Source organism: Anas platyrhynchos, chromosome 8, assembly GCF_047663525.1.
Source record: "Anas platyrhynchos isolate ZD024472 breed Pekin duck chromosome 8, IASCAAS_PekinDuck_T2T, whole genome shotgun sequence".
Classification (NCBI taxonomy): domain Eukaryota; kingdom Metazoa; phylum Chordata; class Aves; order Anseriformes; family Anatidae; genus Anas; species Anas platyrhynchos.
Genome location: NC_092594.1, coordinates 37,887,788 through 38,173,108, shown reverse-complemented (window position 1 = coordinate 38,173,108; position 285,321 = coordinate 37,887,788). Strand labels below are relative to the sequence as shown.

At 48.4% G+C, this 285,321-nt stretch overlaps 7 protein-coding genes and 2 long non-coding RNA genes across 21 annotated transcripts; 3 read left to right on the top strand and 6 right to left on the bottom strand.

The window, feature by feature from the left end:
- The first annotated feature begins 2,090 nt into the window (after positions 1-2,090).
- Positions 2,091-9,841, top strand: SLC35D1 (solute carrier family 35 member D1). The gene is made up of 12 exons (XM_027463490.3): positions 2,091-2,372; positions 2,499-2,532; positions 3,502-3,588; positions 3,769-3,836; positions 4,005-4,076; positions 4,360-4,428; positions 4,645-4,747; positions 4,893-4,985; positions 6,541-6,608; positions 6,927-7,005; positions 7,532-7,614; positions 8,365-9,841. The coding sequence occupies exons 1-12, from the start codon at positions 2,125-2,127 to the stop codon at positions 8,471-8,473; spliced, it is 1,113 nt and encodes a 370-aa protein (XP_027319291.2). The 5' UTR covers positions 2,091-2,124; the 3' UTR covers positions 8,474-9,841.
- Positions 9,842-10,183: 342 nt separating this feature from the next.
- Positions 10,184-41,957, bottom strand: MIER1 (MIER1 transcriptional regulator). Of its 2 annotated transcripts, none has more exons than XM_027463489.3 (13): positions 41,818-41,957; positions 33,252-33,276; positions 31,621-31,766; positions 26,513-26,680; positions 23,887-24,019; positions 21,982-22,046; positions 21,582-21,654; positions 18,777-18,928; positions 18,101-18,182; positions 16,696-16,790; positions 16,067-16,194; positions 14,291-14,430; positions 10,184-13,578 (listed from the first exon to the last, which is right to left on the bottom strand). In XM_027463489.3, the coding sequence occupies exons 3-13, from the start codon at positions 31,717-31,719 to the stop codon at positions 13,253-13,255; spliced, it is 1,461 nt and encodes a 486-aa protein (XP_027319290.1). In that variant the 5' UTR covers positions 31,720-31,766; positions 33,252-33,276; positions 41,818-41,957; the 3' UTR covers positions 10,184-13,252. The 2 variants fall into 2 exon arrangements, with proteins under 2 accessions (XP_027319290.1, XP_027319289.1); XM_027463488.3 differs by lacking the exon at positions 41,818-41,957 and adding an exon at positions 41,499-41,625.
- Positions 34,037-41,332, bottom strand: LOC113844364 (uncharacterized). Its single transcript, XR_005267359.2, has 2 exons — positions 38,299-41,332; positions 34,037-37,897 (listed from the first exon to the last, which is right to left on the bottom strand). It is a non-coding gene; the product is annotated as an uncharacterized lncRNA (long non-coding RNA).
- DNAI4 (dynein axonemal intermediate chain 4) lies at positions 41,827-60,314 on the top strand. 3 transcript variants are annotated; one of them, XM_072042183.1, is made up of 17 exons: positions 41,827-41,945; positions 42,889-43,045; positions 44,028-44,101; positions 45,894-46,006; positions 46,233-46,389; positions 47,889-48,028; positions 49,215-49,364; positions 49,857-50,048; positions 51,278-51,528; positions 52,873-52,959; positions 54,687-54,838; positions 55,849-56,006; positions 56,207-56,328; positions 57,019-57,117; positions 57,787-58,013; positions 58,901-59,054; positions 60,157-60,314. In XM_072042183.1, the coding sequence occupies exons 4-17, from the start codon at positions 45,940-45,942 to the stop codon at positions 60,199-60,201; spliced, it is 2,001 nt and encodes a 666-aa protein (XP_071898284.1). In that variant the 5' UTR covers positions 41,827-41,945; positions 42,889-43,045; positions 44,028-44,101; positions 45,894-45,939; the 3' UTR covers positions 60,202-60,314. The 3 variants fall into 3 exon arrangements, with proteins under 3 accessions (XP_071898284.1, XP_038038630.1, XP_071898285.1); XM_038182702.2 differs by lacking the exon at positions 41,827-41,945 and adding an exon at positions 42,353-42,407; XM_072042184.1 differs by lacking the exons at positions 41,827-41,945; positions 42,889-43,045 and having other exon boundaries at positions 44,100-44,214.
- A 1,307-nt stretch (positions 60,315-61,621) lies between these two features.
- On the top strand, positions 61,622-63,905 carry INSL5 (insulin like 5). Its single transcript, XM_013107341.5, has 2 exons — positions 61,622-62,352; positions 63,601-63,905. Exons 1-2 carry the CDS (start codon positions 62,178-62,180, stop codon positions 63,837-63,839), a joined length of 414 nt encoding a protein of 137 aa, XP_012962795.3. The 5' UTR covers positions 61,622-62,177; the 3' UTR covers positions 63,840-63,905.
- A 5-nt stretch (positions 63,906-63,910) lies between these two features.
- Positions 63,911-66,754, bottom strand: DYNLT5 (dynein light chain Tctex-type family member 5). Its single transcript, XM_027463500.3, has 3 exons — positions 66,585-66,754; positions 66,311-66,435; positions 63,911-65,300 (listed from the first exon to the last, which is right to left on the bottom strand). The coding sequence occupies exons 1-3, from the start codon at positions 66,718-66,720 to the stop codon at positions 65,097-65,099; spliced, it is 465 nt and encodes a 154-aa protein (XP_027319301.2). The 5' UTR covers positions 66,721-66,754; the 3' UTR covers positions 63,911-65,096.
- A 641-nt stretch (positions 66,755-67,395) lies between these two features.
- Positions 67,396-106,594, bottom strand: SGIP1 (SH3GL interacting endocytic adaptor 1). The gene is made up of 24 exons (XM_072042097.1): positions 106,398-106,594; positions 102,042-102,086; positions 94,494-94,557; positions 93,215-93,239; positions 91,696-91,773; positions 91,049-91,105; positions 90,528-90,582; positions 89,605-89,780; positions 87,496-87,520; positions 87,079-87,130; positions 86,372-86,457; positions 85,599-85,688; positions 85,225-85,299; positions 83,825-84,277; positions 81,911-82,032; positions 81,112-81,238; positions 78,272-78,331; positions 74,605-74,716; positions 74,313-74,468; positions 73,777-73,909; positions 73,310-73,512; positions 72,993-73,057; positions 72,327-72,491; positions 67,396-72,155 (listed from the first exon to the last, which is right to left on the bottom strand). The coding sequence occupies exons 1-24, from the start codon at positions 106,555-106,557 to the stop codon at positions 72,133-72,135; spliced, it is 2,607 nt and encodes an 868-aa protein (XP_071898198.1). The 5' UTR covers positions 106,558-106,594; the 3' UTR covers positions 67,396-72,132.
- A 4,820-nt stretch (positions 106,595-111,414) lies between these two features.
- Positions 111,415-285,116, bottom strand: PDE4B (phosphodiesterase 4B). 10 transcript variants are annotated; one of them, XM_027463811.3, is made up of 17 exons: positions 284,898-285,116; positions 263,862-263,970; positions 261,186-261,421; positions 168,356-168,550; positions 166,947-166,983; positions 166,793-166,863; positions 163,540-163,589; positions 137,912-138,024; positions 123,546-123,639; positions 120,072-120,250; positions 119,392-119,490; positions 119,098-119,262; positions 118,568-118,667; positions 117,713-117,867; positions 117,503-117,625; positions 116,251-116,433; positions 111,415-113,460 (listed from the first exon to the last, which is right to left on the bottom strand). In XM_027463811.3, the coding sequence occupies exons 2-17, from the start codon at positions 263,901-263,903 to the stop codon at positions 113,095-113,097; spliced, it is 2,208 nt and encodes a 735-aa protein (XP_027319612.2). In that variant the 5' UTR covers positions 263,904-263,970; positions 284,898-285,116; the 3' UTR covers positions 111,415-113,094. The 10 variants fall into 10 exon arrangements, with proteins under 10 accessions (XP_027319612.2, XP_027319613.2, XP_027319614.2 ...); XM_027463812.3 differs by lacking the exons at positions 261,186-261,421; positions 263,862-263,970; positions 284,898-285,116 and adding an exon at positions 244,223-244,700; XM_027463813.3 differs by lacking the exons at positions 261,186-261,421; positions 263,862-263,970; positions 284,898-285,116 and adding an exon at positions 185,768-186,887.
- LOC110353806 (uncharacterized) lies at positions 226,222-228,988 on the bottom strand. Its single transcript, XR_005267396.2, has 3 exons — positions 228,746-228,988; positions 228,285-228,396; positions 226,222-227,306 (listed from the first exon to the last, which is right to left on the bottom strand). It is a non-coding gene; the product is annotated as an uncharacterized lncRNA (long non-coding RNA).
- Positions 285,117-285,321: the final 205 nt, after the last annotated feature.

The window sequence follows — 285,321 nt, the reverse complement described above, 5'->3', positions numbered from 1 at the left end:
TGCAATGCCCCCATGCAGTGATATCCCTGTGCAATGTCCCCATGCAAAAGTGCAACATCCCCATGCAATGATGTCCCTGCACAATATCACTGTGCAATGTCCCCATGCAACGCCCCTGTGCAATGAGATCTCTGTGCAATGTCCCCATGCAATAGTGCAACGTCCCTGTACAATATCCCTGTGCAATGATGTCCCTGCACAATGTCCCTGTGCAGTGTCCCTATGCAATGTCCCCGTGCAATGATATCCCCTGCACAATGCCCCCATGCAATGTCCCCATGCAATGATATCCCTGTGCAATATCCTCATGCAATAGTGCAATGCCCTGTGCAATATCCCCATGCAATGATGTCCCCGCACAATATCACTGTGCAATGCCCCTGTGCAATGATATCCCTGCACAATGTCCCCATGCAATAGTGCAATGTCCCCGTGCAATGTCCCCATGCAACATCCCCGTGCAATGTCCCCATGCAATGTCCCCGTGAAGTGATGTCCCTGCACAATGTCCCTGTGCAATGACCCCCGTGCAATGTCCCTGTGCAACGCCCGTGTGCAATGATATCGCTGTGCAATGTCCCTGTGCAATAGTGGAATGTCCCTGTGCAATGATGTCCCTGCACAATGTCCCCATGTAATGTCCCCATGCAATGATATCCCTGTGCAATATCCCCATGCAATAGTGCAATGCCCCTTGCAATATCCCTGTGCAATGATGTCCCTGCACAATATCCCTGTGCAATGACCCCATGCAATGTCCTCATGCAATTATGTCCCTGCACAATGTCCCTGTGCAATGACCCCCATGCAACGTCCCCGTGCAACGACCCCATGCAACATCCCCGTGCAACATCCCCATGCAATGTCCCTGTGAAGTGATGTCCCTGCACAATATCCCCGTGCAGTGTCCCCATGCAATATTCCCGTGCAATGATGTCCCTGCACAATGCCCCTGTGCAATGACCCCCATGCAATGTCCCTATGCAACGCCCCCATGCAATGATATCCCTGCACAACGCCCCCATGCAATGATATCCCTGTGCAATGTCCCCATGCAATAGAGCAACGTCCCCATGCAACGTCCCCATGAAGTGATGTCTCTGCACAATATCCCCATGCAATGTTCCCGTGCAATGTCCCCGTGCAGCACCCCCGTCCGATGATACCCCTGTGCAATGTCCCCATGCAATAGTGCAATGTCCCCGTGCAATATCCCTGTGCAATGATGTCCCTGCACAATATCACTGTGCAATGTCCCCATGCAACACCCCCGTGCAATGAGATCCCCGTGCAATGTCCCCATGCAATGGTGTCCCTGCACAATGTCCCTGTGCAATGCCCGTGTCCAATGATATCCCTGCACAATGTCCCCATGCAACAGTGCAACGTCCCCATGCAATGATGTCCCTGCACAACGTCCCTGTGCAATCACCCCCATGCAATGTCCCCGTGCAATGCCTCCGTGCAATGATATCCCTGCACAATGTCCCCATCCAATAGTGCAACGTCCCCGTGCAACATCCCCTTGCAACATCCCTGTGCAATGTCCCTGTGCAATGTCCCCGTGCAGTGATGTCCCTGCACAATATCCCCGTGCAATGTCTCCATGCCTCCATGCAATGTCCCCATGCAATGATGTCCCTGCACAACGTTCCCATGCAACGCCCGTGTGCAATGATATCCCTGCGCAATGTCCCCATGCAATAGCGCAACATCCCTGTGCAACATCCCTGTGCAACGATGTCCCTGCACAATATCACTGTGCAATGCCCCTGTGCAATATCCCTGCACAATGTCCCCATGCAATAGTGCAATGTCCCCGTGCAACATCCCTGTGCAACATTGCCGTGCAACATCCCTGTGCAATGTCCCCACGCAATGTCCCTGTGCAATGATGTCCCTGAATAATATCCCCGTGCAATGTCCCCATGCAATAGTGCAACATCCCCGTGCAACATCCCCGTGCAACAATATCCCCGTGCAACACCCCCGTGCAAACACACCCCCATGCAACCCCCCCTTTCCCCCTCCCCCCTTTCCCGCCTTTCCCCTCCCCCTCCCCTATCCCTCCCCCTCCCCTATCCCTCCCCTTTGTGCCCCTCCCCTGTCCCCTCCCCCCCCGCCATGTCTCCGCGTTCCGCGCGCAGCCGCCGGGGGCCGGGTGTTGGTGCCGGGGGGGGGGCGGGAGCAGCCCCCGGGGGAGCCCCCGCGCGCGGCGATGCGGAGCGGGGCCGGGGCCGTGGCGGGGCCGTGGCCATGGCGCTGCCGCCGCCGGGCCCCCCCCTGTGCCTGCGCCTCCTGGCCGCGGCCTTCTACGGCCTCAGCTCCTTCCTCATCGTCGTGGTCAACAAGAGCGTGCTCACCGCGTACGGGTAGGGCTGCACCCCCCCCCTGCCTCCCCCCCCCCCCCCCCCAAAATACACCGATATCCCGGTGCCCCCCCCCCCCAGCCCCGTTTTGGGGTCGGGGTCCCGCTGACGGCCGCGCTCTGCCCGCAGGTTCCCGTCCTCGCTCTGTGTGGGGTTGGGGCAGGTGAGTGGGGGTAGTCCCGTTAAACAGCCCCCCCCGGTAACCCCCCGACCCCCCCCGAAACCCCCAATCCCCCATTGACCCCCCCAGTCCACCCCCGAGACCCCCCAAACCCCCCAACCCTGCCAGTCCCCCCATAACCCCCCCAATCCATCCTTAGTCCCCCCATAACCCCCCCCAGAAACCCCCATAACCCCCCAGTACCTCCATAGTCCCCCCTTAACCCCCCCCAGTAGCCCCATAACCCCCCCAGTCCCTCCTTAACCTCCCCCCTTTACCCCCTTTAGCCCCCCCAATACCCCCTTGACCCCCCCAGTGCCCTCCACAATACCCCCCAGTTCCCCCTTGACTCCCCCCAATCCCCCCATAACTCCCCCAATCCCTTCTCAACCCCCCCAGTACCCCCCATAATACCCCCAATACCCCCTTGACCCCCCCGTACCCTCCATAATACCCCCCAGTACCCCTTCACCCCACAAATAGCCCCACAACCCCCCTTTTAACCCCCCCAGTACCCCCCATAATACCTCCCAATACCCCTTAACCCCCCCGATAGCCCCATAACCCCCATAATCTCCTTTTAACCCCCCCAATACCCCCATAATACCCCCAATACCTCCTTGACCCCCCCCAGTACCCCCATAATACCCCCCAATACCCCCCAATACCCCTTTGACCCCCCAATACCCTCAAAATCCCCCATAATCTCCCTTAAACCCCCCCAGTACCCCCCCATAATACCCCCCAACACCCCCTTGCCCCCCCCCATACCCCTATAACCCCCATAACCCCCCCCCTTAACCCCCTTTAACCTCCCTAATACCTCCCATACCACCCCCCAATCCCTCCTTGACCGCCCCAATACCCCCATAACCCCCCCCAAAATCCCTCCTTACCCCCCTAAATCCTCCCCAAACCCCTGTTAACCCCCACATGGGGTCCCGGCGCCCCCCCCCATCCCCTATCCCGCAGATGGTGGCGACGGTGGCGGTGCTGTGGGCCGGCAAGGCGCTGCGGGTGCTCAGCTTCCCCGACCTGGACAGGCACATACCCCGCCGGGTAAGCTGGGGGCACCCCAAAACCCCTTTTTGGGGTCTCCTCGTCCCCCAGTCCACGCAGGTTTGGGGGATCACACATATGGGGAACATCCCCAGGTGCATCCACGTGCTGGGTGCAGCCCCCCAGCCCCTTACTCACCCTGTTTTCCCCCCCCCCCATGTTTTATTTTTAATTTTCCAGACATTTCCTCTACCTCTCCTGTACTTCGGGAACCAGATCACGGGGCTGTTCAGCACCAAGAAGCTGAAGTACGGACGCTCCCCTCCTCCCGGGCCATATCCTCGCTCGTGTGGGGCTGCTGGGGGGCATCTCCCACGTCCCCCCCCTGGGGCTGGGGGCTTTGGGGGGGGTGGGCAGCTCGGGTGGGAGCAGCACGGGTGCTTTGTGCCCCTCTCACTGCTGACCTTCCCCTGCAGCCTGCCCATGTTCACGGTGCTGCGGCGCTTCTCCATCCTCTTCACCATGTTCGCCGAGGGCTTCCTGCTCAAGTGAGTCTTTTCGGCCGATTTTGGGTGGGTTTTTGGGGTGGGTGGAGGTGCTGGAAGGCCCCAAGTGCATGTGCACCTTGCCCATGCCAGCTTTTTTCACACAATAATAGTAAAACCCTTCAAAATTGTAAGGTTTTTGGTGTCTTGCTGCTCGTGCACCTCCTGGTTAGCTTGGAGCTCCTTGGGTTGGGTTCCCCCGCCCGGTGCCGCTCCTCCTGGGTGCTTTAACGAGGATTTTCCCTGCCTGTGACCGATCAGGGTGTCCTCACCCCTTTCTTTCCAGGAAGAAGTTCTCCTGGGGCATCCAGATGACGGTGTTTGCCATGATCATCGGCGCGTTTGTGGCTGCGAGGTGAGCCCCCCGCTTGCTGCTCTTACAACTTCCCTTTGTGGGGCTCTGCTCGGTGTCCGGCAGCCCCATAACCGTGCTGTCCATCCCGAGCACCCAGCAAAACTGATATAACTCTTCCTGACGGCTGCCAGCAGAGCAGAAGCTGTCAGAAATCCCACAAGCGGCGCGCTCTGCGCGGCTCCAAACCCCGAACTTTTTCTCTGCTCCTTTTCGCAGCGCTGACCTGGCGTTTGACCTGGAAGGGTATATTTTTATCCTCGTTAACGATGCCTTAACAGCTGCGAACGGTGCCTACGTCAAGCAGAAGCTGGATTCCAAGGTAGGCTGGCCCCTGGCCGTGCTGCGTGGGGCTGACCTGAGGGGGTGGCACCAGGGAGGCTGGCACCAGGCGTGTGTCACCCGTGGGGGACAAGGTTTTGTGGTCCTGTGTGGAGTTTAAGGACTTGGATTTCTCCAATTTCTAGGAGCTGGGGAAATACGGCCTGCTCTACTACAACGCGCTGTTCATGATCCTCCCCACCCTCACCATTGCCTACTTCACCGGAGACGCGCAGAAGGTAGGGTTCCTGGCCCCAAAAAAGCAAAATCTGTGGTGGCACCGTGCCTCGTGGGCAAAATTTGCTCAGAAGAACATCTCGGTGTTCATTGTAGTGCACTTCTCTTTGCATAACAGCAAATACCCCAGACGTGGAGCTGGGAGGTAGCTCGCTACCCGGGCTTGTAGCTAAGATGCTACGTGGCCTCTGGTGGGTGAGTTTAGGGCAAAGAGTGGTTTGAGGCCAGCTTTTGGGGTAGAGAGGGGAAACTGCCTAAGAAGAAACTGCAAGTCTTACATTTGACTTAAAATCCACAGAGTTGCCTCATCTGAGCCTTCTTGTAACGTTGCAGGAATGGGGAAGTAGAGGAGCAATAAGTGAAACCAAATATTATCTAAAATGAAGGAGTTGAGTATTTTTAGTATAAATGGGATTTTTCAGGCTTTGCTGTCCTCCCCCCTTCCTGTAGCAGCTATATCGGGCTGCTCCGAGGTGATCCTGCCTCCTGTGCTGCCTCATCCCTGGGGGTTTTGGGTTTCCTGCGGGTCTGTGTCCCCGAGCTGACAGCCAGTCGCCCCTGGGGAAGGCCGGTGGCTCTTCTCTTGCTGGGAGCCCAGTGATGAGCCTGGTGAGAGCTGCAGGGACGAGGAGCAGCAGTGAGCGAGGGGCTTCGTGCAGGCAGGCAGGGCTGGGGAGCTTTGGGGATAAAGTGCTCCTTGATAACCAGGAGCTGGCAGCGAGGAGAAAACGCTGCCGTGTGCGCACTGTGCAGCCTCTGTTCGGCCCCGGTTGAAATCTCCTCTCACTGTTTTTTTTGTTTTTTTTTTTTAATTTTCCCTTCCCCCTGAATAAACTCCCGGCGGTCGGGGCGCACAAAGCCGCGCTCTGTCGGGGCTCCTGCGATGAACAGCGCCGCTGTGAGCGCCGGCAGCTGCCCGTGGGGGGCTCAGGAGCTGCTCCCCTGCCTCCTGCACGGCCGCTGGGCCTGGCAGGGCTGGGTGTAATTAAGAAATCCATCAGCAAACAAGGAGATTAAAATCAGGACCGTGCAGGGCTGCAGGCGGGGCAGAGCCCGTGTCCTGCTGGCAGCCAGGGTCACCATCAGCCTCCTCTGCCCCGGGGACGTGTTTTTGGGTCAGCTTCATGTTCCCCAGCTCCTGCTTTGGGCGAGGAGCGAGGTGTTTCACAGCCTTCCTGAGCTGCTGCCTCTCCCAGCACCTACCCAAGGTCTCTGCGTGATCTCGTGGCCAAAGGTCCGGGGGTGCAGCTGTAAACGGCAGCGACGCGGCTCGGTCGGGATTTCTGGGGCAAGGGCTGGGTGCTGAGCGCTGCTCTCGTGGCAAAGTGATCCCAGCACCCGCCTGGGAGGTGCCTCCTGCTCCTCTCAGCTCCCGTGACACCACGGACCCCTTTTTTCCAGGAGGGCTGTGCTTGGGCGTGCGCTGACCCCATGCATCGGGGCGATGCTGGTGCAGGATATTCCCCTGGGGCTGCTCTCTGCTGCTGGGATGTGAAAGCTGGGGTTGGGGATGTCTTGCAGTGAATTACCATCCCTGCTCCTCTCGTTTCTTTGCAGGCGATGGAGTACAAGGGCTGGACAGATGTGTTCTTCCTCGTGCAGTTCATGCTGTCGTGCGTGATGGGGTAAGGATGCTCCCGGGGTGTGTGTGGGGCTGGGGGGGGCACCGGGACCGCACCGGGGCTCCCGGGCTGGGGGGCACAGCAATGGTGAATTTTGGTCAGCTGAGTAATTCTGGGTTAAAAAATATCTTTAGTCCTGATAGAGATGGTACTATGGAAAGCTAAGGTGGATAGTTTTTTTTTTAGTTTTTAGGTTTTTTTTCCACCAAAAATCCAGCAGCACAAATACATTCTAGAGCAGGGGATGCAGGACACGAAGCTGAATTGCCGTGCTCTGAGCGCATCCCGGAGCCTGACCGCGGTCTGTTGTTCCTCCCGCAGGTTTATTCTGATGTACTCCACGGTTCTTTGCACTCAGTATAATTCTGCTCTTACAACTACAATAGTTGGCTGCATTAAGGTGAGTGCTGCAGTTAATTCCCGCTGGCTGCGCGGTGACGTGCACGGCCAGCTCTGGCATAGCTTGTCCTGGGCTAACGAAGTGCAAAATGCCCAGAAAGAGCCAAATCTTCTGGGTCACCTCGTCCTGGGGCGGAACAAGCTGACTATAAAAACAGATGGGTGCTCCTGGGGGTTTTTCTGGTTTTTCTGCCACGTATGAGCTGCCCGTCCGGCAGGGCTGGGGTGGGAGCGGGGGCAGATCTGCGGGCACCGGGGGCCAGGACTGGCATTGCCCTGCAGCCGTGTGCTGTGCCACGTTGCTGCACCCGTGTGCCGTGCTGCTCTGCACTGCTGCCGGAGGAATCAAAGCCTCCATTCATCCAGCAGCCCTAAACCTGACTGCTTTTAATCCCGGATTATACATATTTCCCACTGCCCACAGCCAGGCTTTCCTGTTTCCACATCGCTTTAAAAAACAGAGTGAACACTTGGCTCAGGTTATGCAGACACTCACTCTTGTTCTTGACGTCTTGTTCCCTTTGCAGAATATTTTAATAACCTATATTGGGATGTTTTTTGGAGGAGACTATATTTTTACATGGACAAACTTCATTGGTCTAAATATCAGGTAAGAGCGTGGGGGCTGCGAATTTTTACGCCTCGCAAATGAAAGTCGCTGCGAAGCTGAGACGGTTTGAGCAGTGAGGCACTTCTCTCAGAAAGGCTGTGAGATTGGACTCTTTGCATAGTTGTGGTTTTCAGCTGATGTAGGCAGGAAGGAGAGGAGCCACGTCTGTCTGTGAGCCGGGACAAGTCTCGGCCCCGCGGTTACCCAGGCTGGGAACGGGGGACGCGTTCACCAGCGTAGCTTTGACGTGGGGTTAACTGCTGCTTTTTTAGGAAAGTAATAAAAATAATAATAAAAAAAAAGTGAGGAAGACCAGGTACACTTAATGTTGACACCATGCGGAGGAAAATAGCTCCCTGCCTGGAGCTGGCAGGGGGTGGAAAGGCTCCTCTGTGCCTGGCTTTGCTGGAACAGCGCTGTTGGCCCGCATGGGTCGTGCTTTGCTTTCGGACCTACCCCACTGGCAGAGCTCTTGGGTGTCCTTCCCCTGCCTCTCACTGCCCGGCAGCACAGGAGCTCGGTGCCATTCGTGGCATGGCGCAGAGCAGCTGCTGTGTGTAATTAAGGTAGCAAGAGAAATATTTGCTTTATTTCACCTGCTATTTCAGTGCAGCTTTTGGAAAAGCATTTTCAGCACCGGGGTGTGTTCATCTGCTGCAAAACTTCTGCTTTGGTGGCAGGGTTACGGGGTCTGGTGGACCTCAACCATGTGCCTCGCTTCACGCCTTTATCCCAACCTTTTTATTGCAGTATTGCTGGAAGCCTGGTGTATTCCTACATCACCTTCACAGAGGAGCAACTGAGCAAGCAGTCCGAAGCTGGCAGCAAGATGGATATTAAAGGAAAAAGCTCTGTGTGACCAGGGGAATGCTTCACCTGAAAGCAAAGTGTTCCTGCGGAGCTGATCACCGGCAGAGGACGGCAAGGAATCAGCGGTGTCTGCTGCAGAGGAATGTTGATGCTCTTTAATTTGCACAATCCAGATTGCTGCCTTCAAAAATCATGGGGAAGAGAAATGACTGCACGTGTAAGAATTCATCTGATTAAGGCTGATTGATTGTGAGGAAATCCCGGGGTTTGAATCACGCGGAGACTTGGCAGGAGAGGCTTGCGCAGGCGGTGCAAGGGTTTGGACTGCAGAGGACTCGTCAGCACCTGGGGAAGGTACACGAGCTGCAAACGTGGTGTCGGATGGTCCTCGCCAGCCAGTGCCACCCTCAACAGTTGGCCTCGAGGGCTGGTGGCCCTTGGCTCCGTGCCGAGAGGAAGGGGTTTTTAATACGCCCAGCAGCATTGACAGGTTTTTAAAGGTTGTCTTATACAGCACTTCTTTCTAGGTCTGTCCTCAGATTGTCTTTTGGTTTTAAAAAACGATTCTTTATAATTTTGAGAAAACATTTTTTTTAGTAAAACTGTGTATTAGTGAGTTTTTGTACGCTTTCCGTTGGTCACTAGGAGACCAAGCGCCGTAGGCAATGCGTTTTGTTTCTGGAAGGTAACTGCTAAAAATGTAACTGGTGCTCAGAGAAGCTGCCTCGAGTGGGCTCGTCCATGCGAGTGAGACCGGTGGGGACAGAGGGGGGCTGCTGCCCTGTGCCCCCCTCCCAGTGCTGGGGGCTGGGGGCTTGGTGCCACCCAGCAGCTGCTGCAAGACATTTCCTGACCCTTTTTTATAGCTTCCTGGGTTTTGTTAAACCCTCGGCTTTGCAACTTGCTGCTGAGCTGCTCTTTTGGTGGGCTGGCAGGTACTCGTGGCACTTCCTTGAGCACACGCTCGTAAGTCACATTTTTATTTCCCTCCCCAGGTTTGCTTTGTATCTTTGCTGTGCTGAGGCATTTGCAGTCAGGATGTTGGTTCTGTTGAGAGCTTTTTTTGGTTTATTTCTGAATCTACTGGTTAGATTTATTGTCCAAACGGTTAAAGTATTTTTAAAGCTTATTTTGTTTGTGAACGTGCACACTTCAGTGCCAGGTCTGGATGGTATTGTATGCACTGGGAAAGCCAAGAGTTCCTACAACAGTATTTTCTATGCTATTAATCTACTAAATTTGTTTTCTATACAGAATCTATTTACAAAATTCACCATTTTAGTGATTAAAAAGGTGACCTTTTTATTTGAATGTATGGCAGGCTTTATATGTAAGTCAGTAATGATAGTAAAAAAGGATTTTATGTGCCTCTGTATTTTTGTACCAGCTTCCAATAAAACCAATGACCTTCCTTGGACCTTGTCCCTGCTGTATGTGGCTCTGGGGGCTGGCCCCTCACTCCCTCCAGCGGCAAGCACGGGAGGCTGGAGCTGAGCCAGGTGGGTGCCTGGGGCTGCACACAGCAACACCCAGCACCAGGCTGTGGCCCCAAGATGAAATTCATCAGGGGAAGGGGCCCAGAGCGTGTATGGGAGGCAAAGGCTGCTGTTTTCACCTACAAGGATGGGTTTCGGCAAGTTGTGCTGACGTAGTCAGTTACTGGCACGCTCCGACAGCAGGCACGGGGCTGCAGGGCAGCCAGGAGCAGAAACTCTGCCCCCCTCTGATCAAACCACTCAGGAATTCTGTATGCAGACAGTGTGTTTAAAAAAATAGTTTAATAAGCTTTCTCAGAATTGCAGACAGGGAACAGGGGTAGGACAAGGGAGTTACTAACAGTGCAAAATTACTATGTGTGACAAACTGTATAAAAACTAATTTGTAAATTCCGTGTGTCTGTGGTTGGTGGCTTTAACATCGCTTTAAATAGCCTCTGGAAAGCCCAACAAGGATTTACTCAGTTGAACGGGAGCTTTCAGCTCAGGCTGCAGTCACAAAGCACTCAGTGAAAGCCAGACCACCCCCATCCAGCTGAACACAGCGTGGTAGTGCTTAAAAAACATACCCAGGTGTCACTGCAAGCTCCACCTCGTCAACGCTGGCTGGAAACAAGTCCAAACGTTTCTGGGCTCCAAGGTGTACTGAATGCTTTCTACACAAAATCAAAGTTACTAAACTCCTAGATTTTTAAATAGCTTTAGTAGTGCAATGACTTATCAAGTTATAGTGGCTGCGTTTTGAAGAACATGAACAAAGTATTGTATAAAACACCAGCATGAACAAACTGTAAATTATAATTAAATAGTCTTAAAGTCTAGCTGAGCGTTACATAGGTGTTGATTACGGAATGTCAGGTCTCTTCTAGGTATCACCAGAAAAAGGTAAGATAAAAAAAAAACAAAGCAACATTCCTGAAAATATACACAGTGCTGTATTTCACACACAAGCCTGAGACAATTCACTTATAAACTTTCCTGTAAATTTTTGGAAGTATCTCCAACTTGCAAACAAAAACGCATAACAATAAAATTGAAAAAAGGACTCTAGCTGCAAAGACTTGGAAGCGCCGCACTGCCCTCTGGTCGGAAACCGTCTCAAGCCCACCTCTGAGACAAGGCTGTTATGGTTTGGGGCTCCGTTAGTGAAACGGATCACACAGCAACAGCAACAGCTTGCTTAATCAAGTGATTAAGGCAAAGCCATGCATTACCAATCCTTACCCATGTGCCTCTCAACATTAATTACTGCCTAAAGTAGGTAGGTGTCAACTTCGCACGTCAGCTGAACCAGTCGGAACATCAGTCCAAGCACTTCTGGGAACAGCAGGTGAATGCAGTCCAGGATCTAACCACGCTGATGAAGCTAATCTGGATCCAGGGAATTTGGCTCGTTAATGACCATGAAGTCCAAGTACATGTAGTTGAAGAACAAAACGAAACAAAACCCTTAGCAGATTTTTTTTCAGGTTGATACATTAGTTTCAAGCCATAGGACCCTACATTTAAAACTGGAATCGTGAAGACATACATTTTAAGATCATTTAGGTAAAAACCAATTAAAAATTAACAGCACACTTGTAAGCCACAGGAGGAGGAGGAGGAGGAGACATGATTATAAATTATACAAATGAACAATTTTTCCTATTTTTACTTCAGTAGAACGTGTAGCTGTGGCTCAAAAAAAAAAAAAAGAGGTTTTAAAAACCCACTGGTATTAAGCACCTTTCTATTTCATGGATGTAAGCCCTACTTCAACGACTTTCAAATTGTGCTAGTGGGAAGGGGAGCATCGCCCCGCTCCACACACACATACAAACAATTTTAGTTTCTAGCACGTTAATCTTTAAAGAGTTACCCATACCTACTCTCACTTCTTACATACGTGACTCTCTATATAGCAAACGTCTTTATGTGTATATACTGTACCAAGGATTTCTGGGTGATGTCTCTGCTCCCACTGACCTATCCATCCACGTAAGGTCCATCAGTATTCAGAAATTCGAGATCAGGCAGCAGGTTACCAGCTGCACAGCCATTTCTAACCGGTACAGCCAGAATCACTTGACCCATTTCGTGTCCTTCCTGTGCTCGGTGAAATGTAGATGATGAGAGATATACTGAAAATAGATCAATGAATAATCTAAAACCCGACCCTGGTGAACAAGGTTTAGTAAACTTAAGCATTTGGCTGACATGAAATTTATCTGAGCTCAAAATAAAATGAGAAAATGTAAATGAAAGCAAGAAAATTTGTGCAACGCAAGCATCATGCTTAACAAATTCTTAGCATCACTATTTGTCATAAAACAAGAAAAATAATCTTTTCAAAAATCAAATGACTTCTAACCATTCTTGATGTTAATGATTTACTGTTTGTTGTTTTTTGAGAAGAAAATAACATGTTGGTAACTGATAAGCATTCGTTTTTTTTTTCTAGGTCAATTGGTTTGGTTTGTCTTTTTTTTCTTTTTTTCTTTTTTTTTTTTTTCTAAGAAAAGAGTTCAGCAAAATAAAATGAAGCTGACATTAGACTCAGGATATCAATTCTCTCATAAAAGTTTACCAACTGTACAAGTTAAGAAAATTATACAAGCTTTTGTTTTAAGAAAGGACAGTTCAATCAAGACATAAGTACTGTAAAAATCTTTCAAAGGCTACAAAGAAATCTGGAAAAATACAGAATGTATTTCTTTAGCCCAGATAAGAATATGGAAAGACATCATTGATGTCAACAATTTTACATATACAAACCTGACCTGGTTTAGTTATTACCTTTTAAAACTTCTATATATAAAAATAGTTGTGCTCATAACTTTCAGGATTCATAAGGGTTCCTTAGCAATGGGGTGACACGTTTTTCCTCTCTAGAACGAGTCTCTGTGCCTACTCTGATGCGTGCCTCGGAATTCGCTATTTCATTGTAACTCCCCACAACAATCAGAAATTTAAACCAGCCCCCTGCTTCAACAAATAGGATGCTTTGTTCACTTGTACAATGCTTAAATAGTGTATATACACAGAATTAATTTTCTTTAACGTACTAGGCTGGAAGCATTTTTTCAGAGAATCACTGATTTGTCTCTCAAACATTTTGAAGCGCCTTAAGTGTTCCCAGAACTACAGCTGGCAGCTCTGAGAAACAGAATATTCTCCTACTGCTTTTCAGCACTGACAGAAACAAATAATCAGATCTTAAGAGCCAACTAGAAGGTATAAGGAAAATCTCAGCAGATTGTTTTACAGAACTGGATTTTGTAAGGTAACCCATCAACCCTGAAAATTTTAGACACCCAAAATTTACTCCAAGGAATAAAATCAGCTCTTAATATTCAGTCATCCAAAGATTCTAGTTCTTCAAGCTTCCCATGTGAGTTTGCTTCTTGGAAGAACTCTGATGAACCAGGACTCTCTTTTCCATTGCTGTTAATTCTTCTTCTTTTTAGAGGTCTTTCACTTTTTTCTTCAAAATCATTTTCATTTCTTGAAGTTGAATGAGCAAGTTTTGGGTCAATGGAAAGGTTTTCAGTTTCATACCCATTTGTATCCAGATCTGTGTGAGGTGTTTTCTTGCCACTGGTAGGTCCATTTACATGCAATCCTTCAATTTTTGCTTCATCTTTATTTGGTATCTCGCCTGGCCCGTTAGCAGACACCCCTGCGGTAGAGACATATCACAAAGAGAGTAGAAGCGTTAAGTAGAACAGGAAAAATTGTGACAGGTCGATAAAACAGCAGCCTAACCACTCCCACTGAACTAAAAAGCCAATACTGCTCTTTGTGTCCTCACTGTGTGATGAACAAGTGGTTTATTAGCATACAAATGACAGATATATCATGACAGTTTATGGAAGCCCTCAGAAGCATCAGCAGCTAAGAAAATGTCCCTGAAACCCACAACAGCACAAGCTGCAGGTGGATTGCCCTCACCTGGACAGTTTCTGTAGTTTCTACTCTTTTCACAATCTGATTCAGCTCTCAGGCCCTTCCTCCACTTGCTACAACTTTTACTTCAGCTCCTTCAGGATGGCTGCCCCTTGCTTTTGAGGTTTTAAAAACCCTGCATGGAACTGCTCACAAAGTTAGAGTTACACTACTACAGCAGCATGGGGAAGACAAGACCAGGTAAAGTGCGTTTAAAAGGAAGGTTTTTCTGAGATTTATCTTCAATACATGGTTACTGGCTACATGCAAAGATGTAGCTTTTTTTTAAAAAAGCATTTTTAAGTTCAAGCTGCTAACACCTTGGAAAATATTGAAAACTAAACTAGAGCTGTTTTTAGTGAGGAAAGCTGAACTTCTCTTTTGGCTTGTCGTCTGCAATGCTGCTGTGACTTGGCAACCCGATTTCAGAGGGACGGGGCACTCACCGTTCTGATTACTGCTGCTGGTTGCACCGTCTTCTCTTTCCGACTGGCTGGTGCTGCTGTTGGAAGCGGTAGGAGGCGGGGACGGAGCTCTGCTGGAAGCAGCACTTTCACTTTCATCCAGGAGGCGATCCATGTAATCTCTGCACAACACAAACAGCACACTCAGCACTGCCCTCGCTACTGAAAGCACTGATTTTGTTTGTACAAAAGGATTCACTGCACACACTGCATGCGTGACCTGTTCACATCTTTGCATCTCTTTGAAATGCACCAACTTCTGCAAACTTCAGGGCTTTAAGATCAGCTGTGTTAACTGGCCCGCGTGCGGACTGACCACAACGTTTGCTGACCCACCACTGCAGCCAGCTTACAGAAACTCAGCCCACGCTTGTGCTACATCCCGTAAGATCACGCACAAGCAGGAACATCAACAATGCTGCGATGCTGTGGGCTGTGTTTTCAAGGTGCTGCTCCAAGGCAGGTGCACACTACGAAATAAGTTTTGTGTGTATACAGTCTCGAAAGGGGTAAGAGTTAAAAGCAAATGAAAAGCTTCAGTTAGACAGAAGACACGTTCCCGTATCCGAAATCTATTATGGTCCCACAATTTCGGTCACTAATAGTAAATCTCTTCTGACAGATACAAACAAACACAGCCAGTTGGTAAAGCCCTTCTATTTAGGGCTTTAGTCTGGATTAGCTCCAGAAGCAGCATCCCCTCACACACAGCTATTCTGGAACTGATACTGCACTCTGAATTCCAACAGCTATCTGCAAAAGCTTTCAAGAACAGACAAGCACAATCCATAATGACTCTTCTTCTGATAACACTATTGAACACCATATGCAATCAACAGCAAAAGAATGAGGATATTTTAAGTGATTAACAAGAAAAGATGTCTATCAATTTGGGTAAAAATGGGGAAAAAAAGTGTGGTGGAGGGAGAAGGGCAGACAGACTGTCCCTGACAACTGAGAAGAAAATCCAGCAGCTCTCTAACAGTCTACGTAGCAAAGGAGCCACAGATGGCAACCCTCAATGTCATACTGCTATTTCACTTTGGTGGTCCAACACACAGTTCTAAAATGTTTAGAGAAACAGTAATATTTAAAAGAAGGAAGGATAGACAAGCCAGAAACAAATTGGGAGAAAAAAATAATTGTAAAAAAAAACAACTTGGAGAAAGGCAGCGGAAAGAACAAGACACAAAAATCATAGCATTGGAATGAAGGGCAGAAGATAAGGTTGGCTCACTTGCTCAGATTTGGGGGATGAGAATAAAGAGCCATGCACAGACATTTCCCTCCTTGCCTAGCAGAGTGAACATGGGAAGAAGCTATGCACCACGAAAAAAGCCCTGGTGCAGGGCAGTGTGTTGGCCAGAACGCTTTACAGCCGATGTACTTCAAGCATCCACCACAGCATGGACCACAACGTGTGACTCATGCCCCTGTACAAAACATGCATTTAAAGCAAAACAAGTACTTAAAAAAAAATCACATATTTGCAGAAACGTTGCATTTGTGAAGCATTTAGACAGAAAACGCACCAAATTAAATAGTTGTTCAACACAAATTGTTGGCCTACTTCCAAACAAACGTACTTTAGCAATTACATTATACACACCAATTTGCTTTTCTTATACCCCTTTTTTTTCCTGCCGAAACCTGGGGCTATGGAATCTCTAGATTGTCATTCCATTTCAGACTAGAGAGGTACAAAAGAAAGATTTAGATCCAGCATGTAAAAGCACATAAGAATAATGCACATCTTACGTTACACCAGGATGCAGATTGTATTTCTTCTTTCCAAATCGGGTCTGCTGCGCAAAGAAATCATAACGCTCTGATTTCTTCCACATGTAATAAAATGCTACACACTCACCAACTGATCTTGTTCGTACCTAGGAAATATGTGCCATGAAAATTTTGATGACTTCAAATAGGTTTTTTGTCAAAAAGCTACCATTTAAATCAAAATGCGTGAAATTCAAAGTCAACGCTTCTTTATAAGACATATGAAAGAGTGGAAACTATTGACTCAAAATTTCAGAGGCCCAGAAATTAAAACGCTTTGTAGTAACACTGATGCCATCTCAAGGCGCTGCAAGCAAACCTTCAGGAGAAATATCCATGCCTGTTTCACCACTCTATTCAAGACCAGAATAAGACTGCAGGGCTGTAGACCCTTCCTGCATGTACGCACAGCAAGACTTCTGCACTATCCTGAACCTAGGGTTCACAGTCACAGAGGATTCTGGACTTTGACAAAGCAGCTTGACTACCAGTGTAGTCAGAACTGGAAGGAGTAAATATATTGATTTGTGAAGGAAATTGAGCACAAGAACTTATCCACATTTCTTAAAAAATAAGAAGTAAGAACTACATTTAAAAGCAGTGTTTACCTTATTTGCCTGAATCACATGAAAATCCTTGCCATACGCTTTCAGCCCTTGTTCAAAGTTCCTGCATTCTTCTTCTGTCCAAACAGATAATTCTTCTAAAGGAATGACATAAAGAAAACACTTAACATAAAAGCATATGGCCAGTAAAAGAGAATTTAGTGACAGAAAACATATGGCATTCAAGTTTCTTACAGCACTTTCTGACTAATGAGAACCACCTCCAGAAATTTCACGTACTGGTACAAAAATGAAAATTCTTCCTTCTAGTCAGTAGATGGGAAACTTTGGTTGGCTTGAGTAGCTCGTTGGTTTATAACAGTCCCCTTTTCCTGCCCGGCCACATGGGGGAAATAATCAGGCAACAGAAAGAAGAAGAAGGGCTTAGGAACCTGGTCTCAACATTCTGCCCCCAGAACAGCAGGAAGCAGGCAGGTATCCTGCAACTCAGCACACAGCACAAAGAGTTCATCCTATGGACTCAAACTAGTTCTGGGTAGTTTTTTGGAAGGAGCAGGGGAAAAGGAGTGGGGAATGAGATCTTCCCCTACCCCTGGCAGGAGCCAGCAATGATAGGATGTTAATTCCAGTTAGGTAAAGTAAAAAACTGTGCAGCTCACACAAAAAATGGGAAACGTGGGAAATCTTAGCTCCAATGAAGCCAGAATAAACCCCTAAAAACGTGCAGTCACAGTTCTAAGAACTTAATATAATTTGGCCTTATTGATTGCTCAGGTCACAAGTAAGGACTAAAACAGAGTGAGAACAAACTGATCTTGATTTGATCACCCTTGTCTTGTGATTTGCACAGTAAACTCTGGAGAAGCCAACTGTTTAAAAGAAGAACCTTTTGTTAGTTGCTTGTTACTGTGAGCACAAAGATCAATACCAAAACAGCAAATGCTTCAGGCTCCAAAAGGATCCTCAAGACCAGTATCTTTTTAGTGCTACACCTTTTCAAATAAAAGGTTTTGATGCTCGCTCTCCCTTACTTAGAACTGAGTTATCTCATTTTTTAAGTTTGTTCAATTAACTTTAATGACTGAAGAGGTGTAGAACAAAGAATGAAATGCCAAGGAAATGCACAGTTCAGCTGCTGAGAAGTCATTTTACATGTTAACTTGTTATTAAAGTCACAAATATAAATATCAAGCTTTGTTAACAGAAGGCTGATTTACTTGCTGTCTTTGGGGCTGTAATTGTTTACACTACATCTGCTAATTTCATTCTCTCAGAGAACAAAAAGACATTCACTGAAGGCTGCATTTAAGCAAGCGCTGATACGTAATGCTGACGTGCAGTCAAGCTCTAATAAAATGTCTCAGTCTGCTGACAGCAAAACCTGCTATCTGTGTAACAAATTAAAGGGAAGTTCGACAATAGGAAGCTAGCTTTGGTGTATGCTCACCTCTGGCTGCTTTCACATTAAATCTCAACCTTCGTAATGATTCTTCCGTATCAAAATTGCACTTAACCAGTTCATACAATGCCTGTGAGGATGGAAAGACGTGCATTTAAGATCCTTAATAGCACTGAATTTACGTTGTGCCATAGGAGCCTACTTAGTAAATCATTAAGACCTAATTAAAAGAGGATTAAAAATAAACTTTCTGAATGAATGTGTTGCAATTTACAAAAGCACGCAGACATATTTCCTCCGTTCAATTTCCATTTCTCTTAATTACACCACCAGATATACACCCAGGTGAAGTATTTTAACATTTTCATCATTGCATACATTTATAAAATTCATGTTTTATTTTTTAAAGACTCTTATATTTTAAAGACTCTTATACATTTAGCTTCACGCATTCATGAAGCTTAGAAAAAATCTGTAACTGAAAGAACTCATTAATGCATGATTATTTATAAATAAAATAATGCATTGATACAAAAAGCAAGGTTAAGCCAAAGTTAACAGTTCAATATTTGTTGACAGGAAAAAAAAACACCACACTGCATGTCTATTTCCAAAAGGAATATAAAGCTTTTTCAAGCCCAACTTTAATTATTGGGATTAAAATAAAATAAAGGGAAAATTCATTCAGTAATATTAAACTACAAATCCCATTATTGTTATATACCTGCTCATTGTCTTTAATATGTGATCCTTCAGGAATTGCATCTAGGCCTTTCTCATCACCCGTACGCCTTGATGCTTCGTTTAGGAACTCAATCACTTTATCTTCTGGTAAGAAGTCAGGATTCCACAACAGCTGGTCATCATTTTCATACACTGAAATAACCAGAAGAAGAAGAAAAGCGAGCTAAAACAACCATGCAGATGTTTATTCTCTCTTATGAAGCCAGAACCAAGGTCCACCGCAATCAAAGTGACACTTTGCAAGGAAATTTCACTTGGACTTTCCTATTAATTCCTAGAAATACTTTTCTAAAACAAAAACATTCAGGTTTCTAAAACAAAAACATTTTTAATACTACCAGATCTCTACTGTCTTTTCAGAGCTTTTGCATGGGCTTTCAGACCAGGAGAGCTTTCACAAACTTACATTAATGAAAGCAGCATGAACAAAGGCCATATCCTCTAAATTATCTCCTCTTTTTATATTGAATAGCCTACAAGCTTTGCAAGATTAAAATATCAGTATAGCAAAATGAAGTAAAATTCAAGTTATTAGATAAAACAGAATCAGGAAAGCATCCTGACCTGCCTGTGGCCCGGTCTTCCCTGAAAGATAACTGTACAAAAACCAGCAAGAAAGTAATTTAAACACTGATTCCATTAGCTTGGTGAGCACCTTTAACACTTGCTCAACAAGAGAGAGAAGGAGCAAGCCCCTGTGAAGGTACGGTGAGCACAGAAAGGGCCGATACAGTAGCTTGTGTGCAGGTGGAAAGGTCAGAGTGGAGGCTGGGTGCATCACAACTTAAAAAAAATCAATTTTTACATTAAAATAAATAGAATACAAATAGAAAATAAATGCAGAATAGAAATACAAATAGGCAAAACGGTAAGAAAAATAACTAAGTGTCTTGTGAAGGAAGACACTTTCATTTGACAAATAACATACACTTTGGGAATAGCCCTCAACAGTTTCCTGGGAGTTTTGCAACAACTCTTTTCAGGAGACACCTGAGAACTGGTTCCAAGGCACCCTTACTGATGCACGCTCAGCACACTGCAGTGCTCACTGAGGTCTGTGTCAGGAGGTCTGAAAGCAGCTTCAGCACCTTTCGGTTTTCAGAGCTACCCTGTGATTTTCATTTCTGAGCCTTCTGAAAACACATTGTTTAATTCTGTAGATTGCTCATAACCTTAAATTCTCTAATAGCAACTACTTGTACTCCAGGCATAGTCCTCAAGAGAGCCAGTCCACAGTAATTAGCTTAGCACAGCATCCACGGTTGTTTTTCCTCACACCAGCATGTCAGAACATACTCTGAAAAGCAAGGTGGTTATTCTTAACAGTTCCAGCATTTTTGTGCTTTTGTTTATGGGAGTGGATCCAAGAGGACTGGTCTTCTTAGAGAACAATAAAGATGGGATATGGACATAAAAGGACTGAAGACATAATTTCAGACACTTGCTTTTCAGCTCTAGATTTCATTCATATTCCATCTCGAGTCCTGTCAAAGATTTAATCTAAAACACAGCAGAAAGGAAAAGGAGGGGCAGAAGATACCAAACCCCACTGGTATATAAGACTGGAACAACCCTAGAACATTAGTGAAAATTTAACTTTCCCCCTCAACAGGTTTTGCCCGTGACGTAGGCTCTGCATTCTGCAAAGAGCTGTGTGCAGGACTATGAAAAACTGTTTTATATAGGTTACAGCAGCGCATAAACCAGCAGTATCTTTTTTTATTATTGGAGGCCAGAAGCCATTTAGAGCTGAGTAAATACCAGTAAGAGCAGGTGAGTGCTCCATAAAGCGTAATTTACCACACCTCAGGTAAATACATAATTCAAGCTCTATTTTTAGACAGTAGCAGGAAAGTGTGCAAGGAGCAACCTCACAGGAAAAAGCAGGTATTTTCTCATTTACTGCCTTTTTTTTTTTTTTTTTTTTTTTTTTTTACTGCTCCTGACTTCTCACATGGTTTTACGTTACATGCTCTTCAGCTTCTGTGGGTACCAAGCCCAGAGCTCACAAAATGTGTCAGCCTCACTGCCAGCCTGCTCTGTCATCAGCACGACCACTGCCCTTCTCAGTTTCCAGCCAGATCAGGCTACAGCACGGCTACAGCAACCTGCAGCCTGAAGCCAGACAATTGCCAGCACCTGAGTGTATTCACAGATTCTAAGAAGGCATGGAGTTTTTAAACTAACCAGCAGAAAACTAACTTATATGAAAGCTGCAGTCTCCAACTGACCTGCAGCGTAAATGTAAGCCCTTAGTAATGGGCTGAATGAGCAAGAAAATCTCTCACAGCTGGGTTTAAACTGTGTCTGCTTTTCCTTAGTCAATTACACCGACAAAGCACTGACAAACGCTCTGGTTGGGAGTGGAAAAAAAAAAAGTAGAATAAGAGGTACTCAAATAACGACTGAAGAGTTGTAAAATGTGAAAATGAAAGCTGCTGGTGCCATTTTGTCTCTTTTAACACGTTAATCCAATTCCAACAACACCATTTTCACATAAACATAGTCTATTAGGTGAAGAGATTAACATATTCGATATGAAAACTTCTGTAAATTACCAAATTACAAAACAAGGGCTCAATAGGCCAGCAATGTAATCTTTCGTTTCCAAGTCTCAAGCTCTGATGGTGAAGCACACGAACTACAGTTTGAGGCTGTGGTTCTGTTTTTCATTTGAAGGAGCTGTTATGTTTTGCCACACACATGACCTAAGTCTAATATATCTTTTATTTTTCCCCACTAGAAACTTAACTCAAACAATGACAATAGTGCTGCTATGTCTCACCTTTTTCATTCTCTTTGTATTTGCAAATGCCAGCTGGAATTTCAGCTTGAAACATAGAGCCCACCATGATTTCCTGTTTAGAAATAACAGAAACAAAAAGTTAAGCAACCAGCAACCACAGCCTTGCAGGTTCTTTTACTGAAAGGAAATATGACCGTATCATTCTTTCTCTCTTAAAACTTTAATTCTTCAAAATCAAAAACGAATTGGCAAACAGCACTATAGAGAAACATATTTCTCACTACCTAGGGAGGTCTTTAACAGTCATTACCATAAAAACATCAATATCTGTCAGGACAAAATGGAGAAAAAATGTGTGATCTACAGAGCTCAAAGTTACTAGGTAACAGATCAGCTCATTATTCACGGAACACATACTTTTTTAACAGCCCATATTTACCTTTTTCCAGTCTTCTGAGGGAATATAATCTTCATCTTCTTCGGATTCCTCTTCTATTTCGCTATCTGCAAGAAATTTTCCAACATTTACTTAGAGAGAAGGAGCCACACTGGAGCCATGCTGAGCGAGGCAGCCCAGGACATCTCAGCGAGCTCCTGTGCAAGGGTGAGGGGAGGACACGAGCCCGGCCACCCACCGCAGCCCTGCTCTGCCTCCCGGCCGCCTTATCTTACACCACAGAAGTGCAAATGGCAGCACGAGTGACGAACCAGATGCTCTGGCACTGACTGCTTTCAAAACAACCCACCCAACATGCACATTTAGAACGGCTCCAGATACAGGGCTGACTGCAGAAAGTTAAGGCAGAAATTAATACATCCACCAATTTTAAGGCTTCCTAATAAAACCTGGCTCTCCCTCAGCCAGCTGGGAAGCGGCTGAGATGATCCACCTCCAAACTGACTACAAACAGCTGCTTTCTGAAAGTGTTGCATTATCCTAAGAAGAGTTCTTTTAAGATACTTGCAATCTTCTGCATAGCTACATGCTGAGGTTTCTCGACATTTCTGGATTAAAATAAGCTACAGATTAAAAATTGCATTAATTACGGATTAAAGAACTGCATTTCTACTATGCTATGACTATTAAGATATCAGAAGGAGCCTTTTGCTTTAATTTGTGTTAGTTAAAACATAGCACAGTAGGAATTTAAACAGTGGCAGTGATGACTGGTACGTATATAAAAGTCAAAGGTAAAATACCTGTTGTCCAAATGGCCCTCCTGGTAGCTCAATACTGAAAAGTTCAAATCCCACTAAGTAAAATTGCCACAGAAATGGGAACTGCCTAAGGGGACAGCTACATGACAGTAGCTCAACAGTCTCAAACAGATGCAAACCCATTATGTTTTTTTTTTTTTCTTTTAACAAAACAAGAGAAAATACTAAGTCCACAATTCTGGCCATGGTACCAAACGTGGAATTCTTGAAATAAATTTTCTTCATTGTTATCTCCTCCTTCATTACTTCAGGTTTAAAAATCCATCAGCCTTTTTCTGATTTCATTCCTTTTGTTTTATCTATCAGTGATCTTAAAGGTTTCATTTCTAGTAAATTTCAGCTTTTATTTTTATTCATTCAGACTCTCACCTTTGAAGGAGTACGTAAACTAATGCCACCTGGCCTTCTCAAGGTAATCACACGCTGCGCAGCAGGTATCTAGTTGAAACAGTGCATTTTCTACTTGCGGGATTTTTAACCTATGTCCTTAGTGTGAAGTGGCAGCTGCAGCTCTGGCAGTAAGGTAATACCATACTGAACAGCCAGGTGTTGCTGAACCCCTACTGAACGCTCCACAGCAATGCTGTGACTGCACAGTGTAGCAATGCCCAGGCTGCAGACCCCACAGAAGGGTATTTGTTAGGAAGGGCACATCCCTCATTGTGCAAGTTGGTCTCCGAAGCCATTTACTGCACCTGGACTCCACGTGCAAGGAAATTTTCCTGAAGGGCACATCCACACAAGGCTGTTTGTGGGATCATAAACTGCACTGCCACTAGGCCAGGAGTAACGTAGCGAAAGGAGTTACACCGGCTGAGAGCATGCTTTTCCAAATTGCAGAAATTCAGGTTTATTTCCACAAATACAACCCTTTATGAAGACAGGATATTTAGCCTTAAACAGAGAGCCTTATCTGGGGAGAAGAGATAGCATTCAGCTAAAAATAAGTTTTTTTTGTTGCCCATTGAGTGTAATGAGCATCGAGAACAGTGAAATCAAGAGAGAACACATGTTTGTAGGTATCTAGATGCATATTTCAGAAGCAGAATACTGTGTTAACGAAGCTGTTCAAAAGCAAAGGTCAATCACGGTGAGATAACTGTTCGTAGTACTAAACTGTACATACTTGTATCAAAATATTTACACCGACGGGGGCGAATTATCTCCTGTGGATCTTGAGAAGCAACAGATGGAGCTGGGTCGTCATTAGATGACTGTGTCTCATCTTCCTGACCTGATGAATCCTTTATGGTTTCCTCCTTAAAAATAAGAAAGCGAAGAGGAGACAGGTATACCTTCTGTGTGGCAAAGAAGGTATACAGAATACACTTTGGCTGTATTTTTTCCAAAATTGACAACACATGAAAACCAAACAAATACCCTTATATATCTGCCTTAAGTGACTGTACAGATTATGGGCTGTTCAGACCGAGCCATAACAAATGTGTAAGCACATCCGTGTTATTTGCTGACCGTGATTTTAAGCAAATCAGACTGAACACTCAGGTGCTAACACACAAATCAGAAACATGAAACACAGTTAAACATCATGTCTAGTTTTAAAATAAGTCAAGAAAATCCTTGCGGTACTCATTTAATTTCATTTAACTTTAAATTTTACTTCAGCCTTCAAAGCCCCTCCTTATGATTTTTCAGTAGGAAGCGCAGATCTTTAATGGCTCTACTTTTCTCAATCAAACGAGAACTTTATATTCCATAACAATAAATGTCAATAGAGCGGTCCAACCCTACGGGAATAGTACCTTGGTAAACTTGCATGCTACGTGTAAGTACATTGTTGAGTCACCAAAAGAACAAAGATAAGAATAAGCTACTTTATTAGAAGAGAACTCACAACAACAATGGGAATTGTTACAATTAGTTAAGATGAAAAGGCTAAAAAAGCCATTATTTTCTCTGAGGTCTGTTGTCTCCACCATTCATGGGCTTTCTGACTACGGGTTTGCGCTCACGCTTGCTGGCTGTGACACCCAGGCACACGGCTGTGTGCACCTTTAACAGCCAGCCCGGCGCTGTCACACGTGCAGCTTAAAGCAGCTTAAAAATAGAAAGCAGCTAAGTGCAGCAGAGCTAAAAAAGCTGTCGAAAGATGTGCACTTGCAGAGAAAGCCTGAATGATTTATAAAATTATTCCACCCCCATGGCTGCATTTTACTGCTGAAAGCACCGAGTGTTGCTGGAGCTCTCCCTGGAGCCCAAGGCACCCACCAGAATGTAAGGTGTCAGCTCGTGCTCTCCAGCCCCAGTGCTCCCCGCCACCCTTGGTCCTGCCCCCTGAAGGTTGGGGTAGGACACATGAGCACACACTTTTGATCCAGCCACAGCTCCACGTGTGCAGTTAGGTCAAACACTGACTGTGGTCACTGCACCAGACTGCGGCGGGGCAGGAACACCCCTGGCTCTGCGGCACGCTGCAAGGGGTTGGTGCCCTACAGGGGGACAGGGGCTGCTCCTCTTGCTGCTGACATCTCAGCCAGGGCAGACACTGGGATTGGATCCATTTAAGAGAAAAGAGGGGCACTACCTTACATCAGCTAGTACCTCAACTGGAGAACCAGCAGAGGCCCTGAGAGCACAGGATGGAAGTTGTGTCGGGAAGTAGTTGAGATACAAGGATGTAAGAACGAAGTGGGGTTCAGGAATGCTTCTGGGCACAACAAAATTAAACACTTTTGTGCCTTTAATTTTGTATATTTCACGGTATGTAAATTTCTCTGCCTCTCCAGCTTCTTGAAGCTTTCCTAATGCAGTGTAACTCTGCATCGTTCTTCTTTCGGAACCATTCAACCCACAAAAAAAAATGATCTTTTACAGCATATAACAAGGGAGCGTGCAAATCCTAAGAACTTCATTTTTGGAATCAAGTATGTCATTTCTCATCTTTCTGTCTCATTCCAGACGCTCTAAATGGGTAAGATATCAAAGAAGAAAATGTATCTTGTTTAAATCCAGATTAGGTAATTCAACTTCCATTAATGCCTGTGATTTTTTGTCACTGACAGCACAAAGAGTTTCATATTTTAATGGAATTCAGGAAGCAACTCTGAATGCCACCAGTAATGGAGAAGGTACAGCTGTGCCTGTGACAGGACAGGATTATTACAAATACACAGGACATACACAAGTAGAAAAGACGCTTCTAAAATCAGATAACTTATTTTAAGAACATGCAGGACAGAACTTTGAAGATGCTAAATTCAAAACATACATTCTGCAAAGATATTTGAAGCATTAGATTTAATTAACAACTTAAAACAAGCAGGGCGATTGCTGCCAGGCTGACAAAATACAATTTAGATGCTGAAGTTAGAAAACTTGCAGTATCCTCCAATGCTCACAGACGCATCTTTTAATTCAACGCCATACTTCACTGCTCAGTTTCAGATCAGCTTTTCATCTTGGAACAAGTACTCAGCCATACCTAGAAGGGTACCTCCAGGCACTGAACACTTCAGTTAAGCCAGGCAGTATTTCTGAAGGACAATTACAGTTCCTTCTTACATGATGCTAAGTGTATAAACATACTCTAATTTGCCTCAGCAATGGTTTGGAATGATACAGATGAAATTACGAGAAATACTGATGGGTAATTAAGAAGAAACATTAGAGTTCAGTACACAAAGCATCTGAAATTAACTGTCTTCTGAACGATTTCTGCTGGGATCTGGCACTTTGAATGGCTCTCTAGTACAGAATGGATGTATGAAAATCAGATCAGTGTGAACACTTACCTTGTTTTCACCACTACAGCCACTGTTGTCATCATTATCAACATCATCGTCATCTTCTCCCTCCTCCTCCTCCTCTTCATCATCTTCATCATCATCATCTTCTTGGAGTGGAATGGTACCTTCATAGCCATAAAGGCTAAGTAGCTCCTGGATTGGCATATCACTTTCCTGATAAATATTCAAACAAAGTTGGAGGTTTATCAGCGGTATTTCACACCCCACATCTGCTCTACAGCCTACAGGTGTGCATTTTAAACCTAAGAGCAAAACCAGACAGCTGATGGGCAGGTATACTAGGAATGCCCACTCTAAACTGAACGGACAGTGAGAAGTTTTGGCTCCTACAAAAAGGGTGTGGGTTTTTATGCAGCAGGACTTTTAATTTCCTAATCCTTTCTAAATTTATAGTAGACTTCACATACCACACACTCTCAAAGGGGCCACAAAGTTCTTTAAAAGGGCACCAGAGGGCTGCATGCCCCATCCCCTCCCTGGTATTTGCCTCCTACTTCTTAACCAAACCAAAGCACTGCAGCGTGGCAGGTAACGCCTGGTTCTGTATGGCAGAGAGATGCTTCTGAAACGATCCCAAGCTGTGTTCACACCTATGGAACAAGGCACGCATTGCACTGGACCCTAAAAGGTGGCTGGACATCCAACCAGTCATGCAGTGGGGATGTTTGGGGTTAGTTATGTGCCTGGAGGTGCTGTCAGTGTAGCTGACTGAAGGCTACCGAGCTAAACCATCGGCTGCAACCTGTGTCGTGCCCAGCTCCAAGACGACCTCAGAAAGGAGAGGAGCAGAGATTATTTGAAGACATTAATCCAGCAGCCAAGTATGAGGTGTGATCCACACATCTCACCCTTTTAGTACATATGCAGAAAACACACTCCTTATTGGAATATAAAATCGATGATATTCCCTTTATCACCCCAAAACTACCCAAAAAATGTGTAGTATTTTGTGCATATCTACAGAAACAAACAAAATGTGAGTCAGCAGCAACTGCTTCCCGCAGACAGCTAAGATGCTGACAGTTTTGCAGGAAATATGAAGCTAGCTGCATGGCAGGGGCTTTTTCTACTCAAAAGCAGTGATTTTTGCAGTGTTTCCAAGAATTCAGCAGAATAAGGACCTGAACTCGCAGTGCCTGGCTTGAACACGGAGTTAAATCTTTGTTTGGAGAGCTGCACTACAGGGACAGCTCCACGTGGCTCTACAACCTGAGCTTCCAATACAAAATAACACAAAAAATGCACCTCACCTATGCTCATCTCCCCTTCCTGTGCATAACAAGCCATGAGGAGTTGGATGCAGGTGAGGGATCGCCTTAATTCAGCATCACTGATGTCCAGGCAAAGACAGCAGTGTTTACACACACATCTCCTCATTCACAAACACAGCTTTAATCTAGCTGCCTACAAAAGCAGATGTAGGAAGCAAATCTACTAAAATGTGTGCAGATTTGGAAATCTTTCTATAAAGAATTCTGGTCTAATCTGCAGAGATACTTCACGTGATCCAGTCAGCTCTGAAGTTTGGTGACTCCTGAGCTGTTGCCAATTAATTGCATTCAATTTATTAACACAAATGATTAATTGCCAGGCCTGCAAATTAGTCACTTTAGTGCTTGTAATACCTCAGTATCTTGCATTCAGGGGCAGTATACGGAACACTTAAAAGGATTTCTCAGAGATGAAACTCTCAGAGAGCATTTTCCAATTACCTCTCTCTGAACGCTTTGTTTATTATTCAGCAGTGTATGCAGCTCTAAATACTGCTGCTTGGTACGCAGTGTGAATCCTGGCTGATAATCAGGGTTAGTTACCTGCTGGCCCTGTACTTCTGCCACCGAACTCCTTCCCTAAGGGCCTTCATTGCTCAGCACACTTCTGTTTTCTGGAAGCACACTAACATTACCTTTCACAAAGTGTAAATGCATTTAGCTCTGCTGTGTAAAACAAAAAGTAACACAGGAGTTACCCATCCTCATTGTCTGTGTATTTTATTTTATTTTGCTTCCAAGGACTAAGCCTTTCACCCACTTACTGGGCTAGGCTTTGGTTAAGCTACATCCACAGCAGATGCAGGCCACGTGGACTCAAATCTCCCCTTCCCTCTTTGACTTCTTGGTTCCTACTTTACCAGTTCACAGAATGAACTCTCAGAAGCAGGGAAATCATGTTTTATTGGCATGGACAACATGACAGTGCTGTGATCTTAATTAAAACCTTACCGTACAGCTATCAAAAAAATCATATAATTATCCAAACAAATGCTCTCCAGTACGTTTTCAAAAATAATGTACTTTTACAGAGCACTCCTCACTGCTATCCTATTTGTAGATACAGACGGAGAATCAGAAGGAACTTCTGCCATCATTTGTAGGTATGTGTGAATTATGCAACAGGTGGATTACTCGATGTTGCTTGGGAAAGTGCTGTTGTATTTAGGATGTTTTTCCTAGACAGAGCCTTGCAATAGCAACTAAAAAAACTCCGAGTGCCTGCAACTCTCAAAGATAAAATGCTCTCGGTACCAGGATCATCATCCCTGTATTGGTTCAGGATATTGTAGAAACAGAGGTTAAAAAAAAATAACATGGGTAACCCATGGCACAGAAATTTCTCTGGTGGAAGATATTTAATAAAAAGAACTGGATTATAAACCATGCATCTGGAGTAGGGGTAAGCGAGGGGGAGTGATGTAGCAGAGAACTGTTTCATAAGGAGCACAGAGAAGGTCGATATAAATGACTGCACTCTAATTGAAGAGCTCGGGGCAGCCTCTGCAATGAACACAAAACACATCTGAAAAACACAAACACTCCTCACACTAAATGAACTGCGCAACGCTGCCACATGCCTTGTGGACAGAGTTTACAGAGGTTAAAAATCAAATGGACAAATCCACAGGAGGGGAAAAATAACACCAGGAGGCATTACAAGAGACAACATCTGGTTCGTATGTGCCTGAACTGCACCCTGCCAGAGGCTGGAGGAGTATTTGGGAGAGCCACTGCGTGCTCCCATGCATGGATCTCTCGTTTACAGAGAAAAGGAAGCTGTTGTACAACCCTAAGAAAACCCAAGAGCCCTCTCTGAAAAGGGGGACTTCAGGGGGACAACCCAAGTGATTATGTATGATAAATGGAAAAAGGAGAGGGGGAGGAAATTAACTCTTAACTAAGAGTGGGAGGAAATTGAGTTTCTGCAGCTTGCTGGGCCTGGTCACTTACTGCTTCCAAGGCATAGTGTAAAGACAGCTTCCTCCTACAAAAATGATGCAGCCAAGTTTCCTGCACCTTGAAGAGCTGCAGCACCAGCGTGCCCAGAACACCAGAGCTGTGCAACCTCAAGCACCACAGATTCCCCAGTTTCAAACAATGAGCAGAAAAGAACCTCCTCCTGGGAGGAGGAATGCATAATTTTTATGACACTCAGGAGTTAAATCACTAAGGTTCAAAAATTCTTCTGCAAAACCTGACTGCCATCTCGTCTCTGAAGGAGCTGTACTAGTAAATCAGGCACACTCACAGCCTGGGGGAAGCTGAAGTAATAGGCGTAAATGTCTGGGGAAAGAAAAAGACAGGCTAGTACTTGTCTTGACAATAGTTTTGAGATTTAGATTGTCTGTCATCCATGCCTAAGAAAAAGCGTGATTAAAAGAAAAAGGGAGAGAGAACAGCAGCACAAAAAGGAGAGGGAAGCAAGCCTGGATGTGTGGCTGCTATCCCCCAACCAGAAATAACCATGGGTCCCCAGCAAGACCCTGCTTTGGGGAAGCATCTGCAAGGCAGTGCAAGCTCTGCCTCCAGCACCGACAGAAACCCACCAAGTTTCTGGGCCGGCCTCTAAGAGCATCCTCCTGGGTCCCGAGGGGAGCAACATGAGCCCCAGTGAGGACATCCCTCGCTGTCCTGACCAGGGAGAGCTGACACAGGCAGAAATCTGAACACACAGCCCCTCTAACCATGAGGGAACACACCGATTGCTGAACTACACTCATAAACAAAGCACTGCAATGTGGTGATAGATTATACAGCCAGATGTTGACTCCTCACCAATTATGAAGAAAAAAATGCATTTTCAACTTAAAAAAATGACGTATGTGGAGCTTCATTTCTCACTCAACTAAATGAGGCATATTTAGATTCACATACAATTTATTTAGCTTTATGTTTACCATTTAATATCAAACTTGAAATTACCAGGAAGAAATTAACACATCCAAACTGCAGATTAAATGTACTCAATCAATTTAATGCCGTACTGGCACAACCCCTGGTGCTAAACAGGATTTGTACATTAAATATGGATTTAAAAATCATTAATGATCTGCTCCGGCAGCCTTTTCAGCCAATGAGGTCCCAGACAGTATCTACATTACTTTGCATTTACAATGAGCCTCGTTTGTAGTTTAAGGATATTATTCCTGGCTGGGTAGTAAATTAAAGCAGTACGTGAGTGACAGCATAACCTCAACATGCAAAATAAATCTAATACGCAATTACTTCAGGAGATCCACATTTTAAGATGTATTTATCACTATTATCAATACATGGGAGTTCTCATCCAGGCTCTGCTGACAACTTTTTGCTTTGAGCAAATCCGTTAATCTACATCTCTGCTTCCTCTGCCTTAAAAAATGAAGAGACTCCTATCTTCCCCACTAAAGCATTATATGGATGGTTCTATACAAATGCGAATGGAATGCAACATTATTGGATTTTTTTAAATCAAAATCTATATGCACTGAACAAGTGCAATAGTTTTGGAAAACAGTAACTGTGGAGCATACGAGTTTAGCCAGAGCACGCTTTAACTTACAGTAGCTCTAAAATGTAAATCACATACCCGTATATATGCAACAAGAAACTAAACAAGCACAGCATCATGCGTTATTAAATATTTATGTACCAATTTCCTTTTCCCAAACTTCGAGAACTGCAAATTTAGCTCAGCCCCTTTCCCCTATCTACATTATTTGCCTATGTTTTATGAGTGGTTTGATTTTTTAACCCCAAATATAAGGGCAAAAACCTGCAAGTGTTTTGTGTGAGACTGTGGGCTGTGGTTATGTTTTATAGCTACTTAATACTACCTACCCTGTTAAGATCCTCTATTTCAGAACTGATGTTTGTTTCTCCTTCCATCATTTCCTCCTCTTCTAATGTCCGTTCATCATCAAAGTCATGCACCAGCATATCAGCTGATGGATCAAATTCATGGTCATCTGATGTTGCTGAACCTCCTGATAGAAAACATTTTAAAGAATTTTTTTAGTTAGAGTTTAGTGTTTTTTTTTAATTACTATTATTATTATGGTGACATTTTAATACTCAAATTATATTGAGAAATTAAATTATCTTCAAAATCGCTCAATCATTTATCTCAGGAAAAGCCAATCACATTATTCAGAGGACAGTGAAAGCTGTCCTCCAGGTAGTAAGAGATCAAGGGAAAAAGAACCAGGAGATGATGTTTAACCAGCCAGTTTTTGAAGTACTACGTATCTGGACATCAGGTCCCTAGTTAAATGTTTGTAAGATGTTCAGTTTTTGAAGACTTAATTCCTAAATGATCATAAATCTCTTGAAATCAAGAGTTCTACTGGAGTAGACATATTCAAAATACAAATTCAGGGCAGTTGTTTCCTTGGTACTTTGCAAGCTTTATTGTTTACAACTACAAAGATAATCTAATGACTTTTCCAAAATTTAAACCTAGAGTAAGCTTCACAATTATGCAGATTTTATTTCGGATGATCGATCATATTTTGTGACAATGAAAAATAAATGAATGGATGAAGGGTTGGGCAGATGCAGCATTCTGATGTAATTCAGCAATACCTGACTTCTAATTCTAGCTCTGCTAGCGTTTTTCCACTTGTCTCCATGAACAATTTAAGTTTCATTTCCCAAAGCCTGAAGACTGTATCAACACTATGGGTGGAAGAGGGAAGGGTTAACTGTAAGGGCTGGGGTTAACTATACTCTGTAATTTGAAGCATTAAGGTAACTGATTGTTTTTCTGAAAGAAGAGCTCAAGAGACAATGGCAGTCCAGCCAAAGTACCGAGTGGAAAGCTTTTCCACACGTAGGATGCCAAAAACCCTGCACATACGTAAAACTAACTGAAGTGGTACCGAACTATAAAAAAATCAGACATTTGTAATTTATACTTAGCCTGAGTTTATGCAGTAACTCTGGGATCCTGGGATATGAGAAAATAAACATTTTTAAAAGCCAAAGTCTTGAAAATCCTCATTTTTAGCAATTCAACGAGGAAAAAGATACTGCTTTTCTTGCTGCTTTTGATCTTGATATATCTACGTGTAAAACCACACAGCAATGGCGTGTCTGATAACTGGGAGCACACGGTGCCCTTAACTTTTGGCTCTCTTTACTTCTAACACCAACGGGGAGCTCATCCCAGTGACTGAACCAGTGGTCTGGTCTCTTCCACGCTGCCAGCACCAGCTCGCACTGTGCTCCTGCGAACACACCAGTGCTCCCAACACGTGTTGGTGCAGCTTTGCAAACAACAGAACCCGTTCCCCGGGGTATTTTAGCATATAGAAACTTGTGCTGGTACAGCCTGGAAGAAAGCAGTCACTACGTAAATGAACGCTGCCACCAAGCTATCCACCAAGCTCTATCGGTAGGTTACCAGCTGGAAGAGACCTGCAAAAAGAAAATTTTCCCTCACAAATTTAAGAAATGCTAAAAATACTTACCTGGACTTGAAGACTCAACTGAAGGCTAAAAAAAAAAAAAGGAAAAAAAAAAAAAAAAAAAGAAAAGACAAGAGATTATTTTTTCTCTATTGAATGTGCACAGACTTAATTCAATAATTCATCTGACATAAGAGGTTACAAACGAGCAAGTCATTGCAAAGATATTGATGAGTAGGGCACCACAAACACGCCGAAGCAATTCCAGGGAAGCAGCACTCATTTCCTGCTTTATATACCTATGCTGCTCTATTTTAGTGAGAATAATTGAAGATCCACCCGTTTTGTGACACAATAACCACGTTCCTGAAAGTATCAAATAAAGCAGCACAATTCAGTTTGAAAATACCATTACAGCTCCACAACCAACTTAGCAGGGCTTCAGCTGGTGCTCCTGCCAGGAGGAGGGATGGAGAGGAAGCAGCACGGCCCCAGCTGCTCCTTTCCACCCCCTTCTGTGTGCCAACACAAAACAGGGAGCTGACAGTAGTGACAGGCGAGTTCTTAACAGATCCATCCCCGTTCCGGCCCTGCACACCAATCCCCCTGCCCACAGCCCAGGTTATGCCAGGTTACACCGACGCTGGAAGCACAATTTAATTTAAAACCAAGTATTCTTCAGATTTGAAGAGGTATAAAATAAATTATTCTCCATATTTGAAGCTGCACGTTACACAACACAGAAATCCCGTTCGGATTTGAAGGCAGGCCCACTTTTAGCAGACAATCAGGCGCAGGGCGCAGTAGCGACTCTTCCCAGAACAAAGGGAAAAGCAATTTAATCTCTGACACAGCTGTGAGAAAACAGAACAGAAATTGTTCTGCGAGCCACTTTCTTCCCAAGTATAACACAAACTGACAAGAATCACGGACTGCCAAACAAGAATATTTTCTGCAACACGGAAAAAACATCAGGCTTTGACAACAAGCTTCATGTAGCAGACACCCCCGTTGGGTAACCCCATGTTTCTCCAGCACAAAACCACCCAATTCTGCTCTCCTTTGCTTAGAGCATGGCCAATCCACACCGGCCCGGGCCCAAATTTGCATGGCAGAGGTGCAAACCTCATTTGTTTGGAAAATTCAAGCAAATGGTTCCCTTGCTTTTGGGAACAGAGTGGTTTTGTCAAAGTCAGAAGGTGCCTTCTCCATCAGAGAGCTGCTCCTGGGATGCAGGAGGCCACTGGCACCCTGTGCTGTGTTCAAAGAGGTCCTGGCAAGCTGGGAGGGCTGATCCTGCCCCTCTCCTTGGCCCTATAAGCCCCCACCTGGAGCAGGATGCTCACAAAGCAGCTGGGGTTGCTGCAGGGCCGAGCAGAGGGGCAGGATCGCCCCCTCAGCCCGCTGGCACTGCTCTGGGCACATCCCTCTGGATCTGAGCTCCCCCACACACACAGCAATGGAGCCTGCCCCCACTTTCTGATCAGAGGGGACACAGCACAGCAGGACGCGGTTCTGGTGAGCAATGCCCTGCCGATCGCCTCCTGCCTTCTATTTGCAGCTAGGTGGGGTTTCACTTTACAGCTCGGCTGTTTAGCAGCCAGCTGCTGCCCAAAGTAGCAGCCTGACCCCCTCCACTGCCCCGCGTGCCTCTGCCACTTGTGGCAGGCCCAGCAACGGGGAAGCCGTGGCACGGGCTGCTTCAGAAACAAGCTCAAAGAGCACTGACCTTGGTTCTCTGTCCTACCAGCGAGCCAAACTCTCGTTTGGGGCCCAGACTCCTGGAGGAGAGGCAGGAGATGAGGAGCAAACAGAAGGTGAAAGAGCATCCTGTGACTGAGGAGCTGCTGCAGTCACTGCAATTCTTGCCTACTCAGTCCTTATTTCCTCGTCTCCGAGCAATCGTGACCGTGGCCAGGGCAGAACAGATGGCTTTGAGGGCATTTGCTTATGAAAATTTCCTGGCAGTAGTTAAAGATCATATGGCTACGCCAGGATCGTAGTATCCCAAGTCCTAAGCCATGGTATGTCAATGGAACTGCAATTCCTGTGAAAAAGGAGACCTCGGGACTTCCGAGGCTCTTCCTTCTCTGCTGCAGCGATTGATGGAGAAGTGCAAAGCACTTCTTGCCTCAAGGGCATTCACGGGGACAAAGAGTTGGTACCTCTAAAAGATAACAGCATCCAAATGTTTGTTGTGGGTTCGAAGGAATGAAGAAGGAGAATCAGGAAAAATGACCAAGGGTCGCTGCTGAACGGACACAGCACGGCACAGCACGTTTGGTCACGCTGCAGCCGAGCAACGTGAAGGAAATCCTAATTCTGAGATATGAACAGTACCGCAAGGGAAAAAGAGATTGAACAACGCATCAGGCCTGGGTGGCACCTGAAGTATTGGCCATCGTTTTTATTCCGTGTGTATTTTCAGGAATCCGAGCAGAGACGTGTGGGCTGGGTGTTTGGGAGGTGAGCGGCACTCGCAGCACCAACTGAGCCAAAACAATGTTAGGTCAAGAACATTCTGCAGTGTATGGCTATAACAAGTGGAAGTTGGCCAGGCTTGCAGACGTCTTTGGACTGGCAAGTGAGGAGCCTACCAGACATATAACAGGTACAGAAAAATCCCTGCTAAATACACAGTGTTACTCTGGTGACGGGAACACCCTTGGCTTTGGGAGGTCTGGATCACTACAATTTGTGATGAAGTGATAGAAGTGAAACCGAACGGATGTCACGGGAGGTTTATTGCTGGTCTCCAGCAGGCTGCTGGCATTACTCGTTTTGCAGGGCTCGTTTCTTAGCCCACTGCTCCAGAATCACAGAATCACAGAATCACAGAATCTCTAGGTTGGAAGAGACCTCAAGATCATCGAGTCCAACCTCTGACCTAACACTAACAGTCCCCACTAAACCATATCCCTAAGTTCTACATCTAAACGTCTTTTGAAGACTTCCAGGGATGGTGACTCAACCACCTCCCTGGGCAGCCTGTTCCAATGTCTAACAACCCTTTCAGTAAAGAAATTCTTCCTAACATCTAACCTAAAACTCCCCTGTGCTGCAGCACAGCTCGGCGCCCAGCGAGGCTCACTCCGCATGCTGGCAGGGGATCTTTGTGTCTTATTGCATCGCTGCTCCGTCTGGATGGGGCACTCCCGAAGCGGTAGCACCTCGCTGAGCTTTCTGCATCCCTCCCACAACCTACAAACAAGCACCTGAACAGCACTGACGCTGCAGTTTCACTTCTACCTCCAAAACCACTGCTGTGATTACCACCTTTCGTGCCGCTTCGCCATCGGTTTGTAGAGAACATCTTACAACACACCAGCTACAGTCTCTACCAGACAATGGCAAATATATATTCTGCTCAAATTTACTCAGTTACGTTTAGCAGCTCTTTAAAACAAACATTAACACACTAAAATTAAATTTATATTGATGGGAACAAGCCTGATAAACCACCAAGTAGATGCTCGAGTCCTCTCAACTCTTCTGCAGGAAAAAACAGCGTGCCTTGGTTTCATCTCAGAAAGAAACAATATATTGAAGAGAAATGGAAAACCCAAGACCTGTCGTCCCTCATTTAATGTGTTCACATGTATGCGAACACATCTACAGCCGAAACTATGACATTCAAGCCCTTCTGCACATGAAACAGAAGCCTTTATCAACACGATGAATTTATTTTTTAATTTGGTTGCTTCATGCCAGAATTCCTGTTTGCAGAACAGGCGATGAATGTTTCAGATGTGTCCATCTGGGCCTCCACACCAGCACCGCTTGGCCTTTCCCTTCCCCGTCCTGATTCCGTTTCAGTTTCTAGCGGCGACTTCTCACACCAGACCAGCTGGACAATGGATATAGTTTTTCTGTTCATTAGTATTTGATTTAAAAAAAAAAACAAAAAAACAACAAGCTGAGTCTAAATTTTGCCCTGCAGGCACTGCCTGATCAGTTTCACGGCACCCAACTGGCAAGAGCCATGGGTTGCCTTTAATGCACCTTACTTTCACCCTGTATAACCTAAATCTCTCCACCAGAAGGCTGGGAAGGGGCAGCAGGTGGTGCCCAGGGTTTCACTGGGATCATCAACCCGGGCCTTTCAGGCACCTGGTTTGTCTCCCCAGATCTGCAGCGGCATGCTTGAGGGGAAGCCAACTGCAGCCTTGCTGAAGTAGCCTTTGCCTGGAGACACCTTCAATCCCGTAGATAGTAGCAAAAACTCTTCAACAAAAATATTTCAACGGCACCTCTAACAGAAGCAGGGGCTGCACCAGGAGGATTTCCTTCTCGAGGCGTAGCACGGAGCACGGTCCCAACAGCTGCTCAGAACCCAGCTGCCTTACCCAAAGCACACAACTCCAGCGAGGTGTCTTCATTTGTTCTTCACACCCATTACAAGGTGCAGCCTCAACTTGTTGCACGACCCCAAAATTTCTTACTCGGACCAACGGGGAGCCTACAGAGCGATGGCACCCCGCTGCAGCTGAAAGCAGACCCGGCCACGCGCCGAGCACCACAAGCAACCATTCCCGTGCACCGTTTGGGACCTGACTGGATTAGCAGAGAAACATTAATACAGAGTTGATATCGTTTTCTCTTCAATGGCTTGTAGGAGAAGCGGAGGGAAGGCAGCAGCGAGCACACCAAGTGCTGGGGAGCTGAAACACTTCCTGAGGACGGCTCCGTGGCCACTCCCGAGAGGCGTGCTGCAAAAACGGCCCCAAAGTGAAACAAAAAGTCAGGCAGAGGTAACGAGAGGGGGAAAAAAAAAAAGTGCTGCTCAGCAGCAGGGAGGGCTGTGAATCACCAGTTTTAATCAGGCAGCGGGAAACCTCAGTTTAACCTGCGCGGGCCTCGCTCCCAAGCTGCCGAAGCGTTTTGGGCTGGAAGCACAGCAGGGAGCAGGCTGACTTCTGCCTGCTTCCTACCCGGGGGGCCACCACCCGTTTGTGTGGGTTATTTTAAAGCAAGAGTATAGCGGAATAAAAATAGAAAGATCAAGAATGCGAAAAATGTTCTTAGATGGCATTTCTGAAACGTGACGTCCCGAACTGGTCTCGGGATGCAAACAAAAAGCTCTCAGGGAGGTCCACGAAGCCCAACACACCTCAACGCCACGGCGAGGAGCGTTTGGGTAGCAGAAATGTTTCCAGACATTACGCTCCCCCCCAGCACAGCACGCTGCTGCTTCTCCCCGGCTTGGGCTGACCCCTCAGGAAGCCGACTCCAGTTGTTAGCCCCACGAATTCAGGCTGCAGAGGGAAGCTGAAGTTGTTTGTTGTGGGTCTGCAGGCTGAACCACCTCCCTGAGGGGCAAGAAATGCTCGGAGTTTGTTGGAGGAACCAACAAACGCTGGTGTGAGGAACAGCAGCTGCCTGCCCAGGAGCAGTAACAACCAGGGCTGTGCTTTTGAGCACCCGCGAGCGGTCAGAAGTGCCCGAGATGAGGGTGCTGACCAAGGAGAAGCTGTGTCAACCCCACGGCTTGGTGTTTTTCCTCCCCTCCAGCAGCAAGAAGCCCACCTCGAACCCTCTGATGCCTGGGAATCCCAGCAAGCCGTGCCGACCCATTGTGGGGGTGCCACAGCCCTTGCTCACCCACCCCAACCAAAGCTTGGCACCCTCTCTGCCATTACTCTGCAGGGAGTTACTGAAAAACAACAAAACCAAACAAAAATCCCCAACACCCACCCCCAGTTTTGCCAGTTTGGCATCCTGGCAAGTGCCTGACTGGTGCATGCAGCCACGGAGCAAAGCAACAGGGCAGCAGCTCTGCTGGGAGGGGCAGCAGGCCCCAGCCTGCCCCCGCCCCTCCAAGCGTCCTGAATCAGAAATCTCACTCTCACATTCATCCAAACATCAAAAGGCTGAAAAAATAAAAAACCAAGTTCTTTCAACTACTAATTGAGCTTTTCAGTCAAATTTTTCTCTTCCAAACAGACATTAAAATACTGGTATTTGGAAAAAATGCACGCATCAGCCAGCGCTCCCTGCACAAGGGCTCAATAAGCTGCTCAACGCGCGGTTCTGTAATATTCACAGTGCCTGAGCTGATCTTACACGAGAGATGGGTTCTTTCTGACCATGACTTGAACAATCTTCAGTATTTCAGAGTATCAGCGCTCAGACCCATCCCATCAGCATGCTTTGGACTGGAATTAAGCCCTACCGCAGGTTATTCATCCCAAATCCAAGCCCAGTTTAACGTCTGCTCATTCAGAACCTTTTTTTTTTTTTTTTCCTCCTTTTCAGTGAGTTTCTACAAAAGTGAAAGAGCATTTTTGGGTAGTTCAGTTTCACTTTCTGGACTCAGCGACTTGCTAACCAGGCTCCGAGCTCCTGTCTGGAGAACTTCCCTGTCACATCACCAAGTTCCACGCTTCCATCATTCATCTTGTAAGATCTACAGCTCGAGCATCCAACCTGGTTGGATCTCTAGAACACATCTGAGGGCTTTGCCTGACTTCACCATGAATCCTGGCACATTTCTTTGTAAGAGCCAACACGGGGTTTTCTACTGGGGCAGAAGGCAGGAGAGCAGCCTCCTTCCCACCTACACTTTCAGTCCCAGCCATGTCCCAGGCCCCTGGTGTGGCCGAGGCTGCCAGCCAGCCACCTCCCCTCGCTCCCAGTTCAGCCTGTGCTGCTCCCAGTACACCCAGCAGCAGCACCTCCAGGCTGAGGACTGCTGCTGGAGGAGCCTTCCCTTCCCACCCCAGCCCCTACAGGCTTCAGACACCAAACCAGAGCCATACTCAGCACATTATTACTAGTTTAAATCACTATTTTTAAAAATTCGGATTGGTTTCCAGCTCCAGAATGCAGTGCAGCCATACAACTGCTATCTGCAGCTCAGTGGATGTGAATGAACATCAGCTGAGCCACTAAACTTACCCACAGGTGGCTCAGAGCTTCCACAGCCGCTTTATGTTTCTCCTGCCCCTGAACCCAAGTGAAAAAAAGCCAAAACAGGCTAAAAAATTAGCTTATCTTAGCTTATTTTAAAAAAAAAAAGTGATGGTGAAAAAAACAACACCCTCTTCCTTTCTTAGTAAAATATCAAGAGCAACAAGTGATAAAAACCTCACGCACTGGAACATCCATGAGGTAAAAAGCCAGCCTGAGTTCCACACCCCACTGCCCTGCCTGCTCTGTGCGGCTCGGAACCCCTACAGGGCTCGGTGCTGCACGACATGACAGCACAGAATAGGAAGCGATTCGGCGCCCTGCCTGTGGCTCTCCAGCAACACGGCGAGCCTCGGCTCGGCCCAGAGCAGAGCCAGTGCGAGTGTTTCACAACAACGCTGTGTTTAATTAACAAAACTTCCAAGCAGTTGGAGAAACTCGAGGCAAACCCCCCAACGCGGCGATGCCTCGGTCGGCACAAGCCCCAGCCCTCGCCAACTTCCCAGCTGACAGCAGTTTAAAAGCCACAGTTTTTCAGCCAACAAATTATTCAGGGCCAGGACCTGCGATCCTCTGCCCCTCGAGAGGGGGGGAAGAACCACAGATGGATCCTCAACTTTTAAGAGCAGATCAGTACATTTAGTACCAATTACGGGAAGAACACCACATCACGCTTTTCACTCGGGAGATAAAAATAAAATAAATCCAGGGAGAAATTCGCATAGAGTCGGGAATTTCGAGGGAAGAGAGGCAAGAAACCTCCTCTGGAAGATGCTGCCACACCAAACCTTCCTTCCTCCCCCAAGCCTGGCTGAAAGGAAGGTCCACCTAGAAGTGAGGTTTTTTTATGGGATACCCCTCACGCGAGCATTTCCAGTCCTTGTGATGCCGCCCAAGCCCCAAACCACCTTATGATTTTAATTTTTGGATGATTTGAAGGAAACTTGACGGGATACCCGTGCAGCCCCCCCACCCTGCCAATGAGGAACCTGAGGGGCTGCCCTCACAGCTCCCAGCAGGGCGGACAAACCCCAACCCCCACCCCCACCCCAACACCTCCCCCTGCCCCCCCTGAAGCACTGAGCCCATAGAGCCCCCCCCACACCCCATAACCCCCCCACACCCCCATAACCCCCCTCCACTCCCCCCAGACCCCCCATAACCCCCTCAGGAGCCCCCCTCCCCCCCACCCTTTCCCCTTTCCCCCCCACAACCCCAAACGCGCCCCCCCTCCCTCAGACCCCCCCTCAACCCCCCCCCCTCCCCGTTGAGGCCGGAGCCCGCGGGGCTGTGGCGCCGGGGCGCGGCCCGGCCGGGAACTTGTTGCTTCCCTCAGCCCCCGGGAACTTCCTGCCTCCCTCCCTTCCCTTCCCTTCCTTCCCTCGGGAGCTCCGCTCTCACCTCCGCCATGGCGGGCCCGGAGCCGGTGCCGTGAGGGGAGGCGCTGAGGAAGGGAGGGGGGGGGGGGGCGGGGCGGGCCCTGCCTCACATCGCGGGAGCGGCGCCGCGGGGCGCGGGCAGCGCGGCGGGGCCGGGGGAGGGGGCGGGGCCGGCGGCACGCACGGCGCCGACGTCATCACGTAAGGGCGGGGCGTGCGCCTCAGGCCCCGCACGTCAATCACAGCGCGAGGCCACGCCCCCTCAGCGCTAAGCCCCGCCCCCTCCCTGTCAGCCGCGCCCGCCCCGCCCCGCCCGGCCCGGTGCCGGTGCCGGTACCCACCTGGCGCCGCCGCCGCCGTCCTGAGGAGCCCCTCGGCTCCTCCGCGGCTCCTCCGCGGCCTCAGCGCTCGGCCGGGCCCGCGGCACAACGCAGCCACCCCGCCGTGCTCCGTGCCCTGAGCCCTCCCGGTACCCCCGGTGCCCCGCTCCGGTACCGCGGGGCCGCCCGCACCTCACGGAGCGGCGGCGGCCGCCTCCCCGCTGCTCCCGGGGCTGTGGTGGGAGGCGGGAGGAGGCGGCGCGCTGCCGCCCGGCCTGACGGGGAGCTCCGCGCTCCGCTGACAGAGAAAGGCGGGCGGGCAGCGCAGCCCGGCGGGGCGCAGAGGCCCGGCAGGGACCGGGGCCGGGGCCGGGGCAGGGCCAGGCCGCAGCCGCCGCTCCCGCTCCCGCCGCAGCCGCCGCCGGGCGCCAGCAGAGCGCGGCCCGCGCGCGCCGCGCCCGAGCCAATCGGCGGCGCCCTTCTTGGCAGCCAATCGGCGCGCCGCGTCTTGCCGCCGCGTTGCCGTGGTAACCGCGGGACGCGCTGCCCCCCCCCCCCCCCCCCCAGGCCGCCGCCATGCAGGGCCCCGCCGCGGCCCCGCGGCTCTCCGGGTGCGTGGGCACCGGGAACGGGGCCGCACCGCTCCCCCTGCACCCCCCCGCGGATCCGGGGAAAGCCGCGGAGCCCCTGTGTCCTCCCGGGCCCTCCTAGTGCGGCCCAGCACTCTCAGACCCCGTTAAAACGCTTCAGGCTGCGGCCTTCCCCCCCCCCCCCCCATCTCCTCCTTACCTGTGAGGAAAGCCCCTCCAGACCCAAATCAGGGATTTCAGGGATTTTTCCCCAAAAAGCCACCTTATTCGTTCATTATCCATCATCCCAAGCGGTTTTAAAAAGCCACCGTATTCGTTTTATTTGTCATTCATCACCCCAACTGGTTTAAAAGAAGAAGAGCCACGCTACTCCTTTTATTTCTTATTCCTCCTCCCAAACGGTTTAAATGCAAGTTAAGGAATGGGTGGGCTCGTAGATCACATCGGGTGGGTTGTGTTCTGTTTTGTTGTGTGTTGTCACTGCTTCTAATCCCGTTCGCAGTGTCCGACAAGGATTGGGAACAAGCCTGGGCATCCAAAGAGGCAGCATCGCAAGCGGCGTGTACCCGGGCAGGGCAGCGAGACGCGGGAGCCAATTCTCCATTTCCTATGGCAAAGCTGCGGGCAAAGGGTCTCCCGTGGAGGAGTACGCTGTGCGGGTGAGAAACCACTGAAGCACTGGAAAGGTTTAGGTGTCAGTCACTGGGGATTTTAAAAGTTGTCAGAAATGAAGTGGGAGTGGGAAGAGGAAAGAAAAGGCTTGGCTGAAGTTGCAAAGCTGTGGAAAAAATGATCCGAGAGCTTTTCATACATTCGGAAACGGTGACCATCAGTGCCCAAAAGCAATCTGCAAGAATAAAAGCAAAGCAGTTAAGTATCCTTGTTTCTCCACGGTATAAAACCCCAAAGAGTAACATGGTTTGCTTTGTTTTTGCTATTTTTTTTAAACTTTCTATTAGTTGTGTTGTGTTTTTTTCTGGTGCTTTGGGGCAAGGGGCTGCATCTGACTTGAGAGACTCCCAGCAGTCCGCTGTGTAAGCCAATCATACATTCTACATAAATTAACAAAAACAGCATTTTAAAGTAAGTACAGTTACTTTAAAAAAAAGCATTTAAACACAGTATGATGTTATTTTTCACATATTTGTCTGCACTGATTTGAAGGTAAGAAACTTAAAGTAACACTTCTGCTTTAAGAACTGCTGCTTTCAAACCTCCAACAGATACATTAACTGTGGCATCCGTATGCATTTGCCTAAAAAATGGGAGATACTCATAGCATAATTTGAGAGTCCTGTTCAAAGACCTTGCTGAATACCTTACAGCAGAGTGATCTTTTGAGCAGTATAATAATAAAATAATAATAATAATAATAATAATAATAACAACAATAATAATAATAACAATAACAATAATAGTAATAAAAGATGCGTTGTTTCTCTAGTTGCTTTTGCTGTACCATTAATTTGATATTAGCATGTTAGGCATCATTTGCATGCCAGGGTTACCTGTCTGCTCTGTCAGAGGGTGAACGCCTCCCTGTCCTGCATTGTTTCAGATAAGACAAAATGTTGTGTGTGTCATCACTGTCACTTTTGGGATGGCAATGAAACTACTCTCATTATTTAAACATCTCTTCAGGTTTTTGATGATGAAGGAAAGGACGTGACACCCCACCCGCTCTTCCATTCAGATCCCGATGCTGCTGTACCCAGGCAAGCCAAGCTCCTAGCATCAAGTGATTGCTCTGGGGCCACAGGGTCAGGTTTTTCTCTTTTCCCACGCATCAGACAGGAGGGGATGGTAGTTTTGTAGACCCCTTCTCAAGGTAAGCTGTTGCCTCCTAGCTCCTGTCTCACAGAGTACCGATCCTGCAATGGTCACACATCTGCTCTTCAGAGGGGAGGAGAGCTGGAATAATTGTGCAGGGCTATCAGTTACACTGTATTACCAAAATACATACATTTACTTGTCATAGTCATGATTTAAAATTTGAGGAAAAGTAAGGAATAGAATAAGTGCAACTGATCAGTACCAGTGACTAAGGCTGGTTCTGTGTAAGAACTTGCTGAACACTGATAACTATAGTTGAAAAGCAGACTGCAGCATACACTGCTGTGTTACTTCAAATTTTATTCAAATTCTCCTTCCTAAAGCATGTTCTTCTATGTCACATTCTAATATGGACCATTTTTAGAGATGGAACGTGCATCACAGTTCAAAAATGCAGACCTCCATCCAACAGGTTTTGTACCGGTTAGGTCTGCATGCAAAGCTATGTCAGAACCTCTGCACAAACACGTGATGGAGCATTATCCCAACGGTAAGGGAAGCTGTGTTCCAGCTGTCGGAGCAAGACTGCACAGCTAAAAAGGGGCCCTTGCAGCTTTTCCATATGCTGCCCCAGCTCTACCTTCCTCACACTTCTGTCTTCGCAAACTGGAATACGTCAAGACTTAATTAAAAACCTCTTTTGTGTTTAAAATGAGAAATAATGAGCCACAGCACTTTGTCAGATGGTGTGTACACAGTCAGAATGCATGGAGAGGAGATTCTATTTATTTAGTCCTGGGGACTAAAAGACAAAGTCAGCAATGGAAGAAAAAACAACACTACAAGTTAAATAAAAAAGAAGTGTTATTTACTGTTTTCTTTGGCAAAGTTAATGCAATTGTGATTTCTGAGAAAGAGAGATTGCTCTTTGAGAACAATCTTTTTTGTCATTTCCTACGGTGGCTGATCATAAGGGGTAATCCTAGAGGTAGGGATATTGAGCAGGAGCAAATATACACAAAAAACGGCTTAAAAATACACAGTATCTCCTGAAAAATAAATACGTCCCTTTTGGAGACTAGAGCTCCTAATTTAAAAGATGAAATGATTTTACTTTAGTTTTAAATACAAATCTTAAAAATGTCTTTTCAAATGCCTCTTGTATGCTTACAGTTGCTCACACTTAGCTTTTGAGGAAGAGAAATCTGCTAAAAAAACTCTCAACTGTACATCAGTTTTGAGTTTTACTTCTAGTTATTATCACAGCTATCCCCTCTATGAACATTATCTACTTTTTTAACAAGCTAAATCCCTTCAAATGAGTTTCTTGTGTATTTCAAAGACCTTTTGGCACATGCAAAGCCCCAGAGGATCTTAATTCCAGTTGAGAACTGTGCTATCTGTAGATAGGTGTTATCACACAGCAGGTAACCAACACTTGGCGTTACTGCATGCTAAGAATGAATCTGAAGCTCACCAGCTTCTTTTCCATCAGCTATTTAATGCCTTGGGATATGCTGTCAGAGGAATTCTTCCTTTTTAAGTCTTTTTCAATCCATTTCATTGTTTTCTTTGTAAAGCCTTCTATGACTCCTTTCACAAGGCAGGCATTCCTGTGTGTGCTATTACAGTCTTCTGTGGTTTATCCTGATAACAACGCTGCTATTTTTGTAGCGCTTTGCTAACTGACATCTGGACTCTCACGTACCATTTCTGCTTATTTCTTTGTTACAGAAGGACGTGTGGAAACAGCAGTATTTCTAAACCAAACGCATCACCAATGGAGTCCATGCTAGATGAAACTGTAGAACCTGGCTCTCAAGGAGACCCAGCTGTTAGCTTATCTGGTAAAGAACATACACTGCATAATTACAGATTTAAACTGTTCTTTGCAGCACCGAGATTTGTGAGAGACTGCAGTCACAGTGCATGCAAAATGCCCAGCACTACAAAGGAACCCAGTGCCTCACAAGTTTTGGCTCCTGATTGCTGCCACGCTTTTAGAATTAATTTGCCTTCTTTTAAAGGTAGAGCAGAAAAAGTCTCGCTTGCTAACCTCACATAATTTGTCAGATGCGCAGGTGAGGCCAGAGGAGATAAAAGAACAGCTGACAGAAGAAGACTTAGATAGGAGAGTGGATATTTATCTCACGGAGACGGAAACTATCTGGATGTTGGATATGCCATCTGTTGTGGCGTCTGTAGAATCAGAAGATGCGGGAAGAATTCTGTACGTATATTTGTAGTTGTTGTAGTTGTAGTGTACATGCGTGTAGCATGCTCAGCACACCCCATTTCTCCTGATCACAAAGTCCTGAACAGGCTGCTCACACGTAGGTTCGGTGTTTTGACTACTACAGCTTGCCATTTCATCTATGTCTGAAGCCATATTGGGCTGAATTCTCTCTTTTGACAAGACTGTCTACATTTTCTAACACCTCCATTTTGCTGATCAAGTTCACGTCCTCTTTCACTGGTAAATGAATGCAGATTAGCAAAAGCAGGGGATGCTGACAAGACAACACACAGGGAATGGGGGAAAGAGAAGATGGAGAAGTGGGGTATACATGAATTTAATAATTTAACAATAAGAAAATTGCAAACCTCTGGACTGATTATTATGTTTAGCTTTACAGCCAATAATTTCTTAATAACAAAGATATAAACAAACTAGGCAGCTCTTGGCTTCTTCTGAAGCTCTTTTCAGTGCTTCTAGCTAGAAGAAACCTCACCCACCACAGCTGATCCTGCCTTTTAAAATGTTATGCCTCCCCTCAATAATACCTAGTTTGTTTCCACTTTGGAGTCTCCTCCCTGAACTGGCATGAACTTTGGTAGGGAGTTAACCCAGAAGGCACAGGTTTTTTGGCTTTTACCCAGGAGCTGACTGTGACAGAGTGCAGCAAGTTGTCTGTGATGGATGTCAGACTGCTAGACTTGTCACACAGCTTTTGTAGACGTAAACCCCAAAAGCTGGGATGCAGCTTACCGCAGCTGGCAAGTTAAACAGCTTAAATAAATGAGTTTTTTTCTGCTAAAATACTGTTTGTGGTAGGACTCCAACCCCCACTGTCTGTGAATCACACTGGAGTAATTTTTTGGGGAAGAAGGAAGAGGAAGAACATTCATTCTATGAATCAGACATAGCTGGCGTACACAGCACACAGTGCCAACTCTATAGGAACAGGCAGTGACTGTTCCTGAATGCAGCAACCTGTTGGTGGATTAAGGCCAGGTATAATCCACGTCTGCTGTTAGAGTACTGAAACCAAGACAGTAGAAAATGCTTCACTGTTCCCACTGACCATTTCTGCAGACCTGAGGGCTGTAAGAAATAGAAATGTACTAATTCATTTTTGTCTCTTGGAAGCACTGCCTTTCACTCCCAGGTGACAAGAGCTGTGTATTTCTGAACTCATCTGGATTCTCCCCAAGCTCAAAAGTAGTTGGAGTGGAGATTTTTGCTAAGGCCCATCTCTACAGGCTATTTCTGTTTCAGAACAGCATCTCAAAGTCAGAAATAGCTGCTGAAAGGTGGTATGTGGAGTGAAACAAGATCCATAACACCCCCTACCACCCCACCCCACCCCCCCCAAAAAAAAAGAGCAATAAACTTAATGACATGGACTATACTCTTCTGTTCAACTTGTGCTAAATGACATTGAGAAGCTGAATGCAAATGTTTTTCAGAAAGCAAATATACACTTTTTTTTTTTTTTTTTTTCCAAGGGAGCGTAATAAGATTTATGTTGACATTTGCAAAAATAGACCTGGCAATGATCGCTTTGCAGAAAAAATGATGCAAACCATTAACGGAGCTGCAAAGAACAAGGAAGTACAATGTGACAAAATCGTCATGAAAGATAAAGGTAAACACTCTGAGTACCGTATAGGAAAGGCTATTTAATAAGACCAGGCTCCCATTTACTACAAGTTCCCTTGCCATTTGTATCCTTGGCAGTTGGGTCTATTATTACATTTTGTTTCCTCATTAAATATTAATGTGGGAAAACACTAGCATATAGCTAGGTTGTGGGACCTCAGAAGACTCCCCCTACACAGGTAGGACAGTGAGGAAACCTTTCTTTTCTTTCTGTCATCTCTAAGCAGGAAAAGATGTTTCACCAACTTTCACTTCCAGAGCTTTAAGTTCAGACAGCCTAGTGTGATGGTGGTGCCCTTCTCTGCCTCTCCTAATACGTGAAAATCTGTATTGGTACACTGTATCTGTTGCAATAAAATAGTCATTATGCTACCTAAGAGCTGCTGTGTCCCGCCTGCCTCTGCACTTTACAAACAGAGTGCTTCTTAGGAGGCAGAATTTCACCTAATATTCATCTACGCCCTTGAAATATGAAAATAAACAGTTCCCATTTCTCCTCTTAACTTTGTAGTAACACTAGTTTGCATTTCTATTTGTCACAATGCGAAGAAGAAAACCTCTAAGATTTAAAATTGTGGGGAAAACAGAAAAGCTTGGCAGTCTCACAAGAAAATGCAATTTTACAAAATGTTCAACTTCAGTGCTGTAAAAAATTTAGAAGAAATATCAAGTTTTTGTGTGTGTGCGCGCTGAGATTTGCTCACTATGGATCTTTTGTTTGTGTGGGAGGCCAAAGAAAACTATGGGGAATGCTATTCCAAACATTTTTGTTTTGTGTTCTTTACTGTATGTAAAACGAGTGAAAAAATATCAAAAGGAGAAGAAAAATAGATATTAATCTGGTTTGAAAACAAATCTTTCCCTTTTTGTGTGCCTTCAGCATCAGCAGGGCTCATTCCAACCCATGTTTGAAGAGCTGAGCACACAGAGGCAAGGTTACAGAGCAGTTTTGTGGGGAGATGGCCCCACTGAAGGGAACCCACACACCCAGAAGACAGTGATGCAGCCAGTGCAATCACACAGCAGCTCTTGCTGTCTGACCCTCAGTTTTGAAGCCCCCCTGCCAAACAGTTGGGTGTACTGTATAAAAAGTAAATCTTGCTCAGCTGTAATTCTTTATAACGATGTACAGAAATGAAGAGCTTTTATAATACCGTATAATTAATTTCTAGGGGTGGTGGTCACTTCCTGGGACTTGTATGATTCCTTTAATGTGTCAGAAATAGAACCTGCATCAAAAGGAGAAGCCACAAATGGGAAGAGTAGCATGTCTCATACGACTAAAAAGCATGACCAGACTGCATCGGTGACTTCTGCCAGAGGTAACATTTTTCTAGGAGGTTTACATTTCTGCAGTGTTTTCATCCTTCTAGACTGTGCATCGCTCTGTTGCATGGTACAAACTACATGAAGAAAATACTTGGTCTGCCTGTCTGGCACTTGAAGGAGAGTTGGTAAAGATCCTCAGACAGATCTACTCCAAGACCTTTTCTATACAATCCCTTTATAAACCATCTTAAATAAAGATAAACAATCGGTGACAAAGTTTGATGGTACAAAGTTACTTGTAAAGTAGAAGGTAGAAGCAAAACACAAATGGTGAAAATTTCTAGAAGTATCTCATCATATTGAATATTTGAGCAGTAAGAGAAAACAAAACTAAAGCAAGAAAAAAATAATAGTGGAAGGATGTTTTGATGACAGGTTCTTCTACGCTTTTCGTAGAGGAGGAAGAGGAGCCTGCTTATCTCTGACTTTTATGTGCAAAATGTTATCACATTAAAACTGCATTTTCCAATATTATCTGTTTTCAGGCAACATAACTTCTGTGACTACTTTGGAAAGTGCTGCTCTTGCCAGAACCCATAAAAAGGAGGAAAACCGTTTAGAAGCTATATTGACATCAGAAAAATTTCAGCAGGATTTATTTTTCATGGAGAGGGTTCTAATGGAAAATATTTTTCAACCCAAACTCGCAGCTTATCGACAATTTCCTGTCCTTATAGGTTAGTTTCTTACTGGCTACCCCATTTTCAGCACAAGGCTTTGCATACTATTGAATGTCAAGGTGTCCCTCACTGATGGTCTTCACAGATGACAGGTCATTTAAGAAACAGACAAAAGAGTTTATGAAATGTCAACACCAATTTTGCAGCTTTACACTCACTTCAACAGACATTCCTACAGTACTTGGTGGAAGAACGGAATAAATGTGTTTAGAGCTTGAATTACTCGAGATATTGGTCAGACTTGTTTCCTGACAGCTAAGATACAATAATTCTGCTATTTCTCCAAGTTTTTTTTTTTATTATTTTTTTATTTTTTTATAAATTGGTCTAGACTGATGGTAAACAGAAGTGTTAGCTTAATAGACGTTCAGTTTCTAACAAAGTGCATTCATTGCAGAGGTGTTACCTGGACCCAAGCACTAAGTAATATTGTACCTTATACAGGAGTTCCAAGTTAACACGGGAATAATTTTTTATTCCTGTGTTATTAAAAAAAATATTCTGAAAAAGCAGATTCAAACTGATTTACAGTATTGTACCTTTTCATATTATAGAGAGTTTCAGATTCACAGGCAACAAACCTGTTATATTCTGTCACTAACTGGCTACTGGCTAGTTGGAGCATGATAATGACTAGGACTTTTGTTCTGTCACTAGGACAGTTATTGTGTTGTAATTTTGTTAACAGTGATCTGGGGTCATTTTATGATTTGCATATTACATAAAGTAAACAAAAAAAGCACTTAACAGTCTAAAAATATTCTCTACACTTAGTTTTGCCAAATAACGAGCAACTTTCATTACAGTACATGTAACTTAGCTAAGGTGTTACAACATCAATGTTTAAGTATGTCCCTTAAAAAATTGGAATCTGACTTGATAAAGACCCTGTTTAAACTAGTTTTTTTTAATACAAGATATTAGAAACATTCCTGGTGGGGTGGACATAAATTCATAACTGCTAGTTGCTAGGTAGCTAAATCCACTCTTTAAGCTCCTTGAACATAACTGGCACACCACAGCCTGATCCAGACATCTTTTATGGTCCTGTCACCATCTTAACCATGGTTTTAGTAGTTAGGGTGTCTTAATGCCTCATATCTTCCCTTTTTCATTTTTGCTGTAAAATATTTGCTGAAATGACAATTTTTTCCTGGGAGGTGAATGACTGGAATTAAATAGGTGAAGTGTAATTATTCAGATTCTCCTGTATTTGTGCATTTTAGATCCTTCTGTTACATCAGACAATGCCGGTACAGTAGTTGCTGTGAAAGAAGCTAAACAGGAAGAGCATGACAAGGGAAAGAAGGATAAGGAAGAGCAGAAGGAAGCACTTATTGACCCATCAATTCCGTCAGATCTAAATAAACCCGTGGAAGAAACTGTACCTCCCAGTTTGGAACAACTATGGTCATACACGTGTGATTTAACTCAGGGTCTCAATGTGAGCAGCATGGCTTGGAACAAAGTAAACCCAGTGAGTTAACAAATTGCTTCTTCTAAGCTGTTTACGTAGAGGTGTACGTGATTGTCAGGGTGTATCAACTCCTGATTTTTATATACTTCACTGGGAGGGATCTCAAATTGCTGGATGCATCCCTCCAGTCACGTGGGTTGTGTTTGCATCCCAACATCTGTATTCTGTCCTTTCTTATAGCAGTATCACTACATTATTCTACAGGTTGGACAGCTGCCTTAGGCTTTCCTTACACCTGTATCACAACAGCTTTAATTGGTCAAGAATACATCAGTTTACCATGGGTAGTCACCCAACCAACAACGTTAAGATAATAAACTGGGTCTATTACAGAATTGGAAGTCAAAGTATAAACCCCTACCACTGAACTATTGCCCTTGATGGAGTTTATCCATGACAGTTTAGAGACCGCATCTTTGTTTCTAATAGCAATCTCCCAAGAAAGCTGCATTCATCAAGATTTAAGTAGAAAATGTGTAATAACAGGTGCAGATTTTTGAGCAGCTGGCCTGAGTTTATTTAATTTGATTTCGGTGGAGGTGAGAATGACTTGGACATCTCCACTTTCAGAGTAACGTAAGGCTTAGGTTTTCAACAGAGCTCTCTTAGAGCTGCAACAAAAATAATGCGTAGAAGGAAGGTAAAAAGCAGGTGAAGATGAGAAACATAAAACCATTCAGATTTCCCCATGGGGAAAAAAAGAGAAAATGGAGAACATTGCATAATGTAAACACACCAGATGTAATGAAGTATGACACACTTAACAGACTTCAGTCTTAGCATTCTAAGGCAAATACCCACCTACTTTCAGAATATTAGCTTCACAAACGGGTTGGTTTGTGTAGCAAAAATACAACTAATGGAGTTGAAGACTAAAGTCTTGATGCTGTTTCTTATTTTTCCTTACGGAAAAGAGTGAATGGAATTCATCAGACCCCACCATCAACAGCTGAGAGCTAAGTTTGAGATGATCGTTGAAACTCCTTCTATAGCTAACACTGATACAGAAGAGTAAAATTAGTATTAGATATTCTATTAAACACTGCATATTAAAATGCACTTGTAGAATACTGTATATCCATTTGGATATCCACTTATTTTTTTAATGGCCTTGGGGAGAAAGGGTTGCAAACACAACCGAAAGAGACTATAATTGCACTTTTAGTTGAACCAGTTTCTACTATTCTAGAAATTCTGTTTGTGTGTGTTATGCTGCTGGCATACAATGTAAACATGTTTCCGAGCTTTGCACTCAGAGTCACTGTTAGTAGAAAGTTGCCTTTTAAAAATGTACAACTGAACGTCAAGTTAAACTGAGGTACATCTGTTAATCTGTGCTTTTAGGATCTTTTGGCTGTTGGTTATGGAGCGTTTGATTTTAAAGAACAGAAGAAAGGCTTGGCGTGCTGTTGGTCATTGAAGAACCCCATGGTAACAGCAGTATCAAGTTTGTTTTCTTTCTTCAGTGCATTTTCCTGCTGTACTATTTCTGCTACATTTAATTCCTTCTTCCAAAAACAAACAAACAACCAAACCAACCGACCAACCATCCAACCAAAACATAGGATCTAGCCAGTAAGGTTTGATTTGCTAGCCCAAACCACACATTTCTGGAAAACTGATTTTGACTGCACTACCTAGCGATGTGCTTAAGTCTTGAAACAAAAAAAAAGTGCCTATAGGATGCAGTTTAGTTTCTGCACCTGTCCATCCTCTCAATTCACAGTGCCAACAGAGGTGCCAACTGTTCTGGTGGTTTTGTAATGTGGATATCTGTTTGCAGGAACTGCACTCATTGTATGTAGGCCACCAAACAACTAACAGATGGTTACAGCTCTCAGGTAATACCAGTCTATTTTAAGCAACTTGACAACGCAGACCTCTATATCCCATTTCCAATTCCTAGAGCAGCCTACCCAAGACTATAAATCAGTTTTGTTGTTATTATGGGTAAACCCAGGTGTGCAAATCTTTCTGGAAAAAAAAAAATTTTTTTAGACTGTAAGAGTCTTGAGCACAGAAAATGTGAAAATCAATCCATTTACCTTTTGTTTTTCAAACCCTTGTTCAATACTTGCAAACTCTGATTATAATACATCCATATTTTAAATTTAAAGATTATCCTTTCCAATCCATTTTCTGTTATACAATGAAATTCTACGTTAGCCTGAAGGAAAAATATACAAAATTAAATATGTAACTTTTCAAAACAGTGGCAAAAAGACAGTAGATTTCATTGATGTAATATTAACATTTTTATATATACATTTAAGAAGTGATCCTTGCAGATTTTCTTTTAAATCTAGACTTTTTTAAAAAAAGAATCTTGGAAATTTCCAGTACAAAATGACACAGTAAAAATTATCTGATCGCCAGTTGGATTTATTCTACAAACTTCCCTTGGCTAAAAATGTGCATTAGACTAGTTTAAATCATGCAGACTCAAACCTCCTCTAACTTTTGATGCATCATTATCACATTGACAACAATTAAACATGTTTCCCTAGCATCATGATAGTCCTCAAGTGCCTAACGTTAAGAAATTAGACCTTGCATGCATGCTGAAATATAGTCCTTTGCAAACTGATACTTTGCTGTTTCACATTTCAAGAGATCAGTGCAGTGACTTTAAGGGTTTAACCTTATAACAGAGCTGAATTAGTTCTTTGGTTATGAGGAAAAATAATACAAAAATACTGGTTTTACAGATTACCCGAGGTACGTTAGATTATATTGCATCTTCAGCTAAGGTTCTGCAATTAGAAAGTCACTTGCTTTCTAACTGCAAAATAGAAAACAACGGGAAGAACTTTCCAAAATGTTATTTGTTTTAAATAGAAAACAAACAACAACAAAAACCCCACACTACACTAGGCTGAATCTTCGGGAACTTGATTTTTAGGTAATTGGTTGGAATCTATTTCACAGTGTCGTATTTCTGCACAGTCTTTATTTTTCCCTATTTTTATCAGCACACCAAGAAGTAATAAATGGAACCATTCAGAATATAATCCCTAATTTTTGTCTGTTAGTAATCATTATGGTCATCGGTACTTTAATTTCCCAGCATGGCCTGGCAATTTATTATCCAGTGTTGAGAAGACCAAGGTAAATTAAGAAACTAACTCAAAACATCCTTGTATTTTTCTACTGGTCAGTGGCCAGAGCGTATTTTCCAGTGTGAGCATGGTGTTACTGCATTGGATTTTTCTATGGCAAGCCCGAACCTTTTAGCAGTTGGGACGTACAGTGGTACCATCACCATCCATAATGTGCAGAGTAGTACCACCACTGCAATTCTGAATAGCAGGTAAGGCTACGATTTGCTGTCTTATCCCACCGTGGTCAGGTCTTAGCTTCTCAGCTATGGATATTCCTGTATTTGTTATTTGCTGCATGAATAGCAACGCTTGCTACGTAAAGCTTGCTTGTGAATACTCAGGGATTTTGTGTATTTTTTCATTTCCAACTTCTCATCACTACCTTCCAGTTCTGACTGGAAATGCCTTTTTTAACACGTGGTATTCTCAAATAGTAGAGGTTTTGGGAGCAAAACTGAGGGCACAAAAGATCTGTAATAGTACATCATTGCCCAGAAAGGGACAGAGTGGGGAAACCAGACTTTTTTCCATCCACCTATTTACACTGATACAGCCAAATCCTCAGACACTGCCCTTCTCCATCTGCACTGCCATCACTCTCTCATGTTTTTTTCTGCCACTAAATGGTTACATTAACACCAATGCAAAACGAGTTCTCTGCATTGGAAGGGAAAAACCAGTACTGTGTTCTAGCTTTTTATGAAAGTGCAGCAAGTTACCACATCTTATGATTTGATGTAGTGGCCATGTACTAAGTAGGACAGTCCTGCTCCAATAAATACTTACTGGAGACTAGCAGTGGCTTTTGTGTTTTCTCATTGATTCCACTTGCCAAAAAAAGGAGCGAGACAGACATCAAAAATAAGAGACATTTGCCCTGAGGGCATCTCACCAGGTCTAGGGAATTCTCCTACAGGACACGGGTTGACTTAATGATTCAGGCATCAATGAAAGGTGTGTCTACACATTAAAAAGGGTGCTGAAACTGAATATAAAACATGTCTGATAAACAACAAACAAACAAACAAAAAAAAACCAACTGGTGTAAACAGCTGGTACTGGGAGATACATATTTGTAAGAAAATCTAAATTGCATTTCTGTCATAATACTTGACATTCATTAGAAAGTGGGAAGTTATTTCCACTTAATTTCCCAATTATTTTTCAGAAATGTTGTCTTTGTTGATACATGGTTTATCTTCTCTGTTTTTTGTCCCAGAGATTCTTCAGAAAGTCATACAGGTCCTGTATGGCAACTGAAGTGGTTGGAACAGGACGGCAACACAGCAGAGGATGACAAGAGAGAGAGATTAATCTCTGTCTCAGCAGATGGCCGACTAACCAAGTGGCTTGTACAGAAGGAACTAGATTGCACTGGTAAGCATTTTCCCCTGCAGCTTTTCTGCACAGGGCTAATACCTGGAATAGCATTTGCCCGATTTTATTTCAGGTGACACTCTTTATACACGGTTATTATAAGCAGAACATTTAAGAGCTGTTGAGAATTCCAGAGAAGCATATGACAGTGCTATGAATAACTCCTATCTGCTTGACAAAAACTCTTGCTATTTGCACAGACCTGATGAAAATAAAGCGAGCAGGAAGTGAGAAGAAAAATTTACCACGTGAGAAGGAAAGGAAAAGTGTAGTTCTAATATCTCGGCAGGCAGCTGGAATGTGCTTCGACTTCCATCCAAAGGTAGGCTCAGCAAGTCCATTGGGGCTAAAGTACTGTACACGAAAACTGTGCAGCAGAGGTCCAATTCTCAGCTCAAGCTACTGTAATATGCACTAGCCTGGGATTCAGCACTGGCATTTAAAGCATATTTCATTTTGAAACAAATACTTCTTAGCTCGTAACAGTTTTACCCCAACTGGATGATAGGGTAAACCACGTGAGTGACCTCTGAATGTGAGCAGCTGAGTTGTTTCAGCAATGTCACTCACATTTGCTTTGGGCTAGATCCTGTGGTAGCTTTCCTCCATGTGTTGGTCAGACCTGTGAGAATTTGGCTGTTCAGCATATCCCGAGTCTTGGACTCTGATGTTTCTGCTTCTCCAAAAATGCTTACCAGCACAATCCAACTTATTTTATTTTATTTTAATTTTTGTGTGTGTGTGTGTGTGCATGTGTATGTGCACAGAGCATTTGAAGAATCCATGCATTCATCCACATGAATCACAGAAAATCCAAGATTTTCAGGAGTCAAAGATCAGGCATATATGCTGCATAGCACACATGCAGGCAGCCCAAACCACAACATCCTAGCAGCTCCACCTTAGTTCTTCAGAGGACTGTCACTGCCCAGACTCACCCAGTTCTGTACATATTTTTGGATAAGTGATAAGTAGGTTAATCCAACTTAGGTTATTTTTACTTTCATTTCAGGACACTAATTTTTATCTTGCTGGAACAGAAGAGGGTCTTATTCACAAGTGTTCCTGTTCATACGATCAGCAGTTCCTGGAGACATACAAAGGACATAAGGTGAGTGATGGATAGAAAAAAGTAATGAGAGCAGAAATGGCACTCAGTAAGGTTTACCAATTTAATGGTTTCGTTGCTTTTAGTTCCTAAACAAAACACCTGCAATGAAAGAAAACTAAACTTCTTTTCTTACACAAGGAATGAGTTCCTGTAGCATGAAGTATCACAGTCTTACAGGATTACTTTCTACACTAGAAGCGTTTTTTAAAGTAATTTATTAAAGCTTGTACTATAAACTGTTTTAAAGCTTTAGTTCTGGCATTGTTTAAATAGAACAGTCAGTGATTCGATTGTCCTGGAAACCACAGTTAAATAGCTTACATCTGAAAGAAAAATGCCAGAACTTTAACAGCACCTCCTATTTTTTACAAGTCTCTGCTTCATCCAAGAAGCTGCCCTTTCAGCATCAGCTTCTCCTAACAACAAGTGAAGGGACAGAATCAGCTGAATGCTTTTGTTCCCAAGACCTCTCTTCTCTTATCACATTGGCTGAATCCTAATTTCCTATGGGTACACATTAAATGATGCTGGTTTTGCTACTAAGGTCAGAGGACAGTTTGGGAGTTCTGTGAAAGGTCTGTTGGAAGAGAGCACTATTAAAAGCCATCCTATGAGGCTGTAGCTCTGGAGTAACACAAAGTTGTTTTTTGTTTCTTCCCAAACACCAAGGGTCCTGTGTACAAAGTCGCCTGGAATCCGTTCAGCACTGACATGTTCCTGAGCTGCTCTGCGGACTGGAGCATTAAGTTATGGCACCAGAACTCACAGACACCCATTTTAACTTTCAGTTCCACCACCACTGTTGTGCATGACATTATGTGGTCGCCAAAATCAGTCTTTATATTTGCAGCAGTGAATGAAAGCAGAGTGGAAATTTGGGATCTCAGTGTCAGCATGTGAGTAACTACTTCTCTCAGAGAAGATTCTGAAACAATCTTCTTTTCTCAAAGAAGATTCTGAAACAATTTAAAGCACAGAGGCTGAACATTATTGCTTAATCAGTATTGTTATCAGATCAGTACAAGTCCATGACATTTGTTTTGCTTGCTTAGCTACTGATAGAAGTATTGCATTTTGTAAAAACAAATGCTAGTTATCGGAGAATTGTAATTATAAGAGAAGAAGCTGGATGCCTCCAAAATGATAGAGGGTAAAGTTGCTTTTCTGCTGCAGAAATTATAGATTCTAGCACATCTACAGCCAAAAGAAAAATAACAAAACCAAACTACTTCAGACCTTTTGTAATGATGAGAGATTGTCAGAGCTTCGGATACGTCTTGTGTTTTACCACTATTGCAAAGTAGTTGAGAATCACTCATATTTTATGTAAGTTTAGTTAATCTTAGTCAATCTGTGGCATTGTACTACTGCTAGTGTGAATTATTTAGTAATAATGACAGCATTAAGAAAGCAGTGGAGGGGGAGCCCACTGAATCTTGTGTTAGCAGAAAGCAAATTATTCATATTGTAAGAATATTAACACACACATAGTCCGCCCAAGTATTAGGCAACAGGACAGATTTTAGGCAACCAGGATATCTTAGTTAATAACAGCTGGAATTTTTGTTCTTGGTAGAGAACAAACAAAACATTGCCTCACTTCTTTACCAGAACAAAAATCCCAGCTTCACTTCTTACTTTTGGAGTTAAGCTAGAAAATAAAAAGCAAAACATGTGGCATTTATCAGGCCTGCACTACCACTAGACTTTGTGTGATAGTACACTCCAGGCAAATGTGATTTTACCTGTATCATCATCAATATCTGCCTTTCCTGTGTTGCAGCCTGGACCCTATGATCACTCACTCTGGCAACCCAGAAGTGAAATTCACATCTGTCCTCTTTGCTAAGAACACTGACTGCCTGCTAGTAGGAGACAGTCGTGGAGAAGTCAGCGTGTTTGAGCTGCAGAACCTGGCTGCTTCCAGCAGTACTAAGGTAGGACTTCCTAGGAAGAGGCGGTGGTCCTCAGTGGTCTGTGTGTCTGGTACTTTGTTCTTCAGAAAGGGATTTCTGCTAAAGAATCTGGTTGATGATCTAGCTAGTAGATACTGAAATAGGTGGAATCGGATACGATCAGATGACCAGATTAAAAATTGAGGTGGTTCCTGCTCTTCTGCATGCCACACAGACAGAAACTTCTCAAACCAGAAGGAACAGGTAAGTCAACTTCAGACTTCAGGTTGCACTTGGTTGCAAATTCAGAGGTTCCCCACATTTGGGTTCGGGAGGACACGCGGGGCAGAGCCGGAGGCCCGAGCTCCCCCCGAAGGCAGGTAAGTGGCAGGGTGCCACCCCTGCCTCTGAGGCAGGAGCGACGTGCCCTCTCCTGGCTGCCTGTAAGACAATCTCACCTCATCTCCCTGCACAGGGCCTGGAGCCCAGAACTGTACTGCTTGATGAACTCAGCTCTCCCTTCATCCTTTCAGCTTTGAGCAAGGAGCGCTGCCTTGCTGGGCTTTCATTCCCACTTTGTAAAATAGCACTGGCACTTTTTAAAAGCACTTCAGAGTTATACAATGTAAAACACTAAACCATTTTTTGGGAGGATGAAAATGCTGGTGTTAATCTAACTTTCATTCTTAGGGAATTATTTCATTCTTAGGGAATTAAGAATTAGTAATTTGTGATTACTAGCAGTGCATTTAGAAGTTCTGGTAATTACTAGCAGCCTCATTTGCTAAGTACTGTAAACCACAGAGCAAGAAAGTACTTCCCTTGAAAACTGGAAGTGAGGCCATTGTTAACGTAAGATAAATGTTTGTTTGTTTTCTCCCCTACAAGTTACCATGAAGCAGTCCAAGTCTTCTGAACAGAAGTTTTTCTGCCAATAAGAGTATAGGAATCATTTTCTGGGTATATCTGTGCTTAATTTCAGGCCTGGGAGATGTGGCACAACTGGCGACTGAGTCACAGAGCCTCATTAGACAGGGTTCTAATGAGCATGGACCCTCTCATTAGTACAACTAGTACTAAAGAAAGATTATTATGGCAGGGGCAATCACTTCTTTTGTTTCCCCTCTCACTTTTTATTTTACAGGTTGATGCCTTATATGATGTAATCAGTCCCGCTCTAACTACTTAACAGTAGCTAAATGACACCACTTCCCAGTCAGCAAACAGTAGAAGAGACTTCTGGTAGTATTATCATAAAGTGTTTATTGCTTTTAAATTCATTAAAATCTATATTTGGAACCATATGGGTTGGAAATCTTGAATGGTGTAAATTTTCCCCAGGAATCCCCCCCTCATGTGATCAGGCTGTTGCATTAATACACAGAGGGCTTCCCCTGTAATACAGATAAGGCTTCCATTAAAGTGTTTTCTCCTTGGGTTACTCAAAAAGCACAAATGCCCCAAATCCCCTCCCTGTGCTGGCCACTCATCAGGAAACAGAATACCCCCTAAATCCAGACTGAAGTCCTAGAACACAGCCATTTGCAGTCCTCATCTTCCGTCGTGGTCTCAGATCCGCCTTGTCTGCCACCCCATAACCCACAGCTGAGGCTGAAAGCCACGCTTTGAAAGGCATCAAGTGCTCCTGCCACCCGCAGATCGCCCCACACCAGGCGTGGAGCAGTCCAGGCTGTCTTCTTGGGGCAGAACAGAAGAATCTGAAACACAGCACACATTGGTGCACACACACACAAAGTGCCCAGTGGGCCACCAGCTGCACCCTGGTGCCTTAGAGGATTTTTGCACAAAATCTGGCACATTTTTAAAGACGAGTCACTAGGAATATGAGTGAGGTTACAGCCACAGAAGAGATCAGCACAGCAGAGATCCCCTGTCACAAGAGCTCGGTGCAGTAAAGCGCTCTGCCTGTCAACTGGCAAAGGCAATAGCTGCCTGTTTCTGAGAGCATTATGTGGGGAGACGTATATTTTATAGATACAGGACAGTCGGGCTCTCATTAGGCTCACAGTAAATGCCCAACATTTAAACACATCACTGAAGTTAAAGATCATTTGTGATGCATTAACATCCACTTCCTTCTGCAGCCTGCACATTACACAACCCGCATGCAGGCTGATCCTTGACGTGAGATGAATTTTCGTGCATTGCAAAGACATCCAGCCATTAAGGTGAATCATGTGTTAATCAGTAGTTAATCATTATTACAAATTAGATCAAAATGCACCATATATTTTTCATCAGGGCTCGTGACTGTTTGCTTACCGATGCTTTCTGTCGAGGCTGTAACATTTCGTAATTCACCCTGCGCACTGTTTGTCACAGAACTGTAACGTTACGGTGCTGGAAAACACTCGTGGTGCTAGGAAGTGCTACAAATCCCCAAAGTTCCTCATGTATTTTGTTCTCAAACATGGAATTTCTGACCTGTTTTTTTCTTTAAGACATTTTATTGAAAGAATTTTTAATCGAAGCTCACAGCAACCGCAGCCAACAACATGCAGAACAACACCAAGCTCTGGATACCAGCTGATGTGCCAGCCCCTGGTCCCAGAGCTGCTCCCTGCTGCTTTAGTGCACCCATTTCTGCCTTTCAGAGAACTTGCCAGAGAACTTGGCCAGAGAACCAGGCAGGGGAGATGGATCGGTGCACAACTGAGGATGTCCCTGGGAGAAGTCACCTCCCTTGTCATTTGGGATCACAGAAAAAGGCCCGGAGTCACTCAAGCTGTGCTAACACCTGGGCAACAGGCTGTGGTGGCAGAGCTGTGCGGGAGACGGGCAGAGAGGAAACCCATTACCTACAAACCAGGCAATAAACGTTTTGGCAGAACACACACATTAACGGTATTGACCTAAGCCCGTTCCCTATAAAGGTGCCACACTCCGTGTTCCTATTTTAAAGCACTTAGGTCGTCTGAAGATGTCTTTAACACCAAACCCCAGCGGCGTAGCCCAAAGCCCATAAAGCGCCACCAGAAACAAGCGATTAGCTCCTTTTGGGCAAACATCACCACCCTGGGAACGAGCCATTACCCAGCGGGGCGCGCGGAGCAGCCGTATAAATGCAGGGATTTCAGCAGCTCTCCCCAAATCAGCCTCACACATCTCCTCCTCCTGGCCCTCACCACCTCACCGCCTTGCAAAATGAGGAGCACGCTGCTGGCCCTCGCCGCGCTCGCCCTGCTGGCTGCGGCACGCCAAGCTCAGGGCGAGGGCAGCGCCGTGAAGCTCTGCGGCAGAGACTTCGTCAGAGCCATCGTCTTCACCTGCGGCGGCTCGCGGTGGAGAAGGGACTTGGCCGATTATCAGTACCTGTTTGGTGAGTACTAATTAGTGCATCATCACAGCATCAACAGCGTGGACCTGGCTTTGAGATCCCCCAGTGACGTGGTGCAGCTTCACATTTCTTGTGTCCTCGCAGCTCGTTTTGCTTAGCTGTTTTATTTGCTATTCTGCTAAATTAAAAAGATTTGGATCAAGATTTTGAACCTGAGGAACCGTGAGTTAAGTGCAAGGTTACCACTGAACGTTTCTATGCTATAACATTTTATACTAAATTTTATTTTAAATGTTATGCTGTAACACTTTACATGTCAGGGAGAAGCCTTGCTGCAGTCAATACAAGTTTCACCATTATCTTGGGTACCACATTACCTCTTTCCCCATCAAAACCCAGAAACTTTATAAACAGCTTGAAGATATTAAAAGTAGGAATACAGAATGCCAAATACATGCTCTGTGATTGAAGTATCTTCATGTGCTGCTGTGTATTTATTATATATTTATTAGTGCATTCTTAAGTAGAGTCAGAAAATTCAGCCACTACATGCACTGCTAGAATTTGTACTCAGGTTAAAATAACTAGAAAAAAAAGAAAATAAATGAGGCAGATGACAGGAACAGAGGCTTCCTATGTCTTCCATGCAATAATAACTGCCTTTTCTGAAAATTTTACGGTAGCAGCAGCTTTAAAAAGTGATCCCATCTGCAGCACCCTATCAGAAAGCATGGTAAAGGAGAAAACACCGCTGCTGAATTAAGCAAGGTATCCTCTATAGCTTTATAAACTCCACGTGCAGTGCCTGGTTGTACGGTGGTGTTTGAAATGCACATGAATTACAAGCATGATTTAAGTGGGAACATCCAGGAACTCTGCGTGTCTGATGTGTTAACACAGAAGCTGCATCTCAGGAAACCCACAAGAAGTCCTCGGTTAACATGCTCAGCAAGTGCCACTCACATCAAATCACTTTTATCCTCTGAAGCAAACGTATCAGTGTAAGGCTGATTAGGCAACCGCAATGCAAAGAACACTCTTTAGTACAAATCCATGAATTCCTGTTATTTTAACATGTTAATCACAGAACGTGCACCTCACATAGCTCTTTTAACACCGTGCTGGTGAGGAGACAGTGATCCCATACATCCCAGCTGTTATATCAGAAACGTGGCTAATACTCTCAGCTCTCCAGCTGTAGCTCGGTCTGACTTTCCTTCTGATAAACACCTATAATTGACTCACGATTCCATGACTTGTAATGCTTAGCTTCTAATTTTTATGCGACAGAGAGTGAAAACCCCCTGCCCTCCTCCGAGGGGAACGGTTACGCAGATCCCTTGACATACACGGACCGGAGGCTGGGGACTGACAGCGAGGAAATCCTTAACGCCAAGCCCGAGACGAAGCGAGACGTGCAGCGCCCCAGGAAGATGTCGATGCTGAGAAAGCGCGAAGTGGCCAAGTTGCTCACCACATCCTGCTGCAGCGTCGGCTGCAGCGAGAGAGACATAAGCTCGCTGTGCTAAAAGGCAGCAGATGCTGATGAGGCTCGCTGCCATAGCTTCCATGGATTAAAATCATCATGACATAAACACGGTTATTTCAGTTGTATTCTTTAATTGTAGCTTCATTCTTTGGAGCACACTAAGGAGTAAAGGCTGAATGGTGAATGTTCTAGTGCAAACCAGCTAACAGCTGCAAGGGCAGCTCAGGTTGGTTTGTCTACATCCTACAAAGTTCAGTGTTTTAATTTTTACATGTTAAAATCATTACATTTTTAGACATGAGGACAATTTCTTTCCATCCAGCGACTAGTCTAGTTTCAGCTTTGCACATAAAATGTAGTAACATTAGCCATTTACCGTAGGTGCTTCCTCTTACTTATGAAAATCCAACAGCCGATTTTGGACCTGGTATCAACTGTGAAATACGGGTAGCAAAAAGCCCATCTTCAGTAGCAACAGACTTAAACCAAGGCTGTGCAAATAACTCTGTGCAGAGCATCACACCATGAGGCCTCCAAGTCAGAGCCCTGCCACAGCATGGGAATTGCTATAGCAGAAGAGACTTTGATCAATTCAGCACTGATTCCCCTTAAAAGGGGCAGGTGCCATGATTTGTCTCCTATTGCAGCTGTTTCCAAGAAAGTCTGCCCAAGGTCCTGCCTAGCAGGCAGTTAATTTGCACCCAGACAGCCTGGAAATCTGTTTCTGAGCTCAGAGAGGTGTTTGCCCCCTGCTATCCATAGGCAGGAATCAGCTGAGAAACCCAAATCAATTTTTTTTGCTAGATTCAAGCACCTTAAATAAAAGGGGCCAGACATGTTGGATGTATGTACTCTAAACATGATATAATTTAAAGGCATTTATCATTTGATTTCAAACGCTGTGGGACAGTTAGTCTTAAGCACGTGCTTAACCGCCTGAAAATGCCATTTAATGCAGACTATTTCAAAATGCTTTTGTTTTACTTTCAAAAAATCCCCCTGTGATTTCTACTTGGGGATCATGTAGTCAGTATATTCAAGGAGAAAGAGTATTACAGGGATACACTGTTCTGAAAGCGGTTAGGATCAGGTGCAAAACGGCATTTTACAGAGAATCACTTCCCAGAGAAAGCCTTGGGAAATACAATTATTACATCCACCACCAAAAACCTTACGGTAACCACATTACAAAACATTTCAGAGTTGCCTTGGTCCTTCACAACTGTTCTCAGAAACAGAAACAGGAAGAGTTAGAGAGAATGATAATTTTTCCCACTGCTAAAACTCAGCTACCTCATTATTCAAAATAGATTGCGTAGACATTTGCAAGAGCAAACAGCGAAGTGTTTTTGAACACATATGAGGAAAACGTATCAGTTGCTGGATCCCACAGGCACCTGCTTCCGATCTGCATGCTCTGCTCATTCAGCTGCCCAATGTGCGTCACCACAACGATCTTGTACCTCGGCACCAGGAGGGCTTTTACCCGAGCTTTGATAACCTGCAAGAGAGAAGCGTGGTTAGGCTCCAACGGCGAGCTCTCCTCACAGGGGATGCTCGGTGACTGGGTTTTCTGGGACGCAGCAGTGCGAGCACTGCACTACTGAGCCCTTGCGATATTCCTGATGGTAATCTTTGAAATGCTGCAATTTGAAACATCTACAGCACGCCACCCCAGCCCCACGAGCAGGTGGATGCGTGCCGCTGATGTCATTTGACAAAAAAAAACAACTTCCATCTGCTAAAGCACTCACATCTTTCTGCCTGACTACAGGAATGTGAGCACTGATGTGAAGTGAGGAGTTCGGGTACGTGAGTGCCATCCTCCCACTGCACAGATCACCCTCCCACACACACTCACACTCACCTGCTGAGCACAGGGGGAAAAGGTACCCGAGGCAGCACTGCTTTTTCTATGCCGACAAGCCCTCCTGGGCCAAATCAGCTGAAAAACTAAAAGCTCAGGACAGTCTTTTCTTGGATTTAGCCAACAAGGAGTTTGCACATGTCACTGAGCAGAATTAAGCCACTGTAATAACACAGGCACCACCAAGGGCTTAGTTTGGAAAGGTCTGAAATACACTTCAATTAGTAGCGTTTCTGGACAGGGCAAGAATTTTTGTCCAAACCGTGTGTTTGGCCAGAGCCACTGCTGCTCAAACAACCCCCACCATCAAGCTATAGCTCTGCTCCTGCTCCAGACCAACCCCTGGTGCATTCTGAGGCCCCCTCCAGCGTTTGCTTTATGCCTATATTGACCCTGGATGGTGCCCACCACCCTTGCTCTGCCTGTGGTTACAAGTGAGAGGTGTGCTGCTGGAAAAAAAACCCTAAAACCTCAAGTTTTGCGTTAACTGCTACCAGAAATGGCACGGGGAAGGGGATGGATGCCTCATGACCTACCAAGGAAGAAGAATACGATTGAGACCGCACTGTGGGACCCCCTCCCAAGCCTCCCTGAAGCAGCAGGAGGACACCACGGCCCCCAGAGCGAATGAACCATGGGGGTACCTCAGCGATGGTCTTCGCCATCTCCCTGCATGTGCCGGGCTCGTAGGGCTGCTCCCGCAGGTACCCCCGCAGCACGTCCCTCAGGATGGCCTCCACCGCGCCCACCGGGAAGCGCTCGGCAGGACCTGTGGCAGAGCGGGGACACACGCACTGAATCCCCCCAAAAACCCCCAAATTCCCCAAAGAAATTGGGGGTTTCCCCAGGAAATCCCACCGCCTTGAAGCCAGGGCGGGCTCCCCGCTGACACCCCGTACCCACAGCCCCGGCCCCTACCCGTGAGGGGGCAGCCGCCACCCCGCTCCCCGCCGCCCCGTTCCCCCTCGCCCGGCCCTGAGGCGGTGCTGGGCCGCCGGGGAGAGCCCGGGGGGCACCGGGGCTCCGTGCCCGAACCGCCGGGGCCTCGCCGCATCCCCCCCCCCACTGAGGCCGCTGAGGGGCCGGGAGGGCCTCGGCCAGCGCCGCCCCGCGGCCGGCGGCCCCTCAGCGTCCCCCTGTGCCCGCGGTCTCCTCATGATGTCGCCACAGCCGCCTTGTTGCTCTTCGTGTCACCCCAGCCCCTCATGGGACACCCCCCCGGGTCTCTGCTGTGCTGGCACAGCGTCCCTACAGCCGCCACACGTCCCTCTGAGCCCCTCAGGTCCTTCCAAGCACCCCTTCCCCGTGTCCCCATGCGCCCCGCCATGTGTCCCCAAAGCCCTCCAGTAGGGTTCAGCAGCCTCCATGGGTCTTGTGGTCCTATATAACGGGTTCCTACAGCCTCCCCCATGCCCCTATGGGTCCCCAGGGGTCCCTGTGGTCTTTACAGAGCCACACGTGTGCCTGTAGCCCCCTTGTGTCCCCATGACATCCACAGGTGGTCCCCACAGGTCCCTAAGGCTCTGATGTGTCCCCGTGGCCTCCATGGCTCTTCACATCCCTCAAGTGCCCCCAAAAGCATGGTCCCTACATGTCCCCACAGCCCCCATGTGTCCCCACAAGCCCTAAATGTCCCCACAGGCCCTAAATGTCCCCATGGGTCCCCACATGCCAACCCCAACCACAGCCCCATGCCCCAGCTGCACATGGAAGCAAAACACACTCAAAGTAGTGTTTTCTGGTTTTTATTTTCAAGGAAAAAAAAAAAAATCACATTTAAATCGCAACTTAAGTGGGCGTTTGATGTGGTTCTCATGTATAGAATTAATAAACTTTGTTCTGATGTGGGGGATTCTTTGTTGCAGTATTATGCATGGTAAATAATTGCATATTCAAGATTTTGTGAAATGGGTGAGAGGGAGAATGGAGGAAAGACATTTATAAAAAACATTATTTACAAAAATGATATCCACATATTCGTATCCTAATCTATAAGGCAAGTAACATTTAAAATATGTTGTCTCATGATTATCTTCAACAAGTCAATACAACACATTCATATTACCAGTGGTCAAATACAAAGCTTTGCTGCAGGAGTCCATGTGCAACAAACCTGTACGTCTTTACAGTTTTTCTCTGAGAACATTAGGTAAGCAGCAAAGTTTTTCATCACAGACTAAGCAGTACCTAGGCCATCGTAGACTAAAGGTATAATATATCTCATTGCACGTTTAGGCAAGAAAGGCCAGCCATTCATTAACTTATTTAACTTAAATCTTAAAAATAGACCTGTGTATCTTAATCCACAAATATTTATAAACATTTTATACACGAGGGGTTTCATAAAATGATATAGCTTATATAGGGTGATACCCCGGGGAACCCAATTTGCTGCTGGGGCTCCCTTTGAGCCCCGAGGGGCTGCAGCAGCGGGGGCGCAGCCCAGCCTCCCTTGTCCTGGGCAGAACCGGAGCTGTGAACCGAGACCTGACGCGATTCCTCTCTCAAACTGTGACTCAATTTTGGGTAAGATTTGTGCCACCAAAGCACCTGGCCGATTTCATCAGCCTTAGAGCATCCTGGATGGAGCTGGGAGAAAGGAGTGGGTTTCAAAGACACCATGCATGGATTACAGGGCCGAACCGCAGCGTGGCATTTCCCCCCAAAATTGCTGCTTGTCAAGAAGGAGAGAGAGATATAACAGAGAAATAAATATCCTAAGCACCTGTTAAACCCTGCCGTATCTTCTCGCATACTGCTCGGCCTGTAGTGAAGTCCTGCTTCTGTGCAAACCCTGGAGGAACATTGCCTCACCAACACCTGCGATTTTCAAGAAAATTGCCAGCAGCACTACCGGCAGTCCCTCCCGAAATGCAAGGGGAGATCGTACAGGAGGTGTGGGCTATTTCTGCAGGCCTTTTTCCTGCTCTGCAATGAAGTGAGAATTAAAATACATCATAAAAAAAAAATCATAAAACTTCCTAGCTCTACGAGAATTGCTTTCCTTGTAAATTTGTGAGAAAAAGAGTAAGAATTCTGGCTATGAAATGAAGTCTTTGAGACAGTAATTCCTTACAGGGAAAGTACAACGTGATGAAATTACGTATTTCAGTCACGGTAAGCTTCAAAATTAAGATTTTTAACAAAGACATTTTCACATAAAGATGACGCCTTTGACAACAAAAGAATAGGGGAAAATCACTGCATATTCAGGGGATAGAACTGGCTTCCTCAAGCACGAGCTGAAATAGGTTGTGTGTTCAGGGGGGGCACCATTAGCTCTACAAGAAAAAAAGCCAAACGGAGACGGGTTTGTCTGAGACACAGAATTACAACATGCATCTGAGGGCATTTTCGGTAAAAGATGTTTGACCCTCTTAGGTCATTTAAAAATACAACACCTTCTCGTGGTAGTCTGGCTATTTGGAAATGTTTCTGCTGCAAAAAGGTGAAGCTGTGGCTCCTGATGTGACATTCGTGCTGCAGGAGCCTCGGGAAACACCTCTGGGATGCTCACCTTGAACTGCCCGGACCCCGGGAAAGGAGCACAAGGACAGCGTGTGGGGTCTCGCTGAGAAAATAACTGCCCCTGCAAGAGCAGGGCAATTTGTCACCTGGGCACTGAACGACTTCCCTAGGTCTCTCTGGTCACGTCAAAAGGAAAGGCGGCTGGCTCTCACCTGCAGGTGTGCATGGCTTCAAAACGAAGGGTGGAAGCAGCATTTTCCTCCCGTGCAGCCCAAAAACCAGGCAAAAGGGACCCCGAGAGCACCCCATTGCAACGTGTCCCGGTGCCTACAGCCTGGGAAAATGCTGCCCTGGGAGCCAGAGCTCACCTTAATGTCACTAGGGCCATTGGCTTTTTTTTCTCACCTATGTTAAAAAACCCGCTATAATGGATAAATCCTGAAAGGGCACGCTGAAGACAAAAAAATAAATGTATTTTAAATATCACATAACTGCGCCGACATCCTAAGAGCAGCCTGCCCCGCGAGGAGCGTGCAGTTGTGCAACTTCCTCGCTGCACGATTGCGCTCGGGACAAGGTTTTGCAAGGGAAGCCACACGCACGTGGCAAGAGCCCAGCACAGAGCCTGGTGTTTGATGGCCAGCGGCCTTACAGCAAAAATAACCAGCAGCTTTACAGCAGGGGAGCAATATTTAAGAACAAAAGTAAACACGAAATGAAATGCTTTTGATTTGGGGATGTTTTCTAGTATCGAATATCTCCTAGTTATTAGATATTGTTCATGTGGAAAGTTGCTCAGGAACTCCTCCTGCAAGGAGCACCCTCGGCTGGCTGTGAAACCTCAATACTTGCAGCAAACAAGAGAAGAAAAGTTGCAAAAAAAAAAAAGGACTTTCTGTTCCTTACATCTAAAGAGCCACGTCTGCAGGTGTCTGTGGAGAAAAACAGCCCGGCCCCATCTGCAACAGGGCGAACCCGCGGGTGCCAGGACCCAGCACGAGGGAGCAGAGCCTGAAGGGACCGTGCTGAGACCTTTCTGTGAATGCACCCAGCCTAGTGACTGTCTGAATGCTTCCTTTTTTAATCAAAAAAGGAATCCCTGCTGCTGAGGGAGCAGGGCCAGGCACTGCTTTTGTTGCCCAAAGAGCTTTTTTGTGCGTGCTCCCAGCCCGAGAGGTGTGGGGCTGCAGGCACCCAGGTGATTTACACACCTCGGACCCTCACCACCTTCCATCTCCTGCCTGCCCTCTGCCTGCAGACACCCGAATTTTCCTGCCTAAACGCAGAGGTGAAGCCTGAGGAGCTCAAGTGCCCTGGATGCGATGGAGCTGGGGGCTCCTGCCACCGCTACGGAGACTGGAATGGGTGATAAATGTCCCTACGTACGCCCTCGCTTGCTGCTCTGAATTTACTGGGACACTGTTCAACGCTCCCAAAAAACACCAAGCGAACTGAAAAGCTATGCGAAACGTTGGCAAAAACAGCATGAAGGGAAACTGCCCCAAACTGCTGGGTTCGGTCCCAGCATCGCCCACGAGGGGCCCAGGCGTGCACAGGGAATGGGGCACGCGGCCAGGAGGGTGCTGACCCCAGCACCCACGCCTGGAAAAAGGGACCTGGTCTGGGGGACACGAGTGGGACAAGCTCGGGGTTTTGGGTTTTTTGGTTTGGTTTTCTTTTTTTTTTTGTTTTGTTTTGTTTAAAAAGCATCTGAAAACCCAATGCTAATGTAAACACCTTGTCTTGAAAACAAAATATAAAGGAAAATATCTATGTTCTGGCAATATTTACATTATAAAATCCTTCTTTTCAGGACTATGACATAGATCTCTTCTGGAAGCATGAGCTTACAACATTTGTACACAGCATGAACCAATTACGCGGAAACTGATTCTTAGATTTCGCCCCGTGTCTGAAGGGGGTGGGCTGCACAGTTTATACATATTTCCATTTCGGGGGGGGGGGAAATAACTAAACGGCCTGAGTGCTCCATCTGGGAATACCGGCGAGTTTGCTCTCAAAAACTTGTGCTTTACCTTCTGGGTTTGCACTTCTCCTGGGCACCCGTCCCACCACACACCCCCCGACCTAGAGCCGCCCCAGGACGCAAACATCTCCAGGCCATGCGAATGCTGATCCCAGCGCCAGGTGCTTTTGGCTCGAGCTGCGTTAGTTTTTTTTCAATATTTGTACACTAATATGTATTTTTTGCCTGCCTCATCGGTGAAATGGAAGGGCACAGGGGCTGCACATCCCCAGATCCCTGACATGGGGCCTGCAGGGCCCGGGGCACGCGGGCTCGCTCCCGGAGCTGTCTGGCAAGGGAGGTTTGAAGGAAACGCTCTGTACAGAAGTGGCATTTTCCCTTCTTTTTTCTGGGAGGCTGCACGAGGAGCCTCCACCTTCACGGAAATGTGGTTCTGGAGTTGGACCAGCTAAACCCAAAGGTTGAGCTTTTAATTCATCTCCGTCGGCCATACAAGGGACTGAAGAAAAAGTAAACCAGCACGTGGGCTCTGCTTAGCTCTCTCTCTGTGAGGCACCCCCTTGATAACAGCTATCAGTATGGAATTTAAATCGTATATATTGACAAAATGTAATCTACCTCTGTAAGCATTGTGCCATTCGACAGTACTACTATTAAATTTATATACCACAGTTTAAATTACATCCATTTCATGAATGGTAAAATGCTAAAACTCAAGTGTCTAACTGCCAAAATACAGCCTTACTGGAATGAGTACAATTTACAAATACAATAATTACATTTTAAAACCATTAACAATGTTACATCTAGAAGTAAATACTGTAGGACTGGTCAAGACGGTGTTTTCCGAGGGGAAAAAAAAAACGCTGAAAGTTGTTGACACTTCCAACAGAAACGTCCCGAGTGCAGGATTTAGTTCATTTTCCTTAAACTGCAATTAAAACCCGTTCCACGCAGAGCAGTCCTTGGTTATTTTCTGTGTTATTTTCCACAGACTTGCATAAGCTTCCTTCAGTTATCGGCCAAGTATTTACCTGGAAATGGGACCAGAAGTCAGCCGCCCACCCCGGGGTGAACAGTGGGTGCTGCCCACGTGCAGCCAGAGACACCGCACCTCCACGGGGGATTTTTGGGGGGATTTTACCGGGGATTTCACCCCGGGGACCTCCTGCCACCGCGTGGGAGAGCCGCCGGCTGGCACCTACCTGCCGCGAACCTCTTCTTGATGAGGGAGAAGCGGTAGCCGGCGCCGACGAGCTCGATGTCGCAGCTGGAGAGCGTGCTGCCCTCGCTGGTGAACTGCACGGCCAGCGGGGCCGGGACGCTCGGCCCCTCCGACAGCTGGAAGCGGGCCAGCAGAGAGCCCACGCCTGCGGGTGGAAAGCCCCCCACGGGTCCCTTACGAGCCCGCAGGGGCACGCCGCCAGCCCCGCCGGCGGGTTGGCACGCACTGCCCGCTGCCGTGGGTGCACGGGGACCCCCAGGAGGGGGCAGGAGGCGAAGCTCCTCATTCTGCCGTCAGATTTGTGCTTTTTGGACACCCTGGCATGAAGCACATGTGAAAAGTGACCCATGGGTTGCTGCGGCCCCCAGTGGGGTGCAACACCAATGCAGGGAGGGCTGATGGAGCGAGGGGCTTGGAGAGCAGCCGAACCCGTGCCTCGAGTGCTAACACCCTCCGTGAGGCCAAGCTCTGGCTGGCAGAGCCATGCCAGGGCCATGACCTGGATTTTTAAGGCTTTTTGTGGGGTTCTCAACAGCATCATCCCCAGCCAGCCCTGGCAGGGGTCACTCTGGATGCAGACAAGAGAAAGAGGCCAAGGTCTGGGCGCAGCATTCATCGCTAACAACACGCACGTTCGGGGCATTACCTCCATTTTCTGACTTCTGAGAGATATCGGGGATCTTCCACAATATCCTCTGCTGCTCAGCGTTCCTGCAAGCAGAGGAAGAAGAGCGTTTCTGTAGGAACCGAGTCGCTGCCCAGGCTGCATCCAAAAGCTGCCAAAAGCTGCATGCACCGGGCCCCAGAGCTGCTCGGCAGAGCTGGAGCTTCGAGCCTGACCCGAGCAGAAAACACCGTGCCCCTTTGCAGAGCAGAGCTACAGCCTCCATCCTGCAGGACGGGGATGGGATTTGGTCCTGGCACCCCCCAGCACCCACGGCACCCGTCGCAGAGGGCTCCTACCAGACAGCGGGTGGAAGCACGGCTTGCAGCTTGGTTACTCCTCCGTCGACGGGGACGAGGAACTGGACGTTGTTTAGAGCTACCGGTGTGGTCATTGCCTCTGTATTGTATTTGTAGTCGATGCGGAGGTCAGTGCTTGCAGGGTCACACCGCCAGCTCACTGCAAGGTTTAATGGAGTAGACTGAATACCCTGGGCAGATACCTTCCAAAATGACAGAAAAAACATTTAGTTTCCGTAGGGGTGAAGGGAGAAATCCCATTTTACAGACGCAGCGAATGTAAAGGTGTTTCAGAGGAGGCAGCGCCGTGCGTTCACACCGCAGGCGTGCTCGGGGCTCGAAACCTAGCGGCACACGGGGGGGGGGGGACCCCAGGCCAGCACTTCCCCACCTCCTGCTACCTCCACGCGGCACCCACAGGGCACGCACAGGTTTTGGGCAGAGCTGGGCGTGAGCAGAAGCCGTACCTGGTACTTGAGCATGTCCACGTTGTAGTAGGTGGCTTGTGGTTTCTGCTCCGAGACCTTCTTCAGGTGCGTCATCAGGTTTGGCATGTTGACCCAGAACTCCTTCGTGCTGGCGTCGCTCTGCGTACTGTCACTGCGAGCAATTAATGGGGTTAATTAGGGAGGGTTAACCCTTTCCGTGAGCACAGACACCCATCAGCTGTGACCAGGATTAATCCCGTCCTTACAGAAACACCGCGCCCCCCCCGAGTGTCTCTGTTCATGCTCAGGTGCCTTGCGAGAGGCACTGCAGGAGCATTTTGTGAGCAAAAAATGAGCAAACCCCAGGAAAGGGCTTGTCCCTCTGCTGCCTGGCAAGCAGCTTGCTCAGAGGGAATACCCCCGCCAATATTTAGGGGCTGAGAGTTTCCTCCCCAAAACCTGCCCAGGCCCTGGGGAGGACAGAGACTTCCAGCACGTGTTTTTGCGAGCGCCCTGCTCCTGCGGAAAGCCTCCTCTCCCTGGCTGGATGTGAAGGCTGGCGGCGTGGGGCTTACCAGCAGAGGAGCTGGGGGTTTGGCAGGACGTGCTCCAGCCGGTTGTAGTTCAGCACGCGGAAGGTGAGCACCGCCGGAGCGGGGTTGTTGGCAAAGTGTCGGGTGATGCCCGCTGGAAACGACAGCACCATCTCCCCCGTGATCTTCACGATGCACCTGCAGCGCCGGGCACAGAGACCCAGGGGAGGAAACGGGGGGGCTCGAAATGCAGCACGGGGAGGTGACAGCCCCCTTTTCTGAGCTGGGACCCCCCCTCCCAGACGCGCACCCGGACCCCCTGGTCGGCACCTACTTGCTGGGGTCGGCCCCTTTGAAGTACGCGTTGACGGTTTCGGTGAAGGCGGCGGCGACGGGCAGGGTGTCCTGAGCCCCCATGGTGAGCGGGCTGGGGCCCCGCGAGGAGCCTGCAACAGAGCAAAGCCTCCGCTCGCTGGGGCAGGGGGGGCACCCCGCTCAGAACCGAGCCCCACACGGGGCTTTGGGGGCAGATATTTAAAAAAAAAAAAGTCCCCCAGGCTTTGGATGAAGCGCTAACACCATTACGGGATTATCTCCACCCCCCATGAAATGAGCAAAGAAAACAGATGAGCAGGAGCACAGGGCACCAGCACGGTGGGCAGTGCAGGGTGGTTTGGGCATTTTGAGGGTCCTGGAGGGGTTGGGAAGTTTGGTTCCCATGCCCGAGGGAGCAGGATGCTCGCTGGCTTCTCCCTCCCTGCAGCAGGTGCTGCTTTCCAAAGGGCACTGCCCAAATCCTGCACATCACCCCCATGCGTACATCCACGTGGGATGCTGCTGCTCGCCCTGCACACCTGGAAACCCCACGCACGGCTCCGCAGGCTGCAAAACCATCGAGGCTGCACCGTGCCGTGGTGGGCTGCAGGAATGGCATCGGTGCGAGGGGCTCCCCAAAACCCTGGGGCGTGCTGGCCACCCACCGTCACCGAGGGCAGCGCAAATACGGGCTGCCAGCGCGCAGGGTGCTGGTTTCTGCCCCAAAGCATCAGCCCCAGGGGAGCTTCTGGTCCCCTCCTCGTGGTCCGACATGCACCACCACACCCCGGGCTGAGCTTTTGGGACCGGAGCACGTCCCCAGGAGGTGGCAGGGAGCCAAGCGCAGCCCTGCCGGCTCCAACGTGCCCCCAGCACATTTCTGCAAGGCACCCTCCTGCAACCTTTTAAAAAAATACATCACTGCCTGTTCATTAGCTAGACACGGGGGGTTGTTTTGCCCCCAGAACACATCATAAGTCATGGCAGGGGGCGAAATGGGCTGTTTCGGGGTGGTTTCTCTCGCAGCATGCTCCCATGCAAGCTCCCAGCGCAGGCTGCGGGCAGGGACCCTCGCCAAGACGCCAAGCGAGCGAGCGGCTGCCGCGAGCTCATGCTTTCCTGGGGGGGCTGTCCTCAGCACGAATCCCCTCTTCTCCACCTGCTGCTCCCCTGCTGTCGGTGTGGGTGTGTTTGCTGGCTCCTGGCCGCAGCGAGGCCCTGCCTTGTGTTTTGGCCCTGTGGCATCAGGCGAATCGGGCACGGGGTTTGGGCAGGGAAGCCAGGGTTCATGCAGTCCCCTGGGAGAAGCACCCCTGCCAGCTAAATTCCACGCTGGGCTTTGATAGATGAGTTTTGAAGGAATGCAGCACCGCAGCTGACGATCCCACACGCCCTACAACCACCCCAAAAGCACGATGCCAGCGCTGCTCCCTCCCCACAGCACGGGTCAGCCCTCCCCAGTGCTGGCACTGTCCTTCCAGAGGGCTAACGCAGCCTTCAAGGGTGTTAAAAATTAATGTAGCCGCACATCTCCCTGGTTATACATCTTAAAAGACCCAGGAGAATGCATAATTTCAGCCCTGACCTGGAAGAAATGATGCTCAGCGAGTGCCAGCGCTCAGAAACCGCGTCCACCACGCACAGAAACCCCCTGACAAGCGCCGCTGGACGCATTCACGTCTCGAGCACACCGTTTGCCTTCAGTTCAGCTTTTTTTTCCTCTTGGAAAAAAGGTGATGAGCTGAGCGAGGACAATTTACACCAGGGGAAGCCTCACCGACCCGCAAGGAAGCAAATCACCACATCCAGAGACCAACCGCACGCGTCCTAGCCCCGGCACAGAGCAAGGGGCTCTCCAAACCCATACAGAAACACTTGGGGGTCAAAACCACCCCAACCGCTGCAGGAACCAGGGTGAAGGCTTTGGGAGGTGCTGGAGGTGCTGCCCAGCAGCACATTTCGGCAGGGGAGGCAGGAGGAAGGTTTCGGGCAGGCAGCTTTGCCGTGTCATTGTGATTTTGGGGGAGAGAAAAAAAGAAATCCTCCCAAATACACACATGGCACCTGCGAAGCGATGGAGGCAGCAAAAAGAGGATTTGAGGAGTGAAAGGTCCGGCTGCTGTGGGTCAGGCACACATGTGCAGGGGCTCGGTGGGGTGAGCAGGGCGAAAGGAGGGGGCGACCCCAAGTCCATCCAGGCAGGAGGAACGGGAAAACCTCCCGAGAAATCCTGTGGCTGCTGGCATGCAGGGCTCTCAGTCCCCTCCGCCCTTCCCCAGGAAAACCCCTGTATTATTCTAACGAGCTCAGAGCCTAACCAGCTTTTTTTTTATTATTATTTTTTAAACACAAAGTTATCTATTGGGAAGGTGGCACCTGAACCCATGATTTTGGGTCTGCAAACAGCCAGACCCCTGAGCCCTGGGTGGCTTTTGCAGCAACGTGACATTTGCCTCATTTATCCCTGCACAAAGATGGGGAACAGAGGTGGTTACCCCACGGTCCGCGAGTACTCTGATCATAGCAAAATAAAATAAAATAAAAATCCTACAGAAACACTGCCACGAGGAACTGCAGAAATCCAGAAATACCAGCCAAAAAAATATGTTTGGAAGCATTCATACCTAAACCCACACGCAAACCTGCCACGTGCTCGCGGGGCTGCGTGCCCGAGCGAGCGAGGAGGAGGAGGAGGGAGCGCCGTGGGGATGTGCAGGCTCGAAGGTGGCCACTGCGTGCCCTGTCCTGCCCCGTTCCATCCTCCCCGAGCCCCAGCACGGCTCCCAGCACGCGGACGGACAGACGGACCCTGGGGATGGGAGCCCAGGGAGGGCTTGGGCTGGAAAAGGCAAAACTCAACCGAGCACCAGATGGAAAGGGCCCAGCGGCGGAAGGGAAAGGCGAGGCAGAGGGGAAGGAGCTGAGCCCTCGCCAACGCTGCCTGCACGTGCCTGTGCTCAGCCCTTTTTGGCACGCTGCTCCCGTGCCACCACGTCCCCTCCGGGTGGCTACAGCAGCTCCTGCGCCCTGCTCCCGTGCGCTCGTTTCTCCGCGCTGTGTGCTGGGGAATGGGCAACGAACCACAGGGCTCTAAGGCAGCCGAATCGATGTGATGAGCCAAAAAAATAAAAATAAAAAAGAATTGCTGTCGGTTTTCTGAGCATTTCTAACCACCTGGCTTTGTCCTGGACTCGTCCGAATTTACTGTCTGGTGAAGCCCTGCTGGCAAGGCAGGCAGCAAGCGATTCGGGATGGCTTCGCCCCGCCGGGTCTCCGCGGGCACAAGGCCATCCCGAGGGGCAGGCAGGGATCCCGCTGCAGGGCCTGGGGGCTGCGGGGCCGGGCGGTGGTGGGATTCCCCTCGTCACAGCCCGACGGGGAGCCCAGCCCCGCAGCCCCCACACCCTGCAGCCGGCAGCAACGCCGAGCTCCCCGGGGGGCTCCGTGCCAGGGTCCCGGGCGGCTGGCGAGGGCGCTGGGGGCTTCATGGTGAGCACCTGGTGTTCAGCCCAGAATTTTATTTTATTTTTTCCCCAAATAAATAAGATGAACGGCACAAATCAAGCCCAAACGGTGGCAGCTGGCCGCAGCACCTCGCAGCCACCCGGGCTGGAGCCTTCGGAGGAGCCCGGGGGAGCGAGCGGGAGCGGGGGCGAGCGGCAGGCGGCGTGCTGTGCGCTACTTACCTTCGAAAGTCAAATAAAACTTTCCTCTGTCAAACCAAACGAGGGAAGGCTGTTCATTCTCTGTGTGGCCGGGAGTTGAAGCGGGATGGGGAAGGTTCAGGAGAGGGAGAGAGAAGGACACAGAGTGAGTCACGGAGCAGGACATTCGTCTCGCTACGGGGCGGGGAGCGGCGCCGCAAGCCGAGCGTGCAGGGCAGGGAGCGGGCGCTGGCACTCGGGGGTTTGCTCGGAGAACAGAAAGCAGGAAGCAAAGCAATGGAAGCCCAGATGGAAGGGAATTTTTGCCCGCTTAAAAACGATTTTTTAATATATTTTTTTTTGTTTTCTCTTTTCTGTCTATGGGTGGAGCGGACGAGGCGCCCTGGCCCACGGTCCCGGGGACGTCCCGGGGGGCTCGCTTCCAGCCTCAGCGCTGCAAGCAGCACGTGCAGCAAAACGCAGGTGTGTGCGCGTGAATTTTGGGACAGACAGCTCACAGAGAACCACGTGTACGCAGGGCAGGAGATGCCTAACTGGGGTTTTCCCGTTCTCACCAGTTACCTGCGCTCACACCACCCAAAAAGGGGAAGGATCAGCACTTGGCACCGGGTGCTGCAGCAATAACCCTTCACCCCTGAGTTTGGGAGGCGGTGGCGTGGCACCTCTTGGTGCTGTCACCGAGAAGCCACTGGCGTGCCCACTTTTAGGCCAGATTTCCCCAAAAGTGCACCCACAGGTGCCTTGCCGGGGTGGGCAGCGTGCCAGAGAGCACCCTCTTCTGATGACACGGGCAGAAGACACGCAACGAAGAGCAAAAAAAAAAAGAATGCGAAAACGAGTCCCCGGTGAAATCAAGCAGCGCGTCTATCCACAGGGACACACAGAGAAGAATTTTAACGAGAGAAATAATTGCAGGCTCGCTGGCACAGACATAACAGCGCCTTTCTCTGCAGTCAGTGACCGCACATGCAGCCCCCACGGAAGCACACCAGCACAGCACGAGGGACACGGAAACGAGGCGACAGCTCCGAGCGCTCTGGGACGAACTCTGAGGGATTTTCCCCTACAAAAAACGAGGCCAGGAGCGTGGTGCTGGCCGTGGGCATCCCAGGGGAGCCGCAGGGCCACCAGGTCCCCGACCTGCTGCCACACGCCACCTGCCCTCGTGGCCTCCTGGTTTCCCCTTTTTATCTTTTTGCATGAAAAAATCATAAATGGAAAACGCTGCCTGGAGCGTTGTATTGGTGCTCGCCTGGCACCGGTCACCCTGGGGACATGGGGGGGTGCTGGGGCACCCCAGGGTGGCTCGTGGGGCTTGTGGCTGGGGCACCCGCTCTGCACCGCCACCACTTTTCCCTGGCCGTGCTGCGGGTGCAGAATAAGCCGTTACGAAACACGGAGAGGCAGCTCTGCTCACAAAAACATACGTTAAAGGGAAAACACGTACATTTCAAAGCGAGCGCCCCAAGGGCTTATTTCATGCGCATCCTATGGGAAAACCCACCCAGGCCTCGGCAGGGCGGGGGCTGCCGGCCTCACGCACAGCCTGAATTTCACAGCCCTGGCTCCGGGACTCCTTAAGCCCCTTACCCTGTCCCCAAACAGGCTGTGCCCTCCACCACAGCCTCCATCCCCCCACCACAGCCCCCATCTCCGCATGCCCGCTGGCACCGCCAGCCCCATGCCCGCTGCCGGGTCCCCAGGGACCCCCAGCTGGCACCCCAGGCACACGGGCTCCTGGCAGCGTGCTATTTGGGCAGCGTGCTGGCACCAGGACCGACGGACAGAGGACGGAGAAACACCCACAGCACCTCCAGGGTGAAGCAGCAGCGGGATGGAGACGCAGGCGGGAGGCTCCAGCCTCCCTCAGGGCTGCGGCGCCGCCGTCCCCAACAGCCTCGTACGGGGATGTCCCATGGGAACGCCTCACGCCGTGGCTCAGCACGTACAGACCCGAGCAAATCTGCTTTTTTTTTTTGTTGCTTTTTGTTTTTCAAGAGTTTTGGGGCTCCAGCTTCCCTCCCGAGCAGCCAGGCTGCTTCTTCCGCCAGCGCCCCCGGCTGCTGCCAGCCTGCAGCAGGCGGCACGTGGGGATGGCCCCGCCGAGCGCACCAACATTTCAGGGCAATAAACAGGGAAATAAAATAAAATAATAGAAAATGGAGCTGCAGGAAGCGGGGTGCAGGCGGGAGGGCAGCGGGGATGGAGGCTGAGGCATGGGGGGAGCCGGCAGCACCCAGAGAGTGGGACCTCGGGGCTGCATCGACTGCCTCGCGCCGCACCAGGCACCCGAGGGATTTGGCAAAAAATCTGTTTGTATTTTTTTTTTTTTGAGGGTGTTTCCTCCAGAAGCAGCACCTCGTTATGATCTAAGATGTGCGAAGCTCAGGGTTTTGAAGGGCCTTTGCCAAGACCCCGTTTCCCACCCCTCCTTTAACGGGAAATGTGAATTTCAGGCACCCGGAGGGGTTGAGCAGCGATCGCTCCCCGGGTCCCACATCTGCCTTCCAGCCCCCTCCCCACCAGGGTGTGAGCAGCCCCCCAAAAAAGCGTGTTTTGACCAAATTTACAGACCACAAGCACGTTTTCTACTGCATTCCGCTCGGTGATAACCCCTACCCTCACCACACGTATTTTGCACAACTTTTGGGGCTGGCAGGAGGAGAAAGCTTCCCTGACAGCATCGCCCTGGTGGGCCGCTGCGCCCACCCCCAGCCCCTTTTTGCCTTTCAAAACCTGATTAAAGTGAGCCGACGTGAAACCAAAGACCAATCGAGCAAGTCGAAAGGGCTCGGGACTCTTTCAGGGCTGTTGAGAGGTAGGAAAGGTGAAAGAAAAGCAGTGCTGGAGGTTGTTTTTACCAACGGTGGGAGTGGTGGCTGCACTCAGGGAATTGGTGGAGGATATGGAAGAAGTACTTTCAGCACGGGCTAAAGGTGCTATCGGAGGAGGACTGGATGAGTGAATAGGAGGGCTAAAAGGCCTGGACTGTAGAAAAACATAAAATAACACAAGGTTAAAGGAAATAAAGCACAGAACATCCACATCAAACAACCAGAAGCTTTTGCTGAAGACGGGACCCCTGCGCACCCCAAGGCAGGCTGCTCCCGGCTGGCCCCAGCCTCCCTGCGAGGTCGGTGTGAACCTGAGCGACTTCAATTATTTAATGTGAAGATATTTTCTTCTGGATCCAGGAAAACAGCAGATTAAATCCAATCACAGGAGAGCAGTGGGGCACCACAGCTCTGGCAGCCACTGGGTGCATTTAATGCAACCGCATTTGGGAAGAGAGCAGTGCCAGCTGTGCCCATGCACCTTCATTAGGTCTTTGTGGCTCCTTTTGGGATAGTTTTGTGCCATAACACCCATCCAAAATTCTCTGCTTGCCCTGGCCCCGAGCTGCAGGGAGGAGCCCAGCACCTTGATTGCAGCACGGCCACGGGGAGCCCACCCTGCTGGCCCCATCCCCGCTCTCCGTGCTGCTTCGTGTCCAAACCCACCCCTTTTTGCACAGGAGCAGCAACCCCGTGCCCATCCCAAACCCCCCAACCCCGTGTGGCCCGGACGCCTTCATCCCATGGGGATGCTGCTCCCTTTTCCCATTCCAGTCTCATTTCCTTAACCCCATAAAGCCCCAGACAGCCCCAACCCCAAGCCTACCAGGTCGGCGACTGCGGGCTTGCCGGGGGGCAGCTTGGGCCGGGAGGGGGGCCGCGGCGGTGGGGGCGGCGGGGTGCCGCAGGCGGCCAGCGGCGTGCCGGGGCGAGCCGGGGACGAGGAACCTGCAACAGAAACAGGGGAATCAGCATCACGTCGGTGCCCAAATTCTGCTCCCCAGGAGCTGATGGGGTGGCGGGGAGGGGACGGGGACCCCGGCGTCCCCACACTGCTGCTGCAGGGCTGCAGCTTGGTGCAGGAGAGCCCCTCACCCCGTATCCAGCCCCAATCCTTTCAGGAACCCTACATCTCTGCCCAAACAGGAGGAGACGATGTGCCAAGGACCAGTTTGACCCCAGTAGCAGCTGATGCTGCTGTTCCAAGGACTGGGGCGGAGGGCCCTGCTCCTCCTCCATCCTAGCAGCTTGCAGCAGAAATTTGGGCTCTTCCTGTGTGCCCTGAGGCTTTGTGAGCTGCGAAACCACCACGTGCCTCCATCCACCCCAGCACGGCTCCAGCAGCTTATGGGACCATCAAAGTCCCACCACACGAAGAAAGGAGGCCCGAGAGGGATGGGGCTTTACCCCAGGGATGAAGAGGAAGGGCAGGAGGTGCCGGAGAGCAACGTTATCGGCTCTGCTGGGAGCAGAAAGCGCTCCCCAGCTCGCTGGAAGAGTTTCCACGAACACGATGGTGATGCCTTCATGGTTTGCGTGGTCGCCACGGGCTGTGACCGTGCCACGAAGGCTGATGTGCCATCAACAAATTTTGGTTTTGTGGTTAGCTTTATTGCTGCTGCTTCCAAGAGAAACAGCTCAGAGCTTTGTGGATGTAGCTCTGATGAAACCATCGGAGCGAGACCTGCAGCAATTAGACCTCACAGCGGGCTGCTGAGATAAGAGGGACAAGTCCTGGCCATTGATGTGAGCACCTCCGAAAATTAAGTTTTTATTTAGAAGCCTAATTTGGGTGCCAAAGATTGACGTTTTTCCCTCCTTGTCCACTTGAAAGCCTAGGAAAATAGGAATTATTCAGGGCGAGTAACCTCACAGCACTGAATGGGTGCCACAAGGTGGCTTTTGAACCCTCATCACCCCCAGAATCAGCGACGTGCAAAGAGTCCAAAGCCCTGCAAGACGCCAGGTTCAGCAGGAGCCTCCAGAAGATGGAGCAGGAGTAGGAAATAGGAGTAGGAACCTGCCCGGCCCCACACACCCTGCCCCGCTGCCACACGCAGCCACCTCCACGTCCCCGTCCTGCCCCTCTCAGCTCATTCAGAGCCACTGGTGTCACCTGCAGAAGTCCCAGCACCCATGGGTGCCAGGCTGGGGCTGTGCAACCCCGGGTAGTTTCTGCTCTGTGGGGTGGCAGCAGCTGTAAGCTGACCCCCGCCACCCAGACATTTATAATTAATAATTAAGCAGGTGAAATGAAGCAGGACGCACATGTCAGACAGAGCTGGGGGGGCTGTTTTTTCTGAACCACATCCTCCAAAAGCCATTTCTCCAAATGGGGCTGGGGCTTTGCACCCCACAACCCACGGCCAGGTGGATGGGGACTGCATTCACCCCTGTGCCTACTGCTGTGCCGGGGGGGTCACTGGTGCCAGCCCGGGGGTGTTGAGGGGTGAGGAGGTGCCTGCACCACATTTTGTTCAAGCACCACGTTTCCAAGGCTCTCTTAGAAGTCGATCACCAGCTGGGAACACTTCTTCCTCCGTTCACTCTGAAGCCTACTGAGGACGCAGCCACGAGCACGCTCACGCCAAATGTTTCCGGGGGGTTTTACGCACATAGCAGGGGTGGGGATGGACACCGACAGCCCCCCAGCTTTGGGGAAGGCACAGGGGGGGGAGCACGAGACGGGGAGGGAGGGCTCGAGGGCAGCCAGGCACACAGCGGGTGGTGGGGGACGTACCGCTGGGGCTTCCCGCGCCGCTGCTGGCGCCCGGTCCGGGGGACGAGACCACCGTGCGGTAGGTGGGCGGTGGGGGGGGCGGCGGGGTCGCTCTCTGTCCCGGCCCAAAATCCTTGGGGGAGGCAGCGGCCGGCTCCGCGTTCTCCTCTTTTGGCTGCTCCAAAGCCTTCTTCTGGAGCTCCTCCAGGCGCAGCGGGGACGGGAGGGCGCGGGGGGGCTCGGCCACCGGGCTGCCCGCTGCCCCCACCGGGGGGGACGATGCCACCGCCGCCTTCTCGCGGGGCCTCGGCGCCACCGTCACGTTTTCCGGGGAGGGATCGGAAAAATTGACCCACTTGTCCCCCGTGTGCACGGCCACGGACTTGGGGGACAGCACGGGGCCAAAAATGCTGTCCAAGTCATTGAGCGACGGCACTTTGTCACTTTTGGCCTCGGCGGCTGGCTGCTCGCTCCCTGCGGTCAAAGCAGTGGGGGTTTATTTAGGGTTAGGGGCTTCGCCCGCTGCTTGCTAGGAGAGGGTTTTCCTACCGGCCGCCAGGACCGCGATGCAGGCACGAGGATCCACAGCAGCACACGTGCAACGTGTAACAAGCCACACGGGACTGGTTCAAACTCAAACCACAGCTCTCTTGCACGCTCTGCCCATATATTTATATCCAGCTCCATATAAATATATTTACACTAAGACATGCTGGTGTGACAGCCACACTGCCGGGGCCATGCAGCGCAGGGAAGCAGACCACGGGATGGATTTTTTTTGGCTGCGACCAGCAGCAGGGAAAGGCGCGAGGCTCTGCTCGCTCGCGGAGCCACCGGGCGGTTGGTAACGAGGACACGTTAACGAGCACGTTACCAGCAGGACACAGCAGCTCGGGCACACGCCTGCGGCACAGCACAATGCTCCCCGGTCCCATCACTGCTCGGTTTGGTTGTTTTGGTCCCTGCTTGCAGCACGGGGACACGGAGGGGCTGCACAGCACAGCTCATGGCCTCGGGGACGTGCCCGGCACGTGCGTGCACCACAAGGGGCTGGCCAGCCTCGTGCAGCAAGGCTTGGAGGAGCAGGGGCTGCGATTCCCCCCCTGCAGGCACCCGGCAGGGTTTCGGGTGAGCTTTGGGGTCACTGCGAGGAGCCAAACACCACCAGCAGCAGCGCGGGGAGCAGAGAGCAGGAACCCAGCCGGGGGGGTGCCACCTGGGCTCAGCTCTTTGCAGCATCACCCCCAAACACAACAACACCAACGCCACGAGGAGGATGCGCAGGGGCAAATCCACGTCCGAAATGCAGCCGTCACACACGGGACACCCTGGGGATATAGGGGGGGGACCGACCCCGGCAGAGCAGCCCCCGGATGGGGGTCCGGATGGCGGGTGCTAGGAGCGGGGTGCCTGCCCTTTACCTGGGGCCACCGTCAGGGGCGAGCCGGTGCGGGGCGGCGTGGCCGGGACGTTCTTGGGCGGCAGCGGCGGCGGTGCTGCAAGGCAGAGGAGGGGGAGGTCAGGGGCTGAGCTGCCGGGGGGGGCACCCACTGCGGTCACCGTGTCCCCATCCCACCGGGGCACGGCTGGAATAAAGCCAAATGGCTGCGGGGGGACCTGCTCCGTGCCAAGCCGAAGGCAGAGCAGCCCTGGGATGTGGCAGAAAATCACAAAGAAAGGGTTTGCACGGCTTTTCTGTCACCCCCCCCTTGCACAGCTCTGAGCCAGCATGAAGTGCCCGAAGTGGCGGGCTGGGGCTGTGTGTTTGCACCCCTTCGTTTTTTGGAAGACTTACTTCCAGTTGGAAAAGGTCTCGGCAGCTTCGGGGAGTCGGCGCTGTTGGGGGGCTGGATGGAGCCCCAGATCTCGGGCTGGTCCAGAGGAGCTGGGAAAAGAAAGGGAATAAATGCACGTGCAGAGGTGGCGATCCAAATAAATGCACGTGCAAAGGTGGTGATCCAAATAAATGCACGTGCAGAGGTGGCGAGCAACGTGACTGTTTTCTTCCCGATACCAGAATCACGCAGATAAGGTGCGTGCAACGACAGGAAGCTAAATATTGACAGCACCCCCCCCCCCCTCTAATTAAAGACAGGGTTATTTCTGTAATGGTAGGTAATTACAAGCCTGCCTGATTTTGAAGCAGGCCACGCAATTAGTTTGACAATCACGATGCTTGACAAACGAAACAATGCCGTTTGTGTGTTTGGAGGCTCGTCGCGTTGAGCGAAGCAGTGAATTAATTGCAGAAATCCTCCGGAATTTTGGGATGCGCAGAAAAAAACAACACGCAGGTATTAAAATGAAGAGATCCAACTGTTTACATAGATGGTGTGGAAAGCACCACGACTCTCGTTTGCTCATCACGTGCTGTTTTTCTTGGGCTACGTGCAAGGAACTGCACCAAGAGGTTGCTTTGAATTTAAGGTTTACCTGGAGCTGTTCCGAGGCCTGGCCCCAAGCCCCTGCTCTGCACACCCATCCCCGTGCCCTACACACCATCCCCGTGCCCTACACACTGTCCCCAACCCCTCCGTGCCCCACACACCACCCCCATGCCCCACACACCATCCAGCTTCTGCTCCTCGAACGCCGACTCCAGCGGGGGCCCGAAGAGCGGTGCCAGGGCAGCAGGGTCCTCAGGGGGCTTCCTGCTGCAGGGGGACAGAGGAGGGGACAACCTTCAGGCTGGGGGCACAGCACTGTGGCGGCCCCCCCAGCACAGCAGCTCTGTGTTTTTCTGGCTTGTAGGGGATTTAAATTAAGCAAAAAGCTTAGTAAGAAGTGATGGTGAGTACAGGTGTGTATATTTGTGGGGAGTTTGTGTCCTGGACCCGTGGGCAGCTTGCAGAGCATATGGGTTGGGGCATGGAGAATGGAAAGAAAAGGGGTAGCATCTAAAATCAGGGTGTCGAAACCATTTTGTACCTGAATTCTGTGCGTTTTTGTTAAAATGCACATGGGAACTACCAGCCCTGCTGCTCCGGGCAGGAGCCTGCTCACCCCACACCTCTGGCACACACGCAGGAAGGATGAGGACCAGGAGGAGAAGGCTGATATTGCCCCTTGGAGCAGTGCTGCAAACACATTTGTGCACCAAAATGTTTTAATTTATGTCTGGGTGATGCATCTGATGGCAGCTGTAGGGGAGAACAGCACTGGTGGACACTGAGATATGGGGACTTTGGTGTTCTGGGGGGTGCCAAGGCAAGGTTTTGCACATACCCAGGGGGTGTACAAATACAGACACACACACACAGCCCCCCCGGACTGACCTGCTGGGGTCCGGCGTGGGCGTGGAGCGCCGGGGCCGTGCGATCTCCTCACCTGCACGGGGTGGGACAGAGCAGGGTTAGAAACGGTGCCCCCATCCTGCACCACCCCCATGCCCCACACACACCCCAAGCGTGCTGCTGGCACCCCGCACCAAGCCTGCTACACTCTGGCTTTAATTAGGTCTTATTTCTACAGAGGACAGGGCTAGAAGGCGTTGCTTCTTCTATGGGGCCCCCCAAGGGTGTCCATGTCCCCCTCTTTAAGGGGATATTTGGGTGCCACCACTTCTGCCGCGACCACGTTAAAGCAAAGCCACCTCTCCTCCCACTCCCCTTTATAAAATTAATTTATTTTAACCCCCAGCACCAGGCTGCCGGCACTAATTCCTGCTCTGGAAGGCTGAAGGCCGTACTTACTGGATAAATTCCTCTTAATCGTCCCCTGGAATTAGAAACACAGGAGGTCAGTGGGGTGCGCGGGGACACGGGCACGTTGCCGCCGGCACCGAGCGAGACCCGTGGCAGCACCATAAAACACAAAATTTGTTTCATGTGGCTGAGGTGCCCACCTGTAGGGATGCCCTGGGAAGCCAGACTCGCTCCCAGCACACCGGGGCAGACGACGCAGGAGGATTTGGAGCCCCTAAACCCATCACCTGGCCGCGCTGCGCCCGCAGCCGCCCTGGCTGCAAACGGCTTTACGCTCGTCGTCTAAACCCAAACCCTCACCTCCGATGGGCCACGGACGGATCCGAGGCAAATCATGCACGTTCAGCAACCCAAATCCTCTCTCTCAGCGCACAGCACGGCTGCCTGCATGCAGGAGGAGCCCCCCAAACCCCTCTTGGAGAGCAGGAGGGCACAACGCCCGCACCGAGGCGCTGCCAGGAGCAGAGGGAGGCAGGGGGGGAGCTTACCGGGCTGCGCCGCTGCGGTCAGCGAGAAGAGAGAGAGAACAGACACCTGGTGAGACACCGGGTCAGGGAGGGACGCCTGGGGCCACACCGAGCACCCCGGGGCCCTGAGCACCCCTGGGTGGCAGCGGAAGGAGGGGATGCGTTTCGTTTTCCCCTGGGTTTTCAAGCAGCCCCGCGCCACGGCACAGGCATCTCGCTCTGCCTACAAGAACCGCGGTGTCCACGCAGGCAGAGCTGACCCCAAAACATTTTGGGGCTCCCCCCATGCAGCACTGCTGGCGTACATGCACCCCAGGAAGCATCAAACCCATCAGACCCCATACCTGCCCTTCAACGCTCTCAGACATGGAATTTTTGGCAACAAAACCCTTTGGAGCCCAGGGCTGGGTGCGCCAGGAGCAGCTCCTGCAGCAGGGAGGGACCCCTGACCCCAAACAGTTGGGATTGCCCCATTTCAGGGCAGTTTTGAGCCAAACCCTCGCAGACCCCACTGGGACAGCACTGCGCCCTGCACATCTCTTCCCAAACCAGCCCCATGCCTTCACAGCAAACACAGCCGAGCTCTTGTTTAAGCACGCCGAGCTCAACCCAAAAATGAAGGCCATGCGTCCCCAAACAACAGGATTTATTCCTCGCACCTCCCACCCCACTCCCCGAGACATGCAGAGCAGGCGGCATGCAGGCAGAGCACGAGTCAAGGCTGTGCTCAAAATGCAAGAAAAATAAATGCACATCTTACCGGGCTTTTCCTCTAAAAGAACAGAGAAAAAAAAAATAAAATGAGAAAAAGAATTTCTATAAGGGGCTGACAAACAGGCTTTGTCAATGACAGCTTTGAAAGCTCCCAAAAATATCACACGGGGGGAGCCCCAAGCGGTGCCCCAGTGGCAGCCAGCAGATCCTGCCCAGCCCCGCTGCCTTCCTGGGGAATAACCAACTCTCCCAGGAGCTTTCCGTGGGCTTGGCAACGCTGCCCTGGTTCGGGAGGTGAGACTGATTTTGTCTCACCTTTGCAATTCGTTCACGTTTCACATACAGGCAGGTTATAAACCCTCAACGGGTCCAGCTGGGAAGATGGAGACACCATAGCCCACGGAAAACAAACCCCACAAATCTTTCCCCAGCTGAACATATTGGGATGAGATGAGAAATCCCAGAGAACCTTAGGAAAATCAGCGGGTATCGGTGCTTGCAGCAGGGAGGGGACAGGGGACAGGTAGCGGGCAGGGAGCGTCCTTTAGCATCTTACAGCAGCACTTGGAAAACCCCACAGACGTGCTCCCTGAGCTAGGGATCAGGGCGAGCATCAAATGATTTATGTCCTGAATGACAACCAAACTGGGGAAAAGAGGAAAAGCAGAGCACATGGTGCAGGACCTGGGGTGCCTGGAGGGCTGTGCCAGCCAGCGGCGCTCCTGGCACCACCCCAATAAACCCACGGCGCCGCTCTGCACCAAGCAGACCCCACTGAGCGGGGCACGAAGCCAACGTCCCCCACTCACACACGAGGAAGAGGCTCCCCGGGCTGAAGCACACCAAGCAGCCCTGCTTCCACAGCCCAGGAAAAAAAAACAAAAAAAAAACAAAAAAACAGGCACGGGGCACTCACCACAGGGGATGGAGAAAGTGCGATGTTGCCTACGGACGCCTTCAGCTCGTCCACCGTCGCCGCGCTCTTCAGGATGTCTTTAGCCTGCAGCGGCTTGATCTTGATGTTGAATTTCTTGTGGGCCTCCTCCTCCTCCTCGGACTCGCTGGAGGAGTAGAAGTGCTTTCCTCTGGTGGGTGCAGGGCAGCTAAGGAAGCTCCGGGCTGCAGAGGCCGCGGCCGCACGCGGCAGCACCTTGGGGTGCCGCAGAAATCCCAAAGGCAAACCTTGGCTCGGGGGCAAGGCACGGGTTCAGGAGCACCCCTGCATCTCGGCAGCGATTCAAAAGCTCACATCTCACTGGAAAAATGGGGATTAGGCGTTCCTGAAGTGCTCACCCCTGCCTCCGATGGCAGGAGCAGCGGCAGGGACAATTCCTCCTGCCGTGCTGATTTCCTGCTGCACCACGTGTGGGCAGAAAGCACAAAAATTGGGGCTGGAAAGGCTGAAGTGGTGATGGAGCCTGGGCATCCCCCCCGAGCTGACGTCCTTCAGCAGCAGGAGAGGGAGAGTTCTGGTTTCCCACCCACCTCCTGCAGCTATGAGCAGGACATCGATTTCCTACATCTCCAAGCCCAGCACAGGGACTGTGAGCATGGGCTGCACCTGGAACCCCTTGTCCCTTAATGGGGACCTGTTATGGACCCGCAGCACCCAAAAAAAGCAGAGCACATGGGATCAGCCAGTGCCCACAGTGCTCCTTGTGCCACAGCAGGGGACAAAAGGCAGCCAGAAACTTTCTGCTCTTGGGCAGTGCTCTGAGGGAGCCGGATCTGGCTGCAGAAAAACAGCCCCAAGGAGAATAAAAGGGGAGAAATAAAAAAGTCAGTGGCCTGCCTGCGAACCCCAGCTCCTCTTAGGGTTTACGAGCCCACAAAGGATATAGCCTGGCTCCTCGGGCCGGATGCTGTACCCCTCCTCGTCCAGCTCCGGGGAGTTCTGCATGGGCACAACGCGCACAGGGTCAGGGACACGGCTGCAGGGAGCCCAGCTCTTTGCTCCTGCAGCACAGCACCCACTGGGGCGCTGAGCAACTGCTCTGCAGCCAAGCCCAGAGCTTTTTTTTCCCCTCCCAATGCTCATTTTTTTTGTAAGCCAGGTTTTCCTCTGGCAAGCCTTAACGTCCTCCAGGCAGCAGTGCTCTCCTCTGCGCGACTGGCACCGGAGCCACCTGGTTCCTGGACAGGCTCACACAGCCTAATTAACGTGCAAACGCAAACGATGCCTCGGTGCATGGGCAGGTTTCCCTGCACGACTCTAAAAACATCTCCAGAATCACTGTTTTCAGTGGGACTGAGACCCCAGGGCAGTAGGACACGGCCCCGCACACCCACAGCCCCCCAGGAGCCAAACCCATGGCGCACACACACAAACCCCATGGGACAAGGAGCCCTTGGGCACTTACATATCTGTCCCAGTCGATCTCCGCATAAAATCCATTGGGGGCTCCATTACTTTTCTTCTGCAACAGATGGGAAATCGAGATTTGCACATTTTAAAATTAAGGCCAACAAGATGACCGCGGCGTACCCGTGTTTGTGCATCCGATGCTGCGACCACGACCTGCCCAGCACCAGCTTGCTTGGGGTCACCCCTGGCTGAGCACGTGGCGTTTCTGGAGGGGCAAGAAGCTCAGGGAGGGCAGCTCTGAGCCCCTGCCCAAGCTGGGTTTGGGGCTCACCACGAAACCACAGCGAGCAGCTGCAGCCGACAGTGCCCAGCGAGCTGTTGCTGCTCCCAGCGCAGGGTGCAAGAGCTGTGGATGCTCTCTGCTGGCCCCAAGCTCCTGCAGAAGCCACGTGTGCTGGAGGCCAGCACCAAGATGGTGACCAAAATTCATGTTTTTCTATACAAGGGGCTGGCCTGTGGCTGGCGAGGCTCAGGGCGATGCCACCCTGCGCTCAGCACCCAAGGGGATGTGCCCAAGGACAGCGCTGCCCGCTCCAGAGGCCAAAAAGGCCAAAAATACAGACAAGTAAGACACCATCCCCAAATTACTCACTGCTCTCAACAACCCCTGCCTAGCTGTAGACCCAGCAGTGTTCTCCTTACCGAGTTTTTTCTTCCTCCTTCCCGCACGCTGTCGGGTTTGCTATGGCAAGGTGGCTCAGTGGGATGAGGGCTGAGAGGCTGGAAGGGATTTGGGTTGGGCAGAAAGAGGGTGGTTAACGCGTCGGGTGGCTGCTTTCCAACCGCAAAGCAAACGGCAAGGAGGTAGCAAAGGCTGTAGGGTCTGTAGGAGGGGAGGGTCCGGCTTGGCTCCCCCAAAAGCACAGGGTGCTCGGGGTGGGCGAGGGCCATATTCAGCAGTCAGGGTTTGCAGGAGTCAGGGCTGCCAGCCCTGTCATCGTGGCAAGAATGTGCTAGAGGAGGAAAATTCAAACATTTCCACCATCAATGCCCCTGTCTCCAACACATTCAGTGGCTTCATCATATTTAAAAAAAAATAAATTGCGCTTCTGCTTCCTCCGGCTTGCTGGAGCACTGGAGACCCACCTGCCCTACAGAGATAAAAAGCAACCCACCTGGAAAACCCCAAATACGAGCATTACGGAGAAGGCATCAGCTGCTGACAAGGGCTGGAAATGTCATTCCAGAGCTCCGGTCCTGTTCTCCTGGGGGCTCCATTTCCAGCTTGGAGATCGGGGCCACCCGAGGTCCCCCAGCCCCGTCTATACGCAACCCCGCTTCCAGCCATGCCCTAGCAAGCTGTCAGCTTCACTCTCCAAAATTAAACTTGGGTTTGCTAAACAGAGCGTTTTTATTCAGTGCACAGTTTGGTGACACTTGGAAAGGTGTTTGTTTTTTTTTTTTTTTTTTAATTTTTTATTTTTCACTGCTGAATAGAGCCTTGGTCAAAGCACTACCTGAGCTGCAGACTTCTTTCATCACCAGTCCTTATCAGCCAGTAACAGAGGGCTTAGAGTGAGCCCAAAGCCAAGGATCTTGGGTCAGAGGTGGAAAGAGCAGCTCTCCCTCTAAAGGAGCAATTTGGGACCCCAATTTCCATGCGATGTCAGACCAGACACCCCAGGTACCCGCAGCGCCCTGCATGGTCTCTGGTGCCAGGCCAGCCAGGCACACAGCACCGCTCTCCCTGCTGAGCATCTCCCAGGGGTTATTTTAAGCCTGTGCTGTCCGAATTTGCACAGTCCCAGCCTGAGCCCAACAGACTTAACTGCAAGATTGAAGTCAAATGGCTGAACACGGCCCTTCCCCTGCCCAGCTCGAGCAGGGGCATTTCATCCAAAACCAGTAAAAGCAGAAGTAACAACTGAACACCTCTCCTCTTCTTTCCATTTTAATATAGAAAACAGATATCAGAAATAGGTGAGGAGGCTGTTTATCCTTTAACTCCTCGTACAGCAGATCTGCCCTGAGCCAACTGCGCTCAGGGGGAGCAGGAGCTAGGGTTTCCTGCACGAAATCCTGACTTTTTTAAAAAAACAGCTTGTTGCTGCAACGGACTTTGAAATTTTCTATATGAAAGAGGAGGAGAAGGTTCCCAAAACGCCCTTGGGGCTGGCGGAGGAGGAAGCCATCCCACAGAGCAGCGCCGTGCGGTACTTACGATGCCGTCCCTGTCCGGCGACCCCCTGCAACAGAGAGAGGCAGCGGGGTTAGCTCAACATGGCCCCAAATGCAATGCCAGAAGCATCACAGTCTGGTTTTGCTTAAAACCAGACGTGAAAGCTGATGGAGCTGTGAGGGTGACGATCCCCAAACGCTCACGGGCTTTGGACCTCGGGGTGAGCACCGCGGGTCCGGCAGCCACCCGCCTGGCCGAGGGTGCCGAGTTATTTAGCAAAGAGCCAGATGTATTTATCAGAGCCAGACTGGCTCCTCACCTCCCACACAGCCCCGTGTTTACGCCTTGCCAGAGATTTTCCGCAAATTAACGTCTGACTCACGGCAGCACGGAAAAATCTGAAGGGAGCTGCTGCCGGGCTGGGCCTGGTTTAAGGGAGATTAACGCCTCCCAGCACACTTCTCCAGCTCTCTCACCCTGCCTTTAATCTCTGGCTTCCCACCTGCATCTTATCAAACACAGCACTTTCCCTCTCTCTGCCACCCTTTTTGGGGACGAGCCCCTCGCCTCCCCGTGTTTCTGGGTCCCCCTTTGCAGCAGGCAGTGCGCACGGTGCTGGCACAGCCGGGCTCGCCGTACTGCAGCTTTCACACAGGAAAACCTCAGAAAACCTCAGCAGCTGCCTGAGGATGTGCAGAATTGCTCAGGAAAATCGATCCAGAATGAGAACACCATCGGGCTCCTGCAGCGCCAGGGAGGAAGCGCTCTGGGGAAGGCGCTGCCCAAAAAAATTTCTTGTCTCCCAAAAAATGCACCAGGGACAGCCAAATGCCTGGACGGGGCTCAGCACCCCAGCAGCAGTGCTGCAGCACCTCCTGCCCTGATGGGGCACAGTGACCCCATCCCTGACATCTCCCCGGGGAGCAAAAACCCCTCCGGCAGCACAGGGAGGGAGCGGCCACGTGCCCCCAGCGAGCACCGTGCCACCGCTGGCCATCAGGGCTCCTGTTCCGATGGGATCTGCATTTAAAAAAAAATGCAGCAGACAGGGAAATCAGGAGTTTTACAGAGATCAACCTGCTGCACCTCTCAGAGGAGCAATTTGCCTGTGATTTTTGACTGCCAGCACACGGGGAGCCAGCTTTCTGCCCCCACAGCATCCTTGCGTGCCGGCCCCTGGATGCGCAGGGGAAATGGCTTTGGTGCTCATGTTGTTCTGAGACCTGACTGAAGGATGAGGGATGCTTCTGATGCTCGCCCTGCCCTGGCACACTTCTCCCCAGCAGCACTGTGCGATGTGCTTCGTATCGCAGGGACTTACGTGGAATCGGTGTCCTTTTCTTTCTTGCGTATACCAAAGGCCTTCCTTGTGCGTTTTTTCAATCCTGCGGATAGGAGGGGTACAAATAAGAAGACAAATCAATGTTATGCTTCAAATAAATCCCCCAAGAGGCTCCTTATCCGATTGCCCCCAGCACAGCCCCCAGGAGCTCTGACTCCTTCGGTGCTTTTCGGTGGATTTCTGTGTTTTTTTTTTGGTCCAGGGCAGGACCCGGGGAGGGTTCTCCGATGGATGGGGCTGTGCTAAGGGACCCGGAGGCGACGCAGCAGCCAGAGCCCCGCGCCTTGCTCCTGCCATCTCTCTCCTCCCAGCCTCCCCACAATTTCTCCAGCGAGTTATTAATAACCGGGGGGAGATTTCCTCTGATCTCACCCCCTAGAATAACTCCAGCCCCAAAGTAGAGCACAGGGAGGGACGAAAAAACCACAAAAATAAGTTGTTTGGCCTTATCCGGAGAAGAGCCCGATTTGGCTAAGTTCTGTAACCAAGCCTTCTGCTCAGTTACGTAACGGGCCCACCATCTGCTGGAGATGTAGCTGTGATTCGGGAGAGGAAAGGGATATTTAGGAAAAGGCAGGACAAAGATGAGGGCCCCCAGGCCCTCCGGTCTCATTCCCAGCTTTCTGCGGGTGCTGAAGTCCCCTTGCAGAGATACCTGGGGGGGGGATGCGCCACGGGAACACTGCGGGTTTGGGAGAGACGTGGGAGGAGATGGATTTATTTAAAATAAATCACCCAAATACGGCACCCTCCCCACTGCACCCCCAGGGTGGGGGCAGCTTCTGGTCCCCAGCATCTTCTTGGAAGGAAAAGCCTCGTGGAAGCAAGGCACACCTCGGAGAAGACATCAATGGCACCGTCACCGCCTTACACACTCCTTTTTGATGACAAAAAGCATTAAAACAAAGCCAATGAAATGTATCGATTCACCGTGCACGGGCTGAGCAGCACTAAAAATAAACCTGCGGAGCCTCGAGACCCAAAATACCACTGGAGGAAGAGAAAAAGCAGCAGGGGGGTGGGGAAGAAGAGGGGAAATTCCCTTTAGGGTGCTGTTTGTGTGCACGCTCCTGCTCTGCAGCCGGGGATGGGGACAAGGCAAAGCACCAAGGCCAGCCCCAGAGGCTGCGTGTGCCAGCCCTGCAGGGACAAATGGGCAAGAAAAAGGCAGATTTGGGCCCTTGGATGGGGGAAGATGGAAAGCAGGAGGCAGCACCCCCTGCTGCGGGCAGCCCGGGCACTGCTGAAGGCAGAGGTGCAGAAGAAAATGGTAAAAGAGGGAAAATGGAAAGATGGAAAATGGAAAAAGAGGAAAATGGTTTGTCTTGGGGCTGGTTCGTTGGTGTTTGCTTGGAGCTGGATTTGAGCCATTCCTTGCTGCACACACACCTGCCCCCGATGAATTACCTTGCTGGGTCCAAAAACGGGGAAATTGTCGCTGCTTCAAAGCCAGCAGACTTGGGCTTGCTTTGCTGAAGAACTAATCCTCGGTTTGCTCAGCAAAATGAGAGGGAGGACAAAAAAAGCCAAAATCCCTCACGTCACACCCAGAGGACAAAGTCAAAAGGCAAATTAAACTCCAAGCAGGGAGTGCGTAACCACATCCAACCCCAAATAGGTGATCCTAATAGCAGCATCTCGGCCCAGAACCCGGCTTGAGGCTGGTTTCACAGCAGGAGCAAGGCTCTCCGGACAGACACGCACCTTTCCTGGGCTTCCAGCGAGAAGGATTGCCAAGACCTGAAGATATTTGGTGGGGATAACCTTGGAGATCTCACTGCTGGGGGCCCAGCAGCGTCCCAGGGCAAGGACAAGACCCAGCATCCTCCCAATATGGGCCAAGTCTGCGTTTGGACCCCCCAGAAAAGTTCAGTTTCCTGGAAATTTATTGGAAATCCCTTCAAAAAGCTGCAGGAGGCACCTGTGCAAGCTTCCTTGGACACCAAAATGTGGCAAAGTTGGGTTTAAGTGATTTATGTCACTATTTCGGCTGCTGGATGCACAGGGGGAATAAGGCAGCTCCTGCGGCCAGGTGGTCGCCCCGGGGCTTGCACTAGCCCTGCAGCAGCATCCCCAGAACGGCCAGCAGCCCTACACACACACACAGGCTTCTTTAAGCCCATCTGGAGATAAAACCCACAACTGTGCCTTACGCTGGCCCTTTGCCCTAAAGCCCCGATTGAAGCCCCATCCGTGCCCGCAGCACGTGGCAGCACACCCCGCACATCTGCAGGCCCTCGGAAACCTCTGCAACGGGATTCAGCCAGCATCACCTATAGGGCACGGTGCAAGGACCTCTAGATGGGCACACAAAACCCACAAGAGGCTAAAAACAGCTTTTGGCTCCCCAAAGAGGGGTCCCAAGGGCTGCACGGCCAGGGCTCCGCACCCATACCTGGCTCGGTGCGGCCAGCTGCCCACGGGCACTCTGTTTGGGGGAATATTTAAGGTCGGGAGGATGTAAATAATTGCTCAGACGTTATGCTCTAACCTCAGCAAGGCAGCCACAGGAATTGCTCGCTGCCCGCTTGCCCCAGAAATCAGCTCTGTGATATCAGCTCGCAGGGAACCGCAGGACACAGGCGTCCCCCGCCAGCGCTGCCGGCACCTCGGGCGCACAGTTGTGGCTTTCATTCGGGGCTGGCACAAGCACAGGAACGCCAGATGCACTTGCAAAGGTTGCTGTGCTCTGCGAGAGGTTCTCCAGAACAGGCTCTCCCTCCCAGGGATGCTCAGATTCCTATTTTTAGGGTTTGTTTTTTTTTGGGGTTGGTGGGGATCAGGCACCGAGCAGCCACGGCAGGGCGCCCAGCAGCTCAGGACCCCAACAGTTGGGGTCCAAAAAGATGACCAAAAGCCTTGAGAATTAAAGCAGTTAAAGTTTAAGAGATTCTAGAATTACAGACTGCTTTGGGCTGGAAGGGACCTCTAAGTCCCTGGCCTCCTTTGGAGCTGCTCCAACAGCTCCACGTCCTTGTGCTGGGGGCCCAGGGCCGAGCACAGGCTCCAGGTGGGGTCCCACAAGGGCAGAGCAGAGGGGAGCAATCCCCTCCTCACCCTGCAGCTATACACACACACACGTTATCTACGATTATGTGAATATATCATATTAATGTTATATAGCACATAAATGATATATAACCATTAAGGTGCATATGTAAAAGATGAGGATTTACACCCAAAACCCAGCACAGCGCGGCACCCCCATTAACCGCCTCATCCCTCCCGTGCTCTGCCATCAAACACTCAGCTTTTAAGGAGCGATTAACTAAAAATAAGCAGAGACCTGACCCGAAAGAGGCTGCATTGCCAGGCACCTCACACAACCACCAAGCCTCTTCCCAGCAGCTGCTGCCCCGCGGAGGAACGGTGCTACGGGAGGGAGCTCGAGGTCCCAGGGGGAAGGAGCTGTGCAAACAGAGCACCAGTGACCTTATTATTAGTCACACCGGCTTCTTCATCCTCTGTGCTAGAGCTAAAGCCAGGCCAACACCCCACTAAACTCAGGAAGCCATAATACATCCCTGAAATCACCCCCTTACAGATTTGGGAAGGCGCCCTCGGGGAGCTCGAAGCGCCCCAGATGAGCCCGTTTCAGGCGTATTTACCAACATCACCGGCTCCCAGAAAACCTCAGTGACAAGGCCATGAAAAAAAGCCACCATAAAAAAAAAAAAACAACTCCCAGATAAGCTTGTTGATGAGGCTTACAGCATCTGAGGTAGGGGCAGGATTTAGGATGAAGCCCACCCATCCGAAGTGGCCGTGCGATGCTCGGTGTGATGCTGGAGGTGCTTTAAGGCACGCACAGAACAAATGCCCACTGACACGCACACGCTTGAAAGCCTGGCACCCATCTATTATTAATTAGCTCTAATAACAGGGGGCATCCTTGATGGTTTCTCCTTCAGGCCCTGCAGATCTGGCTCTAGAGAGGAGCACGGCACACAGCGGGATGCGCCCCACTGCTGCACAGCCCCCTGGCACCGTGCCCCCTGCACTCCCACCCCATCCCATGCTCCTGATGCCCACCCTGAGCACATCTGCTCAATTCCCTGTGGCCTGGAGGTGGGAGGCTTTAGGAAATACCCCACCCTCCATTCCTTCAAAAACTCTCAAAAAAAAACATAGGAAAGCATGCACAAAAAACAGACAAAATCCCCCCAAAATGACCAAGAAGTGCCAGGGGGCACAAAAGCGCTCGGAAAGGTGAGAGCCCAGCCAGCAGCTTGCCATTGGGGAGTTTGAAAAATCGTAATTATTGCGCTATGAAAGATGTGCCAAAATCAGGGGGCTTCTCTGAGGCTGGCATGGATAAGGAACGGATCCGGGATAACATATATAATAATAATAACACCCAGAGGGATTTCCTTCCTTCGTGCATGATTAGCAGCTGTGAAACCCAAAACCCCTAAAACCAACCTCAAAGTTAAAATGGGCCGTTCTGTGGGGCTGACCATGGGGGAGCAGCACCTGTGGGCGTTCTGCAGGCCTTCCTCCTCTGCCGGGGCACCAATAAACCAAAAAAATAAAACCCAAAGCCCCCAGGAGCCTCAGCCCTTAACTGAGCTCCCACACTGCCCACAGCTTGGGCACAGGCACCCGAGGAGCTGCCTCTTGCTCACCCTGAGCTGCTTAAAACCCTGGGGTGAGGACATTTTAAAGCAGGACCCACCAAAAGGATGCTTTGCAAACCTTCATCACGTGCACTTACTGAGTTTGGCTTTACTTTCTACCCTTTCCACCCAAAAAGCCCCATCTGCGGAAATCCCAGTATCTCTCATGGCCAATACTGGGAAGTATTTCCAGGCTTAACCCAAAGCTTTTCCCCAACTCCCAGGGTTTGGGTGGGGTTTTGTTGCGTTTTGGATCCAGATCCCTTCATCCCCTCCTTCCTTTATTAAAACCTCTTGAGAAACACTGCCAGAGGTGGGAAACCCAAACCAGGCTGACCAGCAAGGTTTGTATGGCCAGAGCTTGGCTGGCTTGTGCAGCCAGGCCAGCAGCACCCCGGCCACCCCATACACCCCAAAATGCTCCACGTGCATCCCGCAAGCACAGCAACAACCCCTGGGAGCACCACGAGGCCTTTCTGAGGACCCTGGGGCCCAGAAAGGTCTTGTAAGGGGGAGACCCCAACACATCGACACAGCTTGGCCCCACGGGGCAGGGCCAGCCCTGCAGAAGGCATTGCCCCCCCGTGGCCCTTCCTTCTCCCCCCCGTTGGAGCTCTCCGAGCGCCGCGCGGTGTCTGCGTGAGTGCCGTGTTGCAGCAGTGGTTTCAAAACTTAATTAAGTTGTATAAAATACCTTCAGTGCGTTTGAGATGCAGCAGATTAATTAAAAAAAAAAGAGATCAATACACCCCTTTGTTCTCATGCACGGATGTTTGCCTCAACATCACCACCGGCTGCATTCCTGACACCGGAGGGGAGGTCCAGAGCCCACGGAGGGCTCCCCGGCACCTCTCCAGCACCAGCTCCTGCCCGAGGCCAGGTGCTGGCACTCCACATCATTTTGCCATGGGTTATTTCCATTTTGGTGTTTCAAAGGCAGGGATTTCAGCCCCCACTGCTGGTGGTGGCCTCATCCCACCTGGCCAAGTGGTGCCCCAGCACGCACAGCCCCAGCGTGAAGCACTCCACAGGTCATTCACAGAACCACTGAGGTTGGAAAAAGACCTTCAAGATCTGTCCCAACCATCCCCTTCCACCAGCATCACCCTCCAAACCGTGTCCCTAAGCACCACCATTAAATATCACCACCGAAATCCCCCCAGCCCGTTTGGCACAGGGACCTCTCGCGGGTTTCCAAGTTTCAGACCAGTTTGAAGCTGGGGGTGTTAGAAACCATTCCCGTAAAACACAGCATCTCTGCAAGGTGTCAGCGCTTCAACAGGGCATCGGTCACCCAAGTTTCGCTATTCCACAAATAGAGCTAGCTTCCAACTCTTTAAAAATTAACCAGAAGCATTAATTATTTCTTCTCACTCCATTTTCTCACTCCCATCCCAGGTTCCCATGCACAGCAGACACGCCAAGCAGGTAACGGGGCACTTCTCCTGGCCAGCCCCCTTTCCCCAAAGGGGAGACCTTTCCACGAGGCGTGATTCCGCCGCCAGCAGAGCCACCAAAAAAAAAAAAAAAACACCAAAAAAAGCAGAAAACCAGACCCAAGCCTTGCAGCGAGCACACAGCACGCACTGCAGCAGGCCAGCTTTCATTTCCCTGCATTCATCCCTCCTGACACGTCGGCGCCTTCCCCACAGCCACAAACACCTCACGTGCCACGGCTCAAGATTAAAATCTCCAAATATTGATGATCGTTAAGACATGAATAAGGCACCGAAGGACAGCAGTGCCCGTTGCCCTCGCACCAAGGAGTCAGGAAGCACAAGCAGCCATCCTGTGCTCGCACACGGTGCTGGGTTCCCAAGGTGAGCCGAGCATCACCCACCGGCACCGAGCTCCCTTTTTGGCTGGCCTGGGCATGGCCACATGTCCCCGGGTCCCCATCAGCACCCAAAAACACATCCCCAGCCCCCACAGCCACCCGTGCCTGCAGGGGCTGGATGCTGCTGTCTGGGCACATCACACCAGGCAGGCCTCCGGCTCGGCCAAGGGGCCGTACATCAAATAAATCACCTGCATTTTGAGCTTTTTTTTTTGGCCCTGAAGGCCAAGAGCTCCCCTGCTTGAAGCAAATTATATAAAAAAAAATCTCCCTTCCGTGGCATCTTGCTCGAGAATGCATAAAGGAGAGGTTTGCATACGGCCGAGACGGATGACACAGGTTAAAATCTGTGTAAGAAATGCCCGGGGGGCTTTTCCCACGCACGACCAGACGCGCATTCTCCCAGCGCTCCCCGGAGCATCTGATGCCCGGAGCCCATATTTCCTCCTCGTTTCCTTTTCCATTCCAATAAGCCTCAAAGCAGTGTCCCCCCCCCGCCTCCCCCCTCCTTTCCCAGAGCCCGCAGCTCCAAGCCAGCAGCACTGCATGGCAGGAATCGCCTTCAGCCCAGCATCCTCGCTCCCCATCGGGGCGATTCACATCCACACCGCTGTGCCACGGAGACACCGAGTCCCATCTATCGCCAACAGGCCCCTGGGCTGTGCGTGCAGATAGCATTTAAAATCCTCCTCTGCATCACACCGGGGGGAACAAGCAGGTTTCCAAGCAGGGGATGAATTCCTGCTCGCCGGAGCGGCCAGCGCCAGCCCCAAGCTCCCTGCCCGGCTGCTGCCCCCCAGCACGGGCACGGTGCTGCGAATAATCCCTCGGGCTCGGCATTACAGCACCCACCAGCTTGCTGACAGCAGGCAGGGAGCTTCAGCTTAGGGGGAGGGGAGTTTTTTTTTTTTTTTTTTTTTTGTTGTTGTTTTTTTTTTAAATCATCCTTATTTCGATTTTCTGAAAGGAAAAGGCGAAGGATGCACGCTCCCGGGTTCAACGCCTTCTCCTTCCCCCACCATTGCCTCCAAAAACTCCGGCGATCCCGAAAGACATGCTCAGATCATCACCTACCTTCCATCATGGTGGCAGAATTGCATTCCTCAATTTCCAAGGAGCCTGAAAAAAAAAAATACAGGAGAATACAATCCCGGTTACCAGCTGCTTCACATAAGCCCTTAAATCAAACGCCTCCGATCCGCGGCTTGTTTAGCTGCCAGAACAAGGGAAAAAAAAAAGGAAAAAAAAAGGAAAAGCCGGTGCTAATGCCGAGGGCAGGCCATGGATGCTGCTGTGGCTGTATCACCTCCAGGATCACCGGAGGATGCTGAGAGAAAGGCAGGATGAGCCAGGCTGAGCTCCGGCGCTGCCCCCGTCCCTCCCGCCCCACATCTCGTCACATGCGCGCTGGCTCCCGAGCCCTGCCACAATGCCCCCCGGGAGCGCACCAACCTATTTCCCATTTTTTCCCCCCACTTTCACCCAAAAAGCAGAACCCCTTTTCGTACCTCGTGACGCACTTCCCCTCCCTGTAATCCTATTGCAGCAGCTGGGGGAGCGAGATTAATTACCCGGCGCTGTCAGATTAGGAGAGCGCTCCAGCAGCGGGCGGTGGGGCTGGGCAGGGGGGGAAAAAAAGCAAAATCCCCCCCAAGGCCGAGGGCACACGCACCAGGGCCGCACACCCACGGCTGCTCAGCCCTCGCCTCTCCCGCAGCCACCCGAGGCAGAAATCGATGGGGTTGACGTCACGGCACCGCTCGCCCCAGCAGGGTGACGGGCAGGGATCGCTCCCCGCCGCCTGCCGGAGCATCGGGGACCTCGTCTCCCGTGGGGAGCAGCCAAAGCAGGGATAAGAGGTGCCGTGGAGGGCAGGAGACCACGCTGCACCCTGACCCCAAACCCCCCAGGGCCACCCAGAGCAACCACGGGGCACTGGGCACTGCTGGGATTACCCCACAAAAATATAAATTTGGGATTTGCATGCAAACACCACCTCCACAAGTTTTTTTTTTTTTTTTTTTTTTTTTTTTCCCTTCCTAGTAAAAATTATGCCTTAAAAATCCTTGCACCTTGCCCTGAAGCAGACCCAGCCCCACATGCTCCCCGTTCCTATGAGGGGCTGGGGGACGCAGCCCCATCCCCAGGCTGGTACCAGCACCCTGCCACACCTGGGGAGGGGGACACTGCCCCGTGCCACCCCCCCAGGGGCACCCCCATTGGGAAACATGCTTATAGATGCCAGCAAGGGCTGCAGATGCAAAGCCACTGGGATTTGGGGCTTGGGTGCAACCCTATGGAAGGGTCCATGGGCAGCTCCAGAGATGTTATTTAAAAATTAAAAAAAAAATAAATAAAGGGGGGGCAAATAGCTTTAAGGAAATCCACAAATTTTTGGTATGTGAATGGCAGATGTGAGGGGATGTGATGAGAATAAAAGATTTGCAGTATCCATGGGGCTGGTGAAGTTACCCTCTGCCTGCAGCGGGAGCTGACCCCAGCCCCCCACCCCACAGCACCACCTCTAGGGTCCGTCCTAGCCTGAGGATTCTCTGGGATTGCCCCTTTGAGGAGCTGGGACACCAACGGGTGCAGCACTTTTGCTGTTATAAAAATAATAAAGAAGCACAGCTGGATGCATCCATGGGGACGCACCCTTGGGGACACCCTCACCCACCCCAGGCAGGTCCCCACAGGTACCACCTGCCACAGGGGGCATTTATCACCCCCCATCCACCCCAGCAGCACTGGGGGTGGAAGGACGGGTGCCCAGCAGCTTTGGGAGATCTGGCTGTAACCCCATAAGGGGTACAGCCCATGTAGCACCACTCCGCTGCTCCCCAGGCCACCTCACACGGTTCCTCTGTCACCACGAGGCTCCCCGCTGCCGGTCCCCAGTCCCAGCACTCCTCCAGCACCACCCCAGTGCAGCTGGGGCAGGATTTACCCCACACCTCACTGCTCCTCCTATTTTATCAGCTCACACCACGGGCTCACCCACAGCCCTGGGGCTCCCCAGAAGGCCAAACAGCCCCAGTTTATCTACAGAAAAGGGCAGAAGCGTTTTAAATAAGCAAGGGATCACAGTGGGATGGCTGGCAGACTCTCCAAGATAACATTTCTCCCAAAATTCATACAGCTCCTCTAAAGTAGAGGAACCACAGCCACCCAGCACCCCAGGGTTGTCCCTGCAGGACAGTTCCTGTGGATATCCCTGTTGCAAACTTGCAGCAGACCCATCAGAGCCGAGTAACCCGTAACCGAGTTATCTTTGCTCATTCCTCACTCGGGCACTGAGCTATGGCAGCCTCCACACAGCGCTGGCATACAGGAGTGCCAGAAAGAAACCCATGGCTTATTGTGCAGCGTAATGTGGCACCTGTGGGGTCCCGTGGGACACCTGGCCCAGAGGCACGGAGCTGATAAAGCGTCCCTGTGTCTCCCATCCATGTCTCCCATCCCTGCATCATCCTGCGGGCAAAGGCAGCCGCAGGGCAGGGCCCCACAGAGGACACCACAACCCTGCCCTCCCACAGCCCCCTTCCCATCAGGGCAGGAGGAGGGAGCCAGACCCCGCTGGGTGCGCGATGGGCTGCCATGTGTAAACATAAACAGGGGAAGTCAGCCTCAAAGGAGAGAATAAGGAGGCAGAAAATGAGTCACAGCAGCGCATTACTCATACTGGAGCAGTCATGCTCACGCCGCATGTGACGGGCGATCCCGGCGCGTCCCCGCCACAGGGCAAGGTGCCCCCACGCCCCTGGGTGAAGGGATTTGCTAAATAAAGCTCAAATCCAGCAGCCTCATCCCTCTCAGGGCACAGCCCCGTAAATCCCGCAGCATTAACAGCGCTAACGGGCAGCCGTGAGTCGGTGACAGGTCCGCGCACCTGCCACAACGACCCGCCATGAAGCCTAATGGGGCATTTCACTGAAAACAAGCCTGTGGGCTTCTCTGTGCCAGGTGGGGACACAGCTGAAGAGGCCAAACATCCTGGGAAGCACTAATTAGGCTTTGGGATCTCTCATTAATGAGGGTTTTGGGCTCTGACACCAGGCCCTGTGCCTCCTGTGCCCATTGCGCAGTGTAGGCCTCACGCGGGGCCATGGTCGGGAGCCATCACACGCAGGCCGCCTCATCAGGATTTAGAGACTGTGAACATTTGTGCCTCGCTGCGAGACAGCTGAAAAATACCAGAGCCTTTTATAGGCTGCCATTTGGGCTTTGATACGGTGACATTTTCAGGCTGCTTGCTCCAAATGCCTCCTCCCAGCGTGACAAAGGGGGAGGCTGAAACACGGCCTCACTGGGAGAGCCTCAAGAGGCACAGGGGCAGGTTTGGTGGTGGCTGGGTGCTTCCAAAAAGATGGGGCACCCGGGCACATCATGTGGGGCTGCAAAAGGCCACAACACCGAGCTGTTACTGGGCTCGACCTCACACATTGCATTCTCTGCAGCCAGCACTCCACATCTTCAGCAGGATTATGGTGGTGTTCCTCGTGCTGAGCAGCTCCATGCTCAACAAGGAGGACTGTTACCATCTGATCTGCTGGTTTTTGCCCCATTTATCCCATTCTGCCCTCACAAAAAGAGCTGCTGGGCCCTTCCCAGCCCAGTGAGCAAGGAGAGGAGCTCAGGAGCAAGCCCTCACTGTGCCCTAGCACCAACTACAGCCCTTTGGGGGATACAGGCCAGTGTGGTGCTGCTCCCCCACAGCAGCAGAGAAGCTCTGCTTGCCGTACACTTCAACAGAGCTTCACTGCTTGAGGCTCTGAAACCACAACCCAACACGCAAGGCCCCAGCCCCCCGGCCCCGCCAGCCCCCGCACCCTCTGCTCGCTGCCTCCTGCCCCGGCTGGCACCCAGCCCCACTGCACACGTGGGGAACCAGCCCCACGGGTTGCACAGCCGCACCCTGCCCATGCCGGGGCCCTGCAAGCACTCTGTGTGCTGCTGAGGAGCCCCCAAAACACCCTGAGCACCGCAAAGCATCCCCCTCACCCCCAGCACAGGCTGGGGATGGTGGCAGCTGCACCCCACGGGGCTCCGATGGGCTCCCCGCTCCAGCACCACCCACCACAAGCATGGCACAACCAAGATCAGCTTACAACCAGCACGACATGCCAGGGCACCCACCGAGCAGACGGCCATGTCCATCCCCAGTCACCAGCAGCACCCACGGTGCCCATTTGGCCAGCAGCTCCGTGCCGGGCAGCAGCAGTACCGGGGTGCAGAGCTCCAGGAGCAATTGAATGCTGCCAGAGCAGCCTCTGCCTTATTTAATGGCTCTCATGCACACGGAGGTAATTAGGCTGTGCCCTGGGGCGCTGGAGCACCACGGGAGCCCCATGCACACCCTGCCAGCAGCTCCCACGGCCACAGATCGAGCACGCATTTACCAGCAGCACCAAGCTCCCGGCCAGCACTCACCTGCCTTGTGCCCCCACTCAGTTTTGCCCCCACTCGTGAGGAGGCCAAACCCTGCAGGTGGGCTCCCCAGCTTAAATCCTGCCTGGGCCCGATGGGATGAGGTGCAGCTGCGGCCCCACAGCCGTGGGGACTGCTCCTGCCCTGCCCCAGCCCTGCCCATAGCACTGAGCGGGGCTGGAGCCAGAGCCACAGCCCCACAGCCCCCGGCTGCTCCGATGGGGTGGCACAGGGGACGCTAACTGGCCTGGCAGCGAGGCTGTTTTGCCTTTTTTTTTTTGGTTAGAAAGAAGGTATTCAGGAACATGGAAAAAAAAATCCCCATGCGAACGATGGGTGTGTGTTTTCGCAGACGGCAGCGCTGCCCCACAGCACACGTGTGTGTGCTCCTGAGCGTTGCCCAGCCTGTTTCGGGGCGGTATCGCCGCCAGCATCAACCCGGGTGTGATTTGGGATGGAAAGTGCCCTCCCCGTGTGCCCCACGTTGTGCTGAGCAGCCCCGGCAGCAGGGGGAGCGGGGATGAGCCCAGGCAGTGCCCAGCCCCCGGGAATCCAACAGTCCTATTTTGTGCATTTTTGCCCCAAGAAACACCACATTTGAAATGCTGCACGCCAAGGTGAGAAGCAGAAGCTCAGCAGCACGCAAGGGGTTGGGTTTTAAATCCAATGTAAAACCTACAGGAACAGAATTTTGAAGGGAATTTGAAGAAACTTCATGTATTTGGGTGCTGCTCCCTGGCCCCATGAGAGGCTGGAAGTGCTGCCCCGTGCCCTGGCCACAGCTGCGCCCATGCCCACGGGCAGGCACCGCTGCCAGCACCAACAGCCTGTGCTAAAAGCTTCTGACAGTTGCCTGCCTCGGGCTGTTTTCTTTTTTCTTTTTCTTTTTCTCTCTCTTTTTTTTTTTTTTTTTTTTTTTTTCAGGAAGGTTTCCACCGAAACAGCTCAGCTGAGCCTAAAGAATGAGGTTATGGAAAAAATACATATCTGAGCAGCGTTGAAAATATTCCTGCTGCAAAAGCCTCCTGCCTCTGCTCCTGGGGGTGCTGGGGGGATGTCGGGGCTGCCCCGTGTTTCGCTGTGGACGGGTCCCCGTGGGTGACAGCGAGGGAGGTGACAGCCCTGGCCCCGTGTCTCCTGCACCCGGCATCAGCTGGGAGGAGCACAGGTGCCCGCGGATGTGCTCCAGGTGATTGCACCCCCAGCCACCAGTAACATGGCCTGAATTTCCAGGGAAGAAACCTTTACCCCTCCCTCGTAAAAACAAGATTTTTCTGCAAGATCTGCCTATTAAGACCGTATAAAAAAGTGTCAGAGCTGAAGGTGGTGCCTGTTGGTGGGGAGGAAGAGGAGGCTGGAGAAAAATAAGCAGGGCTGTGCTTGTGCAATGGGGTGAAAGGGTTCTGTTGGGTGCGACTGGCTGCGCTTGCACGTGGCTGAATGAAGCCCAAAGCAAGCGGGAGCGGTGCTGGGAGCAGGAGAGAGCAGGGAACAGGAGGGGCTGTGCGGGGAAACGGCTGTGCAAAGGGGCAAAAAAAGTGACGGGTCCCAAAATGAACTCCCTGGGGATGGAAGCAGCCGCCAGCTGGGTGCAGGATCCAGCTGTGGGCATTGGATCCAGCTGTGGGCATTGGATCCAGCTGTGTTTGGGATCCAGCTGTGTTTGGGATCCAGCTGTGCTCGAGCTGCAGCCACACAGGATCCAGCTGTGCAGAGCCCCAGCTGTGCACCCCTCCTGTGGCACAGTCCCCAGCTGCGCGCTCCTCCACCTGCGCATGGCCCCGGCCTTGCGGGACCTCATCAGGGCACGGCTCCAGCTGCTTGGGGCCCCCTCCAGCACCATCTGTGCCGACCCCACTGTACACATCCCAGCCATCCGTCCCCACCGCGGGTGTCCCCGCTGCATGTGTGCTGGCTGGGGCTCGGCAGATGGAGCTGTGCAGCTGCGCACGGCCACGCGGGCAGGCCGGGGCTGGCTGCGGGGCTGCAGCGAGCTGAGCCCTGGCTGCCTCGGCTGCTGCGTGGGTGCAGGAGCAGGGTGCGGGAGCGCCGGGGGCGGCTCTGCCCACGCTTGGCACAAAAGCGGGGCTGCAGCGCGGCGGGGCCCCCGCCTCTGTCCCGCGGGGCTGCGGTGGGACGCAGGCGGAGCTGCGTGGGGGGCACCCAAGCCGTGGCACGTTGCGCCCCGAGGGGCGGCGAGGGCGTTCAGGCTCCAGCAGTGGGGTGGGGGGAGTTTGGGACACCGTGGGGTTGTGTCCTGCTGCCTGGGCTGATGGCGACGGTCCTGGTGTGAAGGGAGCAAGGGGAAGGCGGCCCCAGTGCCCATGGGGAGCCCCGTGCTGTGCCCACGGGTCCTGTTCCTGGGTGCAGGGAATGTCCTGAGGCTGGTCCTGGGGCTCAGCCCCCCACCAGCACCGCTGCAGAGCCCTAAAATGGGGCCAAACTGTGGCTGGGGGGAGCAGCACGGCCCGGCACACCCTGCCTGAACAAGGGCTGCATTTGGTCCCTCGTGCACCACGGCCAGCTGGGCACAGCACGAGTCCTGGTGCTGCCACTGATAAGTTTTGGGATGGGAAACTCACCAACATGGGTGGCTTCCTGGCCAAATCTGCTCTGGGCAGGCAGATTGGGATGTCCCGTGTGGGCTGGGGGGGTGCCGGCATCTCAGCAGGTGCCAAAACGGCATCAGAGGGACCCAAAATAGGGACTTGTGTGGGTGACAGCAGGGCCAGGATGACCTCGGGACGGGGAGCCCTTGGGGACAGGCTCCTTGGTCACTGTGTGGTCGCAGCCCTGTGCTCAGCCCCGTGCCAGCACCACCTCCCTGGCACCGAGGCTCGTTGCTGCTGGGCTTGGTTCCAGCGCCGCGGGCACGATAAAATCTGGGCTTTGTGCACCAGCCCCGAGCATCTTCCTGTTTGTGAGTGCGAGACCGTCAGCGCTTGGGATTTTCATTTCTTTTTTTTTTTTTTAATCTGTAGGATTTTTAGCTGAACACTAAACCAGTGGCACCTCAATCACCTAAATCTTTGTGGCCAGCAAAGCGCCTCCAGCTCTCGGCGTCGTTTGCAGGTCCCCGGGGCTGAGTCCTGCCCTGCCAGCTGCTCCTGTCCCGCCGGGGAGGACACGGCGCCACGGAGCTCAGGGCCCTAAGGGCAACCTGCTGGCCCCAAGGGAACCTGAGCATGGCCCAAACACAACCAGAAGAGGATGGAGGCCGAGCAGCCATTGCAAGGGAAGCACACTCCTGGAGGTGTTCCTGCTGCTTGTTCATGGTGGGGGCACAGTCCTGCAGCTGCCCTTACCCAGACAAGAGAACCACGGCCTCTGAGCATCTCCTTCAGAAGAAATCCAAGGTTTCTTTGACACTTTCCAGGGGGTGAGCACCGTGTGTGGCTTGGGGTGATGGGTGCCGGGTGCTGAAGGAAGCTGCAGGAACTGCACTGGTGCAGCAGGAGTTGGGGCAGGGGGACGGCAAAGCACAGCCAACACGCAGCCTCGTCCTCCAAGGAAAGGAGGCTGAGTGAGCTACCAAGCAAGCCCGCACCGAAACTGGGATTTCCCACCCCCAAAATGGGAGGATTTGGGTTATTCAGCAGCAGAGCCGCCGGCTGGGTGCTTGCTGCTGCTGAGGAGGAGAGAAAGGAGGCTGCTATCTCAGCGCACAGCACCGCCACGCCGCATGCGTTCACGGGAAAGCTGCTGCCTGGCAGAAATGGGTCACTGGAAAGGAAAAAAAAATGAAAGCTGGAGGGGCGCAGAGCCGGGTGGGAGGGTGCCACGCAGAGCGGCCGCACCCCGTTCTTCCCGGCCCCCTCGGCAGATTGTTTTTCCCTTCATCCGCCCACCGTGCCTGCGGTTTTGGGGGATCACCTGCACTCGCAGCTCCTTGCTTTCTGCCCTGGGATGGTTTCCCGGCCCCACAACCCGCTCCCCACCTCCGCACGTCCCGGCAGCAGGCACGCAGCTCCCGGTGCTGCAGGGCAGAGCCGTGCGCGTGGCTGGCCGAGCGCGCCCGCAGCGGGGTAGGTGCAAACCGTGCGCATGGGCACATCCAGCGGAACAGGGAAATTTGTGCCAGCCCTGCCAAGAAGGCGTTCATTAGTGGTTGGGATCCTGGAGAGCCGCGGCACAAAGCACCCCGGACGCTGCGGGGCAAGGATGCGGCCCCGAGCTCGGCGGCGTACGTGCGCGCTCGGCTTTCGCGCCTCTCGCCAAGCTGGAGGTCAGCTGCCATTGAAGCCCACTTGCAGCTGGGCCCGGGAGGCTTTGATGGAGGCTGGTTGTTAATTGCTGCTGCCATTAAGTGCTGTGTGGGAAGGAAGACGCGGCATCGGGGATCTGCGCTTTCAAGTGGCTTCGTTTCGGAGCCAGGAAGTCTGGGGAGAGCCCGGGGGAGCCCACGCCGCGCCGGCAGCCGGAGCACCTTGCCACAGCGACGCAGGAACGGCCCCGAGCGCCGCGGGCACCTCGTGCAGCGCCCGCAGCGAGGGCGGCCCCGGGGCCCTGCCCGGCCGTGCGTCACGGACGGAGCGCGGCGCTGCCCGGGCTGTCCCTCCCGCACGCTGGCAGGATGTGTTTTTACTGGAAAGTCGGTTGTTTTGGGTTAGGCCAGGACATGAAAGCAGCCCACGGGCTCTGGTGCGCCGCCGGCCTCGGCCATCGCCTTCCTGTCTGCAGCGCCTTCCTGTCGCCAGCGCCGCGGCCCTGCTGAGGCTCAGGAGCAGCGCCTGGAGAGCCGCCCGCGGGGCTGCGGTGCCGCCGGGTGCTGCAGAGCCGCGCCGTGCCCCCGGGGCTGTGTCCCCATTCATAAGCCAAGCGCAGGAAGCGCCTGTGCGTGGCTGCTGGATTTTGGCCACAGGAGGGGTCGTTTTTCCCTTACTCCCTGAGCTGCTCGCTAACCACGTGCCAGCCGGGTTCCTGGCGTGCCCAAAGCCACCGTAGGTACCGTGGCTGCCGGTGGGTGCTCCCCAAAGTGACCTGCTCACGCAGCAAAACACAACGCCGAGGAGAGCCGAAGGCAGGGTCATGCTTTCATTTATTCACTTCATATAAAAATCTCTTAAGAATGCATCTGAACACAATATATAATACTATAACATACATTGTGTGAAACTTTTGAAAACAATAAAATAACCACCTGGAACAATGCAGTGTTCAACAGACATACAAACCCATTGATCATGCACAACTGTGCTATTTTCATTAACTAGTTAGTCACAAGTTGGACCAAAAGCTTGAAACATATTTTACAAACTGAGATTGACACCGCTCACGATGCCTAACAAGCTTTGTCAGAAGAAGTTTCACAGCACAATTATTACATCAGTTCACATTTTTGTCATAGAAATTCACATTGGGTTGTTCAGAAATTGGAACGTGACATTGAAAAGCCGGCCCACAGGCGGGGGGTTCCTTTTCCTCTTCCCCTTCCAGCCTCTCGGCGCCCACAGCCCCCCAAATCCCCTCCCCTGGGGCCCCGCTCGCCGCGAGGACGAAGCCCGCGGGCGGCTGCCACCCGAATGCCCTTCCTGGGTTGCGTATGTCTCTTCAGCTATGTTCAGGTTCTTGTATTTTATGCAATACAAAAGGTTACAAGAAAAAAAGGCAACTCTTATTCCGAGTTTTCTACACAATTAACATCGCCGCCGACAGGCAATGTTAATTCATATAAATTAATAACTTACAAAACATTACAGTATATACATTACGTAATAAATACACTGTTATAAACAGTAATGGAGGTGTTAGAGCTCAAGGCAGTGCGGGAGGAGGACGGTGGACCTAAACCTAGGAAACGTGAACAACAGGCGAGAGAAACACAAACATCTGAGCGTGCAACTTCCACTGAGCCAAGGAGCTGCCGAGGGGAGCGCGTCACACACTGCCTTAGTACGCTTACTGATATAGGTACTGCACGGTGCCATGAAAACAAACTACCCTTTGTCCTGTGCACAAGGAAAGTAAAACCCAGTCGAGGAAAAAACACTGTTATTCCTAGCAAGCCAACGGAGAGGGTGCACGATGGCATGAAGTGGCTCTAAATGGGTCGTCTGGAGTAGTAAGGAGGCTACTAAAGGTGCAGCAATGCAAACCAGAGGGTGTCCTTTCTATTTAGTCTGTAAAAGTGATTAACTGCAATAAAGTGACAGGTATTGCCCATGAAAAAAGGAAGACTGCTTCTTGTAACAGGAAGAATCAAAAAAGTATCCATCAATTTTGAAACACTTTGTGTTGCTCTTTATACTAAACTCCGTGTATTTAATAGACTCTTGAAAAGACATGAAAGTGTTTACAAAGAAGGCACACAGGTCTGCAGACAGGTGGTCAGGTGGACAGGTTTGATACGTAGAGTTATTAATCAGTAGTTTCTATCAGTCTAACTGGTATAAATTCCAAAACTAACAGTATAAAATCTCTCAGTTGTGTGTCATTTACTGTTCAGTTACGATTCAAGCCAGCTCCAGGACAACACGATGCTTTTAGCTGACAAGGCTTAAACCACAATGTAAATCATCTGGCAATTTCCTGAGCAATCATTCACTACACGATCTCCAACCCTGACTCCAATCTCAAGTAGCTGGGGAGAACTTTGAGCCAATGTTAGACACAGGCCTAAGACCCAGGCTGCAGGCGAGTCCCTTGAGACTGCTCGCATGCTCATTAAGTGTTTAAAATCCACTTACACAGGTACAGGACATTATGTGTCAACAGGAGACGTGTCTTCTGTCACAATTTCTATGTTCGCCTCCCTCTGTGACTCTTTTTCCCCCGGCTCGTCCATGCAGAGTGTCTTTGTATTGCTGAAGTAGCCGATGCCATCTCCTTCCTTCTCCGGTCCGTCCGAATCCTCCTCCTCGAGGGTCAGTTCAAACTGGAACTTCTCCATCAGGCCCTGGCAGTCCCTGCTCCGCTCCTCCAGCGGAGGAGAGGGGCTCTGAGGTATCATGCTCTGGTACCAGTTCCTGTTGTCCTCCAGTGTGTCCAGGATGTCCTGGGCGTCGGGCTGCACCAGGTCAGCCCACGTCTCCCAAAGCGGATGGACAATGTAGTCGATGAACCCAACCTGAGGAACACAAGAACACGCACAGTTAAGGGAAGGGAGGTAAATGAGTGTCTAAAGAGTTAAGATGACCATAATACATGATTTTTACAAGCGAAATAGCTGCCTGGGAGCAAGCTCCCTGTCCCAGAACAGTCTGATCACCTCCTACCAAAGCCGCACTGCCAAGTTTGAGGCCAGGTTGACCTCTTGTCCAAAACCAAGCCTTGTATGGAAGGTTGAGGAAAAGCAGGAGCCACCTGGACACTCAGTGATAAGCTGCCTCTCTCATCCCTGGCTGCATGAATGATTTTGAATGTCCTTGTAGGTGTCTTTTCCTGACCACTGAATCAACCGCTGCTGTGCAGGAGGCAGGGCGAGTTACTGCTCTGAAGGCAGAACGTCACTGAGATCCTGCAGAAACACCACCTACCACCTGCCAGTGCACGGAGACATTTTAGACAGTTGTTGTCCCTGCCCTGCAAATTGGGAAAAAGTGCTGTTATCTCCCACAGGCCCCGTGCTGACTGCGGACAGGGTTGGTGTATTTATGGCAACGTGCAGTCACACCCCAGGGGCTGCGTTTGGCTGGCAGTTGTGAAAATGGCAGAGTTCTCAGGGTGAGCACCGGCCCCGATGCTGAATGTCACTGCTTTTACGGACTCCAGTTTGACCTTTAGATGTATTTTACCACAGCGTGCAGTTCGTATCTGTCCTGAACATTTTTGTGGTGCTGCATCTTTAAACACTTCAGCGTGTTTCCTCTGCGCTGCCAACGCAGCCACCTCTGCGGACCTTGTAGAGATTTCCCTTCCTGCCGCTTCATTTTGGAAAGAGTGCGGAAAGCAGGGTAACTAACCCTGACAAGAAGTCCTCCTGCACTGCCGTGGACAAACCACCGCTGCTTGGGGTGCCGTGCCAGCGCTGGAAAGAGTGAGGCTTGCGGCCGGGTCCGTCAGTCCATCCGCCCGCTGGCGCGTAAGTTCTGAGCTAAATCATTTTTCAATTGTCTGACTAAGAGGACGTACGTCCAGGATGGAGAAAACTGAATGGCCATAAAGAGGATTGAAATTCTTCCGTCTTGGCAGCGTGTGTCACTTCTCTCCTCGCTCTGCTGGACAACATTTCTGTGCAGCAGGAAAATGGCTCTCAAAGGGGCCAGACTCAACGTGCAGATGTTTGCTTTGGAAATCACACATGCCTCCTTCAGACACAACAGGATGTCAATAGAACCATTAACATTCAATTGTAACGTACTGTTGAGGCAGCTTAAACAAAAAGGTGATGAAAATTTCCTGCAGCACATGTTCCGGAGCACTTTTAAAGTGAAAAAAAAAAAAAAATAATTCTGTACGGTTAGCCGATGGCTTCGCCGCCACCCAAAACGCTCAAGGGCTGCAGGACCCACGGCTACAAACAGGGCGCTTTGCAGCAAAGCCATTGTTCCTTTAAACAAACATCCCATATCACAGAATAGCTGGCCAGATGGCCGAAGGCTGATCTTAAAATATTTTGATGTAAAGAGGGAACATCCAGAGCTCTGCAATACTTGCTCGCTGTCTGCCCGTCGGTTCTTTGTTTCGCTCCAGGATGGAAATGCCACTTCCCTCCCCCCCCCGCCATCAGTTGGTATTTTGATGGCAGCCATTTCGTGCAATCCCTGCTCTTTTTGCATAGCAAAAATGCCATTTTGAAACCTCTATGAAGTGCATATGTGAAACGAAAAAAATAATTGGAGCTTACATGTGGAGCACATGGGCATTTTCTGGCCAAGCCTGGCCAAAGGATTCACTTCTTGTTAGGTTAACAAATAAGACAGATTTTTCCAACAAAATCACCATGCGGTTGAGTGAATAATTTTGAAACCACTTGGCTTAGCCCAAGAGGACATTTGGAAATAATTATCGTCAATTTTGTTACTTATTCAAGCTGAAAAACCTCGATGATGGCTTGCTCAAGTCATTTAAAAACAACAACCAAGACACCATTATATGAAGACAGGAATACGTTTAGACAAACATAAATTACCGGCTTCATTAGAGACCAGCCAGGTGAAATTTTATGGCCTGGGCTACAGGTCAGAAGAAATTTGACCTTTATATCATTTAATCTATGAATCAGAACTAGGAATGTGCCAGGTAATCTCAAAAAAAAAAAAAAAAATAAAGAAAGAAACATCCGAATTCTTTTTAAGATTTGTAGTGATTTAAACACCTATTCTTTGACTTCACAACACTGAGACTCCATCAGGCCTCTAATGTCACTGGCCTCATCAAGAAGTGCAAAACTGTTCTATACAAGGCTGAAAAACAACCAACATTCAGACTTTTTCCGTGTCCTGAAATGGAGCTCAGCTTGGGGACGCTCCTCTCGCTGCCATTCAGTGGGACTGGCATTGCTATAAATTTCTAATGTGGGGTACAATATCGGTAGGTTTAGGAGGAGGTGCTAATTAAGAGCTAAGAAGGAGGCTGTAGGGTGTGAAGACAGAAGAGACCTGGGGAGATCAGAATCACACTCTTCCAGCCCGGGGAACAAAAGGAAACCAGCTCACTCTGGAAACTGGGACACAAACAAGGCAAGATAAGCATGCACTTAGAAATGAGGAGACGCCAAGGAGTACATAAAGGAGGCTGAACAGCCTGGTGAGTCTATATGAGCTTCAGGCACAGCTGCGTGTCAGGGTCAATCAGAAGCAACCCTCTGAACAGCTGGCTGTTTGCCTAATTGTATTAGAGAAAGCAGATGAATTTTTGTCTCTGCTTTAAAAATACAAGCTTAGGCAATACAAAAATGCAGCTCAAGGCCAATTACCTGTGATTTTTCCACTGACGCTGTATGTTTGTCACACATTGGACTGATTTCCATTCCTCTTTCTCGTTCTTTGTCTCCCTGCTGGAAGAACTCCTCCATGATTCTGTCTGTCCACTGCCGGTACAACTCCAGAGACTTTGTGGGATTACTCAAGTCTGCACAATGTACCATATTTCGGAGAACCTGCAATTATATTAATCAGAAAACTCGTAAAATCAAATGGAAAAAGAGGACGGCTTCAAGCTGTATCTGCTTGCTTAATTCAGAACATTTAACCACAAGACTCTTTGATTATGCAACATTCCATAAAAATATTAACATCGTAATATCTCCGTATATGTGACCAGCTGCTGTGGTCTGCTCCAAAAGCAAACTCTGCTATACGTTTTTTAGACAACCCAGTACTTACAGAGGGTGCAGTGCCGGCAATGTTAATTACATCATATAGGTTTGTTTTTGAATGCAGGTGCTTCCCACCATTCAAACTTTATTTTCATGCTCTCAGATGGTTAAACGCTCCTTCTTTATTAAATGAGTAATATCCCCTCCACACACACAAAAATGTGCCTGACTAACTGTGGCTACAAGGATTTAGAAAGCGATGGAGTGACCTGTTTTAACAGCAGCAGTCTTAAACAAAATATAAGGGCAGTTTTCCTATGAGACTGTCCTTAAGAAGCCGGCCATCAAAGCAGAGAGAGGATCAGGACGTACCTCGTCCTACATGTTAACCACGTAACCCCCCACCAGTACTGCTTTGTCATTTCTGTAAATCAAGGATTAGACTATACAGAGTGTACATCATCGATTTTAACCCAGTTTAAAAGTTGCTTTAGGTATGGAGTTACAAATTAAATTCTTGCAATCTTGCAATGCTATAACCATCCGGCTATACTTCTTTGTTACGATAAAGAAATGGAGGAAAGTGGGAAAGAAATTCCAAGAGCCCTCAAAAACTGAGCCTCTGAGATTAACCTCAGAGGAACACGCATGCTCGCAGTTGCATGCTCTAAACATTAAAAACGTAAACCTTTCTACCTAAAAGACAGGAGACCACCTTGTACCACCTCGTTGGTCTCTGTGGTGCAGAACAGAAGAAAATATATCTACAGTTCTTGCGTGATTGCTGAAAATCTAGGTCAGCAACTTTACTATATATAGCCTAGTGAGAAGCCACAGCAAAACCAGGAACATGGTTTCTTCAGTACTGAACAAAATACACGAAATCCCTAGGGAACCTCCTCTGACCTACCTGTATTCTATCTGTGTAGTTATCCAGAAGGAGGACTCCTGAACTGGTCACTTTCTTGGTTTCCACCATGGTCTTCAGATCAGCCAACAGACTCATATGCTTGGACATATCTGTTGCCAATACCTTTATGGAAGAGAAAACGATCTCAGCAAGGGCAGGCATACAAAGAAGCCAATATTTTAAGAGTAGCAGTGTGAGCACAGGTCATACCATGTCAATCACCATCTTCCTCAGAGTCTGACGCTGTTTCTTGGTCAGGTTCTGGAAGATGTCACAGTGCTCTTCTTGAAGCAGTTTGAAACCCACAGCAAGATGGTGGTTCTCCAAGACGGATTCGTCGTTGTACATCAGGGCTAGTTCAGAATCTAGCAGAGCAACATAAATATGTGACTCCAGGATGAGAAGTGCGTGACTTCAAACAGCAAACACTTACGCTGGGCACTGAAATGTTTATCCAAATGCAATAAATTGGGAAAGTTTTGTTTTTTTTTTGTTTCACATGTGCCAAGAGTACGCAGTTTTCTAATCTAAGCACATATGTAAATACCATAAACAGCCCTTTGCTCGGGTCTAATGAACAAAATAGTATTTGGTTGACTTAGTTACAGGCTTCAGAACCACTGACAACAGAAAGCATGAATCCTGCAAACACACTTTCCAAAAAAGAACAATACACATATTTTGGAATCAAAATACATGCTTAGCCTGTTGCAGAATACAATATGAACCACAATATTTAGGCTTTATTGTTGTCAATAGCAACAGCATTATTAACCTTATATTAACGATTAAATTTGCACTCAGGATGGGAAGATTTATTATGCCTTATCAAGCAATAATCACAATATTCAAGGCCACTTTGCAAATTGCATTACAATAGCTTCCCTTGTTTTGATAGGAATTTAATTTTAATTACTGCTCATTTCAAAATGTAGGACTAGTTTACTGCACAATACGTTGAGAAAGCAACACGGTCTGAAAGTCATAATTTGTGACATCGCTGTAACGGAAAATGCACTCCAAGTTCGCAGATGAAGTTATAATTGTACTTGAAATAAAACTCACTTGTATTAATAAGAAACTGATTGGAGACACCAGGGTGATCCACATCATGAATTGCAGCTGCAAAAATTGCAGCAAGGATTTCCAAATCAGTGAAGACAGCCTAGGAAGGAAAAAAGGAATTTGTCAGAAAAGTCCCTATGTTTTCTTGCTCAACAGTTTGGGATGCTGATGTGGAGAAACAAATTGTTTGTGCTTTCTGAATTACTTCTCATAGGATAAGGCATTTACTCAGAAGAAAGGTATACATGCAGCATGTGCCCTTTAAGATGAAACAGAGATTACAAATAAAGCTGCTGCTGAAATTTCTTTATGTTTTCTTCCCTGGTAGGAAACTGAGCACTCAGAAGAACAGGCAGCCCACTGCAATTTTTTTTTTTCAAGTCTGAGTGCTATCAGTGATTGACTCAGTTTAAGGTTCTTCTGTGTTCATATAAGCAGTGTGCTGCTTTTAATCCACCATTCAAAACATCCCACATTAAAACATGACCATCGCCCGACACAGACCACTTAGCTCAAACTAGGTCACTCACATCCAGAGCAGGGGTGGAGAGAAGAACATGGGTGGACTGGGCAACATCAGCAGCATGTAGGCTGTTGTGGTAAGCTACATCCGAATGGTAGTGGTCTTCTAGAGTCATCATGTACGTTACAAAAGTGTCCGACGAGATCTTGAATGTTTTTAGTAGGTCTCGCTCCTGTAAAATAAGTAAGTACAGATGTATGTATCAAATAAGGATGCCATATCGTGGAAGGCAACAAGAAAGCACTTAGAAACTAAAATAGAGTTGTAAAAGAATAGAAAATGTGATCAGAAAACCACGAACCTGGAATATAGCATACATAATGCAGGTGAGCGGCCTGTTGTGGGAGTACCTGGCAACATTAAATATGTTGAGACCCCATTTATTCAGATCTTCCAGTTCCTTTTGAAAAGACAAAAAGAGAACAATTAAAATATTTCTCAAGACATTTCTGCATTTATCACTTTCACTGAGGCTTTTGCATGTTCCAAAAGTTTAAGCAGAGAATTCAACCCTAATTGTGGTAATCAAATAAGTGCATGAGCACACGTAATTATTAAAGTACACGAACAGAGAGTAACTGTGAAGTGCTGATGTCAAAGCACTTGTACAAGGAGACCACATTTCTCTGCACCAGGGGAATTATCTGTGATGTTTGTTCCCAGGTAGCAAGAAGCAAGGCACCTGATGGAGACAAAGGCCTCGTAGCCAGTTTGTTGCACATAGCGTTGTTTTATGTTCCTGTGTTTGATAATTACTCAGACTTCATCACAGTTTCTGATTATTTTAGTGACATTTTCAAAGAATTTGTCAACCTGGGAAAATGCCATTAGGGTCTGGTCCCATAAATTACAATATCTGCAGTGGCCATATCACTTAGGGGATACTGATTCCAATTTTACCTAGGGGCAGTCAATCCAGCCCATCCATCCCCTGCTTTGAGATCACACTGACTCTCCCAGAACCGTAAGGATCTGTCATACCTTGGCCAGATGGTCTTCCTTTTCTGTTTTCACACCAAATCGTGAAATGCTGGTATTATTTAAGCTTGAACTATGCATTAATTTTTTCACACCACTGATCTGTGTCATGAGCTGCTGTTTTTTCTTCTTCTCTCTGTCTTTCTGTGTGGGAGAAGGAATCTCCACATCATTCTGCTTGTCTGTAACAAATAAAGGTGAAATGAATCAACATCATTTGCAGAAACAGAGTGTGAGCACCCATCACACCCCTTAAAGTCAACCCTTACCCTCGATCATTAAATATGACTAAGTATTACCCAAGTGATGCATATTAGGGTCCATACCCCCTGCTCCTAAAATAACAGCCCAAAAATAAATCGGTGGCACTTATTTATTAAAGGTTTGCCCTCTACAATTTTTAATTTTTTTACTAAAATGCGTAGAATAACATAAGAAGTGTAGGGTACATCCCTACTGTCAAGCATGCTTAGAGATAATAGCAATATTATCTCTAAGATAATAGCAATATTATCTCTAAGGTTCGTAGTGGGGCACAAACTTGGCTGTGGAGATGTGTTTGATAGATAAATCTATCCACATATGCGAGTTGCTGCCTTCACAACTGCTCCATTTGCTGCACTAAAATGGAGACACAGTGGCTCGGGACTTTGATACCAGCCATTTTTTCATGAACTTTTAAAATAGCCTGCTGTAATCTCTTTGCACCTTTGCAGAACTGAGGTCCTCCGGAGGGACTAGGCATCCAAGCATTAGTTACTGTTGCCTTAGCTTAATTAAAAATCTCCGAAATAAGAACTACCAGTGTGTCTGCAACGCTGCAATTAAGAAGGAAGCCATTATTCACTGCAACAGTCAAGCTGACATCAATGGGTGTTTCCCTTGTGTGCCTTTGCTGAACAACAGAAGGACTTTCCTATATATAATCTCCTTAGCAATGACTAATGCTAAGGCAGTGTAAAATGGAGATTCTTGAACAGAAATCTCTAATTCATGAAACCGTGAGCTTCACAAACTTGGTGAATTCTGGGAAAAGATCCTTTCAGGGTATCTAACAGCCTGAGGAGCAGTGCAGTGGAGAAGCTGAGGACCACAAAATAGGCAAAATCCTCAGAGAAAGACAATATAGCTACACAGTGCATATTGCTATTCAACGTACAGCACGAAGTAGCACTTACGAAAATATGGTAATTAATCTTAAACCTTTAATTGGTGTTTTCATAATGCCTCCGAGTTGGCTAACAGATCACGTTCATTGCTTTCAGTGCCTATCAGAGGGCACATGTGGATTCCTGTGCCTTAAGCATTATTCTCCAGAGGCTCCTGCCCACTCTGACTCGTCCTTTCACTGAGACGTTACTGCCTCTGCAGATCTCATTTGTGATCCCCATCGCACTGCTCGGGGCAGCGTCCCCATCCATGATTCGGGGACAGCAGGCACACGAGACCTTTCCACAACGCCCGCAGTCGTTGGAAGTCAAAATGCTGAACGTGGGGGCTGAGAGCACCAGGACTGCTGCTGCTGGCAGGGCACTGCTTGGTTAACGCTGCTGCCTGCAGGCTTGCAGGGGGCTGGGGACTGCTTCGAGCCGCGTGGCCAAGGGGATGTCCCTGCAGCAGTGCTGGGAACCACGGCACCTCAATACCCCTTGCTGTTGTAGAAAAGGGCAGTTGATAAAAGGCTACTGTGCTCGTTCCCATTTACATTATGGGGCCAAGGATAAACTCACCATTTTTAATCTTTGGCCTGGATTCAGACCTAAGGTTGCTGTCCTTACTCTTACTGACCAAATGGCGACAGCAGGACTGGCCCCACGGGCAGAGGACATTGCTTTACTGGGGTCTTCCTCAGCTCGTTTAATAAAGGCAATAGACCAAATGAAGTTACTCAATCTGTTTTTTGTTATTTATAAGCTATCCCCATCTTACAAACACTGTTTGGAGATAAATGATGTGTCTGCTCTGTTCTACCCACATATTCCTTCTTTTTGGTTCAATTTCCTCGGTTTTAGACTCTTGTTATTTTGTGCATTCATTAAAATTTTAAGCCAAGTTTCATGAAAAAAGCAAATTCATAAAAAAAGCTACAGCATGACTTCCCAGAGGAGCTTTAAGGTCCTTTTAAAAGCTTTATTCATTCCTTTCTAACACAAGCAATCGAGGTGGGAGCTGGCCCAATGTGGAGAGCCTGCACCACTCGGCGTTAACACAGCCCCGAGTGGCCCTTACACTGTGAATACGTCACCACCATGGAGTATGTGAGAATAAGCAGGACAGGAATAAACAAGACTTGAAGGGAAATGCGGTTCCCCGACCTAGCCTGAGCACAGGGAATAATACAGCCACAGCAGCAGCAGCTCCAGCTCCTCAGCCCCTGCGGAGATGCAGGCTACCCTACCTTGGGTGTACGTGGGGTTTCCTGGCACTGCATTCAGTGCACGCTGTCACGAGTGCTGTGTGTTACTTGCACGCCCAGCACCAAGAATACACCGAGGCAGCCTTGCTTTTATTCCCGGTATTAATTCATGTTCTGGATGTCATGATTAAGCTGAGTGATAAGAGAAGACCAGTGGATTCCCACAAAGCAACTCCAGACTTTTACATGGATTATTAATGATGTGATGTGTCCTAAATGCACGCGGTAGTTCCAGTTGCAACTGGCTATTGAAATCACTTTAAAATCCCTTAATGGAAATAATTGTGTGTCATACAGTGAATGCATTCTGGGCCATCTCAGCCGCAGGGCATGAGTCCCCCGTGAGCTCCAGCACACCACACACACTCAGCGTCTCAAGCTATTGGGCTCAGACAGATATGGATGAGGGCTCTTTTTATAAGCAAACAATCACAAATTCTAGAGCTGTTTGAAATCACAGCAAGCTGTATTTTTTGTAAAAGATGTATTTTGTAAGCACAGAGGATCCAATCCCCAAACCACTTAAATTCCTGTCGGTAGTCATGAGCTCCAACAGAACTAATGACATGCAAACCAATTTTTTTTTTACAAATATTTTTGACTTCCCGTGCAAAATGAGCAAATAAACACAGAGTAATAATAAAAATATCTGGGCTGGACTTGCTTGTCTGAACCCTTGATTCTGCAGGGGGAAAATGCAGTTTTATGAGGCAGAAGGAGCAAAGAGGAGAGTATGCAGTTGGGCTTGTGTGACTTTGTCCTTTACATAAGGTCAACACAAAAATCAAATATTGCACAATGCAGCTGACAATAGCTTAATTCAGCCCGAACAGAAAAATCTTTCGATTTGGAAAGGGAATTCCTCCGTGGATAACATTATTCAAACATTATACTGCTTTCCTCCCCATATCCATCTTGAAAGTGAAAAATCAAAACGTTTTAATAACGCTCTGCCTCAAAGCACCACTCAGAAATTGGGCACAAGTAGAGACTGGTGGGTATTAGGCTGCCATTAATTGTTATCTTTGAGTCATCTGAAAGCTCGGGATGCAACGCCTTACCCAGGAAAGTGTTGGAAATGTACTCAGACACCTGGTTGCCGGAGCGGCTCATCTCGGAGAGGTGTGTCAGCTCGCGGTTCAGCATTCTCTTGAACTGGCAGGGGAGAAGCACACACACAAAGATGGCATTTTTCAGAGCACTGGTCTGAATTAATACAGCTTTAACTCTATTACAAGCAACGCACAAACAAGACGTTAAAAACAAAATTGTGGAGATATTTGGAACAGAATCAGTGACATATGGTTCAGTTTAGGTCCTTCTCAGAACAACCATGACTAGATATTTCTTTTCAGCATACTACACTGCAAAATGCATTTCCAGCAAAGGCAGATATTAATTTTCACTGCCGTAAATGAGAAGATGTTTCAGGTAATCTCCCTGAAAGATCGAAGTCCTGTATCGGTTTTTATCTCCACATCCTGCAACCTCCTTTTGTTCTCAGTTTCATTATATAAGTTTGCTCCATTTTGCAATATGCAAGCAAAATACAGCTGCATATGCTCAAAACACAACAGAGGAGCAAATATGCCACAAATCTGAAGATCTGCTTGGATCATTGCAGTAAAACACAGGATTTAAGCATTTGTTCACCCAGATATACAAGACACGATCCTCTTAATTTTCTAATCACACATTTTCATTGCAGTATCATTTTATCCCACGAAAGTGAATTCCCAAAGGGAAGAAATAATTCACATACATGTATGCTGCATGCACCGTGCACACGTTTATCTCATGCCATACAGTACACAAAAATAACCAGCTAACGTGCATGTTCTCCTGCCAGGGGTTCTAGCCTAGAAATACAGCACAAAAAACAGGCATTTGTGATCCTTCCGGATTGAACCCACCTTAATATAACCCCAAGATACAGATAACAAATAGTTTGCTTCAGGCATTTTGGAAAACTCCACACCACAGTCCACAGATCCTTATGCAGAAATCGCCGGCAAGAGAGGAGAGCTCCACAAGCGCAAGGACACCCCGGTTTCCCAGGCAGTAAAAAAAAAAATCAGCATTCACCAAGCCCAGAGATCCCCAAAAGCCCGGCAGTCGCTAATCCCAGACAAAGCCAGCCTTGGCACAGCATCTTTGCAGAGGGCTGAACGTGGGTGTATTTGCTAGCAGGAGAGAATAATGAAATCAGGGATTGCACGAAGAAACAAGAACTAATCCAAATGTATTCAGTGCGATGGCTTCGAGCACTTATGAATTATGAATCGTCCTGGTTGCTTAGTTGGCTGAAGGGGGTCCCCACTCCACATTAGCCTTGCTCAGCTGAACCGGCTGACAAAAAAATGATGCTGGTTTCTGAGGGGCTGCCAGCTTTAGTAACACAGCCATCTTTTTATAAGGAAGATTAAAATGGAGGAAGCTCTGTGCATATTTAAATAAGTCGAAGTAGGCAGCCCTCTCTTCTCCGGTTATGCTTTTTTAAAAAATCCTCTTCATGACAGAGGCTGAGGATTTTCGAGGCGAGTATTCAGATGGATTGTCGAGACCACGATTTTTCACATTTTCACTGCGATCGCTGTTTTTTTCCCCCACGCGGTAGAGGGCAAAACGCAGCAATGTAGGAAAACGCACCTTTACAGCAGGGAATCTTTCAGCGAAGGAGTCTAAACCAGCAATAACCTTACATCTGTGATGTCAGCCCGCAGTCTCAAGGCAGGATTTTAATAAATTCTTTCTTTCTCGTTAGGGTATAGGCAAAACCCGAATTCGGAGATTTGCTCGTTACTTTCATTATGTGGAGCCAAAATACAAGCACTTTATAGCAAGCTGCAGCTGCCCTTTTAGCCTCAGACCAGCAGCACAGCGCGTTTTGGTGTGCATGGCAGCGATCGCGGGGAGGAATCACCCCTTGGGGAAGCGCCCGCGCTGCCTTCGGGCGACCTCGGCGCCTGCCACACGGCCAGGGCTCCCGAAACAGAAGGGCAATCCTTCGTCTCCAATTATTTCCCTGCTCGGGCTGCTTTGATTAAATATTATCAGTGGTGCTTGGAGCGACGTCACGAGGCTCCCTGGTGTGCTGCGGGGCAGCCCTGGCCGCAGGGCTCTGGGTGCAGCACCCACAGCTCCCTGGCACCCTGAGGAGCGTCACCCCATAAAAGCGGAGCCACAGCGCCTCGGGGCGATGCTGAGGAATGCCAGCACCTACAGGATTCCTCCTCGCCTCGCCCACTGCTCTCTGAAGGGGCTCCTTGGCTCCTGAGCTGTGCTTCCCCGCTCTAAACTGGCCACCAGAGCGCCACGCTGGGCCCACAGCCCCCTGCCCAGGGGTGCTGCAGCCACTGCTCAGCACCAACCAGATGGGGTGCTTGGGTTTCGGCCACATGTTCACCTCAGTAATAATGATAAAGGGGTTTGAACCGTGCTGGAAGCACTGGGGGAAGGCGCCAGAGAGTCCTGCCCCAGGCCCCGCACTGGGGCTCTACGGCCGCAGCAGGCCGGGCTGCTGCGGGCAGCAGGAAGTCAAGCTGAGGGACAACACAGAGCCGTGGTGCTGTCCGTGCTCATCACACACTTCTTTAATCTCCTTTTAAACAGAAAAGCTCCTTTTAATGCCCGCTGCCTCCCCAGATCTCCCCCTCACACACAAGCCTGGCTCGGGCCTTGCAGCTGCCGTGACTAACCCGATCCCGGCCTCCATGCCTCGTGTACCAGCGCCAAGCACCTTCCCCGTGACAAGACCAGAGCAAAAGGAGCTGTGAAGCCACCTTCTTGTCCCCCTCGAGCTGACGAGGCTCAGAGGCAGACAGCTGAGAAACCTTAGTGATGAGAAACTCAGAAAACGAGTGGCAAAAGGAGTGCGAACGGAGCGGGAGGAAGCCTCTGGGATGAGGCGAGCTCTGCCCCGATCGTTCCTCAAAGTGACGTATTTTCGTGGGTCACAAGCAGCCGCCAGCAGCATGTGAACACCCCCACAGACCTACGGTGAAGCACGTGCCGAAATACTTCTCTGGATCGAGGCCTTTATCTTTACAAGAAAAACACCATCATCAGATGATCACACAAACAACTTTTAAGGCAAGTTACATCAGTTGGGTTTCTGCACAAACAATTGCCCCTTTCAGACAAATAATGCCAAGTGGTGGGCAAACATTTGACAAAAACGCCCTTACCTCACAAACTGGCTTAATAAAGTACAAAGGGTAGCTCTTGCCTTTCACGGAGGCACAAAGCAATTAAACGGCCTCCGCAAGGTCACACAAGCCATCCGCAGCAGAGATGAGGCCAGATAAAAGACCTTTGTACCCTCATATCTGATCTTTAACCAGAAATCTGTCCCCTTCATCTCTTCCAGCAGCCTTCATCTTGCTCACTTCTCCAGACTTTTAATCAGCAACCTTTTATAAACACAGACGGGCGGTATTACAGCACGGCTGGGAAGTCTGTCATTGCCAAACCCAGCCGAGACACCCACAGGGCCAGGTCTGTGCCCTGGGAGAACACCCCCGTGCTTCGTACCTTCTACCAGCATTTACCACCTGAATGATGTGGGCACCTAAGCAGGATTTCCTTAATAACACTTAAAAAAAAACAACCCCATCTCGGCATGGAAGGAGGCACGCTGATGGTTTTCATGGCAATGCCAACGTGCTCCCTGCTGGTGGGGGTCTGGGTTTTTTTTCCTCAGCTTCCTTGCACGTCAGGATGCTCCGGAGCGGTGCTGCTTCCCCCGAGCTGCTTTGCCATTTGCCTGCAGCACCCGCGGGGAGGAGGCGTGCTGCTCCCTCTCCGCACAGATCAATGCGTGATGTCATGTGCAAACCCCGGTAACGATTCCTTCGTTAAATCGATTTGACAGCGAAGGGTAAAACAAACAGATTGCATGCTAGCACTGAGAAAATACCAACTGCTTTGCCATTAAGCAAACAGAAGTGTTGCTTCTTTGGGGAGGGCAGGCTGTGTGCTTCAGAGAGCTCGTGCGCAGCGGCACAACTCGGCTCGGCAATTCCAGCAGCGCGGATCAGCAACACGTGCGCTGTGATTTTCATAATTAATAATTATCTCCGTGTCTTTTACAAAGGAAAGAGGCCCTGATAACCTCGCCGTAAAGACGGGAGCTGGGGTGTGCCAAAGAGGCTACGTGGAGGGGTGGATGCCCACCTGGCCCGTGCAAAAGAAGCAAGGGGCAGAACTGGGAATTGTCCCAGGGCTCCCTTCCCTCTACCCCAACTCCAACCACTGCGATCAACACGTAGAGCTGATGAAAAGAGTGCAAATCCTGTGCGTGAAATGAAGCCCAAGCTGAAATTTGCAGTAACCAAGCACGCACGGCGGCACACCTGATCTTCTAATCAAGTAACAGAAGTCTAAAACCATCTGGACAATTGTGTGAGAAAAAGACATCACGGTGGGGGGAGCCTTCCTGTTTCGCATGCTCTGAAGTAACTGCAGAAGTCATCTGAACCAAATTAAGCCTCCCAGAAATTGAATCATTCTTTGATTAATTTTTCATGTATTCTCTGGTAGAGGGAGTCACAGTTTCTTTCCAGCTTTCCAACTCTGCGTGCGTGTGGGAATTTCCTTGATTACTGCTCAGGAACTCGGCTCACAGTTCCCCTCCTCGCTCCTGACGCGGCGCCCTCTCAGTCCACGTCCTCAGCAGGGGCATTTTCGGGATGGGGTTCGCCCCTCCGGCTGCAGGGACGGGCCGAGTGCTTGCCCCAGCACCTGGCTCTGCGGTGAGGACGTGCCCACCGAGCAGGAGCACGGTGACAAGGCGGTGGCATTGCCACCAAGCATGTGACACCTCCCACAACCTCATGGTGAGCCGGTAGAGCCCCTCTCAGCCATCCTACCGAAAGCTCTGACACAGGAGATCGTCCTCGTGCGTCAGTGTGGTAAATCCTACCTTTCTGGCTCTTTAGGGAAGAAATAATTCTCTTCCTTTTCCAGGAAGGTTCATCAGAGAGCTACACATACAGCTCTTGGCCTTTCCAGCCCAAAGCCGGCTCCGGCAATAGTCCCGTTGTCATTCCTGTTCCTATTCCCCCTTGGAGCACAGCATCAGAGGTGTTCCTGGTGCCTTACAGACAGCATAAAGACAGGAGGATGTATCTGCTGCTGATGCAGATCCTTTGAAGTCAATGTGTACCAGCTGAGGTTCCCTGAGGCCAAGAGTCCTTATTCAAACAGGCTGCCTAAAAAAGTTTGAGTCATTTGCAGGAGCTGAGGGCAATTGCAAGATAAAAGAGCTGCTAAGATGCTGTGGGGCTCCAGCCTGGAATACCTACGGAGAGTGGGGTCCCACCCCGCACTTTGATGGGGGAATCTCGTTGCAGATCTCCAGCGTGTAAAAATGTTTATAAACTCTGTTCCCGGTGACCCACCCTTCTGACGCAAATATTACATCCCTCGCTCTTCCACTGCGCTTGGAAATCCTTAGAACAAAGGGATTTGTGGTACGAGGGCAACTTTCGCCTTTGATTTCTACGCAAATGCAGCCGGGCTTAATCCTCCTCGGTTTAATTGCCCTGGTAAATCACTTCAGTTCTGGAGGCACAATTAAATCTCGGGGTAGCTCCACTCGTGTTAGCAGCACCTCTTCTGGGAATGGTGGCGGGCCGGTGGCCCCGGGAGCTGGGGAGGAACAGCTGACACCTACCTGCCCCGGGACGGGCCGGCGATGGGAATCAAGGCGGAAATCATTTACACGCAGGAGGGAAATTACTCATGCATGCAAACGACTACCAGGTCCAGCGGCGAGTGCGTAATGCTTTTGTCCGGACCTCTGGTCGGGCTGAGCAAATGGCTGCGGCACAGATGTGCTACTGCAGATTTAAAGCAGTCAGAGTAATTGTGTCACCTGCGCTGGAGGAGCTGGGAGAAATGTTTTTAAATACCTCTCTTCCTGGTGTTGATGCGCCTTGTCCCGGACCGGTCCTCATTCAAACAGGCTGCCGAAATAAGGGCTCTGCAGCCCAGCACCTCGTTGCCACCATTCTGCTTTTCACCAAAGCACAGTTGGGAAGCCTGTTGATTTTGTAGGGCCGGGGTATTTCTTTTGTTGTTTTCTTTATAAGTTTGCAAGCCAGAAGAGTGAAAGTTCTTTAATTTATCAGAGGAACAACCCAACCTTTTGGCTGTGCTTTCCTGATGTCACCTCCCTTACAAGAAGGATCGCCAAACCGGCCTGCAGCCGCCCTTGCTGCTCCATAATTTCTATCAGTTTTCCTCTTCAAGCACTCGCACAGCAGACGTCGGGAAGGCGCATTTAAATACAATGTTGAAAGAAAAAAAGCAGCCTAATTTCACATTAAATCAATAGTACGGGAGGAGGTTTTCAGACCTACTTCAGTGCCTGAAGAAAAGTGGAATGGTTGCAGTCAACAGCCAGTCATTAAAAAAATCAAATGCTTTTGCAACTCTTTCTAGTTCTTGTTTCCTAAAACAATATAGTTTTTAATGTGCTAGAAACTATTTTTAATGAGATACAAAGTACTATTTGTTTTTTGTTTTTTGTTTTCCCTTCAGCTTATTTTTTAAACCAAAAAGTAAACACACGGTTATGAAATCTCCAATTTCACATCAAAGGGGAGTTGATTTATATATGCGTTCAAAGGAAGACTTTAAAGGAAAAACATCATGACCAACTTGTTGGCTTTGTGTTATTAGAATAATTTAGAAATCCACAATGTAAATGTTGATAAATAAATAGCACGTTGCCATAAATCAGCATGTGGCTGCTCATGAAAGCAATAACATATATCTGATGTAGACGGCATAATATTCAGATTTTACCCGTAAAGTTTAGCATTTCATCCGAAACCTCCCCTGGGTGGTATGCATTTATGCAACGCAGCACTTAAAAAGTGATGAAATGGAACCTGAACCACCAGTGTTATCGCCGGTACGCTTCCAGCTCATTTCCAGATAAATGAGACTTGAAATATGCAAATTGAATTAAAATGCCGGAAAGGAGAAACTCCCCGCACGGTCCTGCACCAGGCAAAGGCTGAGCCCTGCGTGGCAGCGATTCCGAATTTCCTCATTTAAAAGCAGGCTCGGGGCACGTTACTCACTTGCTGGGAAACGGTGAGCCAGAAGAAGGAAAAAACCCCTCCGCCTGATACTGGGGGATCGGCAAGGTCAGAGAGAAACCACCCCGCTTATTTTCCTGAAAACGCATTCGTCATGTGTTTACGAGGTGTGCCCGCCCCGCTTCTTGTTGGCACGCCGAGAAATGCGCGCCGTGCCCTGCGGGGCCACATCTGCTGCCAGCCTCCTCCAGGCGGGCGGCCCGCGGGATCTCCTGCCCATGAATTCAGGTCCTGGGGTACCCAGGGCTCTCCGCACCCTGTTTGCACCCAAAAGCCCTCGTTTTGGGTTAGCATTTGGTGCACTGACCGAAGTATGGCTGCGTGGGGCAGACAGGCGGCGGTGGGGAGCTCTGACCCCAGCCGCAGCTCCAGCCGAGGCTGCGGTTTTCTGGGGAAGCTCAGGATGGTTTCTGCTTCACCAGAAGAGCTCTCGCTCTCAGCCATCAGGCTCGTTAAGCCAACCAAGCTACAGCGCAACTGTACCTTAAGCCCGAATGCCAGCTGATTGTATTTTGTATCAATGTCCTCACCGGCACCCCAAAAACACCTGGCACCGAAGCCCTTTACCTGGAAAACAGCACACGATCCGCGGGACGGGGACAGGGCTGCTCCAGCACCAGGGCACAGGCAAGGTAAATCCAGCACCAGCCTGGTGAGCCCCAGCACCAGGCTGTCTGCCCTGCTCCGGTTTTGTTCTTCAGCCCAACAAGAGGCCCGTCAATAAAAGCAGGAAGAAGCGAAAACACTGGTTCTGCAAAATTGTTTTTACGGAGTTTTAACCAGCTGCAAAAATGTTTTGCTGCGCGTTAAGTGCGGGAGAAAATTGAGGAAGCAAGAGCCGAGGAGCAGCGGCCTGAGCTGAAGGCTAGGAAGCACCAGCAAAATTAAAAACTGCAGCAGTTTGTTTGTTGACATAAAAACTTGATTAAAGAAAGCCCTGATGCAGCTGACAACATCTGCGGCCGTGAGAGCAGATAACGCTCCAGCAGGCTGCAGATCTCAGACCAAAATCTTTTGTCAGTCCCACCCATGCAAACCACACTGACGAAACCTCAAGTGCCAAAGGAAGCCAAACAACTTCGTAAAACGAGCCCACAAACCAGAGCACCTCCCCGGCTCCTCCGCCCGTGCCAGGCAGCAGCAGAGCCGGCAGCGCCTCCCTGGAACCCGAGGGGGCCCCGGCACCCAGGGGGGCACCCAAAATCCTGCCCACCGCCCGGGGACATGGGGCAGGAGGGTGCTGGGTGCCCGGATTGCCTCCCTGGCCTTCGACAGCACAGAGGGGGAAGTGTGCTTATCGTTTACCAAGAGAGCAATGCAATTAAAAGCGGGTTTTTGTTAATCGTATGAAGCAGCAATTTAAATTTCATTTAAATTTGAGTCAGGCTCCGCAGTCCTCGCTTAGGCAAATCCGGCAGGGGTTTTACCTGAGTAGGAGAACAGGCTTTGGGAAATTCAAATCGCCCGGTGCCCTGAAACGACTTCTCGAAGGTGCTTGCAGGGATGCGAAACTCCGGCAGCGTTTAAGCAGCAGCAGCCTGCTTCGGGAGGCACAGAGCTCGGCAGACCTGGCACGAGGCGCACGCCACCCCACAAGGCAGGATCCCCCCCCCAAAAAAAAAGCAGCAGTTGGTGCCAAAACGAAAACGAGCCCGGTGCAGGCACCGAGACCATCCGAAAGGCACTAATTAATGTAAATATATTCAAATGAAAAATCCTTCTCACACAGAGATAGGCAAATGATTCGCAGAGTAATTTTTATGTAGCGTTGGCCCAGCTGTGCTGAAATAGCAGCAAGGTGAGGCGCTTCTCGTTTGTTTGCTTTAAACACAGAGCAAAGGCTTTAATCAGAGGAATCTCTCCCTCTAAGAGCTCTGACAGATGAGCTTTCAAACCAATACATCTCCACAACATGTTTTGGCTTTGATAACACAACATCTTTCAATTAAGTTTCACTTAGTGAAAATATTTTGATCGCCAGTAGCCTCCCCGAGAGCAGTTGCTCTGCACCTGGGTGAAAATCGAGGCGTTTGGAGCCGGGCTGTGCCCATCGGCCCTGTCCGCAGCACCAGGGTCAGGATTAGGACTGCTCCGAGGATGAAACCCTGCTCTCAGACCCTTCTCTGCCTGCCTCCATCCTCAGCGGCGCTGCTCCTCCGAGATTTCATGCGTCTCCGGGATCCTCGCCTCACTTCCAGAGAGGTCACTGCTCCGCACAGTTAGTCACCCCCGCGTCCTGCCCTCCAATCGTGATTCATTTCGAACCTGCCTTTGAGCTATTATTTATTTAAGCCCCACCCTGATGTGTTATAACGTAAAAGTCTGAGAATGCAGAACTTTAAGAGCCGGCACATCCAAGCACAAGCAGAAAATGGTAAGGGACAAGCTAGGAAGTCCTGGGCACCGCAGCTCCCCCGAAGGGCTCCTGGGAAGATGGATTTGAAGCAAAACTCAGAGCCCCAAACCCTCAGCTCTGCGGTGGCTGTCCAGATGTGCACTGCCAGCACAGTGTGTGGCCGTGGGGTTGCCCTTTATGGGCTTTTCTGACCCGTTTATGGCACCAGCATGATGGGATGGGGCAGCAGGAACCGCTGGAAACGAAGCCCTTTGCTCCAGGAGGGGATCTCGGACAGTAGCCCTGGCTTCCCCACCGTGCTGGCACTTCCCAAAGATAGTGGAGCACCTTCCTGATGTGATATTTGGTATTGGATAGCTGGAAACTGACAGCCCACGGGGCTAGTAAGGCAAAAACATCAGACTGTCAGATGTGCAGGGCCCGCTGTTCCTCCCCGCTGTTGCGCCGTGTTTCATATAAGCAGAAAGATTTACTGTAGAGGCCAGAGAGAGAGGGGGAGGAATAGGGAGGATCAGGAGACAGCTGACCCCAAAGTCCGTGTGTGAGCGCAACGAGCTGACGCACACGGCGGGGGCAGAGCCAGCTCCCCCACATCCAGCACCCCGCAGCTTCTGGGGGTGCTCCCTCCTCACCCCATAACCTTCACCCCAAACTCACGTTCCCCAAATGCTCCCGTTCAAAGCAAAGGGGAACGCGGTGCCCGCTCCAACGCTGCCACACACACAGAGACGCCACCCGGGAAAGCAAAGCCTCGGCCACAAACGGCTCCTACCGTGCTTGGCAGCGATGCTCTCGTGCCCTGCAGCCCGAGGACTAGGAAACAGTTAACGGAGCTGGAGCGCGCCGACGTCAAACCCCACACGGCGGGGAGGGCAGCGCGGTGCCAGGGGATGCTGACGGCGTCCAGCCCGCGTGTGAGCCCTGCTGGCCCCCGTGTGAGCCCTCCTGGTCCCCGTGTGAGCCCTCCCGGCCCTCCTCTGAGCCCTCCCAACCCCTCGTCCGCGCATCTCTGCTTCCTCAGCGCCAGTCCCCGGGCGGCGAGGGGAATACCGGCGTGCGGGGCTGGGTGATTCATCCCGGCTTGTAAAAACAGGAGACGTGGAAGTCTCTTTGTCTCGCTGGCTGCTGCACAGCCCAACAGGCTTCTCTTTGTGAGGCGCTCGGCTGTTTTAAAGGATATTAAACAAAGGAAGTTACAGCGAAGCGACCGAAAGACTAAACAGCTTGGCACCGCTCAAGGGAAACATCACGTACGAAGCGGACAAGATTCGGGGCCGACACTGGGGCGAACGTGGACGCTGTGCAGCCCGGCACATACCCTGCTGGCACCCGGCCCCGCGCCGCGCCAAACCTCCACCGCGACCCGCGCGAGTTTACATTAGTGCCCAGATGTTTATTCAGCCACCGTCTCCTCAAAGCGAGGTGCGGCCCTGCTCCTCTTCTCTGCCCGAAACACCCGCTGAAAGGCACGCAAGATGAAATCACTTCTGTTTATCTTAGCGGCTCCCGTGCGACACGGAGGGGAGCACGGACAGAGAGCCTGCTGCTGCCGGCTGGAAACCTCGCCTGCCAGCAGGGCTGCAGCCAGGTCGGTCAGCTCAGGAGTAACGGGGGCTTCTTTAGGAGCCAGCATCTCCGAACCGAAATAAGAGACTTGAAGGATTTGCTCTGCATGTTGCAACTGCGCCGGCAGGGAAGGGTCCTCCAGGGAGCAGAGCGAGGAGCGAAACAGGTTCCCAAAGTTGTGAGCGCACGGGGAGGACACCCTGGTGACAGCAGCTGAGTTTACTCAGAATTAGCATGTTCCCACAGACCACAGATGAGGTTATCTGCCCATTTCCTTACTGGACGGGCTGCAAGCAGCTCCAAACAGGACTGGTCTACCTTCAGGACGTGGCGAGGTGCTGCGTAGGTCCCGACACATCCACGTCACCTGTGACCCGGGCTATGCTCTGCTCAGGCAGGCAGGCAGCTCTCCGAGAAGCACCACACCTCCCATGCCCCTCATTTTCTGACTTTGATGCCCTGTAAAAGCTCGGGAGCTGCCCTGACCAGTGTTTCAGCCGGGAAATAAACTGTCCCTTTTTGCTGCGGGAGGGCTGGATGCGCTGAGCACGTCCTGCCCACATCCCAACGCTATATTAGGCAACGGAGACGCGAGGGTCCTGTGCTTCCGCCTCCAGGACGAACGAGGCTGCGGACAGCTGCCTGATGCCAAATGCAGCATCGCAGCGTGGCCACCGAGAGAGAAAATACCCCTCGTTATCGGGAGCCCGATGAGTCACAGAGCCCTCTGAGGCTCTGCAGTTGCCTGGGCTGGACAGGGTAATAAATACAGGAAAAAAAAAAAAGAATAGATGTGTTACAGTAACGTAAATACGTGTGGCCTGCTCCCACAAGCAGCACCGGGGAGCTCTAAAGGTCATTTTGTTTCACCCGTACCCTGCCCACAGCCAAAGGTAAGCACAGTGTTAGGGAAGGGAATTCCCTTCGTGCTGCTTGCATTCCCTATAAGCAGGTACTTTTCCAGGTAGTTTTTTTTTTCTCTGATTTAGGAAATTAAGTGCTCTAACGGCTGCCACAGAGGACGGATAGGATGCAGGTCTCCTGTCTGGCCACAGCACCAAATTGCTACAGCAGGCACTGGTGCAGCCACTTGTTCTCCAGCAGGTAGTGAATGTGTCAGGAATCAGGGACTCTGACAGCACACGGGGCACAGAGCTCCCATTTTGGCCGATTTATGTCCGATCCCCCTCACACCGTAGGGTCCCGTCGTGCCAGCAGCAGTGCTCCCTCGGCTCACTCTGATGTCAGTGCAATCAGGCTCGTTAGCTCAGAGTAAGATTAGCTGCTCATTTCCTCGCTTCTCCTGTAATTAACCCACGTCTTAAAAAAGTATACGCACATGCCTTAACTGATGTTTTCCGAAACCCATCAGGTTTTAGCCAGGATGCTGTCCTGCATGGTGTTTCCCCCCAGAAATTCCTTTTTGGTGCAGCACTTCTGAGAATCGCCCTGCAAACACGTATGCGGAGATCCTCCCTCTCCGGCTGCTGTTGTTGCAACTCTGGGTTTTCTAAACTACGTCTGTCAGGAAGGAGACAGGAAATTCGAGTCACACTTGCAACAGCTGTGCCATGCCTACTATCAGTCTCAAATGACGTAGTTTGGCTTGAGTGGCGCGGGGCCAGGAACTCGGCAATAGCAGAGGTCAGGAAGATAGGTCAGTGTTTATACTGCTCGTGCACTTGGGAGCATGCTGCGTCTATTTGCTTTCTTCCTATCTATACTGTTTCTCTTTCCGTTTTTCTTTAATAATGTGGAGCCTAAGCATCCTGTTTTCAAAACACCGGGCTGTTTTGGTATTTACCAGCGACGAGTTTAAATGCCTTTGACTGAGGCAGGCAGTTGATTCGGCTACTCCGTGAGACAAAGTCACGCTGCAGCCCCCTTCTGAGACGCACGCTGCCAACCCGGCCGCTTGTGGCACCGACAAGGTCACCGCAGGCGCTGTGTGTGTGCCACCAAAACCCAAAAGCCCCAAACTACTTTGTGACCACATTTAGTGCTGATGAGGGAAGCGGGATGTGAGACTATTTTATGCTCTTCTTTCATAGCCAGAAACGATACTGGAAGCTGACCAAAAAGTGTGGACATTGCAAAAACTGGTTTTGAAAGAACAAAGTTTTGGGAACATTTTTGCTCACCCAGCTGTAAGACATTTCCACACAGAGGACCACAGCTTTTAATTACTACAATAAGCAATTTAGTCTTTCACCTTCCCGAATCCAGATGTAGCCCTTGGCAAAGAAGAAATCTCTCTAAATGAAGGGCATCAACGCCCACGTTCGAGGCGCATCTTTCCCTACAGCTTACACCCTTTCCAACTTTCAGCCTGGTATCTCTCACACAAACTCAGAAAAGAAAAAAAAAAAAGTATTCTTCACTTGAAAGCTCGATCTATAAACTTTTATTGCTTCCTTTGCCCCTGCACGTCGTAGTAATCACTACCAGAGGGAGGAAGCTGAAATAACACGGGATTTGTTTGCTCAAGTTTTCCATAAAATCAGCTTATGATTCAGCATTTCTGATTTCATTAATTTCCAATTAGGAAAAAAAAAATAATAATAGCGCGGGGTTTGTGCAGTACAGCCCAGTACTGGGCTTACCCACAGCAGCGGGCTGCAGGTGTGGACGTAGCGGGCGCAGCTCTCGCCCCGAAGCCGGAGCACACTCATTCTTGGGACCCTGTCATCTGCTCCACCGGGCAGACCGTGGGTGTAAGCAGCGGAGGAAAAGGCACAGCTGCAAAAATTGTGCTGGCAAGGGGATGGGGAGCTGTCAGATGCCCCCTGAGCTCTGGTCTGGTGCTGCTGGGGCAGGGGGTGCCTCGCACCCACCAGTGGTGCTGCTGACGGATCGAGGGCTCGCCTTGGGAGATCCCTCAGCAAAATGCAGCTGCAACCGCTTGGCTCAGGAGGGGAGCGTGGCTCCGGGTGCTGGGAGGGGGAGGCGAGGAAAACCAACTTCCAAAAGTAGCGTCAGGAAGGGCGTTAGGACAACACGCTTCATTTTTTTTCCTCTGCGCTGCCTCTTGCCATACCCGGGGGACCATTTATGTCCCCAGGGTGCTCCTGTTGGCCCCAGGGTGCGGGACACTTGGCTGTAGCCCCTCAGTCCTTGCGGGCAGCCTCTGGCTCCCGCTGGCTCGCTCAGAGCCCGTTACCCACGCACAACCTCTGCCTTCGCACCCTCACCATGTGTCACCACCACTGAACACTTGCTGAGAGGCAAAGCACAGCGGGCACACCGTGCCCCACACCGTGCCCCACACCGTGTCCCGCACCATGTGGCTGTGTGGCACCACGGGTGGGTGGCAGTGGGTGACACCCCAGGGGCTGCGGGCTCAGCCCCCAGCCAGATGCTGACCCGTCCCCACCGCCCCTCGCCCCTCGCTCACCTTGTTGGAGGCCATCTCGCTGACGGAGCGGTAGGTCTGGATGGTCTCCAGCTGGTCCAGGCACCAGTCGAGCTCCTCCAGCGTCTCCATGGCCAGCTTCTGGTAGGGCTCCTCTGCGAACAGGCACACGGACATGTAGTCGGGCTGAGGCGGCGGCAGCCTCTCCATACCGGGGCCGCCGGAGCCGCCGCCAGCGCTGCCGGAGGTTCCGCACCGCTCCTTCATCATGCGCCCTCCGCAGCTCTCCCCCGGCCGCCGCCGAGCAAATCCCCGCCCGGCCCTCGGCCGCCCGCCCCGGCCCGCCCCGGCCCGCCCCGGCCCCGCGCCCCGGGCGGGGCAGAGCCGCAGCCCGCAGCCCGCCCTGCTGAGGCGCCCGAGGGCCGCGGCATGGCTCCCCCCCCCTCCTCCTCCCGCCGCCCGCCTCCGGGTCCCTCCTCATCACGCCGCTCCCGGCTCTGCTCCCGCTGCTCCCCGCTGCCTGAGGGCTGCTCCCGTGCCAGCCCCGCGGAGGGACGGAGCGGGTGGTGCTGCCCCCACTGCTCCGCTTCGTGGGGTGGTCCTGAAACACTTCGTGTGGTGGTGCTGCCCCACTTCATGTGCTAGTCCTGCCCCATTTCATGTGGTGGTCCTGGATCACTTCGTGTGGTGGTCCTGAAACACTGTGTGGTGGTCCTGCTCTGCTTCATGTGGTGCTGCTGCCCCACTTCATGTGCTAGTTCTGCCCCATTTCATGTGGTGGTCCTGAACCACTTTGTGTGGTGGTCCTGAACCACCTCGTGTGGTGGTGCTGCCCCACTTTGTGTGGTGGTCCTGCCCCGCTTCATGTGGTGGTCCTGACTCGCCTTGTGTGGTGGTCCTGCCCTGCTTCATGTGGTGCTGCTGCCCCACTTCATGTGCTGGTCCTGAACCACTTTGTGTGGTGGTCCTGAACCACCTCATGTGGTGGTCCTGACTCGCCTTGTGTGGTGGTCCTGACTTGCTTCATGTGGTGGTGCTGCCTCACTTCATGTGGTGGTCCTGAACCACTTCGTGTGGTGATCCTGCCTCACTTCATGTGATGGTCCTGAAACACTTCATGTGGTGCTGCTGCCCCGCTTCGTGTGGTGGTCCTGACCCACTTCGTGTGGTGGTCCTGACCCACTTCGTGTGGTGGTCCTGACTCACTTTGTGTGGTGTTCCTGCCCCACTTCATGTGATGGTCCTGACTTGCTTCATGTGGTGGTCCTGACCCATTTCATGTGCTCCTGACTGCTCTGCTTCATGTGGTAGTGCCATCCTGCTCCATGCGGTGGTCCCGACCCCCTTCATGTTGGTGCTGACTGCCCCACTTCGTGTGGTGGTGCTGCCCTGCTTCATGTAGTGATCCTGCCCTGCTTCATATACTCCTGCTCCCCAACTCCATCTTCGTCAACCCCAAGCACTCCAGCCCCACTCCCCACCAGCCCTGACCACCAGCTCCAGCACCCCGGTGGCCCCGCTCCCCGGTGCTGCCCCGCAGGCCCCGTGCCCCAGCCTTGCCCAGCTCTGCTCCCGAGCCCCCCAGCTCCATGCTGGCCCCGTTCCCCAGCCTCACGGGTACCTGGTCCCCACCAGCCCTGCTCCTCGGCCTCCCCCAGCTCCTCTCCCTGACCCTGCCAGCAGGACAACGTGCTCCCGAGCGGCTCTTGCCGTAAAAGTTAAGGTTTACATAAGCGGATACGGTGAATCATAAAACCTCCCTATGAATGTAACTGCTTCTCATAACACCAGCGACATACGCTTTACCCCATAAATCTGTCAGAGCTAATGAGTTCAGCATTTCTAATGGCCCGGGCTGAGCAGGTAACAGTGACATCAGTGGTCAGGATTGCTATGATATACAGCAAAGTGAATGCTCTACAGCACACGCGCTGGACGTACGCGTGCCCCATACGCGTGTAGACCCCAGCCCTCCCTACAAGGGGTGCAATCCTCGTGGGGCTCCCTGCAGAGCCCCTCCAGAGCCTGCCGGCTGCCCCATCAGCAGGGGAAATCCTCCTCGTCCTTACCCACAGCCACAGGGCACTGAGCTGCGTTAGCAAGCGTCGTGCAGAGCCCCCGCGCTCAGCGTTTGAAGTTCCACAGCAGAAAATAAATGCTGCCAGGGAGTAATTGAGCAACGAACTATCAGGAAGCACTTAGCACGGATAAAGAAAAAAAAAAAAAAACACTAAGTCTGAATCTCTGTCATCAAAGTTTAGTGTTTTTTGGTTTTTTTTTCTGTGCTCACGGAGCTCCAAACATGGCAAGCGCTCTCTCTCAGAATGCATACTTTTGTGATACATATATCAAAAAGCAGGTAGAAACAGCCAAAACATACAGAACTTGAGCACATTCCCTTTCTAACAGGCATATTCTCCACCAACTACTTTATCACGTAAATTAGTTGAACTGGAAGGGCTCAAATTTCTTGCACTAGAGAATGTTTGCATTGATAAAACTAACAGGGACTAAATCGTTATTTTAGGAATAGGAGAAAAATCATCTCACCAGGCAAACCAACAGGAGCTGGCCATATGTTTAAATAATGAGCTGCAACGTGTTATTGCAGAGTACTCTGCTCTAGGATTTCTAAGTAAGCAGAACAACAGTGTGAGCTACAAGTGCATTCCCATGGCAGGGAAGGAATAGCTTCGTGGAGGAGAGGGGCTCTGGCACTAGGCACCAGGTTAGCCCATTTGGGGGTTTCCAGCCTTGCCAGGGGTCGGGGTAGCAGGACCTGGTCCCTCACTGCCTGCCCCTACCACTGCTTTGCCTGAAGTCTTCACCTCCAAAGGATGAGAAGAGGAATCTGCCCTTGATAATGTACGTGTTTTGCATGGAAGGGTCCACGCTATTCCCCTGCTCTGTAGTCTGAGTTTAGGAAGAAAAACCATGGAAAAAATGTCATGTGTTAAGGAAAATGATGAGAATTAACACAAAGGGAAAATTCAGGTTGTTAGGTACAGAGAAAGTAAGTTTGGTGCTAGGCTACTGCCAGCCCTCCATTTCTTTTAGCTTTAGTTTTTATAAAATGACAGGAAAATGCAACTTTTTATGGGATTTATAAAGGCAGGACTTAGCATTTTTAGCGCGGCATATTTGTATGGATGTGCAAAATGCCCCTTGCTCCCCAGGGCTGCCTCTCGCTGGTGCAATCTGCACGCCCCGTAGGGATTCCTTGGGGCTGGAGTGAGGTCACTGGCCACAAAATGTGGCAAAATGCAGCCTTGGGCCTCTTGGGCCTTTTCAGGCACAACAAAAGGACAGGGGATTAACGATTTAAATGCAGATGTTTAGAAAACTGCCCCCTCAGGTATCTCTAGTCATTTCAATGGGAAGAGTGTGGTCAGCTGTTAGCAGACAGCTTTGCAAAGTGTCCCTTTATAGAAAAACAGTGAGTTCTGCTTCTGTTCCATTCGATTTAGTTCCCAGGCCAGCAGTGTGTGCATTTCCATGTGAAAAACAGGTTTTCAGAAGCCAGCTTAAGAGAACTCGGGGTTTCTGCCCCTTCCCCAGCTGGCACAGTCACCTTGCTGCCCACAACTCCCCCAGGTCGCACGCAGCAGCATCGACAGGGCTCCCAACAGCCCTGACACAGCAGACCACATGTCCCTGGGCTCCTCAGTTCTTAGCAGTCTCCTGGTTTTGACTGATATCATTATTTTTTTTCCTATTCACTTTCTTAAGCAAATGATGCTACTGATCGGAGGCTCCGTCCGCTTCTCCACCCTGCCCACCCCGCCGTGTCCTGAGCCAGTGGTTCCTGAAGCCATGGTGAGTGCTAGCTCCAAGTGCTCGGCCAAGACACCGAGCAAGAAATTCAGCCATGCAGAAGGCAAGATGCCGTCCTGCTCAACAGAAGGGAGACAGAGAGAGCTCAACCCACCTGAGGAGCTCGGTGGCCTCTCCTCAGCAGGGCCCAACCAGCCCCGGGCCACCAACACAGATCCAAGCAGCCCTCCTCGGGCACGAGCTGCTCTGCTCACTCACTGTGTGTTAATTCGTTGGGACTATTTACAAATACATTGTGAAAGCCCTGGCTGTGATTCCGTAGATAAAGCTAAATTCGCACCAGGTGTTTCTGAAATACAGCATGTCAAATTCAAACACGTTCTCCGAGCCCCTATGAAATGCTTAAAGTTACAGCCAACAGAGCAGGCAGATTCAAAGCTGATTAGAAGCTAACTTTCTATGGGAATGATCTTAAAAAGGGAACAACATAAATCTTCCAGCTTTCTTAGCAGTCAATATTTATGCATATATATGTTAATTACAATATTTTAAAATTGACAGTACATTTTGCTAACGATGAAGGACAACACATGCTATAGAAGAACCCCGGACAGAAAACCTGAGAAGAAGCAGCCCATCCCTGGAGCAACAGCCCCTGCAGACACAGCTGGAGCAGTGATGTAGCACGATGCACCCTCCATCTGTAGTACCACACACCCTAAAAAGCCAGAGCCTTCCCCAGGACCCAGCGAGAGCAGGCTCACGAGTCCTAACAAGGCAGGTCTGACCTACTGGCTTATCTTGTTTGAGTCACGGGAATCAATGCGCACACCGGGACGTGCCAGCAGGGTCCCTACGTCAATACGTGTTTAGCATTAACTGCAAGGAAAAAAAATTACACGGGGTTTCGACCAGATTTTTTTAGAGGGAAGAAATTTTGGTCTGCACCAGGTCTGTTCAGTCCTCTGCATGTGCCCACACAGGGCGTTGAGGCCACCACGCTGCCTAAGTGCAGGGAGGGGGGCTCAAGAAACCAAATTGCTGCATCTCAGCTGGACAAAGGTAATCTTGCAAATACTGAAACGTGGCCTCGGGCCCTATATCCACCGGAGGAGGCTTCACAGTGCCCGCAGCCTCTTCCTCTCCCTGGTTAACCCCGTGGCGGTGCTGGCGATGCTCTGGGGCCAGGGCTGACCCCAGCAGTGGAGGCAGTGCAGGGCACAGGGGGCACAGGAAGCAGCAGGGGAGTTAAAAAACACAAGTGACAGAACCGAGGGAATATACAGAAGTGGGGAGAAAACAAAAAGAATCGACAGGAGGAAAATGAAGCGCATGGGGATTATCTCGCTGAATGGCACCTAGAGTCACTGTCAGGCTGCACACCAACAGCAAACACAAGTTCGGATGCTACTTGACGTCTTCTTTCCCCAAAACCCACGTGAAACTCCCACGGGCATGGGGAGGACACCACCCCCTGCCAGACACACTGCTAAACCTCTCCCGAAGGTTTCGATAACCCTGCCGGTAGCGCCGAACGCGCACAGTCACTGACGGAAGCAGTTGTACAATTTCTGGATGTAGTCTCCTGGAATACTACATGACGTCTCTTCAACTGGATCGTGTTTCAGTTTATATTTGGGTGTTGCATAACCGAGCTCCTACCCGTAAAATTACCTCCATATTCTAACTGGCATTTCCGTCATCTTTTCCAGTGCCATATGTGAAACCATTTTTGAGGCGGAATAAAGAACTAATTAACGAAAAGGAGCCCGCTTCAGTTTTACCACAAGCATTACACGGTGCTTGACCCAGAATTTAGCAGGAATTGGGGTGACATTTCATCTCCAGCCCTGGTTGCTGCCACTCCATTCAGAGGCCACGCTTGCCAAGCCCTCAGAAGAAGCCCAAGGTGAAATGTTTGTCAATGGGCACTCTGAAAATGTTTATGTTCTAATTGCAAGTTATTTATGTGCCGGCATTTCACAACACCTACACTTTTGGCATTATTTGCCCACTATTTTCTTTTCATCCCTGCCAGACGATGAAACATCCAACACTTCTCGCTAGAAAAGTGACCCGGCCACCCATTTTTAGACGTTTTGTCCCATTTACTGACTCGCCTCTGTTATCTTTTCCTCCCTGCGAGAGCTGCTAATGAACGTGGCCTTGAGGCTTGTCTTCTCCTTGCATACTTGGGAAGTGAACAGTTTAGGAGATCACCCTCTTTTGGGGGATGGATTCAGCTAAAATCAAATACGCACCTCATCGGAAGGCTCGTCAAGGGGGCTTGGACAATGAGCTCTCTCCTGGCTCTCCCCGCAGCCCTCTCCGTCCTCTGGCCGGCGGCACGAGCTCGCGGGCAGCCCTCAGCGTGGGCCAGGATATCCTTGAGCACGGGGCCGACGTTATCTGCAGCTGCAGCTGCCCGGCGTGGTTCCTTTCTCAGCCCACAAACCAGCCGTCCCCCAGCCCGAGGCATGGAGCACGGGGCAGCTCCCGAAGCTTCAGGAGCAAGGGGCAGCTTTGCCCTCAGCTCGCACGGGAGATGAACTGAGTTGAGAAGCACCAGACCCAAATGCCGAAATTCAAAGTGAGTCCTTCCCTCTCCTGATTCATTCCTGATCCTCTCGTCACCCTCATCACTTTGAAATAGATAAGCAAAGACGTGGCGTTCCCTGCTTCTGGCTGAAAGTGGAAAGGCTAAAATGTTTTAAGAGTGGCCAAAACACCAGACCCCACACAGGTGAGCTAAAACATTGGGGATAAGCGTCAGTTCTCTTTGCTCAGTAGGATATTGCTGGTGCCAAACAGGTTAAGACTTCCACAAACTAGCAAAACACACCTAAACTGGTTCATATTGCTAAAGGTTACTGTCTTGTGAACAGATTGTCCAGTCTGGAAGGTGAGAAAGGTTGACCACGAGTATTTGCAGACATCTGTACAAACTCAGCTCTCCTCAGCAATTAAACATCAAATTTTGCACTGACTGTACGGATAAAAGACTTCCTCATTCTGCAAAAAAAGAAATAGTTACTACAAACGCATTGTAACTTCTCTCGTAAACCCTTAAGACCTAGAAAAAGCTGATAGTCCCTATGAAAAAATACATTTCACGCTGAAAAATTCAAAGATCAGCCTTGTGCAACGAAGGTTCAAAAGCAAGTCCTCGCAGCTCACAGCAGTCCCAACCTCTTACAGGGTTTGTTATTCCACGTGCAAGGCTGTTTGTGTGCTGTGCCAGTACGGCACCTTCTGGGTTATTTACTTTTAATTGCATCCTGGCTGCAATAAATGACAGCTATTTATAATGATAAACTTCTTGAACATTTAAGAGCGGCCAACCCCCAGCACACAGCTCGAGTCGGCGCAGCAGCATCAGCTGGGGCGGGAGGGAGCGCCCTGAGCTCCCCAACACTCCCATTTGCTCAATTATTCCAGCTCATTCAATAAAAAAACAGGATCACTCTGTTTTAACCTTACCTCAAGAATAAATTCAGGCTCAAGATCAAATCTGTTCATTTAAAATTAAGAAGAAAACTTGTGCCTCGGGAAGATTTAATACTGGACCTGACCCCAAAGCAGCACGGACCACCTGCCAGTGGCACCAAAGCATCCCCTAAATGCACGAGTGTCACAAACCGACATCATTTCCCAAAACCTGAAGCAGAACATTCATCAGAAATGAACTGAAGTGCCAGTATTACAGAGGAAAATGCTTACTACCTCCCACTAGTGTCAGGGAAGCAAACTGCCAGCACGGCACTGCTCTTGGTGGGCGAGCTGGGCTGCTGCCACCCGCCGAGCTGGGGGCTCTGGAGTCCGGTGTCCTCGCATGGAAACACGTAAATGTGCTGGAAACTGCTCACAGGGACTGAAAACTGCCTTTGGAGATGTCCAGAAGCATGCTCCCAGCCTCCTAACTTGTAGAAGTGTTTGGAAATAATATTAAGCAATAGCATTAAATAGTATCGTTAATGAGACTAGCGATTTTAAAAGGTACCTGCTCCTCAGTGTCCATCAGGACAGAGCTCTGGTTCTAAGGTTTTAGGCATATGGGAATATTTTGCTTATTTACAAATACCTAAAATAACTCACAGGATAAAAAAGTAAGCGTATTCAGATACAGATGCTTCTTTAAAAACACAACAATATACACTAGGAGTCTTTAGCATGTGCCAGAGGATCTTAACACAACCCATTTTTAATTCTATAACATATTCATTACACATTACTGTCATTGCTGTCATTGTCAGGGATGATAAGAAATGATTAAGAAGAGAAGGCAGATCCTCTGGATAATCATTTGAATGACAGATTATAATTTTGTGAGCAGCATAGATAGCACTAATGTTTACGGAAGGCTTCATTCACATTTCTCAGTCCTCGACTACCAGTGACTAAGAGCTTCTGCCTAAGCAAGCAACAGACCGGGATATCAGAACGCACCCAACATGGTTTGTTGAAAACGCTGCCCTGGTGGGAGGCCGCTCTGTGGGACTCTCACAAAATCTGAGCCACGAAAGCCTGACACACCAGCCTCAGCTGAGACCCACGGGATTGCAAGCCCTGATGCAGGTTGGAGAGAAGAAGGGGAAGGGGAAGGGGAAGGGGAAGGGGAAAGAGAAAGAGAAGGAGAAGGAGAAGGAGAAGGAGAAGGAGAAGGAGAAGGAGAAGGAGAAGGAGAAGGAGAAGGAGAAGGAGAAGGAGAAGGAGAAGGAGAAGGAGAAGGAGAAGGAGAAGGAGAAGGAGAAGGAGAAGGAGAAGGAGAAGGAGAAGGAGAAGGAGAAGGAGGAGAAGGAGAAGGAAAAGGAGAAGGAAAAGGAGAAGGAAAAGGAGAAGGAAAAGGAAAAGGAAAAGGAAAAGGAAAAGGAAAAGGAAAAGGAAAAGGAAAAGGAAAAGGAAAAGGAAAAGGGGAAAAGAAAGGGAAAGAGAAAAGGAAAAGGAAAGGGGAAAAGAAAGGAAAAGGGAAAGGAAAAGAAAGGGGAAAGGGAAAGGGAAAGAAAGGGGAAAGGGAAAGGGAAAGGGAAAGGGAAAGAAAAAAAGAAAAAGAAAAAAAAGAAAAAAAAAGAACAATAAAAAGAAAAAAAAGAAAAAGAAAAAGAAAAAGAAAAAGAAAAAGAAAAAGAAAAAGAAAAAGAAAAAGAAAAAGAAAAAGAAAAAGAAAAAGAAAAAGAAAAAGAAAAAGAAAAAGAAAAAGAAAAAGGAAAAAGGGAAAGAGGGAACAAAGAAAGCAAGAGTATGGTGGCCTGTGTGATTTACCAGGGCACGTGTGCGGTCACGGCTCAGACAAGTCCAACAGACCCTCACTCCCCCTCACCAGAAGGAGCCTGTTTTAACTCGGGAGCGCCAGATCCGTGCCGTGCCCCGAGACAATCCCTCGGCAGCGCCCGGCATCACCCCAGCACCCGGCGCTCAGCAGGACGGGTTCATCACCCAGCGCCCTGCCCAAACCTGACAGAGCCGGGAGCTGCACCCCCTGCCTCCCAAGGTAGCCGTGGTTGTTTGCAGATGGTGCGGACGCCTTCACATATTTATCCCTGAGTGAAGGGCTGACACTAAATAATTGATTTGTTTAATGCATCCTGTCAGTGCCTTCATGCCTGCCCGTGAGCTGAGAGCCATTTCCTTGAATTAAGCCATTGTTCCAGCAGAGCCAACAAACAGGCTTGAGAAAATTGGTCTCTGGATGGGTTTGAAAAGTCACAGGAAACAAAATAAAAGCAGCAGAGCACAACTGCAGAGATTCATTTCAAACCTAGAATGAAAGTGCCTGAGCCTCGTGGCACCGTCCTGTGCCTTGACGCAGCCCGCGCCCTGTGAGTGCGGGGCTTTTTGGAGACCTGCTGCATGTTTTTTGGTGTTTGGGGCATCCAGGGGCCACGTTTTCAACTTGACCCCCCCAAAGCAGACCTGCTGTTACTCAGAAGCACCCAGCAGACCCCCCACCCAATGCCACACAGCACACGAACGCGTCCCCTCGCCCCAAACACTTGTGTGCTCCCAGCACGGCGAGCCACGGGGCTGGATTTAGGGCCTTATCTCCAATCATGGGAACGACGGAGCGTTCAGATTCACTGTCCCCCCCCCCCAGCATTTCGCTGCGTGCAATGAAACTAATTATATCTTTTGCAAAGATAGGTGCAGATGTGCTAAGAGAGGCACAAAGCCCCAGCACCTGCGGAACAGGTGGAGCCAGTCCTCTTGAGCAAGCCCCGAACAAATGGACGAGCCTGCCCTTCTGCCCCCTCCGGATCGTATTTTTGGGACTCCGGTCCTACCCGTCGCTCCAGCTGCCCCCTCTCACGTTTCTCACACCTGCAGCCGTCCCGCAGCGAGGGCTCCGCGCATCCCCCCGGCACGGCACGGCCGGGTAGGAGCCGATACCATGGCACTGCAGGCAAACGGAGGGCATGTGGCACGTCACCGACAGCAATTTTAGCAAAATCTGCTTCGAAAGCACGGGGTCCTCTGTCGGGAACGGAGGTGAGGGTGGCGAAAGCCCTGGGAAGAGGCAAGGCACGGATCAGCTGGCTCAGACCCGCCTGGGGAGATGCTGAAGAGGTGGCACCGGAGGAAACCCGGCTGTGGGGGGAAGCAGAGAAGAGCTCCACGTGGGCTCCAGAGCAGCCCGAACAATGGAGCCTGTATTCAGCGATGATAGAGGAAGATAGAGGAAAAAAAAAAAACGAAGCAAAAGCTTTCTACGGCTAATTGCGAAAAATGACAGGAAATGAGCGAGCTGCTGCTGCCAGGAATACCGCGTGTAACGCTGAGATTGGCGATGGAAGGGTTTGACACGCGCCCCAACCTCGGCGAAAACAAGGCCAAGATTTTGGGGGGCACTTCTGGGTTTCGCCTTCTCAAGGCACCGAGCAGCAAAGGAAACAAACGCGTGTCTTAAAAGGCTGAGGAGTCTGGCATTCGCCCTCCAGAGCAATTAGAAGGCACTCTAATTAAAGCCAGGTCCTTCCTGGGACACACGAGGGTGGCTGCCCAGAAAAGCTGCTGGGAAAACAGCCCCGGAGAAGTGGCTCTGGAGAGGCCGAGGGTGCCGAGGCTGCAGCAGGACCCGCAGCGGTGGCAGAGGCTCGGCCAGGTTAGGACACGGGGGCTGTGGCCCGGTCCCTCAGTGCCATAGTAGCCGCGATGTTTCTGAGTCAACAGCTGACGGGATTGCTGCCCGAGCAGCGGGCCAGCTGCGCTGAAACCGGAGCAGCACCGCTAAGCAGTAATGTGAGCCCGGAGAAATGTCAGCGGGGTGTGCGTGGGGGTCATCCGCTCTATCTTTAGCCAGCTAAAAGTTAATCGCCTAAGCTCCCTGCGCACTCAGTGGAAAGTGACGGGGACCTCCAAAGGGTGCTTCTGCTCTATTCTCAGCACGCCGCCTGCCAGGGGCTGAATCACCCTCTGGGGGTGCCTGTCCTCCCCCCCCGGCCAGCTGCACGAGGCTCCGAGCTGCTGCAGCATCACGGGGCGCTGCTCCAGCCCCCCCACAGCAGGACTAGCCCCAGCGCTGGCTTTGTGGCTCACCACCAGCATCTCCTTGCTGCTGCTGCTGCCTTGACACGTCTCCCAGTAGCATCAGGGACCTGCTGGGCCCCCCCCTGCCCACAGCCATCAGGACAAGGCATTGCCATCCTGTTTGTCACATCCGCCAGCTTTTCCAGCTTGCCTCCTGCCCAGCACCATGCAGCTGAGCACAGCCCCCCCCTCCAAATTGCCCCTGACCTGCTGCTCCCCGTCCCTCTCCTTTTTACATCCCCCCCGTGTTCCAAGTCCTTCTTCTCACTCTTCCCTGCTCTCCTTTTCCACTTTGGTCCACTAAGAAGCTCCTTGCTTCATCGAGCTGGCTCCTGCTGAAATTCCTGATCTTCCTGCACAGCAGGACGGCCGGCTCCGCAGCTCGCCCTGCGTTTTCTTCAAAATCGGCCGGTGATTTTTAGGTCAGGCTGCATTCATCTCGTGGCAATGACAGCACCTGGAGGCCAAGCAGCAAATGGAAGCCCTCAACAGCGAAAAAAGCCATTTACGAGCAGCTGGCACTGCGCAGAGCCCTGGTGCTGGGCAGCGCGGCCACCCCAGGCCTTGCTTTGACCGCGATCCCCGTGAGCACCCCAAGGTGAGGGCAAGGTGAGCGCCCACGAGGGGCCCTGCCCCTGGTTTGAGGCACAAATGACACACTTGAAGGAAACCCATGGCAAGAGGTCAGCCCAGGGCTGGGAGAGCTGAAGCCAGCCCGGGCAGAACTGGCCCAACCTGCAGCACCCACGTTGCACCCACCGGCACCGTGGGCAGCGGGGCGGCTCCGCGGCCGGGGCGTGAGAATCGGGTCAGCGAGGATCCACAGGGGCTGGCAACACGCTGAGCAGCCCCCTGACTGCTAGCAGTAACTGCTTACTAATTAATCTAGAGCAGGGCGATTGCTCTTTGGTGCCTTGGGAGCCGGAGAGGTCACTGAGCTCTCCCGATAGCTTTGCAGGGCTTTGTGGCAGTAGCTGCGGGTGCCCCCAGGCAGCACGCACCATTACAGGCAGTCCTCTAATGGTCATCTGGTTTGGGCAGCAGGGTCCCGAGAGCCCCAGGAGCTCTGCTCCTTCCAGCAGGGGAGGAGGAACTGCAAGAGGCCACCACGACACGCCTGGGACCACCCCAGCACTTCAGCGCCAGGCTGAGCGCAAGGAGCCGACGGAGGAGTCGGAGAGCTGGTCTCGGGGGGCTGCCTTGCAAAAATCTGCAATTACCAAATGCTGCTCAGAAAGAAGGACCAAAGCTTCACTGGGCACTGCCGCAGGGAGTAGAGCATGTTTTGTCACGGGTCTTCATTCCCCTAGGAAAAGTAACGCCAACACTTGTCCAGCTGAAAGAGAGCACTTGGAAAGGACGAGCTAACAAAAAGTGAAGGTCCTGAGTTAAGCTCAGAAATACTCTCACATTTACTTGGTGTGCTTACAGGCATCAGATGCACGTGCACGCTAAAACAGCCATCTAAACCTCAGCTTTAAATGTTACAGCATAAAGACAAAAGATCAAGATTCCCCACTGCATCTTCTGCATGCCAGTGAGGTGCAAAAATGAGGCGTAAACACTACAAAAACAGTAAGGGGGGTGAATAGAAGCCTATGAGACTTCCCAGAGAAGCCATTTCTCACCTGAAGGTAAACTTAAACATTTAATCTGAAATGGTAACGAGTGAGGAAAGCTGCAGAAGCTCAGCAGCAGGATTTAGATGGGAGGGAGGGTCTCACCTGCAGGGTTTTAGCACCGGGCAGTGCCTGCAGCCTCCTCTCCCCCCTCCCGGGGGGAACAATACATCGTGGCCGCCACAAATCAGGAGCGTAAGTGACAGTGCTTTTATGGTGCCAAATGGAAGTAACAAAATGCAGGAAGCATTCTGTCAGATGTCACTTAGCAGTGATATCACGGGGGAATCTGGGAACGGGATTTGCCTGCATAGTAGGAATTCCTCGCTCCAGGGACAGGGAGAAGCAGAAATGGCAAGGGGGGCAGAATCTAATCTTGGCCTGGTGAATGAACAGGAAAGATTGCTCCGCTCCAACTTGAGCTCGGGGAGCAAACACACGGTTTGGCACGCTCTCGTTTTACTGACCAGGCTCGATTCCTTGTTGTCCTGCCTTAATCACGAGGCAGAAGGAGAAAAACTAGGTAAGAGGGTACCTCTCCCGCGTAGAGCCTCGCAGAAGCGCAGAGACTTGACGGCACACACGCGGGAGAGATCTCGAGGAGGAATGCTGGAAATGTTTTTTTCAGATGACATTTCGCCAGGAAATTAATACATGCCTCCAACGAGTTTCTGAACCCAGATTGTGTTTTGGTTTCCCTGGCTAAACAAGGGAAGGCCGGATCACAGCAAGATGAACATTTTACTGCGTGACTAGGAATGTTTGCTTCCTGAGCACATGGCGTGCATGTGAAGGCACAAGTGTGAGAAAGGCCCTGAAAAATCAGGATATGATTATGAAATTACCAAGCTGCCCACTTAGGATTTAGCAGCACCGTGCAGCGAATTATCTCACCGGGCGCATGTGGGCTGGCTCGGAGAGGGCTGGGAGGCTTACACGTGCAGGGAAACCAACTTGGATCCTGGAAGCAACATCGTTGTGCTAACAAGGCACTCCACCTAAACTAATTAGCCCTGCCTTTCAACAGGCTTAATTAGGTGGGGCACCATCCTGTGCTGTTGTGGCTAGACGGCTTCCGGCTCTGGAGCTGGCTCACCCACGGCGCGTCCGAAGGCTTCGGCACCTCGCTGCCTTGTGCTGTGCACCGATGACACGTGTCGGAGCGGGGGCTCTTGTCCACGTGCCCCCACGGCAGAAATCAAGGAGCCGGGGCTCTCACGAGCTTTCTGTGCACGCATCCGTGCGAAACGCGGTGCCTGCGCCCCTGCCGATGCTCTGGAAACTCCTCCTTGGGAAGCCAAGAGCTGGCTCTCACAGGCCTCAGACACAGGAGGAGCTATCTAGACAGGAGACCACAGCAACGACTGTAATTCAGCATGGGGAGAAGCCTTGAATGATGTAAAGGCCAAACTGCACCGTATTTCACTGTTTCGTAAGGCTTCTGTAAATCACAGGTAAAAGCGTCTCCATCTGGATCGGCCACAGAATTCGGATGCTTTCATCCACAAAGCCATCCATAGCAATTAAACCCAGTTTTGAACCAGGTTAACCTGGAGATAATAAATCTGATGGTGTGCACGCTCTGTGAGAGTGAAAGTCCTTTGTGGTGAAACAAACACCGGGGTAGGGAATGGGAGAGGAACCTCAGGAACGAATCCTGGAACTACAAAGCACGGTGCCTGACCTACCTGAAAAGCTCCTCTCAGCCACTGGCATTAGGCGTAAAGACAAAGTTAATTAATAATCCTTAGCTCTTTATGAGGCAAATTATTCAGAAATTCTTAAATGAGGGTCAGAATGAGGCCACCCGGGTCACCGCAGCAATGTAGAACATGCTATTGGAAAAAATGTTAGACCTGTTTAACTCTGAAAAGGTCACAATTTAACATAAAATTTAATCTCAACTTAGTTTCCTTAAGGTCTTCCATAGGAAAGTTAACAATGTGGATCCTGAAAGCACCCTGGCTGTAACTCCCAGGAACTCTTTAGGACACACAAACCGCCCTGCCCGTACGCCCCACTCCCTGCCTTGAAAGCCTGGCCGTGCAGTCATCCATTATGTTTTCAGCCAGCATGCCAGACACATTATATTAATTATAAAATACAATTAAATGGATTTTTTCATTACTAAATGTAATTTCTTGAAAGCATTATCCTCAGGGACGGAAGCTTAAAAATTGATTTTGTTTGTAATTTTAATCTTTTCTCCTGCCATAGACATTTTCTGCGCTCGCAGAGCAGTAATGCCCACCTCGCTGATTTACCTGGGTTGAACTTCACGTCCTTATTCAGCCTCTCAAAATAAACGCGTGGGACTGTCATCCTCCTGCTGAAAGGCAAAGATATTGCTACCCTGCACCGAGCGGAGCTGCTCAGGTACGCGGCACGTTGCAAAAAATGCCCTGTTTGGACATATTTGGTTTTCGGGTGATACTCTGAGTAAGCCCTATCACCCGATCTGGGACTGCATGAGGCTGCACTGTGGGAAGTCGGAGGATTGCTCACGGTAGATCGTGGGCTGGTCGCAGAGCAGAACCAGCAGAAATTGCTTGAATAATCTGGAAGCGCATGCAATTTGAAAAGCTGTTACTTAACCCGCGATCATCCAGCTTTTGGAAATGAGGATATTTTACTTGTCAGCCTGGCGTCACTCAGCTCTCCGGGTGCACCCCGAGCCGTACGGATTCACTTCTAACACATCCACACGCTGAAGCTCTGCAGACGTTCAGAGTATGCTCTCAGGCACAAAACTACAAATCTTCGGACCTGCAGTAGCTGAAAACAGAGCTAAACTCTTCATTGTGCCAATCATCTGTATTAATCTTCCCCAGCAAACCATTTCAGCTGTTCGGAGCTGTGACTCAGTGTGCTTTATGTTTACCAAACCGCACGTACAGCCTTTTAAAATAATCTGTTTAAAATCACAGATTAAAGTCCCACGGGTAAAAGGGTGGGGAGGAAGAGGGAGATGTCAGTATCCTACAAACCAGCATCATTTGTTTTGACAGCTTTTAATATTCCGTATTAATAGTTTCACGTGCTGATCTCCACCGTGCCTCTGAATCACCCTCAGGCCGGGGCCATCACACCCTGGCCACCAGCTCTTTTAAAGATCTGTTTGGGACACGGGGCAGGACTGCACCACATTTTTAGCCTGACAGACCCAGGGACACGGTGCTGGAATCACTACGTGGCCATCCAGAACCAGAAATGGCTTCTATACACAAACACCAGACAACAATTCGCGTTTCTTCTCACATCTGGCTCATTTTAGCCCGAAAGTGGCTAAAGGTGGAGGTCTGAGCCCCACAGGACTACTTTCCTCGAGTCTGAGGTCTCGGTGCTGACCTGAATCAGGCCCTGGTGCTTGGGCTGAGCCGTCAGAAAGCTGCCCCGAAGGGCAGAGGGAGGATAAACTCCAAGCCAGCACCGACACACAGCCCTCGAAGCACAAGTGCTTGCCAAATTGCTACAGCAGGTAAGGATGGCCTTCCCCTCTCAAATTATATTACTTAAGACCCTCAAAATATATTTATTTAAGGCCCTCAAACATACCTATGTAATCTCCTCAAGCCAAATACGAGGAAATCAAAATGTCAGCTACGCTAATGGCACCTTATGAACAATCTCAGTTAAAATACCAGATTAAATGGGCATGAAAATTGAAATGCCCCCACTGAAGGTCAGATGGGGGTTGACCTACTGCAAATTATTCCAGTGCTTGCTGCTTAAGTTCTGTGCAATGTGGCACCTTTCGGGATTTCTTTCACCCAGCAGCATAGCAGAGCCACCCCACGTTAGCCTTGGCCGAGGTCTCGGCGCTGTAACTCACGCTACTTCTCTGAAGTAATTAATTCTGTGTCATAAGTTCAGTGAAATTCATACAATTTCTGCGAAACATCTGATTTTCAGCTGCCCGGGGCTTTCCATTTAAGGCAATTTGCAATAAAAGGCATTCTAGCGGCACACTAAATTGACCACATTTGGACGTGTTACAAACGCCGGCTCAGGGCGAGCAGCTGCTGCTGAAAAATGTGGTGCGAGGAGCATCTCCTCCCCGTGCCAGGCCTGTGGCTCCTGATCTAGAAAGTGTGATTAACGAGCTCCTGGCTTATACCTGGGTTCCCGCTGCACAGAGATGGAAATATTTAGGAGTTTCACACGATAGCGTTGAAGCCCAGGAAGCTGCTGACAGGTGGTGCCATTCAGGCATCAGGAATTTCGGGAAATACCCTGCCCAAAAAAAACGTGAATCAAGGAGAAGGCCCAGCTAATGCATCTCACTAGGATCTGGACGTGGACCACGTCCCGTAAAGAATTACTGCTAAAACAGCAGACACTACGGTTAGGCTGGAAATTTAGGTCTGGATTTCTGTTCTTTCAGAAGTTTTGGGAAGAAGGGAAGGAGGAGCCCTGCCCAAACGCCAAATGTTAGCAAAATCCGTGAGCGACTGCCTGCACACCTTTACTCGCCAGTGCATCCTCAGCTTGTGAGTGATTATTTGGGATTCTGCTAACGGGACTGGCCCCGGGCTGTGCTCAGCCCAGTCACACCAGTCCCTGGGGGCTGTCCCAGTGCATGCTGCCGGTGCCCATCGCAGCAGGAGCAGGAGGCCAGGCTGGCTCCTCTGCTTCTCGGAAGAGCACGCTGCTTTTTCAGAGAAGCCAACAATTGCTGTGCCTGTGTCCTGCTTTCATCAGCCCTAATGCGCGGCATTTGAAGAAAAATACGTTGGTTGTAAAATGTGACCTTTCCGAGTCATTTTGGGATTAAGTGCTGCGCTTGTAAAGCCTCCCTGAACACATGCCTGCAGCACGAAGGGCCGAGCTTGGGATTCAGTTCATTTTAACCGAAACCATTGGGGTGTCTGGAACACGCTCTAAGGCCTGGGAAGCTGGAGCCAAAGCAGCCTTGGGATTCAGAGTCGGGCACGATGCGAAAGCGTCTGTTTGGGGAAGGTTTTGAAGAGTTTGGAGCAAATCAATGCATTGCCAGGTTTTGCAGGTTTGTTTTTTTTTCATTTTGGATTCCTAAACTGATTAAATGCCTGAACGCACGACCAAGTCAATCAACGATACCTTTAGACATGAAAATATACCCCACAGGGACGTGTTTAGATGCTTTTTAAAGTTCACTGCTTAAAAATGTAAATCTTCGCAAGCGTACATATTTTTCCCGTGAACTGAATTAACTCAAGAACCTAGCATGTTTTATTAATAACCATAAATAATTAACAGTTGTTTCCTTTCTGTCAAAAAAGCATCCCAATTATACAATACTTAAGGCTGTCATTCACAGACACTTCTCGGAGAGAAAACAATATTACACCGAGACGTTTCATTAACTATTGCCGTAACATTCCTCACCCGTTGCACAACGCCATTATGCCCGTATTAATGGGCACAACACGCTCAGCTATATAAATCTGCTTCAGTCCATCAGGAAATGAAAAGATGCTGGCAATGAACACCCACGTTTCTGGGTGACCTGAAGGCTGCAGGCAACCGGGGGGGGTCACTGCTTGGTGCTGCCATGGGGGGACCCCCGAGTCTGAACCACAGCTCGGAGGCTTTAAAAAAAATTAAAAAAGCTTTAAAAAGCTCTTTTCAATCTTTACAATCGCTATGCTATCCCGTGCAGTTAGCTTTGGTGGCAAAGTGTTCACCCCGCTGAGGACACCGGGCAAATCCAAACCCTGTCCGCCGAGCCCGGCGCTTTGCCCTCTCGCGTCCCCACGAGCTGGGAACTGCTGCCACCAGGACGAATAAATATCAAACGCTCAGCGGGAGCGTTTGCCCGGCCACGGACCCAAAGCTTTGGCTGCTGACAATCACAAGACAGAGTCAGAACCACTCACTTTGTAAAACCCAACAAAAAAGCGACTTACGCTCGGAATCAGACCCCGCAGGAGGACGCAGCTCTGAGCATGGGGACTGCCCAAGGCCAGGCTGCTGCCTCGGGGACGTGTGCGGTGCATTACCCTGGGAAAATCTCGGCACAGATCCTCAGATGCAGCCTCTCACACTCCCATTGCCAGCTGTGTCCGGGACACGATGCTGCAGCACTGAGCTCAACCTCGGGGGAGGAAGGAGAAACTTATATATAGCTGCTGCGGGGATGAGCCATGGGTGCTGTCGGGAGCCCGTTTCAGCTCTCACTAGCTGGAAAATGCCGCTGACATGGAAGCTGAAGGGGCTGGGAGCAGTGGGACAATGAAGAACCCTGTTCATCACTAAGGCATGCACAGACTGTGCCCCGCAACCTAAAAAAATAACTCCGCCTGCCAGCAGTTTGGTTTGGGTGCTTTTGTTTGTTTTGGTTTGTGTTTCTTTTTTTTTTTCTTTTTTTTTTTTTTTTTTTTTTCACGGTCCAAGTACATATTTCTCAAACTCATATGGAACTGATTCAGCGCATTGAGGACTGCGATGTCAAAATCGCACCCACAGCCACTATCATCATTCTGTGCAGAAAACAAAAGAAACACAGATTTTATCAGCCCCGATATTAGCCATGGCAAAGCCTTATTGTCTTCACGGAGGCCTTAAGCAATCCCGCCCGAATGGGAGCTGAGGGAAGCAAGGCAGGGCTTGCAGGGCTTGACCCGTGTTTGAAGAGCAGAGTGAACGTGGGGACACAACGCCAGCACGCCGCCACGAAGACCTCTTCGTTGCCACCTTGGCTTCGCACTTGGCTGGGTCATTCACAAAAAAAACAGCCAGCAGCCCTTTCAATAACCTACGGCTGCTTTTATGGGTTTATGGGTTTATCCCAAAGTGTGGGATCACCAGCGGGATGACCACCTCGACCCAAAACCAGTGTTTCGGCTCCTAAACTCTGCAGTCGATCCCGACATACCTGCTGCTCCCTCCAATGCGTGAGGGTGCCCCCTGCGCATGTCCTCAGCTTCCCAGCTCCCCGCCGACGGCCGGGGCCATTCCCAGCACGGGGCCGGGAGCAGCAGAGGTGGCACGGGGCCGTGGGTGCCCCGACAGGGCCAGGAGCTCGGAGCCCAACCCGCAGAGCCCGGAGCAGCGCAGGAGGACGCGGGGAGTCCCGCTGGCACCCGCCGGTGGCAGCTGGGCCCCGGGGAGTGACAGGCTCCTGATGGCAGCAGCACGTGTAGCATCTTCATGTGACATCCACAGGTGGGGCGGAGGGGAAAAAACAGTTTTCATCTGTTGCTATGGAGCCGTGATTAGCTTGTGTGTCTTCAGAGCCTGCCGAGGAGAAACGACGGCTATTTTCTTATCTAGATGTCATGAAATCAGCCCTCGCAGAATTTCGGGAGTCAAAGGCTAAGCAGGTTTGCCTGAATACCCTCTGTTACTCGATACACGAATCAATCTAGCCGGGAGCCCTAAAACGGGTGTCGTTTTTCAGCTGGAGCTGATCACAAAAAACTCCTCTTTAGCCTCATTTGGAGTTTATGTGCACAGTAACGCAGCGACAGCGTGCTAAATAAAACGCTGCCATTATCTTTGCAGAGAACGAGCCTCAGGAAATTAAGAAGAAAAAAAACAAAAAACAAAAAAAAACAAAAAAAAACTGGTAGTATTGCAAAGCACGGTGATTTCAGAATAAACTTTTCCCTTATTCCCTCCAATTGCTAAAAGAAAACCTGATGTTCTTCTTTTAAAATGTGTCTGCCTCTAGGTCTTTGGCACAGGTTTGCTGATGGGAGGGCCGGCAATCTATTTAATGACTGCATTGACGTCAATAGCATAACTGAAATACTTACTAAGATGCATGAGTCCAACTTTCAGGGGGTGTGTGTTCGCAGGCAGGAGCAACACACGAAACGGACTCGCCGTGGGAATGAACTGCCCCCGCCGAGCGGGGATCAGCCCCCCGACAGCGGGCTTTTTCCTGCAGGTAGCTCTTAGGGCTCGCTCCAAAACACGCTTTTCATTTCCCCCAGCAGCCCGCATCACCCCTTCGTTCAACAGCCCTAATTTTACTCGGTGGCGTCACTCAGCTGCTATCTATCTGATGTCTTCGGCCGTTTTGCTCCTTTCCAAACCATCTGCATCACCAGGGCACCGCAGCCCTTAGCAGCAGCGTTTCCAGATAAGCGCAGGGCCCCGCTGCCGCACGGTGCGCAATCGGTTACTCCTGGCGCGGCTCCCCGGCGGTGTGCGGCTCCTCTCGCACCCTCGCCGAAAGCCTAAAGCAGGGCGGCGACTTGCACAAGCTGCCCCCAAATCTACAGTCCCCATCTTGCAGTCCTCAGCCAAAACTCCCGGCCGAGCAAACCACGAGAACAGAATTTCAGGATGAATCATCTATTTTGGAGATGCCCAGAGCCATTGTCCGCACGCCGAGCAGAGGAAGTCTGGTGCAAGAGCACCAGCTCCATGCTAATTACACGGGATTTATAGATATTTGTGACTTTGATGCACAGGGCTTCTTAACTCCTCCAGAAAGTCGGGGCTCTCATTAGCACGAGCACCAGCTTTATCCAGTCTTTTGTTTATGCTTTATACAAATGTTCGTGCACGAGTCTGTGTACGTCTTACACCCACATAAAAAATGAAAGAGTACGAGTTTTGAGTTCGTGTAAAGGCATGTGAGAAGTGCAGACAAACGTGCGGATGAGCAGGGAAGCAGAGACTGAGGCACAAGCAAGAAAAATACCGATCTTTCACTCCCACCCCCAGAGAGGAATTTTAACAAAGCTTTAATCCCCTGAGCCCTGAAAAGCCGGTGTGTGACATATCCCAAAGCGCTGCACCCCCCTAAGCCTCGGGTTGCAAAGCCAATCAGCTCTATTATATTGCTAGGTATATAATTAATTGTGAGGACATACCGTAATTATTCAGTGTTGAAAGTATCCGAGGGGCACTTGGCTGCCTGCTCCTGGGAGAAGTTTCTGCAACCCCCCAGGGCCGCAGGGAGGACACCGTGTAGGGGACCCATGCGCAGCGCTCCGTGGGCACTGCCCTGGCCTCCCGAGAGAAATGCTGGGGGAAAATGACCCGTGCTGGGGAAAAAATGACCTGTGCTGGAGGAAAATGACCAGTGCTGTCTGCTGGGCACCCATCTGCCAGCAGAACTGGGCCACCTCTCCCCAAACCCCTTGGGAATCCAGCAGTGGCTTCTCGCTCCTCGTGGCGTCCCCACCGGTGCGGCGTTTCCTCTGCGGCCCGGGATTCATTAGGGCAGCAGTGCCCGCCAGGAATCAGGGGCCTTTTACACACACGTGGGAAATGAGGGGCCTTTTAGGGTGAAGGTGAAGGTGGAGGTGATGCCCTGAAGAGCCTGGGCTGCTTCGGGCAAGCCAGGCACGAAACCGGACCTACAGCCACCACCGCGCGGTGATGCTGAGGGTTTGGTACTGGGATTAAGCAAACAGTGGGATCCCATGCTGGTAAACAGGATGGTAGGAAAAAGTACTGGGAAAAGCATAAAGGAAATGAAACGGTATGAAAAAGTACTGGGAAAAAAAAAACCACAAAGGAAACAAAACAGATGGAGAAAAGATTGCACTAAAGCGGGTGGAAGAACGAGAGGCTTGTGCTGAACGTGGCTGCCAGTGGAAGAGGATTTAGTTTGGAGGAAATAAGGATCAGCAACGAAAATAAATATGGAGGAAGGAACAGAAATAAGCAGGGACTGGCAGACTTGTTGCTGGTTACAGACTTTCTTGGCTGAGTTAACTGGGCAGGAGCTGAAGCTTTCACTGCTACCAGGGGCGGAGGGAGCTGAACCGCGGGGAGCGGGCACTGAGACCGAGGGAGCGCAGAGGTCAAAGCAAGGAGCTGTGACAGAGCCCACATTAAAAAAAAAAAAAGGAATATATGAGAAGGAAGCATCACGGACATGTACACGATGATGGTTTTATACCTTTTGTTTCTGTAACACCAGAGGAGGTAGCTGGCACAACCCTGGCACTGCACGACGGCACCGCGCGGTGCCACGGACTGCTCAGGAACCTCACGGCCCCGCCAATCCCCATTCTCCTCCCCAGCTGTGAAGTACACGAGCTAATTAAGGATTTATGTACTTTTTGCTACAGCTTCATATTTCCCCGTTATGGCTTCTCAGTTAATTCATAAAAGCAATTCTGTTTGTTCCTGTGATCTGCGCTCATAACAAAATAACAGGAAAAATCTGCCAGATTTACTTAAGCTGATACCAAGGACAAAACACAGGATGTCCAATGCATATTCCTCTTCCTTTTATGGCTGTGGTTATAAGGTTAAGAAAGCTCTGAAATCGACACTGACATCAGGACCGGCTTTGAAAGCTCTCTGTCCCATGAAAAACCTGACCAGAATTTTTCATGGTTGCGAGAAAATGAAAGCAAAAAGAAGAGGAATTTCACCATTTCGACACGGCTCATTCATTTCACCACGGGCCTGGGTCCTGAGTGATGCAACTCCTCGGGAGCACACGAGCCGTGGGTTTGGCTCCTCTCTGTTTCAAACAACTGACAAATCCCGTAATATTCCGCCGGAGTAAACAGCTGGCGCGAATTACTTCCAGTGCAAACGCTGAATGCAATTTGTCTCCCTCCAGGGTGATTTTATTAATGTATGCCAGTCCGCTGCAAACCCCGAGTTCTGTACTTTTCCTAACAGGATATAAATCACTCCACTAACGACAAATAAAAGGAGACATATACGAGGTGCTCCTACTGATGTCAATTGATGGTGGTAGATCTATGAATCAATGCGTGACACGGGAGAGCTGAAATAAAAGACCGAGCTTTGCCGGCTCACCCGTCTAGGGAACATAAACACATCTCATCTCGAAACACATTCTTTCATCTCGAAGGATGTAACACAGCCTCGTCCCAATCCAAACATTGCTGTTTCCTTCTCCAAAACTTTCGGGACAAACACTCGGCACCCTTTCAGACACAGGAGCCGCTGGCGCAGCAGTGGCAGTGTTCCGATAGGAAAATCTCTCCTTCCTTTCCTAATTTCCAAATCAGAAGCCATCTAGGGGAAAAGAAAAAAACTGCACACACCGAAAAAAAAATAAAAAATCCCTAATCTTTGCTCTTTCTGCATTTCAGTGGAAGCTTCCTTAAAAAGCACGTGGCCTTCGCTGCCTCCTCAGCTGGCCTCACCTGGGAGCAGGACGAGGAGCGTCCCCTCTGTCAGCTACAAGCCTCGTAACCGCTGAGCATTTGCTTTTTTCACATCTCAGGTCCGATGTTAATGCAGTTTATTTAGACAGACCTGGCCACAGAGCGCTGGAACACTGAAAATCAAGAGTCAGGAGCACAAGGGCTTGGTTAAAGATGCTAAAAGTTGGATTCTGCTCAGTTGCTTTCCCTTTCTGAGCTTTCCAGAGTAACCCAAAACTTCCCCTATAAGTGCCAGACCTATTCCCAGTGTTAGGAGCTTGGGTCAGCTAAAAAGTACCAAATACCCTACCGCTCGTGTTGCAAATACTGCAATACACTGCTACGTGCTCAGAAATGTAGAAAAATGTCCACAAAGTGTTAAAAAGCTACCGTTTCCACAGAAAGCGCTAAGAAAATTAATCAAAAAATTCCTGGAAGGGAATTATCTCCCTGTTATCAGATCCTGCAGCCTATATAAACAGATCCATGCAAAGGTTATGAAATTTTCCGTGAATTCTTTTACCTAGGCCACAGAAGCAAAGTCTTGCTAAAACAGATCTGGAAATAAAGTGACGAGTTGCGTTCCTGCTAGCCCCGACTCGATGCTGCTCACAAGACAGCGCGTGAAGGAGGAGCTGAAGCTCGCGTTGTCCTGGTCTCTTTCTGCCTCTGAGATTTCCCCACTCCAGCAACAATTTTTGAGGAATCTAACCCGGAAGCCTCCTGTGCTGTTCCTGTCCCCAGACAGTAAATAATCCCCAGCATGAGAGGAAATGATAGTTATCCAGGCTTCACACGCTGTAATAATTAAATTTTCCTAGTCCCTCCTAGCACTGAATTATAAGAAAGGCTGAGAATAACCTTACACACGAGCACTCCTCCAAATCTCAGCTCCTTCTCTGTGGGAGTAACATTTAAATTCGCATCAGCAGGACCAGCTCGGATCTTGGGAGGGGTCCCACAAGCACTCAGGACCACGAGCTGCACATAACCCTTTGCTCGGGGTTATTCACCTCCCTGGCTGAAGCCGAACCTGGGCGTTTGCTGCAGTCCCTGACCCGAGACAGGGACGAGGACAAGGTGACGGGGGGACACAGCCCACAGAAGGGGAACAGGCAGGGAAGACGATGTGATCAGCCCCACTTACTGACTGCTGCTCTCTGTTGCTAAATGCAGGTTTCAAAAGAGCAAAAACATCGTAACAAAAAAAAAAAAAAGCCATTCTAGGGCAGCCTAATAAAAGCGGAGGAAGTTTCACCTGAGAGAGGTTTTTGAGATTGCAATTTTTACATAGAGCACATGCAAACAACTGAAATAAACAGGATAAGGGATACAGCTGTGTCTGAGCCTGTTCGAGGCTTGTAGGCTGCTGCTTGTCCAGGCCTGTGCAGCACAGGGACTCAGGAGAGCAGCAGTCACTGTGGCCGTGACTATCAAACCAAAATCATGTTCGCCTTTTATGCTAACACGCAAGGATAAACACAAACCCCAAACGATTACAATAACAACAACCTGGCCCTGATGGTTCTCCCGTGTTGGTTTCGCACGAGTCAAGCAGAAGCAGCACTGGAAGCCCAGGGCTGAGCTGGGCTGGGGGGAGCAGGGCAGCAGCCCTGAGTGAAACGATGTGCAATTAGCCCTCCTCTTCATTTGGCCCCGGTTATCAAACTCACACACGTACCTTGTAGGTTAACTCTGGAGACGGGTGGCTGAGTCGTTGCAGGAGATCTCCTAAAAGGGATAAAGAATAGTCTATAAATAGGTTTTATTTTAACTCTTCAAGCACTGCTGCTGTCAATTCCTGCAGCTAGAAGCCCTTTTCCATGCCCACAAAGAAGCCAGGCCACTTCCAAATGGCTTGGCAGCTAATGAGCAATATCAATATATCTGTTAGAAAAACCCAAACGTGTCCTAAGCACACACACATGCTAGAAAGAGCATATATCAGGAAAGATGCACCAGCATCCCACGCTGCCTTGGCAGCTTCGTGGTCAAAACATGCTCGGAGGTCAGCAAGGGCCAGTTTCTGTGATTGAAGGGCTCGCTGGGACCCAGAATCAAGGCTGAAAGACAACAAAGTCTGGACTGGACCCTGAAGTAATGTCAATTGTTATACCAATATAGGTATAAGGCTTTAAATTAGGATTTAACAGCTTGAATTGCACCTGGAAGTAAATAAGGAGACACTGCAGTCACTAGCGCAAGCTCTGAAACCAAGCGGAATGACATTTCTTGACTAGGAGCAACAATTTCATTGGGAAACTCCGGATTTCAGAAGGACCAAGCGCTATCTGAAAAATCAGCTCAAGTTTAGCAAGCAGGTTTGACTGGAAAAATGGTGCGGTATTTCTCCAAACGTCAGATGATTTCATTGTGACATTCGCCAAACAAAAGGGTTAATTTTTCACATTGAAACCATAATTTACTTATAGAATACAGACTTTTTTTTAAAACAAGTTAAAAGGAGTTAACGCAAAACCAAAAATGCTTCATTTGGGATTGAACGTGGGATTTCAGGCTGACCAGAAGTGAAACTTGGCGCTTTTCCTCCCCAAGAAGTTTCTGATATGTTTTAACTGAAGCCGGATTTCCCCCTGCTCTCTCTTAGGCAACCTCCTAACCCCAATTTTTTGAGTCAGCCACTGAACCGAAACATCCATTATTTGCCAGCTCTCCTTTGAAGCTAAAATCAAAGCAAGCGAGCAGCTCAATGCTGCTGCACTCGTAGCTCCAGGGGGTTCTTCAGAAGTGCTCCAGGAAGGCCTCGCTAGCCAGGTAAGCTCCGTGTTTGAGTAAGGCAGCGAGGGTCCTGCTCCAAAACCTTGCTCCTGGCTTCCCAACCTGCCGGCAGGGCGAGGGCGAGCGGGGCTGCAGCGAGCGGCGGCTCCATGGCCATGGCACTCGCCTTTGGGGTGGGATCTCAAGGGCTCGGCTTTTCTGGAGGGAACCACGGGCCACAGATTCTTCGAAGGGCTCAGCCCAGCACGTTGGATGCTGACTTTTCTAAAAGCCTGCCCCGACCTGCCCGTGCTGAGCCTTTGAAAATCCGAATCTGGAAATCTTTGGAAAACAGAAACTCCTCGGCGGGGACACCGCGCTGCGGCCGCGGCGCTTGCAGCGTCTGGAGAGCCGTGCTCCAGGTACCTCCACCACCGCGCCGAGGTGCTCAGACGTGCTTTCGGGGGGCAGGGAGGGGTGAAATCATACTCGTAAGGGTATTCCCCGTGTCGGAGCCTGAGCAGGGCACGGCACCGCACCCAGCGCCCTCGAGTTACAGCCGGCCGGGCCCATCTTGGTTTGCAGAGCTGGCAGGAGCAGGCAGAGGAGCCCCGGAGATCTGCGTCTCAATGCCACTGCCCCTTCTGGGTCACCACGTGCACGTGGCTCCTGCCTCCCACTCCTTCTTCCTTGCCGACGGGCATCTCGGGGAGCTGGCACCGGATGCTTTCTGACCGTGTCCTCGGCCGCATGTGCCAAACTCAGGCACTCCGAAGCCATTCATCACACTCTCCTCTTTTCCAGGCAGGAAATTGTCCTAAAAACCCCGATGTTGAAGTCCAAAAAAATAAAGAGTTCTTGTTTTTCATTGTTGTTTTTCTTTTCTTTTTTTTTTTCCCAGTCCTTAAGATTCAGATTTTCCAGCATGTAAATAAGTGGGACAGCATCCTCCTTCTCCGTCTCGGGACAGAGGGGGTGGAGGAGGAGGAAAAAAAAAGGGGTGATGAAGGGTTAAAGAAAAGCTGCGATTCTCATGATCCCCAGAGCAGAAGTTTAAGAAAAATACCACATATCATGAGACATATGATAAAATCATGAGTTGGCAGCACGGCCGTAACCCAGCAGAGCTGTTTGGAAACTGTGCGGGAAGCTCCGCAGCGCCTGGAAGCACATTCCGCCACGGACTTGGCTGTTTGGCACCTAATGGCTTAAACATTTAATGACTTTTACTTTGGCTGGGCAAATGACTTTATACCTCAATCAAATCTGGGAATGTTTTCACAAGGACACTGCGAGATGCCTCTGTGTCCTACAGGTTACGCCCTCGCTTCCTTCCGGCCCCGTCCAATTTCAGATTCCTCATTAGGAACGGAATGCTTCAACTATTCAGAAAAGCAAAGCGGAAAAACAACAACAACAACAAAAAAACGGATCTATTTTTTTCAGCCATCTGTTTTTCTATTAACCTCCATCTTGGAATGCGGCGCTTCGTTTCCGATCAAAACTCGCCAACAGCAATCAACGGGAGGAAAAACCTCACGCCCAAACCAAACGCCGAGCCGTGCGTGGAGCGCAGGACGGTGCCGGCAGACACAAAGAGGTGTGAGTGGTGCAGGAGCAGGAGATGCCACCGATCTCAGGGCAGGACATCTGCAGGGCTGAGCAATGCTGGTTTGGGGCAGAACGGCTCTCCGGGGGCAAAGCAGGGCAGAAAATGATGACGACTGGTGCGCTGTGAATGGCCAAGGGGAAGCGGGGATTGTGATGATGGAGTTTGTTTCTCCTGTTTCAGGGTTTCTCCTGTTCAGCGTGAAAGAAGCCATCAAGTTCGGTCCCGTTTGGTGTCTCTGCTGCTGTGGGACACCGCGTGGACCTGACGGTGGCATGGGCAGGGTGGCTGTGCCCATGTGGTGCCACCACAGCCACACCAGGCGTCACCATCCACCTCCAGCCTCTCCTCCCGGTGCCCGTGCTCCTGGTGAACACCTGAGGCAGCACAAGGCAGCACCCCGGGTTGAGCTGGATGGCCAAAGGAGCCCAAAAGGGAGCGGTTTTGTGCTCGGGGGCACAGCACAGCCCCTCACACCCTTGTTGTGTGTCCCCCAGGCTCCCAGCCCAGCCCCTGCCTCTGGGCGCCCTCAGGTGGGCAGAGAGGGACCAGCGGCGGCCCCAGCCCCTACCCTGGTCCCGCACAGCTCGGAGAAGTTTGTGCTTACTTGTTGGCCGTCCCGTGCAGGTTGGTCAGCAGCGTGAAGTTGTTCCTGACGCTCCTCAAGCTCGCCAGCACCTAGGGCGAGCAGAAGCAGGCGTCAGCGCTTCTCCGACCCAACGCGTCCCCGGCCGGCGCGAGGCAGCGGGCTCCCGACTCACCTGGGCGAAAGGTGTGACGATCAGGTCATCGCCGTGCCTGGGGGAAACAAGAACACGGCTGGGTCAGTCACTGCTGCGTGGACGGGGACCCTGTGCCAGACCCGTTTACCGGAGCAGGGCACTGATGCGCGCCGCTGGACCACGGGCTCGTACCCAACCCCAGCCCCGAGCACTCTTGTGATGAATTTGTACCCCAAGCAACGCTTCAGTCACCCCAAGGAGTGTTTCAGAGGGGGCCAAGCACCCAGAACACAGCCTTCAGCCCCTGCAGCCTTTCCCTGTGTGACACCACACCAAAATGACACCAAAATGGCTCGCCGAGGGGATGACAAGCAGCCCGGCTGGATGGGTAACGCGGGGCAATAAAAGCCAGGAAATTCAAAGCGAAGGCAGCACACTCACACCGCGGTGGAAAAACCCGCCACGGCCTGGGTAAAGGTCGGCTTTGAATTTCCTGGCTTTTGTTGGTTTGTGTCACAGCCTTTAATGTTATTCAAACACCGGCTTTCGCCCGGCCGTGCTCATCATGGAAGATGTGAGCGCAAGTTCTGAGAAAAATACACGGCCACCGTCATCACCGAGAGGAAGGATTTTTCTTGGCAATGGCGCACAAAGCACTTGTGTCTGGGCGATAAATCCCGTACAAAGGGATCTATTTTGCCCAAACTGAGCGCAGAGTGGGCCGAGCTCCTGCTGTGCGGGGCTGACCTGATCGTGGCTGGAAAGCAGGGAGAGGCGGTGCGCTGGCTGCACCGAGGGATGCTCTCTTCCAGGGGAACTCCTAATGGAGCCTGCTGCTACCTAGATTTCAACTTCACAGCAAAACCTGTAGGGCCTTCTTAACAGCCAAGTGTTTTTATGAGCACTTTTTTATGGCTTAATGGTCACTTTAAAACTTTAAACTGCCTTTTAAAAGAAAGGGCTGCAAATCCAGGCCATTCATTTAAGCTTTGTGCGCTGAGTTATATTGATCCTCTCAAGCCAACCATCTGGCTGGGCTTTCTGCTTTATTTTTCACTCAGTTCTAGCAAACAACTCATGACAGAAAAGGGGACGGAGAAGAGGAACGCTGTAAATATGCGTACGGTCGTATTTCTGTTTTTCAGGCTCATGGCGTGCGGTGATGTTAACCAGGCACCGAGAACGGTGAGAGCCTAACGGAGAAAAACAAGTGCAGGAAGGCACAGGCACACATCCCCTTGCAGCTCACAGCACGGCTTTGAAAGCTCTTCTACTGGATTATGGAGAAAAGGGGAGCATTTGGAGGATGCGATGGGAAAAAGGCTGTCGTGCCTTGGCAGGCTGTGAGAGCACCTGCCTCGGGCGCTAGGGCTGTGAAATGTGGGAGCCACGACAAGACAGAGCTCCCATCCGCTGTGAAACACAAGGTGAGCTGAGTTTGTGCTTACTGCTCGCTCGGGAGAGAGGAGTTCCTGGACATCGTCTTTGGTGACAAGTCGTAGTCGCTGTCCGAGCGGTAGAGGAAGGACTCCCTGCGCTGGCTGTGCCCCGGGAAGGCGGTGTGCAGCACCAGCCCCGACGAGGAGCTGGCCTGCGGGTCCAGCGGGCTGCGACCTGGGGACGGGCCATTTTCCACGTCGAAGCTGCAAAGAAAGCACAGAGAGTGTCACACGTGCCTAGCAAAAGCCACACTGGCAGCACCACGCTGTCCTCATCCACCTTCGGAGCAAGGTTTTGAAATCCCACACGAGCTGTGAGGATTGGGCACCCGCGTTTGAAGCCGCTGGCCTCCCCTTTCAGCCCCGCTTCACGTCTTAGCCATCCTGGGAAACCGCCTCAGTGGATTTCAAACAGCTGGGCTGCAAAAGGGAGGCTTGAAAGAGAAAACCCGAGCCCTCCGTCACCGTTTCCATTCTACACCCACTTCCTGATGCTTTCATCACTTGGCCGTTGCGGCCCGGGGCTGAAGTCACCCCACCGAGCGGCTCGCCCCCGTTCCCCCCCTGCCTGATGCACTCCCCAGATGTGCGACCAGGTCCTGGCCACGCCGTGGGAGCCGGGTTGGGATCTTGGGACTTTTTTCCAGCTGGGAAGCCCGAGGCTCCGTCCTGCAGCAGGAGCCGAGCCCTCACGCTCCCCTTGCCCTGCTCCCATTCCTCCTCTCTCAATTTTTGCTGCTGGCGACCCCGCTCATCCCATTGAGCCAAAAGCTCCTGCCTCAATTAATTTCTTTTCTTTTTCTTTTCTTCTTCTTATTTTTTTTATCTGCTCTTTCACCAACGACTGCTTGAGTGCGTTTTATTTCTGCCCACAAAATAATTATCAGAGGGAACTCAGCGCTCTAACTGTGCTGTCCACAAACTAGCTGATAATTAATCCGTACCCACTCAGAAAATTAATTCTGATTACTCCAACCATTTTATCACACACTTCCGCTATCCTGAACATTAAGCTTACGGACACAAATGGAAATCCAGCATCCAGGTAACCCCGAGCATTTCGCCGGGCACAGCCGCTTCTGGTGGTTTGCTGACAGGCATCAGCAAACACTTTGGGAGGAAAAGGGAAAATGCAAGCTGTAAAAAGTGTAAAAGTGAAGGGAGAAAGGCAGCAGGCAAGGCTGGCAAAAAGGGAAATTGCAAAGAGGACTGCACAGCAGCAGTGGCTGGAGGGGATGCACCTAAAATCTGTTTTTTATGGCTTCTCTGCCGCGAGGTGGTGGGAAACGTTCAAATCCCTTCCTCTCCCCTCTCCTATCCCTCTTTCAGCATGAAGCTCTCTGCCAGCCTAAGCCATCGGGCACAGGAACTCCCACCCAAGTCCTGTGGGATTTGCAGTGCCTTCGGAGGAAGTTTTATGGCCCGAGGTGAAGGAGCCCCAGTGCCCAGTGCCCTGGGTCAGAAGCAGGGACGTCGGACCTTGGCCACGACAGAGCTCCCCAGGAAGCAGCCCTCCTGCCCCATGAAGCCTTCCAGATTTCGGCAGCATTTGTGGTGTCTCAGGACCAAACATCGCCACCCCTTCCCCTTCCTTGGGCCTGATCCAGCTCTTGGCCAACCATGTGCCATCGAATTAACACAGGATCCCCCTAGCAGCAGCGACAGCTAGTCAGGATTTTGTAATTATCCCCCCAGGGCATTGCCCCTTTTTGTCCTATTTTGCCCGTGAACGAGCACCGCAGACGTGGCACGGCCTCTCTCCTCCATCCCTCTGTGCTTTTTGGGGAAAGAAAGCGGGATGAGAAGAAAGTGAAGAGCGAGGAGGGAGGCAGCAGGTGGCAGGAGTTAGCTGCAGCTCGCTCCCCGAGCAGCACTGGCTGAAGACCCAAGGAAGGATTTGATGGCACAGGGAGAGCGAGCGGAGGAAATACGCAACAAGCCGCCGGCAGGAACCACGCTGAGCCCCTGTGCATCAGTCTGGAAAATAAAGAAAATAAGCAAAGGCAAGCCTCCACTGCCCAAATCCTGCAGTCTGGCGGCGATGACTACGATTTCTCTACGTTAAAAATTGCTGCAGACCTTTGCCATAGGGGAAAATCCCAAGCAGGGCCTCGACCCTTCACCCTCCGGGCATCTTCGCCAGCGTGCGCGGCCGAGGACGGGTCCCCAGCGCCCTCTCCAGCACTCCCAGTGGCTCCCAGCCCTTTATTCTGCCTCCCCCAGCAGGGGATCCCCAGCGTGCTCCCTCTGGGAGCATCAAGATGTGGGAAGCTCTGGGTTAAGGCTGAGACAGAAATGGGCCCGTGGCTCAGGTGGGGTCCGGAGGCATTTGAGTCGAGACCGCGAGCCAAATGGCTACCGTGAGAGCCCCGCAGCCTCGCGCTTTGCTTCCAGATCTGTACCATAAAACACGAGGGCAGACGCATTTATTTCAGCCTGCGGAGCCAGGCAGGCTGTGTGGGCTTTGCTCGTACGAGGAATTTACACGTTTCCCCGGGATGACAGCACTGGCATGAGCCTTCCATCTGCTCCGCTCTCCTGGGCTCACCCCGAGGCACGAGCCCCGAGCCTCTGGCTACGGCCCCACCATCACCACGGCATCAAGTGGATTTCCAAAACACGGCATTTCGGGCCGTTTGGGCAGACTCTGCTAATCGCAAAGACCCCCTGGCAGCCGTCACCACCCTGTTCCTCACACAGATACTCAGCTGGAACTCTAAGAACCACGAACAACGAAGCGACGCCGCTTCTTCCATCCTCAGATCCGCACAGGCACGGCCGCTTCTCCCCGCTATCTAATTTCGTGCACCTGTTTCCCATTATCGGAACAGCTTGCTGCTTTTTCTGAACGATCTTCTGCGCAGAAAGGGGCTGTGCTGGAAACTGCCAGCTCTTAATAAAGGGCGCACGGGCTGGGCACACCAGCACCGAGCACGCTGACGGCCGATGCGGGTGCACGGGCACGGCGCTCCGATGACCGGGGCCCCATCCTGTGCCACCAAGGGAGCAGGCAGCTGCTCCCAGCTCAGCCCAGGCTCAGGAGCAACTGGGTAAACTGGGCAGGAGGGAGGAAGGACAGAGCCTGGGTGGTTTTGGGTCCCTACCTTTCCACCAGCTGCTTGCATCCCAAAAAAATGGGAGGGTTCAGAGCCAAGCTGTGCCACCACGGGAACACCTTGCTGCTCAGGGGCCTCCTGAGCATTCAGATCCCTCGCCAGGTGTGTCCCTGGAGAGGTTCCCAAGTGGTTTTTATCCCTGGAGCCCAAATGCTCATTCCCCTGAAACACAGCTCCTGAGCTCCCCGTGCCCCCATCGCCGCCGCCTGGCACAGAACATCCCCCGGGGCTCGCTGGAGCACAGTAACACAAGCTGCCGTCTGCTGCGACGCGTTACTGAGCCTCTCTGGGTATTACGCAGCAAAAAAAATGTGTGTTCCTTGACTTGGTGGTGTCTGGGTGCAGAAGTTCACCTTCCAGCAGCTCTCCTGCCCTTCAGCAGCCCATATCCGTGCGCAGGAGGCGAACAGAAGGGTGGGCGCAGCCCCGGCGGCTCCTTGTGCCACCTCCTTGCCCTGGGTCTGATGCAAGCACTGCCCCAAACTCGCAGCTACCAGGGCTGTGGCTTCTCCTCACTCTTTTTTCTCCAGAAGCACCAGTGGAAGCCAGCCTGCCCCATGGTGTGCCCCACGGTGTGCCCCATGTGGGGCTGCAGCAGCCCTGGGTGCGGCCGGGGAAGCGCACGAGGGAGGCAGGAATGAGTTTGGATTTTCTCTTAGCGTGGAGGCTTCCAAGAAACCTAATCCTTCTGGTGTTTACTGCAGATAAGTAGCTTGACATTATCCTGTAACAAGTTGACATCATGTGGCTGGTTAAGCCCCCTGCAGAAGAACTCCTGAATTTTCAGAAACCAGCGGTCAGTCCTAAGATTTACCCTTTTTTTGCACTAACCTGTTAAACCTCCCTCAGCCCATCCACAATGCCCGAAATTCAGCTGGTGACTGCGTGGAAAGCGGCTGCACCGAGAATCGCGCCCAGCCTTTCTGCTTGATTCATGAAATAACTATCTGACCCGATCCGTGCATTTCTTCCTGTAACTGCTGTCTGTGTTCCCGCCAGCAAAAGGACAATAAAATGTCCTCGAATGGCACGCAGATTCTTAAATCCTTTGGATGCTCAGCCCCCCACAAAAATAATTAATCTGGTTGGGTACATTTCAGCAAGATTTCGCTTGCTTCAGATCTCTCCGATGTCTGTGCTCCTCATCTCTTAAATCAACAGCACCAGACACTGCACGTAACAAACCTCTTCTCTTCTCTTCTCTTCTCTTCTCTTCTCTTCTCTTCTCTTCTCTTCTCTTCTCTTCTCTTCTCTTCTCTTCTCTTCTCTTCTCTTCTCTTCTCTTCTCTTCTCTTCTCTTCTCTTCTCTTCTCTTCTCATCTCTCAGATTTTCACTTTCTGTTATTCAGGTACATGCTCTAAAATCAACCTTGATGACTGTGTTGGCAAACTGGCTCCACCAGACGAAAATCCTCCTCCAACACGAGGAGAAGCCACAGGTGGTGGGCAGCAAGGGGAAAACCTTCCCCTGGCAGTGACCGATTCCTGCAGCCCGCTGACACGGTGAACATATGTGGGAAAAGCGAGGGCTTCCTGAGCATGGCAGGGTCCCAGGGTTGGTCCTGACAGACTTGCCAGCTGGTGATGGAAAAACACTTGGAGGCAGTAAACGTCTTTATCCTTTACATAGCATACCCATAATTTTTCTTTTCTTAATGGCTTTAACCTTTCTCACATCCTTGCAGCTTGCTCCCCATCCCAAACCAAGCCTGACCTGCTGCGTGCCTTTCCATCCAGCTTCCCAGCCACCTCACACCTCCTCTGCAGCACTCTGCGCCTTAACAGCACCGAGCTGCCACGTGTTTGAGCTCCTCATGGAAGCTCAGTCCTTCTGCAAACCCTTTGGAGGGCTCCAGCTCTGTGCCTGGCCCAGCTCATCCATGCCCCACTTCTCCAAAGCTCTGGTGTGGCAGCAGAGAGCGCGCTGCTGGCACCCGAAACATCCCATAGTAACACTCCTGGTTTCTCTAGACCTGCAAATCTTCCCGAGACCCGCTGCAGGGCTCATTTTGATCTTAATTAACAGTCTCTTAGAAGATCCGTTTCATGCTGCAAAGCACTGAAATGCAAAGCCATAAATACTCGGAGATTAGGAAAAAAAAGTAGTGGAGCGCTTGCTACAATGGATTGCCGTTACGAATAATGCAGTGGGTGAGGTTTGCAGTGTGAATAAGCATAAACGTGTAGGCATGACACAAAATCACTGTATCTGATCGTGGCTTGAGACTCGAAGCCATCACAATTAAAGCTCCGTTCTTCTAATAGAACCGAGACACCCTGAGAAATCGGTGTGTTTAGGGAGGTTTGTAGTAAGCTAATGGAGGGAGAGTTGGGAGAATAATCAAAGGGCAGAGTGGGCCCATTAAAAAAAATAAGAAAAAAGAGGAATTACATGAAAATTGCACCTAACTGCAGGCTTTTAACCCTTCCCGGGGTGAGATGTCAGCAGGGGCACCTGCTGAGCCTGCCCCAGCCAGGCTCAAGGGCAGCTTCTGAGGCTTTGCCCCTTGTTTTTTGGGCTGCTGCTGACCTCCGGCAGCCATCGGGCTCGTTCCTCCCCGCAGCACGAAAGCGGCCAGCTCCCAGGTTAGAAAACCTTCCTGTAAATGTGTTTGCGGAGTCGGGACTGGATGGTGTCCAAGAAAGCAATCAGTCACGGGGCGAGCCGGAGCGTGCGCTGCCTGCCTGCCAGCCCCGCGGAGCGTCTGGAAAAGATCAAGATATTACAGGCAGGGGGTGGGAGGGAGGTAACGGGTATTCCCTTTGTACCGCTCCGTCGGGATCAAATGTGACACGCTATATTAATAACCTGGCGTCACCCAGCCAAACATCTGACCCAGGGGAACATGAAATACCAGGCAGATAGCAAGGGCCTGGTGGCAAGTCATGTGAAGAGCAAACGAGATAGCGGGGTGCTGCGGGATGCAGCCGCAGGACAAAAGCTCCGTGTCAGGCCCTTTTGTTCCCGGCAGAGCCAGCCCCGAGCAGGTCGTGGTTTCCATCTTCTGCTACTTTACATGGTCAGGGGAGGCTGCTCGGCACACACAGCAGGAGGGATGGAGAGGGAAAGGGCATGTGCCAGGCCTAGGTCACCCTGCCGAGGAGCAGGGATTCGCTCCTGGCGTTTGGCTTTGGGCAGCTTCAGCGTCCTTGCAGGGTTTGCTTCAGGTTCTTAGCCTGCTATTGTCAGAAATGTCCTCAACAGTTTCATCTAACAATACACTTTGTGTGCTGTTAAGTAGCCACACACTGAAATCACTCAAATTCTATCTAAACGGATACTCACGCTGGTCTCCAGAAGCAGAGGCAGAATTAATTCCCATCCCTTTTAATTGCAAGGTGGAAGTAAAGAGGCACCACCACTGAGACAGGCTGAGACCACGACCACAGACCCCCGATGGCTCTCCTTCCACCAGAAAAGTCACCCGGGAGTACATAAAACACACTCACCTCCAGCTGAAATATGGATTTCCAAGGTTGCTCTCACGGAAGGTTTTCAGCTGCAGCAGGCTCATTTGTAATATGAGCACAATTCAAGTAAACACGCAGGTTTTGTTTAAACTGCCTTGAAATTAATGCTTTAAGCTTAGAATGTGTCCTAGGAAGATTTTAACCTCTGGAATGTCAGATTTAACACTGTGCTAGCCGATGCTGTGCACATTTAAAGAGCTGTACGGGAACACAACACCCAGGGTCTGCTCACCCTGCTTTAACAATAGGGAATAGGGAACTGCATGCTTCAGTAAATGGTGAAAAGGGGAAAGTAATAAAGGTATTTTCACATGTAAGTCCTCGTATACTATTTCCTATTATATATTTGTACATATAAATCTGTATTTTCCATGTTCATGGCACAGATATAGTTTTCATCAGGCACGTGGCCTGCCTCCATGCCCAAGGGTATGGCTTTTAAACAAACCCACGATGCAGAAATGTGGATGAACACAACTCAGCTGCTTAATGACTGTCAGAATTTAACCGATTAGTTAATAAACCCCACTGGTTCGCCACAGAGTTAACCCAGGAGCAGTGCTCCTTCCTAGGCTCTCGGAGCAGCTCCGTGGCTGTCTGAGTGGCCTTTTGGGGTACTTGAACCTCTTGCCAGCATGCAGACGGTTCAATAGCAGCATTCAAGTCTAGAGTAGCTGGACTGGCTGCACTCAGTCTTCACAAGAGGATGAAATTCTTGCTGCAACCTAAGAAAGAAAAATCACTTAGCACAAATAAGACCTTTTTTTTTTTTTTTAACCGCTGATTAAATAGATACTCACAAGACAGAGCACAATGGCTTTGATGGAGCCGTTGCAACCTATTATATAAATCCTCATTCATGCCCATGAGAGCTTTTCCTTTTCTTTCTTAATAACAGAAGAGAAAACGCAGCCATGTAAAGGATGTTAAATGGCACAAAGGTGCGTGACCGGTAAGTTCACAGCCCAGAGCAGCGAAAGGACCGGGCGCTGGGGCTGGAGCCATCGGTGTCCGTGGCCGAGCACTCACAGAGGCCGTGCTGGCAGGTGCCAGGAGCTGCAGAATTACTCCTCTTCCGAAGATTTTGTCTGTTTACAGAACTAACCCATGGATGCACAGGAGTGCCCACAGGGAAAGCAAAACGTCCTGTGAGGGGCTGGTCAATACCTGGTAAGCGTCCCTTTCTCTACACGCGCTCCTCCACCGTGCGCCCACCGGCAGAGCCGAGCATCTTGCAGCCACGCAGGGAGCTCAGCCCGGCCCCACACAGCCCTCGGGGACCTGCAACCCATGGGTCCAGCCCAGAGCTGACCCCATGAGTCCCTTGAAGCTCGGTGTGGGCTCTGAAGCCTGTGCAAGCACAGCTTTCAGGACTGCTTTAGCAGCCGGGTTTTGTTCAGCACGCAGTGCGCTGCACATGCTGTTATACCGACGTCAAACCTGACTGAAGGTAATGCTTCTGCTACAGCTGCGGCAATTTTCTGTGTTTCCCCCTGAGAATTATTATTTTATTTTTTTTTCAGAATCCAGTTCTTAACACATTTACTCCGAAATAAATATATAATGTGGCACCAGCCATCAGCTGGTCTCATTAGCTGGGCTTGCTCTACCGGTGCTAAAGCTCGTCTTGGAAACCTGCAGTAAGCGCAGAGCTTAATAAAGCAGTTTTTAAAGCACCGTATAATTTCGTTGCAGTAAAGCAAAAGGGGGTCAGCTTGTTCTCCTAGACTCCACTCCAAACAATTTATCGTCTTTACAGATGAAACAAATGCAGGCAGCCCTTTATGACTCCAGCGAAACTAGGCCATTCAATACGCACCCACTTCAGAACTCCTCTCACAGACGGCTATTCATTCAGCTGATATTTATTCTCTACATTTTCAAGAATGCCTTGTCATGCACTCCACACGGCCAGATACAGGTACTCTGTTCCCCAGCAAACCTCTGCTTCCCCAGGTGCCTCACCACCAAGTCCCAAATCGAGCCAGGAGCAGGTGGGCTTGGTGCCCCGCACCGGGGAGCCCAGTGGTGGTGGTGCTGAGGGTCCAGGCAAGCTGGCTCAGCACCAGTACCCTTGGTGGGACATACTGGGAAGCGTGCTGATCTCTGGGACCCATCTCTGCAGATGTGTAATGGAGCATGTAGATCAAGTCCCTTCCTCTCTGCTCCTCAGCACCACAGAAGTTTGCAGGCTCCTGTCAGGCTCCCAGCCCCCGGACACAGCTGCAAGCAAGCAGAGCGGCACGACGCTGCCTGGCCTCTGGGTGCTTTGCCAGTAAAACCAGGAATTTAGCTCATTGGAGTTACCGTCAGCGTAGACTCATGCCTTCTCCTCCTGAGGTCACCCAGCACTTTGGCTGGAGTGGACAAATGGTACCGGGCACGGGGCTTCACCCCAAGCCTCCCGCAGCGGCACCGGAGGAGCCCCTGTGAGCCACCAGGGCAAGGTGGCCCCGACAGAGACGAGTACAGCAGACCCACAGCTAATGGTGAATGAAAAAACGACCTGGAATTTCAGTTCCGAATCTGTTTTTCTTACTGATTTCCTGCTGTAAGTCCCAACATCTAAGTCACTGCTGAGTTACGTCTTTGCAGGGATAAGGGGGGTCGTGTCTGCAGTCCCCAGAAATTCAGGGTGACCCTGTACGGTGTGAGCCTCGTACGTGCGGTAGGTTTTGGGTAGGCCAGGGGGTGATTGGTAACCACCTTCCTTTTTTTTGGGAAAGGGTTCCTGCCAGCAAGCTGCCCCTCACTTTTGCAGAGCAGCAGTGCTGCTTTTTCTTGGGGAAACACGGACGAAGCGGCGCTTGGCAGAGGCACTGTTTACGCAAACAAGCAGAAAGTGGGGGAGGACGTGGGCGGCAGCGTGCGTTCCCTAAAAGCTCGTGATTTCCTCCTCCCTCTCCGGGGAGAGCTGGGAAGCGGGAGGCAATGAGGACAACTCCTTAACCAGTTACAGATCCAGCCCTGCTCCTCCCAGGACACGAGGAGCCAGGGGCTGCTATGTGGAGTCTCCCCTCCGACTCATTCCCAAGACTGGGTGATTCTGCCCCAAACACTGATTTATAAACTCGCTGAACTAATGAATGATGTTCTAAATAGCTTTGTAAAAAAAAAAAAAAAATGTAAACAAGGTAAGATTTAATCTCTTCGCTCTTCTTGCATTAAGTCATTCTGAGGACTTAATTTTAAAATACAGAAGTGTTCTGAGAATGTTTTGTAATTACAAACCAATAAGAAAAATCATCCAGGAGGAATAATTACATAATTTCTAGATGAACTCACAGCTTAGAAGAGCTCACAGCTTAGAGGAGCAGTAATAAATAGATCCTCATATCATTACTGTTGCTGCGGCTGATGACTCACCACTGTTACTGGGATCATATCCCAGAATAGTCATGCTACTCTGTGTACTGCATACAAAATTAGCCATGAGGGACTTACTATTAAATGAAACAGATTTGGGGTTTTAGGATTCATGTGGTCATAGCATAAAACCAAAAGCTGTTAAACATTTTACCGGACTGCATCAGGGCGGTGGTACCTCCTCGGGGCCAGACAGACGCAGCCCCGCAGGGTTTTGGGGTGACGGTCCGGTGTCACACCCTTCTGGTTGGGCTCGTGCAGGGCAGCCCTGTCCCAGCCAGCAGCTAAAACCTGCCATCTCGAGAGAAAAATGCAAGTACTTTGGCAGAAACAGAACGGAACAAGTGCAGGTGTCTGATACAGCTTATGAAAAGGAAAGGGATCATCTAGCTAAAATCGGCGTGCCTTCCCGAACCAAAGCCGACGGTGGATTGATTTGATGGAGCCTACCTTAGATGCACACCAATGCTGAATGAAAAATTGAAATGTCCTGCTACTAAACCAGCCCCTCGGCCTCCAACAAACCTGCTAGAGACAGCAGTGGTTTGCTCTCAGGGATCCATCCACGCTTGCACATCACGTACGTGGTGTTTATGCTTACATGCCCCACTTAAGGGTGGTTTGTTTGCACTTGTCAGTGCATAACACAAGTCGTCAAGCTGTACAGCAGATGTCAGGGTAAAAAACAGATTTGGGAAAAATCTGGGAAAGCAGCCCCCCAGCTTCTCAGCCTCACCCCTGAACGCGTCCTGTGCTTCCATCCTCAGCACTACCCACACCTCTACTGACACGCACAGAGCCCTCCTCAAAAGGGATTCGCTGGGAAGAGCATTAGGGCAACTGAAGCTTATTTTTCAGATGAAAAAGTGCCCTCTCCTTGTGCATTATAAAATGAACAAGTGAAATATTTTTTGATCATTTTTACAAGTTTTATCCACTTTTGAATTTACTGTAAACTCCTCCCTAATACCCTCGGTTTCCTCTCAGCTCTCACAGCAAATGACACAGAGCACGTGCACCACTGATATGGGCACACAACTAACATTGTAACACTGCTCATCATTTCTCTTCCTGTAAACATGCCCTGTTCTCAGATTTCCACCCGTTTTGTGTTTATCCTCTGGGTAAAATGCCAGCTATGACACAGCACGCCGACCGCGAGCGCAGTCCCACCACATCCTCCTGTGTTCATCATCATCTCCTGGCCTCTCCGCGCGCTGTCACTCTTCAGATCAGCAGTGTTTTCACTCCAGCCCCCTCCTTGGGTCATGCTGTTCCTCTGTAAATAGCTGTAAATGTTCTCTTCCTGGCTCTTTCTCAGCCTTATCGATTTTCAGAGAGTGCCCTTGTACTAAGACCCGCCGCATCTGGTTGGAGTTTCTCTCCACCACTCAGTACGAATGTCATTTATTCCCTGCCTCTATTTCTCCTTACCGGCTTGGCAACACTTCTCAGTTTAGTGGCATCTCTTCATTTAATTAGCTTGCTGTTTATTTTGTTTTCCAGATCATTAACAAAAAGGTTAAATAAAACCATATGCAGCCCAGTCACTGAGATACCAACCGAGAACCTGCCCGCAGGACGCCACGTGGAAATTCAGCTGGATTGTGGTGAGGTAACTGCAGCGAGCCTTTATGATTATACCAGTTTATTTCTGCATTTACTCAAACTGAAGGATATTTCATGGAAACTAAACTAAATAAATAAATAAATAAGCAAATAAAATCCATTTGCTGGACTGTTCAAACACAGTGCAAGGCCCAGCATTGCTCACCGAGCACAGGGTACTGATGACCACTCACAATCCCGCCCTGCTCACAGTAACTGTCTGTGGCTCTTTTGCCCTTCAGCTTTGACATTTCACTCCTCTTCACCGCCTTCTGGCAGGATTTAAGCCAAGTGTGTGCTGAGAACCCGTTTGTACTTTGTCTGGAGGCGAACAGTAAAGCTCATGGCCCATTGCTACAGGTGGGCAGTGCAGCTGGAGCCGTGGCAATCAATGGGGAGAGGGGCTTGGTGCTTTGGAGAAAGGAAAAAAACAAACCCACAGTGGGATCCCCATGCTACCACCTTAAGGAAATTAATTCTAGCATTTTTATATGAGCTACACCTTGAGATATTGCCAGCCACGCTATCTCCAGGCCTTCATTTTGGGATGCTGGCTATTTTTACAAAAAGCCACTATGTTGGTATCTTAAGAGAACTCCTATTCTGTCCTCCAAAGCAGCACACAAACTTACCAAAAATGTTTATTTCTCTTCATAGCAAAGCAGCGAGCTAACTAAAGCAGCGTTCAGATATGTGACGTTTGCTTTCCAGCAAACTCCTCTAAATGTCCTCATGCACCAGGCCATGCGGCCCTATGTTTCCTGCCAGGAATCATGAAATATCCCGACTTGGAAGGGACCTGTGAGGATCATCGAGTCGAGGAGGTCCGTCCCCATCATGTGGGGCCGCAGACCCACTCCCGAGCCGAGGCCCTGTTGGTGTGAGATGGGCTCAGGGCTCTGTGGGATTCCCCCAGTCGGCTCCACCATTTTGAAGTGCCTCGTCTAGCCAGATCCTGCCTCCTCCAGCGCTGCCTTCAGCCTCACACACAGGAAAGCAGACCTGCATCTGTCAGAATTTCAGAGCTTAGGCCAGAAAAGTTCTGCCAATCTCTGCAGACACCATTTCATGCCGTGAGGGGTCACCTCAGGCCTTGAGGAGCGGCCTCTCCCTGCAGGCCCGGCCCTCTCCCTCACGACAGCTGACGTGGATCCCCCAAGTTTCACTTCATGCTCTACCCAAAGCCAAGCACCGTCTGTCAAGTCCCGCTCCTCTCCCAGTTCCCCAGCTTCTGTAAACAAGCCCACCAGCCGCATATGCTGCGCTTTGCTCATGTTTGGGCTTTTGACAGCGGGCCAAGCACCGAAATCACAAAGCTTCCTTCTGCGCCAGTGTAGGCAGCACAGTATATGCACGTAAATGTGGCAAATCGTCTCTTAGTAGGCTCTTAATGATGACAGATTTTAATCCTGTGCAAGTAATTGCCCAGACCACCACCTATTCAGTTCTACACGCACGTGCTACATTTGCTTTTTCCAGTCTTCTGCTTTTTCTGTGCCCTCACCCCAAAAGCACGTTACTGAAATCACCAAATAATACCTTCCCTACATTAAATTGTCAGCCTGTCATGTTTTACCCACAGCTTCCAAGCATAGTGTATAGTGCAATCAGGCCTTTTGGACTGACTCAGCTCCCTGCCATGTCCCTAACAGGCCTGCACCCACCGCCTTCCTCTGAGATACCATGAGTGTGCCACGGGTGGCCTCCAGCTTTCAGGAAAGAAAACTTCAGAGAAAACCTAGAGAAAAAAAAAAAAAAACAACTTTTTCTCATTTAATGGCAAATCTGGGGTATTTAAAACACTCTGTTTAGGTGCTACAAGTGTCCCAGCAGCTCTCAGGGAAGCACAGTTAAAGCTTCCTAATCCTGAAGCCCTCGGACGCTTGTGTTACAAACCCGATACCGAGTCCAGGCACGGACACGGCGCCAGCACCCGCCAGCCCTGGGACGGCAGGAGTGTTTTTTGCCCTCTCCAAGAAGTTCTTCTTTTTCCTGCACTTGCATTTTGCATGCTCTGGAATGCAGGTGCTTGTTTCTAAAGCTTTATTGGGATTTCCTCCATAAACCTCTTTTACAGAGGTTAATAACGGGGATAAAGACTTCTTGTAGCTACAAGCGTTCAGTTATCTGTTACAGTGAATAACGGGATGAAAAAAAACACAGGCTTGCAATCCCACAAAGCTTTCACTCACATTTTTAGGCCCACTCTGCAGAAATGCTGCTGCTTTCTTAAAAGCTCTTGCTTGCATTTAGATACAAAAAGGAAAAAATCAGTTCTTAAAAAGAGAAGGATTCCTGATGCCCACCGGATAACCAGAAGCCTGATCTGCCCAGAATCACCCTTCCCGTGTTTGTTACCTTTCTGTGAGAGCCCAAAAGGTAGACGGAGCTGGCTGGAAGCTTCACAGGGCACCCATGGGCCCGCAGAGCATGGCTTGGCCGCTGCACTCACCCAGGTTCATGCGATCCCAGCCCACAATGGCTCCATCGGTGCCACACCAGGGCTCCGTGGCCAATAGCCCCATTAGAACTGTTCGGCTCACCCAGAGTCTTCTTTTGTTCGGTGCAATTAGCAATGAAAACGGGATTAAAAACTGCAGGTGGTGAGCCAGTTAAAGCACTCAGATGGAAGTTGAATTTTTGGGGGAAAAAAAAAATCCAAGGTGGCAAAATCGTTGCTTTTCCTATGAAAGGATTTAATTATCATTTTTACTGGATCCCTCTCCTTCCCCAGTTATGTCTATGTTTTGTTGCTTTTTTAGGTAGCTATCAATATAAACTCTAGAAAAATAAAAATATCTGCAAGACTCTAATAGCAGTTCACCCTTTTTAGCTCCTTTTTCTTTTTAGGGAAATCGCACCACATGTTCCATCAGTCTAATGAAAGATGAAAACGAGCCCAAGAAGCAATCGAACCAGGATGCCATGCGATCCTAAGGGTTCCTGTCGTTATGAAGTTACAAAGATTATTTCATTTGCATTGGAGGTAAATAATGTAAAGATGATAATGCAGCTGTGGCAAGGGAAGCCCCATTGCTCTAGGTGCTGCCTTCTGCCTCGAAGGAGCAGCTTGGGTAAACCAGGCAGGGACACCGGGACAGGGAAGGCTGCTAGACCCCCAGAGATTCCACAAGAACCCCTCCGAAAGGAGCTTTTCAAACAGCAAAAGCAAACGCCCGTCTTTCTTTGGATTGCTCAGAGCCAATTAAAGCACAATTATCCTATTGTTGAAGATCACGCTTCAGCCAGGCATTGTCTTCACTGAAGACACATTTCAACAGCGCTTTCTTTTTGCTTTTTACAGCCATTTGTGAGCATAAGAAAAATATTTGGCTTTCTCTTCCCAAATTGTGCCTACAGATTTCTGAGCTGCGTCCCTCAAACACACCCCGTGCATATAAAGTGTTTCTTTGCTGAAGAGCCTACCCATTTACAGAAGGCTACGGAAATAACACCTGAGGAGAAGCGAATCGTTGGGGTCCCGCAGGTAACTTGGAGGAAAAGGGGTTTTAGGCAGGGTGGGGGCCCTGGGGACACCAAATGGGGACAGACACCGGTGGCTGCAGAGATTGAGGGGATCAGACTGCACCTTTCAGTGAGCAACACCTGCCAAGGGCATCGCAAACACTGCATGAACCGAGGCCAAAACGCTGTTAGCCTCGGGCCGACTGCCCGAGTTTCATGCCAGCAACACTTGTGGGGTCCTTCCAGAAGAAACTCAGGCAGAGGAATTGAAAGGACACGTTAAACATTTTCGATTTAAATAGTTCAGGAATAAATTTACAAAGCAGGCTCAGTCTATGTGCTACTGTGGTCTGCAAAACACTTCCAGCCTCACGTCCTGCACCCCTGCCCCGCACCCGGACCCATCCCCACCAGCAGGCACTGACCACGGGGGTCCCAAAAGGGATCATTATTTATAGTTTCCAAAAGGGAACATTATTTGTTTCCAAACCAGAGTGTTATTCAAACGACTTCCAGCACTGACCTGGCCAGAGATGGAGCAGCACCATCCCAGCCATCCTTAGTGTCTGTTTTTAATTACTCCTTTGCAACGTAGAGCAGGTGCTTGCTCGCTTGCACACCCACCCATTGGTGCATGGTGGCTGGGTTGATTAATTTTAATGAATATATTTGGATAGCTCAGGATGATGACCAGTTATGCCGTCACCAAAGCCTATAGCACCGCTGTTTTTTTTTTTATTCAAGTTTTGTTACAGAGTTTGTGTACGCATGATGGGACAGAGGAAAGGGAAGCTCAAAAGAGGACCAAAAACATATTAAATAAGAACAAAATGCCTGGTCTAAACCACCCTGAACTGTACTGCTCGATCACATCAGCTCGGTGGCCCCCTTGTCTGGGCGCCTCATTTACAGCCCTGACGCCTGCGATGGCGGTGCCGTGGGGCTTTATTTCAGCTCTGCATGTCCCAGAGCTAAAATTACTCCTGCCACTCTCGCTGTGTGCTGTGCACCGTCCCCAACACCTGCGGGCTGCAGCTGCAAAGCGTTTCCCACCCCGCCGGCCCCAAGCAGCTCCTCGGAGCCATCTCTAGATGGGTTCTGCTCCGCGTCCTGCCCCCTCAGCAGCCCCTGCTGCTTTACCTGTGTCTCGTATCGGGGCTGGTAGCACTGGTTCGGCACCGAGGACACCAGGTTCAGGGCAGCGTTGGCTCAGTCTGCCAGGATCCTGGCCGAGACGCTGCATCAGAGCTCCTTCCCGCGTGGCAGGCAGGCGTACGGAGATAACGCATTTAATAACGCATCAATAACGCATTTGTCTTCTTCTCTAAATATTTACCTCTTCAGCCTCCTGTCCCTGAAGCGCCACCCATGCCTACCAGCCTGGTGCTGGACCAGGAGAGCACCTGCACGTCTGTAAGGTGCTGCCCGGGACCTCGGGGTTTGCATCGCCCTGTGCACACGCTGAGCTACAGCTTCATCACAGAGCCTAGCGCACAGGGGCTGCAACAGGATGTGTTGTACGAGCAGTAATAACAGAGAATTCATGCTAGGTAAGAACAGGATACACGTTTGTATGTGTGAGATTACCAAATATAATCCCTGAACCTACAGAATACTGAATTCTCTAGGAGTAAATTACCCTGAATTCACAGGGTAAATACCGTTCTGTATAGAGTCATCCACCACGCCATCCCATAACTTCCTACCATAACCCCGAGAGCAGAGCTCCAGCAGTGAAACCAGCCCCGTCCAGGGGCAGAACAGGGCACCAGGACCCGGCCCCGATCCCCCCAGCATCGCCCCCAGCCCACGGCCAACAGCCCAGGGCAGAGGCAGAGCCGCAGCCAGCTCCAGGCACTGCGGTGCCACATCCACTGCCTGCGGATCGGACGAGTTACAGAGGTAACGCCACCAAAGCGTGCAAGGGAAAACGCGTTTCAGGGGCTCATTTACTTTTTTAGAAGAAAATATATTTTCTCACGCAGCTTTTACAGACAGAAAACTCCTTCTTTAGGTTTTGAGGTAAGCCTTGCAAAGCAAATAGCTGAAAAATGGCCCTCACATAGGAAGATCTTGGAAAGCGACTCCGAGGTAAGCACGACAAGGACAGATTGCAACAGAAATAATTAAGCACAATAGAACACTTCCCATCCTTTTCATGCCCCCCAGTTCCCAGGTGTGAGGGTGCCAGCGGTCCCAGATCGAGATCTGCTCAGATCTGAGAGCAAAAGGAAACGCTCGGCGAGCACCAGGGAAATGTCAGGGCTGGGGAACACGAACGTCCTCACCAACACCTCTCCGCTTTCTGCAGACGTGAAGCTGCACACCTCCAAGCTCCTGTGCCCACCAGAATTGCACCAATCCGGACAAAAACCAGCACCAAATGACCACTTACCAAATCCACGAGTGACGGCGACTGCGCGTGATATTAATATTTAACATCTTCCAAGACAGAATTTCTCTTCTAGCCGCCTGAAAACGCTCAGTACGTTTCACGCTTACTCCCAACTTCTGTCTTGCCTAAGTTTTATCAGCGGCATACAGCTACTTGCAGGAGTTTTTGTTCTTTCTGATTACATGTCAACTCCCATTTCAGGGTGGATGTCACTTTATACACGAATGCAAATGACTTGGCAATCAAAACGTGAGGGTGCCGCGGAGCAGCCTCGACAGCCTCCCATATTTCTTCAGCTACAGCAGAAAAAAAAAAGAAAAAAATCTATTTCTGGCAAAACCCTGACTGTAGTTTCCTGCTCTCATTTGTATAATCCCTTCCAATGACACTGACACAGGAGAAAAAAAAAAAAAAGAAAAAGAAAAGCGTGCGTTTTCCAAACTCAAGAAGCATCCCCGTGTTCCTGTTTATCCTTCCCAGGTCACGCTCATCGTTCATTCAGCCGATGAACCCGAGTTTCCCGAGGCTCCCGTGTCGTGGGGTGCTGGTGGCAGCGTGGGGCAGGGGGACAGGGCACCCCTGTGAGCGCAGCACGTGCCGGGGACACCGGGAGCAGCCCCGATGACGAGCCGGGAGGGAGCAGGGCTCTATGACAAAAGGCCTGGCTTAGCAGTGACATTGGACTGCAAGAACCGAGGAAGCTTTCTGAAGGCTTCAGGCGCTCTGCAAGGGGCTGTGCTGGCCATCCTGCATAAACACCGGCGTGCTCGGCTTCGTTCCTGTCACCCGGGGACGTGTCGGAGCTCACGAGCGGGGCCGCTAGCTGCTTTTCCAGCCCCCTCCTGCTGGTCGGAGAGGTGCTCTGGCGCTAGGAAAATCCTCCGAGCAGGTACGTCCACAGCCGCAATCTCAGCCAGAGGCTCTGAGCAAGAGCAGATTTCTACAGCTCTGCATAAAGTGGAATTTTACAGGATTTACATCGAAGCCCTGCCGCTCCCCATCCGGCCCCGCACGGCTCGCGGAGCCCCTGCCACCGCCACGGGGACGCTGCCGGGGACAGCCCCGCGCCGCCAAGGGACCCGCGTGGTGACAGGGTGACAGGGGAGGGCTGATGAAGGACGGGGAACTGAAACCGCCGGCAGCAGCAGATGCCCTTGGGTGGCTCGGGAATGCTGGAGCGAACCTGCCCACCCCGTGCTGCTGCCAGGATGGAGGTGACAGCTCCCGAGGTGGGCTGAGATGTGCTGCCCGGCGTGCTGCGTGGGGTTCAGCAGCTCAGAAACACGCAGTACGGACGAGCACATTTTCCATTTACCGGGTATTTCCCCCCAGGGAAGTCTCAAGACGTTTCCCTTCAATATCCAAAGGGAAGGGCTTTTAGGATCAGCTGAAATCAGATGCAACAAAGGCAAGCGGCCACCCTGCCCGGAGCCCCGAGGAGGTGTGAACGCTCTTTACCACCACACGCGATGCCCAGGGTGATGCCCCCTGCCCACACCACCAGGCACCAACTGCACCCAAGTGGAAACATCCATCCATGCCCTGCTGTACTGACCAAGGCTGAAAACACTCCGCAAAAAATGTAGGTGTGATTAAAATACACCAAAAAAGGAACCGTGCCTATAACGATGGAGTAGGGTCAACCAGCACATCAATAGTTTGGACCTTCCCAGTTGGTTTGCTGCATCTCTACGTTTGTCTGTCTTGGAATGGGCCAATTTGACATGAAATGGTGAATTATTTTGCCTTCAACTCTATGCAGACTGGATTTATGCATTTTATATATGAAAAAAGCCCACAAACATGTATGGATGGAGAGAAATACACAGATACAGATACATGGCCATACCCAAACCTGCAGCCCCAGCAGCAGACCTTGGACAAGCGGCCACTGGTCCCACAGTTATAGCTTCAAAAAGGGAATTTCCATCTCCAAAAGTCATGCTAATAAGTGGAATGCAGACGTCAACACTTTGGGGGCTAATAAACCGTCACCCCCACAGTCACCCCCACGTCCCTCCACAGGCTTCCCGTCCCTTTGCACCAAACAAGCTGAAAATGTTCACAGTTTCCTGAGGCACGCGGAAATTCCCAGGCAATATGCTCCTGGTGCCCTAGGTGATCCTGCCCTTTTCTGCTTTTCCTTAGCTCTCAGCCTGGCACATTGAAATATCAAAAAAAAAATAAAAATAGCCTTCAGTGTGATTCTCGTTGGTTTTGTTGAAAAAGACCAAAGGAATTCACTGTTCACTTGGTAGCAGAAGTTTCATTGTGCTGCTGCTTCTCTCCTATCTACTCAGAATCTACTGAGATTCTGCATTTTCTGCCCCTGCTCCCCTTTCTACAGGATCTCATTTCACGTTTCCAACCCTCTCTTTCCCTCGAGCATCCTGAACTTGATGTGGATAATTGCAGGGAACACGGCAGTAATGAAACGCTGGCTGGGTGGGAAGGACCATGTCTTTCTCCTGTTGTTTTTTTGTTTTTTTTCTCCTACAGCTACTCAGACAGTTGAATAATTATCCCCCATTAGAGACCCAAGTGAAAAACCAACACGACACACACAAATGTAATTCCAAGGCTACGCTCAGGAGCCACTTTTCCCTTACCTCTGGGTCTCGTCACGAGTGCCCTGCCTCCTACTCCCACACCACCCCTGTCCCACACCCTTTAAAAATCATCAAACTGCTCATTTTGATCCTTACCTAGTGGGTGCCACAGCTGTGTGTTTAATGTCTATTAATTAGGGCTCTGCAGGCCCTACTGGAGAGGAACCCTGGCCCCATGGGTTCACCCTGGCCACCCCAACACCCGTGCTCGAGGGAAACACCTTGAGTGCATTTTGGGAGCAGTTGTGGGGATTCTCACAAGCACTTGATAGGCAAGCAGCACAGAACATTTCTCCCGTCTTTCAGACAGGTTACATAATGCAGCTATTGTGCAGCCGGAACGCTATCACGCTGGCTTAAAACACTCCAGGTCCTCCAGCACTTTGTTACCTTTTTTTCCCCTCGATCAACAGCAGATTGCTGCAAAGGCTCAGGAATGCTCTCCGTCCCCCGAAGGTACAGCTACAGTAGCCTGAAAAAAGCTGCCTGATATTTTTGATATTTTGAGACGAAACAGGAGCACAACACCTTTATCAAAACGTTCGCATTTCATGGTATCTCCAGATTAAAAGCCTTATACACATTCAGAAGTCTATCGGGGTTTTCACTCCAAATAAATAAGATATTAAAACACCGAGATAAATATTTTGTCTTCCTCCTAGGTGTTAATAGTGGCAGATCAGGATAAAACACAAACATCCTATTTTATAATCTGAAAGCATGTAAATCATGCACCTGTCAGAAGCAAACTTCCCATCTCTTGCTGCTCCTGGTGTTTTATTAGCTGTTTTGCAGAGCAGCACTGACCCTTCTGCAAACGTTTGCGTCGTTGTTTCTTCCAGCACACGCAACCACCAGAGGCTGATTTGCAGAGCACAAAGCTGCCCATTGATTTGGAAGGGATGTGATTGCCTGGGCACCAAACAAGCCACTCGGCCATGCAGAAGGTTTTCATTCATTCTTTCTTTCTGGCCACACTGATTCATAATGATGACATCCTGATTTGCAATTCAAATCCCCTTTTTTCTCTAAAGTAGGCTGCCCAAGGAGTGCTTTGCCTTACCAGCCCTTACCTTAAATACCAGCGTCTTCCGTGTAATACTGGAAAATATTCAAGAAATGCAATCACAAAGCATAGAGCCACTTAAAATGATTAACTCATCAAACATAAGTTTACGATAGTCTGTTTTTCTTTAATTCTGATCACCAAATAACGAGCTATTCCTGCCGTAAGCTGACCTGTGCTACGCACAGACCCCAGACAGACGCAGACACAAAGCCCCCCCGGGAGCAGCTCGTCTTTTCAAAGCAGACACCTCTCCTCCAGCTGTCTCATGAGCACCTTCCCGTCACTAAAACCCTGTTTTCAAATGGGGAAAATTCAAGCGAAGCAGCTTGATGTGGGAGAGGAGGTGTTTGAAAGGAAGCCACGCAGCTGCGCTGCACAGAGCCGCCCAGGTGCGCCAAACGCGCGACCTGGCTCTTAGATTCTACCGCAGCCCAAAAAAGCAGCATTTACGTAAAAAAATGCGTGTGAAGCCTTTGAGCTGAGCAGGTGACTGCTCCGGCATTGAAGCAGGCAGCGTGCTTCATGCTCCGGCTGGGAGCAGGTACGGGAGGGAACAAAGTGCAGCTCCCTTCAAAGGGAAACCGAGACTCGGGCGGGCTCGGCTTCTGTCGCGCTGCTGCGCACATTTGGGATGGTTTCAGGTGGAAACCAGCGCTCCCCAGTTCATCCAGGAGCCAAAGGGGAAAAAAAAAAGAAAGAAAAGCTGGAAAATGAGCTCAGTGATTCTCGATCCGTTCTGCAACTTCACAGCGAGCCTCTCTGAGAAGTTTCCAACAGAAATAACGCAGCGAGCTGGTGCCAGCAGCGCGTTTACCAATGCAGTGCCATGTTCTTCATGACCTCCTCCATGTGCCAGTGCTGACCCATCCCACAGCCCCTCCGGGACCAGTCCCATCCACCCCTCGCCAGCAGAGCACAGGATGGCATTTCAGGGGGCACGATTTTGGTAACAGCATGCCAAAACCGTAAAGCCACACCTGCACTGTGCTGTGCTGAGCAGGTTTCCCACCAGCTCACATCCTGATCTCCAATTTTATTGCCCCTTCAGGGGGCTTTGATTTTCTATTCCATTTTGGCTACTTCCAAACTCTAAAGCTTTCTCAAACCAATTTGTGGCAGAGATGCTGCAGGGGGCGTGAGCTCCCACGGCAGCGTGCGAAGTGCCTGAACCAAAACCAATAATCATTTATCTGATTGAATCTACCGCAAATTTTTCAAAATGAGCTTTATGCCTAACTCGAAACTTATCAGCTCTCAATGCTGCAGTTCTTTTGAGATGCAGATGCTGTATTACCCTGGTTGGTAAAGAAACACTCGCTGATGGTTGCTTTCTGGATGGAATTTGGTGAAGTAATAGAGGTGCTGTAGGTGTTTATATGTCGGGGTATCGTCACCTGTACACAGACTGGCGATTAGAGGTGAGGAATCGCAGGATTAAGCAGCAAGGTATTGAACATCAGGAGGCTTCCCAAGCTTCTCCATCGGTGGAACCACCTGGAGAACCAGATCCCGACCAGCAGCCTGACCCCGGAGCCTTCTCTGCCCTCCCGACCACTTCTGCAGGCCAGGGAGATGAACTGAGCGGTGGGCCTGAGCACTTGTGAAATTAAATATATAAAACCAGAGTGATGTTTAGGTACCTGTGAAGAGGGCCAGCCCTTTGCATGTGCCTACAGCCTCCAGCCCAGCCGTGGCCATGCACAGCACTCACCTCGCTCGGGTGGTGTCGGCTTGGCACGCCTCCCCCCCCAGCACGGCTGTGTGCGTGAAAGGAATCATCACCTCTCAGCACAGGTCACAATATTATGACTTATTACCTTAACACTTTATTTTCGTCTTTTTTTGTCTTCAACCCTTTAAGCGGCAGCATTCGAGAGCATTAGCTTTCATAGCTACTTGAGTGAAGAAGGGGTATTTTTACATTACGGCAGTTTGTGTTAAAACAAGCAGCCGACAATTTGGGAGTGCAGTACTTAAGGAGCTATTTCCTGACAGGAGACGAGGGAAAGCAGCAGTTTCCTCAGGTACTCAGATTGCTCCTTTCTGCTCGCTTCCATCACGCGAGCTCCCACCATGCTCTCAATTTCCTTTCAGTATAAATCCGTCTGCATGAAAATATTTTAAAATATTTTCTATTCCATCCGAGTTCGTGACAAGAAAAAAGCCCCAATACAGACACGGAAATTTAAGCGTGTTCTCCGTGCTTCCCCACTTGCTACCAGGTATTTCACATCCCTGCACATTTACCCCTCAGCCTCTGCTTGAGCAGACACGATCCGGCCTCCACATGCTCAGGGCAGGCTGGTGCCAGCCCAGCAAACCAGCAGCAAAGCCACAGCCGTGCCACGGAGCACAGGGATGGGATATAGGGAAGGCTCACACCTACAGGTCCAGAACAAGGTCTTCGTACACCTTTAACATACGTTACAATCCCCAATTTTTGGACTCACTCTGAAGAAGACAGTACGATATTTGGAACTCCAGTCAGCAGGGAATCTGCAGTTTCTCTGACCCCTTCTGAATCAGTTTTCAGAAGCTAAATCAACCCCGCCAGTTATCAATGTTATGATTTTGTTTAACGCATCATTTCCTTGGTGTATTGAAAGTTCCCTTTCAGTGAGAAGTCTCCTTAACAAAGAAGTAACTGATATTGACAATAGCTGTTTTTTCATATTGAAATGACTCTCATTTTAACTTCCAATGTCAGAATAATATGCACGTCTCCACCTAATTCATTCAAGCCAGCAGACTTTGTGCAAAATCCGAACAATAAAACTTCGGAAACAATTGGCAAACTCCATGAACCATGGGTACACCAGAGAAGCACGCTGTGAATGCACACACAACACAGAGCAATGGTTTAATCTGAGCCAGGACCACGGAGGGGGAGCTCTGGGGTGGCACACAGTTATCAAGAAAAAAAAATAATTAATCACCAGAGAAGAATTGCACCTGGTGAGCACCTGCAGGACAGTGCACCCCAGGGAAAGGATTTCGCAGGCAGCCCTTGCAGTTGTGAGCATGGGACACAAAACGGGTGCTGTACAACCGCTGAGACTTTTATTTTCTGAGTTTGTTGTCTGAGTTGACCCTAACTAGAGAAGACGGATACACAGGCAGAATTTGAGGGTATCTCCTTTTCCTTCCAAGCTGGGAACTTTCAAAACAGAGCCCCCAGAGCAGGCTACAGGCGAGCACGCTTCCCAATCTGCCATTTCGATGTGCGCCCAGCACGTTTATGTAACACAGCAGCACAAGGAGCCTTCGCCTAGATAACAAAACTTCTCCTGTCATCATTAGCAGCAGTGGGAAGGCATCTAACTCCCAGTGCTTGTGCTGCCCTGGGCGATGCTGGCACTACAGAACCTACACAGAACCTACACGCCTCTCCTGCCGTCGCTGAAGGCGCCACATCTCCCAGCAGACGAGGCTCCAGCTTTAAAAATCCCAAAGCGCCGCTCTCAGCTTGCTGAGCCCTGCCAGCAAAGGCTCTGCAGCAAGCCGGGGATGTCGCTTTTCAAGAGAGCAAGCTCTGCCAGCCGATGCCCTGCAGAAAGCACACATCTGTTTCGCTGAAGTTCGGTGTTAGAGCAGCACTTTGATAAAGAAAAGGTATTGCGCATAATTTAATGCATATTTATCAGCTTCAAATAGACAAAGCTGATTAATCCAGCTTGTCTGCACAATTCAATGCTGTATGTAGAACCGGGTGCATCGTTTCTGCAGACAACAGGGCTGAAATGAGGTGCTTCGACCCCAGGACTGCACAAACCCTGCCCCTGCTGGCAGAGGAGCCCCTCGGCCTCCGGGACTTTTCTGTGGGCTGCTCCTGTCTGGCTCTCCGGATGACCTATGGGATATGCTAAAAAAAATATTATTCCCAGAACAGATTTTGTGAAGGGGGTTCAGTCCTTTCAGAGACTTACTCATGCAGCTCAGAATAGTGCACGCCACAGCCCTGATTATTTATCTGCTGTTCACTGCCTCTTGCATTCGCCACCCTCCACGTGTCGCAGGCACGGGCAGAAGGCACGCTCCTCCTATCTGCTTCCCACTTTAGGGAAAAAACAAAGGCAACTTTTGAACATTGGCATCTGGAATTTTTAAAATTTGTCTGCCCGTTGTGACGATTTTCAATTACTGCTCCTGTTTCCCTGAAAAAAAAGAAAATTCCAGAGGAAATGACAAGGTGCCTGGAAGCCACTCTCCTCTGCACTCCTCAGCGCAGAACACGTGCCCACAGCAGACTTTTGTAGACTGAGACACATGACAAAGCAAAAATGTGCCTACCCAAAATACACCCAAAATTCCCTGATCTAATATGGAAACTAAAAGCAACACGTAAAAATAGAGCTGCAATATAAAAGGGTAGGTGCATTATTTTAGAATAAAGTGTGCTCCCATGACACTGCACGTTTTTTAAGAGCACTTTGAAACACGTGAACAGAGGAGATGCTGAAGCAGGCTGATGAGTTCTGTGATGCTGGGATTATTGTGCTGCCTCTGGACCACTTCTTAATGCAGGCTCAGGAAAACACAAACCCAGATGGTTTTGGAGAAAGGCTGCGAAGACGCCGCAGTTACCTTACGACACTTTTATCTCCCAGGAGCCTGGTTATGGAATTTTCTTACAGGAAACATTTTATGCAACCAAAGTGCAGTGCATTTGTTTCCTTGGAAACAAACCCTTTCAACCTTCATCGCACAGAATCTTAAGCAAAAGAAAACTCTGTAATTAGGCCCAAGGTCTAGCTATTTTAAGCCAGCAAGATGTTAAATCACAACTATTTTATTAGCAATAGAACACAATGAAAACACACTTACCTCAATTATGGGAGTAGTAAGTCTTCACATCAACCAAAACAATAAATCCATTGAACTACACCGAGCAATATAATTACTTGCCCATTTAACAGAATTTGGGAGACTTCGATTTGGCTATGCTGTGCGCCGGGATTAAAAGCAAACCTCTAAGTGACAAACAAAAATGAAGCAACAAATAAGTAACATTTATTCATTTAGGAGACTTCAAAACCTTGAATAACCACCTGTGTGCTGCTGTTAGTGCTTGTGAAAACAGCGTTTGGCCACACAGGCTGAAGCTCTATCCAGCACCACCGACCTGCACTTGTGCTGTCAGTACTTTACCCAGGATCTCGCACGAAATGCTGCCACAAAATCAGAACCAGCACTGGTAGCATTGATCTTGGCACCCTCACCAAAACCAACAATGCACCAGGAGTTCAAGAACCAAAACACCATGCTCAGAGAAAGTGGGCAGGTTTGTCCACTACTATTATTAAACATGTCTGAGGAACTTCATTAAAAGGAACTGGATAGTTCACCTTAAATATATTGGATAATTCTCTTCTGCTTATGATTCCTTGATGTTTTTCCTATGGAGAAGTTCTATACAACTTCAATTTAAAAGATGCAATTGAATTCTACAAAAAAAAAACTCTGAAAAGATGCTATGAAAACAATCATATACTAAATCCTATCTGAAGTTAGTAGTTTTTCCTAAAAAGTTTTAAAAGATTATTCTATCAGTCTGCAATTTTATAGCATTCTATCATTCTATTGTTGATTTGAAGAATTTTAGGAATTACAAAGTACATTTGCTAAGCACTGAGCAGATTATAACGCATCAAAACATGATTCCTGTTGAATTCTACCACTATGCTACTTGGGGGGAATGGATGATAATAATAAAAGAGATTCAGGAAAGTTTAACCTCGTGTTCCACACAGCACAACCGAGCCCAGCAGCGAGAACAGCTCACAGCGCTTGGCTTTTCTTTGCCATTCTCTGGAGATTCTCTCACTTGCTGCTGATAGATTTTCCCTTCCCTTGTATAAATGTTTTAGAATGAGAAGGATTTATGCTCCGACCATCATGTCTTTTTGATTAAACATTACACCGCGGGGTTTTTTCCACAATAAATAGAGCGATTTTCAATAAAAGGCGGTGTCATGACACTTCTGCGCTGAATCAGTTGAGCAAACAGAGGTAAATCACAGGGAAGGGAATTTTCTTCCCGCTTGCCCACTGGAAGTCTGGCAAACCGAGCTCCCCATGAAGTGTGCAGGTTGTGAACTTCTTTAGCTGGTGTCTGGCCAGCACCATGGCAGGACCTTCCAGAAGCTGCTTGCTGCCGAAAACGCCGCGATGCTCCCCATGAGGGGCTCCTGGCTTTGGGGGATCATGGAAGAGTTCTTCTGCTGGAGAGCTGGGAGGCCATCTGCTCTTACCTCTACAAAAGCTCTTCCTATTAAAGATCAGGATTTAGAGAGACACTGACATTAGAGGGGTATTAATAGAGCCAGGCTGAGCAAGGTTTCCTACCTTGTGGGTGAAAGTAGCTCCCTGCACAGTAAGCACTGCTTCGTGTTTAGGTTGATTTAAGAAGAAACATCTTCTGCCTCCTTCATTCAGATGGGCTTTGTGCCTTCCTTTATAGCAAAGCTAGAAAGGGCAACCTAACATCGGTATTTTTGGTGCTTCTCTTTATTATTCACATACCAACTGAAGACCAGCGTACTGTTAGAGACGTTTTATCAATGTTTGCACGATTGACAGCAACTGCATAACCCTAAGCTGCTGCAAAGCCACCCCGATGTAGCACGCCTGCAGTCATCACCAACAGGTATTTGTGAAACATCCTCTGCTCACGTCCCAACCCTCCTGCAAGCAGGGGATCGCACGCTGCCTCGTTAGGAAGGAAGAGGAGCTAGTTAAGGCAGGAGTGATGACCTTTTCAAATGTCAAAGCGCGGCTGGTTGGGCGCTGTGAGCACGCACCCCTGCCCCAGCCCCGGCACTTCCATCAGGAAAGGAGTCAGCAGAAGGGCCAGCCAGTCAAAATACCAAATATTGCTGCAGAATGCAATGTGTTGCTACTTTTCCCCAAAGAGCAGGTTCGATATTAAATTCTCTCTCTCTTCTGAAAGCGAGACTGACTGACACAGCGGCAGAAAACTCGGAGATGGATCTAGTCCCCTAAATGAGGCAATTCACAGCTGATAAATGACACTTCTCTGCCTGCCTAAGAAATGCTTCATTAGAAGTTCAGCTCAACCCCTACTGTTCAGAGAGAACAGATCCACTTACTCAGAGCCGCGCTGGATCCTAACACCTCCTCAACAATGGCTGTGTACAGCTCTCCGTGCTGCACAGCCACCCTGCCTGCTGAGACAGAAAATTGCCTCCGCTGTCACAGAAAATACATACACTGGGAGGCAGGCAGCGTGGAAACTATTTTGGTTTTGAATGATGGGAAGATGGCTTTCTTCGTGTTTTTATTACTCCTCCAATCTCCAGGGCGTACCAGACTCTGGTCTGCAGCAGAGGACAGCGTTACGCAGAAGGGAATGCGTTTCATGCGTAAATAAATGTGGTGGAGGGCAAGGTGGGCCACAGGCCCGTCGTCGCTCATTTGGAGCACTAGAAACAAGACCAGCCCGTGTCAAGAAGATGAAGCAACTGCACTTGCTTGTGTTCTCACGTCAGGTTGCAAAGTCACCGCGGATCCTGGCCTGTGGTCCATCAAGAGCTCCGCCACAGCCTCAGACGTGAACGTCAGAGAACCTGCGAGGCTTCAGGGCTCAGAACCAGCGTCCGCAGCAGAGTGGTGTCATTTGTAAGGTGCATTTCTTCCTGATGGCTGGAGAATGGAAACTTGGCCATGGCCTGACTTTTCTCCAAGTCCACTGCAAGAGAAGCACATCTGGGATATATTAGTCTTCTGCACGGGTCTGTTTAGACGTGAACACTGGACCAAATGGCTTCTAGACCAGTGACTATGGATTATTTTTATATTAAGAGAGACCAAAAGCTGTTCTGTCTGATATTAGCTGGGAGTTGTACCTTGTGAACAGAATCCGAAACCAGTTAAATGCCGTTTCTGCTAAAGAAAACAGTTGCATATAGATTAATGTTTGTCTAATTGTACATGACAGTAATTCCAGGGAGGGGGCTTCAAGTGGCACTAAGGAGGCGGAGGGGCTGTTAATCTCACAGCAGCCCCTCCGTGGAATTTCAGCTCCACGTGAATAATTCAGCTTGTGTAAAAAAAAACAACAGCTTATTATGTATTTTATTCCAACTTTTTCATTATGAAGTTTCTCCTCCCCATGGCGGCTCACTGCTTTCAAAACGAGAAGAGTAATTTATTGTGCTTTCAGTCCGATTCCTCTCCTGTTGCACCAGGTTTTAACTCTTCCTTTACCAGAGGGAAGCTGGTGCATCTCAATGCCTTTGTCTTCAAGGGGACCTCTTCAGAGCACCTGGAAATCTGTCCTGGAAAGACTAGGAAATGAGAGGCTGATGTCTCAGCAAGAGCTGGGAGATCTGACTGAAGGCAGCCACAGAGATAAACTCATATTTTGCTAACAAATATTTACCATAACTGGCTGCATTTCTCCAACATAGCACTCAGGAAGAGTAGGGCACGTAGGAGCTGTGATAATACTTGTTAATAAAAATCCAAAGTTCATTTAGAGTATAGGTGGATAATTAAGAAAGCAGTGTTAAATTAACTCCTGTTAAACGCACTGGTGTTTGTTGGGAGAAGTTGTCAAACCCACTGCTCTGGGTTTTCAGAAAAGCTTTCTGAAAAGTGAGTGTGTCACCTCCAGCCCCGAGGAGAGCCAGAATCGGTCTCGGCACCCCTGCAGGAACCTGCTGGCCCCCAGGGGATGAGCTCTGCCTCCTGCCAACGCCGAGCTGGGCACTGCCTGCTCCAGCTCAAAATGGCTTAGAACACATGGCCAAGTAGTTTCTTTTTCAACAAAGCACAGAATTGGCTTAAAAGTTCATTTACCAACAGAACAAGACTGCATCTGCTGAAGCACTCCCTTGTAGGTACCAGAACACCAGGGACCAGCCGTGGTTTCTGAGTGAGGGATTAGATCTGCCACTGCAGATCCTTGATGCAGCACGAGAAATCCACGAGCATCCAAGAACAACAACCACACAATTCTACCAGTCACCTTCCAAAACTCGCCTTCAACAAACCCAACTTCGCCCCCACGCACACGAAATTGATCCTTTCATGCAGTACACACACTAATCACTTTAAAACCCCATTTCCCTCATTGTCCCGGTAGCTCATTATGAAGTTCATTATGGCTTCGTTATGAGTTTCACAAAGCTAAAAATTAGGCACATGTAAAATGCTGCCAAAGTGTAGTGCTGTAATACTGAAATGTTATATGAATACTGAAAAAATAACTATGGACAGATCAAAAAAAAAGCATACAAATTCAGAAGAATCAGCTCCAAGGAAATCCATTCACACCTGCCGATGTGCAATTTCTCTTTCAGCACTAAGGGCATTCACTTGCCCAACCTTCTGTTTTTGCATCCATCCAGGACTGCCACAGCCTTATTTACCACCACACCTAGCTCCCACCCCAACTCAGCTTAAGCCCACAAATTAGGCTTCTCCGATCCGGCGTCCCCTTGCAGGAAAGCTCAAGGTATGAATCCCACGCCAGCATGGAGGCCTTGACCATGAAGGAGCAGGATCAGCCACCGCCGTGCAGCACCAGCCACCCCCTGCCTCCGCTGATACAGCCACACTCCAAAAATATTTACAGCTAGTTGGAGTTTTTTACAGAAAAAGTCTTTAGTCAACCAACTGCGATAACAAATTGTAAGCTTTTTTCATTTGCGAAAACTTACTGGAACTGATATTCATTATTTCAAACATGAGTAATAAAAAAAATGAAAATCACATACTAGGAAAGCATCAAAATGACAGCGGCAGCAAATACATAACTCCAAAATGAGAATTTACTCTTTATAATGTAGCAGAGGTCTTTTTCATTGCAGCAAAGCAGTATGTAAACTAATAATTTAATGTGCACCGCAAGGTGTGGCATAAAGTAAGAATTAAACAACACTTTCATACTCAGAATAAGCTTTACATGATATATGCAAGCATAAATTTAATAGACAGTACATCTGGAACTGCACAAGGATGTGAGTCGATGTAAGGTGAGGAATGGGTTTACCTGAATAAAAATTCACTGTCCTGATGTGGGGTGCATATAACACCCACTGAATGTCTATGGAGAGACACAGCCAGAACTTACAGCAATAACTACAGGTAAGAACGACATAAAAGCTCATAAGGGAAGACACTGACACTAGTTGAGAAACAAAAGATGAGAAACAAAAGATGGAAAAAGTTGTCATGCCTGCGACCAGCCCACTCCTGGGTCATAAATGCAACCACAGAGGCTGAGCAGATGCCAGCTGAGACAAAGAGGCTTGGGTTGACTCCTCCTCTCCTCTCCCGTGTATTTTTTTCAAATCTTTACAGCACAAATATACAAATACCTACATAGGACAGAAAAAATGTGTTGAATAGTTTACCTCATAGTAACAAAATACATTCCAAATCAGCACCTAGTGAGAGTTATCAAATGAACAACTGAAGACTTTATCAGCGTATAGTGAAGGCAGGCAATCCATGGAAACCCATGAATGCATCCTTCTTCATTGAAAATCAACAGTAATTCAGAGCATCCTCTTGCATATCGCGGTAATGTACATCACCATCTTTAAACTTTCCTGAATGTCCCTGCTGCTTTTGTATTCATGGCAGTGCATTATTATTCTGAGCAATTCAGAGCTCTTTTACTGTTTATATTTATTTTTCATGAGCATACACGGATCGCATAAGTAGAAAGAGTGAACTTCACTTGAGCAAGGATACAGTGCATTGAGCCAATTCAAAAGGGAATCAAATTAAAGCTCACAAACCTGTGAATCAATTTCTTCTGGCTTTGGTTGTTGTATTTGATGCCTCATCTGTAAATCTGGAGGTGAGAACACTATGGGATTTCACAAATGAAGGATTTTCTCTGCGGTACCATAAACTTTTCATCTCTGTTACTGCAACAAAAATATAGCAGCAGAAAACAACACTAATATGACTCCTCTGTCTGCCTCAATTTGGGCTTGTAAAGCCAGACTGGTGCCTAGACATCCCCAGATAAATAAGAAAGCAAACTTTAATTTATATAGTCCACTGGTCTTCAAAAAGAACCAAGGACAAACGTCCTTGGAAGTTTTAATGTTAAGCGTAGAAGTACTGCTATACAGTTAAGCAGTGCCCAGTAGTGGCTGGGCAAAGCAGAAAGAGTGCTGGTCGTCAACTTATTAGGGAAAATTGGGAAGACGCATTATTCTGTAGGTATATTACGGAGATCTCTCTTTGTTTTATTCCAATGGATGGTGCAGAGTTAAATCAAAGGATGCTGTTGAGAAGAACCCGCAGGAAAGAAGCAGTTGGCACAGACAAGTACCTCTACAGGGAATTCTGGTAGGGTTTGGGAGGAACACGGGGGGCTGCAAAGTCTCTGCCCCAGCTGCCAGGAGAAGGACCGGCCCGTTCTCCACGAAGGGTTCAGGTCCAAGGAGCTGCAGATGATTAAACCCTCAGCCTAAGAGCAGAGACGCAGCGAGCAGTGACACTGGGATAAACACAGTGTGGAACAAAAATGCGTTTCTGCAGATGTGCCAGAAACAGTTAAATCTTTGAGAGAGAGACAGAAAGCTGCAGGCGAGCTCCAGGTGAATATCTACAGCATTTTCCTGCTGTTTGATACCTGTCTCCGAGCACTTCATTTCCTTGGCAAAAGCTATTTGCATTTACCAGCTTGTCTCTGATCCGAGGTGCTCAGCCTGCGTGTGACAAAAGAGGCTATGTGGGACGAATACATGGACTCAGGCTCCTGACTGGCCTGCGTGTGGTAAAACAGGCTATGTGGGACGAATATATGGACTCAGGCTCCTGACTTGCTGCCGAGGCCACCTCATGGCGCCACGGCCCCACAGGGCTCCACGGGCTCCGGTCTCCAGCCCAGCGCTGCCACAGGGCCTGCTCCAGCACTACAGATGTGGGCCTCAAGACCAGCGAGACCCACCACAGGCCAACCCCCCTTCAAACAATGCTTTAACCTTTGAGTAAAAGCCATTTAAAATAGATTCCTGACTGTCCATTGTTAGGGACCAGTGTTAGGCCCGTCAGACCCAGAGGCATTCCCTCACCTGAAGCATGAGGCGGCGGCAGCAGGGCCGGCTGAGGTCCGGCCGCCAGGTTAAAGCCGCTCCTTTGAAGGCTGTTCAGTAAAAGCCACCCTTATTTACTGCCTCTGAAGCTGGTAAGAAGCCGAGGCGATGATCCAGCCAGCAGAAACAATGGCTGAAAATGAGCCACTTGCCCCCTGTCAGTCAAGTAACAGCAGTCTAAACATTTTAAATACAGCGTTCGCCGAGGAACCCATAGTGACATCTGTGTGGGTGTTTTAATACAGTTGGTAAATAAAATGTCTTCAAAAGATCTCTCCAAATGTGTACAATGGAGACCGCTGAACAGTGAATTGCTGACGGAAAGGGGCTTGCGAGCTTCGGTGGGATTCCACCAGGAAACAATAAAATCTGTATTACAGTGTCTACCCCCCGCAGCATCCTGCAGAGACTGAGCTCGTGGATAAAAATACACCGTTCTGCAGCGGCCGCCAGACTTACCCAGGAGTCTCCGGTGAAAATCTGAATTGTTTTATTTTAGAAAGCCTTCAGAGCTGATGTCTGCTTTCCCCTTAACCAAATCAAAAGAAGTATGAACCAAAATAAGCAACTGACATGTATTGGAATTAATATTACAGTGATAAAAATGCAAGAAACACAACTGCCAAAATGAGCGTCCCAGGCTCAGTGCGTATCAGTGGGCTTCCAGAAGAGATGGCACAATACGCCTTCGTTTCTGTAGGTATATGCTATAATTACTGTTCCATTAAAGTACTGTGTTGTCTGTGGCTTTGCATTGGACAAAAACAGACTTCTCAATACAATCTCGGTACATTCATGGACCTTTCTGCTAGTCCAAAGCTCGCTGTGCACAGGAGCCAAGGACAAATCTCCCCACCAGCAACGAGCAGCAAGGAAAAGGGGGTTAAATCCCCTGCCAGCGGCCCAGCTCAGGATGGACTGAAGCTCTGCAGCTGCACAAGGGGCACTGCTGATGTCTTTAACCTCTTCTGCTTTCTTCTGGGGGCAAAATACAGGCGTGACCTTTACCAGCAGGTTCGAGGTTTGTTCTGGGGCGCTGGAAACTGCTGCAGTGGTGCGTGGGCACCCTTGGACTGTCTCTGGCATGCGGCTGCAAAGGGCTAAAGGAGATGACTCAGGTGCTCTCTGGCTTCCTGCTGATCAAGACTGCACTAGAAAGGCTTCTTTGCTCGGATGGGATCCCTGCTATGCTCTTTGTTGCTGTGGTTTAAACAAGAAAGAAAACTGCCTGCAGTCAAGAAATCACCTGCCTGGAAAGAACAGGACGTGATGCAGCTCCAGGCTTAGGTCACTGAAGGATGCACTGAGAATACTGAGTCGCTCCCAGGGGCCCGACTGCCACAGATGCTAATCGAGAGGAAGAGTTGCCATCAGCTAAACACAAAGTCCCCTCTGAATTAAAAGTTGGTGGGCAAACTACAGGCTAGGAAGCATAAAAATGCTGTTGCCATGAGCTACAAAAGTTACTTTCACATAGACCGAAGCCCAGGTGTCAGAAAGAAGGCTCTAAAAAAGATATTAATTTCTAGGAACCAACATATAAAATTTATTTATATCCTCTTACTAGAGGCAAATCTAATACAAAAGTAGAAAAACAGTGGAACACATTCTGATACCTTTACTGCCAACTCAGATAACAGCATTAGGTTTCAAGCAAAACAAAATGTCTCATTTTTTTCCTTGCAGCCTGCCTTGCTCCAGGTTACGCATTAACCTGCTGCATTTGGGAGGCAATAGGATTGTGCCGCGTGTGGGAGTCAGCAAATTAGATTGCAAAGCTTCTTTGAAAACAGTCTTCGCACAAAGAACACAAAGAAATTAAAATAACGTAAATGATTAAATTCGATAAGATTTTCCTCAGTTTTCTGTATTTTTCCATGCAGGTATCAGTTACCACCTGAACAAAGATTGCTATGACAGCATTTTTAATTTGGACAGATCCTCTCAATAATTACATATTCCTACATTCGATGGTAATTCTATATAAAAATCTAGCTTAAGATGTAATAGTGGGGATCTATTTTTCACCTCACTTTTTATGCTTAAGGGAAACAATTGGGATGTAGTGTGCCTTTGCCTCGCAGACCTCAGCTGGCTGTGAGCACCACCCTGCAGCCCAGGCATGGAGGAAACCCCAGGAAGCCCACCTGAATGCATGAGGCATGCAAGTTAGTCACCTCTTTGGCTAGTTGGTACCAAGATCCACTCCTTCACTGCCTGCCAGAAACTGATGAACACCTATTTGAAATATTTGCAAAAAAGAGTAATGCTGGTTACAGCCACGACGGCGTGTAACGTGAACTACTTACATGTACATCTCCAGCCAACTTTCCCATTTTCTCCTCTATTTTCTTCTCTTCTTTTCACAGCGCTCCTGTGAGACCATTTTTCCTAATGGTAATAGGCAGGAGCTTGCAAACATTCCAGCTGGGCTCGAGTATGAAATCAGATTAGTCCGTAGCTGCACGGTATCTGCCCTTTTCCCTGAGATATCCGAGCTGGCCAGTACGAAAGGCCAGGCTCCAAGGACGCTGCTGGGACCCCAGAAGCCACAGACTCCACACTTGGGGCTCCAGGGGGCCTCTGGAAGGCTCTCACCCGAGGCCAGGCCCCGCTAGGCCAGCTTGCTCAGGACCAGCACCACGACCTCCCCACCTCCTTCTCTCCCAGCGGCCGTTCAAACCCATTTTTCTCCACCAGTGCCGATGTTCCCCATGGACCTGCTGGCAGCAGGGCCGACCACTCAGCCTGGGAGCTGGTGGCCTCATCGCTCCGGGGCCTGCCATGCCTCGGGCTCAGCTTCTTGGCCAGGTCCCCCCGAGGCCTTTGTGGTTTCCACCTCAGTGGCACCCAGCCTGGACCGTCACACACAGTAACCCGATGAAACCGTCGGAATTTGTGCCTTCCTGTCAGCCTACATGTTTTTAATTATTTTCTTCTCGTTGTTGATTCAATCTATGCTGTTTTGCCTTCGCTTGGAATTTGGTTTTCATTCCAGAAATCGCTGCTATTTTTAAAAGTGTACTCATCATTCCCATCAGCTCTTTATGAACAAACAATAGACTTTTTAAATATTCACTGTATCATCGGAATTGATTTTAATTTGAACTGAAGCATAGGGATCATTTATGTTATCAAAACACATTCATTTTTCATGAGGGAAGTACACATCTTAAAAACACGGACCTTAAAAAATACTAATGGCTTAGTGAACACCCACATTACAGCAATAAAAAACACGTACCCTTCAAAACCATGATATAAACGCTTTGTTTTTAAAAATATAATTGACTCTCCCACTAGTGCCACTAGGTATTTCCGTGAAGGACATAGGAATAATGTGACAAGAATGAGGGGAAGATGTTATCCACCCCTTTTGTCTGGCAAATACTCAGGTTGACCAGAAGCACTGAATGACAAAGCTCAGCACACAACGCGTGCCACCTTGGCCGTGCCTAGATCCTGGGCTGGCCAACTTGGGAACAGATGGGTGTGAACGGACACAATTTGTCCTGTGATCAATAACAACACCGGATTTAACTTATTTGGGCAAAAGTCATTTGTTGACTCTCACAAAGCACATGGAGATATACATCAATCCCATCTGCATATACCAAAAAGAAAGCAGGAGGATTACGTCCCCTCTGCATGCACTAGCAAGGCGTTCGGGTTATATCTCCAAAGCTTTGGGCATGAATTATCAACCACCCTAAATGCAGGGAACTTATGCTAGCTCACACCACTGCCCTGCTGTGCCTGGATTTTTAGGTTCCTACTTAGGATGTACTGCATGGAACTGCTCCCTTCCCCTTCACCTCTCTGGAAATGGAAGAGCCACCACAAACAGCCCTGTCCCAGGGACAAGACGGGGAACCAGAGGCTGCTGCAAGGTCCTGGAAGCAGCTGGGGGCCTCCGGGGACACCTCAGTCCCTGGCAGCCCTGGTGCTTCACTCTGGGTCGCAGTTTCAGGGAGGGCTCCCACAGGGCTGGCCGCTTGCACCGTGCTCAGCTACAGCCTCAGGCTGCCGGACACCTGGGTGAGGCCTGTCAACATCCTCCCTGAAGTTATATTTCAAAAAAAAAAATAAAAATCAGCCAACAGTTGTCTAGAAATATCTCTCATTTGACTCCACAGAATAAAAACGCTCTTGCATTCAGGCTATTCTTTGTTAAAAATAACAAAAACAAGACAAACGTGCTGTTGTGGGAGGTGATTTTCCTTCCCCCGAGTTTCACGAAGAGCTCACAGGGGCAGGGGGGCAAGCGGCGAGTCCCGAGCCCCGGTGATCTGCCCTCCCCGCTGCATGCAGGCGTGAGTCACGCCTGATGTCAGGGACATGCATATTTATTAACCCATCCGGAGGCATGAGCAATGAGTGCTGCTAATGAGAGAGGATTAGGAAATTTTATCACGACGTCTTAAAGGATGATGGCAAACATGCAAAACCACCCAGGAAACGGGAATGGGCTGGGTGCACCAAGTGATTAACAAAACAGATTATGCCAATTAAGTGATGATACACAAAAGAATTATTGTTCAGGGGCATGGGGAGGACTTGCTTACTTCTTTCTATGTTTTAGCAAAAAATGATCTTTTTGAACTACAGATGGAAAAGGTAGATTGAAAAGAAGTAAATACTTCACAGGAACAAACCTGCATTTAATGAAAACCATTCCCTATAACTGCAATACAATAAATTAGAACCTGAAATTCAAATCCCTGCTATTAGTTCTAAAAAGATGTGATCCATTTCTTTAGGAAAGAGGCATTTTGTTTAGAACTAACACAGAACAATGCTTTTATAATTCAAAGCTAACGCATTTGTTATATGTAAGAACCGAACTGAACAGGCTAAGAGAAAACAAAGCCCTCCGAGAAGGTGTCTTTGAAACCCATCCTTGATTTACATGATGACTTTCTGGAAAACAAACAGCAGACACAAGCACTTGTCAATATGATTTCTCCCTTACACATCATAGCTTGATAATAATTCTTCATTGCTCCTGGTATTTCCTATCTGCAGATCTGCTCAGCTGCCCCTCGCTTTCTGACACGGCCACCAGATTACAGCAGACAGAAGAACAGGAATTTCTTCATCGACAGATTTTTCCTGAATCTGCTGAGCATTTTGGGTTAGAAAATATCTCCCCGGACACTTAGGGAAATTAAGACAGAACTGTTCCCCGAGGAGCATTATTCATTTTTTGTCACGTAACCCACGTCATACTCCAGTTACAGCAAGGACTCCTCGCTAGCGCTGACGCTGCCCTGCAGGGACTTGTGTACACCAGCGGCTTCCTCTGGGTCATTTATCCTATCAGATTTACAAAACCCATTCAAAAGCTGCTCTAGACTATTCGTTGCTAATAAAACTTCAGAGCGTCAATTGCAAATCTTACCGAGATGTACAGGCTGTCGGCTATGATGTGTTTGCATCGTGGATCTCAGGGGCGGATATAAAATGGCTAAGCACAGGAGGTTTTATAAACAAGCCGCAAACGCTGTGCAGCGTTACCCTTTATTCCCTGGGCTTTGTCAATTTGCTGTCACAGACGGGGAGCAGGCTGTAAATTTTTAAATATTCTTTCCGAAGTAACACAGAAACAACTCAACTCCCACCAAAATGGAAGGAGTAATCGATACTCGTATACAGGAGAGGTTTTGTTTTGGGTTAAAAACTCTCCGGATGGGCTCCTTAGCAGCTGGGGGCTTGTGGTGGGGGGCTGAAACTGCATTTATTGACCCGACAGCCCGCAGCAGCTATTTAATCCAGACTTTTTTCATAACAGGCAAAATGAATGGGATTAACCCTGTGAAAACCTGATTTACAGGGACAGTGCAGCCATTCCTGGTGCTTTCTCCTCCTAACCCTCTGCCACGTGCTGTAAAACAGCCCACATGTTGTAGAAATACAGAAAGGAAACCCCGACTGTCTTGTGACATCTCATTCTGGAAGCTGTCGTGCCATGCAGACGTCACGAGAGGGATTTTCTTACCCACGTGCCAGGAAGGAGAACAACTTCTTGTTCCTGACACCCACCCCTTGGGAAGACGCCTGCAGAAGGAAGCCTAACACGAAGCGCCACCTCTCCCTGCGACCTCGTGCCAAAGCCCCGAGGCACAGCGTACTGACATTTGGTCAGTGCAGGGAACACGGGGCCTGACAGCCCGAAAAGTCCCCCAGGGATGAAGGGACATCTTTGTTTCAGGGCAGCAGCAGAGGAGGTCGGCGCATTCCTGCTTACACATTGCTGGTGGGAACCCCCGGCACGTTGTCACCCGGCCTCTGCACGGAGAGCAGCTTGGGAAGAGCAGGAAACCTCCACGTACAGCCTGGAAATCTGCAATTATTTTGTATTACTTTGTACCTGACAAGGATTCTTGCTTAAATGCCACTTCTCCTACTTCCCTGGACTTACTTCTTGCAGACAGACATTCTTTGCAAGCTCTGTTCAAGGAGCACAAAATTTACTTGATGCGATGTTTAACGTAACGCTAAATATTTAACATCTCCTGCTAACAAAGGGAACCAGACCCCTTGAAGACACAGTACAGAAAGCAAATGTTTTGGTGACAGTGCATATAGGAATAATGTTGTGTTTGCGTGTACACTGCTAGAAATAATTGGGATATAAACATAACGAGCAGCATGGGAAGCAGCATCTGTCAGTGGGGTCAGCTCCAGACCAGACTACATTTGATTTTAAGAAGGAAGATAGAAAAGAACCACGACTTTCTGAAAATGGCAAGATGGATAAAAATGCATAAAAGAAAAAGCGACCTTTTAAGAGCATTTAGCTAAATACAAAGACCAGTTTCCATGCAGCATTTTCAAGGTGAATTTCTGCTGCTCCATTTACCCCAAGGGCCCCTGGGTTCCCCAGAGGGGAGCACCCTGATGTGTAAGGCCACCTCTGCCTCCAGCTGGGCAGCTTGAAAGCTGCAGTGCAGACTGAAGTGGTCAACGGGAGGCTTTGAGTGGCCAAAAGTCAAAAGGAGTGGTCAAAAGGAGTATGTAGCTACCAAGAAAGATGGAAGATAAACTTCTTGAATTTAGTTTGCCTGGACTATGTACCTCAGTGTTTGGAGACCTTACCAGCTTTTGGCAGAGAAAACCCTATAAAGTGACCATTTTGTGTGTCTGCAGACAAATAATGTCAACAGATAGAATACACTTGGCTTAGTGTAAGAGAAAAATGAACGGTTTTGCTTTGAAACATAAAAAAAAACAACAACAAAACACCAAGATATGTGCATTAATGTAGCGTGCCTATCAGAAGGCAACAACTGATTTACTCATATTTTTCCCTGGCTCCAACGTTCATGCCTACGCTTCCAATAAGCAGTGCTGCCTAATCATTTCAAAAAATTTCCAAGCAACCACCAGTCCAAATACACACTCTGGTTATTCATAATAGCATTTGCATATCAAGTACATTTTAAAACGGAAATAAACTTTCCAACACCCAGTGGTGCTGGTGTCACCAGTGCATGTTTTCTCCCAGGAAACAGAAACTGTTGTCCACAGGATTCATTTAATCAAAACCTAATTAGCATTCAATAGCAATTCTTTAGAGCCTTAACTGTGTTTGTGTCAACAGCATAATGTCCACGTCCCAGTAATTTATCCAAGTGATTTTGAGAGCCATTATGTATTAAACAATACAAAGAAGAACCTTAAAGGTATCTGGTATTTTTCCTTTTGCACGTTTTTTTAAATCTAAAAATGCTGAAAGTTTCTGGTGGCTGTGGGGCAGATGTGGGGCAGCTGAGATGTGCCGGGGCGTACACACACCAGCAAAGCAGCACAGCCCTTCTGCTCTCCTCTCCTGCTACGTACTGAGTAAATACACGGGTCTCTTCCTGGATAAGAGATCGTTTTCATCTCACTCACTTTGAGACCAGTTAACGGAGAAGTAAGGGGAATGTCTTGGAGGTAAATGAAGCCCTGCATTTTTCAGCTGCAAGGAGATCTTACCTTTTTACATTTCTTGTACGCAACATTTGCTCCCGCGCTGAATCTCGTTATCCAGCAGCAGCCTGGCTATTTTTCTTGTTTGCATTTGCCCCCTCTCTGTGTTTTATGCTAAATATTTTAAGATTGCTGTGAAATTATGGTGATTCACACCTAGATGACACACGGAATTTCTCATGAAGAAAGGTGCTATATATGCATTTGCATTTTTATTATAAAGCCTAAAATCTCCACTTTCCCTGAAATGGCATAAATATTACATATGGCTGTAACATTTGTGCACCTACAAAAGCGATGGATAAAATAAATGCAAGTAATGCTTTATGGCAAGAAACATCACAAACTGCTTGTGCTACTGAAACCAATTATTTGTAAAGAGCACAGCCTGACATCGAACTCTCTTATGCCTTTAATTACATCATTTGTAATGAAGACCCGATTATGTATAAGCATAGGATGACATTATTTTTTAAATTATAGCTTAGCGCACAAAAAAAGTCTACGCTGGATCACTACCTTCACATATAACCCTCTTACATTTTATGAATGAGCACAGTGCTTGGGAGAAGGAAGCAGAGCGGAGTGGATAAACGCGAAGCCCTGCACCCTTTGCAGGATTATGTTAATGCACGGGGAGCCCAAGCAGTGCCATTGTTTCGTTCAATTTGTCGCACAAGCTGTCATTGTTTTCTGGTGCTGTGCAAACTTAATGGAAAAGCAAATCCCTGCTCCAAGACACTTGCGCTAATGAGCAATAACAGAAGGTGCAACCCAGGCAAAAATCCCCCCTCCAAGTCCTGAAGAGAGGCTGCCTTCATGCGTCTTGCCCCTGGCCTCTCCGGCCTCCTTCTTTTCCTTGTGGAAAGCTGGCCAAAACAGATTTGCATTTGGGAACCTGAAAACTGAAAGGCAGCATAGCACTAAGCACTTCTGTATTTTTGCACTTTGGTAGACTATTAGCATTAAATCTTGTTACCTGTCCTCTGAAACTTGAGCGAGCGCTTAGAAAGTCTACCCCATAGCATACTCTACTTCATAGTCATCCCCAAATCTCTCTCAATTAACAGCCCCGTGAGGCTCTAGCCTCACATTATGTTCGTTGGGTCTGAGACAAGAACTCCTGGCGCTTTTTCTCCTGATCACAGAGGAACTGATAGCAGCCTCGATGGAAAATTGTTCCCTCGGCACCAGGTTCCATTTGCACGGTGACAATGACACTTCTCCATCCATCTCAGCAGACCAGGCACTTGACATCCCATAAGAACAGATTAGCTCATCGAATGCTTTATGTATGGTCAAGTCAAAATAAACCCATTCAAAAAGAACAGTCCTCTCGAATTTGGTGAGCAAAGAGATGGAACAACTGGGTGACTATGGACACCAGTGGGCACCTCTCCCATTTCATTAAGCAGCGTGTACTACAGCGAATTGGAGAACCTGAGCACACAATATGCTCTATTTTCCATCTAATAAAAGCAGAGAATATGATTATCATACCGACAAGTTCAGTAAAAGCAACGCTGATCTCTTCACTCAGGGCTGCTTTCGCCTGTCGGGGAAAGGAATTGTATTTTCTCAACATTTGGGGAAACAAACAGACAAGAAAAAAAATTGCATAATTTGCTTGTTTACCAGACTGTCCTTCAAGTTATTCTCTGTTTTGCCTTCCTTTGCCACCTGCTTTAAACTCCCTCCTACTGTTTAAAGCAGGGCAAGGAGCTGTGTGTGCTGCTCTGCCCCTGCTCATCTGCTCGGCAGCCCTGGCTCAGCGCCGTGCTCACGGCAGGCTGGCCACCAGGCAGAGGACTTCGTTTAAGCTCCCAGGACTACACGCACACACACTTATGCAGATGCCTCAACCCTTCCCTAAATCACATCTCACTTGCCTCGTTTTCCTGCTCCACCGAGATGCTCGGGAACTCACCTGCACAGCAAACACACGTCCCCAGACTGCAAAAGCTAACAAGTATTTCAGCAGGCAGCTGAAGATGCATGGAGTACAGCTTAATGAAACCACTCTGCCACACATTTGGGCGGCCACGGACACTTGCTTCGGTCCAAGCAGGAGTGGGGACAAGCAGCAGCACCGCCTTGTGCTGCCCTCACTGTGCTGCTCGACACGGGGCAACGGGCTGCCCTTGGGTGAGCCAGCAACGCGGGTTCTGGATGTTAAATTTCAGAAGTTAATGGCTGATTCTGCTGACCCGTTTCTCATTATCACCTAAGGATACAACTCAGCTAGTCTTTGACATTAAAGGATTCCGTGCAAATGACGTGGCTCCTTGGTAAATCCTTTTTTTAATTAAAAAAAAAGTCTATTTCAGAGATTTCCTTCAATAAAGAGGTGAATGATATTAAAACACAGTCCTGATGACAAGCAATTACAATTAAAATTATAAAGGGATTTTAAGCCGGACCAGATGCTTGTTGAAGGGAAAGAAACAATAGTTGTTTTCTTAAGAAAAAACAATTCTCTGAATGTCCATGTTTCCATAGAGACAACCTCTATCCTTTTGTGCTTACTAATCTATCTTGGTCGATCAATACTTTATGGTAATTGTTTCCATGGTAATTGCAACTATAATAATCCCCCTTCTCCGTAGAAAAGGAATATATAAAAGCAAAAACAAAACAACTTGGGCAACACAGACTGCGTCTGTGGAAGTGGCAGCACAACGCATGCAGTTATCTTGATGAGAAGTTAAAATTTAGTGCTCGACTGACCCAGCTGGAGCTCACGGCTCAGGTGCTGAAGCTCCATCACCAGTTGCAGGATGAGGACGCAGAGATGCTCCTGCCCAGCGTGGGGCTCAATCCTGCGCAGCACAATGCAGCACGTCAAGGAAAATAAACCACCAAGCACTCAGCACTGGGTATCACCACGTGTGTCTCGGAGAGCAGCCCCGAGCCCTTTACCTGAGCCAGTAACTTCCAGAAATGAGCACAGAAATGTGCGTTACTGTTCAGCTAAAACCAGCAATAAATAGGGCGGCGATGCAAACTTCGTGCTCCTCTTGGGTCAGTAATCCAATTCCAGTAATTCGTCGCATAAAAGTTGTATCTTTGGTAACATTATTTCCTGGCTATAAATTTTTCAAACTGGCCTCAACGCGTAGCTCTGCCTTTCCAGGCTTAGAAAAAGGATCTATGAACGTTACTGCCTTTTAGCAAAGAACGAGGTGTCACCCTAAACTGGTATTTCCACACGGTTAAATCCCAAAACAGGCGGGTGAAGGTAACATAAGGTAAAATGAATTTCATCCATATAATGATTAGCAATTAGCAGCTAGCTAAAGAGGAAATTACCTAGAATACTTAGGGAAAATACTCCCCCCAAATTAGGATCAATTTAGCCATTCCTGATCGCTTTCCAATTGAAGCAAGGAGAGCAACAGTATAGAAATTAATTATGTTGATTATGTACTTGATTACAGCGGATTAAAAAGCATTATACAAGTGCTGTTCCCATGGCAGTGTGAACTGTGTCAACACTTCACAGACCTGTGCCATAACAGCTCTGTAACTCCAGCCCGGCTGCATCTCCCTCTGCAAACACGAACCCGGTCAGATTTATTTTCCGTCTCGGCCAGGCGAGGATGAGCTGGGTGCTGGGGCTGCGCATCGGGTCTGCTGTATTTATCCAAGTGAAACCGGAGCGTGAAGCACTCACCAGCCCCAGTTTACATTTGCTCGCTCGTGGTGGCTGACACGCACCTGCAAAGCCCACGGCTTAAAACAAAAATGAATGGAAAAAAATACAAAGACAAAGCTCACTGGGCAGGGAGACGGGCAGAAATGATCGATTTGTTTGTGATAACCCTGACACGGTTCCCCAGAGTGGCACAGCGGGTTAAAATCCATGCTGGCAGGGTCCCTTGCAGGGGCACTGCTGCTGGCAGGGGTGATCAGCGGGAGCTGTGGGGTCGTGTCCCCGTCCCAGAGCCACAAGCTCTGCACAAATCCCAGCCTGGCAGCCTCTGGCCACAGCACAAGAGAAGGAAGCCAGCAGCGGCTCTGCGTGAGCCACACCAGCTGACAGCATCACCTCAAGCACTGGCGGAGGGGCCCAGGGCTACGTGGGACCAGATGCGCCGAGCCGGCTGCTTTGCCTTCTACATCATTTTAAAAGGTCGACGCATGTTTTAAATCCACAGCTGATCTGCAAGAATGCAGAAAAAAACTTCAGGGGGAGAATCCTGCAGGCAAGGAAAAGGCTAATTCTGCTGTACCACCCGCTGACCTGCTTCCAGAGCGGAGTTACCACCACAGCCCCGCGGATGAGGAGCTGCCAGCCCCAACACGTCAGCAGCGCCGCCGCAAGGGCTGACCCCTCGAACTGCTCCTGCAACGTGCGGCGCTCAGCACTGCAACAAGGAAAACGTGGGCAGAGGGAAGATTATGAGCCATTTTCGTGACTAGCTTCATGCATATTTTATGAGCCATTCTCTCGAGACGCCATACCAAAAAATTTGTACGCTCTTTTTTTCCCTCAATCGCTTCTGTGATCCAGAACTGTTTTGCAGAAGTGGTTGCAGCTTGGTAGGAGGGCAGAGTGGAAATGCTTGAATTGCTTGCCAATTTTGTATTTTATATTTTATTTATATATAGATATATATATATAAATATACACACACTTCAAAAAAATACCTGCCGTCTTACCAGCCTGGAACCTGACTGATTTCCACGGGAAGAAACACATAAAGAAGGAAACCACTACGCCCCGTGGCTGACAATGGAAACTTTCCCATAAATGTAGGGAGTCTGTAAAGATTATAAACATAAAAAATAAATGAAAGCACATAATATTTATTTAACCAAGTATTTTCTAGTACCTGAATTGCTTATGGTAAAGGTCTCATCAAAAGTCCCCTAAATGCTCCAGGACGTAGGACTAAACACTGAATTTTGGATCTTTTATTGGGTCAGAACAGTGCCCGAATCCTTATAAATAACAGTTAGGAAAGGTTAAATTTACAAAAAGTTGTGATTTACGTTCAGGAGGGAAGGACTCCTGTAAGATTCTGCTGAATGACCAAAAACCCATGACAGCAAGCAATACCTGATGCGGCCACTTTAGTGGCCCTGTCTTATATTAACACCGAGGTTTTCTGAGTTCAGTTACAGAAATGTTCCCCGTACATTTTAGTGAGAACCCCAGACTGTCGGCCCCACTCTGATAGCACAAAACAATTAAAAAAAAATACAAAACCTGAAATACATATGCTTGTCTTCTTAAAGTTCTCATTACTGACGCTCATTTCTCTTCCTCCTCCTCAGGTAGCAGATGGAGTAGTACAAATCACACGTCAGCATATCCTTGGGAAATAGTCTGAATAAATATAGCCAGTTTTAAAAAGTCTAGATAGCACAAATATGAGGAGAAATAAGGCTGAATACGTGCACCATACTGACTGCCATGCACCAGACGAAGTGCAAATGCAATTTAAGAATTGAGGAAAAAGTGCATACAGCTGAATATGTGAATAGTGGTACTTTATTTTCTTATCTCACTGGAAAATCAGTCTTTGTGTGGAAATGGACAACACGACAGTGGATCACGTAGTGTAAGAGCAGCTTTGCAACATCCAGAAAGCCAGCTTTTATCTTCTGCACTGCCAGATGATAAATTATTTTTTTAATAACATAACAGAGCCAATTTTCTGAGAGCCTTTCCAGAAGTTCCTGTGGAGACTGATGGTCTCTAGCACCAGTCCCGGTACAGCACGCAATCTGTAGATGAAAGGATCTTAAAAGCACATCATCTAAGGCAAGGGCTTCCCGTAACTACTAGCTGTTTAGGTCTCTGAGATCCACTCCTTCCCCAGAAAGCCCACGATGCAGATGCTCACTACCTGCAGGCTCCAAGCTAGCGTCAGACCTGAGGATCCTGCACGAAGAAAGAGAACCATCGAGTCACAGAATCGTTTAGGTTGGAAAAGATCTCCAAGATCATCAAATCTAACCATTAACGAAGCACTGCAAGCCTACCACTAAACCACATCCCCAAGCACCACATCCACACGTCCTTTGAAGACCTCCAGGGATGGTGACTCAACTACTCCCCTGGGCGGCTGGTTCCAACGCCTCACAACCCTTTCAGTGAAGAATTTTTCCCTAATATCCAACCTATACCTCTCCTGGCACAACTTGAGGCCAGCTCAGATCTAGCATCTGGCACATCTGTGCGTGTATTTTGAACTTGGTGCTAACAGTGACTAATTTCAAAAGGCTTCAGCCATGCTCACCAATTCCTGCTTGGAAACCAAACAAGAGACAGCCTGCTTATAAGGCCTGCAGTTCCTTGGGAGATCCCAAAAGTTACTGACATTCATTCTCCTTCTTAGATCAATGGAAAAAAATCTTATAATCATTAAATATTTTTAAAAATTGAATCAATGCCGTTTCACCTGCAAGAGAATAACAAGACTGATGGCATCTCCTCATGAAGGATGTGAAGATGACTGACTTTGCTATCATGCCTGGTCATGGGAAAAGCTGACCATTTGGAAATACGCATTGTATGTTAGTAAAGGGTTTGTCCTAGCTGAAAATCTAGACTAGAAATAGAAAATATGGATAGAAAATAAGAAATATTTCCAACTGGAGAAGTTTATCTAAAAGCTAAGTATAAGAACTGCTACCTTTATTAAATACAGTAATTAATTAGCTACAGCTAGACAACATTAGGAGCTCAGAAAATTCGTGAGGTTTGGACTTGCTTCCCTTGCTGTGGATAGGGACCAAGAAGTCATCAAGTCACTTCCCCCATTTTCTGCCCTGGCGCTCAACACAAGGACTCAAACATGTTTGAGTTGCACAGAGGATGTTCCTTACTCTAACAGTCTTCTGCTAAGACTGGAACATGCATCTGGAATAATAACCTCAGACAATAATACAGAATACAAATGCCAGGACACATTAGACCAACCCACAAAACAAAATCAATAGAGCAGCAACTTATTTTGCTCTTGAGAAAGCTGCTTGGTGAGCTTATTCCTCCTGTCCTTTCTTACGTGATTTCTGCTAAACAACACCTTCAGGATTTTGCAGTGAGAGGGAGCTGAATGAAAATTAATCAACAATTTCCAGTAAAGATGATTTATGGATAAAAGAAACTTTGATCTGAGGAAGCAGAACAAGAGCAGTGGCAGTGCCTTTGATGCAGACGATGGACTGTTTTCGGCAATACCGTCTTGGTCGTGCCGTTAGTTGAGGGATTTACCTTTCTTCTTCAGTTGAAACGTCTTTTGCCAAATAAAATATAATGTTTTGATCCCTTTTATGTCAATTATTTTGCGTTGAATATATTGACTTAAGTCTTTGTTGTGGGTGTTGCCAAGAGTGGAAAGTTCTTCTACATCTCCTTCCTTTGAAGAATGTTTCAATATTAAGTATGAGTAAGCCAAGGATGGAGATGAGTCAGACCTATCACTCAATGCACAGGCAGCTTTGAACTACTGGAGATGACACGGAAGCCCTCAGGTGTACCAGGAAAAACGGATCCCAATGTTTCGCTCAGCTGGGAGAATCACATTTCAAGCAGCCTTGTGGAACACGGTACAGAACTCCTTCACTTACTGCATTTTCTTAACATACAAACAATGGAAGAAAATGCACCTTAAGCTTAAAACAGAGCATGCAAATCGTTACGCAACCCTGAACATTTAATATAAAAATTATGTCCAGCTTCTAGATTTGAAAAGCCCATAGGAATTAGAGAAAATCAAATTCACTAGCATTTCTGTTGAATGTATTCCCTGAAGTCAAGTAAAATTGTCCTCAAATTCTCCCAGTTGTATAAAAAAAAAAGGTCTGAAGAGTACTCAAAACCTATGGCTCATTTTTAATACGAGAGACAAAAATGTTTAACATCAACCTTACTCCCTGACAATATTTTGTCAGGAGAGAGCTATACCAATAATATTTATCTACGAATATAAATAACTCATTCCTTTCGAAAAGGCGTTCAGATGTCCAAAATAGCAATTCATCTCCCTGTTTTTGTTAATTACCAGCAAACTGTGAATTTTCATGGGGAGACGACATTCCCTGAGAGGGGGCCATAGGGGCACCTCAGCCGGGAAGCGGGCGCGGGCCTCCCCGTGTTAGGGGCTGCTCCTTCTCAGACCTTGTTGTGTTACGACCCCCTGTCCAACAGCTCCTCCACAAACGGAGGCGGATTTGCTTCTCTCGCATTACGAACGTGATGATTCCCTTGTAATCCCATTCCTTTTTTCACACCACTCTAGGGGAAATTGAAATGGAGCCGACAGGCCTTGGCACACAAACACGAGCAGGCAAAGACTTTGGAGATGGTATTTAGGGGTCGGCTCTGCGCTCGCATGGCAATGACAGCCACTTTAAGGGCGTATCAGTGCTTCTACAATGGCCTTCATCCCCTTTATTCAGCTGTGACAGGACCCGTGAGGTGCTGGGCCGCAGTGGCGCGGGTCAGGGCCTCCTCTGCGTAGCACGATGGCTGCCTCACCGCCACCACCCCGAGCCTGGGAGGGTTTTGAGAAGCCAGGGAGCGGTTCAGAGCAGGTCATTAATCTGTATGCAAATGAACGGCGGGCACAAGGTATCAGCCCGCTAAGGACCCTCGCTCAGCAAGGCAGAGCCGCTCCAGCTCTGTTTCCCCGACGCTCCAAGTGCTATTTTCGCTGGATGACGCCCGCAGTGCCATGGTTACAGCAACGCCGCACAAAGCCTCGCTCCCGCCTCTCCCGCTGCTACCAAGGACCCCTCGGCTCAGCACAGCCGCTGCCAGGCCCCTTCCTCCCCCTCGCTGCCACCTGGGGACAACCCTGTTGCCACCCAGGGACTTGGCGAGGGACCCGCGGGCCCGCGGCCGCTCGCCACATAACGGTGTGGGCACGGGCCATCGGCTCGGCCCAGCAGTACTTAACAGCCCTCACTCCCTCATTACATTTTAATGGTCTTTGTTTTATTAAAAAAGTTACTCAGCACTTAGGGAGGCTCCGTAGCTGACCACGAGCTGCGCCTTGTTGCTGTGCAAATTTTTCCAAGCCCCTACGTCACGCCACAAAGAGCAAGCGGGCAATGCCACACAAACAGGCATTTAGTAAGCTCCGCAGGCTCTAGCAGAGGTCTTTGAACCTTTCTTCCCGAGATGTGTAATTTAAGCCTATTCTACATACTGTTTTTCCCCATTTACAAACACAAAAAAACTAATTTTTCATCTCACCGGAACCTTACCAAGCTCAATAACCAGATAATGGATTCTGAGCACAGTTAAGCAAACCTTATTCAGACAGAAATCTCATCAGCTGGGCTTTGCAGTATTTTTTTTTTTTTTAAAGAATTATTTGCTTATATCTTGACTCTGTTGTATTCAATTCCAAACCTTGTTTTGAATTTCAAACTCTATCCCCTTTTCTGCTACATATTGGTCCGTCCTGAAAAGAAGATTACTCTGGTCAATCTTTGTCTTATCACGCAATTTTCTCATTTTTCACATTACTGAATACTAATGTAATTTCACTATTATCTATTTTCAAATCAGAACTGGAGAAGAGGTTGGCTTGGGGTGGGCTGGTTTTGGGTTGTGTTTTTTTATTTTTTTCCAAGTTAATGACTCCCACCTGTGTCTTTCATGGTAGAAGGCATTAATTAAATCTGCAGAATTTCAAACATTTTCTTGACATAATGGTTGCTTACCCATTATCAGACTACCATTTTTCCCTCCACCACTATGCTTAAAATAATGAGCAAGTGACAGCCATTAAATGTCAGCACAGAGAAGTGGCAGATCGATGGAGAATGACTTGTGCCTGCGTGTTCTCCAGCAAGTCTGGCCACTGTGTCTGACACAGTATCAACACAGATAAAACCAGGGCTTTATCAAGTAAGTTTGAAAAGGGCAAAATCCAGTTTGTTTTCTTCTCTTTTTTTTGCCTATCCCCCCCTTTGTATATATATATATTTTTAACTGATCAGCCGGCAGCCTGGCACACGTTAGTGTTCAAAGAGCCTCATGCCCACCCTTTGCCACGATAGCCCCAAGGAAAAAAATATATAAATCAAAATAAATAAATAAACCTATTTTTTTGTGAAAATCTGCTTGCATTTGAAACTTTCCAACCACCAGCAGCACCAGCCACACTTCAGGCATGCCATGCCTTACTTTTTGTCCCAGCGAGTTGCAGGTGCCAGCCAGGCAAGGGCAGCTTCCACCAGCAGCACGAGGGGCTCGCAGGAGGGTTTGCACCATCCCTACGGCCGTGCCTCTTGGTTTAGCTCCTACTGACAATACAGCGAGCGAATTACTTTCTGAGATTTGTTATAGCTTCATTTTTCTTGATTTCCTCTCATGCTTTCTTTACCAGTGAATTAGTGCGTGCATTAAGGAAAGCAAGGCTTCCTACTAAAATAAAACCAAGAGGTCAGATTCGCTGAAGCCCAAACATCCTAGCACTGCTAAAGCATCCACATCCCTCACTGCTCCTTGCCAGTTCCTACACAAACTTGTTCTAAGATTCCAGCAGAATCAGGCACCGTGCAAGAATACCTGCCCGAAATCAGTGCTGGTTGGCTTTAAGTCCTGCTGTAAGGTACAATCTGATAACTTGTGTTGATTAAAAAAGGAGTACCTGCTGCTGCTTTCAGCATTAGAATAACTTCTGGTATTTCACTCAAGTGACTTGGATGTCTGAGCACACAAACGCATCAAACTGCAAGACAGAATGGAAAATTCCACTGGAAGGAACAGGCACTTTTATTTTTTTTTTTATAGGCTGGCATTTCTTTTCCTTTATTAGTGTCTGCTGCTTCAGGTCTCACAGCTGCAAGGATGCTTTGTGCGTGTGCTGCCCACCTTGGCATTATTCAGCAGAAAACACAGCACTTACTTCTTACAGCTCTAGCATCTTTGCAGGACCTGGTACCAGCACCTCGTTTGGCGTGTGCGTAGCCCCATAGCTCAGAGGCAGCAGGGGAACCCAAAGCTCCAGCATGCCCCTGCCTTCCCACCCCACTCCACTCCATCTCCTTCTCGTTTCAGCCAAGTTCCAGCTCCCTCCCACCACCCAATATCCCCCCAGCTCCTCTGCTTTGCTTGCAGCAGCACCCCTCTGCCTGCTTCTGCCATCAGCACAGTTTCCTCATCCTCTCCTCACAGTAACAATGGCAGCCTCCACTTCTTCTTCGGGATCAGGGAAATGTAAAGCCATGCAAGTTTTCGTTCAAATATCTTACAGAGCTATTCTCAAGCCTGAAGGAGATGAGACGTAAAGGAAGAGCACTGTTTCAATTTAAATATCACAAAGCACCAAAGGTACTTGTTTAAAGGTCAACACTCCCAACACATCTCTTCTAAAGCACTACAAATAACAGCAAAAATCCTTCCTTGTCTCGATGTGCTGTTAGATGTCTTAAGCATTCTCCCTGTGCCTACGGTAAGAATTACTGCTTAGTGAAGAAGGGGACATTCACAAATCCCTCCCAACAGAGGCTCTACCTCAGTGGGAAGGAACAAATCAATTCACTACCTGGAATTCATAAACACCCTGAATTCGTTCTCATTCTGGCTCACCCCCAGAAATACGCAATCATTTGCCATTGTTGATTTGTTTGCATTAAGCTTTACTGCACACACTGACACCAGAATCGGGCCAATCTGAAAATCCCATAACTTGTTTAAAAACAAGAATCTCCATTCACAGCCAGCGAAAACAAAAGAGATCCCAGCAGAAAGGGCTCCCATTGCTGGGAAGCAGCGATTTGATGGCACTCAATGACTCTTAGAAGCAGAGCAGAACCCCCAAGGCCCAGGACAGAGCTCTCCCCAGGTACAAATTCATTAGGTCAGCCCAGCGCACTGCATCCCCCCCTTCGGGTGACCTTGCAGCCAGGGGCCAATGCTGCAAAACCCTCACGTCCTCCCAGTTCTCAGAGCACAAATAGCATTTAGAGGCTTGTACGAAGAGATGCTGACAGCGAAGAGAAAGAATCTTTGTTTTAATCCTCGAAAATGTTAGGTAACATTCATAACACACTTAATTAATAGAAATTATACTTAATTTTTTTCTAGTGAAAATTGCGTGACTTTATCTTACAGAACAAAATGCTTGGCGAGTGAACACACCACATGTCACACCGAGCAAAGCAGCTATTAACTTACTCTGCAGTGACACAAAATAATGTTCTCAATAAAATATGCAGAACACAAGTGACACTAATACAAAAGAAGGATGGCTTGACTGCGGTTCCCAGCACAAGTCCTACTGAAGTTAAAAATCAAACAAACAGAGTTATACCACTGAGGCTGGTACCTACATGGTCACATCCATTCTGCCAAGTGCCGTGGCAAGATGCATTATAAACAAAATAAAAACTTGTGAAAGATGCAATGTTGCTGTATTTCAAACCCAGGACAGGCACATCCAATTCTGTCCAGAACAGCTGGAATCAAACAGAGGAAGGGATTATCCGCAGAATTATAATTACCCTTGTATAAAGTGTTCCTGGCTAACACAAAGAGCTGTCTTTTATTCTGTTCTGTAAGACAGGAAGAGACCCAAGAATTAGATTAATGATACAAAGATTTATACCTTAGGAAGAAAGACAGCTATGACATGAAATCCTGCCCATGCAAATCTTGGTGTTTTTTTTGACATCAGAGGGTGAGACGTTCAGCCCTAAGCAAGCCCCTAACCCATTCTAACATCATCTGAAAAAACAAACGATGGTGAAAAAAAGGAAGAGAAAAAAATTACCTTCTGGCAAGGATGGCAAACAGCACATAAATGCATGTTATTTAACTTCTCAGTGAGAATATTTAGGAACAGCCGCTGTCCCCTAGCAGTATTTTTGTCTCTATAGCCAGATGTGAATGAGTTTGGGGGATACAGACACTAACTGAAAAAATTCACCAAGAATGAGAAAAGGTGAAAATTCCCAAGGGAGAGTTGTGTATTTGCCAGTTTCGCAACCCAATTAAAAATGTCTATTTAAATAACAATTATCAGGATTCACAGACATCATTTGAATACTTTGAACAAAGCAATTTCATTCTCACCAAAGTGCTAGACAAGACAGAGTTACAATTTTATTTTTTTTTAATTCATTCCTGTTATATAAACAACCTGAATGCAATTCGGGGGGGCACAAGACCATTAGGAAGATTTCCTATTTTGGGGAGCTTTTTTTTTTCCTTTGGGGGGGGGAACCAAAGGCAGGCTGCATTGTTTCCATGGTCCCTTGATTAACTGCCATAGTAACTAGGTGGTAGTGGATCTGGAGCAGGCTCCCTCCTATTTTCATGTCGGTTGTTATACTTGAGAGTACCGGGGCCATTTCTGTCCATACTCTGTATCATGCAAAACACCTGAACCTGTTTGTAAGAAAGGAAGAAGGAATACAGCAGTCTACAGACACAAACTGGACCTTTTCAGGTGAAACCGGGCTGGAAGGTGTGCTCCGGATGCACCTGGGGCTCTCCAGCCCCAAATGGGCACTCGGTTTTTGGAACCAGCCCCAGCTTGAACCCTCAGAGCTGTGACGTGGACATGAAGGGTCTGCGGACACCAGTGCCTCACCACTGCTCTCCTCTCCCCGTTTGCTCTTACTGAGCCTACTGCTTGCCAATGTGGACCAAACCTCACCGTGCCGATGGCAGCTTTGCCTACAGCAGTCCTTAAAGGGCAAAGTCAAGCAGCCTGCGCACCTGCCTGCTGCGGAACAGCATTTCTCTCCCAGAGAACCTGCAGAGCTGAAGACAGCTTCGCAAATGTCAGTCCCCAGCAGATGCTGCACTCTCATTCAAGTATTTCAGAATCTGCACTTCAAAACCAGCACAGATCGCCCTCCTTTGGAGAGGGGGCTTTGGTCTCACCAGGGAGAAGGGACTCGCCCAGTGGAGGGCTCTGAACCTGTCTCCTCCAGCAGTGCAGATGGGGAAAGGAGGCCAGAGAGGTCACCAGAAGAGGGAAGACACCACCCAATAAATGGGACGAGCCCCCTGCAGCCTCGCACGGTGTGCCCTGGAGCCCAGCAGACAGCAGGGTGCCCGGGGAGCACCTCGGCACGCGGTGCAGGGCGCCTTGGCTGGGATGTGTGACGCTGCTGCCTTATATAACTGCAGCCACCAATCCGTCCAGCAGTTATTTTCCACTCTGACCTCTGGTCCCACACACCAGACACGTATGTGAGGTGACTTAATGACCTCGCAGGAAGCGTGGAGGGAGGTGCTTTAATGACAAGGAGTACGAAGCCACCAGCACGTGGCGGCTGCACGACCAGCAGGGAAGGAACACAGGTAAAAGCAGTAACGTGGGTTAAGATCTTCCTTCTCACTGCACTGTACGCCCTCAGCAGCTTATCTTAGTGCAGATGGAGGTCAGCCCCTCGCCATCCCCCTAAGGGAGCCTTTCTGAACGCCCGTACCCAGAAAACCTCCCTGCTGCAGAACTTGCTGATTCTTTCTTGCCCTACCTCCAGCAGACACGAAGCAAAGTTTCCTCCTCCTGAAACTTCTCACAGAACTAAAAGGAGGTAATTGCCCCTTGAGTAAACACCACCGACCTGTCCTTCTGTCCTGACAGGTGATGGCTGCTGGACCACGGTCGCTTCTGCCACTTTCTTCCAGGCTCTCTCATGCTCCCTCTTGAAGCGAGGTCCCCAAGCTGGACGCAGTCCTGCAGCTGTGACTTCGCTACGTGAAGCAGGGCAGAATCCCTCTCGTCTGTGAGTGGACTCAGAACTGGAACAGTGAGCATCGCGCCCAGAGCCTGCAGAAAAGCGTTGGCTGTTCCTCGACTCCCAGCCCGGCTGTGCTGCATTTAGCCTCCTCCAGCCTACCAGGATGACTGCCAGAAATGCACCTCTTTGCTCTGCTGCTGTTCTACGTATATTGATTAAAAATAACCACAGAACCCAACACCTTTTTAATTAATATCTTACCTTGCCTCTGTCTACCACACTTTTTCACAGTAAAATTCTGTAAAATCTCATAAAAACAACATGTGAAAATGCAAGTGATTTGTTGACCTCCCAGGATGTTTCCCCAGACTCCTCTAACGTTATATTTGCCTTTGTGGACACAGAGATTACAAGCAACAACATTGCTCAGCCAGCCAGATCGAGATATGTATGGCAAGAGGAAGAATATTATTGTAACAGATTACAATGCACTGAACAATATGCTTCCAGTGCTGTAGGCAACAGCATCTATCCACTCAGTTGGCCTAATATCAATAATTCAATATTAACGCTTCTCAACAAAAGTAGAGGCTTTCCAAAGGAAGTATTCTTCAAATGTTTATGTCTATACACAGCCCTGACACGCAGATCAAAACCATGAAATTGGTTAAAAATATTCTAAAATTCATTTAACAATTATAGTTGGGGAAATGATGAATACAGATTAATGAACCACAGCTTGTGTTAGGAATATTTCCTCAAGTAAACAAGCTGCAACACGCACACGTGTTAGTGTGGTTGCTTATTCAGAGGCGATGAAATTCCCACAAGAAAGCGATGAAGAAACCACCTGAACGTTCATGCTTCTCAAGGGGAAAAAAGTCATTCATGTGTAAGTTTGTATGAAATAAATATATCTCTTGTGACTCTTTCCTTCCAGAATCTGACACCATGTTGGGGTGGGCAAAGGAGGCTCGTTACAATTCATCAGTTTTCACCCCTGGCCTGAGAAGGTGATCATGGGTGACCTGGGGTGCTGCACTCCATCTGTGCTCACATCCTCTCCTCTTTTTCATCATATAGAGTGAAATAATTTACGTTATTCCTGATGGGAATTGCTAATCGTGATTATGCCAAAGAGAGCTTCAACCAAATCTTTTTCCTTGGTTTAGACTGCAGGCCAACAAACTTGATGGCCATAAATCCTGACCATTCACTAAACCAGAAATGAATCATTTATACCTGCAATTTGCATTATTTACATCAGTGAAATACTACTTAAAATTCATAAAATAATTTATGGGATGGCTATGAACGTCAGAAATAAAAAAAGTACAACAGAAATACATTGTGAAAACTGCGTGTTGCCTCTCCTGCTGTGTTTTGTTAAAAGCACACCAACAGGCACTGAAAACAATCCCAGCAGAACGATGCCGCAGCTTGGTTAATTTGTGCTGGAAACAGAACACAGACCTGGGGGTTGTGGTGCAACTTTCTGCTTTCACCCTCATTTTAACAGAGACCATCAACCCCCCGCAATCAGACGGCAACTCCAATTTTGGACTGGTTAAATTTCCTGTTATTTCGACAAGAAAACTGAAACAATTTTCATTGTTACTCCATGTGGACATTCCGCTGGTATTTTCAGCCCTTAAATGTTAATGCATTAACTGAAGCACTACTTATACTGAAAAGCAAATTGTTTTTCAAAACTCTCATGAAATCTGGCTCCACAATTTCCAGCGGTGCTCTGTCAGGGACTGCAGTTTCAACCCTGGCTGTTTTATACACAGATATTTTGAGAGCGGAGAAAAAGTATACACACTGCGCTACTTAACAGCATAATCCGCAGGACAACGGATAGCTTATTAAGGGACAAAAGTCCAATTAAAAATATTAAATGAACCTAAGCAGCAATTGGTATAAGCACTGGATTTAGTCTGCTAGTGCTTCAGTCATGGCACGGTGCCCTGCAGTGCTGGTGTCTCTCTCCCCCCGGTTCCCCTCCAAAAAAACAACAAAAAAACTCCGCAAGCCTGGGATGTATTTGGTTTAAAAAAAAAAAAATTAATCTCTTCTTACAGATCTGATTTGTACTTTGGGATAATCTCTTCGTGACAGCTCTCCGAAACCTTCAATGTAGGAAAAGGGGCCAGCTGAGGAGAGAACGAGCCCTGCCCAGGTGCTCACAGGAGGATGGATTCCTGCTCTCCCTGAGCAGAGCTTTCCCTGCCCAACGCACTGCGGATTAAACATTTCTGGAACACGTCTGTGGTGATGGTGTTTGGGGAGCAGCAGAGACCTCAGTGCTGTAAAGGTGTCAACAGACTCGGGAAGTGATGCGACAGACCTGGAGCGACGTTATCATACACGCGTGTGGTGGAGGACTGGTCAATAGCCAAGTGCCTTTCAAAACGTTAAACGTTCTCGCTGAGGAAGGATTAAGGCTGATGAGGCAGAAATTACACTTCCTCGTGTAGGTGGCACCATATGGGAGTTGTCACAACACATGCTCCTGCAGAGGCACGTGTCCCAGAGCTCTGCTGCCTCTCATACACGGGGACTTACCCCAGCTACAGCAGAATTTGTGCATTAATTACCGAAACCTTAAAAATCATCTTCTGGGAGGACACTGGGGTCCCTTGGGGTGCCTGGCAGAGCTGGGTCTCAGCCCCGGGGATGAGCCTGGCCTCTTGGCAGCATCATCAGGGCTCCGATGGGGAGCAGCAGCAGCCCCGTGGGCCCTTGGGGCTGCAGTACCCACAGAGGGGTGTCCCCGACCTCCACCTCCGGGTTTGGCGTGTGCCAGGACCTCTCCTCTCCCAGCAGGAGGGTGGAAGAGGCCTGGCAGACAGCAGGGGCTGTCCTGCAGCCCGTGGTCCTGTGGCTCGGCCCCGTGAGGCCTACACGCACAGCATGGCAGGAGCCATTACCTGGGTGCTTGGAAGGGGCCTTCTGCACCAACAGCACCTCGGAAACATTCAGCACAGAAAATTCCTCTCGGTCTGTCCTCAAAAGACTTAAATGTGATGACCTAGAGATTAATCTTCTGCCTGCACCGTAAATCCAAGCGGCGCAGCAGGAGGCCCACACATGTCACGGCAATCAAAACAGCTCAGCCCCACCAGTTCAGGGAAGGATTACTGCAGGGGAATGAAAAAAAATGTTTTAACAGCTAAATAAGCCAGCCAGCGTCTTAAAAATACTTAAAGATATGAAGATGTCCACTCTGTTTCTGATCAGAGAATGAAAGATTAGAAACATGAAGTCAACATATTCCACCTGGGCTCCAATTCCAGGCTCATACGCGGTCTGCGAGTACAGACTGATGAAGCAGGAACAAAACAAATAGATGCTACGGCTGCCTAAAACCTCAGCCAAACAAACTGTCCACAGGAAAACACACTAGCGTGAGAGAGACAGGAACAGCAGGACAGAAATGAAATGGGATTCTTTAGTTCGTATGTCTAAGTCATTAGAAATTCCCTCGCTTACCAGTAAATGTTAGTATGAGAGGGATAGGCCTAGAAAAACAAACTGAACGCTGCCACCCGAAGTGACAGGGTATGCCACAGAGGAATCACGTGGCTTTGAAAGGAAATAAGGCAAGCATAACAGGTCCGGTGGGATTAATATCAAGAAAGACTAAAATCAGAGGACACTCATCTGTTAGGCATGTCACAGCTAACACAGTCACTCTGATTGCCAACGTTTGTTTCCAGGTATTAATACAAGCAGTAAAATCATATCAGAGTGGTAACAGATAAAAGCACTGCTAGGAATATTGGGATGAAACGAAGAATAAGGGTCTACACTACACAGAGAAGCTTCCAGACCCCAATATTCACTGAACAGAAACAGTGCATCAAGCTGCAGAGGCTCTGATACCAAGGACATCTATCCCAGACCTGCAGGAACACTCGTCCGTGGACTTCCCAGTAACCTTCTCTGATGGTTACTGGGACCAGTAATGGCACACTTTGGGCCGGGCCCATGCAGGGACCCAGAGAGCACAGAGCAAGCTGAGTGCAGCAATGTGTGGGGAATATAATGCTCCATAATGACCAGGTACATGCAAAATGGGGTAAACATCCAAAAACACAATAAATAATCACAATTACCTTAAATCTATTCTGTTTGTGCATCCATAAAGCAAAGGTACTTCTCTTTTGTAAGGATCTACAGACTTCCAGGGAGAGGTGAGGGGGAAGAAGGATCTCATTAGGGGTTTGGCTAACAAAAAAATCTGGGTTACTTTTATAGCCTGTTAATTCTTTTATTTGTACTGTATGCATACATCCTATTTAAGATAAGTATGTTAAATCAATGTAGAGAAGGTTAACGGATTATTTCAAAAAATAACTTTGTGATCCTGAAAAGTATCTCAAGACTAAAACTAATAAAAAATACAACAACCTTAGAACGAAAATACAATCTCTTTCCTGTGAGACCTATGACAGTTTTTCAATAAGGAATATTAGAAGTTTGCTATAAAGAAATTATTTTCTGCAAAATGTATTTATAATAATCCTTGATCTGCAATCACTACGTTCCTGTTAATCAACATGTGATTAACCCGCACCTTTTGCTCTGTACCGACTCCACCTTACCAAGGCTTTGCCAAAGTGACTGCCATTTCCAGCAGCACAAAAAACATACTAATATAACTATACAACAGAGGAAAACTAAAAAATATGTTAAGCTTGACTGGGGTGCCCAGCTGGAGAATTAGAAGAGTTCCGATTTGCAGACCTAACTCAAACCAAAGTCACTGGAAGCTCTGCAGCTCATCAGAACCAAACCCAACCATGACAACCTGCCAGCAGACACCACCAAGTCTAAAATCTAACCCACAAGGAATCTCCCAGTTTTAAATTGTGGCAGGAAGCCAAAGAACTCAAACCAAGCACCCCCCAAGACTATGTTCTTCAGCTGTCCTGAATACCTTTGCCACAAGGGCTGACGATGCGAGTCACCAGAACTTGCTGCCAGCTGCAAACGCTCTCACCAAGAGACTTTCATCCAAACACAGCAGCTTCTCGTCGGCATGCCCCGTTATACCACGCTTGTATTTATTAAGCACTAATAAGTTTTTAATCTTGGTTATTCTTTTCAGTTGAGTCATTACTGGAATACTTTATTGCCTTTCTGAAATGATTAACAGCAGTGACCTTTTCAAAATTTGGAAGGATCTTTTCTGCATGCTAAGTAAGAACACAATGGCTTAATTTAAACTATAGCACAAACCCAATCTGCCTGAATAATCTCTGTCAACAATCACCTAACATTAAGAAACTCAAATAAAAATGCACAGTCAGTAGCAGGTTTGTTTTTAATTCCTCTGTCCTTTTTAATATCCTGCTCTAGGCAAGAGTTATGGGTGACAAAACCAGCCATAGTTATCACATCAATTTAACTTCTGTGCATGAAGCCAAATCCAATTCAGCTGTGAGAAGCTGCAAAGATCAATTTTTCAACATGACAAAACCCTCGCTGCTGCAGTTGCCCGGGTCCCAAATCCCAGCAGATTCGGCAAGCGCTATACGAGGCCAGGTGACCACAAAGACACCTCTGTGCTGCCTCTGACAGAGGAATAAGAAAATTGGACCACAGAAGCACAATTGTGCCAGCACAATCAGCAGAAGTTACTTGAAGGAGATGTCTGCCAAAGAAAAAGCTGACTGAAGAGTACTACACAGCTCTGAAACTTTAAGTGATCAGTGCTATTTCTTTTCACCAAGATGAAATGACGGGTAATTTTTGTGAACAGTTCTCCCTCAAAGTAGCCATATCCACTCAATTGTTACCAGCTGCAGGATTCCCAGCCCAGGGCCTTTATGTCAAATGGGGAATATCAGATAATTGCTTGCACTTGGGTCACACTGAAAGGGAAAAATAAAGTTATTTCCAATTGCAACATACTGCTGTTTTTAGAGATTGCTGTATTGCTTTAAACCCAAAGTTCCTTCAAAGCACGTCTACTTGGAAAGGTGAAGAGCATATGTTGCCATGAACTGCTCTTTAAGTCTCTGAAATGCTGTATTCGGCTTTGAAATTTAAATTTCTGAAACGTAGATCAAGAGATGTGGTATGAAAATAGGCCATTTGCAGCACTGGAAAAGCATTTGTATTAAAGCCTTCTGTTCTACGTGGAGGCAAAGTACTCTTGAACATTAAAGTCGCAGCTTGCATTCTTGTCCCTGTTTGAGATTTGCTTTTATCTCTCTTATCTCTTTTTAACCTTTGTCTGCGGTAATTGTTTTTGTTAAGTCTTGTTAATTAAGACTGTGAGCTCATCAGGGAAACCTGCCTCTCCTTTTGTTTCCCATTCCTGTAGCAGCCTGGCAGAAGTGCAGCATCCAAAGGCGTCAGATGAGAAGCCCATCAGAAGCACCGCACGGCATTGCAGAGTCGAGGTCCTCCATTCACCCGTCCACCTCCAGCAGAAGGCTTCTGCCCACGGAGCTGTGGTTCTGCCAATAAAGCTGGTTTCCTGCTCTCGGTGGGAGATTTTAATATTGACAATTAAAAACCCACTGGAATTAAATCATTCCCCCTCTCAGCCCAGAGCCGATGCCCTTCACGTGCTCACAGCCGTATCGCAGCGCTCCTTCCCACCCCGCTGACTTCCCAGTTTGGTTGGAGTTTCGCTAAATGCTATGTATTTATTCTCTTTGTCTGAGGCCTTGAAAGTTGGCTTTTAGTCTGTATGACAGGGCTCATAAATTAGTGACTATGAATTATTCATTAGGTATTTAACCAAATGCTCTACCAAAATGCCCAGTGGCTGCAAATCTAACAAAAATACATTATATATTCTATTTTTTCTTGATAAAACACTAAATACTACTTTTTTTTTTTTTTCCAAAGATTTCCTTAAGGCATCACTAGCTTTTACCTTAAGTGATACTAGAATAAAAGGCAGATTTAATAATCTGTTTCAGTTTCTTATCTTCCCTTTTCTTGAACCATTAATATAACTGAAAGCAGAAATGTAACTCAGCTTGTTATCTTTGCAAAATCAAATACATTAGACAGGGTATTATTTGCCTCAGGCAATGCCATTTCAAGTTTGTATCACTCCTAGCCAGGACCATTCAGTTTACAAAGAAAAAAATTTGGATTTGACAATGACTGCTGCCACTTGTCTACAATGAGCAATTGCTCTTTCACCAAGAAATCAGTTTCCACCCCAATACATTTGAATGAGCAAACCTGTGGTGTTTATTACATAGGAAATATTTTCCCTAAAGTCTTGAAATAATTAGAATTTGTTTTTCTTTGCCACGCTAGCAAGAGAAATCGGATATTAACCAAGACCTTTCTTAGGAGAGCAATTCCATCTTTAACAACTTAGAAATTAGATTTTTTAACAATGAAATACAGCGCTCATTTGTTTGCATGATAAACACGAAGGGAAAGAAAACCCAGCAACCAAATGCCTGGGCCTTAAACCGTGGGCTGAGGGCTCCACACGTCACCAACCTGGGGGAGCTGCTCTCAGCTTGAGAGTGGTTGTGAATGCCTGGTCACCTCCCAGCGACAGCCTCAGGGCTGAACACCACGCTCCTGGTCTTCTACAGTTTGATTTACCTGATCGATACGTGACATCACTCCAAGACTTCTGAATACCTGCCTTAAATCACGATGCACACAACTTTAAATGAGTTTTCAGTCCTATTTATTTTTTTTCTCATTTTCTTCCTCACTGCCTTCACAGTTACTAGCTCAACCTTCAATACTGTGCTTGAAAACCTCCGGCCTTGTTGTCTCACTCCGTCCCCCATCCCTTCTGCACAGAGGCCAGAGCACAGTTTCTCAATCTGATTGCTCTTTTGGGACTTACATTACAAATGAGAATAAGTCAGCCAACAGAAAGCCTGAGCAGAAATCCAGGTCTGACACTGGAATGTGAACGATGAGAGGTCAAGCGACAGAGGAGGCAGCGAGCAGTGGAGCGATCTAGGTCGAGGCTGATGGAAATCCTCCGACACGGGAGCACAGCCGTCAGCTCAGGCCACCGGGAGAACCTGTCAACTCTTCCACAGCTGGTGTTTCAGAACAGGGCCAGGATCCTTATTCATAATATTTTTCAAACTTCACTTTGTGAATTAACATCACTTTAAGTCCTTCTAGTTCATTCTGAATTATTTTAACCGCCCATTAAAACCGAATTCCTTTCTCAAGTACAGCTTGAGGCTATTTTGAGGGAGTACACTACAAAGGGAGCGTGCTGTCAAATTCGGTTAGTGGTTAATAGTACGTGAATCCAAACAATATAAATATGCTCAGAACACAACAAAACAACCCATCGGAAAATATTTCTGTCCTACAGAGCAAACTCCTGACGTTTTTCACTTAGCCTCATGTGGAGTCCTGGTTTACAGAATTCCAGAAAATGAAGATTTAACCCAAAGTACAGAGCCTGTTGTCAAAAAATCTTCAGTGCTTTCCAAGCACAGCTGAAGAAGATTCACATCCCGTTCTCAAAAGGTGACCGGCAGAAAGCACTTGCAACTTGTTACAGAAATTTCTTTCATTGTAAAATAACAACTGACAAGTACAAGACAAACGGGAATAATCAGCCGTGGCAGGCATGCAGCATGCTGCAATTGCGAATGCATACAGCAACACAACAGCTTTTTTTTTTTTCTGGGATATGCAGTAAAAATAGCAAAGCCTGACATTTAGCGATTTATTTTTTTTCCCTTATGGAGGCAGTTTTCAAGTAGGGTAGTGCAGATTGTCTGCACTCTCTTCTTGAAAACAGGGCCAAGCCCCAGGACTCAGTGGTTTCGAAAGGTGCTTCTGCTGTAGGGAGGGACTGTAAGAAAACATCCTTGTGCCTGGAGAGGTGACTGCTTAACGCTTCCCTAAGTCAGAAGAAAAAGACAGCAGCTGACTACAAGCCCTAGCCGTACAGATATTCCCAAGCCATTGTATTCAAGGGAAGCTTATTTCAAAATAATTTCTGGAGGAAGTGTGGGCTGCTCATTACAGCAACCCTCAGTCTGCATCACCCAACGTTACCTTCTCCACCCTGTACCCCCTTTTCTCCTTTGTTCCTTCCTTGTTATTATGTCAGTGTCATCACTTGCATCGTTACCAACACGATGGCGAAGGGATCTCTTGAAAAGGTTATTATTATAAAAAAAGTATTCCTCATACAGTCTTTACACCATTTAAAGTATACATATTTGTCTTGTAAATACCAATTAAACAGCAATGGATTTCTTTTGTTGTTTTTTTTTAGGGGGTGTCTTTGTTGTTTTGTTTGTTTGTTTGCTTTTGGTTGGGGGGGGATATTTTTTTTTTTTTGTAAGAACATAATTCGTCATTTGTTACCAGCTGTCTTTGAAAGCAAAAATAAACAATGTCTAAGACTGAGAATTACACAGCATTTTGAGCTTCTGTCAGCTTCATCTGGAACATAAGGAGCTCAGTATCATACAAAAAGGCCTGTAAGAATTTATCAATACAGCGTGTGGCCTCAGGATGGGTTTGTTAAATGAACGTGTGTGTTGGTTTAGTCTAACAGCAAGCTGCTGAAAAAGTAAGCAGCAAGCCCACAACGGCTTGAGGCAACCCATTCTGCAAACACTGGAGGGACAACGCAAGAGCCACTTGCTTCTGTGATCCACCTCTGACCTCCAACAGCTGAGCAGAACAGTTTGTTAAGGGATCCAGTCTGACAATGCAGACCTTGACTAGATTCAGAAGGACACATTCCCTACAGGGGAAGAGAGATTTTAAAAACAGACCAATGCCCAGACCTCAAAAAATTAAAGGTGACCAGGGCTTGCTTGCTGCCATTAATTTACAGTGATCGTAGTTAAGCCATGTAAAATTACCAGTTGCTTTGAAATCTTTCCTGCTTAAGTCAACCACTAAAGAAATACTGAAATAGGGGATGCCATCCACTTACTCTGGTCACCACCAGCAGCCCCAGTTCATCTCCAGAGCACTGCAACCTGTGCAAGGGGACGGCTTGCAGCCCTCTGCTCCAGGTTGGTGGGAAGCACAGGGCTTCCAGCCACAGTACTCGGCACACCACAGAGGGCACACCACAAAGGTGCCGAGAGCTCTGCAGTTGTGATGGCCATTGGGAAATCAAGCCCTTGTATTTACTCATCGTTATAATAACTGGATGCTGACAGAAGTGAGCCTCCCCAGGATTAGCTGCCTCATCTGCTCTTTACACAAATATTCCAATTCCCCGTCTAACTTGCTTGAGAGGGGACAGAATGAGGCAAATGGGCTGAGAGCCTCTTAAACAAGCACTCACTCGTTAATGTCCAGGAATTAGATCTCAGCCGATCCCCCACGTGTGTCTCAATTCCTACAGCGGGACTCCCAGCCACTCAGCCATTAGCAGACACCATGCGGATCTCACACTGAGTGCCATGCCATTTATCCATCAGCGGAGAGGTGCCTCCATCTGTGGTGCATAACAACAGCTTGGTTTTATGACAGAGAGGAAACATTGCTCTAACTCAGTGTACTCATATTGATGGTCATTATGCTGCTGCTTCTGCTTCTGTGTGAGCTGCAGTATGAGCAGCCTTTGGTAAGAACAGGGACACCTTCCAGGTTGGAGGTAAGGGAATCCCACAGAAATGTATGTGTCCAGATGAGCAAAATCTACTCAACTAAGGTTATGAAGCTGCAACAAGAGATGACAACGTAGAGAAAGACATTTAAGTCAAAAAAATTACATTACCAACTTTGTGCTTTTTGGAACTTGACTTTTCAGGATAAAATTCTAGCTCTTGAAGAGCTACAACAGGGCTAGGAGGTATAGGGTAGAGGGTAGGGCTATGAACAGAAGTGTACCATGCCGTGAACATGTTTTATTTTCACCTACATTTTACAATGTTGTTTGAAGAGCATCAAGATCTGGATCTACTGGAATTTCCTAGCTAGGTAAATTAGTCCTCCCATGACACTTTCTTCAACATTTAAACAGTAATAGTCTGCATATATGCTTGCAAGTCCTTGGCAAAAATGCATTCAAATTTCTTACAGATGATTTAATAAAGGTTGTGAAAGCTGGCCCTGAAGCCCATCTAAACTGTGCCTCACCTGGCTCCTGCACACTCACAGAAACCTGGATTTTTAAAAAGTAGATGGCTGTATCATACACCCCTTGGAGGCTGGCAGTGTATTCACTAGCCACAATTGCTCACAGATGAAAGGATCCTGGAGGCAATAAATGTGCAGCTTACTAACACCAGCTCCTCACCTGAGATAAACAGACAAAACTTCCTCCGAAGCCAGAACACAAACGCAGCATTTCAGAGGTGACGGTCAGATCTGGGAGGCTGAGGAAAAAGTGAGGGTCAGTGCTTCAAAGCCTCACCTCTCCCAGCTGCACTGGCCTGCAATTCCAGCAGCTGGCTCTGCTGGTAACTACCTACAGACTGTGTGACTTGCCAGTGACGGGCAGGCACTGCGTCAGTTAGAATCGATGCGAAGTAATCTGGGAACTGCTGCCCGCAGGATTTGTGTGCTGCCCGGCTCCTCCTGCCCAGTTCCTCGGCCTCTCGTATTCTTTCTGCCTTGGCTCTGTGCTCCCTGTCAGCCTCTTCTTGAGTTTCCTCATGTCACATCTGATTGTTCTGTCCCCATCCTCCTCAGAAAAATACAAAAAAGTAATGCATAAATGAGAGAATTACTTTTAATTTGTTCGTTTTGGTAGCTCTTCTTCCTCCATCCCATCTTCTATGCTCAAAGAAGAGAAACGCTGCAGTTTATAGAGAGAATGGCAGTCCGAACTGGATGCTTACTTGGGTCTATGATAAAAATTAATTTTAAACCATAGCACATAATTTGACTAAGAATTATCACTCTGAGAAGCAGAGATCTGAAAATACACTTGAAAATACAAGGGCTGAATTGTGAATCATGCTGAGTTCCCTTAAACCTCATTTCTGTGGCATAAGCTCCACAACGCACTGGGCTCAGTACAGATTCAGATCCTCCAATTATCCTGGTAATAATGAATCCAATAAAATGGAAGAGCTAATTTTACATTATTGTTATGAAAGAAAACTTTCCCTCTAACCTAATGAAGTTGTCCATCATTTATGCAATTATTACCTGCATATGTACAATGTCAGCAGGGTTCATTAAAGCTTTTCAAAATGAAGTAGCAGCAGAAAACGTTTCTAATTCACACAGAGAGCTCTTTACATGGTTCTTTATATACTGAAGAGAAAAGGCAGGGAGCAAACGTTCATTTACAGACCGTGTTCTGCATGTTTCAAGAACATACAGTAAATACTGTGAGACCATGGTAAAAGCTGCATGCCAATATTATAAAAGGAGGTCATTTGTTAAATATTTTTTTATGTTTGTATGCACTTTGACAACCTGTATCAGTGCAAAAGCTGTGCCTAAGCTAAGAGAAACATCAATTGATTTCTGTTTTGTTTTGTTTTAGTGATAAAATGGGATTAATTTCTCATGTTTCTTTTCAGAGTGTTATGTTTTCAGATGGCACGGCACGCTTGCTTTTCCATCCCAATGTCTAGACAGCCAGCTACGTCAGAAATCAATAAGATGAAATCCAAGAAGTTACACACAGCCTTCATTATCAAGACAAACAGGCGATGCAGTGCAATGGAAATTATTCAATATATAAGGAAAAATCTACCTGCTGTACATTTTCATTCAGAAAAAAGACTTTCCATTTCTGAGGTCTGCAACAAAATGCATCATTTACTGTCCACAACTGGCAATGAGAAATCATCATCGTAGCAGTAACCGAGCTACCCAGTGCTGGACACACGGAGCTGCTGGAAGGGCAACAAGAGCCCCTGCACCACATGGGTACAGGCTGATTCCACACCGACTGATAAAAATGGTTCACATCTAGGTCCATTAACTGCCGTGCAGATGTTTTGCCTTCGTAGCCTTAAAATCTGTTGTAGAGAAAGCTGCAATAAAATGCTCTGTTGTGATAAATTGCAACTTCAACAACAGAAAGCGTGCGGCCTTTACCCGGTGCTCTGCTGAACACAGAAAGGTGAGGTCAGTTCCAGGGAGCGCAAGCATCCTAACCTTACCCATAAAAGCTCTCTTTTCCTAGCAAAACAAGCTCTAGACAGCAAAGTAAGCAGCTTCCTAACAGCAAAGGATCACGGCACCAAGACCCCTGTCCCCAGCTGCCCTGTGCCCGGGACAGCAAGGCCGCAGGAGGGGAGCTCTGGGCCCAGGGCCTGGCAGGCCCTGCCGGCCATCCTGCACCTGGCAGGCCAATCAAGTGTTTTGTCTGACAAAAAAAAACAGTTATTTTTTACCATAAAAAGAAAATAAATCATTTAATTCATTGCTGGTTTTGCACGGTCTTATTCTGGTGTTCTTCAATGCCTGACCTGCCCCTCAGCCATACCTGTCTGTGGAGCTGAGAGAAGAAAAAAACTCTGAGAAATTTAAAATTGATTTTTCTTTCAGTGCTTCCCAGGGGTAGAGGTTTATCAGACTCAAGCTTTGCGTTTATTTCGTGGAAAAATAAAACCGTATTTCATACGAATATTTTTATATGGGCAGCTGTGACAGTGCTTCACCCCCAAACACCATCGGCAGCTCCTGTAACCAGTCTCCTTGTTTTCCCTTCGCATTCCGCTTGTGTCACTATGTCAGAGTGTTGCACAAATGCCTGTTATTTACTATCAGTTATAGCCGTGTATTATGCTACAGCAAACTAACACGTGTCAAGCAAAGCTGCCTCCTGGTTGACGAAGCACCATATTTTCTGTCAGGCCAGACAGCACAGTAGAAAAGGCAAGAAGCGAATTGTAAGGCGGAGTGAGCAACATGGATGCAAACAATTCTGTCATACGCAGCATCTCGTGGTGCTTGGTAAAAGCTCAGCTTTCTGGTTCACTTCTGTATCTCAGACTCATTCATGTCCTCACTAGGAAACCGAGAACAACTGTGATTTTCACGTTGTTAACTTCCTGAATCTGTTCTCCAATTTCTACTTCTCCAGATCTATGTTTGCAAAGACGCCTGTCACCGGCTCGGCAGAGCATTTTCTGTGACACTGCTTTAATTCACCTCTGCCAAGATCATCTTCTGACTACAGCAAAAGCCTTGTGCTGCGACCGGTACAGAAGGACCTACAAACCTGCCCAGGGCGACACAGAAACCTGCCATCGTGCTGGAACCGATGGGATGTTCTCATAAGATGATGCAAGGTAATTCAAGTAAAACACAGACATCATTTTGGAGAGCTAGCTGTGGTTATTCAGAAACAAAAAAAGCTGAAAAGGATAAAAAACAGTGAAGAAGCAGAGAACATACAGCTCTGCAGTGAAGCTAATCTACACTGCATAAATTATGTGGCAGACACATTCGTGCTTTATCAGTCTGTACTGGCAACCAACTCAAGCACGTACGAAGCAAACCCCGCTTCCTGGAAACGTACAGTGCAAATATAAATCTGTAGATGCTATCACAATAATAAGTTTCACATATCAACATAGCTTTCGACAAAGCTAAATTCAACTGTAGAACTTTGTTAAGAAACCATTTTAGCATAGAAAACACTGACTGGGTAGCTGAGGCTGGGCGTGCGAGTTGCTGCTCTTGGATTCTCTGCGTGGGTCTGCAGGTCTCAGCCACCACCACTCCAAGCCAGGAAGTCTCATGTAAGCCAGGTATTAAAAATGCCAGAAATAGATATTTATTTATTTTTTACATTAATGTAGGGAATACCTCCGGGACTCATATCCACAGGGTCTGAAGAGGCTTTTATAAAGGTACCCATTTTATCTGCTTTACACGTAAAATTTCAGATTTTGTTAACAAAGCTTCACAAAGTACCAAAAAACATTCAGGAAGGGGCAAATATAATATAAATCATCATTACCTATGAATCCACAGACACCTAAACCTTCAGAACCAGGCATCTCCCACTGAATCCCACTCTTCCCTTTGAGCAGGGGAGGAGGTGGAGGTAGGGATGCAGGACAGACAGATACTCCTAAGCCTGGTGATTTCTCTGTGAAGAGATCCACTCTTTCTATCTCCCTCCCAGAGGAACAGCTGAGCTCATCAAAATCAAATTATCATTAATATCATAATCTCTTGTACTTTGCGTGAATCTTTAACAGCTGGTAATTATGTTTTTGACACCAAGATAAAAGTTTGTTTTCCCACATAAAAGGTGGGGGAATGAAGGAAGCTTCTCCTTCCCGTCCTCCGTGGTTGTAGGCAGGGTTTAGGAGCAATACGTGCAGATGGGACAGATTTAAAGATTATGCTGCTGGTTTTGTTGTCGTGTGGGCTTATTTCTCTTGTTTAGTGAGCTCTTCTCTCATTTTCATGCCCCTTGGAACCTTTCCTGCTACTTTGTTGAGGTTGCTCAACCCCCATGGAGGAATGTATTCAGCAGAGAAAAAAAAAGGGAACCTTCTGTTTTTCCCCTTCCTTTTCCCTACTCACTTCAGTTTGTTTCTCCAAAGAGTTTCAACAGACAACTGAGCAACGTAGTTTGTCCAATATCAGTGAGCAAGAGAAAGCAAGACAACCGTCCTATTTCTCCAAAAGAAGAAAACCAAACTTGAAATCACATCAATACCCAGTGAAAAACAAAACCAGATTTGTTCACAGAAGTTAAGGCAAGCATGTTATTCAACGCCGGAATTAAGGAAACGCATCCTGCTATGTATACAGCAAAGTTGAAACGCATCCAAAATCTTATCAGAGGGAGACGGGCTACGAGAGACTGGCTTTGCCTCAAAACAAGAAGCGAATCCAAAAGGCAGCCCTGCCAATCTCACGGTCTGAGTGGGACTCGGGCAGGTGAGCCCCACGAAGCTGGCCTGCAGCTCCCTGCCCCAAAGGGCCATGCTGTGGCTCCATCCCATGCCCAAGCACCTGATGGAGCTGGTGGGGACCTCGGGTCAGAGGCACGGGTGTGTGAGGACTGAAGAAAGTGATGGATCTGATAAACATGCCTGTTATCCTCAGCGATTTCAAGTATACAGACAGTCTCCAAACCCAGAATTTTCTTAAGCACTGCTGCAGTGTTGGTTGCCACTTGGTAAGTCTTCAGTATTTGGTTCTAGAAGCACAAGGATCAGAAAGCAAAACAAAACGTGACATCATTTGATAGCTCTGATGTGCTGACAGCATGTCGTGCAGCTCCAAGTAATTAAACCGATCAGTTGTTATTCACCAGGCTTGGAAAAAAATCAAATGCTACCCCTCTGACTGGATTGTGCCGTACTATCTAACTTGGTAAATTCCATCGCAGAAGATTATTTTGTAATGAAAACAGATCATGTTTTCCAAAAATTAAGGCTAGCATATGATTTAAATTTTACAGCATACTTTAAAAAGCAAATATGTGTTGGTATTTCAATTGCATTGAAGGATAACCAAAAGAAAAAACAGAGCAAAATGTCCTAGTGTGCCATTTCTGTTCTACCCTGTATTTTCTTTACATAATAGATAACAGCTATAAAGGAAAAGCAGGCTTAAACTTACCAAAAGGATGAAAGATAAATACGAATTAATTTGGAAAAAAAACAACAACACAAAACCACGAGTCTTAGATAAAAGACAATAAACATTGTATTCCAAGAAATCAGTTCATTAAAAAGCGAGTGCTCGTCACACAACATAGCTGATGACTGACTATATGTTATGAAACCAAGTGATCTAGATTGTATAAACATTATTGAAGAAGTATAAATAAACTTGAAATAAATATTTAAACAAAGCTCTATGACAAGCAGCAGAGCACGCTAGAAAATAGCTACTGTCTTTTAGAAGACACTGCTGGATCTTGCCGGATTTTGCAAGACATTGCTGAGGATTATGCTTTGGGTGTAATCACGGGGATAGCAGCAGTACAGATGAAAGTAAGATGGCAGATCTGAAGAAAATAAAAGCTGGTTTTAGAACTACTGCTTCGAAAGTGCTTGGGCTAAGGGCAGGATGCTCTGTGAGCAGTGGGTAGGGAAGGTGATGTTTCTGCGTTAGCGCTGGTCACACATGAAAGTGCTGGGACCGAGCACTTCTCCTTGGCTTCTGGAGATGCTTTCCTCTCTCCAGAAACTGCAGAGCAAACTCTGCAAGCAGGCAGCACTGCGTGTTCCACATGCAGATGGCTCGTGCCGCGTATCAGTTCACACCAGCTTCTGCCTGCTCTTTTCCTCCCCAGATCCCAACTAACGCAAGTGGCACCAGTGGAGGCAACACGAAGGAAGGAAGAGGATGCAGGCTTTCCAGATCTCCAAGGCAAAAATGATGGATGTTAAGAAAGGAAGAATGACACCTGTGGATTCTGGTGGAGGAAAAAGAGTGAAGGCTTAACAGTTTTTGTGCTCTTAGCTTATATGAATGAGGTGCTCATTCAGTGCAACTCCAGCCATGGCAAACTATGGAAGGGGTTGCAGGCAGGCAGGGATCAGCCTGACAGATGTTTGAAGGCCACTGTGTTGACATGTTGGTAATGTACTCTCATATGCACTGTCATGAGAACTGGATCCTGAGGGAGAAGGAAGATTTAGAATATAGAAGCATTTGAATAATGGTCTTGTTTAAATATACACATTTTTTTTCTTTCTTTTTGGGTAAGATCTGATGATCGGACTTTGGAGAAGCCTGGTGATGACAGAGATCTCATCAACATAATCAGGAGAAAAAAGCAGAAATGCAGTTAGTTAAATAGGAAAGAAAATGCCCAAAAAAGACAATTAATTAATTAATAAGCAAAGGAACAGAGCAAGGGAAGAGAGGAAACTGAAAATGAAGGGCATAGAGGAATGAGCAGAAGATTCATCAAGCACTGACATTAGCAGTCAGGATGAAGGTGGAAGATCATAATTTATGGCGTCACTAATCCCCAAACTGCAGAAGTTTCCTGTTTACAAGGCTGTGGAGGTTATAGATTACATGATTTTACATGGCTTAACTGCCTTTTTGTTATCGTGCAGTTTGTGTTCCTTCTACGTTTCCTCCTGAGGCAATTCCTCTCCTGCCCAGACACTCCATCCTGGCTCAGCACAAAGGAACACCTTACAGAAACGGTGTCCCTCTTCGGCTCAGGTGATGAATGTTTGCATGCACTGCTCAGCAGATTTACAACTAATGAGTACATACCATTACCTCGCTCAAAGTCCTACTCCCAGCACACATGCAACATAGCTACACAGACATCCTAATGAGATGTTATATCACAATTAAATAGTTTAAGTTCCCTCCTGTTTTAACCCAAACTGACGCTATGTCTGGATCAGCTGTCTGTCTCGACTGTGTTACACAAGTAGACGCACTCATACCTTGTGGAAACCTTTCCTTGCAAGGGCGACTTTTATTATTTTGACAGTAGTTTACTTCTTATCTAAGGTTAAAACACCTATGTGCAACTAATAACCACCTGATTTGAAAATCTTAAAAAAAGGAAGAGCACGAGAACCTTCTACTCTTCCATGAAAAACAAACCCAGCACACTCCCAGCTCCGGTGCTCCGAGCAGAGGCCATCAGCTACATCTGTAGTGTGTGTGTGTATGCACACACACGCTGATTGCATCGGGCAACACAGACACCCCGGCTGGCCACATCCTGCTCGACTCATTCCCAGCAGTGCTGCTTTTCCACGGCACGCCTTTCTCCAAGCGTGCAGGTGGGGGTACGAGGAACAGCACCCCACTGCTACAGTGCTGAGATATGACAGATGTTTGAGGAATTCATGTGCACAGACATAAACGCTGCTGCCTACAACCAACTACAGTGCTACGCCGAGAGCTTGCAGCATGCAGCAGGCTGGGCAGCTGTTATCACTGCCTGGACAAACAAGCAGAAAGTCTGTGTGATTCCAGAAGTATGACTTGAATCGCAGGCTGCCACATCTCAAAAGCATCTCAAACAAACAAATCAACAAGAAAGCAATCAGTTATCCCATCACTACTCGGTACAATTCCCTGATACCAAAGTTCATGGTTTTTCCTCTTGTTTTTCGTACTGTTTAACAGCACAAAACAACTGGAAGAGCTATTAATACATTCTATGCAAGTATCAGAGTTTTAGTAATTTACTTTTTACTAAATTACAGAGCGAATTATGGCTTTGAAAGGTTATAGCATGACTCAAACCATTTTAAAATAACACCCTAGTTACAAAAGCAGCTGACAGCAATGGGTATTTCAGATACCCCAAAACATCTGGCCCACACAGACCTAAGTGGGATAGCCTCGTCCTCCCTCCTCTGATCCGGTCTATGGAATGGGAAGGTAATTAACACGGCTGGTTTAAAAATCCTCAGGTTACTGAAAGTTTTCTGGTTTAATTCTCCCAGTCAACTGGTGCGTATTTGAGAGAGTGTTGGAATTTAAAAAGTGGGCTTCACAAGGCATAGAGAGCAAATTTAGGAAATGAAGCAATGCAGTTCTCATTGGTTTTCCCCGAATCTTGTATTTTGGTTACTGCTTGTGACATGCCTCAACCAGTGCAAGGGACAGTCAGAGGCAGCTCACAGGCACCTGTAACGGCATGCAAATGGACTCGGGGCTAGCAATTAGAAGGGAGGGGAAAGCTCTTAGCTGGAGCTTCTGTGAAAATGGCTGAAAGAAGGGATGTTTGAAGCCAGCAACAACTGTCCAAAGCCACGCATCACCAAGTTAAAGCCCTCGCCATGATCTAACCCCGGGAGTCCCCTGCCCACACAGCCTGGTCTATGCTGTGCTGTCATCTGCAGCCAGAGCTGACGGGCGCAAAGCAAAAACGTAGCTTGAAGGATCTGAAATCAATTCGTACAGCCTACCACCAACAGCAACATAACGCCCGGGAAAGTTACTGGCTGCCGTCTTTGTTCAGCGGAGATTAGCCACCGCGCACATGAATAATGGGCTGGATTTATTCTGGAGAACAGAAGCTGAATGACAATCGTAGAGGCACTGCATTATACATACTTTGGCTGCCTTCTGCTCTATTCATTTAACGCTTGCAGCAAGTGCTGTGAATGAATCTCAGTGTGTTTTCCACTTGGAAGCACAGCTACATACATTGTTTTGCAAACCCGTCCCAATACCCAGCAGATCTTACCACGTATGTGCCACCGTAAAGCGCCGACGCTGCCGGATGCTTTTATTCACAAGCAACTTTCTGAAAAAGCATGGAGAGTTCCTCGGCGAGCTGCGAGGAGAAATTTTCGGAGACGTAGGTCTGTTCCCAGGCAGCTTGGGAAGCTCAAGTTCTAAATGCATTTGCTCTTTGAAAGTCCGTATGTAAATCTCCGTCTCCGGAGTAGCAAGTTCCCTGGAAGAATCTTTTGCTGTCATAGCTCAGACGTTGTGTGAGCTCTCACCATTCAGCAACCATAACAAAAACACATCACGCAGGCATCGCCGCAGATTAAAAACGCTGATAAATCGGCAAAGCTTATCCCACTCATTCACGAGGCTGGGTTCCAAATGCAAAGGCTGCCTAGAGCAACAGCAGCATAAATCGGAGGACGATAAGCCGGCGCTGTCAGAAAAGCCTTTATCAGCCCAGCTCTCCCTCTGAAAATGCGCCAAAGTGTTTCTGTGTCAGCAGCCTCCTTGTGGATGGGGCTGTCTGCAAGCTACACACCGACACTCGCTGCATTCATTCAGCTGAGCGCACCAGCTCATGAAAAATTCATAAGGACCCTCTCCTGATCAATCCCTCTCACAGAACGCTTGGGCTTCTTCAACAACACAAAAACGCTGGGTTTTGGGGTGGATGCCGATAAAATCAAGGGATTCCCAAATCGATCATCAGCCAAGGGACCCGATTCATTCAGGCCCAGGGTGTTTAACAAAAAGGTCTTCATTCAGAATTAGTTTGAGCCATACCGCAGTAGCTCCACCCATGACGTGCTTATTGGCTCGATATTATTTTGACAACTGGACTCTGCCTGGCTCCGTCTTGTGCTGTGAGCGTGTCGGATTCTCATGAAATGTTAAAGCCTGTGACATTGTTCCCGGGCACGGCGAGCACACCCCAGGATCACAGCTCCTACAGGAGGCAGCGCTGACACCGAGAGATGCGCACGGTGCCCGGGGTGGGCCAGCCAGAAAAGGTTTGATGAGGGGGCGAGGGGGGAGAAAGCAACAAATGATATTCTGCAAGAACAAAGACTGTGAGGATGCACGCTCTGCAGATGAAGCTGAGTGCTGGCAAAGCAGCACTTGGTACTGTGGGATCCTACCTGTGGTCAAGGGGCAAAATCAGTGCCAGGCACCGCTCAGCCCAAGCCCACCACCAAACACCAGCACACGGCGAGCAGAGGGAAATGCTGCAGGGTGGGGGACCTGGCACTTCCCTGCAAGGACAATGCACATTAATTAATAATAACTTAAGCCATATCGCTGTTTAGAAACACACAAAAAATCTGTTCTGTACAAAAACACCACAAAAACAACTTCTGCACTTGTAAGGAAAAAAACAAACAAACATGCAAGGAAGTTAAAGACACGATGATAACAGTATGAAAACACCACAGAGAGTGGCAGAGCATCTTTTCAGCTGGTCAGAAGGATGTGACCCTTTAAACGTAAATACAGTAATTCTCTTTAAAGGAGGAGGAGAAAGGAAAGAGAATATCCAGGCAGGCTAAGGTGAAAGGGCTCTGATCTGCGTGCGGGAGGCTGACTGCATGCTGCAGGTATCGATTACGCAGCAAATCACCATCAGTTCCAGTCGGCTTTGCAGTCCTATCCACAAACATCTTGCAAAATCATCCACATGCCTTTGCAAAAGCATTAGCATGCCTTCCCCGGCACCAAGCACAAGGCTTTCTGTAGAGCTTCCCTGTACGGCTCAGACTATAGGGTTACCAGACATTTTGCCCACCCTTGCCACTAAGCTATACGCAGTTATTAAAAGAAAAAAAAGATAAGTACCAGGATCTGCCGGAGCCTAACCTAAGGATACTGGAAATGACAGTGCTATCTGATGCTTAGAGGCTCACACGGTAGCAGAGAGGAACGTTTAATGCTTTAGGAATTATGACGTGTCAGACTGTGATCTGTTATTCTTCATCTCGACTGTACTGACAGCCAGGGAAAGACAAAGGGAAGCTTGAAAGCTATGCTGAATGATAAATAAAATCCGTGCAAACGCTCAGAATCTGGAATTCCAGACAGGAAAAAAATAATTTTCTAACTCACCGGGGAGCAAAATGAGATATTGGAGGGGTTTTGTGCCAATACATCTTATATCAGAGAAACGGTGTTTCTGTGCCTTTTCATCCAGCTATTCAAATGGCAAGGAGAGAAATGGGGAGCCCAGCCTTTAAAAGCACTCTGCAATGAAGCATGCTGTACAATGGCATGCTCCTCGTACTGCACGTGTACCTTCCCTACCAGAATTCAGAGCTGTTTCACGAGCAGTGTCCATTAAGGGAGCGCTTCTCATTATTTGGACACCATAAATTAGTAATGAGGTGTCAACCCCACAGCCCATCAAGGACGCTGTGGTAAAATGATGCACCGAGACTGTTGATGGAGGGAAGAAAAACAAGAAGCATTAAGCTAGGAAGATGGGAAAGGAGAGCATGGGGAGAAGCAAGCCCACATCTCCCTTGTGGAAGTACAAGGAATGAAAAGCCAAAGTGCCACCCTGCTTGGGGCAGCCAGAACACCAAACTGAGGTCTAGGGTGCAGGGTGCTTGATACAAAACCAGAGAGTATTCCGCAGGCTGACCATGGGCATGGCAGATTTCTTCTATTAAATATCCTCCAGACCTCAGCAGCAGTGGGATCGAGTGGCTGCCTGATCCAGGCTGCAGAGCAGCTCTCCGTTTGGGCTGCCATCCCTCGTGCTGCCAGCCTCTGCCATTGCACACACGCTGCATGCAGCCGACGTCCACGCAGTCTCTACACATTTGTAGTACTGGAGTCCTGTCAAGACACGCTGCTTTGCTTCGGGGTAAGCCAAGAGGTGAGAACAAGAACATCAGGAGACTTGAACTAACTGGCATGAAAGCTTGGTATCAGAGTTAACTTGCGGGTAATTCTGAAAAAGGACAGTGCTTGCTGAGGTTACGGTCAGCAACAGCAAATAAGGGACACCGAACACCTGCAGAGGTTACCAGGCACAAGGACCAGTTTTCTGAAGTTCCCCTTGCATACAGACAGAAATGGACAATGGGCATCTCACGTGTGTCCGACCTCCTGGAGCATTCCTAAAATACAGCAAGGCAACACCTTGCCTGTCCTCACAGATCACCGAGCAGTAGGGGCAGCAGTCCGGGAGTAAGAAGCAAATCCAGATCACCAGAAAAGCGACCAGCAACACAAAGAAAGAGCTGTGGAGGCAGAACGGGTGATTAAAGAAGGGCCTGGTAGTGATGGCAGGAAAAAGAAACAGCTTGCAAGAAAAAAGGAAATTAAGGAATTTTCAAAAGTTTAAGTGTACTTGGGTGATTTGTCATACCACCTTCCTAATGCACCAAAGCGCCTAGGATTGCAGAAGGGTTTCACATTTATTTTTGGAATTACTGATATAGGTGGAAAGCAACATTTCCAAGCATGTAACTCCTCATCAAAGACTGGTCTTCGTTATGTTGGGAGCACACAGAATTGCTAAGCAACAAGAATACATACTTCTTCCTTACACTACCGCTACTATTTACCTGTTTCTAAGTCGTAGTTGCCAGGATAAAACAAAATGCCAGGGAAGAGACAACGGTGAGAAGTCCTGCATGCTTCAGCAGGAAACGAAGAGAGGTTAGTTGGCTTTGCACAGCGTTTCCAGTCAGTGGCAAATTGGGTAATTCTTCCATAAAGCACACTCCATAGAAGCACGTTTAGATATAACCAGTTGGGAAGCTCTTTCCCCGTTCCTCAGGTCATTGTTCCATCCATACACATTAGCGAGGCATCCCAAAAGAATAACACTAACCCATCAACAAAATAATTAGAAAAATCTTCCAAGGTATTGCAGTTTGTTGGTATTATTATTTTTTTTTAAGATATAAAAAATAGAGGAAGAAAGCTAGATAAAAACACATTTTAATCAAGTGCAGTCTCTTTCTCAGAAATCCTGACTTTTAGTACTGTATCTTCAGGAGCAAAAATAAATATTTTGAAGAACGTTATGTGTGCCAATCACTAACAAACAGAAAACAGATTCTCCCTGCATATTTTTTTTTATTTTTGTTCAAGGGATTTGAAGGAATTTGAAGTGCTCCTGAAACAATAAAAAGAGTCAGTTCTTTTGTACTTGCTATTCCTGGAAGGACTTTGATGGCAAATGGGGAGAGCACCAAATTCCAGTCCCTCGTACACCAAGCAAACAGATACACATATACAAAAGTCAGGCATCTGTGCAAACACGGGGAGTAAAGGTCACCCAGGAGAGATGGCCATCTCCAGAGCCTTCATTAGCAGCTGACGATGCACAGGAAGGGAAGGACTTGGAGCCAGTATTGGTCTTTTAGACCATAATTTGAACATGATGTTAAAAACTATTTGGCCCATGACATTACGGAATCTCACAGCGCTGCTGCTACTTAACAGTTGGATTTCTGCCCCATGTACTTGCTGTTCCTGAAGATGGTTGAAGGTAGAAGATGGGCTGGGAGAGGATCTAAGATGGACCTCCAGGAGAGAAGCTCGCGGGGCCCATTAGCTCAATTAGCTCAGAGAGAGACAAAGGGGCGACCTGATCCTAAGTAGGAATCCTATGATCCTAAGTAGGGAGCACTTAAATCACCTTCCCTCTCCAACAGGTCAGCCAAATCATGTTTCTGTTATAAAAAAAAAAAAAGGGTTGATGACAAGGTAGGAGTCATCATGCAGGAAATCAGAAAGTGGAATTACAATTGGGTCACGGAAATAAGGGAAGAGTTTAGGGGAATGGGGCAGCAGAGGAACATCTGAGCTTGTGAGGAAAGAACAAGATTCAGACGAGAAGAGGAAAAGGAAAACAAGGTAAGGGAGAAAAAAAAAAAGGTAAGATAACAATTTTCTGTTGGACTAAACTAATAAAGACATGTGATTAGAGAGAAGCAGAGACGATGAGAAGGTAGATGAGAGTAAACAATATGGGAATAGCTACTGGGACTGGAGAGTAACTCAGTTAAAAAGAGTGCAGGAGAGCAGGGAATAAATCTGCAGTGGAAATGTCACAGGGCTGCCATGGATGAGTCTTCAGTTCGAGACCTGAGGCAGAGGATGCGATTGCTGTATGAACCAGCACTGGAAATAGGTAAAAGCTATCCAGGCAATGGGAGGCAGGCAAAGATGCAAGGGGGGAGGTAAACTGGAAGCAAACTGGGAATGGCCAGGAGGAAACAGAACAAGATCAAATGGCTCAGTGAACCAGAAGGTGCAGGTAAGTGGCCAGGAAAACGGGTGCCAAGGAATGGTGTTTCTACGTGGAGTTAGAAGTCACCGCAGATGAAAACGTAAGGACGGGGAACACCAGCACAGGGGTTCACAAGAAAGAGAGAACTCACACCCTCCCAGTGCTGGAGGTGGTTTCCTGGACACTACAACAGAAGTGGAGAAGAAGGGAGAAGGAAGGTGAGGAGCACAAGCTGAAGACAGCGACACAAGTGGAAGAGACAGAGTGTGTGCTTTGTGCCTTTTTTATTCCAATTCCATCACGACCGAGCACTGTGCTGTGTCTGCTCCACTGGCAAGTGCTCTGGGCATGTCAGAATCAGAATCAGCAGTCATTAATTCTTCCCATCCTAATCCTCATGTCACCGTTAGCTCTCCTCAAAGCAGCAGCAAACCCACTGATAGCCTCTACTTAAACACAGCCGTGACTGACAGCTTTAAACCACCACACCAAAATCTGATGCTTCGGAATAGGAGTTTAGCCTGAATATTAAGAATTTGTCATTCTAATTTAAGATGCGTTCAATCAGCTCCAACATCCTACAACACGGAAAAGGAAAGCCTCAGCGCAGCCCAGCAGTCAGACTTCCAAAGAAGCTTGCAGTTCAAACCTAGTCTAAGGACTAATAATAGCATTAATGTCACAACAGAAGCATTATCTGGAAGCAGCGAAGAGATGCTGATGCAGTGAACTCCTTCAACCCTCCCTTAATATCTTCCTTAATAGAGGCCCAATGCAGGGAACTGTCATTTGGGCTCAGAAAAGGGAAGCTTTATGATTTGTTTTTTCATCTAGTTTTGTTTTAATCTTTTTACTTTAAAAAAAAACACCCTCATGCTCTCTCCCTACCTTTACTCAGTTGCAGTGCCTGCTGTCTCACGAGCCAGAACTTCTAAAAGACGGCCCCTCAATAGCTCCATGACAGAAAACTTTAAATGACATGTTTGAGGATTTTTCTTGTATTTTCCTGAATGTTTCCAAAATTGAAAAGCTGAATGAGAGGCAGAAATACATCACTAATTACTGGTTTGCAAGACGAGTTTCCCACATTTAAGGGAAAAAAAATAATAATTACAATTCACTGCAATTTATACTACCATTGGGAGATAACTTTTTCTTCTATATTCAATAGTTTCAAATTATACAGCCTGAATCTCCGTTCCCGCAGATTTAGGGGCCTCTGAATTTTCCTGAGGGGCAGACACCAGCAGTTCTTGCATTGGGCTTTGACGTGCCGTTTTGGAGCGCTATAAATGGCCACAGCAGACAGAACCACAGCACCTAGCAACACTTACGTGTGCAGCGTAAGAGCTGAGCCAACTGCAAAAGCAAGAAGCAACTGGAAAAGTCTGTCTGTATTTAGTTCAGAGAGCCTGGACGGACAGCAGCACAAAGAAATTACGCGCTTTTAAGAGCTTACCAGGACCCGCTCTATCTAGAAGGCGTCCTTTGGAGTTCTTCCCATTTAATTAGCATCCAGTTGCTTTAAAACAGATTATTCCGTATTTATTAGGCAGCTCATTTGTTAATTTTTGGTTTAGCACCCAACAGCTGCGGTCTCTGCATACCATTTCCTAAGTTTTTAAGTCTTTAAAACATCCAGTACCTCCACCAAGCTGAAGGAGATCCAGAATCTTTCATTTATTTGTGGCTAATCACAAAACCCCATCCCTAAGAAAGGCACCCTGAGAGTCTGTGGTGGCTTGGACGCCCGGCTGTTCGCATCGACCTGGCCTTCTAGGTCAAGCAGACCCCTGCACCATCTGAACTTCTTGCACTTTTTAACATTTAAACAAAAAATCACAGTTTCTTATGGTGCTACAGTGCCATTTTTTCATGTAAGTCTTTATGTTGTTACCTCCTAGGAGCTGCAAATGAGGAGATAAATTTACGTATTAAAAACCCCTGGGGCATGATGTAAGACACAGCACTCATAGCAGTAATTTCCTTAGCAACTTTGTGCTTGATTTAGAATATTTCTTCGGAAATTTTAACTGCCGTCTACATTATCCCTAGTGAGTAATCCCTTATGTCAGCCCGATCTGTATTACTTACGATTATTTTCTGATTTCAGAGCCATAGATTAATACTTCACAATAAGCAAACTTATTCCTCAAAGGCATAAACCTCGGTGGTGACTCCGGAGAAAAAAGAAGCTAATGCAAGGAAGTCGTACAATTTCACACATCCTTTACGGACGAAGCGATCAGAAAAGGCTTTCTGCTTCTCCACAGACAGCTCCTGCTCAGCAACCAGCCTGGGCTCTTTGCTCACTTCTGCACCGTGTCCAGGGGCTCCTGGCACTGTTCCTGGCCAGGATGTGCAGTGAGTCGGTCAAGGAGCCTCCCTGCTCAATACGGAGTGCAATTATCTGGTTATCATGCAATGAGAATGAAAACGATCCAAGACAGTGACAGGCGTGAAAAATCGATGTTGTTCTGTCAGAGCAACGTTCTTCCTGATAACAGATAACCCCATCCAACCGTGTCCCCTTTGCCAGCTCATTTGGGCACTGCAATGGGAGTGGTCCAACAACAAATGCCCAGCCCTGGACAACTCCTTCTCCTCCTTTCAGAGAAAGGATTTAAGCCACTTCCACAAGCAATCATATTTTCCTGTTATTGGTCTCACCTGATGAACAGGACCCAACAACTTCACCATTAATCTGGATCTGATTAGTTCCAGTACTTTACTCGCACTCTCCCAGGTTCTTAGTTCTGCTGTAGTTAGCTGAGAAAGCATCATTCCTGCTCGCACACGAGTGAGTTTGGTTACTACGCTGTGGTTCAGATCATCAGCTTGTCACCTCTCTCCAATTAAATGGTGGAAGGTTTACAAATGCATTTATTCATAACTATTGTTCCCTTAAAAATCACTACGTTTACTGTTCAACTGCGAGGCTGGAAGCTCCAGCTTTGCCAAGTGTCTTGAGTTTTGGTGCTCGGAAACCGTACCAAAGGCACTGCACACCGCAGTCAACTCACATCCTGCTTTATCCATCACAGCTCAACGAGAGGAATAAATTCAGCCTCGGCCCCTCTGAGTGTAAAGTCTTGGGTTTTCATTATTGGAAAGACAATGTTAGCCAAATCCAACCTAAAGCACTTTCCATTGTTAAAGGGCTGCAGTAACACACTTCTCCTGGAACACACACTCTTTTTTTCCCCCAAAGTCACAAGCGTGCAGTGTCCAGCACCCAGCAAGGAGCCTCAGAGCAGCAGTTGAGGGTGAGAACCAGCAGGAGGTGACCAATTCATTCAGATGAAGCTCTCAATGTTATAAGGTCCTGTTCAGAGGGTCCAGTAAAGAGCTGATGCAAAAAATATGTCCAGAAACATACTGGGAGCTCAAGACCTACCTCCTCAAAACACGCAGAGAAGGTCTAAAGGCACCTGGCACCCACCAGTGCCAGGTGGCTGAAGGAGCTGGTCTCCAGTTAGCCCACAGATGTTCCAACAAACACAAAATGAGCAGGCTCAATCCCTGGAAACGTTTCCCACTCCCAGCCCAAGCCACCAGCTGCAAGCCCAGGTGATGCCAGACAAGGCTGCCCAGCAGCAGACCCCGAGCTGGAGCACGTGGCAGAGCCACAGGACGAAGGGCTGGCTCTGCTGGCGTGCCCAGCATCACCATCCTACAATAACCACGGCCACGTGGGACAACCCAAGCCAGGGATGCAGGGCTAAGCACTGACAGAACGAACAGGTTCATTGTGTCCTGTCCTGATAACCAGAGCTCCCATGTCTCAGTGGAATTTTGGTAATCAGAGAAACTGTTCACAGATCAGAGATAATTGAGTGCTGTTAAAAAAAAATGAGTAGCTTGGTTACAAGTAGTTAGAAATGTGCTTTAGAAGTGGACTTTGCTGAGTTTGGGCTGGGGAAGAGTGCGTGGTGCATGGGATCCTACTGCTTACGCCATGGATCCGCTGAGAAGGAGAAGGCAGCTCTCCAGGTAACAGCACAAGCCGGTTCTGATCTGACTAATGATAACTTCATCTGAAAGGAGAGAAGTTTAGAGATAAAAGAAAGTTGCGTCAAATTCTTGTCTGATTCAGCTTTTATATCAACTGTATTTCCATAATCTCCATTTATTTTATATTCTTGGGAGGATGAAGTTTGAACATAATATTTCAGAAGCTTCGTTGTCTTTTTCTAATTAACAGTGACTCATTTCTTTCCATTCTAGATACATTTCAAGCTGTCTTACTTCATTCTGGAGAGAGGTGTATAATTATAATTGAATCATTAAAAGCCTTTTCTGTGTGCCGACAGCTACCTCTGTTTTGAACGACTAGTACCTCCAGGCAAGCCTTGCAGTACCAAACTTCTGGATCATCTTCAATAAAATTCATGTCCTCGAGTTGCAATTCATCCAAGAAAAGGGTTGCTATCATTTTGAGCATGTAAGCAGACTAAAATCCAACAAATAAGTGCAAACTATGAAAAAATATTATCTTGTAATAATTTGCAAAAAAGACATTTTGTACAAAATTAAGAAATGAGAAATAATGGAAATTAAAACCTACAACTAATCCAACATTGTGTTTCTTCTGAAAATTCCCCTGTACTTACCATACCACATATAAATCATAGTTAGCCTATCTAGGACTTCTGGCAAACACAAATATCAAAAAATATTCCAACTGGGACAAAGATCCAAGAACTTCAAAAAAACAACAGCTCCAGACGATGGCTAAAAATAGGCAGTCAAAACACTTATCTGTGTATTTTTAGCTGAGCAATAGCTGCAGCGATACCTCGGAGATGACGCCTGATCTCTGCAGCACTGGGCGTGCGGCCGTACCCAACCGATGTCCAAAAACGAGCTCGCAGTGAGCCCCATGTATTTGGGTTCCCCACCATTTTCCCATCGTGGAGGATCCCTAGGACTCAGTCTCACGGGAGGACTTGCTTGCAGCACACCCAGCTTGAAGTCCAGTTACAAACCACGAGGTGCTTGCATTTCCCAGTCAGTAGGAGCCAGCTGCTGGTCGGGAGGCAGCACCCTGCCCCAGCTGGATCGATGAGGGCGGGATATTCCCCGGGGGAAATGATTTCCTGATTTCCTCCTCCTCGTCTCCGTGAGGTGTTAAAGGGAAGCTGGGGCAGGGGAAGCAACCATGACAACAAATTCAAGGAATTTTCTTCTTCCCATGCTCGACAGATACCCCCTGCCTCCCACCTTGCTGAACCCAAACAGATTTAAACCTCAGTGAGCTTCTTGATGTGATATTTATGAACTACCTCTAGACACCATAGGAAGTGTATCACGACAGAACACTTTCAGCTTTTCAGAGACGGTCTTGAGGGGCTCCCAGCACCCCAAGCTCCTAGGAAACCTGCTGTTCAGCACCAGGAATGAGCAGCTCTTAAATTTAGCAGATAACATTTCAAAGAAAACTCCACTGAAGAACAAACAAAATCACTGAGCAGGTGAAATCTGTTAGGATTGTTCCCAGTGTATTACCTCTTATCTCCCAATCTCTTACATCTTTCTTGTTAAGAGACCTAGAACAAATCATGGTAATTCCATTACTCAAACCTACATCGCCATACACATTGTCCAGAAACACCACAGTGGCATTAAAAACTACCTTCCCTGCAGAATATACAATATGTTATGAGGAATACAGTTGACCTCCTTTCTTCCTTTTTCAGGATTCATGCATGCTCTGGAAACGTAGCACAGGCTATTGAAATACAGGCAGCGTGTTCAATCAGAAGAACTGATCCTGTTTCACTACAAGAAAAGAGGACAGGATTTATATAGGTAATAAATGCTTTGGAGCAGATGACCTTCAGAGGTCCCTCCAAGCTCAACCAGTCTGTCATTTAGATACTTTTAAGTATAGGTGCAAAGAAAAACAAATACGATTTTGGTTTTTCCCCTCTAGGTTTTAATTTTTCACAAAGCCAGCTCATCTATTTTTTTCTCCTGTTCTAGGGTTGCAGCACATGCCCTCAGTTCTCATCCAGCTGTATTTGCAATGACCTGTGAAATGAAACTGCAGCCTATTTCATGGGGTGAGCAAATCTCCATTCCCTTTCCCCCCCCTAACTTTCCGTGCCTGCCCCTTGGCTCAGCACCACCAGCACGGCAGCGGCCGAGCCCAGCCCCAGCTGAGGTCAGTGTCTGCTGAAGGTGTGGGCTCGGACTCAGCTGCCCAAAATAACTCCGAATTTTGTTGTTTTGGGTTTAATGCTGCATCCGATGTGCTGCCCACGATCACCACCTGGAGAACAACCTGCAGCACTGCAGGCAGCAGCCTGGGTGCTGCACAGGATGGATGGAGCTGTGCACCCTGCTGCAGCCATGCACTGACCCAGTGCTCTTCGCATTTCCCCACGTCCTACCGGCTTCGGCAACAGTTTCAGATGGACATGCAAAACAGAATCAAGCCCTAAATATTTTGCTTTCAGCTTTTGACCACCACCAGTTTGCACTGGCAAACGACCAGTGCTAATGCAACATGCTTACACACACAGAAAGCACTATAGTTTACTGTGGTTAATCACAAGTGATGTAAAAAATTCCTTAAAAGCAAAGATTAATGATTTCTTTTCTTCTTTTTTTTTTTTTTTTTTTTTAAGTGAAAAGCACACAACCTGAAGAGCAACCCATTCCATTAGCCTGCAACTCCCTACAAACCTCAGTCCTCATTTCCTTCTCACAGAAGAGCGAGGCATGGTTTGTGGTGGACAATTAGCACAGATGTTCCAATACAGCGTCTAACACCATCATCTAAATGTTTAATAGAATTTTTATGCCCTGAAAAATTGCACTCATTCGTTTATTTAATATTAAGTGTACCAACTCTTTACAGAATTCTCAAAACTGCCTTATTTCCTTACGGCTTGGAACAGCCATATCCCCTGCTTATTATTATGTAATATTCTTATAAACAGCTTATTTCCTTATGACGATGAAACTGTTTTGTTTCAGCACAGAAACTTGATGCACGATGGCCAGTGCATCTCCACGGCCCGCTACAAACCCATGGAAATGGTGTAAAGGAGAAGTGGTCGCTGCCAAACCCAACCCAGGAGCTGCTAAGGATCAAAGAATGGGGGAAGAGAATTATTTTGAATGCTCCAGGTGTAGCTACAAATGCATCGTTCACACCTTTGTTCTCCCCTCTTGCCTGGATTTATCATCACAACGCTTTAGTTATGAAACATGGAAAAGGATTACTGCAAATATTTTAACAACTGTTATGAAAATCGGGACAGTATTTGTACAAAAGCCACTTACAAGGCTTCTACTTTCAGACTGCTGCTTGAAGGTCTATATCCTATATCCTATATCCTACATCTCTTTTCCCCGGTACGAATGACAGAAGCTCTTTGGTATGGGCACTGCCTTGCCATTTTCACACAAAATGTTATTACAGCACAGCCAGCTTAACGCTGCTGCTTTGGAGTCAGCCTGCCCATTTTTCTCTTTATTGGTTACAGCAGCGCTGGTCTCCAGAAAATACAATTCTAACATTAAAGAGAGAGAGAAAGAGAGAGAGAACCCTCGGGAGCTGCTTTATTTTTAGGTCCCCATGTATCTTCATGAAAATGTTATGCAAGTCAGGGCTCAGCCTCCCACAGTTCTTACCTCTGTACTACCACCAGAAGGTGAATTTTGGGTGATTCCTGAAAAAATGCGGCAGAAAAATACTTATGAAAGGAATGAGCTATGCCTTACTTCCCTCTGCCCCTCCCAAATAACACGTTCTGTATTTGAACCCTGCTATTCCTTTCTTCAAATCACAGTCCCCGTCACCCCAGGAACAGCTGGACTCCCACAATCACATTCTCAGCACGTCCTCTAACACAGCACTGATGGCGCAGATGAATTTTGTGCTGTCACAGTGATGGCAGAACCAAATTTCACCTGACCAACAAAGCCCAGTATTTTTAAAAGGAAACAAAGTCTTGGAGCCACTGCGATATAATCTGGCCGTGTTCTCCAACGAGATGCAAGATTTCGCAGAGCTCGGTAACATCCATGCGTGGTTATTCCGAAGTCCCCACCTGAGCTCCTGTATCAGAATTAATTCCACTCGATTTGTTGGCATCCAAGAGGCAGCACAATCATCTAGATTGTGATCTTGCTCTAGTACGTGCTGCTGGAAATCAGATGAGATCTCTTAGGTACATAGGGATTGGGGCTGGGAAAGGTTGCTTTGGGTTTAACTCCATGAAGTTACCATACCCTGTGCAGCAGAGGCTTTTGTACCAACAAGAAATGGGAAAACTGGTAGAAACTGGCTCAGCAGAGCACACACCCCAAATACACACAGCATGCATTTCCCCAAGGATTTGATGGATTTAATAGGAGAGAAGTGACCCCAACAAAGGCAGAGGCATTGCACCCCTTCAGAGCGTTCACTAGAGCAATTCTTTGGTGATGAGGTTTTGATTTATCCCTGCGTCTCCAGAAACCACCTTATTGCTTTTCTGGCTAAGGTGATAAATTTCCACAAAGACAACAACATCTTGCACCAGCAGGAAACAAAGTCCCAAACCAAAGGGATTTCTTTGTTCAGCACACAATGCCCATGCAAAGCCTCACCTGATGGAAAATACCAAACATAACGGTGTAACGAGGAATTCATGTTTCAGAAAGCAAAGTCAGCTGATACCACAAGGAAGCTCTTTTATAAACTTAGAGTCATTAAAAAAAATGAAAAGAGAAATTTGCGCACAGTCGACAAATGAAATAATGACATTATTTCAAAGCCTCATGTTTCATGTCATAATAATGAGGTGCTTTGCAACCGTCTACGGGATTTTGTATGCACAGAAATAGCTCGCAGAAAGCTCAGGTAAACCTACACACTTCTCCACGAGTCTTCTAGAGAGTGTCTCCACGCTTCAACTCAGTGAGTCCTCAGGAAAAAAAAAATCATACTAAGTGAATGTCAACATAAATCAGGATAAATCTTATGCATCCAATAGTCCTTATAGAAAACCCGAGTTTGGGCCTTACGTTGTTTATGCATTTTACTTGTGTGAACCCCAAATGTCCTCAATCAATGCCATTTGCATTTAAATTTAAATTTCAGTGGAGATTTTCCTATTGCATGCCCCACTAAATCCATTTCTATAAAGCTATCAACAAAATTCCTTTGCACCAGCTATAGCAAGGCTGCACCTCAGGGAACGTAGGCAGCAGCCAGGAAATGGGTCCCAAAGCTAAATCCAAGGGATAAATTCAGGGAACCCTTTCTGTGGCGCAGAGACAGGGGTTACAGGCCTAAAGCAGTGGGACCTGGACACTCAGTGCTGGAGCAGTGGGGGCAGATCAACCTCCTCTTCTGTTCACGCCGCTCGTAAGACGCCTCTCACCCCTCTCCTCAGCTGTGTCTTTTCCCTGCAGGACAGCTCCAGCCTCCCGCGCATTCCTAACGCAGTAGTAATAATGGTGGTTAATTAAGTGTAGTAAATAATGGGCTCTTGCCACAGTGTCCTGATGCTGCCTGTTTTAACCTCTGTTCTTTCCCTTCAGATCCTTACCTTTTGATCTGCTTTTTTGACCATTAATGAACGTTGAACTTGTAATTCCAGCAGACTTCTCTCCTGTACCGAGGATTTTGCTGCTGAGCAGTAATACTGCTTTGCAGCTACAATCCTTTCGTGCTCAGATACATCACTTTGTATTTATCTACACTGAAATTTTCCTATCATTTTATTGCCCACTCACTGAGTCTCTTAATGCTCATATCACTCCAAAGCTGTTCCAACACAATGGCACAAACTGGGCTTATATAAATATAAGCTGCCTCTGGAGTGTATTTGGTGCAGGACTGTACCACGGTATAGAAGCCAAAATAGCTTAGGGACCAGATCCATCTTGCACCACTGCTACACTGACACATCTCCAGCACGACTGCGCTCCCTCAGGGCACGCTCGGGCCCCAAATAACCTGAAATCCTGTAGGTAAGCAGCTGCCCGGCATGGGGTACAGAACTGGGCCAACCTATTCAAGGCCCTTGATGACCACAACTTAAAAGAGAAAATGGGGTGGTTTAGACCCACTTTCTGCCCAGCTGTATGAGCTATATGAGCAGTCAGTCTAGCTGATTCCCAGGTTAGAAAGGTGAGGGAGAGGGTGTGTTAAGGTGTGTTGGAACAGCACTTTGCTTGCAGAGTCACACTAACCAGCAACACCCATTTTCTACATGGCTACAAACAGATATGCAAGATTCAAACAAAATTAACAAGTCAGAAGCTAATTGCTTTCTTATGAATGATAAAGAAATAACAGTAACCTGAGGATCAGCTCTAAGTACCTTCTCTCTGTCCGGCATACCGATCCAGAAAAAACACACCTGGTACAATCCACGCTGATCTGATTCTCCTGTAAGGAAGAGAGGCACGGCAATGCCCCCTTGTGTCCTGATGAAGCTAATCATAAATTCACTGCAAGTCCTTGCATTTTCCTAAGTCATGCATGAGGGTTTATTCAAAGACCAAAATTAATTCATTCTCAAAACCACACCTTATGAATAGGCTCTACGTCGTGCTGCAGACAAGATTACAAATTGCTTAACGTGCATGAGAGGGAAACACTTAAAATGCTCACAAAAGGTGAACCAAACCTTTCACTGTCAAAACACACAATCCATTTGAAATTAGATAACTCATTTTGTTAACTTTATTCACAGCAATTAAATGCAAATATTGAGCAAAAACACCTGTTAATTCTCTTTGATTTCCTTACGTCAAGTGCATTGTTTAAAATCCTATTTTCAATAGGAAAACTGCTTTTCCTAAAGTACCGTAACAAAGGAATTTTGGAGGTCTTCCAAAAAGAGTGCTGAGCTTAACAGAAGCTAAAACCAGGTTCAGAGTTTGAAATAATGAATGAATACACCTTCCAGCCAGCAAATGAAATGGAGAGTGGAGGATTTAAAAACTAGAACCCAAAGCACACTTGAAATTTAAGTTAAAAGGACGGTGTTTATCATTGCATTGCAAGGCCATTTCAAAAATCATATGCTAAGCTGGACATCTGACTTTATGTAGTCATGAAATTCACTGCAATGCCAAATCATGAACACTTGTCTACCTCTCCTCCCTCCAGATCAATTTCCTTGCTTTGGCACTTAGCATTCAGTTTCTGTTTTGGAACTCACCTCTTTGCAACCCCCTTTAATCAGCTCTCCTATAGTTTCTTCAGGACTTTTCTTGAGCTTAACACCAGATTCAAATTCTTTTCCAAGCTTTCCTTCTAACACTTTGACAGAAAACAGCCAGAGAGCTAAAGCCTCGTTCCTCAATCTGTTTTAAAAGAGTGTATCGCCATCCTAAGCAATCCACATCTTCTGTGGGAGAAAAGCTAATAACACAGATCCTTTCACCCAGATCAGAATTTACAACACAAAAGTTTCATGAAGAGTCATAAAAATGTGAACAAAAGAGGTCCATAACAGAAGAAGAGTTTCAAAAAGGGCTGGCAGCTGCTCTGCAAACGGAAGTCCGTGATACACCAACTGCTACACGTCAACAATACTGATTAATTTACACATTATTTAATGCCTTTAAGAAAAAAATAAAAATAAAAATAAAAATAAAAATAAAAATAAAAATAAAAATAAAAATAAAAATAAAAATAAAAATAAAAATAAAAATAATAGAAAACAGCAGCAAACCCTCAATAAATAACCACTCGAGGTTCATAAGGAAAATAACCTACCAGTCTTGGTAAGTGGTGATCGCAATACTTGGAGGTGTCAACAAAGGCAGAGTTGTTGGTCTACAGACGATGTCTCTGTCGGGTGTCCTTGCTTTTTCTGTTTGTCTTTGGGATAGAGGTGGTAACTGCAAATTGCCAGAACAACACCTTCTTCCTCTCCAGAGGTCTATGCCCAGAGCATGGCTAGAAGTACTGTAGGACTTACTCAGCCCACACTCCAGGTAATCCAGAGCATTCTGCAAACAGAAAAGCCAACGAAATTCTTCAAACGATCAGTTTCTTCCACACGAATAAACCACACTCAGTTACATTGTTCTACAGTCACAGCTACTCACAGAAGATAATTGTTTTATGTAATCCTGGCAGAGTCTGACTGCGTTGCATTGTTATTTTATCAAGTTATGAATTAACTTGAAAACTCATTCATAACTCGTCTAGGCTAAATTCTAATCTAAACAAACACTTCAATAATCCAAGTCACTTCGGAGATATATTAAACTTTTGATATTTTGAACTTTTTCAAAGAATAGTCCACACAACATCCACCTCTTGTATCATTCCACTCTACAGCACAAACATACTGGTTTGCCACTTTTTTTTCTGATGATTCACCAGGCACAGAAAAATGCCAATACAGGGCTTAGGTACATCTTGAATCATTGGTGACTTGGTGAGAAGAACTTCCTGCTGGGCTACCCTACCCTATGCTTGTCATTTCTAATAGAAATATTTTTTTTTCCTCTTGGAGCTTCTATTTATTTCTATCTCAAAGCACCAACATGATCACAGAGCTGGCCATCAGTCTTCCCAAATCCAAGCCAAGGTCTTCCCGGAGCAGAACAGCACTGCAAGAAGGCTGTCAGCTTTGGTCTTACTGAATTTAGCTGGTGTAAATGGGAATAGTTCTGTATTGTGAGCAGTTTAAACTGAAGGGTTACTGTAACAGGTGTGTATATATATGACCACCTCTCTACATTTTTACTCTTCTACCTGCTTCTGAATTTTGATCTCTTCCCTACTCTCTCCACCCCCTCTCAGACCTCCCTCAGCCCACCTTCCAACCTCCCCAAATCCCTAGGTTCACTTTCTGGTCCAGCTATTCCCACTGCATCCTTTCCTCCACCCCTCTAGCAAGCACTGAGTGTAGAAGGATCTGCCTCACCCCTGGGAACACCTTGAGCACTGAGTGACAACAGGTAACTGGTAACTTTGAAAAATAAACGAGTGGTGTAAGGTTCCATAATCACTTCTTAGGTCCTTCAGGAACAACTAAAAAGTAGCACGAGGACACCCTTGCCTCCTAGTTGCTAATGGGAATTATGTTCTCCATAGACATGGGACTATGGTACTGCCTGCTCTCCTACTGCAGCAAGGACTCTCAACACAGGAGTGAAGGACAAGAATGACATGAGAATGGCGCATTCCCAACTTCCTCAGCTTTCCCTACTTTTTTGCCCATCCCACAACCACGTGAAGCATCCAGACAGGAAACAACATGGCCCACAGTTACTGCACTCCTTCATTGCAGTCTGAAGTGCTACAGGGCATGCTGGTGCAGGTTCCTGAAGTTACTGAAATGCCAAAATCATAATGACCTAGATGGAAGTTCAAATATTTGGCATGCTACGCTTTCAAAAAGCATGCTAGAGAGCTTCAGTGATCCAAACCCTACTCTTCCGCAGCCTAAAATCTGGTCAAAAATATTCCTAGGAAGCCCAGAAAGAAAAGCCTGGCTTCTACAGCTGGATCTGACTTGACGTGCCTTTATGAGTAATTTTGGTAAGATTATTCTTTTTGTTATTATTTAAGATTATTCTTTTTGTTATTATTTAAGAAACATACAGCAGAGTGTTCAAACTTCCCATTAGATGTCAGATGCCTGTTTTCATTATCAGCAAGGACTGAGTTGGCTACAGCAACCCCACCATCACATGGGGGCAAACTGACCATGAAACAGTGCAACCTACGGTCTAAGAGCGTAAAATAATCACTTATCTACTGGAGGAGTGGTATAGAATACACTGGCTCTGAAGTTCCACTCCTCCACTGTATTTTCCTATGCATTCCTGTGGTTTTCCATTTTTGGAGAGTCCCAGCTGTGACAAGCAAGACAATTAATGCTGCAGTTATCACGCCATCATTACAAGCTGATGCATTTCTCCAGAGAATGGGAACTGGCATTTAATTAATAGCGGATTATGATGATGATTAGCAAGTGTAGTAATGGAATAACACATGCATAGCATTAGGTGTTCAGCAAATACAGTAGCAAGAGATGTGAAAACACTTGCAAGTATAAAACTACAGCACATGCACAAAGATGGGATCCAGAGCAAAGCTTCCGCAAGATATGGAAGTGAATGTTCAGTCCTCCCAAATGTCATTATTACACTGAGCAAAGAATAATAAAGAACGTGCTCTGCATAAAACTCTTCAGAACTCATAGTGTGGGTGTTTGTTTGTCTTTTTTTCTTTTTTCTTTTTTCCCTTTTTTTTTTTTAACATGTGTGGGACTTATTTTATGCCTAATATATGAGCTGCAAACAACTCTAAGAAAATCAATGAGTGACCGAAGCGAAACCAGCTGATACTTCCCAAGTAAGAAAAGAACAAACTTTTGACCTTACTTCTATACAGTACTGGGATAAATAAAACACGCCTTTTGAAGAAACATACCTCATCTGCAGTTACTGTCATGACACTTCTGCTTTTCTTCATTATTGAGATTACAGTGCGCCCTGCTATACGAACTTCTTGTTCAAGCCGATTTCTTCAGATGAGCAACCTGAAAGAAAAAACAGCTGCAGCTGTAATTTTGAATAACAAACCATTTTTGATGACAAACTGTGCAGCTAACTGCTGGTATCACGGCTGATTCATAACTTACTGCCCATTTTCATGTAACACTTGGCAGCGGATGTTATGCGAGCGTAGCTCTCCATTAGTGAAAGGGCAATTTAACATCTACTCAAATCATGTTAAAAGTAATCAGTATTCACAAGGCTCTATAATCTAGGCAAGCCCCGAAACATATCCAGTAATACAGGATCAAAGCCAACAGGTCCCACTTGCAGAGGATTTTTCCTTAATTGAGCTCTTTGCAGGAGTACAGAAAGTCCTAGGGAAAGGCTTCAGCTGGCTCTGAGAGAAGCCCATCCGAAAAACAGTAATTAAGAAAAAGAACTGCACTAGCATTTGGCTCTAAGATTTAATTGTAACTCATGGCATTATTTACTATCAGACTGGCACATACACAATGAATGCTTCAGTGACAGAATCACGGCCTTCTGTTGAGGGTGGCACATAGACAAATCCAGCCATGCACCCAGCTGGAGAGGAGCAGATGTGGCACCGCAGCTCAGCTCCTGGTGCTCTCCCCGGGCACCCAGGGTGGCAGAAAGCAGCAGCCTGCTCCCCTGCCCTTAGTGCACAGCCCCACGGCGGGGCAGGCACTGAGCACCACCCCGGGAACAACAGAGAGAAAAAAATATCAAAATAAACTCAGATTAAACCCTGCCACAGATCCAGCGTGGTGGCTGTGTCTGACTGCGGCTCTGGCCCTCCTCGCCTCGGGGCTCACGCATGCAGCACACGTCCCTGCTCACCAAAGCGTCGGGAGCGCTCAGCTCCCTGCCAGACGCCCTCAGAGCGGAGGGCAGAGAGCAGCCTCCACGCGGGGAACTAGGGCACAAAATCTGGCCAGGCTACTTCCCGGCACTGCAGCTCCTGCCTGCAAACCGTATCTGGCTTGTAAGACCTGATATAATTAATTAGATGAGCAGCCCAGCAGTGAGGGAAGTTCACGCCGTATTAACAGCACAGAAGTCACACTACGTTATCAGTAAAAAAAATAACAATCCGAATCCATCTTCAACAACTGGGAGAGGTTGTACAGCTGTGTTATAAAAAAAAAAGAACCCAAAAACGACAGCGGACGGCAAACGAGATGAGACACCAGTAAAGATGAATTCACAGAGCAGGAAGAATAACTCCGGTGTGACTACTTGCTGCCAAAAATAATATGCAATAATATACAACACAGAGACAAAATTCACGAGCAAGAACAAAAGGAGGAAGCGTTCTCCTGAGTGGCACAGCGAGCAGCTCACAGCTCGCTGGCACAGCGGGGTCCCCAGGGCCTCAATGCAGGACACACGGCCACAGCTCCCTCCTGGGCAGGACTGCCTGTTTTCACACACCTGCTGGAATTCGGCACGCTTCGGGTGTTCAGAGCTCCTCAAAATGTGGCTGCTGTCAGCAAAAAGGCTGGAAGCTGTGCTGCTGGGGCACAGGGAGAGAGATGCTCGCAAGGCTCCGTTCCTCGGGCTGGCGGTCAGCAAGAAATTGAGATCTGATGGATTAAGTAATTCAGAAGGACTAATATGACCAACTCTGTGTAGCTCCTACAGGAGTGACGACCGAAATAGTTCATATAGGGTCTGTGAGAGTGATGAACAACCTTACACATCCTGAACGTGGGCATGGGGAGCACCGGTGAGAAGACACAGTGAGAAATGCCCTCAGGATCACCCACCGCAGGGAGCACGATAGGGAGAAGTAAGAGAGTGTAAGTAATACTGCAGGAAACAAGTACTGAGGAAAACATTTTTGGAAAAAAAAAAAAAAGAAAGAATGCGAGTTTCAGGGTGTCTCTGGAATTGTGCTGAACTCCAGGATCAGAACAGACCCCGGATACGAGGTGGGGAGCGAGGGACCGGGTTTCCCAGCAGTTGGTTCAGTGGAAGCCAGAGCCCTCGCTCACCACCACTGCCTCTCCTTCCTAAGTGTTTATCAGTTTGTCAAAGTAACTTTAAGCAGAACATGAACAATTATTAAAAAAACATATAATAAAAACCCGAGTCGTTCTTTCCTTGTGCCTTTACACAAAAGATCTGATCCCTGGGACAAGCATCTAAAAAAATAAAAATACAAAACCACAGAAATTCCCCACCCCAAAGAGGCTTTACCAGAAGTGTTTTTTTTTTCAGGCACATATTGTAATTCATGTAAAATGAATTACAGGTACAGATTTTCTCTCTTCTACCCAAATTCTCCAAAAAGACATCATCCCAGTGGGCCAGCTAAGTGTGGGTAACAGGGAATGACTTTGACTTGGTATTAGATGACAAAAAGAACTCTTTCAGTGCCACAGTTGGGTCTAATCCATTTTGCTGGCCTCTATCTCAGGAAGGTATGAGATTTGTTGTTACACCAAGCTGACCCAGGTCCTGCGCTTGGCCATTTTCGTGCTCCTTGACCACGCTGTTCAGACATGACAGTGACATGATTTCGGGGTGATGAAGCCAGATCCTGGGGGTGTGAACGAACAGCAGGGTTCAAAACTGGCAGCTGACAGCGGTGCGGATAAAACTACATGGATTCATGTGATAAAGCCTGCTTTTCCTACACGCTTCTTTAAAAATAGCTATTGAACTCATCCAGTGTGAAATCCACTATTTAAAGAAATTCCTAAAGTGCATCTCGATGTGCAAATTCTGCTGTGATTTGCAATACCAGGCACGTGTTTCGCTGTGACACTGCTTCCCCACACGTTCTGGCCTCTGCACGGGCAGGTTTAGAGCCAGAGGGTGATACGGAAGCCGGCTCACCCTGCCACCCCTCCTGATGACGCCCAGACACGTGGGAAGATCACATCTGACCTGAATGCTGAATTAATTGAAAAGCCTTCCTAAGGAAGGGCTGTGATGAAGGAGCTGGTCTGACCACACGGTTACATCACCTGTGAGCTGGGCTCACACTCAGATAACCTGATTCTCTTTGGAGATCAGCAGAGCTTCACAGGACGAAGTGCATCCTCAGACAGGGTGACAGTCACCAAAAAACCGTGACCATCTCACATTTTGCTCTCCCAGAAGAAGCACGTGGACTCTTGGAAGTTGCACAGGGCTGCTGGAAGAAAAATAAACCTTACATGGACTTAGCATTAGCCAAAGGTAACCTGAAATATACCTAGCAATTGATACCAGTGATGGCTTCTTATTTTGCTTTTAATAAAACCAGCAACTCTAGAATACAACAGCAAGATTCGCCCTCAGCTTGCTCGGAAGGTCAGCTTGCTTGCTGGCAAGGAAACGAGGTCAGGGCCCGCAGCACAGCGATGCTGGAGCTGCACACCTAGAGCAGGAGCAGGCTGTACCCACCACAAAAGCACCTTCAGGGAAATACCAGCCAAACAGTTCTGCTGAAATCACATTCCCTGAAAAATTAGTCTCAGAAATTTTGTTATTTTTGTACCACGCACACACACAGCAAGTCTTGAGCCACTCAATAGTCACCCAAACATTTTTCCCTTCCACCAGTTTAGGCTTTTGGCTCTTGTTTTCCAGCACCAAGTCCTGAACTTTTAGCTGGGTGACCACCACAATTCTGTGCAGCTACCTTTGTACAGTCTCCCAGAAACACCTACACAAGATTTGCCCAACCAGCCCTTCTCGCTATTTAGAGAGAGAAAAGTTATTTGTTTTAGAGAGAGAAAAGTTATTTGTTTTGTCCTCTGGTCTTCTCTAAATTCTTGTGATCAGAAACTACAGAACTGCTCTGCAGTTCTGAAAACCCATTCCCATTTCCATGAATCACTGGGAAGGCTACTGCAGACTTGCAGCACTACACAGAGCACAAACAAGCACACCTACCCCCACAGATGCTTGGGACTTAGGAAAACAGAAAAGACAGAATTGCCCTGAGAGAGAAAATGAGGTTTTTGTTTGCAGTTTGTTTTTTTTTAATCACCAGCGTTCTTGCACAAATTGTTTGCTGTAGGAGTGCCAACAACCTACCGATATCACCCAGCTAGAGAAGAGCCTGCTCCCCTTCGTCCTCCACCACTGCTCAAAGCTCTCCTGGAACTGGCACCCTGTGAAGTGGGGCTGGATACACAAACTGAGTCTGAATTAGATGATTTACACGAGAAGGCATCTGTGTGATGTTATACAACTGCAAATTTGTCTACAATTGGTAAATGAAGTCAGGTCTTTGATTTTAGAAAGGCAAAGCCATACCCAGGGTACTCCACGTACACATCTGAGAAAGTTCTGTAAAGGCAGGATACTGCAGGGGCAAATCAAAAACTTCTCATAAGCCTCCCTGCCCATGTTACCGCTGGGTAAATTATCCTTATTAACACAGTGTCTTAACTTTCATTAGCAGGTTGCTTACCGAGACAGCACCGAGGTTAAGAGGGCTGCAAAGGCTCATCTTCTCTCTGGCAACCAAATCATTACAGCTGAGAATAACCGAGGCAGGCTATGCCAGAAATCCCAGTAACTCTTTGGTTTCCAGCAGCGGGGACAGTCAGATTGCCATTGCTCCTCGTTTGTTGCAAGCCCGATAGCAAAAGCAGTGCTAATTTGAAGGCATTATTACATTGCTCACTGCCATAAGGCCTCTGCAGAACGCCACTGAAATACAATCAGTGTTTTTTCATTATTACTGCTACGGAAGTAAAACCGTGTTTTTTTCAGGATTTTTTTTCAGACAAATGTTAATAGCCTGAGCAGAGCTAAAACCGCTACGCTACTTTCTTCACTGTGTTAATGATTTTAAAATCACATTTCTAAAAGTTTGTCTGATATTGTGGTCAAAGGCAGTTAGTTTAAAAATCAATTTTGACGGCAACAAAGGCCGCAGTTAAATAGCGGTAGCCACCAGCACACACATGACTCCCAAGGTAATTACTTCGGAAAGTGAAGCATACCATTAAAAGACACAATTTATACCTTCCTCATTCCATGTGCAAATGACTAGCAGAGCCTCCCACTCCTCGGAGTGCAGCTGAACAGCACTCAGAGCAGAGAACAATTATTAATTATGCTTTTTAAAGAGACTGTGATGGTTTAAAAATACAACAAAAAACGGTGCAACAAAACGCACCTAATGCAAATCCCCCCTTTAGATTGGAAGGTGGCTTTAAAAAAAACACAAAGCCAACAGACTTCATGTTCCCCAGGTGTTTTTATGAGGGAAGGAGCCCAGTTCACTGAGCCTTGCTGCTCTCCCCTGATGCCAGCAGCACAGACCAGGCAGGATTAGCTTGGGCTGGCTGAACAGCATGGGGAACCTCCACTAGCTAATGCAGCTCTTGCCTCCTGCCACTGACTTCTTACCTTCCTGAACTCACTCCAATATTGAGTCCCAAGGGCAATAGCTCTAAAATCCACCGAGCAGCTCTCTTCCCCCTGCAGTTTCCATGGGGAGAGGCCACTTCAGAAAGCACACAAGCAGGAGTTTTATTTCTAAAACCCTGGAGCCATGCTGTGAGCAACACGCCGACCCTAAGCATAGAAGGAGACAATCAAGGCTGCAAGCAAACAGCATCCCAGCATGAACGCATCCTCCAACACCCCTAACAGAGGAGCATCCTTGATCCTGAATTTTTTCAAGTCTTCCCTCACCCTTCCTGCTGCCGTGCCTCGCTCCCAGGTAGCTTACACAGCGGGCAAGGGGCTGGGAGGCCTCACAGGGCGGCGACACTGCCTGCTGCAAAACCTCCTCCTTGGCAAACAGCAGCAAAGGTTTCTGCGGCGAGAACAGGGAAAAGAGTAACTAGCTTTTCCTGAGCAGACATTAAAAAAAAATAAATTATTGGAAGCAAAACTAATGCCCAGTTCCAGGGCAGCCAGCTGCCGCCGTGTGTCTCTGGCCCGCCTGCATCATCTCTGCACCAGGAAGGGTTCTGCAGCCGATAAATTGCATTTTCATAACTTGCCTATCACAGCCTGCACGTAAAAGACAATGCCATAAGGAACCCAAGGAAGGAGAAAGATGAGTCTGAGAGATCTCTCTGTGCTGTTAAATGAGTACAAAATGAGGCTACTTCTGGGCTAACAGCATCTCTTCGCACTCGATGCCTCGTTTCTAACAGCTCTGCCTGTCTGCAGCATCATTTTTGTTATTGACAAACAACGGATTTATTTTTTTTTTTTTTTAGATCACAGATTTTGTGCAGGAGTAGCTGCTATTACTCTATTATTAACCACAGGAATAACCACTCTCTGCTGCAGTCTCAAAAAAAATGTATAAAACGAACAGGAACACGCACGTCATCTCGAGGAGAAATGGCCAGGCACCCACAGCAAAGCTCGCTTGCCTCTGCTACCTCCTACCCAGGTTTGGTACACGCCGAACCACAACATCCCTGCAACACTTCTCACCCACAGATCTCCAAGGCTTTGACGAGTGGGCTCAGTCTGACAGCAGCGGACACACAAGCAGGGAGTTGGTGAGCGACTGACTCAAAATCACGTAGCAGTCAAAGCAGAGCTGGAAAGAAAACAGACCCAGCTACGCTCACCGCTGCACAGGGGCGCCCAGGAAAAAGCACACGGAGCAGAAGAGAACCTGTTTTTAACTCACATCCCTCCCCTAGCTCCCCTGTTTGCTATTCATCTAAAAGCAGCTAAATTCTGAGATGTTGAAAATAATGCAGTTGTTCATTTAGAGCCAAGGCACTTGTGTAGCTGCAGGATGTAAGGCTTGTCGGAGAGCTAACCTCTTCCCAAAATTCAGCTCTAAGGGCACCTGACACACTGCTCTCACTCTGAAGGGTAAGTGGTTCATCGAACAGCTCCGGTTTTCAGAAAGTCTCCTTTCCACACAGAAACAGAGAGTAAAAATTAAATTGCACAGCCTCATCTGCAGAGGCAAAGCCTGGCACTCGGAGTACTAAAACAGACATGATTGCATTAGCGTAGCATGGCCAACTGCAAACCTGATTTACCCCAGTTCTTCCACGCTGGCTGTTCCAGATCGAAATATCCTGGCAGTGCATCCCATAAAAGTCCCCCGATGAAAGCAGAAAGCAGCAAATTATGCTCGTGCTGACTGTCCCTAACAGCCCACCGTGAGGGACAGAGCTGGAGGGTGGAAGGAGAACAGAAAGTGAACGCAGGTAGCTGAGGGCACGATGGAGGAAAAAAAGGGAAAGCAAAGAAAGGAGGGCACTGCAAGATGAAACACTATTTCATTCAGTCCTTACCTATAAGGCAACGGGAGGGAAGAAACTACCAGAAAACCATTGGGACCTCGTACTCGCAGCTAGCAGAGCCCTGGATCAATGGCAAACACCCTCAGGATACGGCAGTGCTGCAGTGAAAAGCAGCATGATGACAGCACAAAGGGAAAGGGCACAAGTGTCAACAGCCAAAGTCTGGCAGAGTGGGAAAAAAAGCCCCAAACTCACACAACATATCCCTCAGAGTTCCAGCAAAGGAGCTGTATGAAAGAGATTTCATATTTTCCTTGGGGAAAATAGACCAAATGAAAAGCCTTCGGCATTCTTCAAATGCACAGATGTTTCCTGCCAACCACTGGCTAAGACCACTTCCATTAAAATCTTTTAATTCATACACTTCAAGAGGCATCTACGGCACCATTTTTGTATTCTGAACAACTACTTCGCAACAAGAGATCGAAAAAAGCCTCATTTACAAGAACATTGAAGCTTTTTTATTCCAGGATTTTCTTTTAGCAGATGTCACTGTTTCTTTATCCTCCTGCTATTTTGTTTCATTCAGTATCTGATATTTTGTTTGTTGGGAAAATATTTGCATTTTTCTAGATTTCAGGCTGAAGTTATCAGCGTTTTTTTTAAAAGGAAAGAATAGTTTAGAACACTGCAATTTTCTCAGAAATCAAGTGCTATTATGTTAGGTGAAAGTGGTAACACCAGCATTTTCCTCAAATTTCCCATTGTAATTTTCCCCCCTAGTTATTTAAAGCTCTTCAAGCCCTTAATTATGTGGGGTGATACTTCCAACACTCAGTGTCTGCCTCGTGCTGCATAGTTTAGAAAGTTTTGATCGAATTCAGTCACTTCAAAGAGTGCAATTAATGAGGAGCTCACTGTTCAGTAATCTACTTGCAGCATACCCGTGCTCAGAGCACAGGCTTCAGACTTCACTGGGACAAGCTCGGTGCTCTTCTGTCTGGGTCACCAGGAAAATTCTGGCTCTGCCCAAATTGTTCAACGCTGAAGTTGCACAGTGAACTGCAGAGCTGGAAATTCCAAAAGGCTGGGATGTGTGAGAGCCCCAGAGTGTCCAAAGCACAGGCAGAGGCATCTCAACCACCAAAAAAAGTCACCTCTGCTCTGCACGGAGCTGGACACGTGGAGAAACGACAGCAGCTGAAAACGGGAGCCTCGATGAAATGGGTCAATGCTTTATCTTTAGATGCAGCAACTCATGTCCTCCTGGTTGTCTCTGACCCATAAGGCAAGGACATTTAGGCACTGCTTGAGGAGGTGGCTGGTAGCTGCAATTAATGCTGCTCTTTTAATAAGATTGGGAAATTGAGGGGTAACGGGCAGTTCCTCACCTTTCCAGCAACAAAGGACAACTCCGTCTTTGAAATATTTGGGTTCTTTTTAAACAGGTAACACTACTGGCCACAGATTGTCAAGTACCAGCTCCTACACTTTTTTTCCAGAAATGCCATATTTGGGTATTACCAGTACAGTATTCTTTCGAACTAACCTTCCCCTAGAGCACAATATGTTGCTACTTGTTCCGATGCCAAAAAGTCAAAATAACAGCATGCTGCAGCCTCAAAATGACCTATTGTACCACATCGCACCAGCCTACAAAATGCTAGGAAGTCACAAGAGTGCCCTAGCATTTGCAAAGGTTTCCTGGTTTGTTTGTAGGACGTGCTTTACTCAGGCAAAAAAATAAATTAAAAAATAAAGTGTTGGTTTCTCTGGATGGCAACGTAGACTTTCCTTCCAGGCAGGAGAAATGCCAGCTTTCAAGACAAAAGAAGTCCTGCCTGTCCTGTAACCTTCTCCTACAGCAACATCCCACTCTGGAGACCTGACCTTGCTGCTGCTGCTGCTCTGAGCAGCAAAACTCCCTCTGGCGAGGCAGCACCACTGCGCCGGGCACTGGAGAAGAGGCTTGAGAAGGTGTCTTGGACGGTTCGGTGTCTGTGCTCAGGAACGATGCCTCTGTATGGAAATACTGCAGCCAGATTTCAGCCCCGCATGGAAGAGATTGCCATGGAAACATGCCCCTCGCTGTACCCTCTCGACTCACCTCTCCAGCGTGGAAAAATCTTCAAACCCACAAACTTTTTATAGCCCTGTGAGGTGACCGGAGGCTTTCAACACAACTCCCAGGCAAGAGGGTTTTATGCGACAATTAAGGGAAACGAAACCTGAGTAACAACGACGTGCCTGCTTCCTTTCATTTCTTTAAACTGCTGTAAGAAAATAAAGGTAAGGATTTTCCAAGATGAATAGCAGATTAAGAGGATAGATGGCTTACCGTGGCTTCTCGAAATCATTAAATTACCACCCAGCAACGTGAATCCTCAATGCATAAACAGCACGGAGGAGTTTTCAAACGCCCGTCTTTGAGGATTACCTTACTGAAAAGCCAAAGGGCACCTGCACTCCTGTAGTAAAACAGCAGCATTAAATTACTAGCTGGATTTTAAAGCACGGATTAGTCTCCATGCAAAATTTAAAGCAACAGATCAACAACTTTCTCACAGTTCAGAAAACGCGTTGGTTAAAAAAAATGGTCTCAGCTTGTCACCTCGCTCTTATCACCCCTGTACAGGGCAATGAGAGAATTATTATCAATTCCTTATGCAGAGCTACGTATGAAGAATGAACCCAGATTGCAGTGGCAAAAAATGTCTTTACAGAAGCTGCAAGAAGCCTCACAGACTGCTGCCCTCGGGTGCTCAGACATCCCACACCACGCACTGACACCCTGCCTGCGGAGGGGCCAGCCGAAATCCCGTGCACTCACCTGGCAGTGCTGCATCCCACAGCTTGAGAAAACACCCAGGGCAAGCAATTGAAATGCCCAGATGGGGAAATACGGAGACCTTTTCCTGCATTCACTTTATACAAGTACTTTTAATGAGGTCAGAGAAAGTAATGTGCTGTTCCAGATCTGTACGCAGATCCGAACAACTCGCAGGAAGGAAACTGGAATCCCAGCAGCTTCCCCTCCCTGGGCACCTCCAGACACAAAGTGCTGTGGGGCAGGAGCCCACAGCATCCCCCATGCCTTATTATGAAGCTCTCTCAGAGCCACCTAGCACTGCTGCCCCTGCCAGTGACTTGGGGTGAGTTCTGCCCATTTTCTTCAAGTATCACTATACAAAATCAGGTGTAGATGCTGCAAAGACGAGAGCTGACTGCTAGGCAGACATCCTACAGGAAAACCTCGTGCTTTTTCGCAGCGGGTGGCATAAACTCGTCCCCCTGCTGACACCTGGGCTGAGAGCCCGGCCTTGCCACGCGGGCAGCGCACAGCCAGGCCGCTGCCACACGCGGGCTCCCGCACGCCTTCCCCCACGGCTGAGTCACTCGGATCGTACATCTGAAACCTCAGCCTCCCAGTTACTATAACAACTTAATGGATTTCTTTTTGATGTTATTAATTGCGTTCAGTGTCAGCTGCTCGCACGGGCTGTCGGAGGAGGCACGGCGTGATAGCTTCTGCTTTCAGGGGCCTTCACCTTCCTCACTCCAACGCTCAGGTGCACCCCATAAATCTCCCTCCAGCGAGGTAAGGAGATGCTCCTATTCCCTCTGCACACAACTCAGGATGGGAAGAAATGTTCTTTTTTTCCTGTGACCAAGTTAGCTGCCTGTGATGAATGCTGTAAGGCTGTACCCTCAGCTGTACTTCTGCGGTACGTACAGCACAGGTGGAACCTGCAAAGTGGCATTTATAACACATCCCAGAAGAAAAAACTGAGCACTTGGCAAGCAAAACTACCCAGCATCAGCAAAGCAGCGGTCAGAAGGTTTTATTAGGGCTACCTTTGCAGCCTCAGGGTACGGACGGGCAGGCCTCTGCTGCTGGAAGGGGCAGGGAACGCCTGAACCACGAAGCAAATCCCAGGATCAGGAGCATCGCAGCAAACACAGGGACTGAGGTTGTGGAAGAGAGCCAGGTAGTCAACGAGTGGAGATTACAAATCACCTTATCCACATTGTTGGAAAAACATCTACTGCTTGCTTTAAAAAAGTCCTACTTCAAAGGGCCAGACCGTAAGCATGGGGACAACAGAGTCCAGCAGGGAACCCTGCACGGCTCGGGAATAAAGCACCCGTGCTCCTCTCCCCGGTTAGATTTATCCTTCTTAGCTGGGGAGAGCGGAGCTGCAGCTATCTGCAGAGCCACTGCCACACATCATTCAGGATAATTTTAACCCCACAGACATATGGAGAACACTCCTTTCACCCTCCTCTGCAGAAAAAGCAAAGAGGATCGGATCCTACAGACTTTCCACAGGGAAAAAAATCTTCTCTAGAATTCTAAAATTTAAAAAAAAAAATCATGGAAACAATAATAAGGGTTGATTATATTTACAGTGTAAAGACATGCACATTTTAATCAAGCACCCAATGACAAATATGAGAACACACGGCAAGTAATTTTATGCTGCTTGCAATTATTTTTTTTTGATTTCAAACTGCTAATTTCTACGAATTTAATTACCCTGATTACAATGTACACTTCTTAGACACCTACGGGTACCCTTTTAAAACCTATAATTGTAACCATATTTAAAAAAAAATACTCAAGGAATATGTCTGAAGTAGAAAGCAGTGTGAAGCAGCTGTGCATGCACATGACTGTGTTTCACAGCATCAATCCTTCTGCAACTTGCTTGCTCCGAGACACGATATCAGTAACGAAAAATCAAATGAGTTTGGTTGCCTGAAAAGCATTCGGTTTCATGAAGAAAATCTGTTATACAGAACCACACAGAACTGGTACAAGTGTAGAAATAAAAGGATTGTGCTCCGGAGCAGTGGTGGGAATAATTACTACCTGTGTTTAGCCTGAAGTCCTGGGGAGGGGACTGCCAGGTCTCCAAGAAGCAGCAGGTGGGCTTTAGGATGGTCCTAAAGCTGCCCTTTGCCAGATTTCCCAAATCCACGGCTAATTTTCAGGCTGGAAGATCCCTGCACTGCTCAGAGCACCGTAAGGTACTGAACAGAAGAAGCTCGAGGCGTAACAGCTCGTGGCACACCACTCTTTCCCCAACCAGGAGATGCCCAGACGCTGCAGAGTGGCTTTTTACCTCGAACCCACCTCTTTCAAAGAGCCTCGAACAACCAGAGGTGAAGCTCAGCCCACTCTGCAGGCAGACTTTACAAAGACGTGCCTGGAGCCAGCAGCACTGTGGCTTGAGGTTTCCATCTCGGTTCACCATTTCTATTCTGTTTCTGCACCGTAAGCCAGGAAAGGGAGCGCTGGTGCCTACAGACACACAGGTCTTTGAGCCATTAGGCAGCCACAAGCCCTCCCAAATAAAGAAGCAATTAGGCATCTCCGCGGAGTAAAATGGAAAAAGTTACAGCAAGAACCACTCCAGGGATTGCACCGTGATGCAGCCCCATCAGACAGCGAATTGTGGGAAGGCAGAAGGGAGATTTCCTTGGGGTATGGCTGCAGGGGCTGTCTCTGAGGCATCCAGCACAGGAAAGGAGAGCCCTAAAAGAGGAGTGCAGCAGGAGACCCATCAAAACTGCTGCCTGCTGTGCAGGAGAAAAGGAGAATGTGTTTGTGCGGGTGAGGAGGGCCGTGGAGCTGATCCATTCCACAGAGTTGTCTGGAAGATGCCTTCTGCTTGTTCCTTGCTTCATAAATAAAGCAACGTAGCTCACAAAACTGTGCGGTGAATTCCAGCAATTCCTCCAGGTAACGAGGACAACCAGCAAACCCCACAGCACTAACAGCTCCCACCAAAGGAGAAGCAATACTGACCTTAGCAAAATCTGCCAAAGATGTTTACTGATGAGCACAAAGTCAACAGGAGCTTGCTTAGGACTAAGCTACCATTTTTTTTTATCACAAAGCTTATTATTTTTACATTAGTCTGAAGAAAAAACGTATCTTTTGCTTAGCTGGTGCTTCCCAACTTCCATTACGTGTAACTGAAGTGGGGAATTAATTTCCATTCCAGCCAGGCAACGCAACACGAGTCCTGCATCAGAACAGTACCAGACTTGTACTTACACACACATAGACCAGTACTCGTACCAAATATTTCCTACACTTATACTGAACGATTAAGAAACAAGGAAAGATGCTAAAGCAATGCATCTTTCCACCTCCTTCCAGTCAGCTATCTGCCTGTGTATTTATCTGTGACCTGATTATTTTGCCTTCTTAATAAACGTCTGTTTTCCTGTGAATTTGCCAATAGGATCCAGAAGTACACCAAGCAATAGGTAAACAAGTATTTCTTTTTATAGTTCTGCTCGATTTGATTTGAACACTGCTTCCTTCTTGCCTTTCTGAGAAAAGGCATTTAAAGTGTTCAATTTATATCTGAATTGATCCACCAGTGACCCACAAGCTGCCTGAAAAAAATTAATAGTCTTGCGGCTCCTCCAAAAATTACAGAAATGAATGAAAACTAATGAAAAACGTGAAAATGCACCGGGGCCCACTCACCTACGGGCAGGGGAAGCATTACTCAGACAGCAAGCATCACGTCAGATCTGTACCGGTACAGGCAGGGGATTTCGGGACACCAAAACATTATGCAGAGGCTGAAAGCAGATGTAAAGCCCGGGATGGAAAAAGAAGATCAGCGTTTTGTAGGAGTGCCAGGCTAATTATTCTGCATATTTCAAGTTAATGGCCTTCATCCAGAGGTCCGCAGGCTGCGTATGTACCTAATTCATTAGCAAAGTGCAGCGGTGACAAAGATTTATAACAGGAATTTCTGAAGGGGTTTTAGTACGAAATTGAGACAGAGAAAATGAAACGGGCACATTCACTTCCAACCCTGTATGCCTGGGGAAAGGAAGTGGGGAAGGGAATCCTAAGAACTATCATGGCAGAATATTAATTATTATTATAGCAGTAGACCACTTGCCCAGGCTTTTTGACAATGAACCTCTTTTGGAGCGGTTTCAAGCAAGAATCCTTCCTCCAAACCTCGGGGTTAGCAGGCAGGATGCTGCTACACCTGATCCTCTCTTTGCACTGTTCCTCCCAACCAAGACTCTCTGGAGAACATCTAGGGCTTTCAAGGATGGCAATGCTGGAACAAGTTTCCTGCTCTTCCCTGAGGATCCTAAAAGATACACCCTAAATACCCAGAGAGGCTTCTTCAGCGAGAAGAGAAGCGCTTCTGGAATCAAACCTGATAAAATAACACTTCCCATCCTGGTTCTCGATGTTCTTTGCCTCCCATCCCAGAATAGCTAGCGTTGCTGTGAACCACAACGCCACTAGCCATGCTCAGATGAGAAATGGGGAATCTTGTGCTCGTTCTGTGACAATTTTCCCAGCTGATGCCTCCAGTGACTGCAAACGCTACGTGCGGATGCCTTTTCCTCAAGTGGAAAGACCAAAATAGGGAACAGTGGGTTTAGATCTTGCACCACACACAGGCAGCGTGAGATTTATGATTAGTATTCCTGAGCACAGCGTGCATCAGGAGGATATGATTTTCTTTGAACAGAATCCCATCAAACAGAGCAGCTTCACCCTGAAGGTTTCCATATGTTTTATACTTATTTTCTTCTCAAGAGCTCTTGTGAGGTTGGATCATTTTCTGTTTCTTATTTGGGCTTGTAGTTTGAGAAATGGTTACTACCAGGGATTAATCATTTCAGATTCCCCTCTTCCCGAAGTTCCTGTTTTCACTATTTATAAGCACTCTCGAACGCGTCCCTGCTGCAAGGAGCTCCGTTCCCAATTTATCTTTCACATTTAACAAGTGCTCCGGCAACTTCAGAAGGTTCTTCTGGTACTCTCTATTGAAGTGGTACACAGCCTATTGCTTCCTCAAGCAATTACCGAGTTACAAAAGCATGAATGAAACAAAAATCAATTGCAAGAACTTACTTTTCAATCTGACTACAGTGCCGTTACATCAGCCAAAGCTCTGAGACCATTTTTCACTGGGTGGCCACCAAGCAGGCAGAGAGCATTGAGCCCACGTCAATCTGCATGACTCAGATATTGAACTTTGTTAAGCACCAAGATGGCTAGAGCCGGTTCTCCACATCAAGTGAGATTTCTCTCCTTTTTCTGAGCTTTTCAGAGTTTCCGTCCCCAAACAGATCCTGTATGCCAGTGAGGAAGCTCTGCAGCTCCAGCAGCTCCCAGACCCCAGCACGCTGCAGCCAGCCTCGTTATCTGGGTTAGTTTCCAGAAGAAACATTGCTTCTTCTGTCTGTCTGGCACCTGAGTTCACTTGGAACCCCAGGCAAAAACAAAAATGAAAGCAGCACGGTTATTTATTCTAGCAAAGAAAAGGGTCAATTTCTTGTTTACAAGTTTACAAACACTGCTACAAAGGAAAAACACTTAAAAGAATACCGAGGAGGAAATCCTGGTGCTGAGCTCTCACTCCTTTGCAGCTCCTTCACGCTATCTCTGTCTGCACAAACCACATAACCACTCCAGCAGATTATTGCCAACAGGGTGTGTTGCGCTGTGGCTTTGGAGAAACGTTCAGCATCCCTTGACCTCCTAAATGTCATCTCTGAGAGGTGACTTACACAGTTACCCTATGGCATCAGCAGTCTTCAAGACCACGTTGTTTGCCTGGAGTTGCTTTAGGTGACCTCTCTCCTTCCCCTCTGCTCTTACCACTTCTTTACTGGCAGAACAGAGCCTCCACTCAGTGCTTGTTTCACAACATATGCTTTGAATGTCTCGTGCAAAATCATTCTTTCCTTGCAGGCACCACACCAACCAGCCCCGTCCTACTTGGTGCACGTTTAAAAACATTTCCTACAAAAGGGCGTTAGTCCCTGCTGCCTGGTGACCTTTTTAGCCAGCCTTTTATTACCTCTCCCGCGTTAACCACAGTCATTCCACTCCTGCCGCCGCTCGCTAATGCTTGGTAGGCGCAAGGCATGCTTTTTGCCACAAATAGCCACTGTTCCCTGCAAAATCTGCTGCTTATAATCAGGTCAAAAGAAGGGTATTATCAGCTGTGCTGCAAATAATTAGAGAGCAAACGAGTACACGTCAACTGTTGAGCAGCTAAGTCAGGTCAGTTTAATGCTCTCAACAGGCAGCTATTTGCAACTGGAGTGTATTCCAGCAAATGATATTCAAAGTATTTCTCCAAAATGGCATCTAATAGTTCGTATCCTGGTGCTCCCATTGAAATGCAGCCCAGGCCTTCAACATAACACAAAGCCAAGAGGAGGGTTTCTATCCTCTTCCGCGCATCATTAAGGAATTAAGGCTGCCCCAAGAAACAAAAAGCTCGGCCACCTCAACTTCTGGCTGCGTTGCAAAGGATCCTGGCGGCCCCTGTTGCTCTGCTGTTACCAGAAACTCATTTAACACACGAATTAATGTGCCATACACTGAAACACCGGGATTTCATCAAGTTACCTACGGCCCAGAGGAAAACAGAACTGCTGTAAGGTTTCTTGCAAAAATCACGGAGGCTCTCAACAATCTGAAATCAGAAGGTCCTCTGAGATAACTTGTGTTTTGTGACAAAAAGAAACTTCAGAAGACTCGACCAAAGAGCTGTGCTTATCATCAAGCTTGACCACGATCTCATCAAGACTCCTCTTCCGAGGCATTTTCCCCTGTTGATACCAGTCCCTACAGAAAGAAATGATCCACCTGCCAACCCCTGACCCCAATTTTAGCCATACTCCAAGTTGCTGTAGCACTTTTACAAGTTCTACACAGAAGGAAAAAAAAACCTCGACTTGTGGTTTTCTCACCTGTTTTCCAGTGGCTTTACACGCAGTGCTGTGCTGAACTCTTGGGTACTTCTTCCCACCAAAATCTTCTGTAGCTGCACAGAAACCAAGTCCCAGTTCCAAACCTTCACTAGCGTCCATTTACCTCACAGCGCATCCCAAGCCCACTTTCTGATGGTGAAGCCACGTCCTCTCTGTTCTCTCTGCGGAGCCTGGCAATAAATTCACCGCCTGCGGTCCTGTTTCCTCCGTCCCAGCCCTACAGTCTGACTTTCTGACCCCAGCTTTGAGCCATGTCTTCCTGCGAGCACGTTGGAGCTCGCAGAAGCAGCACAGGATGCATCAGCCCACAAAGCACCAGCACCACAACCCTGTGACTCACCCATGCACCAAAAACCAACCGGGGAGTCAACGGCACCAACGTTTGAGTTAGCCACGGGGGCTCTGTTGGATCTAGGAGGGAAAAACAAGCAGACAAAACAACAGCAACCACCAGGCATAGGAAGGAGAGGGGGAAAAAGACAGCTGCGTGCGACTTTGCTGGATCTTCCTCCCCTGAGTTAATATTAAGACAAAGTGCATCGTTGGTGCACAAGCGTGAGAGAACGCCCAGCTCGGAGCGCACACGTGCACTGACAGAATTACACTTTTTAAGCATCTGAAGAGCCACAGCTCTAATCCATCGTGATCCACTAATCTATTTCCCATCTCTGACAGCAGCGCCAGATGCTGCAACAGGAAGCACAAGAAATTCCACCGCAGGCAGGCACTGAATAAGCTGCTCTCCTCAAAGTTTCCTCCCGGCCTTAATTCTCAGAGACTGGCTTCAGCTACACAGGCCAGACATTTACATCTTTTGTAACGCTCCAAAATCGTCTCTAGTATTTGCAAAGTTTTGCGTATTTCTGGAGTCTTCTGTGATTTACAGAAATGATTTTGGATCCAGACAAGTCCCGTGCTTCCAGAACGCTCAGGCAAATAGTCCTTCAATCTAATTCCACATCTCATAAAAAAAAATATGGGTTTGAACCTTTCCAATACCACCGCATGCCCACTTTTTCTTGTATATTACCAGGAGAAAGGTTCTGAACCATTCTGTATACCATCATCCTACTCTGTTAACCCCAACAAGGGATTTACTCCTAAATATCTTGAGATGTGATGGCACCTAGGGCTTGCAGACGAACAGAACCGGTGGGACTGCACAGCCACAGAACGGCTCCAAGAGAACCGAGAAGCAGGCCTTTCATGCATATTTTTAGCCAGCAGAGTGATACTATCAATTTAATCCCTTTTTTCTTTTTTTTTTTTAAACAAGCTTTTAGAGCTGGAAAATATTTTCATAATTAAGGAGCTCAGTTAAAATATGTTACCTAAACCAGCTACACAACCATTCCTCTGCACTGCCTGAAACCAAAACATTACAGCAGCAAGAATCTGAAAGTGAAGCTGACAAATTATTTTAATTCTCTAAACTGGGAGAAATGCAGAAAGAAAAAAAAAATGAGCATGAGTAATAACATCAGATTAATATCCTTTTGCCTTAGAAGCAATATTTAATACATGCAGACGCACATTTGTTTGCAATAGCCTCCCAGTTCAGGGGAGTTCTTTCATGTCGTCAGTTCCATGCCTTTCCAATAGTTTTTTTCCCCATCTGCTGAGGCTATATTTATCCCGCTGTCATAATTATACAGTTTCATTTACTGATGTAGCCAGTGTGAAGACCTGCATGCTTTATTTCCTGCACTACAGACACTTCACTTAGACAAATAAAGGTGTCTCTCCACACCATTTTGTCACTCTTTCCCTCGGTGCACAAGAACTACCACGCCTGTGCTGTAAATTTCCCTTAAGCCTGACACCACGAGCCCATTACACACCGCACAAGCAGTGCCAGCAGTGCAATAAACCCCGCTCGTGCTGTGTGAGCACGGCAAGTTTCGCATTACCGAACAGAAGTTGAAGAAAGTTCTGAGAACGCTCCTTTCTGGATGCTGGCTGCTAACTGCCTGCTCTGTAAAGGAGCACAAAATTAGGGAAGTGGCATTAAAAGGGGCCATGGCAATGCAGAGGGCATTTCCAAGCAGCACAGCTGCCAAGCACATTTTCTCCACAACGCCCAGAACCAGACGCACTGCAGAGCACGTCAGCTAGACTTGATTTCTTCCTGCTAATAACTGTACAGGAATAATAAATATACACTGTCCTATTACAAAGAACCCAGAGGAGCCGTAGCAATAGCTTGTGCTGTGTGGGTAACTCCGAGGCAGCTTTGTGTGGGTAAAGCGAGTCATCCCAACTGGCCAAGTTACCAAAAATTGCCGGTTTAGGAAGGATTTGATGATTCCACCCGGGTTACCCATCTTAAATATGGAAGGTAGTTGATTGTAACGACTTTTAAATAAGACTACTGTTCACAGAGACGATTAGTCAGCTTATCTGTTATAAGCTTCCTGGTAGATACGTAAGGCTCTTCAGTAAGGATTTGAATATTGAAGAAGGAGAGGCCCACGTGCGAATTCCAAGTTTTTGGGAAGCACCGAGGTGGCTGGGGAGGAACAGGAAGGTCTGGGGCACAATGCTGCCAGTGCTGGGCAAGAGGAGGAGCTGGCACAAAGGAAAAGTTAGCACCTAAAAGAGAACAGGATGTATTTGCAGCACCCTATTTACTACCAGAAAGTGAGAAAAGGGTCCAGAACAGCACGGGACCAGGATTTGGTCCACTTCCTACGTCCGTGACACTGCAGTCCTAGCCTGAACTTTGCACCTGGGTGCAAGTTCAACCTCAGCGTGTTTTTGGAAGCAGCAGCCAAGCGAGGCTGAATCTTGTGTTTCAGTTCAGGCTCAAATTTAAACGTTACATTAAAATGGTTTACCAGATTTCCAAGATGCCCAAGGACAGGAATAAAACAAGGTACAGATGTAGCCTGACGTACCTGAGCAGGCAGGTGGCAACACACTGAGGCAGATCAGATGACATGAGAAACAGACAGGCAATTACTATGAATAATCTGCTATATGCAGCCAGTATACTTAATAGCGTACGAGGAAAGCCCTCTTTGCACTAAAGAGCTTAGGTCTGGATGAGTTATAAATCAGAGATTTGTTTACAATCCGGCCACCACCTCTGCAGCTGATGGCGACGGACGCAGCAAACCAGGCCCTCGCTCAAAGCCGTGGGAGAACTTCTCTGGGTCGCTGGATTTAAAACCTGCAAATGCAATTATTCGGCTTATTCACTGTCGCTTCCTCTGGACATCTGAGTTTCAGAGAGGAAAAAAGACCAGCCACGGTACGCGTTGTGCTGCTCAGAGAAGACAGAAATCTACCAGGACTTCTCTCCTCAGCACCGGTGGCCGCTGGGGATACCCTGGTAAGGAGCTGGAGCCTCTCGGGGCCCATTTCCAACCCTCACCATTGTGCAGGAGCAGAAAGGGCACCGCTGGGGCTGCGGGGCCCTGCCCTGGACAAGCACAAAACTTCCCAAACCTCTGGGCACCGAACTGCGGGACGGAGAGAACCAGGCACCCAAATCCACTCCAACCAGCCGCCAGCCAACGCGGTGCGTGGCAGCGAAGCCTGGAAGAGAAAACGCTGTGGAGAAGTCAACGTGGGGAGCCCTGAGCTGTAAAAAGGGGGCTGTGGGGTCCCTCCACACGCAGCCTCGGGGGCACGAGGGCGGTGTGAGGCACTCAGCCCCGGCACCCCCCTTTTTCCCTCCGCAGCTCCCGCCACGAAGCGATTCCGGCAGCAGGCTGGCCACGAAAACATGAAATAAAACACATTTTTCCCCCCCTTAAATAAATAAATAATTAATATATACATACATATAGACTACCGATTCCCAGTGCCGGGCGACTCCACGCCACCAAACTTACCCAAACCACCCCCAACGACCCACCAACGACTACGGCCGGCTGAGGGCAGCCCTCAGGGGGCCGCCAGCCCCCTGCCCCACCACCCCCGGTCCCCCCCCGGTCCCGGGGGTCCCCATCCCCGAGCCCCCATCCCCGGGGGCCGCTCACCTCCACCGGCGTCGTGGCGGCGGGGCTGAGCCCGTTTCGCCGCGGGGCTGAGCTCGCCCTCAGCCCACCGCAGCTCCTCCGGGGGCTCCGCGGCTCCTCAGCGCCGGTAATGGCAGCGGAGGCTGCTTACCGGAGCCAGCTCCGCTCCGTTTTCCCCTCCGTTCCCCCTCTCCTCTCGCCGCCGCCAGGCAGCGGCTCCTTCCCCCGCGGCCGCGGGGCGGGCTCGCCTCAGCCCCGGCAGGCGGCGGGAGGGGCGAGCGCCGCCCGTGAGGAGCGGGGCCGGGGAGGCGCTGCCGGCCCCCGGGCAGCTCCGGAGCCCTCACGCCGAGGCCGGGGCTCTCCTCCCCTCCTCCTCCTCGGTGGTACCGGGGGGGTGCTGCAAGGCCTGGTGCTGCCCCCGGAGCTCGGTGGCCGGCCCGAGGCG

Bases quoted from the DNA above. Each gene is read 5' to 3' on its own strand.
- SLC35D1 (XM_027463490.3), top strand. From the start codon at position 2,125: ATGTCTCCGCGTTCCGCGCGCAGCCGCCGGGGGCCGGGTGTTGGTGCC. The intron at 4,077-4,359 runs GTGAGTCTTTTC...CTTTCTTTCCAG, and splicing joins GCCGAGGGCTTCCTGCTCAA to GAAGAAGTTCTCCTGGGGCA. The intron at 7,615-8,364 runs GTAAGAGCGTGG...TTTTTATTGCAG, and splicing joins TTCATTGGTCTAAATATCAG to TATTGCTGGAAGCCTGGTGT.
- MIER1 (XM_027463488.3), bottom strand. The intron at 31,767-33,251 runs GTAAGTATTTTT...GTTTTCTATCAG, and splicing joins AGTTGAGTCTTCAAGTCCAG to GAGGTTCAGCAACATCAGAT. The intron at 24,020-26,512 runs GTAAGTGTTCAC...CTTATTTTTAAG, and splicing joins GCTGTAGTGGTGAAAACAAG to GAGGAAACCATAAAGGATTC.
- DNAI4 (XM_038182702.2), top strand. From the start codon at position 42,373: ATGCAGGGCCCCGCCGCGGCCCCGCGGCTCTCCGG. The intron at 42,408-42,888 runs GTGCGTGGGCAC...TCCCGTTCGCAG, and splicing joins GCGGCCCCGCGGCTCTCCGG to TGTCCGACAAGGATTGGGAA. The intron at 50,049-51,277 runs GTTAGTTTCTTA...TGTGCATTTTAG, and splicing joins ACAATTTCCTGTCCTTATAG to ATCCTTCTGTTACATCAGAC.
- INSL5 (XM_013107341.5), top strand. From the start codon at position 62,178: ATGAGGAGCACGCTGCTGGCCCTCGCCGCGCTCGCCCTGCTGGCTGCG. The intron at 62,353-63,600 runs GTGAGTACTAAT...TTTATGCGACAG, and splicing joins CGATTATCAGTACCTGTTTG to AGAGTGAAAACCCCCTGCCC.
- DYNLT5 (XM_027463500.3), bottom strand. From the start codon at position 66,720: ATGCGGCGAGGCCCCGGCGGTTCGGGCACGGAGCCCCGGTGCCCCCCG. The intron at 66,436-66,584 runs GTAGGGGCCGGG...GCTCTGCCACAG, and splicing joins TGGCGGCTGCCCCCTCACGG to GTCCTGCCGAGCGCTTCCCG. The intron at 65,301-66,310 runs GTACCCCCATGG...TCTCTCTTGCAG, and splicing joins TGGCGAAGACCATCGCTGAG to GTTATCAAAGCTCGGGTAAA.
- SGIP1 (XM_072042097.1), bottom strand. From the start codon at position 106,557: ATGGGCAGGGCTGGGGCAGGGCAGGAGCAGTCCCCACGGCTGTGGGGC. The intron at 91,106-91,695 runs GTAAGGAGAACA...CATCTGTTGCAG, and splicing joins AAGGAGGAAGAAAAAACTCG to AAGAAAAGTAATGGAGCCCC. The intron at 73,058-73,309 runs GTAGGAGCCCTC...CTCTGCTTGCAG, and splicing joins GTGCTTCCACCCGCTGTCTG to GAACGCTGAGCAGCAGAGGA.
- PDE4B (XM_027463811.3), bottom strand. From the start codon at position 263,903: ATGAAGAAAAGCAGAAGTGTCATGACAGTAACTGCAGATGAG. The intron at 120,251-123,545 runs GTAAGGCGTTGC...TATTTGTTACAG, and splicing joins CATTTCCAACACTTTCCTGG to ACAAGCAGAATGATGTGGAG. The intron at 119,491-120,071 runs GTATGACAGATC...TCTTTTCAAAAG, and splicing joins AGGAAGACCATCTGGCCAAG to GAACTGGAAGATCTGAATAA.